General features: G+C 39.6%; 1 protein-coding gene across 1 annotated transcript; it reads left to right on the top strand.

The window, feature by feature from the left end:
- Positions 1–72,265: 72,265 nt before the first annotated feature.
- On the top strand, positions 72,266–287,628 carry LOC126188563 (E3 ubiquitin-protein ligase MYCBP2-like). The gene is made up of 36 exons (XM_049930164.1): positions 72,266–72,581; positions 72,747–73,065; positions 74,433–74,586; positions 110,856–111,058; positions 127,956–128,091; positions 138,274–138,452; positions 138,539–138,706; positions 138,824–139,042; positions 139,509–139,713; positions 145,424–145,591; positions 166,870–167,022; positions 167,140–167,347; positions 186,516–186,673; positions 187,839–188,042; positions 193,011–193,123; positions 201,933–202,154; positions 204,767–205,025; positions 205,345–205,498; positions 220,451–220,752; positions 231,398–231,525; positions 236,672–236,806; positions 236,910–237,001; positions 237,119–237,299; positions 237,474–237,672; positions 243,026–243,169; positions 243,687–243,826; positions 246,053–246,292; positions 246,788–246,982; positions 250,824–251,030; positions 255,640–255,953; positions 264,848–265,088; positions 278,361–278,581; positions 283,907–284,190; positions 284,496–284,708; positions 284,790–284,934; positions 287,502–287,628. The coding sequence occupies exons 1-36, from the start codon at positions 72,487–72,489 to the stop codon at positions 287,626–287,628; spliced, it is 6,825 nt and encodes a 2,274-aa protein (XP_049786121.1). The 5' UTR covers positions 72,266–72,486.
- The last annotated feature ends 730 nt before the right edge of the window (positions 287,629–288,358 follow it).

Here is a 288,358-nt window from a genome sequence, read left to right as displayed (position 1 = left end):
AGCGACAAGATTGTCAGTCACAATAGCCAGGCGTCCACTCTTCTTTTCATCATGAACATTGGTTCGGCCATTTTTAAACTGAATGCACCATTTCTGGGCTGAGCATTCACTCATTACATTGTTTCCGTACACTTTGCACAGTTCACAATAAATTTCTATAGGTTTGGTTTTCCCCCCCCCCCCCCCCCCCCCCCCCCCCAACAAAACCCGTATCACAGATTGCACCTCACAACTGGTGGATTTTCGATTGCAGCTCACATTTCAAATTTGTGTATTGAAAAAACCAGGCATGCATAGATGTTCCCGCTGTCACAGATAGGTACCGCTTGAGCTGCCGAGCACGCACATAACAAAATATACACGATTGGCGTGCGCATAGTGGCGTCAGACAAAAACGTTCCCTAGTTTCTGAATAGCCCTCGTAAGATAATGGGAGCATGGAGTTGGGTTTAAAGTCTCCAAAGATATTTGTAGATCTGTTATTGCTTTCACTCCACATAATGAAAGACTATGTTCTCTGCATATCAAAGGCAAATTTCACAACATGACATTTGTGAATATTTACACACCAACAGATAAGAAAAGATAGGGATTTTTACAGTCAGCTACAGGGAGTTTGTGATAAAATACCTAGATATGATTCCAAAATGATCTTTGATGACTTTAATATCGAACTTGACAAAGAAGAGTGTTTCAAAAGTGTGTTTGGTAATGAAAGTCTGCACAATGAAAGTAGTAATAACAGTATGAGGGTTGACCAGTTTGCTTCTTCGAATAAGTGCTCCCTGCCGCCGTTGGATAAGCAGCTGCAACAGCAAGTCGTATACTCCTAGCTCACTCATTTGTTACATAGTTTAATTCCTCATTTCTGGCGTATTATAGTATTTGAGAGTTGTAGCATCGCTTTTTAGTACCTGAATAGTGTAAAATCGCGCAGTCTCCTTCCGCCGCCGAGCAGTGTGTCAGCAGTGCGCAAGTAGCAGCATTACTGCATTTACTAGGCAATCTTGTATTTTAATAACCATTTAAATTTTGTGTCGATTTGTTTGCGCTCTCTGTAGATTAGTTCAGACGTTCTTTGCACAACAGTTTTTAGCATGGATAGGGACTGCAACTGCTGTGTTCGGATGCAGGCTGAGTTGGCATCCCTTCGCTCCCAGCTTCAGGCAGTGTTGGCTTCGGTCACACAGCTTGAGGCTGTTGCCAATGGGCATCATTATGGGGGTCCGGATGGGGGTTTGTCGGGGACAGCCAGCTCGTCCCATGCATCCCCCGATCGGACCACGACTGTGGTTGCCCAGGATACTGGCCGCATTGAGGCTGATCCCTCACCTGTGGTAGAGTGGGAGGTCGTCTCAAGGTGTGGCAGGGGGCGAAAGACATTCTGGAGGGCTGAACGGAAGGCCTCTCCAGTTTGTCTGACGAACCAGTTTCAGGCTCTGTCTCAGGCTGATACTGATCTTCGGCCTGACATGGCTGCTTGTCCTGTTCCAGAGGTTGCCCCCCAGTCTGCAAGATCTGGGCGGTCGCAGAGGGTGGGCTTACTGGTAGTTGGGAGCTCCAACGTCAGGCGCGTAATGGGGCCTCTTAGGGATATGGCAGCAAGAGAGGGGAAGAAAACCAATATGCACTCCGTGTGCATACCAGGGGGAGTCATTCCAGATGTGGAAAGGGTCCTTCCGGATGCCATGAAGGGTACAGGGTGCACCCATCTGCAGGTGGTCGCTCATGTCGGCACCAGTGATGTGTGTCACTATGGATCGGAGGAAATCCTCTCTGGCTTCCGGCGGCTATCTGATTTAGTGAAGACTGCCAGTCTCACTAGCGGGATGAAAGCGGAGCTCACCATCTGCAGCATCGTCGACAGGACTGACTGCGGACCTTTGGTACAGAGCCGAGTGGAGGGTCTGAATCAGAGGCTGAGACGGTTCTGCGACCGTGTGGGCTGCAGATTCCTCGACTTGCGCCATAGGGTGGTGGGGTTTCGGGTTCCGCTGGATAGGTCAGGAGTCCACTACACGCAACAAGCGGCTACACGGGTAGCAGGGATTGTGTGGCGTGGGCTGGGCGTTTTTTTAGGTTAGATGGCCTTGGGCAAGTAGAGAAAGGGCAACAGCCTCTACGGGTGCGGGGCAAAGTCAGGACATGCGGGGACCAAGCAGCAATCGGTATTGTAATTGTAAACTGTCGAAGCTGCGTTGGTAAAGTACCGGAACTTCGAGTGCTGATAGAAAGCACCGAAGCTGAAATCGTTATAGGTACAGAAAGCTGGCTGAAGCCAGAGATAAATTCTGCTGAAATTTTTACAAAGGCACAGACGGTGTTTAGAAAGGATAGATTGCATGCAACCGGTGGTGGAGTGTTCGTCGCTGTTAGTAGTAGTTTATCCTGTAGTGAAGTAGAAGTGGATAGTTCCTGTGAATTATTATGGTTGGAGGTTACACTCAACAACCGAGCTAGGTTAATAATTGGCTCCTTTTACCGACCTCCCGACTCAGCAGCATTAGTGGCAGAACAACTGAGAGAAAATTTGGAATACATTTCACATAAATTTTCTCAGCATGTTATAGTCTTAGGTGGAGATTTCAATTTACCAGATATAGACTGGGACACCCAGATGTTTATGACAGGTGGTAGGGACAGAACATCGAGTGACATTATACTGAGTGCACTATCCGAAAATTACCTCGAGCAATTAAACAGAGAACCGACTCGTGGAGATAACATCTTGGACCTACTGATAACAAACAGACCCGAACTTTTCGACCCTGTATGTGCAGAACAGGGAATCAGTGATCATAAGGCCGTTGCAGCATCCCTGAATATGGAAGTTAATAGGAATATAAAAAAAGGGAGGAAGGTTTATCTGTTTAGCAAGAGTAATAGAAGGCAGATTTCAGACTACCTAACAGATCAAAACGAAAATTTCTGTTCCGACACTGACAATGTTGAGTGTTTATGGAAAAAGTTCAAGGCAATCGTAAAATGCGTTTTAGACAGGTACGTGCTGAGTAAAACTGTGAGGGATGGGAAAAACCCACCGTGGTACAACAACAAAGTTAGGAAACTACTGCAAAAGCAAAGAGAGCTTCACTGCAAGTTTAAATGCAGCCAAAACCTCTCAGACAAACAGAAGCTAAATGATGTCAAAGTTAGAGTAAGGAGGGCTATGCATGAAGCGTTCAGTGAATTCGAAAGTAAAATTCTATGTACCGACTTGACAGAAAATCCTAGGAAGTTCTGGTCTTACGTTAAATCAGTAAGTGGCTCGAAACAGCATATGCAGACACTCCGGGATGATGATGGCATTGAAACAGAGGATGACACGCGTAAAGCTGAAATACTAAACACCTTTTTCCAAAGCTGTTTCACAGAGGAGGACCGCACTGCAGTTCCTTCTCTAAATCCTCGCACAAATGAAAAAATGGCTGACATCGAAATAAGTGTCCAAGGAATAGAAAAGCACTGGACCTGACGGGATACCAATTTGATTCTACACAGAGTACGCGAAAGAACTTGCCCCCCTTCTAACAGCCGTGTACCGCAAGTCTCTAGAGGAACGGAAGGTCCCAAATGATTGGAAAAGAGCACAGATAGTCCCAGTCTTCAAGAAGGGTCGTCGAGCAGATGCGCAAAACTATAGACCTATATCTCTGACGTCGATCTGTTGTAGAATTTTAGAACATGTTTTTTGCTCGAGTATCATGTCGTTTTTGGAAACCCAGAATCTACTATGTAGGAATCAACATGGATTCCGGAAACAGCGATCGTGTGAGACCCAACTCGCTTTATTTGTTCATGAGACACAGAAAATATTAGATACAGGCTCCCAGGTAGATGCTATTTTCCTTGACTTCCGGAAGGCATTCGATACAGTTCCGCACTGTTGCCTGATAAACAAAGTAAGAGCCTACGGAATATCAGACCAGCTGTGTGGCTGGATTGAAGAGTTTCAGCATGTTGTTATCAATGGAGAGACGTCTACAGACGTTAAAGTAACCTCTGGCGTGCCGCAGGGGAGTGTTATGGGACCATTGCTTTTCACAATATATATAAATGACCTAGTAGATAGTGTCCAAAGTTCCATGCGGCTTTTCGCGGATGATGCTGTAATATACAGAGAAGTTGCAGCATTAGAAAATTGTGGCGAAATGCAGGAAGATCTGCAGCGGATAAGCACTTGGTGCAGGGAGTGGCAACTAACCCTTAACATAGACAAATGTATTGCGAATACATAGAAAGAAGGATCCTTTATTGTATGATTATATGATAGCGGAACAAACACTGGTAGCAGTTACATCTGTAAAATATCTGGGAGTATGCGTGCGGAACAATTTGAAGTGGAATGATCATATAAAATTAATTGTCGGTAAGGCGGGTGCCAGGTTGAGATTCATTGGGAGAGTCCTTAGAAAATGTAGTCCATCAACAAAGGAGGTGGCTTACAAAACAGTCGTTCGACCTATACTTGAGTATTGCTCATCAGTGTGGGATCCGTACCAGATCGGGTTGACGGAGGGGATAGAGAAGATCCAAACAAGAGCGGCGTGTTTCGTCACAGGGTTATTTGGTAACCGTGATAGCGTTCACGGAGATGTTTAACAAACTTAAGTGGCAGACTCTGCAAGAGAGGCGCTCTGCATCGCGGTGTAGCTTGCTCGCCAGGTTTCGAGAGGGTGCGTTTCTGGATGAGGTATCGAATATACAGGGTGATTCAAAAAGAATGCCACAACTTTAGGAATTTAAAACTCTGCAACGACAAAAGGCAGAGCTAAGCACTATCTGTCGGCGAATTAAGGGAGCTATAAAGTTTCATTTAGTTGTACATTTGTTCGCTTGAGGCGCTGTTGACTAGGCGTCAGTGTCAGTTGATGCTAAGATGGCGACCGCTCAACAGAAAGCTTTTTGTGTTATTGAGTACGGCAGAAGTGAATCGACGACAGTTGTTCAGCATGCATTTCGTACGAAGTATGGTGTTAAACCTCCTGATAGGTGGTGTATTAAATGTTGGTATAAACAGTTTACAGAGAATGGGTGTTTGTGCAAAGGGAAAAGTTCTGGACAGCCGAGAACGAGTTATGAAAATGTAGCACGCATCCAGCAAGCATTTGTTCGCAGCCCAGGAAAATCGACTCACAGAGCTAGCAGAGAGCTGCAAATTCCACAATCAACTGTATGGAGAGTCCTACGAAAAAGGTTAGTTATGAAACCTTATCGTCTGAAATTGGTTCAAGCACTGTCTGCAGCTGATAAGATTAAAAGAATCGATTTCTGTGATTTTATCCTTGCTCAAATGGAAACAGATGAATCTTTCGTTTCAAAGATTGTGTTTAGTGATGAAGCAACTTTCCACACTAACGGGAAAGTCAACCGTCACAATGTCTGTATATGGGGCACTGAGAATCTGCGGGAAACAACTCGGTATGAACGTGACTCGCCTAAGGTGAACGTTTACTGTGCCATTTCAGCCAATAAAGTTTTTGGTCCCTTTTTCTTCGAAGGTGCTACTGTAACTGGACTACAGTATCTGGAGATTTTAGAGAATTGGCTGTTCCCTCAGCTCGAACAAGAAGCACAACAATTCATATTTCAGCAGGATGGAGCGCTACCACATTGGCACTTATCTGTCCGTAACTACCTGAACGTCAACTACCCGAGGCGATGGATCGGCCGCCAGGCAGCCCGTGACAGAGCACTTCATCACTGGCCTCCACGAAGCTCTGATCTTACCCCCTGCGATTTTTTCTTATGGGGTTATGTTAAGGATATGGTGTTTCGGCCACCTCTCCCAGCCACCATTGATGATTTGAAACAAGAAATAACAGCAGCTATCCAAACTGTTACGCCTGATATGCTACAGAGAGTGTGAAACGAGTTGGAGTATCGGGTTGATATTGCTCGAGTATCTGGAGGGGGCCATATTGAACATCTCTGAACTTGTTTTTGAGTGAAAAAAAACCTTTTTAAATACTCTTTGTAATGATGTATAACAGAAGGTTATATTATGTTTCTTTCATTAAATACACATTTTTAAAGTTATGGTATTCTTTTTGAATCACCCTGTATTGCTTCCCCCTACTTATACATCCTGAGGAGATCACGAATGTAAAATTAGAGAGATTAGAGCGCGCACGGAGGCTTTCAGACAGTCGTTTTTCCCGCGAACCATACGCGACTGGAATAGGAAAGGGAGGTAATGACAGTGGCACGTAAAGTGCCCTCCGCCACACACCGTTGGGTGGCTTGCGGAGTATAAATGTAGATGTAGATGTAAGTTAAAGGCAGTAAGCACCTGTTTCCAAAGGAAAAAAAAAAAATCTATAAACGGACCTGGAAAATACCAGGAACAAATGAAGCAAATTAAATAGACCATATACTGATATCGAAGAGTGGGCATCTGATATGGAAAATATGTGCTCTTTCAGAGGAGCTAATTCATATTCTGACCATTATCTAATAGGATCCAAAATGAGCCAGAAACTTGCTATGGCTGCCAAAGGAAATGACACCAGAATAAATAAATTGATTACAGAACAACTGAAACATAGGTCTACTGTTCAAGAGTTTAAGAACAGATTGAAACAGGAGTTATTACAAAAGATGGTGAAGACGGTACAGACAAAGACTAGAACTCTATTAAAAATGCCATTCTGACAACAGCACATGAAATACTGGGGGAAACAATGAGAGTTAAAAATGAAGGATGGTATGATGATAAATACTGACAGGCAGTGGAACAGAAAAAGGAAGGAAGGCTGAAGTGCTTTCAGCGAAGTACAAGATTAAATTGGGCATTATGTGTTGACAAGAGAATAGAGGTTGCAAGAGTGTGTGGGACAAAAAAGAAAAGGGAAGCCATAAGGATAAAGATAGAGCAAGTGGAAGAGCACTATCAAAGGAATGAGAGCAAAAAGTTTTATAAGAAAATTATAGAAAAACTCAAGATTATCCTGTTATTATTGGTCTGTATTCCAAAAATAACAGGCTGTAAGGGCAAAGAGGGAAATTTGCTGACAGATAAACAAAATGTTCCTGATAGATGGACAGAATACTTCAAGGGAATTCTGGAGGGCAACCCTACCGAGAGTGTGCAGCCGCTCTATTACATTGCAGATTCAGAGATAGAAGAACCCACATTAGACGAGGTACAGAAGAAAATGCAGTGTCTAAAAAATTTCAAAGCACCAGAAACTGATGGAATAACAGCAGAACTGTTGAAAAGTGAAGGAATTGGTCTCCATAAGCGAATCCGCAAACTCATCAGGCTGATACGGGATCAGGAAAGAATCCCAAAATAGTGGACCTTACAGGTAATCCAACCAATCCATAAGAAAGGAGAGAAGACTTGTTGTTCGAATTACTGAGGAATTACCCTGCTGAATGTAAGCTATAAGATTGTCTCTAGTATTATCCACAACAGGCTAGTTCCATATGCAGGAGTTATTCTGGGAGAATACCATTGTGGATTTTGGCCTAATAGGTCAACAACAGATTAGGTATTTGCGCTGAAGAAAATACATGAAAATGCATCTGAGTGTAATACTGAGCTTCATAACATGTACACAGATTTCATGCAGGCCTTTGATAGTCTTGATAGAGCATAAATGCTAAATGCTTTGCTACTACTTGGTATTCTATTATCTAAGTATGTTTCACTTATCCAAGCAACATTGGCTGGTTACAACAAGGTTGCAGTGTGAGTGGCTGGGGGACTTGGTAAATGGTTTAGCGATAGTAAAGGATTCACACCAGAGGATGCCCTCTCTACAATACTTTTGAATCTGATTCTTGATGCGTCCATTCTAAAACATCAAATATCTAGTTACATAGCCACAAAATCAAGCCAATTTGTGCATATGCTGATGATGTAGCAAATATTAGCGGAAGAAAAGTTTCAATAGAGAGAATAATATGTGAGCTGAAAGAAGCCACACTAGCCGGAGGCCTAGCAATTAATGAAAAGAACGCTACATACATGAATTTCACCGGGAAGGAAAATAATAACTTCAGTGTACCCAAGAAGTGGTGTAATTCCTTAAACATGTTTGGTCAGGGGATCTTCAGACAGTTTACTTCTCCAGGCACTGGTAGTGATCTGGTGGCCTAGAAAGTTAACTTAAGACTGATCAAGCACATACTTAGCAGTGTTCAGAACCACTTTGTAGTATCCTAAATGTTTGAAGACTGCTGTTCCGCAGTAGCCAAAAAGATATGGATATCGTCCAAATAGGTAAAACAGAATGCTAGACTCTGTAGTACTAAGATGAGAAACCTTTTCTATGACTATGCAGTGTTACATAGGCCAAGTGTCATAAAAAGATTCTCAAATAAACCAAATGGAGTGATGATGGCTGCTTTAGGGATGTCCTTTTCTGCCACCAGCATTTTAAAGAAGGCCTTAGCACAGCCAACCACACTGAACACAGTTGCACCATGTAAAGTGTAACTGTAACCCACAATACGAGTACCAGCTACCAGCCTGACACCGAGGGAGTGTTAAGTGTTCGATATTTACTGCAGCCCACTGCACATCACACTTCATCAGCACAAGGCGGAGAGGAGACAACATAGACTGCCTGATGGTCAAATGATGCATTCTTTGATAATCAAATTCTGCCTTCACAACGGCCAGACAGTCAAGAGCTAATTGTCTGGGCCTACACAAGATAGATGGGCCGTTGGCAGTCTTAGTATGGTGGGCAGTGCTATGATGTACCTTTTTAGGAGCTACGGGAGATCACATCAAGGCTGGAATCTGTTGCAGTAGATCTGCGTACTAATCACTTGCCAATTGAACAATCTTGGCAGTGTCGACAGCTGTACTGCACCAGAAACCTGTAAGGTTAGTTTGGGTATCTGGTCCATGATTTTACAAGGTGAGCACATAGTTCCTAATTTAGTACTAGCCTGAGAAGCACTAATACGTTAAATTAATATCTGAAATATGTTTTCTTATAATTCAACATGCAACCTTCAAATATATTATAAATTAACGTAATTTTATTGATATTTAAACTTAAAGGGAAAAAAAGAAATAAAGCTTATGGGCCCAGATACCGTTACAAAGTGGGGCAAATGGGCCACGAGGGCATTAGTTCCATAGAAACTGTTGTTCAATTGAGGCAACTGGGCCTGTTGGCAAACATGTAAATCCCATGCGAAAATTAATACAAGTCATTTCTGCAACCCTGTAGTTGAGCTATCGACACTGTAAGATAACATCTTCAAAGTGAGTGGATATTAAATTAATTCAAATTTTCGAATAACACAACTTTTATTAAGGATCAAGAGTTACAATTATTAGTAAAGATCAATCCAGTTACAGGTATTAATATTTAAGTTTTATACCATATGTGTAATTAAAAAATGTTAATAAATATGTCATAGGTCACTCAAATCATCAGTAAAGCTAATCATGTCCTTGAAGCTAGCAGAGATGCTTTTAAGAGGCTTTGACAGCTTCCTTACTACATCTTTTTTGGCAATGTAAGCCCCTTCTGTTTCCATAAATTTCATTGTTTGGGAATGACGTCTGCAAAACATGACATCGTATCCAGTGTGTGAGTGGTTTGTCACTTTTGCTATGTACAGCCTGAAATTCACTTCTGATTTTTCATAGTCTTTGACAACACAATATTCACCCACTTCTATTGAATTCACATCGTGTTCATCTACTTCTTTGTCAGTATAACTTATAAAAGCACAATCATCTTCACTGTCACATACAGAAAATTGATCACTTTCTTCACTTGTCTCTTCGGTGGTATTATTAAGTTTCTTCCTTTTAATTTTTTTGCTGGCAGCAGACTTAGAAAGGTTGATCTTTGCCAACTCTTTCTTCGTTTCTCTTGCAGTCTGTTTGAGTGTCTTTCTGTTCACTTCCCCCTCTTTTTCTATCATTAATAAATATTGTTTTTATGTAATAATCTCACAGTTGGTCAAAAGTCTTTTATGCTTCTTATCACCTATTTCAGGTTTTTTCTCACTCTTAAGCATGTCTAATAACAGGTGTTCAAAACTTCTGCGGCATACTCCTGTGGATGTATTGGCTACTCCTGGTGGGCTTGCAGCTGTGGATGTACTGGCTACTTCTGGTGGGTTTGTAGCTGTGGATGCAGGAATAGCAACCATTCCCAGTGGCACTGTGTCAATAAGGTTAGAAGCTGAAGTGATTTCTGAAGACACTATGTCTCTTGAGTGGAAGTCTGTTTCTTGTCAGATGGTAGCTGCCTGTGGTGGCACATTTGAATTTAGGCAATTTTTTTTGTACTTAATCAGATCAGTTGTCTTGGATACTGAAGTTGGGATTACTTCTTTGTCAACCCCCTGTACTTCCCAATCATAAATTCCAGTAGTCTTAAATCCATTGATAATATTTGTTATTGGCACATCTTGGGCCAGTCTAGTTAAAAGTGAGACAATGTCTGCTTAGAGATTTTTTTCCGTGGATTTCCTCTTTGCCATTTACATAATTCACTGTCCCATTTGGTCTTGAAGCTTTTAAAAACTGCCACATCAAGAGGCTGTCATAGGTGTGTAGTATGGGGAGGTAGCTTCATAATGTTGACTTGATTTTGTTGGGATAGTCTTATCAAGTTAGTTGAAATATGTGTAGTATGACCACCATAGATCAACAGCACTGGCCTTTCTTTACCTATATTTTGTAGACACCAATTGAGGAATAAAGTGGTTTCCATCCATCCACGTGCACTTGCTAAAACTGCTGTTTGCGAAGCAAGATCTGCATTAATCCAACTCTCCATTACATATTTGCCTTTGAATATACGCAGTAATGGAAGCTATTGTCCTGCAGCAGAACAGCATAAGAGCACCGATATATTTTCGTGCCCAGATGCACTTGTTTTGCATCTGCTTTTTGCGCCAATGAGCCCAACAATTCTGGTTTTCAATTAATCATGACAAAACGAGGTTTCATAACAATTGAAAATACTCTCTGGTTTTCCATGAAGTTCATTTGCCTTACAGTTTTTTCTAAAACATTGAAGAAGTTGTGTACTATCCATGGGTTGACTTGCTCACACCTTACATGTTCAGTACTTTGTGGTTTCTTGAGTGACAAGTGGTGCCTAATTCTAAAATTTATAAACCAGTCTACACCAGGCCTCTGGTCTTTGAGTCTACAAGGGATGCTGTTTTGTCTAATGTAACATTGAACTAAAACCAAAACTCCTTGTCGAGATAAACCACAACCATTTTTGTCCATTACTTTCAAACAGTTCCCAATCTCTTCTTGTTCAGCAGCAGACAAGAACGATTCAACACCACCACCACCGCTGCCACCACCACCACCACCACCACCACCACCACCCCACCACCACCACCACCACCACCACCACCACCACCCCACCACCACCACCACCACCACCACCACCACCACCTTTGCCATTTTTTGAAGCGAATCCTTCTCCCCATGTGCCCAGAATCTGGTGTTTCAGTGTAGATCTAGGAACACTGTAGAATGTAGCTGCACCTCTGGTGGTACTATTGCCATTCCGAACATATTTGATAGCTTTTTCTAAATCGTCTTCAGCGTAGTTAATGCCAGCTCCCCTCTGAGTTTTTCTGACGTATGTTCTCACCATTATCTGCAAATAAAAGTTAGAGAGATAGTCAAAGGAAGTTTAGGCTAGGTTAAATTAAGGTTAGATTAGACAGTCGCAGTTAGAACTCAAATAGTAGACATAAGGTAAAATGTATTTAACATAATTCACAAGTAAATAATAAAAACTGACTTGAGTAATGAATTAAAGAATAACAATAATTATAATTGATGTACTTGGGGTAAATGGATATACTTGGGGTAAAAGGGTCCTAGGTGAGCCCAGATACCCCAAGCACCTGGCCGAATTGCCCCATTTTTGACAAACTTTTGGGGTAACTGGGCCATCCCCTCAAACTTATAATCTAAAGGATCACATATGCTGCCAGTAACATTTCAAATGTTTGTCATGCTTCTACTTTATGCTAAATTACTTGTAACATTGATAATACTTACAGTGAACCCATAGAATTCTGTCAAATCGTGATGGCACCACATTGCTGTAGAAATCCAGCACTACAAAATTGAAAACTTTCACACACGGAAGCCAAAGCACTGTGAAAGATGAGACTGCTTGCTCAAGGAAGACACCATTGTCCTTCAGTGCTGCCAACCACTTGAAGTGAAATTCCTCTGACAACTCTTATGGAAAAAAAACCCATTGCCCGGTTACCCCCTGGGCCCACATACCGCAACTGACCTTAGCTATCAGCCTGGTGATGTTATCAGAGAGTCTTTCATTCGCCATGTCTGGCAGCAGGTGGTAGTACACCCAGAAGTGTGCTCCAGTTATTGGTTAAATGACGTCAGCAATCATAAAATCCATTCAAAGGCACAGCACAGCCCCAAATCTTAATTCAGTCTGCTGCGTGTTGATAACAGAGAATTGTTTGCTGCAGGTAAGCAGAACGAAGTCGATTGCCGACTGCCATGTAACAAGGTACATGATAAAATGCACAAACCTGATTCAGTGTCCACAAAGAATTTCCATCCTGACTTTCGATTGCTGATGAATAGGCTGATGATAACTGTACTCAGCAACTGAACGTGTCTAATCCCGACTGCTGCTGACATTTGGGTAGGTGGCTGATAGCCAAATTTTCTGTGATATCAACAAATGGGCTGTTGTTCTACACCAGGTGTCGAAGAGTTTCTTGAAGAACAGCTATGTAACCTCTTGTGATATCAACCCCCGTCATTGCTAGAGTGACAAGACAACAATTTAGTGATAAGTTTTGAAAACAGATTGACCCTGAGTGCAATAGAATAACACTTTGTGCATGCGAACATTGATGCCGATACACTATTACACGGCACTGTCACTGTACTGACTCGAATGGATGTCACGGCATCTTGTATTTTGCTAGGTCTGCTATTGCATGTAAAGCATCTCCGTTTGCGATGCTAGAATAGCTTTGACTTATGGTGGTAGGCACCTATTCCACAAGGTACATAGCAGGCTATCTGGTATAGTGCAGGTAACAACTTTGCTCCTCAAATTACTCAGTTTCTGCAATGATTTCCGATCGCCAATGTCTTTCTGCGTCAAATCCTGGCCCATGCAATCTTCTTGTAAGGCAGAGACACTCTGGATCAGTTCTGACGAGTTTTCCGTAGGAGTTAGTCACAGGTGGCGCCAATACCATGTCCTCGACCTACACAGTGAAATTGTGCTCCATTTGGCTGACCACTAAGGTAAACTTCGAAGAATCTGTAGATTTTCCAACATAATGAAAGCTTGCCTCGACTTGTACAAACCATGGTGTGGGTAGTGTGGCCAGAAAGGTGGCAATTGCATGGCAAGTCTAGATACTGAAGGTACTGTCACAGGCACTGTGTCTGTCATTTTGCGAAATTGGTTTTATGGAAATTCTTGCCTTTTCTGTGCTGTTTATGTAGGCCATTCAAGTCGAGGTCACTAGTTTCGGGAAGGCTAGGTGTGGGCTGTCTGAACAACTACATTTTGCATGTTGTACAAGGGGGTACCCAAAAAAATCGGAATTATTTTTGAAAAGCTCAATATTTTCAAACTGTGTACAAAACAACCTTATCTCCTTCAAAATACATCTACATGGATACTCTACAAACACATTTCAGTGCCTGACAGAGGGTTCATCGAACCACCCTCACAATTATCTGTTATTCCAATCTCGTATAGCGCGGAAAGAACGAACACCTATATCTTTCCGTATGAGCTCTGATTTCCCTTATTTTATCGTGCTGATCATTTTTCCCTATGTAGGTCGGTGTCAACAAAATATTTTCGCATTCGAAGGAGAAAATTGGTGATTGGAAATTCGTGAGAAGATTCTGTCGCAACGAAAAACGCCTTCCTTTTAATGAAGTATAGCACAAATCCTGTGTCATTTCAGTGACACTCTCTCCCATATTTTATGATAATACAAACCGTGCAGCCCTTCTTTGAGCTTTTCGACGTATTCCGTCAGTCCTATCTGGTAAGGATCCCACACCGCGCAGCAGTATTCTAAAAGAAGACGGACAAGCGTAGTGTAGGCAGTCCGCTTTGTAGGTCTGTTACATTTTCTAAGTGTCCCGCCAATGAAAAGCAGTCTTCCCCACAACATTTTCTATGTGTTCCTTTCAATTTAAGTTGTTTGTAACTGTAATTTCTAGGTATTTAGTTGAATTTATGACCTTTATGTTTTACTGATTTATCGTGTAAACGAAGTTTAACGGATTCCTTTTAGCACTCATGTGGATGACCTCACACTTTTCGTTATTTAGTGTCAACGCTAATTTTCGCACCATTCAGATATCTTTTCTAAATCGCTTTGCAGTTTGTTTTCGTCTTCTGATGACTTTATTAGTCGATAAACGACAGCATAATCAGAAAACAACCTAAGAGGGCTGCTCAGATTTTTTCTCAAATCGTTTATCTACATAAGGAACAGAAAACAGCCTGTATCACTACCTTAAGGAATGCCAGAAATCACTTCGGTTTTACTCGATGACTTTCCGTCAATTACTACTAACCGTGACCTCTCTGACAAGAAGTCACTAATCCAGTCACATAACTGAGACGATATTCTATATGCATGCAATTTCACTACAAGCCACTTGTGTGGTACAGTTCCAAAAGCCTTCTGGAAATCCAGAAATACGGAATCGATCTGAAATCCCTTGTCAATAGCACTCAGCACTTCATGCGAGTAAAGAGCTAGTTGTGTTTCCCAAGAACGATGTTTTCTAAACCCATGTTAACTGTGTGTCAATAGACCATTTTCTTCGAAGTAATTCATAATGTTTGAACACAATATATGTTCCAGGATCCTGCTGCATGTCGATGTTAATGATATGGGCCTGTAATTAATTGGATTACTCCTACTACTTTTCTTGATTAGATTAGATTAGTACTTGTTCCATAGATCATGAACACGATATTTCGTAATGACTTAGAATGTGTCAGGTTAATAAAATATGTCTATACAAGATATCAAATGGTTCAAATGGCTCTGAGCACTATGGGACTTAACATCTATGGTCATCAGTCCCCTAGAACTTAGAACTACTTAAACCTAACTAACCTAAGGACATCACACAACACCCAGTAATCACGAGTCAGAGAAAATCCCTGACCCCGCCGGGAATCGAACCCGGGCATGGGAAGCGAGAACGCTACCGCACAACCACGAGCTGCGGACAAAGATATCACATTACACAAAATATTACATGACACTTAATATTTTTAATTTTTTTTTTTTGTGGGGTTGGGGAAATTACCCACTTACTATATCCAAAAATTCATCTAATGAGAAGAAGGAGTTGCCATTAAGAAATTTTCTTTTTAATTTCCTTTTAATGCTATATGGCTATCTGTTACACTTTTGATGCTATTAGATAAGTGACCAAAGACTTTTGTGGCAGCATAATTTACCCCCTTCTGAGCCAAAGTTAGATTTAACCTTGAATAGTGATCATCCTTTCTCCTAGTGTTGTAGCCATGTACACTGCTATTGCTTTTGAATTCGTTCGGATTGTTGATAACAAATTTCGTAAGTGAATACATACATGTGTGAGGCTACAGTGAATATCTCTAGCTCTTTAAATAAGTGTCTGCAGGATGATCTTGGATGAGCTCCAGCAATTATTCTGATTACACGCTTTTGTGCAATGAACACTCTTTTACTCAATGATGAGTTACCCCAGAATATGATGCCATACGAAAGCAGAGAATGGAAATAGGTATGGTAAGCTAATTTACTGAGATTTATATCGCCAAAATTTGCAATGACCCTAATAGCATAAGTAGCTGAACTCAAACGTTTCAGCAGATCTTCAGTGTGTTTTTTCCAGTTCAACCCCTCATCAACGCATACACCTAGAAATTTGGAATATTCTACCTTAGCTACCGATTTCTGATCGAAGTCTATATTTATTAATGGTGTCATTCCATTTACTGTGTGGAACTGTATGTACTGTGTTTTGTCAAACGTTTAATGAGAGCCCACTTGCAGAGAACCACGTAATTATTTTCTGAAAAGCATCGTTTACAATTTCACCAGTTAATTCTTGTCTGTTGGGTGTGATAGCTATACTTGTATTATCAGCAAGAAGTACCAGCTTTGCATCTTCGTGGACATAGAATGGCAAGTCATTAATATATATTAAGAACAGCAGAGGACCCAAGACCGAACCTTCTTGATTGTTCCCCAGTTTGAGAAATCACCAGTTTCTTGCATATTATGTGAACTGCTTATTTCAACTTTCTACACTCTCCAGTTATGTATGATTTGAACCATTTGAGAGCTGTCCCATTCATACTACAGAACTTGAGCTTATCTAGAAGTATTCCACGATTTACACAGTCAAAAGCCTTTTAGAGATCACAAAAAATCCCAACAAGTGACTTCCGGCTACTCAGAGCATTTAATATTTCATTATTGAAAGTGTATATAGCATCTTCCGTTGAAAAACCTTTCTGGAAACCAAACTGACATTTTGTTGAAACTCTATTTTTACAAATGTATGAAGCTACTGTATAATACATTACTTTTTCAAAAATTTTGGATAAGGCAGTCAGAAGAGAGATTGGGCGGTAGTTGTTGACATCAGACGTACCCCCCTTTATATGCAGTGGTTTAACAATGGCATACTTCAGTCTATCTGCGAAAGTACCCTGCTTCAGAGAGCTATTACATATGTGGCTAAGAATCCCACTTATCTCTTGGGAATAAGCTTCCATTATCCTGCTGGAAATGCCATCAATTCCATGTGAGCTTTTATTCTTGAGAGAGTTTATTATCTTCCTAATTTCAGAAGGATAGGTGGGTGGAATTTCAATTGTATCAAATGGTGTGGGTAACACGTCTTCTATTAACTGCCTCACTTCTTCTAATGAACACAAAGATCCTATTTTCTTTACAACATTTAAAAAATGATTATTCAAGATGTTTTCGACTTCCGGATTGTTGTTTGTCAAGTTTCCATTTGCTGTGATGGTAATGCCATCATCCTGTACTCTTGGTTGCCCTGTCTCCCTTGTAATATTGGTGTGAACTGAGCAACTTTCCAGTCTCTGGGATACGGATCTTTCATCGAGCGAACGGTTGTATATGATTGTCAAGTATGGAGCTAATGCATCAGCATACTCTGAAAGGGACCTAATTTGTATACAGTCTGGACCAGAAGACTTGCTTTTATTAAGTGGTTTAAGTTGCTTCACTACTCTGAGGATATTTACTTCTACGTTACTCATGTTGACAGCTGTTCTTGATTCGAATTCTGGAATATTTACTTCGTCTTCTTTTGTGAGGGCGTTTCGGAATGATGTACGAGTATTAAGTAACTGTGCTTCGGCAGTATCTCCATTGCAATCGCGCATAGAAGGCATTGATTGTTTCTTGCCGCTAACATACTTCACATACGACCAGAATCTCTGCCGGGTTTCGAGACGAAGCTTCGTTGTGAAAACTGATATAAACATTGATGTTCGCGCTAAATTTCAAGCTTCTGTAAAAGATCGCCAACCTTGGGGATTTTGCGTCCGTTTAAATGTGGCATGTTCCTTTTCGTTGTTTCTGCAACAGTGTTCTGACCCGTTTTGTGTACCAAGGAGGATCAGCTCCGTCGTTTGTCAATTTATTTGGTATAAATCTCTCAATTGATACCGATACTGTTACTCTGAATTCAAGCCACATCTGGTCTACACTTATATCATTAATTTGGAAGGAGTGGAGATTGTCTCTCAGGAAGGCATCAAGTGAATTTTTATCTGCTTTTTTGAATAGGTTTATTTTTCGTTTATTTTTGGAGGATTTGGAGGTTACAATATTCAGTCTCACTACGACAACCCTGTGTTCACAAATCCCTGCATCTGTTTTGATGCTCGTTATTAACTCAGGATTATTTTTTGCTAAGAGGTCAAATGTGTTTTCACAACCGTTTGCTATTCGCGTGGGCTCATGACATAACTCCTCGAAATAATTGTCAGAGAATGCGTTTAGTACAATTTTTTATGATGTTTTATTCGTACCTCCGGAATTAAACACGTATTTTAGGCAACATGTTGAGGGTAAATTAAAGTCACCACCAACTATAATAGTATGAGTCAGGTATGTGTTTGAAATCAAACTCAAGTTTTCCTTGCACCTTTCAGCAACTGTATCATCTGAATTCGGAGGTCAGTAAAAGGATCCTATTATTATTTTATTCCAGTTGCCAAAACTGACCTCTGCCTGTACTAACTCACAGGAACTATCTACTTCAATTTCGTGACAAACACGCCACCGCCAACCGCATTTAGCCTAACCTTTCGGAACACCGCTAGGTTCTTCGCAAAAATTTCGGCTGAGCTTATCTCCGGCTTTAACCAGCTTTCAGTGCCTGTAACGATTTGAGCATCAGTGCTTTCTATTAGTGCTTGGAACTCTGGTACTTTTCCAACACGGCTACGACGATTTACAACTGTTATATCGATGGTTCCTGTTTGTATCTATGTTTATGTTCTTCCTGTGTTCGGCCTGCACCCTTTGTGGCCAAAGCCCTTCTTGTGTTTTCCCGAGACCCTCTAACCTAAAAAACCGCCCAGTCCATGCCGCACAGCTCCTGCTACTCGTGTAGCAGCCTCCTGCGTATAGTGGACACCTGATCTATTCATCAGAACCCGAAACCCAACCACCCTTTGGCGCAAGTCGAGGTATCTGCAACCTACACGGTTACAGAACCGTCTGAGCCGCTGATTCAGACCCTCCACTTGGCTCTGTACCAGAAGTTCGCAATCGGTCCTGTCAACTATGCTGCAATCGGTCAGCTCTGCTTTCATCTTGCAAGCAAGACTAGCAGCCTACATCGACATCTACATGACTACTCTGCAATTCACATTTAAGTGCTTGGCAGAGGGTTCATCGAACCACAATCATACTATATCTCTACCATTCCATTCCCGAACAGCGCGCGGGAAAAACGAACACCTAAACCTTTCTGTTCGAGCTCTGATTTCTCTTATTTTATTTTGGTGATCATTCCTACATATGTAGGTTGGGCTCAACAAAATATTTTCGCATTCGGAAGAAAGTTGGTGACTGAAATTTCGTAAATAGATCTCGCCGCGACGAAAAACGTCTTTGCTTTAATGACTTCCATCCCAATTCGCGTATCATATCTCCCACACTCTCTCCCCTATTACGTGATAATACAAAACGAGCTGCCTTTACCACTTCCGTTAGCCACTCGAAACCAGAGAGAATTTCTTCTGATCCAAAGTGACACACAAACGACCTGGGAGCTTCGACCATAGATACTAGTAGACTGGCCTTGCTGTGCAGAAGCTATACGGCTGGTGTGGCTCCAACATAAACCACGTGACTGTTGGCAAAACGTGGCGGGATTTCAAATCAGCGGTCTGCCATCCTATGTTTGTATCAGATTTTCCCCACATTTCTCAGTTGACTGCCAAACGCTTCCAACAAAAACTGCTTTCTTATTTGTGAAAAATTATGCCAGAACTACATTTGACCTGGATTTGTTCAAAGTACCATTTATAAAATCTAACAAATACATCGAACGCCACTCTGGTGGGCAGTGGGACGAAATTACTATAAACTATCAATTATAGTAAAATGTCGTTAAAATTCTTTTAAACAGTAAGAGTGGGCTCGTGTCAAAACTTTAAACATTGTATTCGCCATGTTTCGAGCTTTAGTCACTTATAAAAGAAAATGGGCTATGGGAATTATGTCAATTATAGGTGTCAAAATTGTTTACTTTAGGAGCAGGTCCATTTTAGAGTATCAATTTTAGGTGCACTTCAAAGGTTCAGTTCCCAATATTTTTACAAAAGTTTAAACTATTAGTTTAAAACAAATGATATTTCAGATGAAAGGTGAGACTTTGCAGTTTCATAAAATAATTTTGGAGCCTAGGTTTAAAAATGACAGACACTGTAAATACAAATTATAGATATACATTGTAAATAATAACTAAACTATCAAAACACTTCTCCTCGAAGTGCTTCGAGCAAAGGCGCGTATGTGCAAACGGCTTAAAGTTTTTCCGTTTCAAGGCCTGTATCCAAAGCTGCCTTCGGTTTTCATCCTTACAGAACCTATGAGTAGGAACGAGAAACAGTTATACTTACTTCTGTAACCGAATCATCACAGATACTTTCCAAAATGTAATATGAGTCTGAGTTTACAGGCATCACTTTCAACACTTTAATTTACGTGATACTCTATTTCAAGTGTAAAAAACATATAAAAGTCACTTCAGCAGATTTCAATAAACGCATCTGCACTATCTTAGACACACTTACAGGTGAAATGTAATGCCATTTCCCCGACAAAACGCTGAGTACAGCCATAAGCACAACACGAAACAACCATGTTTTGCCAACATTCACGTGACTTCAGCCCAGAGATGTTGGAGCCACGAAAATGACGTCAGGGCCAGTCTATTATATTTATGGTCGAAGCCTGGGAGCGCTGTTACCTCACAGATAGCCACTCTGTGTAGTTTATATACCTCTTTGTTGACATACATCATTGGTACCGACCATAGAGTAAATATCTCTGGAGTGAGTATTGCGATCTGCGCATGTTGTCAACATTAAACCAGGATTGTCACGTGTTTTCGGGACTTCGTTGTGCGTGTGTGCTTTCCGCAGAGTTTGAAGTTTATAACATGAACAGTTTTTGTTGTGTTTTCACCGTTTGTTGATTTGATTTGATTTGATTTATTTCGTGTTCCATAGGTCCAACTGTGTTGGATACACAAGGACGTGGAACGAGTCAGTTTTTTACAAGTACAATCTGATAATCTTATAGCATATACAGAAATTTGAGTACATAATTATACACAGTTACAGAGCTCAGGTTAAATAAAATTCATAGTGGCATTATGTCAACTTGTATTATATAGTATTAAAATATTACGATTTATTTAGTTAAAAATTCATCTAGACTGTAAAAAGCTTTTTCTAGGAAAAAATTTTTAGAGCTTTCTTAAACTCACTATTGTTATGAATCTTTGTCTTTATTTCGGGAGGAAGAGCATTGAAGAGTTTTGCTCCAGTGTAGTGGACACCCTTTTGTGCCAAGCTCAAATTTCTGAGTTCACTGTGTATGTCATTCTTCCTCCGTGTGTTATGCTCATGATAATTACTGTTTGGTTTAAATATATCTATATTTTTACAAACAAAACACATGAGAGAAAAAATATATTGGCATGTAGTTGTGTATATTTTAAGATTACGAAAACTATTTCTACAAGAGTCTCTTGGGCGCAATCCACATATAATTCTTAAAGCTCGCTTCTGTGCAATGAACACTTTCCTTGCTAATGGCTGGTTGTCCCAAAAAATAATTCCCTACTCAATGAGACAATGAAAATAGCCATAATATGCCACTTTTGCAGTGTTAGGTTCAACACATGTAGTGACAACCCGTAAAGCATAGGTAGCAGAGCTAAGCCTCTTACAGAGATCAATAATATGTGAAGACCAGTTCATTTTCTTGTCAATGTGCACTCCAAGAAATTTTGTTGTTTCCATTCTAACTATTGGTTGATTACCACATGTCACACTTATCTCTCTCTCTTTTTCTGTTTTTGTACAGAATTGAATAAAGCTGGTCTTACTGGAATTTAATGAGAGACCATTCACCTTGAACCAATTAACCATATCTGAGAGTATGTGATTAATGAGTTCCTCAAGAGTGTTGTCTGTTCTACTGCTCATAAAAATTGTGGTATCATCAGCAAATAATGTAAATTTACATGGCAGGCTTGTACATGATGGTAGATCATTTATAAAAATCAGGAATAATAGTGGCCCAAGAATTGAGCCCTGGGGCACTCCACATGTAATGGAACTCCATTCAGAATCTGAGGAAGTGTCACATACTCCACCCGAGCTATTCAACACAACTTTTTGTTTTCTGTCTTGGAGGTACGACTGTAGCCAATTGCCTGCAACACCACTTATTCCTACTAATTTTGCTTTTTGCAAGAGAATCTGGTGATCAACGCAGTCAAACACTTTGGATAAATCACAGAAGGCACCAAGTGCTAGCATTTTTTCATTAAGAGTTTCTAGGACTTCATTTGCAAGTGCATAGACTGCATCTTCTGTTGAACGACCCTTTTGAAAGCCAAACTGGCTCTTACTGAGAACTTCGTTCTTCATGAGATGATCAGTAATTCTTACATGTATTAGCTTTTCTAGAATTTTGGAGAAAGTGATAGTGTAAAAGCGATGGTGAATTACTGTTGTTGCTACGGATGCAAAGAAAAATATGTGAAAGGAGGGATAGTAACTTTTCATGGATACTATGTTTAAAAATTTCGAGATGCATTATAATTAAGGCTTGATTCTGTAGACCTATTTTTCTACCATTTTATGACTATATAATAGATATTACGGCTCGTACAAAATTTACAAACAATCGCTTCCTCTCGTAAATTTGCTAGTGTAACAGGAAAGGGAATGGTTAGTTGTTTCAGCAAATACTATCCTCCATGCATTTATCAGTGACTTGTCGATTATGTATATAGATTTGAAAGACGGTAGACAGATAAATTCAATAGAGTGGCAGTCTGTAATTGTCTTCGTATAATATGTGTGTCCAAACCTTTTTGTTTACCATAAAGTTACAGTAGGAGACCGTGTTAAGTGTGTCTAGGACATGGAGAATGATTATGTGCGATTTATATTTTAGTTTCCCGAAGGATGAACAACGAGTAAAGATGTGGCTCCAGAAAGTACGGAGGAGTAATTTTGTCCCCACAAAATATTCCAAACTATGTTCAAAACACTTTAAAGAGGAATGTTTAGACAGAGAAAAATTTGAATGTGTGTGGGTGAAGGTAGATGCTATACCAACTATTTTTAATTGTCCACAGCACCTACTACCAATTTCTGCATTCAGCTTAAATATATTTTGTGCACAAATCAAATAAAAAACGCAATAGTGTAGCTAATCAAAGTACACATTCATCATCTTTGGTGTATTTTATTTAATAAACTGGGAGCAAGTACGAAAAGTGCGTTAAATAAAAACATCAAAGTGTCACCAGTAAGAAAAATTGTGCTTTAGGTTGCAAAAACGAGAAAATAAATACGCAGAAATAGCAGAAAAAAGGACGAATTAGCAGGGATATAATCGCTAATATGTGGCAAATTCGGTGTTTTTCGGACTCTTGCAAAAGTACTAGCGTACTGTCGTTTTGCAAGACTATCACTGCAAAAATGTGCGTCAGGCTCTGTAATACTATAATGTGCCGTATCATACCGAAAACTACCAAAAATCCAGTGCATCTGAACTGTGACATCTATCGCAAAGAAGCAGAATGCAATATCATTTGCCCTTAAAAGTTAGTAGCTGGTTTATTATCGGTATCAAATGGATACTGTCAAAATTTCTGCGCAACATATATAAATAATCCACGACACGTACGAAAAGAATCCGTCTGTACTAGGGATGTAGTGACATTCGAAATATACAGGGCGCTATACGGACAAACACACGACGTTCCGAGAACACGTGACCAGACCGGCAATGTATGTTAACAATACAAAATCTGTTCTGCGCATGTGAATCCTCACTCCAGAGATATTTACTCTATGGTACCGAGGTGAGTAACTACCTGCAGCTGGCTGCAGCTGCAGCCTTACATTGCAACTAATACATTTGTCCCATTGGTGCTTCCACTGTTCAAAATTTTTTTTGTAGTCATCTTTAGAAATGGCTGAGAGCTACTCCCTCATTTTTTTTTACTTCTCCAGTGTTGTCACAATAGGGTCCTTCGAAGCCCCTATTCGTATGTGGAAGTAAGGAATAGTAGCAGGGAGCCAGGTCAGGCGAGTAAGGTGCTTGGGGTAGCGGAACCATGCCATTTTTAGCCAAAAACTGTCTAATAGAGATGGGTTGTGTGCTGGTGCATTGTTATGGTGGAAGAACCAGTCTCCTGTCTGCCACAAATTCGCCAAACTGAGCGCCAAGATAAACAACTAACCTCTGACAGTTGATCAATTGTCTGTCAACGGTCTGTGAGTACAAGCTCTCGGATTCTTTCAATATTTTCCTCGATTCGGGCAGTTGATGGATGTCCAGGACGAGGTTCGTCCTCAATCGACATGTCACCATTTTGAAATCGAGTAAACCACTGGTGCACTTTAGTTTTTGCCATAGCATCATCTCCGTAAGCTGTTTTCAACCTTAAAACAGTTTCAGCAGCATTTTTACCCAGCAGAAAACGAAATTTCACAGCTGCACATTGTTCAATTAAACTTGATATAATAAAAAACGAAATAAGAACAAAACAACGCTCACAAAAAAAATCACTGAAGATCAACAGGACGAGCCTGGTCGACAACACATGTGGCACTGAACTGGCAATGCGTTACATTAATACCCGCCAAGAGGCAGAAATGCTTGCTATTCAAGCTCCACCCACAGCAACATTATTCCGCTTCTTTTTTTTTTTTTTTTTTTTTTGGTACCTCCTCGTATTGCAAACCACCTGTATCTATCTCTTCATGCCCAAAGTCTTCTTGAATGGTTATGATGTGTTGCAGCAGCTCAACTGTCCTTGTTACAAGATACTTAAATTGATGTCTTGGGCACCAAATTCGCCTGATCTGGTCTCTACTAGGACGCTTTTGGATGCCAGTTCTGTGACCACAAACCACTTTCCCATAATTTAGGGGAAACATACGAACGACTTGTCGAATCCATGCCACGCATAGTTGCTGCTGTATTGCATTCCAAAGGCACTTCAACATGCTGTTGAGCAGGTGGTCATAATGTTTTGACTCATTACTGTATATATCAGTTACATTATATTTATTGACATCAACATCACATTAATTACATTATTGGGAAGAAAGAAACATTTATGTTAAAGCATTAAATCTAATCAAATAAAGAAAAAAATATTGCTGCAGCCTTACAGTTCACAGCTTTTCGAAAGAAAGCATTACCATAACTTCAAAGTTCTCCCAGGGCATTAAGAAATTAATTTGTCAAACCATCTGGTCGTATGATAGCAGCTACCCAGAGTCTTTATTTCAATTTGAATCGAGAACTTAGGTCTGTGAACACAGAAACAGGTCACAATCGTTGGTAGTCTAATTTGAATGTGAAACCCTGTGTGTTACAGCTCTTCCATCACCTATGCCTGAGGTGCTTGTCCCTTCATATTTCTCGAAAGCTTTCTGACTTCAGCACAAAAAATTAATTCTCCCATGCTTATGTAGCAAACTTCACACTTCCTTTTGGAACGGAACATCACATCAGAACGTTTCATAGACCATTTGAAATGGCAGCATTCACACTGGCAGTCAATGGCACGGAATGGAACAGGTTCTCGGGAAGAAAATGTTGATGTTGGTGGAAGGGACGGTATCGTTGTCTGCTAATATCGGAGTTAATCTACACTCCTGGAAATTGAAATAAGAACACCGTGAATTCATTATCCCAGGAAGGGGAAACTTTATTGACACATTCCTGGGGTCAGATACATCACATGATCACACTGACAGAACCACAGGCACATAGACACAGGCAACAGAGCATGCACAATGTCGGCACTAGTACAGTGTATATCCACCTTTCGCAGCAATGCAGGCTGCTATTCTCCCATGGAGACGATCGTAGAGATGCTGGATGTAGTCCTGTGGAACGGCTTGCCATGCCATTTCCACCTGGCGCCTCAGTTAGACCAGCGTTCGTGCTGGACGTGCAGACCGCGTGAGACGACGCTTAATCCAGTCCCAAACATGCTCAATGGAGGACAGATCCAGAGATCTTGCTGGCCGGGGTAGTTGACTTACACCTTCTAGAGCACGTTGGGTGGCACGGGATACATGCGGACGTGCATTGTCCTATTGGAACAGCAAGTTCCCTTGCCGGTCTAGGAATGGTAGAACGATGGGTTCGATGACGGTTTGGATGTACCGTGCACTATTCAGTGTCCCCTCGACGATCACCAGTGGTGTATGGCCAGTGTAGGAGATCGCTCCCCACATCATGATGCCGGGTGTTGGCCCTGTGTGCCTCGGTCGTATGCAGTCCTGATTGTGGCGCTCACCTGCACGGCGCCAAACACGCATACGACCATCATTGGCACCAAGGCAGAAGCGACTCTCATCGCTGAAGACGACACGTCTCCATTCGTCCCTCCATTCACGCCTGTCGCGACACCACTGGAGGCGGGCTGCACGATGTTGGGGCGTGAGCGGAAGACGGCTTAACGGTGTGCGGGACCGTAGCCCAGCTTCATGCAGACGGTTGTGAATGGTCCTCGCCGATACCCCAGGAGCAACAGTGTCCCTAATTTGCTGGGAGTGGCGGTGCGGTCCCCTACGGCACTGCGTAGGATCCTACGGTCTTGGCGTGCATCCGTGCGTCGCTGCGGTCCGGTCCCAGGTCGACGGGCACGTGCACCTTCCGCCGACCACTGGCGACAACATCGATGTACTGTGGAGACCTCACGCCCCACATGTTGAGCAATTCGGCGGTACGTCCACCCGGCCTCTCGCATGCCCACTATACACCCTCGCTCAAAGTCCGTCAACTGCACATACGGTTCACGCCCACGCTGTCGCGGCATGCTACCAGTGTTAAAGACTGCGATGGAGCTCCGTATGCCACGGCAAACTGGCTGACACTGACGGCGGCGGTGCACAAATGCTGCGCAGCTAGCGCCATTCGACGGCCAACACCGCGGTTCCTGGTGTGTCCGCTGTGCCCCGTGCGTGTGATCATTGCTTGTACAGCCCTCTCGCAGTGTCCGGAGCAAGTATGGTGGGTCTGACACACCGGTGTCAATGTGTTCTTTTTTCCATTTCCAGGAGTGTATTTTCACATGTTTACTAATATTACACTGGTGAAGTCTGTGCAGTTGTTTCTTTATAGTAGTTAGGTTTTACAGTAAATGGACAGAGAAAAAGACGGCACACTGTATATATAACAACAAAAATTGGTGAAACAATTTTCATTAAATAATCAAAAGATATAAATCCATCCAACGTGGAAAAATGTGGTTTTTGTCGTTAATTGTTGCTTGGAAAAAGAAAACATGACTGATGAGGTAAACAAGGTCTGTTTGTTACCTTCTAAATATTGCTTGGTGCCTTTGTTTGTATGTATTCGTTTTAGCTAGAAAATAAACTTAATGTTTTGACAACACTTCCCTGATGTTACAATTATCAGCAGTTTTTATGGTAATCTTTGTCAGTTTGCTCTGATCATTGATAAACTTTATTATTGCTACTTCCTCTATTCTGGTGCTATTTTCTGACTTTCTGCGTCACAAATAGTATCTTATAACGCCACTTTCCCCTAATTGGTACTGGGATAAGTGAACTGACGTCATACTGGCGTTTCGTATAATGCGAACAGTCCACCATTTGACAGAGATGTCGCCAGACAGTCCCTTCTGATCCATTCAAGTCGAGTGTGAATCAGCCTTAGTAGATGTGATGCATCAATTAAATATTCCGCCAATAACATGCACATTTTCTGTATAATGGTTTCAATTTAAATTGTCTATAATTTTAATCCCTAGGTAGTTAGTCGAGTTGACAATCTTTATATGTGTGTGATTCACTAGTTAACCAATATGTTGGACAGCTAAAATGAGTACTGTACAACTGCTGTTTGTCTGAAACCACCAATTAAAAGTGGTGGAAATATAAATATTACTCTGTGCAACAGGTAAATTTGTAACCACAATCTCTATTTACCGTTGGCGTCGCCAACTATCAATGAAACTACCACCTTCCAACTTATTACTACACTACAGATCAGTCTGTCACCAAAACAAAAAAAACCGATTTCAGCTGAACGCCAGTTGCACTGTATTCATTTTAGCATTTGAAATTGATTACTATCGCATGTATAGTGATGCATGTTTCACAGTCACGCAGTAGGCATACTGCATCATCAGGCATACTCTACTGTGGCTGCCAGTTGCTTCGTGCCTGTCAATGTAGGAAAAGAATGTTTTTGTACTTACTTGGAAGACCTCATAGTGTTTCTACTGTTGGGGGTCAATTGCCACTTTTTGCTCCAAGTAGATATCTTGTCTATTTCTTTATGAACTTCTTTTGATCTTCGATTTATCGCACTAAATGGTAAACAGTAACATCACCTGTAATCCAAGAAGGTTGCACAGTTTATCTCCCAAGTCGTTTATATAGATTTAGAACAGCAGACAGCCAATAATACTGCCTTGAGAAACCGAGTTGTAATGTCAGTTTCACTAGATGGCTTCCTGTCAGTTACTGCCAAATTTGACCTTTCTGACGGGAAACCACGAACCCAGCCACATAAATGAAACGATACTCCTTGGATTTTCTGCAAGATTTTGAAACAGAGGTTTGTTGAAGAAGCCATTAAAAGAAACTTGTATTTATTTAAATTCTACCGAAAGTGATGGAGATATCTTTTCGTAGTTTGGAGGTATAATTACGAAAACCGTAAAGAACAGCACTTACGCTTCACAAACTTGTACTTCAATCTGGCGCCTGTTTGGTTTTCTCCTATAAGTCCTCAGCACAGGATACACAATGTTACAAAAACATGTTTCTGGCAGTACAAAGAACAATGACAAAGTTACATTTTTCAATATTTATCCAATAGTATCTTACTATTATGCGAATTGACTTTACCTAGCTCAAGATCAAGTTTAAGTTAAAACATGATAATTTGTTTGTGAGTTGGTAAAGCCACATCACAAAATTTCATAAAAAGCTGTTATTGTACTCACACAGCACGATTTAAATTCGTCTGTCTCTCATACATCAGGATAGTGGTATCCACATACTGACACATATCATTGGCTCATAGAATCAAACTACAATCTATCATATATACACTCCTGGAAATTGAAATAAGAACACCGTGAATTCATTGTCCCAGGAAGGGGAAACTTTATTGACACATTCCTGGGGTCAGATACATCACATGATCACACTGACAGAACCACAGGCACATAGACACAGGCAACAGAGCATGCACAATGTCGGCACTAGTACAGTGTATATCCACCTTTCGCAGCAATGCAGGCTGCTATTCTCCCATGGAGACGATCGTAGAGATGCTGGATGTAGTCCTGTGGAACGGCTTGCCATGCCATTTCCACCTGGCGCCTCAGTTAGACCAGCGTTCGTGCTGGACGTGCAGACCGCGTGAGACGACGCTTAATCCAGTCCCAAACATGCTCAATGGAGGACAGATCCAGAGATCTTGCTGGCCGGGGTAGTTGACTTACACCTTCTAGAGCACGTTGGGTGGCACGGGATACATGCGGACGTGCATTGTCCTATTGGAACAGCAAGTTCCCTTGCCGGTCTAGGAATGGTAGAACGATGGGTTCGATGACGGTTTGGATGTACCGTGCACTATTCAGTGTCCCCTCGACGATCACCAGTGGTGTATGGCCAGTGTAGGAGATCGCTCCCCACATCATGATGCCGGGTGTTGGCCCTGTGTGCCTCGGTCGTATGCAGTCCTGATTGTGGCGCTCACCTGCACGGCGCCAAACACGCATACGACCATCATTGGCACCAAGGCAGAAGCGACTCTCATCGCTGAAGACGACACGTCTCCATTCGTCCCTCCATTCACGCCTGTCGCGACACCACTGGAGGCGGGCTGCACGATGTTGGGGCGTGAGCGGAAGACGGCTTAACGGTGTGCGGGACCGTAGCCCAGCTTCATGCAGACGGTTGTGAATGGTCCTCGCCGATACCCCAGGAGCAACAGTGTCCCTAATTTGCTGGGAGTGGTGGTGCGGTCCCCTACGGCACTGCGTAGGATCCTACGGTCTTGGCGTGCATCCGTGCATCGCTGCGGTCCGGTCCCAGGTCGACGGGCACGTGCACCTTCCGCCGACCACTGGCGACAACATCGATGTACTGTGGAGACCTCACGCCCCACATGTTGAGCAATTCGGCGGTACGTCCACCCGGCCTCCCGCATTCCCACTATACGCCCTCGCTCAAAGTCCATCAACTGCACATACGGTTCACGTCCATGCTGTCGCGGCATGCTACCAGTGTTAAAGACTGCAATGGAGCTCCGTATGCCACGGCAAACTGGCTGACACTGACGGCGGCGGTGCACAAATGCTGCGCAGCTAGCGCCATTCGACGGCCAACACCGCGGTTCCTGGTGTGTCCGCTGTGCCGCGCGTGTGATCATTGCTTGTACAGCCCTCTCGCAGTGTCCGGAGCAAGTATGGTGGGTCTGACACACCGGTGTCAATGTGTTCTTTTTTCCATTTCCAGGAGTGTTTTAGACTGTGATCATAGAATCAAACCATAATCTAAAGTATATTTCAGATTTTGAACAAAGCGAGTGGACACCATGTTTATTTACATGTTTGCAAAGCTAAAGTGCCGTATTTGGTGATTTTCATATCTATAATTGCATTGTATGGTCATATGCAGTTTGACTGATGCACCATATTACTTTCATTTTTTTTTTTTTTTTTTTTTTTTTTTTTTTTTTTTTTTTTTTTTGCAACAAGGGTCTCGAAATGTGATAATGTAACGTCTGCAACTAAAATTGTTGCTGGAATGCAGTCGTTGTAAGTAGGGTGTTTTCAAAATGAGATTTTCACTCTGCAGTGGATTGTGCACTGATACAAAACTTCCTGGCACATTAAAACTGCTTGCGTAAATCAGTTGGTAGATCACTTGCCCACGATAGGCAAAGATCCTGAGTTCGAGTCTAGGTCCGGCATACTGTTTTAATATGATAGAGTGTTTTCGATTAAAGTCACTGTTGAAAATGTGTGAAAGAAGGAGAAATTTATTTGTTATATTTATGTTAGGAACTCAGTGATTTATTTTCTTTGGTTCTCACAACTTTTTGCTGTGTGCATTTTCTTTGCAGTCCAGTATCTTTGTATTTTTATTGTATGCATCCATTCTTCCCAGTATGTTGTGTGTGTAACTGTGAATCAAATAAATATTCAAGTTCAGTAACGTTCGATATATTATTTGGCATCTCAGAAATAAGTAGTTCCAACAGGTTATCGGCCCAGGAACGCAAGACAGATAATACTTTGTAAAAGTTAGTATCGGACGCGAAATAGTAATTTAAATACGATCGTGCCAAGTGAGGTTAGTTTTCTGGCCACGAGCGAAGAGAAAAATAGCTTAACCTTAGGATGGAAAGTGACATCGTCCGCATAAATAAGCTCAGAGGTGTTGAAAATTGGACTGCCTGGCAGTTTCAAGTGTGCGTCGTGTTCAAATCACACAATGCTTGGACTGTTGTCGATGGTTCATATAATTTGCCTGTAGAATATTAAGTTCACCATGGAGATCAAAACGGATTGGATACTCCCTTTCCTAGATATTTTGATTAGAAGACGAGCTGACGGTACTTTGGGCAACAGCGTGTATAGGAATAAGATGCACAGCGATTTGTACCTACATGCGGATAGTTGCCACCACCCGGCACAAAAGAATGGCGTGCTCAAAACTCTTGTACACAGAGCTCACACCATCTCTGACAGGGACAGTCTCCAACAAGAATTGGCCCATCTGAAGACCGTATTTCGGGGGAATGGTTACAAGGAAGGGCAAATTCGGAAGGCTCTACATCCCACACCTGCAGCACCGGCACAAACTGAGGATGAACCTCAGGAGGCGGCGTCCTTGGCTATTATTCCGTTTTGTGTGGCCTTATCCGGAAAAATTGACGCATTTTACGTAAATACCAAGTGAAAACCATCTTCCGCCCTCCAAGCAAAACCAAGAGCCTTCTTGGTAGTGTCAAGGACAACCTTGGTCTACGTGAATCAGGGGTTTATCAGATACCTAGCCAATGTGGTAGTGTATACATAGGGCAAACCATTCGTACCATTGAGGACAAATGTCGAGAACGTCAATGGCACACTAGACTGCAACAGCTCAGTAAGTCGGCAATCGCTGAGCATTGCCTGTTGGAACTCCACAGCATGGATTATGACCAAACCAAAGTCCTGACACAGACTTCCAAATACTGCGACTGTGTCATCAAAGAAGCCATAGAGGAGGAGGGGGAGACTAGTGTTTAACGTCCCGTCGACAACGAGGTCATTAGAGACGGAGCGCAAGCTCGGGTTTAGGGAAGGACGGGGAAGGAAATCGGCCGTGCCCTTTCAAAGGAACCATCCCGGCATTTGCCTGAAAGGATTTAGGGAAATCACGGAAAACCTAAATCAGGATGGCCGGAGACGGGATTGAACCGTCGTCCTCCCGAATGCGAGTCCAGTGTGCTAACCACTGCGCCACCTCGCTCGGTGAAGCCATAGAGATCAGAGTAAGGGAGCCACAACTAAATCGTGACAGCAGTTACATCCTTAGCAAGGCATGGGAACCCGTGATCACCTGGACCGCACGCGTTGTGCTGACCGCACCGACTCATAGGAAGCGCCTGAGGGAGGAGCAGGAGGGGGATTGTCCTATATATACATGGCGCTGGCCCACCGCAGGTCAGTACATCAGTGCACCTGATGATCGCAACACAGTGGATTGCCAAAATATTGTGTCCTATGCACACCTGTAACAAGCTGTTCCCCCGAGATTTATTTCGTCAATGATGCATATTATGAACTGCAACACATTGAAAGAAATGTGGGACAAGCTAGTGTCTATTTACGAACAAAAATTTGGAACCAGTCTGTATATGCTACTGAAACAGTGGTATAGTTTGCAAAAGAAACCAGCACATGACATAGTGACTGATATTGCTAGAATTGAAGATCTTGCACCTCGCTTGCAGATTCTTGGTGAGCAAATACTAGAGAAAATGCTTGTTACAAAAATTTTGATCACTTTACCAGTGGCATACAAATATTTTGTGAGTGCATGGGAATCTGCGTGGGCAAGTGAATGAACACTTCGTAATCTGATCTCCAGACTTGCCATCGAGGAAAATAGAATAAATGTAAGTGATCAAGGTGCAAGCGCAGCCTATGCAGCAAACAACAGCTCTCATAAAAAAGGTGGTAAAAACACAACCATTTTGTAACATCAGGCACTTGTCACTATTGTCATAAGCCAGGGCACTGGCTCCGTGACTGCAAAAAGTGAAAAGCCACAATTGCAAACCAGTCTTCACTTAGTGCAAGTGATTCAGATACAACTGGAGAAGCATGGTACATGGATTCAGGAGCAACTGGCCACATGTCCAATCAATGTTCTTGGTTCATCACCTATGAAGAATTTCCAGAGGCAAGACCTGTTCGTATTGGTGATGAAAATACATTCCTGCTCTTGGAACTTGAAACATTAATATTCTGGCCTACGCTGGAAAGGAATGGAAGAAGCACATTAGCAAGGTTTTGTATGTTCCAGAGTTGACCTACAATCTGGTCTCTTTGGGTGCTGCACTCGTTAACGGTATGACACATCAATCTGACAATAGAATGTGTAAATTTTTAAAGAACGAAAGTATTGTTGCAGTGGGAGAACAAGCTGTTTGAAATGAAATTTAAGGTTGTGTCATATTGTGCGTATTGTGCAAATTTTGCTGAGTGAGAACGTCTTTTTCTGTGGCACAAGAGGAACGCACTTCAGAATATCGTGCAAGTGCTAACATAAATTTCCAAGATCAGAAGTTTCAGTGTGAAGACTGCATTATTGGTAAAATGTGCAAACTGCCATTTCCATCCAGTGATACAAAATCAATACAAATAGGTGAGCTTGTACATGCAGCTTTGTGAGGTAACATGCAGGAAGACACTCTGGGTGGTGCAAAATATTTCTTGATGTTAAAAGATGACTATAGTCACTGGAGAATGGTGTACTATATCAAGAATAAAATGGACATAGCTGAATGTTTGGAAAATTTCTTTAAAGTGAGTGAGAAACATTTGTGCAGAGGCATAAAGACATTAAGTACAGATAATGGATTAGAATTTTTTAATGAAGTGGTTGCCAATTTGACTAACCAGCATGGCATCTTGCATCAGAAAACAGTGCCATACAGTCCACAACAGAATGGAGTCACTGAAAGGGAAAACAGAACAGTGATCGAGTTATCCAGGGCTTGTATGCATGCACGTGGACTGCCAACTAAAATGTGGGCAGAACCTGTAAGTTATGCAGTGTTCACACTCAACTGGACTGGAACAAGTAAAGAAAGGGGAGTTGTGCCATGTGAGCTGTGACTAGGGTAGAAAACAAGCTTCAAAATCCTCTGAACTTTTTGTGAAGAAATTTATGTCCATGTTCCTAAAGAGAAGCAAAAATGGGATGCAAAGGCTAAAAAGGGATATTTTGTTGGCTATGACCAAAACAAGAAAGGTTATCGTGTGTGGTTTCCAGACCTGCGACAAATAAATGTCTAGAGAGATGGTACTTTTACAGGGAAGCTGTTTAAGGACAACTGTGGCAAACGTGAAACATCAACACCAAGAGCAGTGAACTTTTTATTACCTGGAAATAGTTTATCACCTGTAGAAGCCAACTTTCAAACTATTCCTGTGGATGGGGGATTCTACAGAAGCATGTGAATAAAGAGACAATGATGCACATTCTGATGATATCAGTGAATGGGAAGCAGTAGCTGATGAAGCTGTTCAGTCTGATGGGAAATATCGATTAAGAGATCGCAGATCATTAAGATTGCGTTTTAAATATTTGTGAATCAGAGACATATAGCGAAGCAGAAAAGCGGAAAGATGCTATGAATGATGAAATTAATTACTTGGAGGCTAACCAAACCTGGACATTAGTGGATCTACCTGCACATCACTAAGTCATTGAGAACCATTGGGTGTACAAACTTAAGTATTCAGGGCTAGACTTGTGGCTAGAGGTTTCAAGCAAGTTGCAGGTATAGATTATCTGGAAACTTACAGTCCAGTGACTAGATTTGACGCGATCCGTATAGCGTTATCCATTGCAGCATCCAGAAACATGTGTCTTGAACAATTTGATGTTCAAACTACTTTTCTTTATGGAAATTTAGCAGAGAACATTTATATGGCTCAACCAAAAGGCTTTAACCAAACGAGGTGGCGTGGTGGCTAGCACACTGGACTCGCATGCGGGAAGACGACGGTTCAATCCCGCGTCCGGCCATCCTGATTTCGGCTTTCCGTGATTTCCCTAAATCGCTCCAGGCAAATGCCGGGATGGTTTCTTTGAAAGGGCACAGCCGACTTCCTTCCCCATTCTTCCCTAATCCGATGAGACAGATGACCTTGCTGTCTGGTCTCCTCCCACAAAACAACCCCCAACCCAAAAGGCTTTGAAGATGGCTATGTAAACTAAATGGAAGCTTGTATGTTCCTGAAACAAGCTTCCAGGTGCTGGAACCAATATTTCACAACAGTTTTATGAAAGTTTGGACTTCAGCCAACAAATGCAGATCCATGTGTATCCACTAATCCATTAATCTTGGCAGTACATGTGGATGATGGTCTGATAGCTGCTGAAGATCCCTCTACCATTAACCTTTTACTTAGTGAACTACAAAGAGAGTTTGACATCACATTCAGAAAATTGGATACATACTAGGGCCTGGATGTAGAACGATTAGCAGATGGCTCCATTTTTCTGCATCAAGAGGCTTATGCCATGAAGGTTTTATGCCACTTCAGGATGGAGGGTGCTAACCCTGTAATAGTACCTGCATACCATCATCATCAGATGTGTGCTGGCCTCTATAAAAGGGGGAGAAGGACATGTCCAATGTTCCATATAGGCAAGCTGTGGGTAGTCTGATGTATTTGTCAATAGGAACACGCCCAGACATCACTTTCGCAGTCAACAGTGCCAGTCAGCATCTCGAGAGACCAATGAAAATGCGTTGGGGTGCTGTGAAAAGGATCCTGAAATATGCTTAAGGCACTATGGACTTCATTTTCCGTCACAGCAGGAGATACACCTTCATGCACACAATGACGCAGACTATGTTGGGGAAGCGGAAAGTAGGAGATCCACAGCTGGTATGTTGTTAAAGCTCGGTGAATCCACTATCGCTTGGGCCTCAACAAAGCAGAGAGTGGTAGCACTTTCTACAACTGAGGCTGAATACATTGCAGACTTGGATTTGTTCAGGAAAATAAAAACAGCTTTGAACATTGACAATTTAAGTGCAGTGAAAACCCAGGTTGTCATCAAAGAAGTAAACATATTGATGTACGTTATCACTTTGTGTGCAATAAGCACAAGGAGAATGAGTTTGTACTAGAGCATGTTCCATCCAATGACCAGCAGGATGATTTACTAACCAAGCCATTACCAAAGCTGACACTTCAGATGCAGACGAAGATGCTGAACATCCAAAGCATTCAGGATATTTGTGAGAAATTTCTAAACACTTAATAATAAATTTGAGTCCTTTTTAAATGGGAGTGTAGAAAATGTGTGAAAGAAGGACAAATTTATTTGTTATATGTATGTTAGAATCTCAGTGATTTATTTTCTTTGGTTCTCACACCTTTTTGCTGTGGGCATCTTCTTTGCAGTCCAGTATCCTTGTATTGTTATTGTACGTATCCATTCTTCCCAATATGTTGTGTGTGTAACTGTGCATCAAATAAATATCCAAGTTCGTCACGTTCGATATATTATTTGTTATCTCAGAAATAGGTAGTTCCAACAATCACATTTAGAGCTGTAGTTCTTCAGAAGAGAAATAGTCTGCCATTTAAAGATTACACACACAAAGTCAAAAACCTCTATCACCATTCAGAAACTGTTATTAAACTGCTGCCTACAAGTTTATAGACACATCTACACAGACACAGGCAAAAATGCTAACTTCACGATTGTAAAAGCTACGAACTTCATGCTGTCACTAAAACCATCAATTTCCTGTTATCATTTAGAAGGAAATTTACCTCTCTCTTCCTGTGGAACATGGAAATAACTAACCAGAAAATAATTCCATACATCTTGGAGTGAAAACATACGAAATTAGTCAACACCTTCATTCACAAATTCCTCTTGTTACAGTAGTGTCATTGGAGAGTTATCTTAGGAAAGGAATCATGTCAAAGCTATGGCTTGATGCCTCAGCACTGATTAAGTGAAGTACATTTGTCACCAACATTTACAGTGTGTTTATTGAATATTTCACTTTGTTAGAGTTTATAGCAGATTCATTCCTAATAATTAGTCTATGCTAGGTAATGATCGATGTTTTGATGTATGAATGTAATGAGTACTGTTGCACACATCAAGTCCTTTTTGTTAAATATTTACTTCTCTTTCATTGACTCAAGACTATTCTTAGGTCAGTGCCACAACCAATGTTAATTCTTGTGCCAGTGCAATGAAACTACAGTCTCTCCCACCCCAGCCACAGAGAAAAAGTTATACTAAATTACACTAGTCATATTCCATTGATCTTGCAGGTCTCTCTGATAGGGAAAGAAGACAAAGACATTCGTTTCATACACTGAAGTGACAAAAGTCATGGGATACTCTTAATATCGTGTCGGACCCCCTTTTGCCCTGTGTAATGCAGCAACTCGAACTGGCATGAACTCAACAAGGTGTTGGAAATCCCCTGCAGAAATACTGAGCCATGCTGACTAAGTTGTTGGCAATTACAAAGAATCAATGTTTTACATACAAAGATATATGTGTACAGTCGATGTTGTTGATGATTTGTAACCAGATAGATAAAGTTAATTAATAATTCACAGACAAGAGCATTCTATTAATTTTATCTGAATATTCTCTACTTCACAAATGAAGGAAACTTTGAAATATGTTAGAAATGTGGAAGTAGTTGTGTCTTATAAAATAGATACTTTACATTAATATTGTGCTTTAAGAGTGTAAAATCACTGAAATTCTAGAAAATTGCATAATTTTTTGTTTCAATCCATTTGGATCATTTTTTAAATTATAGTGGATTGGTTCTACAATACTTTACAAAAACAGAAGTATGTTGAGTAGTTCCATTACAACATGAACAACACCCATGCTCACTGGTGGCCATTGTTCCTTGCCTTAACATTTTAAAAATCTTGTGGATAATATTGTGAAGTTTAAGACTGAATTCAACTTTGTGGTGTGCAGCCATTTCTTTTCAGTTGAAGAGTATCTTCACAAAAAGTGTTATACTTAATATTTTGGGTTGCGTAATTACTTTATCATTCTAATACAATAACAATTCATACTATTGAGTCAATTTATAGTATTGATTTATACACTGAGGTGTCAAAGTCACAGGACAGCGATATGCACATGTACAGATGGTAGTAATATGGCATACAGAAGGCATAAAAGGGCAGGTGGTTCATAAGAAAACGTTTAGTATGTGATTATGGCTGCACAACAGGAATTAACAGACTTTGAACACAGATCGGCAGTCAGAGCTATATGGGTGGGACTCTCCATTTCGGAATCGATAGGGAATTCAGTATTCCGAGATCCACAATGTCGAGAGGATACTGAGAATACCAAATCCCAGGTATTACCTCTCACCACAGGCAACATAGTGGTCAGCAGCCTTCACTTAGCGACTAAGAGCACTGGCATTTGCGTAGAGTCGTCGATACTGACAAGGAACACTGCATAAATCAGTGTGGGGCGAATGACGAACGTATCCATTAAGACAGTGAGGCGAAATTTGGCATTAATGGCCTATGGCAGCAGGTGACTGATGCGAGTGCCTTTGTTAACAGCATGACATTGCCTGTTCACTGTGGGAATATAATGGTGTTTTGATGCTTTTAGTAAAATCCCAGACAGAGTTTATGAATAGCAATGTCCAGTTAGAACAGCATCAACCTCTTTTCATAAAATCATACAGGGTACCCACAGCCATATGAGCAGCTGTTGAAAAGGACCTAGTGAAAATATGTGGTGTTATTGAGAGAAGTGTTAGTCCAAATAACAATCAACTTGTAACAGTTTAAAAAAGTGGTGAGGGAGTGAGGTTAGTTTTGGATTCTAGACATTTGAAGAAATTTTTGTAAAGGTAAACGTCATCCTGAGCACAGTGAAGAACTTTTGCATAAAATCAAACATATTCAGATTATGTTAAGCTCAGATTTAACATCAGGATGTTATCAGGTTCCTTTAACAACAGAATCCAGAAAGTGTACTGCTTTTCTTTACAGTGGATGATGCTATCAGTATCGGGTAGCACCTTTGGTATAAATTGATCTGGGGCAGAATTAATGAGAGCATCATATGATGAACTTGGACAGGAACTTGTATCTGAATTAACAGTTTATGTAGGTAACATTTTGGTAACTGGACAAGACTTGAATGAGCAGACTGAACTTTTGAGAAAAGTATGTGAAAAGCTCAAGCAAGAAGGAATGACACTAAAATTACAAAAATGTTTGTAAGTGGTTAAAGTTTAAATGCACTAAGTCTACGTACTTTGTTAAAAAAAAAACGAACAAACAAACACCGTTTGGGTGTGGAGTAAGTAAAGAATGTGAAAAGGCTTTTGAGAACCTCAAAAAATATTCAAATAACCAAAATTTATTACATAACCTGACTTAAGTTTACCATTTTGGTTACAGACTGATGGTAGTGCTTTTGATTTTAGTGCAGAATAATTTGAAGAAAAAGAATTTAATGGAGGAATTATACAGTACACAATTGCTTTCAAAAGCGGAATGCTTTTAAAAATAAAAAGTCTTACAAAGTTACCAAAATGGAGTTACTAGCAATACAGTTAGCATTTTCATAGTTTAGAACTTATTTGATGCTTCATAAGATAAGAGTAGATTAATATCACAAAGCCTTCTGCTATCTTCAGGAGTGCAGACTTTACCACAGTAGGCTCACCAGAATGGCAATGTACTTACAACAGTTTGGTCATGAGATAAAATACATTAAAGGCTCCAACAACTGTATTTTAAATGCTTAATCAAGAATTATGTTGGGAGGATTTACAGAAACTTCTGCTCAGGATAAGGAAAAAGACTTTAAGATGAGTTGTATGAAAAGTGTACTCGAAGAAAAAATATTAGGTGCATGTTCAATACAATTAGGAGAAGTCAGAATCATGATCCCTACTAAAGATAAGCAAAATCTGTTAGGGTAGAAAAGAAATATTAGAAATTAGGTATGTACTACCAAGTATTCGAAGGGAGACTATTTATAAAAGCAATGCAAATTCCGATAACTGAAAATTTCGTTCAACAGAGCAGGATGCAGAGTTATTAATTTAGTAAATGAAAGCTGTGGTCACTGCAGTATTCAAAAGTGTTTGTAAAAACTACAAGAAAATGTTAACTTTTATAATACAGCTAAAAAGGTAAGGAAAGAATTGTCAATCTGTGATAAGTGTCAGAAAGTCAAGTTAAGTATCAAGATATGCCATGGTGAAATACAAAGAACCATTCTTGAAAAAAGTTTGAATATAGTGGCTGTGGATTTCTGTGAATATTTACCAAAAAAGGTGGTCTTGTTATATTTTTGTAATTGTAGATGCTTTCTATAACTTGATAAAGCTGTATCCTTTCAAGACAGCTGCAAGCAAAGAAATTCATTCAAATCTGAAAAAGACTATTTTAAAAATGATGGAATACTAGAAGTTATTTTCTTACACATTGGGTCTTAGTTCTTGTCTAAAAATTGGAAATCATTTCTAGAAAGATCTGGAATTAAAGATGTTATAATTTCAGTATATAATACATCATCAAATCCTGCAGCTAGATACATGTGTGTTGTACAAGTCATAGTCATGAAAATCCAATATATTTTGGACATGTAAGTGATTTTGAAAACATTATGAACAGTTTACAACACAGTTCTACTTGTTTTTCACCTTTAGAAGTTATGTTTCACAAAAACTAACTTAACTAGTTCAATTTCCACCATGTACAATTATGTCTGCTCAAGACGATGTGGGAATATTCAAAGAAGCTATGAGAAAACAAGAAGAAATAAAAAGAAAGAAGGTACAATGGTAAAGTAAAAATAACAATATGGAACATTATGTATGAATCAGATCACATGAAATATCGAAAATACGTATGTATTAAAAATATAGATGTATTAAAGAATTAGGTATCTAAAACATGCCTATATTAGAATCCAATATTGTGTCAAAATTTCAAAGCATTCAGATGAGAACTTTGGGTGATTAACAACTTTGAAGAACCAATGTTTACACTTTAAAATGTTTCCCCCTTTATTACATATACACTGATGGAAAAAATTGCAGGCAAAAAATAATTAATATGGCATAGTGAAAAGTCGGTAATGCGTTTTTCTAGGTAGCACATTTAAGTGATTAACGGTGCAAGATCACATGTTAAGCTTCTACTGCATTAATAATTTGTGTAAATGCCAGGGTGTTGAATGCAAGTATGCCATGTGCATGCATGTGTTGTACAGGTGCCAGATATCAGTTTGTGGAACGGAGTTCCATGCCTGTTCCACTTGGTCTGTCAATACTGTGACAGTTAATGCTGTTATTGGATGACACTGGAGTTGTCGCCCAATGATGGCCCAATGTGCTTGATTGGAGACAAATCTCATGTACGAGTTTGCCAAGAAAACATGTCAACTGTCTGTAAAGCAAGTTGTGTTATGATGGCCCTATGTGGGTGAGCATTATCCAATTGGAAAACAACCCCTGGAATGCTGTTCATGAATGGCAGCATGGCTGGTCGAAACACCAGATTAATGTACAAATTTGCAGTCAATGTGCGTAGGACAACCTGAGAGCGCTCCTACTGTCAAATGAAATCACACCCCACACCACAACTCCAGGTGTAAGTCCAGTCTGCTTAGTACGCAGACATGTTGGTTGCAGGTCCTCAACTGTCCTCTGTCTGTCCAACACATGGCCATCACTGGCACTGAGGCAGAACTAGCTTTCATTGGAAAACACATCAGACCTCCAATGAATTCTCATTTGACACCACTGGAGTTGCAAATGGTGGTGGTGTGGGGTTAGAGGAATGCACACTACAGGGTGTCTGGCTTGGAGCTCTCCTTGAACTAATTGACTTGTAACAGTTCGTTGAGTCACTGTAGTACCAATTGCTGCTGCAGATCAGTATGATTCACCAGAGCCCCAATTGATAGTGCCATGTTGCTGTCCAGAACCCAGTCTTCTTGTGACTGTACATTCTCGTGACCACTGCTTTTAATAATCATGTTCACTGGCTATATTCCTGCCCAGACTTTCTACAGTATCACAGAAGTAACTTTCTTGTAGCCCTATTACATTATCTCATTCAAAGTCAGTGGGGTGTTGACAATGGCGTCTTTGTTGCCTTAAAGGTGTTCTTGACTAACATCAAATCACAATATCCTGTCTCAAAGGTGACTGTCGCTAATGACCATTACAACGTATATTTAAAGAAAGCCTGATTTGCATCCTCATCCTATTAGCGCCACTCTTATGCAACTGGCTCAAAATGTGAATAGACATAATGTTTCAGGTATACTATGCTTTAAGTCGTCATCAGAACTGTACAACAGGAAGACCTGAATTTCAGAATGAACTGAGAGTACTGGAAGACAAGGGAAGGTGACAGTCTCTATCAGTTCTTTTTCACATCTTATTTATGATAATACAAGAAAAGGTTGCATTACAGAACATGCGATAATGAATGAACTGATTAGTCTCACTTTTCTTCTGGGCCTCAAAGGCAGTCCAATGACTGCACCAGAAAACCTAGCTCATCTATGAGGAAAGGTTCAATTAAATTCAAACCAATAAAGCACTTGTAACAACTCCAACATAATCTGCCTTAGGGAACACCAAACTTGCTATGAATAAAATTTGACATGACCTGTAATGAAAACACGGACAAGACAATAAGCGAATGGACTGTTCAACACTGATTACTCTTGTAGAACAGTGCTTTAGAACTGTGAAATGTCGAACTGTACCTGTTATATTGTATGCAGTCAATATAACATTGATGCAAACAAAAAGAGGTATGCAATTTAAGAATATTTTAATGTATTTTTGAAGGGGCATCATTTTCCAGCTTTTAATGATTCATAAGATTATCGAGTATAATACACTCCTGGAAATTGAAATAAGAACACCGTGAATTCATTGTCCCAGGAAGGGGAAACTTTATTGACACATTCCTGGGGTCAGATACATCACATGATCACACTGACAGAACCACAGGCACATAGACTCAGGCAACAGAGCATGCACAATGTCGGCACTAGTACAGTGTATATCCACCTTTCGCAGCAATGCAGGCTGCTATTCTCCCATGGAGACGATCGTAGAGATGCTGGATGTAGTCCTGTGGAATGGCTTGCCATGCCATTTCCACCTGGCGCCTCAGTTGGACCAGCGTTCATGCTGGACGTGCAGACCGTGTGAGACGACGCTTCATCCAGTCCCAAACATGCTCAATGAGGGACAGATCCGGAGATCTTGCTGGCCAGGGTAGTTGACTTACACCTTCTAGAGCACGTTGGGTGGCACGGGATACATGCGGACGTGCATTGTCCTGTTGAAACAGCAAGTTCCCTTGCCGGTCTAGGAATGGTAGAATGATGGGTTCGATGACGGTTTGGATGTACCGTGCACTATTCAGTGTCCCCTCGACGATCACCAGTGGTGTACGGCCAGTGTAGGAGATCGCTCCCCACACCATGATGCCGGGTGTTGGCCCTGTGTGCCTCGGTCGTATGCAGTCCTGATTGTGGCGCTCACCTGCACGGCGCCAAACACGCATACGACCATCATTGGCACCAAGGCAGAAGCGACTCTCATCGCTGAAGACGACACGTCTCCATTCGTCCCTCCATTCACGCCTGTCGCGACACCACTGGAGGCGGGCTGCACGATGTTGGGGCGTGAGCGGAAGACGGCCTAACGGTGTGCGGGACCGTAGCCCAGCTTCATGGAGACGGTTGCGAATGGTCCTCGCCGATACCCCAGGAGCAACAGTGTCCCTAATTTGCTGGGAAGTGGCGGTGCGGTCCCCTACGGCACTGCGTAGGATCCTACGGTCTTGGCGTGCATCCGTGCGTCGCTGCGGTCCGGTCCCAGGTCGACGGGCACGTGCACCTTCCGCCGACCACTGGCGACAACATCGATGTACTGTGGAGACCTCACGCCCCACATGTTGAGCAATTCGGCGGTACGTCCACCCGGCCTCTCGCATGCCCACTATACACCCTCGCTCAAAGTCCGTCAACTGCACATACGGTTCACGCCCACGCTGTCGCGGCATGCTACCAGTGTTAAAGACTGCGATGGAGCTCCGTATGCCACGGCAAACTGGCTGACACTGACGGCGGCGGTGCACAAATGCTGCGCAGCTAGCGCCATTCGACGGCCAACACCGCGGTTCCTGATGTGTCCGCTGTGCCGAGCGTGTGATCATTGCTTGTACAGCCCTCTCGCAGTGTCCGGAGCAAGTATGGTGGGTCTGACACACCGGTGTCAATGTGTTCTGTTTTCCATTTCCAGGAGTGTATTAGAAATTTAGTCTCTTGCTTGACTATCACATTTCTATCATATAAAATAACAAATCCAGTAAGAGGTCCCACATAAAGTTATCAAACAATTTAAAAAGTTTTTCTTCAATTTTACTAATAATGTGTGTTCGTTAAGTCCCAGTAAAAATATTTCCTAATGTGATCATACATCCTTATAGTTAATCCATTTGCAGCATGATCTGTGCTACAAAGTGCAAGACGATTTGGTGATTGTACAGGTATGATGCCGCAAGTGTCAATCATGAAATTCAATTTTGTTGCGCACTTCATTACAAAATAATTTGCGATTCGATTGTCTAGAATGTTTCTGTTATAGCTATTTCACATTTCACATTTTCCCCATCGGCACTGTGATGCTTCCACAGCAGACTTACTAGACTAAGTCTTTACCTTACTTGACGAATGCAACCGCCATGTTGTCCAACTGGTTCGTCTAGCAAGATGTGCAGCAGTATATTTAGGGATATCTGCAAACCAGTTTTGAAATGTGTCTATCAAAATCTCTTTTCTCTTGAAAACTGCTGTGATAGTTCTGGAAGGAAACAGTTCCACTACATCATCTTCAGTTTGTGTCAGTGCTACCAAGTCTCTGGAATACAAAATTAAAATTCATGTTCATCTTCTACTATTGTGCAGGAAATTTTCATTTACTGTATTTTCTGCTAATCATTGCAGATGCAGAAACAATAGTGATGGTGTATGATCTCCTTGGTGATCTGTTCTTCATGGTTATCGAATCTTTTAGCTTCTAGCTGTGATAACCGGTTGACCAGTGCATACTTAAAACTATTTCATTTGTTTGGGTGTTCTGGTGAAGCTATGATAAGAGGATGACAGTGGGCATACAAGGCACAAAAGTGCTGACAATAGCATCTACATCTAAATCTACATCTACATGATTACTCTGCAATTCACATTTAAATGCTTGGCAGAGGGTTCATCGAACCACAATCATACCATCTCTCTACCACTCCACTCCCGAACAGCGCGTGGAAAAAACGAACACCTAAACCTTTCTGTTCGAGCTCTGATTTCTCTTATTTTATTTTGATGATCATTCCTACCTATGTAGGTTGGGCTCAACAAAATATTTTCGCATTCGGAAGAGAAAGTTGGTGACTGAAATTTAGTAAGTAGATCTCGCTGCGACGAAAAACGTCTTTGCTTTAATGACTTCCATCCCAACTCGCGTATCATATCTGCCACACTCTCTCCCCTATTACGTTATAATACAAAACGAGCTGCCCTTTTTTGCACCCTTTTGGTGTCCTCCATCAATGCCACCTGGTAAGGATCCCACACCGCGCAGCAATATTCTAACAGAGGACGACCGAGTGTAGTGTAAGCTGTCTCTTTAGTGGACTTGTTGCATCTTCTAAGTGTCCTGCCAATGAAACGCAACCTTTGGCTCGCCTTCCCCACAGTATTATCTATGTGGTCTTTCCAACTGAAGTTGTTCGTAATTTTAACACCAGGTACTTAGTTGAATTGACAGCCTTGAGAATTGTACTATTTATCGAGTAATCGAATTCAAACGGATTTCTTTTGGAACTCATGTGGATCACCTCACACTTTTCATTATTTAACGTCAACTGCCACCTGCCACACCATACAGCAATCTTTTCTAAATCACTTTGCAACTGATACTGGTCTTCGGATGACCTTACTAGACGGTAAATCGCAGCATCCTCTGTGAACAACCTAAGAGAACTGCTCAGATTGTCACCCAGGTCATTTATATAGAACAGGAACAGCAGAGGTCCCAGGACACTTCCCTGGGGAACACCTGATATCACTTCAGTTTTACTCGATGATTTGCCGTCTATTAATACGAACTGCGACCTTCCTGGCAGGAAATCACGAAATCAGTCGCACAACTGAGACGATACCCCATAGGCCCGCAGCTTGATTAGAAGTCGCTTGTGGGGAATGGTGTCAAAAGCTTTCCGGAAATCTAGAAATACGGAATCAACTTGAGATCCCCTGTCGATAGTGCGAATAAAGAGCTAGCTGCGTTGCACAAGAACGATGTTTACTGAAACCAAGCTGATTGTGTATCAATAGATCGTTCCCTTCGAGGTGATTCATAATGTTTGAATACAGTATTTGCTCCAAAACCCTTCTGCAAACCGACGTCAATGATATAGGTCTGTAGTTCGATGGATTACTCCTACTACCCTACTACCTGCGCAATTTTCCAATCTGTAGGTACAGATCTATCGGTGAGCGAACGGTTGTATATGGTTGCTAAGTAGGGAGCTATTGTATCAGCGTAATCTAAAAGGAACCTAATCGGTATACAATCTGGACCTGAAGACTTGCCCGTATCAAGCGATTTGAGTTGCTTTGCAACCCCTAAGGTATCTACTTCTAAGAAACTCATGCTAGCAGCTGTTCGTGTTTCAAATTCTTGAATATTCCATTCGTCTTCCCTGGTGAAGGAATTTCGGAAAACTGCGTTCAATAACTCCGGTTTAGCGGCACAGTCGTCGGTAACAGTACCATCGGCACTGCGCAGCGAAGGTATTGACTGCGTCTTGCCGCTTATGTACTACTTTACATACGACCAGAATTTCTTCGGATTTTCTACCAAATTTCGAGACAATGTTTCGTTGTGGAACCTATTAAAGGCACCTCGCATTGAAGTTCGTGCCAAATTTCGCGCGTCTGTAAATTTTATCCAATCTTCAGGATTTCGCGTTCTTCTGAACTTCGCATGCTTTTTCCGTTGCCTCTGCAACAGCGTTCGGAACCTATTTTGTGTACCATGGGGGATCAGTTCCATCTCTTGCCAATTTATGAGGTACGAAACTCTCAATTGCTGTTGCTACTATATCTTTGAATTTGAGCCACATCTCGTCTAAATTTGCATAGTCAGTTCGGAAGGAATGGAGATTGTCTCTTAGGAAGTCTTCTAGTGACACTTTATCCGCTTTTTTAAATAAAATTATTTTGCGTTTGTTTCTGGTGGATTTGGAAGAAACGGTATTGAGCCTAGCTACAACGACCTTGTGATCACTAATCCCTGTATCAGTCATGATGCTCTCTATTAGCTCTAGATTGTTTGTGGCTAAGATGTCAAGTGTGTTTTCGCAACCATTTACAATTCGCGTGGGTTCCTGGACTAACTGCTCGAAATAATTTTCGGAGAAAGCATTTAGGACAATCTCGGAAGATGTTTTCTGCCTACTACCGGTTTTGAACAAGTATTTTTGCCAACATATCGAGGGAAGGTTGAAGTCCCCACCAACTATAACCGTATGAGTGGGGTATTTATTTGTTATGAGACTCAAATTTCCTCTGAACTGTTCAGCAACTATATCATCGGAGTCTGGGGGTCGGTAGAAGGAGCCAATTATTAACTTAGTTCGGCTGTTATGTATAACCTCCACCCATACCAATTCGCACGGAGTATCTACTTCGACTTCACTACAAGATAAACCACTACTGACAGACACAAACACTCCACCACCAATGCTGCCTAATCTATCTTTCCTGAACACCGTCTGAGGCTTCGTAAAAATTTCTGCAGAACTTATTTCAGGCTTTAGCCAGCTTTCTGTGTCTATAACGATTTCAGCTTCTGTGCTTTCTATTAGCGCTTGAAGCTCAGGGACTTTCCCAGCAGAACTACAACAACTTACAATTACAGTTCTGACTGTTCCTTGATCCAAGCACGTCCTGTATTTGTCATGCACCCTTTGAGGTTGCAGCCCACCCCATACTTCCCCGAGGCCTTCTAACCTAAAAAACCGCCCAGTCCACGCCGCACCCGTGTAGCCGCCAGCTGAGTGTAGTGAACTCCTGACCTATTCAGCGGAACCCGAAACCCCACCGCCCTATGGCGCAAGTCAAGGAATCTGCAGCCAACACGGTCGCAAAACCGTCTGAGCCTCTGATTCAGACCCTCCACCTGGCTCTGCACCAAAGGCCCGCAGTCGGTTCTGTCAATGATACTGCAGATGGTGAGCTCTGCCTTCATCTCGTAGGCAAGACCGGCAGCCTTCACCAAATCAGATCGCCACTGGAATCCAGAGAGAATTTCCTCAGATCCAAAGCGACACACGTCATTAGTGCCGGCACATGCCACCACCTGCAGCTGGCTGCACCCTGTGCTCTTCATGGCATCCGGAAGGACCCTTTCCACATCAGGAATGACTCCACCCGGAATGCACACGGAGTGCACACTGGATTTATTCCCCTCCTTAGCCGCCATATCCCTAAGGAGCCCCATTACGCACCTAACATTGGAGCTCCTAACTACCAATAAGCCCACCCTCTGCGATTGCCCGGACCTTGAAGGTTGAGAATCATCCTCTGAAACAGAGCAGGCAGCTGCATCTGACTCAGCCAGAGACAGTACCTGAAACCTGTTTGTCAGACGCACTGGGGAGGCTTTCTGATCAGCCTCCGGGGACGTCTTTCGCTGCCTGCCACGCCTTGGAACGACCTCCCAATCAACCACAGGCGAGGGCTCAGCCCCACTGCGGGCAGCAACTGGGTCAACCACAGCGGCACACCGATCTGGGGACAGATGGAACGTGGTTGACATCCCCGTGATACCCAAGTCTGGCTCCCCACAGTGGTGCCCATTGGCGACAGCCTCAAACTGCGCGACCGAAGTCAGCAATGGGATGCCAACTCAGCCCTCATCCGAACATATCAATCACAGTCCCTGTCCATTCTAATCGATGTTGAACAATAGTTACTGAAACACGAGTCTGTGCCTAGATAACGCAAGGGAAACATGCAAAGAATGTATGAACTAACCTGTACAAATGTCTAACGACTGCGCTACAATCTGCCTGAATTTACGATTATAGTAACTAAAACTCGAAATTACACCTCCTATATGAAACTCACACGCAATTTAAGTAAGAATCTACGAAGTAAACACAGAAAAGAAGCTCTATATGTATCTTTCTGCGCTGTCGATGTGCACCAACTGGGAGCTCAGGCACAAACAAATGAAAAAAAGTCATCATTCATTTTTTTCTTTGTACAATATTTTGTTTTTCACTCCCTCATGTTGCGAAGTTCTGTTAAGATGTGCCGCTCATCAGAGCTTTCTTATCTGTGGTCTATTACAGCTGAGGCATTTACACATGCCATGTTTTCCTGGTAGCAGCATCAGCACCGTGTTATGTCCAACATCCTACTGGAAACCGTAACTCCCTGCCATATTCTGAAGTCAAGGAGGGGAGATTCCCCCCGAACCCCCTGTACTTCTGCAAATTTTCCATGAAGAACTCGCCACCACTAGCACCCTTACTCAGCATGCTTGGGAGTGAGACTCGACTGCAATTTGCTTGCATGTCACATTTCGTTGACAGCTGCATCAGTATCCAGCCACAAGCACCACCACTCCCCACACCCTGCACTCCAGCAGTTTCCATGAAGGCCCCCAATCAGCACTCTACCTGCCTGTACTCCCAGATTGCATATCCTTGCCCGTGAAATCATCATACCATAACTAGAATTTGTGGAATGCTGTATATGTTGGGATCGTTTATAAAGCCTGTCCATGCAACAAATGTGGAAGTCTTGATCTATCTATAAACATCAATATACACTCCTGGAAATTGAAATAAGAACACCGTGAATTCATTGTCCCAGGAAGGGGAAACTTTATTGACACATTCCTGGGGTCAGATACATCACATGATCACACTGACAGAACCACAGGCACATAGACACAGGCAACAGAGCATGCACAATGTCGGCACTAGTACAGTGTATATCCACCTTTCGCAGCAATGCAGGCTGCTATTCTCCCATGGAGACGATCGTAGAGATGCTGGATGTAGTCCTGTGGAACGGCTTGCCATGCCATTTCCACCTGGCGCCTCAGTTGGACCAGCGTTCGCTCTGGACGTGCAGACCGCGTGAGACGACGCTTCATCCAGTCCCAAACAAGCTCAATGGGGGACAGATCCGGAGATCTTGCTGGCCAGGGTAGTTGACTTACACCTTCTAGAGCACGTTGGGTGGCACGGGATACATGCGAACGTGCATTGTCCTGTTGGAACAGCAAGTTCCCTTGCCGGTCTAGGAATGGTAGAACGATGGGTTCGATGACGGTTTGGATGTACCGTGCACTATTCAGTGTCCCCTCGACGATCACCAGTGGTGTACGGCCAGTGTAGGAGATCGCTCCCCACACCATGATGCCGGGTGTTGGCCCTGTGTGCCTCGGTCGTATGCAGTCCTGATTGTGGCGCTCACCTGCACGGCGCCAAACACGCATACGACCATCATTGGCACCAAGGCAGAAGCGACTCTCATCGCTGAAGAAGACACGTCTCCATTCGTCCCTCCGTTCACGCCTGTCGCGACACCACTGGAGGCGGGCTGCACGATGTTGGGGCGTGAGCGGAAGACGGCCTAACGGTGTGCGGGACCGTAGCCCAGCTTCATGGAGACGGTTGCGAATGGTCCTCGCCGATACCCCAGGAGCAACAGTGTCCCTAATTTGCTGGGAAGTGGCGGTGCGGTCCCCTACGGCACTGCGTAGGATCCTACGGTCTTGGCGTGCATCCGTGCGTTGCTGCGGTCCGGACCCAGGTCGACGGGCACGTGCACCTTCCGCCGACCACTGGCGACAACATCGATGTACTGTGGAGACCTCACGCCCCACGTGTTGAGCAATTCGGCGGTACGTCCACCCGGCCTCCCGCATGCCCACTATACGCCCTCTCTCAAAGTCCGTCAACTGCACATACGGTTCACGTCCACGCTGTCGCAGCATGCTACCAGTGTTAAAGACTGCGATGGAGCTCCGTATGCCACGGCAAACTGGCTGACACTGACGGCGGCGGTGCACAAATGCTGCGCAGCTAGCGCCATTCGACGGCCAATACCGCGGTTCCTGGTGTGTCCGCTGTGCCGTGCGTGTGATCATTGCTTGTACAGCCCTCTCGCAGTGTCCGGAGCAAGTATGGTGGGTCTGACACACCGGTGTCAATGTGTTCTTTTTTCCATTTCCAGGAGTGTATTTTGTCAGCATTATGGGAGCAGCAGATTGTCGTTTTTTAAATATAAATACACAGCATTCTCTTCCTGTATTTGCGTTTTGACAAAACAGCTTATGAAGATAATGACTGTTAGCATTTTTAAAAAAGTTGACCTTTTTTACGTCACACTTTGTGTAGGTACATGGTGAAAAAACCCCAGATATGGGAAAGTTAAAATTTATTAAAAACAAAAAATGAAATAGTGATCGACCATAAGCATCGGGAAAGACATTAATTATGAATGCGCAGTAAGGCACGGACAAATGAAAAAAAAATCATCATTCATTTTTTTTCTTTGTACATGATTTTGTTTTTCACTCCCTCATGTTGAGAAGTTCTGTTAAGATGTGCTGCTCAGAGTATGACAGGCTACGAGTGTTTTGTATCATATATTTTTAGAATTAAGAGAAGACTTGATATAAGTATTAAGTATTTTTTATTGAAGTGAAGTGGAACAAAGTAAAGAGGATTTTCATTTATTTGACATGCACTGGTCTCCTTGAAGTCGGCTGCCTGCATCTGCAATTGAAATGTAAGAGAGAAAGCCCAATTAGCCTAAATTTGTAGAAGCAGAACATTTAAATAGCGTAATTGTATTGTCCCTTAAATTTTTTTCCATCCATATGTGTATGTGTATCTCTTTTATTATTGTTATTGTAACAAAACTAGAGACCTGAGTGCCACAACTTCAGGGCACTGGTTGTAAGTAGGGTTTGTCTGTATTTTCTGTTTGCATGAATCACAGTGCGGAGCATGTAAAGCAAAAAGGCAAAAATTGAGGAGAAGAGTTTGGAAAGGAACAAGAATTGGATACAGGTTACGTAAAATTTTCCATAGTAAACTGTTTTGTTCGGTGCAGCAAAGGTAGGACAGCTATGCAAGATGCTTGCATGGTTACGCTTGGTAGTGCCTCTTTCAGTGTAGAAAGAAACCTTTTCCTCATTATTCCCTTCCTTGAATTTTATGGTGGAAAATTTACAGGATTTTTTTAGAGTGATACGCTTTTCAGTAAAACATATAGAATTGCGACGAATAGTTTGCGCATCATAATAGATGTAAAACAGGTTTGACATCAAGTGTAATAATTAGGAGATGAAATATTTAACGTTTTTTGTTAAATTTTTATTTTTGGATATTCATACAGTATGGCCGAAAAATATATGTCCATTGTTGATAGCAACAGCGAATATGGCGTAGAATTGCGCGATGGAACAACTGTAGTCAGGCGTCATGCATGCCTACTGCAGAAGTTTTAAGTAGGCCAGAGATGAGTATCGTGACAAATGATAGTGATGCTCCACAGCAGAATAACCTTGATGACACAATGTTTACAATTTACAAGACAAAGTCATGCATCTCCCAGAGCGACTTACCACTCATGAATGAATCATTGGTGAGGAATTCCAACACGAATTTTGACAACTCGTTACAAACACCACTTGTTCACAACACAAACATTAACTTGGAAAGTATAGCTGACAGTAACAACAGTAGTACAACTAACGTATTGCTGTGGCAATTATTATCTAACATAAACGAGAAATTAGGTAGTATCAATACAAAATACAGTGACATGAAACAAGATATCAGTACCAAACTTGATAATTTGACACAGAATCTGAACACTGCCACAAAAGGTCTAAATATAATGAAACAAGAACAAAAACAAGTATTCGAGGATTTGCAAGACATTGTCTCACAGAAATTCAATGACTTAGCCAAAAATTTTCGCACTGAAATCGACGAAAAGTTGAATTATATGAAAAAACAAGTAAAACATGAAGTACTTTCTGAAGTTAACCGTAACATTACAGAGTTAAAACAGAAGGTAGATTCTTGTAACAGCCATCATGATCAAGTAGTGCAACAATAATGATAATCACAGCCAAAAACACAAATATTGAAGCAACATAAAACCAGTTGTGTTCAACAGTAAAAAGGGTAATCACTGTCGTTAACAAACTATTTAGACTGTGAAGGCGTACCTCTAACTATAGAAGAGCTTACTTCAAAGGTAGCAACATTAGAAGTTGACTCAGCATGTGCTAAGAAAGAGAGAGAGAAGATCAATGAAAACCTGAGTGACACCGTTAGTCATTCTGAAGCAGGTTCGTTAGATAAGAGTAAAACCATTGCCAAGAAGTTAGTAACAGATTGTAATTTATACACAGATGCAGTAGAAAGGGCTGTTCAGAAAAAGGAAAATGAAATAGTGAACAAGGTAAACATTAACCTACAAGAAGTGGAAAGTAGGATCTGCAATCTTTCAGAAGAAAATATTATCGGATCTCGAAATATGCACGAAAATAATATACAGGCTACAGTGAACAAACCACATCCTGTTGGTATTTATCCACAAATAGTCACAAGTCCCACAGCAGGTACCAGTGAGAGTTGTAGAGTGCAAAATGTAAACATACCTACAACTCCAATACTCGTACATGAGCAATTATGTACTGAAAAAACTGCAAAACTTTGTTATTTTCCAAATTAGAGAAGGCCAGTGCTACAGGTATTAAGAAAGTCTGCAATATGTTAAAAATCAAAACAGTCCAATGTGTCAAAATATACTGAGCTACACCCAATACTCACAAAAAGCCATCTAGATACAGTATCCATGGACACAGCTGGTTCTTATCAAAGAAGTAAAGGAGGAGTAAGATACATAGTAGCACTATATGATATTTTCTCGAAATATATCAAAATGTATGCCATTAAAAATTCAACAGCCACGAGTTTCAGAAAAAGAATTGTGGGAGACTATTTGAGAAAAGTAGGGAAACCAAAGGTACTAGTAACTGATAACGCTTCATATTTCGTTGGGTAAAGTGGAAAAAATTTATGACCTCACAGGGCATAAACTTGTATCAGTAAGGTTTTATCACCGAGAAACAAGCCCAGTAGAACGAGTCTAAAAGAATATAGCCGGTTTATTAGGACATACACCCCTCAAAAACACACCCAATGGGTAGAATACGCAACTACTTTCATGCAAATTGTCAATGACCTTTCACATCCTTCAATAGGTTTCACACCTAACAAATTGATATTCCGGACAAAACAAATGAAGGAGTGGGAGTCGCCCATACCAAAAGTACTAACTACAGAAATAACACTGCAAGACAAAATCAAACAAGCCATGGTTACTCTAGAAAACAGGGCCGATGTAACATTACAAGTCAAGATAGCTGTAACGGAAATTGAATAGCGTAAAGTTATCATTAAAAACGCACGCCGCGCGATTTAATTGAATAGCGTAAAGTTATCATTAAAAACGCACGCCGCGCGATTTGTGACGATTTGGTTGGTCATAATAGTAGTAACATGCTTTTGAATACAATTAAAATATAATGGCGATACCTGTTTAGTGTTATTGGAAACAATATGTAATAAATTAATGAGTAAGGTAGCTGATCCTATAAGAAGAGGTGAAATTGGGCATATTAAGGTGTTTTGCTTTATGTCGACTAAGCCGATTATACGGCGTCTTTTTTTTCGTTTACTCTTAAAAAACAAAAACAAATAAGTAACAAAGTGCTAATTGTGCGTTGTGAAAAATATAGGGGCGAATTTTAAATAGCTACAGTGTATAATCAGACTAACAAATGGACATTCAGTTACGCGAAATAGCGGACAGCGAAGTGTGGTCATTAAATTGAGTACACCTACAGGGCGGTCAATTCTGGGATAAGGCAACAGAGCATGCACAATGTCGGCACTAGTACAGTGTATATCCACCTTTCGCAGCAATGCAGGCTGCTGTTCTTCCATGGAGACGATCATAGAGATGCTGGATGTAGTCCATGCCATTTCCACCTGGCGCCTCAGTTGGACCAGCGTTCGTGCTGGACGTGCAGACCGCGTGAGACGACGCTTCATCCAGTCCCAAACATGCTCAATGGGGGACAGATCCGGAGATCTTGCTGGCCAGGGTATTTGAATTACACCTTCTAGAGCACGTTGGGTGGCACGGGATGGTTAAGTGTGAAAGCAGCTGTTTCAATGCTAGCGCACAGATAGAAGAGCTTTCGAAACAAATAGTCGAGTTTGAGTCCGATGCTCGTAAGGGGATTGACAAGTATTTAGTAGATCAAACTAAAAGACTTGACGAAGATCTATCTGAATGGATAGAAATAAAAGAAAATGAAATTGTAGACAAGGTTAAGACTACTATTGGATCCCAGCCAAATGAAAATATCAATGAGCACCTAAGTAGAAATGATGAATTAATTAAGCTCTTCACTAGTGAAATTCATAAAATAAAAGAGAAAATAGTTGATGAGTTACCTAAATGGCAAAAGGAAACCAATCATAAATTGGCGGAGTTAGAACGAAAGTCATCACAAAATTTGTTGACAGAGGACGAACGTTCGGAGAATAGGTCGAAAAACAACCAAACATGTGAAAATACGAAGTACAATTGTGGTGAAAATTTGCATTGGGAAGTTGATGATTCGGTTGGTAAAGATGATGATTCTTTTGGTCAGCGAGGATATTTGTCTTCTTTAAAGGTGGAGAACAGCATTTTTAAAAGTAGACAATTCCCAACATTCTCCACTGAAAAGAACAACCTGCATCCGAAAATCTTTATCAATAATTTCGAAAGAATATTTCCACGTAGCTGGTCAGAAGACGACCGACTTCAATTTATAGTATCCAAAATTACCGGAGAAGCCGCATTATGGGCCGCCGAAGTAAGTGAAAGTTGCCATACTTGCGCTGAGTTTGAACAACTTTTTTTGGCTAAATACTGGTCGTCGAGTAAACAAGAGAAATTAAGAAAAGAGGTTTACCAACCTGAGTATTTTAACAGTAAAAGTAGTACTTTAAGGCAATATTTTGAAAAGTACATAAATAAGACACGTTATTGGAGTGATCCAATTTCTCACAAGGAAGTGATCAGAATTTTGAAGGGAAGGTTGCCCATAAATATACGTGAAAAGTTAATAAATGTTCCTGACCACGATGTAGAACAGTTCTTGTTGGTGATTGACTCTATAGATATGATTATGGAAGACGCAATACAAATGAGTGGTAATCAAATGTCGACTCACACTCATAGTAATACGAATAATTATAATAATAATAATAATTTAACGTATGATAATAATAATACCGAAAACCAGGTCAAACCCGCATCACAGGAGCGTGGACAATCTTCATCCTATGGTTGCAATAAAAACAATGATTATAATAAATATAGAAGAGATACTTACTGTGCTAGAGGTAAACCTCGATATGGTGACGCGAATGTGCATAGTAGTGATAGTAATAAGAGTAACAGGTACCCAAGTGATGATCCCAATTGTATTCGACCTTGGGAAGATAATTCGAAGCATAATGTTCATCGGCAGGATGGAACAAATGCCTCGAGTCCTCATCCAGCACAAGGAGTTATACCAATGGGCGAAGGAGCCTCCAATGTGCGATGGGGTGAATACCATAACTCGGATCATACTGTACGGATTGTGGAAGTTCATGAACCCCCACTGATGACTCAACGAGATAGATTAAACTAATACCAGTCACCAAATGCCTTCCTAGGATGACTGGAAAGGAGAAGGAAGGCAGGCATCAATTTGAACTGAGAGTATTAAGGTACAATAATGATCAGGATATAAGGAATGAATTAATTGAAGAAAAACCTGAAGTTTCTAATAAATGTGGACAAATTTTACAGGCAATAATTCCAACAAGTATAAATAATGTTGATGTTGAAATATTAATTGATACTGGAGCAACTATTAGTGTCATGACGTTGGACTGTTTAAAACAGATAAGCCGAGGGGAAAAAATACCCACTTTTCCTATCACAGGATGTACCGTGTCTGGTGCGTTCAGCGCAAAAATGCAAAAAGTTGTGAAACAGGTACGTGTCGATGTTACAATATGGGGGGCTCAAATAGAAAGTACATTCCTGGTTGTTCCTAAAATGACAGTACCATGTATCTGGGGTTTGGATTTTTTATGTGAGACCGGTGCAATCATGAATTTAGAGAAAGGTGAATGTATATTTAATTCCAATGGTAATGTTTTGACAGCCACCCTGAGAAAGGGCCGAGTAATTCCAAATCAGTTGTGTATGAATCTAATGGTAAAATATGTCAGTATTGATGATGAAAATGTGTATGATATATGCCTTATTGAATGTTCTGAAGAAATGATTGATAAAATGTCATTGCAGGAAAAGGTGTTAGAATCAGAATATTTATCTGTTATCCAAAGGGACGAACTGTACTACTTGTTGGAAGCATATCAGTCGATTTTTAGTAAACGTCCGGGTATAATAAAAGACTTTGAATTCCATATAAAGACGTGTGCACATAAACCCTTTTGTCATACTTCCTATTCTATCCCATGGACAAAGAAAGAAAAATTCAGAAAGGAAATCAATAAAATGTTAGAATGGGATATTATTGAGCCCTCAGATTCCGAATATTGTAACCCTCTTGTGGCGGTAATTAAACCCAATGGTGACATCAGATTGGTGTTGGATGCCAGAGAGATCAATAAGATCATTGTACCTGTACAAACGCGACCGGAGAACCTAGAAGAGTTAGTACAAAAGTTTTATGGTGCCCGCTTCTTAACTTCTTTGGATATGCATAGTTCATGTTGGCAAAACTAGAATATCGAAAGAATCTAGAAAATATACTGCATTCATTTTTCTGGGCCGAAGTTACCAGTTTACCGGCATGCCATTTGGGTTGAAAATAAGCGGTGGTGATTTCATATCGGCATTAGATACCATACTGGGCAGAGACCTTTTGAATGAAGTTACGTTATATGTGGATGATTTGCTAATTGCTTCTGAAACTTGGGAGGAACATTGGGACTTATTAAGAAGAGTTTTTGCGAAATTTTTGGAATACGGAGTTACTGTAAATTTGAGCAAATCCAAGTTTGCTCATAACCAATTGAAATATCTTGGACATATAATCACTCCTGAAGGGATAAAACCAAATCCTAAAAAGATGGATGCGATTAACAGATTTGCTAATCCAAAAAATAGGACGGTATTAAAGTCATTTATCGGCTTAGTTTCATTTTTTCGGCGATTTTTACCAATCAGTTAGGAAGCCAAGACTGTTTGTTACGGCTGTTAAGAAAAAATGTCATGTGGGAGTGGAACTCCGAATGCACGCAAGCTTTTGATAACATCCGCAATGCTTTGACTAATGCTCCACTGTTACATCATCCGAGACTTGATCAAGATTTTTATATTCCTGCGGATGCTTCTGAAACAGGATTGGGTGCCACTCTTTTCCAGATAGACAATCCAGAAGATATCAGTACCATCAAAATAATTGGGTTTGCCAGCAGAACACTCTCCAGCTGTGAACGTGCATATTGTACTACTGAATTGGAAGTACTGGCCGTGGTCTGGTCCCTTAGAAAGTTTCGCTATTTTGTATATGGAAAGAAGATCATTGTATTCTGTGACCACAAAGCTTTATCTTTTATTTTAACAGGAAGGATGTTCCATTCACGTTTAACCCGGTGGGCCTTGCTACTGCAAGAATATGATATTACGCTCAAATACATCAGAGGGAAAGACAACATCATAGCCGATGCTCTTCCAAGACTACCATAAAGAAAGAATGACGACGAGTGTGAAGAACGGACTATTGACTTTAAAGTCATGAATTTATCAAGGCAATATTGTGAGAGGCAGATTTCACAGCTATGTCGAAGTCTTCCACAACTGCAAGAAGATGATAAGTTGTGGCAAGCCATTAGGCATGCTGTTGAAAGCAAAACGCTAAGTCACTCTCAAGAACAGAATCAATTAAAATCCGGAATATTGTATCGGAGGAAGGATGAAGAAGATGTTTGGAAAGTTTGTGTTCCAAATAAATATTTAGAATCACTAGTATTGTCATTTTGGTGCCTCTAAATGTACATCCAAAATAGCACAATACTGCTATCATCCAAATTTGGGACGTATAGCTACAAATATTCTTAAGAAGTGCAAAATATGTCAGAAGGCGAAACCCATAAACTATTGTCGGAAGATAGAATTACATCCTATCATCCCACAACAAACTTTAATGTTGGTGTCATGTGATGTCTGTGGACCATTTCCCATGACACGTGGACGGTTCAAATATGTATTGGCTTTCTATGATCTCTTTTCAAAATATGTGAAATTATATCCTTTGAAAAATCTCCATGTTCGACCCATGTTACGCAAATTTATCAACAACTATATAACTGAGCTTGGCAAACCTATAATGGTCTTGACAGACAACTCTGCTTATTATACAAGCAAAGTATGGAGAGACACTATGAAAGAACAAGGAATCCAGCACATTTACATCTCAAGATTTTACCCTTGTGGAAATCCGGTTGAGAGAATCTTCTGAGAGTTGAACTGATTTTTACGGACGTACATACCCAAACAACATTATAAATGGATCGATTGGATTTATGAATTTGAGAAAGTGTATAATGACTTACCACACTTATCGACAGGTTATTCACCTAACCAAATAGTATTTGGTGAAAGTATTGTGCCAGAATGGATGAAGAAATTACCTGCGATAGAACAAAAGATTACCAAGAAAGAAGATATGGTGAAGAAGGTCTACGAAAACCTGAAGCATCAAGCACAATTGAGAAAAACCCGTTTTGATAAAAATGTGAAGAAAGTAGTCACATATGATGTAGGGGAAGAAATTTTATTGAGAAATCACCCAAAAGCATCAACCAGGAAAAGACTGAATAAGAAATGGCAATATTTATATACAGGTCCATACAAAATAATGAAAATACCTCATGAAGGGAGCTACCTCCTGGCAGATTGTGATACTGATGTAATTAAAGGCTTGTTCCGTCACATAGACCTGAAGAAGTATTATCAATAAGGAGCAAAATATAGATTCAAGAAACACTGAATGATACCAAGACTACACTCAGTGGACTAAATAAAAGCACCAGTGGATAAATACGTACTTATACTAACTTACAAAGAAAATTAAAGAATGTACCGACGATTTCCATGAGATACCTTCTTGGTATCAGCAACAATGTCGACGCTGAAATACGATTTATCCTCTCACTGAACAGCGAGGATGGATGAGTTAAAAATGGAATTAAGAGGAACAGAAAAGGACCAAATCCTCTCTGGTTAAACAAGTGGCCTAATAAGGGTTTTGGCCTAGGATGCCAATCGTCGAACCCGGCTGTGATCCCTGCCTTGCACAGTCGGTTGAAGAACTGAGGGCTTCATCCAAGAAAAAAAAAATGTGGTGTGAATATGAAGTGATTAGTGCGAAGTGTTTCTAAGACAACCTATAAACAAATGTGGAATTTAGTTAAGGGCATTTTGTCTAGGCCCATTAACTCAACTTAAATATTGTAGAATGTATGTACTGACTTGTTGAGTGAATCTGAGAGTGAGTGTATTCGCCGAAACAAATACCCTCTCCTGTCACAGTACACAAAAAAATAAGCCTGTTCTGTCTGGAACCCTCTTCAAGACATCACAGTCTGGGGGGCCGTCTAACATTATGAGTCAAGGTAGCTGTAACAGAAATTGAATAGCGTAAAGTTATCATTAAAAACGAACGCCGCGCGATTTAATTGAATAGCGTAAAGTTATCATTAAAAACGCACGCCGCGCGATTTGTGACGATTTGGTTGGTCATAATAGTAGTAACATGCTTTTGAATACAATTAAAATATAACAGCGATACCTGTTTAGTGTTATTGGAAACAATATGTAGTAAATTAATGAGTAAGGTAGCCGATCCTATAAGAAGAGGTGAAATTGGGCATATTAAGGTGTTTTGCTTTATGTCGACTAAGCCGATTATACGGCGTCTTTTTTTTCGTTTACTCTTAAAAAAAAAAACAAATAAGTAACGAAGTGCTAATTGTGCGTTGTGAAAAATACAGGGGCGAATTTTAAATAGCTACAGTGTATAATCAGACTAACAAATGGACATTCAGTTACGCGAAATAGCGGACAGCGAAGTGTGGCCATTATTGAGTACACCTACAGGGCGGTCAATTCCGGGATAAGTCAATTCGCATCTCACGAGGGACGCGGTATTGAGACCGGTTTTTTTTTTTTTTATTGTATCACGGAGAGCAGGCTTCAATTTATAAAAAGGAGAATAGCTGTATCATTATAATTGACTGTTGGTGTTAAGCAACCAAAACTGTTCATCAAAGGGTTTCGGTGAATGAGTGGTGAATGCGAAATGAAACTGTGAACGAAGTTATGTTAAATAAAGCAGAAGAGACAAGACAGTTTGGTCGTATCTGTTATTATTCCATCAACCGTAACATTTCTTCTCGTTGTACGAAGCCTTTATAGACGATCGTTATGACAATTTGCTTTGAAGGGATCTCGTTACGAGTTAAGTTTTGGGGACCTGGTCAACAGGGGATAGTTCGTAGATCTTAGCTACTGCAGCTATTCTGGAATCAGGTGCTACCGTGACCGTTGTGTGTTGTCAATGGCTTAAGGTCATCATATCTCATGCTCTAAGATCGACGCGCCTTTCCTCTTGGTATAACGGTGTCTCACGGTAACAACGACAACGCCGACGGCGAAGGAAGATACGGTAGACCGAGTTAACTGAAACGTGTAATACAGTTTTTTGAAGGGCAACGAGTCCTCTTACAGACATGCCCTAAATCGACAAAATTTGGCAAATTGAATAAGAAGTAGCAGTTACTCTATTCAGGAGCCATATGCGATATCCAAAATACCATACCCTGAGATGTACAGATTAGTCTGTGAAAAAACAGGGAGAAACACGGGTATCCACACTCACAAAGATATAAAATATTTTATAGAATGATGAAGCTAGGTAGCATTCTTTCCTTCTATCACAAGATAATTGTACATAGTATACATAACTCTAGGTGTAATTTTTCTTCTAGAGTGTATTTTAAGATAAAGTCATGTGTATAAGCATTAGTAATTCTTCTGATTTATACATGTAAGCATAAAATCAACAGCAATGAGAAGTAATCCACAGCTTCATGCAAAGCGAAAGTGAATACAAATTAGCTTGTGGCTCAGCTGACTGCGCTCAACAATATGCGCTGACATCAGTAGTAGGAGAGGAGTCACTGACCTGCGCACATGCGTGACAGACTGGCAGAAGGCGCAACTAAATAGGAATGTGATATTTACAAGTACTTGACTTAAATACAAAGTAAACAGAAATACTATGCAATTACATCTACTGCCTAAGAACTAAGGAACCTATTCATATATGTACACAGAGATTTAATAAAATACTAAGCTATTAAGAACATATTTGCAAGCAAAAGGAACCATTACGAAACGATATACGAGACGTGTAAGCTAAGGAGAAACGACAACATACTGTTGCAAATGTCAAATAACTCTCTTTGCTGGGTAAAATATCATAAAGAGTAACAAAATAAACGAATGTCTATGAATTTAAACAAAGTATGGAACTATCTACGGACGGATGTAATGACCAAATATATCAGTGGCCACCGAGCTACTTAATGCAGTTAGTTTTAAGTTAGTTGTAAGTTTTTTTTCAGGACCGAGTGCCTTGTCACGGCGCTGAAGAACAGAATTACATCGAGAGTAGCAGGTACCAAATGAAGAAATGGGCTGCACCTTGAGTAAACAGTTTAGTTGTAAGGATATTTATAGAAAGATCAAAAGGCAATTGAAAAATAAAAATATGCATTGTCGCAGTATATCTCCATGACATTTATCAATATCTATTCACTGCAGAGTACACATAAGCATTTTTTTCATCTCACATGAAAGCATAAATAATGACATTTCCAGTTATTCGATAAAGATAAGTCTAGAATGGTTAAAACTTCATATTTCACACTCAGCTACACGTGAATTGAAGTAAACAACACCAGCATATGAAGAAACAACATGCCAGCCATAGGTATAAGCTATCATGTTATGTATATTGTTGTAACCCAATACTTGTATGAATTTTCATTGGGAACCAAACTCCATGTGAAGAAATGAACTATAAAGACAAGCACTTTGTACAATGTTTTGGATGGCTGTATGTGTCTTTCAATAAGTAGATGGTCAAGTGTGCTGAGATTAATGTACGTGTGCAACAAAATAATTTCTGAGTATCGTGGCTCACAACGCTCGAGACATTTCTAAGTGAACTATAGTTCTTTGAGCCAGTACTTACCTTGTCGATGGATGCTGTGGCCAGGGTTCTCTCCTTGAAAATCCGAGTATGACCGGTAATAATAACGCTTGGGCCGTGAAAATGGGGATCCTCTGCCACAGCGTCGGATTTTGTGCAATAAATTTACACCAACTGCACCCAGACTAAAGACAAACGCCACGGCAGTTCTTTAATATGTGATACTCAGGTAAAAGTGTAACACTCAATGTGACATCAACATTAAGGAAACAAGTGCACGCACGTGCAATGGTAGCAACTTACATGGTGACCGTTAGTGACTAGGGCTTATTTGTCAAACGTGGCAGTGCACAAGCGCGAAACCCGGCAGCGAGACCGAGGCAATCTGCACATTATTGTCAGCATGCTAAATTCAAATATGTAATGGATTATCATATTATGTATACAATCTTTTAATTTCTTGTAGAACTCTAACATAAATAGAATAAGCTGATATATCCACTCACTTAAATAAAAGAGTAGCTGACAAATAAAGAGCATCGACCTCTCTCGGCGAATATAAACATAAATTATGGATATACAAAAACACTGTACATCTCCATACCATGTCAACGTACAGTGTGGTGGCAACTGTGTAGGTACATGTTGAAAAACCCCCAGGATATAAATTTATTAAAAACAAAAACGAAACAGCGATCGACCATAAGCGTCGGCAAAGACATAAATTATGAATGCGCGGTAAAGCGCGGCCAAATGAAAAAAATCATTCATTTTTCTTTGTACATGATTTTGTTTTTCACTCTCTCATATGTAGTAGTTCTGTTAAGATGTCCTGCTCGGATTGTGATGGGCTACGAGTGTTATGTATCACATATGTTTTGATATCAGTATTAAGTTTTTTTTTAAGTGAAATGGAACCAAGTAAAGCGGATTTTCGTTATTTATTTGACACACTCTGCTGCCCTTGAAGTCCGTTGCCTGCATCTACAATTGAAATGTAAGCCAGGAAGCACGATTAACCTAAATTCGTACAAGCAGAACATTTCTAATAATGAACTTGTAATATACTATTAAATTTTTTTATTCCATTCTTATATGTATGTATTTTTTATTATTATAATATGACTGCTAGGCATTTAATCTTCTACAGGAAATTATTTTTTTGTCCACAGCACGATGTGATGGGAGCACTGATGATGAAGATATTGAAGCAAATTGCTGTTGTTGCTGTGGTATTTCAGAAATGCTAATGAGAATATTGTCGCCAATTATGTCAATATAGCCAATATCTTTGTACCGGTTCTCACAACAATCGGCGTGCCACTCTGGCACTGAGGCGCTTATCAGCCACACCGCTTGCATGTCCTAAGCATACAAGCATAGACCTAGAAAAGTAATCGATAAATTGTTCACCCACTCATGAGAGAAATGTCAAAGTGTAATGATGTCAAGATGATATCAACACTCTCTGCTATGAGGTATTGTAAGTATCAATGGCAATGGTGATGAACAACAGAAGGAAAGCAAATAAGCTTAACTAATAATGCATGTTTTCCTTGCGGGCGAGATGAAGTCGTTGCAGCAGCAGGCGCCTGACAGCGATATAATGCTGTGCAACCAAAGACACTGTTTGACTACCAATGGGTGTAAGTGTGACAATGTTGGTATCATATCGAATAGTCAGTTTCACCCAATGATAGTATTTTAAAACCTTCGATTTAGTGATGTCAATGTAATATTACTCATGGAAGAATGGCAATGACTAAACGATGTTTCAGGGCAGATTTCAGCCTTGTTCCACAGAAACATTTACTCTCCCCTGATGATACTGTGTGAACAAACAATCTCTGTAGGAACTCCCTTGATACAGTTACAAAATTTAAGAACAGAGAGTGCATACATTTACAGGAGCAGACTTTTAAGAGTTTGATGAATGCCAGCTAAACAATACATCATGAGTTAGAGTGCCAACAAATGCGGCAGTCATATGTCTACTGTCTACAACTAAAAATAGTAAAAAAAATATTGAAGGCATTTGTTCAATTTCTAAAACACAAAAAGCAAATTCGTTATAAAACTTGTAGGTATTGGTAAATATTCAAGAAGAATTAGATAATGAGTTAAATAAACCGATGATAAAAACTTGAAAAGAAAAGATGTAATTTCTTTTCGAATAGATGATTTATGGCAAGCTGATTTAGTGGAAATGGATTCTGGAAAATAGAAAGGCATTTCAAAAATAAAAATTTCAATATTTCAAATACTTATTGCAGTTTTGTAAAATTTGCTATGCTATTCCAGTTACAGATAAAAAGAGTGAAAATATTCAGAATTTCAGAAATCAATGAATTATCATTATTCAACTTTTAGTGAATTAATAGCATCTGTCGTTGAACGATTTAACAGAACATTAAGAGAAAGTTAGTGGATAATTTGACATACAACGAAATTACAAATAGGTTTATTTAGTTTCGATATTACATGATGAATATACTAACAAAAAACTTTCACCAGTAAAAAAAGAACCAAAACATCTAAACAAAAAAGGGAAAATGTTATTGGAAAATGTTTATGTAACAATTTTGTTAGATACTAATGATAAATATAAATTTAGTGATAAAGAAAAAACAACTAAATTAAAAGGAAGTTTCGAAAAAGGATAATTGTTTAACAGAAATTTTTGAAATTTAATATGTTATTCATTGTAATACAGTCACATACAAATTGAAAGATTTAAATTGTGAAAAAATAAAAGGAAATTCTAATGAACAAGGACTAAGGAATACTAGTTTTCCATATGTTTCACTTGTTGGAGACGTTTTAAATTAAAAAGAAACCAAGTATATGTTTAATGGTTAATTCCCGATAATTCACATTATAGTTGGGTAAATAAAAGTGATGTGTTTTTTTAAAATGGTAATTAAAATATTATATATAAATGGCGTAAGTTACTGAAAATGTAAACATGTTTCGTATGTTTACAATACACATTATGATTAATGTTTTGCTACAGAAGAGTATATTTTGATAATCAAATAACGGTTAACAAAAATGATTTTATATCGGAATAATTTGAAAAATTTAAAACTGTTTAATGGAATCACCTGGTTATAAAGAATTTTAGTTTATTAGATGTATATATAAATTCTTAAGAACATTATTAAAAATTTAATTATGTAAGTCATACTTTGAAATTTATTTTTTTATTGTAAGAAACGTTTGCTAGTCTGTTATATCATCATACAATTGTCCTTGCACATATTTATTCAAAGCATTTAGACAACAAATATCTCTCAAAGCTTCGTTTACTTGATGATATAAATTTACTGAATTTGGTACATAATGAAATCTTAAAATTTTTTCACAATTTGGATATTTATCTCTGATACTATTTAGTTGTTGTTCAACATTCTTAAAATGTGTTCGAATAACATAATAAATATAATTAAAATTGTTATCTGGTCATCTTAAAATAACAAAAGTTGACCTTAAATTTTCATCAGTTAGTTGAGGAACATGATGTGGGAATAAACTATTGATTTATTCATTTTTTCAGGAAAAATCTCTATAGTTCTATCATACAGTTCATTTGATTTTATATTTAATTAACCTTAATTTATTTAGATATTTAGAATGGTTCAACTGTCCTTTATAGAGTTGTTTTACAATAGTCATTATTTTACATTCGCCGTGTTTTCGAAATGTTGGTAAAAATTCATAGTTCCAAACTTGAAAAATTTGTGCTACAGTCATTTTTGATTTCATAATGACAAAATACAAACCTAGTTCATTTATAAAGTTTGTATGTGAATGCAAGTGTAGCTGCAAAATCCTCATAATTTTATTAATTTTTTTGTATATGACCTTTAAACAACGACTTTCAAAGCATCTCTCAAATTAACAAAAATATCACAAATATCCTTTCCTTTAGCTTATGGATTATTTTTTTGAATAATAATTATTAATGCTTGTTGTTTTCAGATCTAAAAATGAGTCCATTTATATGTAAAAATAAATTTAATAAATTTTAATTTTTTAAAAATTGTTTCCTTTCCTTTTTTTGGTTATTAATATTTAAGGATATAATCCTGATTCATTAATAATTGTTGATTTTTCATTTCCTTGGAAAGTCTCTATATTGGAGGTGGTTTAGCTTTTCTAATGTAATAGTATCTTATTCATCAAATTGTTTGAATGCTTTATCTATTTTTTTAATCTTGCTTCATTTTTGTATATAATAAAATTTATTAGGTTTTTGTTTTAAATTTTAATAAATTTTTTCATAGTAAAAGGAAAGTGAAAATAAATATATTTTTCTATTGTGCAAATAAGAAAAAGAAATTCATAAAGAAATAAAAATTTCAATTTATAATATACGTTCTAAAATGAGTTGAATTGACTGTATAAAAAAGTAACAAGGAAGTGTATAGAGAAAATATATATGAACATATAGAGGGACTTATTAAAAACAGGAATAAAAACATTTACTTGTAAAAGTTTAAAAAACAAATTAAATTTTCTTCTAAATACGTTCTCAGCAATAACTATAATCAAAAACAAAATAAAAGGTACTACCAAAAGTCGAATTTTTGTAGGGATCTTGTATCTAAAATGAATCATATCATAAACAAATATTAATAACTTATTAATTTTTGATTTAGTTAACCTACTGTGCAACTGTTTACGTCAAGTAACACAGCTCTGTTAGCATATGTTATTTGAGTTTAATGTATAATGATCTTCTGGTATTTTATTAATTGCATCTTGCAATATAATAAGTTTATCATAGGCTCAACTTAAAACCTATTTTATTACATTCAGTTGTACATAATTCATGTTTAAATGTTCAAACTAAATTCTTTTTTATGTAGTTTGTTATCTAAAAAAATTAATACTCGACATACTTTTTTCACTTTTTATATCAGATTTTTTAACTCCTTTTGATTTTTTCTCTTCTGTATCACCAATTTTAGAAGTAAACATTTTCATTGTTGAACTAACATGTTCTGACAAGAATTTTCCGCAAGTTTCATTTTCCAGTTTTTCTAAAACTTTCTTGTTGACTTCTATAATCACTTGTTTCAATTTCGTTTATCATGGATTTCATACCTATATAAAAATCTTCAGTTCTTATATGATAAATAAACGAATCTGTATCCATATAACTTAAATTAATATTTTCACTGTATTTTTGTTTCATAAGAATGTAATGAAAAACATACATTTTTATTTTCGTAATATTTAGAATACTCACTCCTATATGAATTGTTTTATTGAATTTTACTATTGTATTTTTCATGTGAACTGCAAATACATTTTCTGAATATTTGTAATATGTTGGTAATTTAGTATTGAAATACATTTCGTATATTTTTCTGGATCTGTTCTTATTTTAATATTTTTTGTTTCTAAAATATTCCATCGTTTCTCAAAACACTGCATTGTGCATAACCTCATACAAATGTTTTTCAAAATCGTTATTGGCTTTAATTCTCATTTCTGTATTAAAATAAACATATATTTTCAACCATTCTTTTTGTTCAAATGGAAAGATACTTTGATTTTTTTAATTTTAATTTAAGATTTAAATATTGTTTATGATTTCTATAATGTAACACATAATCTTCTTTTTTACTCAATGTTGTTAATCATTTACATGCCCCTTCTGATGCTAACGGTAAATCTTTGTGTTAATTATCAATTTTTTGGATATTCTAAATCGACTTCTAAAATATAATTTCATAGATGTTCTTCTGGTAGTTGAAGTATTTGTCAGAATTAAATCATTTTGGATTTAAACAACTGAAATCGATAAATGGTAAAAATTGAGACATTACCCAACTATATAAATTGTTCGACTCTAAATATGTAATATAATTAGATTATTTTTCTGGCTCCAAATTTTTCGTATGTGAATTATTTGATTTAGCCTATCTTTTAATACTTTGCAAAGTACCGACTCAAATTCCTTTTTCAAGAAATAAAATCATGTAGTAATCGTTGTTTATGAAGTTGAGAATATTTTTTTTAATTTTTTGTTTTACAGATTTTCTGAAGATCGTTTAAAGACTTTTTATTCAATAAGCTATCACTATTATTAATATTGTCTTCTGATCTTTTCGGTAAGACAATAAATTGTTATTTATTAAGTTTGGAACACTTTTTTAAATTATTTGGTTTTTAGATTTCATGAAGTTCCTTTAAAGATTTTTCATTCAATTGGTTATCTATTATTAGAATCGTTGCATGGTTTACTATAACAGAGATAAATTTTTCTTTATTAAGCATAGAATAATTTTTTATTTTCTAGTTTTACAAATGCTATAAATTAGTTTATATTTTTGTATCTTAGTTGTCTGTTCTTAATTTCTTTCATGTTAAAATAATCAAGAAATCTCTCTAGTTCTTGTTTAGTTTGATTTGAATAATCTTTTTGTTTACAATAATTTTCAAAAACAGCATATCTTAATCCATGGTTTTCTTTCCCATAATATTCTAAGTTTGAATTAGCTCGGACCTGGAGTTCATTTTTGTTTTGATTTGATTTATATATAAAAAATATAGCTTTTAAAAAATAAAAATGTTTATGATTGAAATATTCTTTGAGTTTTTAATTAAAATTGAAATCTATGGAATAGATAGATGAGGTATTTATTATTATATTTTTATTTTTTAAAAAAATGGTATGAACACGTTCTTGGAGAGCTTATTTAAAAAAAATTATTAGATTTTTGGTTCTTTAAATTAAATGGAAATATCGTTTGTTGCTTGAGATAAACACTATCTTGTAGAACTGATTCATAAAGAAAAAAAATTACTAGGTTTTCTTTTTGTAAATAAAATTTGATTCAGAAATATAGATAAACATCATCTTGGAAAACTTTGGTCGCAGATATACATAAATCTTGAAGTGGGGAAACGACAATACTGTAATCTTGTGTTATATTAGAGAATTTAAAAAAAAATGTTGTCTTTGAGCCAGAAACCACATAAATTCGCTACTGACTTAGTCTCACTTTCAGCTGCCTATAAAATATAAAAAAAATTTTACAAGTTAATTGTTTGATAAGACTTCTTTTTACAACAAGAACGTCTTCAAATAAAGCATGTGTGCAGACGAAATATATTCTGGTTCTGGTACATGTTTATTCCTGGTTGAGTTTTTCTCGTTGTTTCAGTTATTTTCAGGAGCAGAGGAAGAGGATTAGTTACCTGGCAATGCATTGTAGTTTTTCGCACAAATTAGAACACACTTCGCACAACCAGTGGATTTATTTAGTAGTACAGGAGCTATTTTTTGTAATACGTACCACTATGTAAATAACAGTATGGTAAGTGGTTGATGGTTTCTTGGTTTCAAAAAGAGAAAGTATAGCAACAGTTGAAATTTTTCGCACAAATTAGAACGTCACACAATCATGACATTTATATAGCATTGGGGAAAGTTTCTTAAGTACATAGATCTATGTATGTAGCTAGTACAAAGTTGGCACATTCTCACTTTAAATGGAAGGAAAGACAGTATTAGTTTCCAAATTTTCAACGAATGAACAAGCAGACGTATGAAGAGCTTCTGCTTTAGTTCGGCTGCTAGAAAGGCTGCCACAGTCAGGACGATACCTTAGCCCATACCTTGACGAGAGAGACATCTATCACTGCCTTCGAGAAAGACAGGGTTTATCTTTAAAAGAAGCCCAGCCACAGTACCTCCCGTGAGCGTGACGTGTAGATATAAATAAATGCACCCATACACTGCTCACTGTTATTGCAGATTTCGTGCGATCATCGGTAAAGTTGTTCCGTGTGAATACAAAGTCCAACATCGCGAAAAATAACTCCGTTTTTACCGGAATTTCGGAAATTGTACCTTCATCTGTGGACGCATCTTTACTAAGACAGATAAACTGACACAACGAGTCGACAGCCAAAAATCACAAACTGTTAAAAACTGTAGGCTAATGTGCATCTGCTGTACAAAGCACAGCCAAATACACTTTGCACGTTATTCTTGGGGTCGTGTTTCCTACAGCATATCTGTTTTTCACCGTAAACATTTGTCGTGTATTCTTCTTTTCTCGAAATGTTCTACATCGTGAAGGATCTCCTCACTTTGAATCAATTGGAACCAAAAGTGTATCTAATTTAATCTCAAAACTTTCTTCCCGAGAAACCTCGACGTGATGTTCTGTTGATAGCATGCGTGAATGTCACTATTTGAAATGCATTGTGGAATGTTTTGACGTGACGTGTCATGACGGCCAGTGTGAAATGGCCTTAAGACATGTAGACCATAATTCTATAAACATTGTACAATAGTGACCAACCGAATGAGACGTTCAATTATTAAGATGCATTGACATATTCGTAAGGATGGTGTTTGCTCTCTTCATCCATCCTGATTTAAATTTACCGTGTTTTTTCCTAAATCTTTTCAGGCAAATGCTGGGATAATGCTACATCCGACATCCTGTCGTTTCCTCGTAAGAGCATACTTATATACGTTTTTCATTAAGTTTGTATACTTTTGAGCTATTTTTTTCGTTGCTGTAGAATGATAAATCCTATACGATTGAAAGAATGCCCCTGGACGAATAAATAAATAAAATAATCTATTTTTGCACACAGTATCTGAGAAGTTCAATTGCTGCGCACAGGCATATCTCCTTACAGTACAATATCTATGGATCACTGGAAGGTTGACAATATTACGCCGGCTTACAGATGCGGTGAAGCCAAACATACCTGAAAATCCAGGCTGTGTGTGGCATCAATAGTTAAAAATAGCTAAAATGAAAATTATTCCTACCCAACTGTTATGAATAAAAGTCTCATTTTATTACCATACAGAATTAATCTCCAACATGACAGATCAAGTGACATGTTGACATGTGTTTTATTTGGAGATAGCTTTAAGAAATGGGTGCGGGTGAGTGGGACAAAATGCTGCCAGAACCAGAACTTCTTGGGAGATACTTCCATGAACAGTTCAAAGTTTTACCTGATCACCAAAGGTAGGACAGACACTTTCGTACGCTGTAGTGACGACTCCTTGTTTTTTTCCCTTTTTTTTGCCTGTGTAGAAATTTAGCTTTGCTGATTTTGATTGCAAATTGGATTATTGTGGTTACTGCCAAATATTCGTTACTATGCAAATCGTCGAATGCCATTTGTTTTAGGAGAAAAGCAGAATGGAAGAAAGGGAAAACTGCAAAACTATCGAAAGGAAAAGAGAAAAGGAAAGTCAAAGTAGAACCTTGTGGAGAAATTACAAATCTGTCAAATCCACCAGACGTTGAACTACCAACCAATGCATCAAGTTTCGCCGTATTCGCCAATGTTCGGCAAGCGGTGCTGGAGCGATGGGTTAAACAAGCCTGTCAGATTTACTTATCTTCTTCGTCCAGTGTTCCAGCAACCGATGGGAACAATGATGTTGAAAGCGACAGTGAAGATAACACAGACAAAGTCAGGGATAACATCTTGAAAGTTCCAAAGGTGTGTTCTTATATAATTGCTTCAATGTTTTTTTCCCTCCAGACTTAGATTGTCTGACACTACAGCCCATTCATCTGTGTATGGCACGAGAAATAAATATTCCATTTATTTGTAGGTGTCACACAAATACATGCTTCTGTAAAAAGAAGGAGTGAACCTTTGAAGCTACACAGTCACTTTGCCTCTCTTCCAGCTCTTATTTGTAACTATGCCTAATTGCCTGATTTTTACACCATGATAAAAAGTGGTGTCGTTCATTTACCACTATATATTTATATATTACAGTAGTACTTGCTATAATTAAAGACTATTTAAAGTAGGTCCATTTGTTTTGTAAGTAGATTGTTCATTTGTTGCAGGTTTAATACCTTCTGTATCCCTTGTATGCTTAATTACAAAGTTATAATTTGAGGCTGTACTCATTCATCCACTTTAATATTACTTAATTCAAGAAAAGTAGTTTGTCCACATGATGCATGCAGTTATTGTCCATCAATTCTGTAAGATAAATAGTTTCCCTTTGCTCACATTGTGTAATGTTTTTTCAACAAACTTGATAAAGTAAAACTAAGTGAAGCTATTTAATATCACATTGTTTATTTAATAATTATGTACACAGTAATAATAGATGCTTAGTTATCAGTATCTCATGATGCTTGCTGTTATAATTTATGTCAGTTCAGGATTAACACATATCAAATGAAACAGGTTTATTGTTATTTATATCAACAATGTATTTCAAATGCTTAAACCTTCATCATCAGGTGTATTTTTATGTATTAGTTTGACAGTATGTGCAGCTTATTGCAGGTTGTCTCCTGTGTCTTGAAGGATGTCTTACTAGTTGCCAAGTAACATATTTTTAATAGGCTACCTTATTTAGTGAAACTAACCCATAATAAAAGGTTAGGAAAAGGACTGTGGTACATCTGTCTAACACTCCTATTTATTTTAATAGCTTTTGTGTTGGTATTCCGATTCCCACAGTAAATTTCATGCAATTTTATCTGAATATTGTCTCATTCTTGATGAGTGCAATGTATATATTTATCTTAATAATTTTCTTCAGTTAGCTGTTTGAGAATAGAAACATCATATATGGCAGTGCACCTGCTCCTCCTAAGTCTGCGTGGTGGTTGAAAAAATACATTAGGGATTCTGTGCTGTCTTTCTTGTAATGTATTTTATAAGCAATACTCGGGTGAATTAACCTGCAGTAGCTCTTAGCCTTGATTTTTTAAAGTGATCTTTCCTGCACCCATCTCATATATCATAATTTTTTCAGAATATATTACATTTCATGGTTTCAGTTTCATTTCTCCACATTTGATGAGCGTATTATAAATTAATTATTCATTAATTTTCAGATAGTTGGTGTTGGCCTAAGAAGTGTGTTTGAATTAATTCGAGAGAGTCGGTCGTCACATCCTGTGCTGTGCACCAAAGCACTTGGTGCTCTACTAGATGTCGTTCAGGGCCAGCAACCTGAGGGTCTAAAGAATGAACCAGCTGAAGTGATTGGTAATATGCAAAATACTGTTTACACTTGTGGTATTTTTATTATAGTTACTTTTATGTTAAAGTGATATATTTATGTTATAAATAAATATTCAACTAAATGGAGAGGGAACTTAACTTGACTCTGATGAACACACTTGACAGTGCTAATTTAAAAGAACTGACAGATTATATTTACATATAGGTATATTTGAGATATTATGACAGAATTGTGTATACTTTCTTCAATACTGAGTAACATTAATTATAAATGATTTAGAGGAAAAGGTAACTAACTCACTGAATAGTAGACTTGCCTGTCAATGACTCAATATCTCTACTGTTTGGTGAGTTGTTACTTTTATTCCTGATTCATTCAGTTATGGGAGAATATGAGCTCAGTAGTAGGAGAAAGGAGGAAGACTACTTGAGTCCTGCTGTAAATTTCAAATTAGTAACAGCAAACACACTGTTGGAAAATCACAATAGGAGAAGATATATTAGCAAAAGGCCTGGAGACATTGCGAGATTCCAGCTGGATTACATTATGGTCGGACAGATTCCAAAATCAGATATTGCATTGTAAGGTGTGCCTGGAAGCAGATATACACTCAGATCACAATTTAATAATGATGAATAATAGACTGAAACTTAAGAGAATCAAGGTGGAAAAAGTGGAATACTGAAATATTGAGGAATGATGAGATGCATTAGAAATTCTCTGATGGGTATCACTTGCTGACAAGTATGATCGTCTTTTTCGAAACTCAGTTTCTGTGGGATCTTAAGTAGCTATAGAGGACAATCCTGGAGCTGCAGAATTTTCCACATTGTTGTCAAGTATTTTTTTCTGGTGGGACCTGGCTTCATAGTGTCGTCTATCTTCAGCAGATCCCATTGTTTCATACGATTGTGGTTGTCGGCTTCTGTTTTCCGCCTCAGTTGCTCGAAGTGCTGAATTCCTTCCCATCATGTTGAACAATTAAGTGCAGTAGTTTCCCAGCTACCAGTTCAACATCTTTTCATGTTGTCCCATTAATACATCTTTGTATTGCTTGTGTTGTCTTTCTAGTTTCCTTTGATCATCCTTTAGCTGGGAATACATAATTTGTTTTGATAGATGGGATCCAGGCATACATACAGTGTGGCCTGTCCAGTGTAGTTGATGCTTGATGATTGTAGCTTCAGTGCTAGTAAAGTTTGCTTCTCTCAGAACACTGGTGTTAGTGTACCAATCTTGCCATTTCATCCTTAGTATTCTACTCAGGCAGTGCTGATGGTACTTTTCTGGAGATCGTATGTGCCTTCTGTAATTAGTCCATGCTTTGCACCCATATGTCAGAGATGATATTATAGTGGCTTGGTATACATAGAGCTTGGTCATAAGAGCTGATGTTAATGATTATCAAAGATCCTTACCTGAAGATGACCAAAAGCATAACTGGCTCATTTCGAGGAGGTATTGGATTTTGGCATCAATATTTGTATCTGCAGAAAGGTGGCTGCCAAGGTATTGGAAGCATTCTATGTTCTGCAGGATTTTATCTTGGACTGTGAGTGTTGGGGGCGATAGAGTTAGGCGCAGGTTAACGTAGGATCTACATCTTCTGGATGTTGGAAAGCTTAGTCCAGTGCTGGTATATGCTTCTTCATATGCATTTAAGATTGATTCTAAATATTTTTCTGACTTTGGCAAGAATGACTTTATCATCTGCGTATTGAAGTTGAATGATGGCTGTAGTGGATACTTTAGTCTTGGCCCCTAGACTACTGAGATTGAACAAACCACTGTCAGTCCTGTGTTCTGTTTCTATGCCCTTTGGCAGTTTCCTGTTGACAAGATGAAGTATGATTCCAACAAATATAGAAAACAGTGTAGAAGCTAACACACAAACTTGCTTCACACCTGCTGAGAATTCGAATTTTTTTCCAGCACTATTGTTGACATAACCATGACATAAACATGTTCCATGTTGTTGTGCAGCAGGGATTCCACCTGGTCCAGCAGCTTTGTTGTTTTTGAATAGCTTAATAGTTTTCACACAACTTCTTGCAGAGAAGGGACTTTGCCAAGGTGAAGTTTTGTAGGTTTTTGCGGAAATGTGGAAAGTGTTGTGTCATTCATCTCTGGATCTTTATTCAAGAATTCATGGAATTAGTGATGAGTGATAAGTTGTGCTCTGAACATTTCATGAGCAGAAGAGTTCCGTTAGAACTGCATTTTACTACCCCCTCATTTCCAATTACTTTGGGCCGTATTCTTGAGCCTCTACTGACTTACTTATTGCAGTCTCCCAAGAGGATGATTTTGTCATCATGGGGTATTATTGTTGGAGGTATTTCAAGTTGTTAGTGGAAGGCTTTGTTTTCATCATCTGCACAAGTGAGATTCTGAGTGTATGCACTTATAACTCTATTCGTTGGTAATTGGTGACTTTAAGGTGTAGGCTCATGAGTCTCACTTTTGCCAGAAGGTAGCTCAGAAAGGTGTGGAAAGAGTTTGTTTGTGGTAGCAAAGCCAATACTATGAATACAGGGTTCATGAATTTCTTTTACTTTCCAAAAGAAAATGTAGGCATCTCCTTGTTCTTTGATTCCTTTGCCTAGTCTTTTAGTTTCATCTAATGATGCAATATCAATCTTAAATCCCTGCCCTCCTGGTCAATTTACTATATCATTATCCATTAGAGTCAGATGTTCGAAGTAGCAAAGTTCATGTTTTTTTTTCTGTCAGCTGTGTATGGTGTACCTGCTGAGTGTGGCTTAAGGCACCTTTTATAGCCCCCTTCCCATTAGAGGCGAGCAGAGGGGCTCTGGAATAGGCCTGCTCAGTCACAAACGCAACACATGATTTGCTTTAAAGCACCTCTTCAAGCAGAGTGGCCATCACACATTCATCGCCTACATGTCGGTTTATCACTATGAGCTCCTGTCACAACTCTGCGATTGCTGCAGGACTTGTTGGGTTGTGCCGTTGTTCTCCAGAAGATGCCTGTGCGTGATGGTATTTAGTGTGGAAATGCTGCTGCACAACAACAATCATACATTTCTTGACAGGATCGAGACCTGTACCCCGCGGCATAGTAGTTACGAGGACTGGAGATTCCAAAACTGCAACAACCTTCATCTGCTTTTCCAGCAGCCAGGGAAGCTTCAGTTGTTCTTGCACCTAGTCTACCACTCTGAACTTTAAGACCCTACTGGCTCATTCACCTTCCTAGGAGGTGGTTCGTGTAGTAGATTGGACTTTTCATACAGAGAGTATATTGAGCATTTTCTGTCGGGGGTTTTTATTTTTATTTATTTCTCCATCCATAGACAATGTAAATTGTATGGATGTTGTCAACACATAAATACATAAACTAAAGAGACAGAGATACATAAACGTACACAATTACACCCATAAATAGATACATACATTTCTTGTCATACTGAGTTGCCCCTTTGGACATTGTATTTCACTTTTCTATTGAACATATTGTAAAATGCCTCGAATTGCAGAATTAATCATGAGCACAATTGTCAACAAAATTTACACATCATTTTAGGTAATACTTTATGGTATAAAAACACTCTTCTAACAAATAATTTTGGAGAGTATTCCAGAAGGCATGTATGTCACTTTTCCCTTTGATTTTTTGTGGAGGTTTGTTGTATAGTTTAATTCCATTATATAGAACACTGTTTTGCACATTTGTTTTTGTTTTTTTTCTATTGAGATGTAAGTGGTGGCTGGACCTGGTTCATGTTCGTGTAGAGACCTGTTCGTTGGGTACTAATCAGTGTCCTTTTTAATATGGTTCTCTTTTAGAACAGTCAAAAGTCCCTTAGATTTAAACAACTCAGTGCAGTGAGTCCTCTTACTACTGTTTATCTTAATTTGTACAGCCCTTTTTGTAGCTTAAATTGTTTGTCTGTTCTGCTCATTTGTCCCCCGAAACATTATCCCAAAACTCATCACAGAATGGACATATGCAAAATATGTTGCTTCGATGTATGAGCTAGTACACACAGAATTTGTCTTTCCAAGTGCAGAACATGCTGAAGCTTTCATTTCCTGAGGGCAGTTACATGCCCAGTCCATTTTAGTTGTGCATCAACATGCATCCCTAGAATTTTTGTTTGTGATACACATTCTATGAGCTCATCTGTAACTTTTAAAAAGTTTGGGTTTTCTGCTTATGTGGAAACTAATATGTTTTTTTTTTTTTTTGCATTTAAAGTTAATTTGTTGTTGTCTACCAATCTGATTATATGCATGAGTGTTTCTTCAGCTTTGTCCTTTAGTACACTTGGTGATGTGTCACTTGGTGATGTCACTGACATCAGCAAACAATACTGTTTCACCGTATTTGACACTCTGGGGAAAATCATTGATATACATCAAGAAGAGTTTTGGGCCAAGCACACTTCCTTGGGGGACTCCAATATTAATGTATTCTGGGTCAGAAAGATAGTTTATGGTATGATTGGAGTTAGTTTGAGAGACCTCCACCAATTGCACTCTGTTTTTTCAGGTATGTATGAAACCACCTATTTGCTACCCCTCTTATACCTAGAACTTCCCATTTAACAGAATTGTGTGGTGTACTGTATCAAAGGCTTTGCTGAAGTCAAGCAAGACACCTGTTATATAATCTCCTTCATCTAGTGCTCCCAAAACCACATTTGTAAAATGAGCTGTAGCTGATTGTGTTCTTTTACCAGGCCTGAACTCAAACTGTTCCTTACACAGAAGATTGTACTTTTTTAGGTACCCCATAAGTCTGATTTTCATTATAGTTTCCATTAATTTTGAAAATGATGACAGTAAAGAGATGAGCCTATAATTGTCTACATCTATTGCTTGTATATTTTTTGAGGTGTTTTTCTTGTTCCTATTTGGTCTGGTGATGGCGTTGAGACTGTGCATTTGGTTTTGAAGTTATTGTGGTTTTTTTTTTTTTTTTTTTTTTTTTTTTTTTTTTTTTTTTTTTTTTTTTTTTTTTTTTTTTAATTTCCTTGGCTATCATTTGCACCAGATTTTCTTTACCCAAGCCGTTCAAGTGTTGTGTGTGGAGTCTATATCCTGTATCACACACATCAGTGCATTTCACATTTTTAAAATGTGTGCAAACTGATTATTGGCTCTTTGTATCTCTGTATTAACACACAACTGCCTCATAAGATCATGGCGATGCAGAATATTCACAATTACGACATTTGTATGTGTAAGATTTTTCAGACACTGTTTATGATCGCATGTGGCATTTGCCGTTTCATTTTTGTGTATGTTGTTGGAACCTCCCAAAAGTATGACAAAGTCTTTATCATGAAGATTTTTTTTTTTATCTTTGTAGATGCCATCATGTTTTTAATTTCACCAAGTGGGGCTCCTGGTTTCACTATACCACATGAATATATATTAGTTTTTCTCTTAGTTTATTTGCAAGACCATGACCATGACCATGGCTGGCTGAAAGCACAGACACTTGGCTATTGGATTTTACAGTCTGGAAGTCATTTTGTGTCATTTCACTAAGCACTTCAGCACAACTTTGGGTCGGCATATTTGCACTGTCCACGTTTAAACTTGGTTTCTTATTTGTCAGTATTGACAGATTTTCTTCGCCTGCTTTATTCACATTGTCCTTTTCCTCTTCATCTCGTTTACAAGAACTACATAGGCCTGTAGTTCTACAATTGTCAGCAGAAAGTACTTGAAATAAGTTTTCGTGAACAGAGCTTACGTTAGTTTTACAGTTTTTTTGATGTAGCACTTTTTTCTTGCTGCTATTACATGTCACATGTGTCCACTTTTTTGTAATGGTCGCACTATTGTGCAGTAATTTTAGTGTGTTCAGTTAATTTTTTTCGAGCTGTAGTTTTGCAATATCCGTTTTTAAAGCACCGATAATAAACTATAAACTAGTTATGCACTCATTCAGTTTGCTAATTTCATCCTTACAGTTTTCACACAATTTCTTTTTAACAGTAAAACTGATGTTTTTTTGGAACGACAGATGCTTAACTTTTGTCCTTACCGCAGTCTTATATATACTCCCTTAGTCTACGGGGATCTCTGTTCATCCCACAAGACAGTGGGTGCCATCTGTATTAGCCCCAGAAAGAGGTGTTGCCTCTTCAACAAGCTCCGCCATGGAGGTCTTCACTGTACTCTGGCAAAGAGCCCTCATAAGAAAAAATTTTCTGGGTTACTGCTATAATGAATACCACAATAAGCAGTTCAGTTGAAGAAGAATTTACATCTCTAAAAAGGGCAATCACAAAAGTTGAACAAACAGACATAGGTACATAAAAGATAACTGTGGAGGAACCTTGAGTAACAGAAGAAATACTTCAGTTGATTGCTGAAAGAAGGAAGTACAAAAAATCTTAAAGAAAAAACAAGAATTCAGCAATGTACATCACTTAGGAATGAAACGAATAGAAAATGTAGGAAAGTTAAGACAGAATTGCAGCAGGAAAACTGAAGTAATCAGAAAATAAGCGGTCATCAGAATGACAGATTCAGCATATAGCAAAGTCAAAACAACCTTCAGTGAAATTAGGAACAAAGTCTTTAACATCAAGAGTGCAATAGGAATTCTGCTGTTAGTTACAGAGGAGAGACTGAGAGCGAGAGTATAAGAGATGGAAAAAGTACTTTGATGGTCTCTGTAAGGGTGAGGAACTGTCTGATGATGTGATAGACAAAGAAATGGGAGATGATCTGGAAGACATAGGGGATCCAATATTAGTGTTTGAGTTTAACAGGGTTTTGGAGGACTTGCAATGAAATAAGGCAGAAGACATAGGCCGCATTCTATTGAAATTTCAACAAGCGTTGGGGGAAGTGGGAATGAAATGACTTTTCACTTTGATTTGTAGTACCTATGAGTCTGGAAACATACTATCAGACTTAAAGAAAATATCATTCTTACAATCCCAAAGATAGCAAGGAAAGATAAGTGTGAGGAGTGCCTCATAATCAGCTTAACATCTCAAGCGTCCAAGTCGATGATGCGAATGATATACAGAAGAATGGAAAAGAAAAGTGAGAACCATTTAAACACTGATCAGTTTGGCTTTAGGAAAGGTAGGGCACTAGGGAAGCAGCCCTGATGTTTTGATTGATAATGGAAGCAAAAGTTAAGGAAAAAACGATACAGGTTCATAGGATTTGTTGATCTAGGAAAAGCATTTGAAAATGTAAAATGGTGCAAGATATTTGTAGTTATCAGGAAAGTAGGTGTAAGCTGTAGGGAAAGAAGGATAATATACAATATTTATGGGGAACAAAAGGGTAAAATAAGAATAAAAGGCCAAGAGTCAAGTATTTAGATCAAAAAGGACGCGAAGACAGGGATGCAATCTTTCACCCGTACTGTTCAATCTGTACATCAAAGAAGCAATGATGGAAATAAAAAAAAAAAAAAAATATTCACCATGAAGGATAACATTTATAAGATTCACCGGTGGCATTATCATCCTCAGTGAAAGTGAGGAAGAGTTACAGGATCTGTTGAATGGAATGAATAATCAAGTGAGTACAGAGTATGTATTGAGAGTAAGTTGAGTAAAGATGAAAATAATGAGAAGACCAAGAGACTTAACTACTATTGACCTATACGAATGATTTACTGGAACTTTAGAGACTTTTCAAAAACAATAATGGTTGTTGAAGACACAAGTATATTGATACGTGGACCAAAACACATCCATATCAGATGTAGCCATGATAATAATAGAACAGGATTGCAACTAACAGCTTAAACATTAAAACTCATATTTTGCTCGATAGGCGCGCGCGCGCGCCCACACACACACACACACACACACACACACACACACACACACACACACACACACACACACACTGGCTAGTAGCTCGGAGGTAGGCAGCCAGTTGGCCATTTAGGAATGCAGAAGGGAGGGGTGGCAGGTACATGATCTCGGAAAGTGATACACAATTGTTGGAGACGTTAGGTAGCAGCGCACGCTGACAGTGACATGAGGTCGTGAATTGCGAGAGGGGTGACAGGACAGAGGAAGAGGTAACTGTGGGGTAGAAGGTGCGGGGACAGTGGGTTACTGGAATTGAGGACAGGATGATTACAGGATCAAAGGCTTTGTGGTAAGGATATACATCCCATCTGTGCAGTTCAGAGTAGCTGGTGGGGGAGGAAAGGATCCAATGGCCATAGTTGTGAAGCGTGCTCAGCTGCATGTTGAGCCATCGGGTGATAAGCTCTGTTCTTGGCAACAGTTTGGCAGTAGACATTCATCCTGGTGTACAACTGGTTGGCAGTCATACTAATATAAAAAGCTGTGCAGTGATTGCAACAGAGCTGGTATATGATATGGCTGCTTTTACATGTGGCCCAGCCTTTGATGGTGTAGGATAAGTCAGGACAGGACTGGAGTAGGAAGAAAAAAGTTGACAAAATTGGGACAGGGATTAGTGATCATGATGTCATCATAGTGGCCATGTTCACAACAGTTATTAAATCAGTCAAGAAGGCTAGGAGAGTTCTTGCGCTATAAAGAGCAGATAAACAAAATACTAACTTGAATTCTTTACAGACGAATGGAAAAACTAGTAGAAGCCGACCTTGGGGAAGATCAGTTTGGATTCTGTAGAAATATATTGGAACACGTGAGGCAATACTGACCCTACGACTTATCTTAGAAGCTAGATTAAGAAAAGGGAAACCTACGTTTCTAGCATTTGTAGACTTAGAGAAAGCTTTTGACAATGGTGACTGGAATACTCTCTTTCAAATTCTGAAGGTGGCAGGGGTAAAATACAGGGAGCGAAAGGCTATTTACAATTTGTACAGAAACCAGATGGCAGTTATAAGAGTCAAGGGGCATGAAAGGGAAGCAGTGGTTGGGAAGGGAGTGAGACAGGGTTGTAACCTCTCCCTGATGTTATTCGATCTCTATATTGAGCAAGCAGTGAAGGAAACAAAAGAAAAATTCGGAGTAGGTATTAAAATCCACGGAGAAGAAATAAAAACTTTGAGGCTCGCCGATGACATTGTAATTCTGTCAGAGACAGCAAAGGACTTGGAAGAGCAGTTGAACGGAATGGATAGTGTCGTGAAAGGAGGGTATAAGATGAACATCAACAAAAGCAAAATGAGGATAATGGAATGTAGTCGAATTAAATCGGGTGATGCTGAGGGAATTAGATTAGGAAATGAGAAACTTAAAGTAGTAAAGGAGTTTTGCTATTTGGGGAGCAAAATAACCGATGATGGTCAAAAGTAAAGAGGATATAAAATGTAGACTGGCAATGGCAAGGAAAGCATTTTTGAAGAAGAGAAATTTGTTAACATCGAGTATATAGATTTAAGTGTCAGGAAGTCGTTTCTGAAAGTATTTGTATGGAGTGTAGCCATGTATGGAAGTGAAACATTGACGATAAATAGTTTGGACAAGAAGAGAATAGAAGCTTTTGAAATGTGGCGCTACGGAAGAGTGCTGAAGATTAGACGGGTACATCACATAACTAATGAGGAGGTATTGAATAGAATTGGGGAGAAGAGGAGTTTGTGGCACAACTTGACTAGAAGAAGGGATCAGTTGGTAGGACATGTTCTGAGGCATCAAGGGATCACCAATTTCGTATTGGAGGGCAGCGTGGAGGGTAAAAATTGAAGAGGGAGACCAAGAGATGAATACACTAAGCAGATTCAGAACGATGTAGGTTGCAGTAGGTACTGGGAGATGAAGAAGCTTGCACAGGATAGAGTAGCATGGAGAGCTGCATCAGACCAGTCTCAGGACTGAAGACCACAACAACAACAACAACAACAACAACAACAACAAGCAGTTGTTAGCATCTCACATAGACAATGAACTGACAACACTTAGTTCCAGTATGATGGACATAGAGGAATTACGGGCAAGTTTAAATGGATTGTAAATATTGCTCTGGGCAAGTATATGCCTATTAAGTGAATTAAGAATGGAAAAGACCCACCCTTGTTTAATGACAAAATTTGGAAAATATTGAGGAAGGAAGGGCTGTTGCACTCTTTGTTCAAAAGAGATGTGCAAATGAAGGCAGGCAAAGGTTACAGGAAATTCGTGTGTCTGTGAAAAGATCTACGTGCGAAGCATAGAACAAGAGATAGTGCAGTTTTAGAAAGTGTCGCTCATGGAAAACTCAGCTCGCCCTTTTACAGCTCTTCTACTTTAAACTACTGATGAAAGGCAACAGGCAGATTCCATATTTCTAGATTGCTGAAAAGTATTTGACATGGTGCACCAATGCAGACTGTTGATAAAGGTATGAGCATAGGGAATAGTTTCCCAGATGTGTGAATGGCTCAAATACTTCTTAAGTAATAGAACCCTGTGTGTTCTCCTTGATGATGAGTGTTCATCAGAGACAAGGATAGCATCAGGAGTGCCCCAGGGAAATGTGATAGAACTCTGATATTTTATGTATATATATAAATGATTGGACAGACAAGGTAGCAGCAATCTGTGGTTGTTTGCTGATGGTGCTGTGATGTATGCGAAAATGTAAAGTTGAGTGACTGCAGGAGGATACAAAATGACTTGGACAAAAATTTTAGTTGGTGTGATGATGGTAGCTAGCTCTAAAGGTTGAAAAATTTAAGTTAATGCAGATGAGTAGGAAAAACAAATCCATAATGTTCAGATACAGCATTAGTAGTGTCCTGCTTGGGACAGTCATGTCATTTAAGTATCTGGGCATAGTATTGCAAAGTGATATAAAATGGACTGAGCATGTGAGCATTGTGATAGGGAACTTCAATTTTTTGGGAAAATTTTGGGAAAATTTGGTTCATCTGTAAATGAGATAGCATATAGGACACTAACGTAGCCTGTTCTTGAATACTGCTTGAGTATTTAGGAGCCACACTACGTCACATTAAAGGAAGACAAAGAAGCAATTTTGAGGTGGTCTGCTAGGTTTGTTACTGGTTGGTTGAACAACACACAGGAATTACAGAGATGCTTTTGAAACTCAAATGGGAATTCCTGGAGGGAAAGTGATGTTCTTTCCAAGGAACACTATTGAGGAAATTTAGAGAAATGGCATTTGAAGTTGGCTGTTACCAACATACCATATACACTACTGGCCATTAACATTGCTACACCACGAATATGACATGCTACAGACGCGAAATTCAACCGACAGGAAGAAGATGCTGTGATATGCAAATGATGAGCTTTTCAGAGCATTCACATAAGGTTTGCGCCGGTGGCGATACCTACAACGTGCTGACATGAGGAAAGTTTCCAACCGATTTCTCATACACAAGCAGCAGTTACTGAAAGAACCAGAGGTTGTACAGAGTTTCAGGGAGAGCATAAGGGAACAATTGACAGGAATGGGGGAAAGAAATACGGTAGAAGAGGAATGGTTAGCTTTGAGGGATGAAGTAGTGAAGGCAGCAGAGGATCAAGTAGGTAAAAAGACGAGGGCTAGTAGAAATCCTTGGGTAACAGAAGAAATATTGAATTTAATTGATGAAAGGAGAAAATATAAAAATGCAGTAAATGAAGCAGGCAAAAAGGAATACAAACATCTCAAAAATGAGATCGACAGGAAGTGCAAAATGGCTAAGCAGGCATGGCTAGAGGACAAATGTAAGGATGTAGAGGCTTATCTCACTAGGGGTAAGATAGATACTGCCTACAGGAAAATTAAAGAGACCTTTGGAGATAAGAGAACCACTTGTATGAACATCAAGAGCTCAGATGGAAACCCAGTTCTAAGCAAAGAAGGGAAAGCAGAAAGGTGGAAGGAGTATATAGAGGGTCTATACAAGGGCGATGTACTTGAGGACAGTATTATGGAAATGGAAGAGGATGTAGATGAAGATGAAATGGGAGATACGATACTGCGTGAAGAGTTTGACAGAGCACTGAAAGACCTGAGTCAAAACAAGGCCCCCGGAGTAGACAACATTCCATTGGAACTACTGACGGCCTTGGGAGAGCCAGTCCTGACAAAACTCTACCATCTGGTGAGCAAGATGTATGAGACAGGTAAAATACCCTCAGACTTCAAGAAGAATATAATAATTCCAATTCCAAAGAAAGCAGGTGTTGAAAGATGTGAAAATTACCGAACAATCAGTTTAATAAGCCACAGCTGCAAAATACTAACATGAATTCTTTACAGACGAATGGAAAAACTAGTAGAAGCCAACCTCGGGGAAGATCAGTTTGGATTCCGTAGAAATACTGGAACACGTGAGGCAATACTGACCTTACGACTTATCTTAGAAGAAAGATTAAGGAAAGGCAAACCTACGTTTCTAGCATTTGTAGACTTAGAGAAAGCTTTTGACAATGTTGACTGGAATACTCTCTTTCAAATTCTAAAGGTGGCAGGGGTAAAATACAGGGAGCGAAAGGCTATTTACAATTTGTACAGAAACCAGATGGCAGTTATAAGAGTCGAGGGACATGAAAGGGAAGCAGCGGTGGGGAAGAGAGTAAGACAGGGTTGTAGCCTCTCCCCGATGTTATTCAATCTGTATATTGAGCAAGCAGTAAAGGAAACAAAAGAAAATTTCGGAGTAGGTATTAAAATCCATGGAGAAGAAATAAAAACTTTGAGGTTTGCCGATGACATTGTAATTCTGTCAGAGACAGCAAAGGACTTGGAAGAGCAGTTGAATGGAATGGATGGTATCTTGAAGGGAGGATATAAGATGAACATCAACAAAAGCAAAATGAGGATAATGGAATGTAGTGGAATTAAGTCGGGTGATGCTGAGGGAATTAGATTAGGAAATGAGACACTTAAAGTAGTAAAGGAGTTTTGCTATTTGGGGAGCAAAATAACTGATGATGGTCGAAGTAGAGAGGATATAAAATGTAGACTGGCAATGGCAAGGAAAGCGTTTCTGAAGAAGAGAAATTTGTTAACATCGAGTATAGATTTAAGTGTCAGGAAGTCGTTTCTGAAAGTATTTGTATGGAGTGTAGCCATGTCTGGAAGTGAAACATGGACGGTAAATAGTTTGGACAAGAAGAGAATAGAAGCTTTCGAAATGTGGTGCTACAGAAGAATGCTGAAGATTAGATGGGTAGATCACATAACTAATGAGGAAGTATTGAATAGGATTGGGGAGAAGAGAAGTTTGTGGCACAACTTGACCAGAAGAGGGGATCGGTTGGTAGGACATGTTCTGAGGCATCAAGGGATCACCAGTTTAGTATTGGAGGGCAGCGTGGAGGGTAAAAATCGTAGGGGGAGACCAAGAGATGAATACACTAAGCAGATTCCGAAGGATGTAAGTTGCAGTAGGTACTGGGAGATGAAGAAGCTTGCACAGGATAGAGTAGCATGGAGAGCTGCATCAAACCAGTCTCAGGACTGAAGACCACAACGACAAACAACAAGCAGCAGTTGACCAGCATTGCCTGGTGAAACGTTGTTGTGATGCCTCGTGTGAGTAGGAGAAATGCGTACCATCATGTTTCCAACTTTGATAAAGGTCGGATTGTAGCCTTTCGCGATTGCAGTTTATCGTATCGTGACATTGCTGCTCACGTTAGTCAAGATCCAATGACTGTTAGCAGAATATGGAATCGGTGGGTTCAGGAGGTTAATACGGAATGACGTGCTAGATCCCAACGGCCTCGTATCACTAGCAGTCGAGATGACAGGCATCTTATCCGCATGGCTGTAACGGATCGTCCAGCTATGTCTCGATCCCTGAGTCAACAGATGGGGATGTTTGCAAGACAACAACCATCTGCACGAACAGTTAGATGATGTTTGCAGCAGCATGGACTATCAGCTTGGAGACCATGGCTGCTGTTACCCTTGAAACTGCATCACAGACAGGAGCGCCTCCGATGGTGTACTCAACGATGAACTTGGGTGCACGAATGGCAAAATGTAATTTTTTTGGATGAATCCAGGTTCTGTTTACAGCGTCATGATGGTCGCATCCGTGTTTGGTGACATCGCAGTGAACGCACATTGGAAGTGTGTATTTGTAATCGCCATACTGGCGTATCACCCGGTGTGATGGTATGGGGTGCCATTGGTTACACGTCTCGGTCACCTCTTGTTCGATTTGACGGCACTTTGAACAGTGGACGTTACATTTAAGATGTGTTACGACCCGTGGCTCTACCCTTCATTCGATCCCTGCAAAACCCTACATTTGAGCAGGATAATGCACGACCGCATGATGCAGGTCCTGTAATGGCCTTTCTCGAGACAGTAAATGTTCGACTGCTGCCCTGACCAGCACTTTCTCCAGATCTCTCACCAATTGAAAACGTCTGGTCAATGGTGGCCGAGCAACTGGCTCATCACAATAGGCCAGTCACTACTCTTGATGAACTGTGGTATCGTGTTGAAGCTGCATGGGAAGCTGTACCTGTACGCGCCATCCAAGCTCTGTTGGACCCTGTACCCTGGCGTATCAAGGCCATTATTACGGCCAGAGGTGGTTGTTCTGGGTACTGATTTCTCAGGATCTATGCACCCAAATTGCGTGAAAATGTAATCACATTTCAGTTCTAGTATAATACATTTGTCCAATGAATACCCGTTTATCATCTGCATTTCTTCTTGGTGTATCAATTTTAATGGCCAGCAGTGTATTTTGTGTAAGGACCATGAAGGTAAGGTACGAGAAATTAGGGCCCATACGGTGGCATACAGGCAGTTGTTTTTCCCTTGCTTTATTTGTGAGTGTAACAGGAAAGGAAATGACTAGGAGCAGTACAAGGTACCATCCATCATGCACCGTACGGTGGCTTGTCGAATATGTGTGTAGATCAACTGATGGCAAAACATGCAGCTGAACACAACATGCTCAACTTTCAATGGCTGCTGCACAATCCAGGCCATTTAGATCCTTACCTCTACCACCAGTTTCTCTGAACTGCACAGATGGGAGTTATATCCTTAGAATACATCATTCGCTCCTGTAATCATCCTGTCACCAGTTCTGGTAACCCATTGTCCCCACACCCTACACCCAACAGTTTTCCCATCCTCTGTCCTGTCACCCCATCCCAATTCACGTTCACAGGTCACCTACAATGTGTGCTGCTCCCCACTGACTCTAACAACTGTGCATCATGTGCCGAGTTCACGTACCTGCCACCCCTCCCTCCCCGTATTCGTAGCCACAAACCAGCTGCCTCCCTCTGTGTTAAGCTGTTAGTTATTCACAACCTACCACACTCTCTGACCGATGACCTTGCTGTCTGGTCTCCTTCCCCCCCCAGAAAAAAAAAAACACACACTCACTCTCTCTCTCTCTCTCTCTCTCTCTCTGTCTGTCTGTCTCTCTCTCTTTTTCCGCCCTACCTGACACAACTTCCTCCACAATCTAGTCCACCTGCTGAAATGCAGCACTGGCACTGTTCATCTGACAGGCCACCACATGTAGAGAGTAGAATAGCCAAGTGTGTGTGTGTGTGTGTGTGTGTGTGTGTGTGTGTGTGTGTATGAGTGCACATGTGTGCATGTCTGTCTGTCTGTATGTTTTACTCTAGGTTGAAAAATTTTTACTCCAAAAGCTAGAAAGCTGTTTTTATTTTTGTGTGTATTTGTCAATGACTCAACACTTCTACCTTTCGGTGAGTGGTCTCATTTAATCCAAGAGTGTTTACATTTTACCAAAACTGTCCCACAGCATTTATAGATACCAGAAGTAGAGATCAATGGGCGTTCACAGGATGTCTCCATATGGGAAGTTTCTAGCCATTCTGATGGATAATAAACTGTGGATGCAGTATGTGGATAAATTAACTGAAAATTTCAGTTCTATCTGCATTTCACTTAAAAGTCTCTCTCATTATGTTGATCTGCAGACAGCATTGCTAGCATTCGTAGCATGCTTTCATCCAATACTGTTCTATGGCATAGTCTTCAGGAGCAATGGAGTTAGTCAGAGAAGTATTCTGCAAAAGTGTGTATGTGCTGTAAGGATATTGTGTAAAGGTAGATGTTCAGACATCTTACCAAAGCCTCTTCATAGACTTAGAAATTCTCACATTTATGTGCCAGTGCATATATTCCCTAGTGGTATTTGCTGTTCATAACAAGAAAGAATTTAGGATGCACACTGCAATTCACAAACTAGAAATAAAAATAATTTCCAAATAGACTCTGCATATCTGTCTTGAGTTCAGAATGGAATTTTACTCTCCAATGCAAAAAGTGATACCGTAACAAGTTGCTGGTAGACAGCATGCAGGAAAATGAAAATCTTCACATATTTGAAAGCATAGTGGGAGACTACCTCATTAACCACTACTTCTACGACTTCTCAGAATATTTGTACCCAGGGATGTAAATTCTGCATATTAAGCAGACACTGAATTTGACAGGGTATAGAAATCCAATAGCAGCCTGTATAACATAAAGACTTTGTTTAGGGTATTAGATAAAGAATAGCAGATAGATAGTATAAGAAAAGGATCAGTAGCTCTTTTCAAAGTAACTTGTTGCCTATGAATATACTGAGTTATTTTAATGAAAGTTCAGCTGCTCACAGTGGTCCAGTGTGGACTTTTATTATCATTTGACAGCAAAACTTGGCAGATATGCTAAGGTCCGATTTTTGCTGGAAAAAAAAAATTAGTTTCAGGTGTGGCCACCAGGTTCAAATCTGTACTGTGCACTGTTTGTATGACATGGCTATTGAGAAGAGAGATTTTGCATTGTTAGTGGAACTATTTTATATGAATGGCAGCAATTACAGTGCTGCACTGAGAGAGTGTCTCTGCCTGGAAGGTCTGAGGAGAGGCCCAATATCATTAAATTATTTAAAGAACATGATTATGAAATTCGAAAACATGGGTGAACTTGGTGTGGCATCTGTAAGAGGAAGGCGTCCTAGTCTGGTGGAAATTATGGATGAGGTTGCTTTTGCTGTAACTAACCATTTAGCAGGTGGCTAAGTGTTCATACAGTGTTATAAGAATTCTCCATTCCATGGTCAACATTGTGGGAAGTTTTGAGATCTGTTTTACACTGATACCCATACAAGATACAGATAGCAACTGGAACCTCGTAATCTGCAGCAGTGTTCAGAGTTTGCTGTTCAGTTTCTGGATTGGATCGAAGACAATGACATGTGGTCGGGCAATATTCTATTTGATGACAAGGCACATTTTACATTACAAGATGCAGTGAATACACAGAACTGATGAATTTGGTGTACCATTAAACCACGTGTTGTGCACAAAGAGCCATTGCATTCGCAATATGTGACTGTGTGGTGTGGATTCACAAGCACCTTTATTCTCAGTCCGTTCTTCTTTAAGGGGTTACGCCTTGAGGGCCTGTCAAGTGTACTGTGACATCTGTATGTTATTGAGCCCTCCTTGTACAGCATGTGATTCCTGCATTGGATGAGCACAACTCTGTGGAAACCACTGTTTTCATGTAAGATGGGACAAAACCTCATGTTGCTTGCCCAGTGAAAGATCTGTTTAATGCAACCTTCTACAAGTGTTCTTATTCAGAGATGGCCTGCAAGATCACCTGAACTGAATCCAGGTGACTTTTGGCTCTGGGGATATCTAAAAGAATGTATTTATCAGGGATATGTTCAGTCTGTACTTGATCTGAAGGCCAGAATCCAGGAACGCATTGCTCAGAGTCCACCAGAACTACTGTGAGCAATTGTTGATCACTTCGTTTCATGGATGCAGCATCTTGTCGATGTTGTGATGCTCATACTGGACAAATTGTGTAAGTGGCAGTTAATGATAAAGTCAACACTAAGCCTTTCTCATTTGTTTGACTGTTTCTGCCCACTTCCCATTCCTAATCCATTATGTATGGAAACATTTCTGTATGTCTTTCGTGCATTTACAATGCAAGATATGTACCTGGTGACAAAAATTGGAACTAATTCTTTTTCCAGCATAAATTGGTTCTGCATTAATATATCTACCAGTTTCTCTGCCATTCTATAACAACAGCCCACACTGGACCTTTGTGACTATTTGCACTTTTATTATAACCACCTGCTACATACATAAAGCAATTTATAAGTGACTACTGCAACTATCAGCATGAGTAGATTATTTGCTGCTAGTATACTTTACAGAAGTAGCCAGCAGTGGATGCTTGCATCTTTGGATGTATAACTTGACTGCACGTCCCTGAAACCTCTCCTTCATGATGGAATTTACAGAAAATGATGTGTGGGTGAAGGAAGGAGGTAGCTTTTAATTTGATAACAGCAGTAACAGTGTGCTATGTTTTTGTGCTGTAATGTTATGAGTTCCTGAATTCATTTTGTGTGTGCACGGTGTGTTACAGATGTTTGCTCCACAGTAAAAGATTTCACACTGTTTGCATTTCAGATGCAAAGTGCCTGTGAAAATAATTACTGTAGATGACATTTTATTTGTCTGTAACTATTAATCAATTGCCCTTTATTCTCTCTCTCTCTCTCTCTCTCTCTCTCTCTCTCTCTCTCTCTCACATACACACACACACACACACACACACACACACACACACACACACACGAACACAGTGTCATCATCATACTTTGTGACATTTTGTGAAATTCTGTGTACTTGTCTTGAGGTAGGAACTTTTGCCGTGCTTCTTTTGTCACATACTCTTAATCCTCTTCTCCATGAAATATCCAATTTCCTTAACCCTCTTCTCCACAAAATATCAAATTTCCTCTATTGTGTATTATTGTTGGTGCACATTTCTTACAGAATGTTAGATAAAAAGATCGTGAAAGAATGAATGCACTGGAATGTGAGTAGTGGAAAACAAAAAAGTTATGATGTTGACCTCTGCTTATAAAATTCATTGTAGGACAACCATTTATAAAATTTTGTCTTGCTATTCCAAAATATTCATCATATGGTTCAACAGGTAGTAAAGGCATGCATTTGATGAGCAATTCCTCATAGTGGGCCATGTTCTTTGTTGTCTTTAATTTTGTTGAATACATGTTACCTAGAAGATCCAGCAAAATGACTACTACTTCATTTCTCTGTTAAATTAGTACAGAATCTGAATACAGATTTTGATCTGCTGGCATTAAACTTACAAAGCACTTGTTCAAATATTTTGAAACATTAGGCATTCTGCTCTGCTGTTAGCTGATATGGTGCCCAACAACTGCCAGCATTCCAGAAAATAAACTCATATGGAAGACTGCTATCACTCCAGTTCAATGTGTAAATAGAATGTAGTGGTAAGTGAAGTGGGGGCTGTCTTTGGTAACTTGCTGAACACAAGACATTTTTTCATTGGTAACAGGGTTGCTGACTTGCTGACACTAGGACTGAGCTTTTTTTCCATCTGTGAGAACATTTCATTCACACTAGAATTGGTTCAAATCTTGAACGACTATGACTTTAAAATTACAAGAATATTCAAAAGCCAAATACAAGTTTGCAGTGGTCTTATGCACATTTATGGCAAAAGAACTTTGCAGGAGATTTATTCCATTTCAGTTCCATTGCTAACAGTAACTGAATTAACTAAATAAGGTGTGTAGTATGGCAATGTAGTTTGTTTCAGGACTTCTGCATCATACACACTCTTCAAAATTGCAATATTAGATTGAATAGGCTACTTCTGTTGTGGGTGTATGGGTATTTTTTGGAAGTGCAGCAACATGAAGGTTGAACTGCCATCACCTTGAAGGTTTGTTTGAATATTGTGACACTTTACTAAACTTTGTCCTATTGGAGGTGGTGTACCTTTTGCATTCTGACATCGCTTGAACTGACTTGCCCAGCCAGTTCTAGGAAGATCTGTAATTTAACTTGGACTCATAACCATGGTGCAAATTGAAATTTCAATATTTTTGTGAGTAACCACTGTAGCTTTGCTGTGTAAAGGCATCGCTTCACTTTGCATATCCTGTTGTTGTGACAGTGTGTGGTTCGAAGACTGGTTTGATGTACCTTTCCGCATTAGTCTTTCCTGTGCAAGCCTCTTCATGTCCGAATAACTACTGCAACCGACTCTCATTTGAACCATCTTACTGTAGTCAACCCTTGATCTTACTCATTTTTACCTGCCACATTGCCCTCCTTAACCAAATTGACAATTCCTGGATCCATCAGGATGTGCCCTGTTAGTGGGTCCCTTCTTTTACTCAAGTTGTGCCATAAATTTCTTTTCTCCCCATTCAGTTCAGTATCTCCTCATTAATCTTCAGTGTTCCTCTGTATCATGATATTTCATAAGCTTCTTTTCTCATCTTGTGTGAACTGTTAACCAACCAGATTTCACTCCTGTACGAGGCTACAGTCCAGAAAGATACATCCAGAAAAGACTCCCTAACATTTAATTTTCTGTTAGATGTTAACAGATTTTTCTGTTTCAGAAATGCTTTCCTAGCTTTTGCCAGTCTGCATTTTATATCCTCTCTACTTTTCAGATCATCACTATTTTTCTACCCAAATAATGAAATTCATCTCCTGCTTTTAGTGTTTCATTTCATAATTTAATTTCATGGTTTCATAATTTAATTTTGTGATTTAGTTTGATTTCCATTGTTTTATTTTTAATGATATTATAACTTCCCTTCAAGACACTGTCTGTGCCATTCAACTGCTCTTCCATGTCCTTTGCAGTATCTGACAGATTACAATGTCATCAGCAAACCTGAAAGTTCATCTCTCTTGACTTTAATTTTCTTTCCAAATTTCTCCTTGGGTTTTTTTACTGGTTGCTCAATGTACAGATTGAATAACATGGGGGATAGCCTAACACTCTGTTGCACTCCCTTCTCAACTGCTGCCTCCCTTTTATGCCCTTCAGCCCTTGTAACTGCAGCTTGATTTCCATACAAGGTGTAGGTAACTTTTTGCTCCATGTATTTTATCCCTATTATCTTCAGAATCTCAAAGAGTGTAGTCCACTCAACATTGTTAAAAGCTTTTTCTAAATCTGCCAACACTAGAAATGTAAGATGCATTTATTCAACCTATCATTTAAGACAATCTATATAGTCAGTATCACCTCGCATGTTGCTACATTTCTCTGGAACCCAAAATGATCTTTCCTGAAGTAGCTTCTACCACTCTTTCCATTCTTCTGTAAATAATTAGCATCAGTATTTTGAAACCATGCCATATTAAACTAATGGTTTGGAAAAATGAAAGAATGGGGAAGTCTGGGCTGGAATAACAGTGATATGGATAGAGTAGATTGCTACTCACCACAAAGGGAAGGCGTTGAGTTGCAGACAGGCACAGTGAGAAAGAATACTAGAAATATTTCAGCTACTACAAATATTTCACCTTTTGAACAACAGCCTTCATCAGATGTAGAAAACTCGTACACACATTCACGAGAGCACAACTCACACACATGTAGTCACTTTCATCTCCTGGCATTAAAGTCCAACTGTGACTGTGTTTGAGATAAGCAGCACTTTGATGAGGTCTTGGTGCCCGGAGACAGTGGCCGTGTGCTTATGAGTTGTGCTTGTGTGAATGTGTCTGGGTGTTTTTTTCTACTTTTGAAGAAGGACTTTGTCCAAAAGCTTAAATATTTCTGGAATTATTTTTCATTGTGCCTATGTGCAACTCAGAAGGTGAGTAGCATTATATCCTGTTCATATTCATGATTTGATAGTAGTCACACCTGTCAATGCCTTCCTTCTTTGTAACTGGAATTATTACATTATTTTTTAAACCTGAGGGTTTTTTTTCATGTCTGGAAACTTGTTCTTGGATGCCAGTAGAAGAGAGTGTAGAGAATAGATAGAGGAAGCTCCATTCAACACAATGGCTTCTGTGGGAAAAGGTACATTCCAAAAGAAAGTAAGAGCTCCTCCTCCCTTACTCAGTGCACCCACTGAGGTGTAACATATCATGTTGGGGAAAGTGATGTGCAAATCTCACATTTTGTAACCAATGAATGATGATCATGATCATGATCTTTGCAATTATTGTTGCATGTTTGCTAAGTGTTATGTTTCGAATAATATACTGCAGGAAAGTTTCTGTGTTCCTCATGTGCATGTTCATGAGCTGAGATGGATGTAGTGTATTAGCCATATGGAGTGCCAAAAACAGTCTTCCCCATTGTAGTGACACTTGTTGTTTGACTAATTACTCCCTGCCATCACCACCCCATCTAGGAAGTGTGCTGCGGGCCGTGGAAGAGTAGATCATGATATCAGCATTATTATTACAGGAACAAAAGTTGAAGCTGTTATTAAATTTGATTAAATATCCATGCTATGCTTGGAAAAGAACTGTCAAATGAGTGGTAATAATTGTTTGACTTGCAAGCCTATTTTTTGTGTACACAGTTGTATTAGGTGTGACCAATTGTAACTGATGGTACAATATATTTTATATGAAGGAAGTTGTCTTTTTATTATTTGTTCGTTGAAGGAACAGGTGAGACTTGTCATTTCCAGCACAAACTGCAATGGAGAAGTAGCGCACCATCAGAAGATTACATGGTTTAGCAGAACAAGAAACTCGAGAGATATTTGTGCAGCATTTTAAAGATGTTGTAACTCGAAATTTCATGGCAGTAGCAGTTTACAACAAGCAGCATCGTGCGTCACCACTATATCTGTACCTTGTGTTTTGAACCACTGCAAGAGGAGAAGTGATACACAAGGGAAGTACCCATGGTGGACAAAGAAACTGCTTCATCATTCATTTTGAAATAAAGAAACTGGCAAGCCATCACATTCACAGCTAACTACCGTAGTGCTAATGTGAACAGTATTGTCTGATGGCAAATGTTCCCCTGAACAGGGACAAAACACTAGCTGCAAGATATTTTCCAGTTTCTCCCATTCAGAATTAGGGAGCAGAGCACACAATTTAAAGACAGGACGTACCTGTCATAGTGATCTCTGTTTGATTAAATGCTCATACTGATATTTTCCACTTCATGTAATGTCAGTAACAGGTTTGTTAATATCAGTTTCTTTGCCATTTGTCTGTCTGTTGCTTATCCTCCCTGGCCTGAAGTTTGTGTGTCCAGTGCATTTCATTTTAATGGTGTGGGTTTTTATTTTGTCTCTATCTACAAAAAGTGCATGGTGCAGGTAAACAGAAAAAGGTTGGTGAAAAGTGATAATTCTATGGTGGAAATTTCTCACTGATTGAAAAAAATTCTCGGTTTCTGTTGAATATTTATTTTGTTATAGTATTCTGCAGAATACTTTTGTTAATTTTCAGATCAGTATGTTTGAAGGCATTGTTCATTTGATCTTGTTTGTCTGTTAATGCTGCTTGTCCCATAACATGTCTTTCGCGATAATGAAGATGTTTTGAGAACAGCCTTCTTCAGATGTTTTACAACTGGTGCTCTGTTTATGAGTTTATTATTTCTATATTATTGTGCAAAATATTCCGTTTCTTTGTAAAAACCTATTTCATGTATTTTTTATTAATTAATTTCTGTTTGGGCAAATTCTTTTCTTTCACTACATTTTTACATTCTCATCAAGATGCTTCTGTCTTGGTATAAATATTTGTCTTTTAACAGTCATCTGCTGCTGATATAAGAAATTTACTAAGTTTCTCCCTCTTCACTCTCATTCTTTGTAGGTAAGTTAATGAGTGTTATTACTTATCTTTATCTTGTATAGAATCAGATACACATGTGTGGTGTCATGGCATTTTCATATTGTCCAAAGTTTAAATCAGAGGCTCTTGGGGCGTTTGCACCAGCACATCGTGCAGTGCAGAATGCTGAACATGATGTCTGTGAAAATCCACACTCCTCGACTTTGCACCATTGTGCTGTCTCTCTCTACACCTATGCTTGTCCCGCTAGCTCCAGCTGTCTCAACTATTTCCAAGACTTCATCTGTGTTTTCATCATCATTGCCAAATACTTATGTGCAGTGGGTGGAGGGCGTAGATTGGTGAGAAAAGATTACTGGTGCAAATGGGACTTAAATAATAGTAATAATAACAATAATAATAACTTGAATTGTGCTACTAAGATCTGGAACAAGGGATTGGCTGACAGAAATTCTTAGAGCATTTTTTAAATTACAGTTAGAAATACTTGCATGTAAAAGACAAAACAGAAATAAACCCTTCATAAACACATGGGGAACTGACCTTAGAAATATCATTGATTCACCGAGCTAGTGCTATACTGGAAAGTGGTATTCTGCTGTATATGGGAGCTAATGTGTGATTCATTGTCTCTACTATTCTTTATTACTGGATCTTCCATAAACGGCTTCCCAACTCTTGCTAAATGTAGACCAACTTTAAAACTAGTCCTAAGAGCCTGTTTGCAGCACCCTTCATCATTTTCACCCTAAATTAGTGAAAAAAGATTGTGTTAGCAATAATACAAACAAAAACAAAACCACATTTGAGAAGACTGTAAACAGACTTTATTTCATTTCGTAGAACTTTTAACCAAAATAAACCTGTTAATGCTCTGATACAAACCTCATTTGTGGACACAGAATTCTCTTCTGCTAGAGTTTGCAACTCCCTTAATTCTTACTGTTAGGCATCCTCTATGATTTCATTGTACTTTTGTGAAGTTTCTTTCACTAGATGATTTTCTGATACAAGTAATTACTGTGTTGCAGGTTAGACATTTGACTTTATTGTCACAAGCAACAAAAAAATAAGAAAGCTCCCACTCTGGTTTGAGTGGACATTCAGAAATCTTTGCTTTTCCTGGAGCAGGTTGTTCCAGTATTCTAGTAGCTGTATTGCGTTTATACATTTCAGTGTCGAGCAAGCCTTCTATCAACACACTCAACGGCTTCGTTGTGCAAGCCGAGTTGAGGCAAATTAAACTAAGGTGGACTGATGCACCATGCAAATACACTCTGCATCTTGCTTTTCAAGCAAGTGATTTTTCCCCACGTGAGAGGCCCTGGTTTAAATGCATGAATTTTTCACCCTTTCAGTAAGACTGAAGTTTAAATATTCAATATGGTAAACAGCAGATGTGATTGTGCCTACAGATGCATGCATTTGGTTGCTTGCGTGATTGTGTGTGTGTGTACTCCAGAATGAGTACAGTTCTCTGACTACAACAGGTGTCTATGTGCCACACATCAGTCAGTTGCAGATCATTGGTTGTATATCTCAATTTTTGTTTATTATTTCAATCTTGGAATATCCATTGTTGTAAAATTACTGCTTGTTGCTTACATATGATTACGAGAAGTCTGGTATCCCAACTTGGTGACTTTGAAAGCCCACTGGTTGGCATGAAACTTGATCTTGGCTGATATGTGGCACTGTTACAGCTGCGAGCACTAGTATTGCCTTACTGCAGCCCTGACCTCGCTGTATCGCAATGCGTTGGTGACAGCACTATAAAGTTCACTGCACCATGGCTCCACTTTAAGTTGTGTATTCTATGTGTGCTCTTACAGTTCTCATTACACATTGTTGGTTTGCTCTCAGGTTTCTCTAAGTCTTAGGTTTATGCATTGTGGATTACTTGTTTAGTCTTGGTAATCTTCTGTGGTGTCACTGTTGTGTGTTTGCTATTGTTGTCTGTCTTTCTGTTCACCCTCAGTGACCGACTTTTGATGACCCTAGCCACTCGGTCCGACTTCAGTGGATTCTTTAGTCATTCCTGGCCCTCTGCTAAATCTCATCACTGTATTGACCACTAAGGTTGTAAACCTCTTGGAACAGCAACAGCAAAAGTTGCTACTGCAGCAGCAGTTTTTGCAATAGTTCTGACAACAGTTTCAACAACAGCAACAGGAGCAAAATGAGTTGGTCTGTCAGGAAATTCAGCTTCTGAAGTATCAACTGCAGGTATAGGGTACTTGCCCAATATAGGCTGTGGCTATTTCTCAAATGTAGAGGCACCCACACAACTGTCCAGACACGGTGCTTCATTTCTGCCAACTAAACCTCATTCCTGTATCCTTATGGACAATCACCTCTGTGAGGCTGGGAGATTGAACTAGTTAAATCAAGTACTGTGCCGTACCTCTGGTAGTGGTCAAGAAATCCAGCTGTGCTGTGATTTTAAATACACTGTTAAAGCCCAGGTACAGGTCAAAACCTACACTGTGCCATGTCCAGAAGACCTCATCACGGAGCTTGTTGAAGGAAATATTTTTCTAAGATTTACCATGGTGATGCATATTTGCAGATCCCACTGGACAAAGAATTGCAAAACATTGTGGTTCTCAATACTCCCTTCAGCGTTTACAAATATGCTTGACTTTTGTGATCTCTCCCACTCTGGCACTTTTCCCGAAATATCTGGAACTGTTAACCATACCCACATGCATCAAGACTGCCTGTGAAATCTTTGCACTCTGTTCACTGTATTATGAAATGTGGGGCTAAAGTACTGCTTAGACAAACGATAGTTTTTTTCCAGGAGCAGGTGGAATACCTTGGGCACTTGCTCAGCAAAGAAGGGATTCAGCCAGTTGATAACAACATTCCAGCTATTGACTCTCTACCATGTCTCCAAAACTTACAGGAGTTGGAGGCTTTTTTTGGGCGAGGTAAATTATTATTCAAAGTTCCTCCCAAAAGTGGCCCACATCATGCATCAATTAAACCATTGCAGAAAAAAGGCAATCAGTGTAGGTGGACAGCTGCTTGTCACCATGCTTTCACACAGTTGAAGCGTGTGCTGTGCTCGGCACCCTATCTTACAACATTTTCATGATCACATCCACTCCTTCTGGCCACAGATGCCACTCTTTGTGACATTGGGACAATGTTGGCACATAGAAACAATGATGGAACTGAGCAACCCATTGCCAACATCATCGAAAATCACTCAAAAGAACTACCCACAAATCAAAAAAGAAGCCTTAGAGATTGTTTTTGTCATTAAGAAATTCCATATTTACCTGTTCAGACTGAGTTTACTTTAATTACGGGCTACAAATCACTGTTAGCACCTCTCGAGCTTCACTTCAGTCTTGCAGAACAGACAACACAAGGGCTCCAGCATTGGGTGCTTTTCCTCAGCTACTGCAATTATACCATTAAGTACAAGCCTATAGCACAACAGACAAATGCAGAACTTGTGGCACTGGACCTAACCTTGGACCAGCAGCAAATCTCATTTTTCCACATAGAATGGAGATGCATCTTGAATGGCCTTACCTCTGCAGTTGCACGAATCGCAGCAGACATTTATCACGACTCAGTGTTATGGCACATCACGCACTTTGTGCTCTAAGGGCACCACATATACTTTTTAAAGAAAACCAATCTAGAGCTCCGGGCCTGGGCTCACGTACACCATCCATCTGTCAGTTATCAACAGTGCTTTCCTGATACATCCTGAGACTGATACTCAGTGTGTCATCATCCCTGGCACCCTGTGGCATCGGGTTTTAGGGCTATTCTTTATGGGCACTGGGGAATGTGACAGGTGACAATCCTATTGCTGCAACACACTTACTGGCCAGGTTTAAACACAGATATGGAGGCCACAGTGCAAAGCTGTCCCACTTGCATCCAGCATTGGGCTGCACCACCTAAATCTTTCAGTCCCTGGCTCGCATTCAATTGGACATTGCACATTGCAGGACCATTTCTGGGATCTACGTGGCTGAAAGTCAGGGACGCTTACTCTGATTACCCATATGTGATCAGCACAATGCTCATCACAATGGATGTTACAGTTAAGGTGCTCATCCAGATTCTAGCCATCGAAGGGCTTCCCCAAACCATAGTATTGGGCAATGGGCTCAAATTCATGGTGACAGCTTTTGACTGTTTCTGCATCCCTGTCTTTTTAATTCACTATTTCAACCATATTCCAATGGCAAGGCAAAATGTACTGCAAATGTTTAAGCAGTAAAATAAAAATCTCTCGGTGTATGTGCCACGTCAATTCAGGATAAAACTCCAAGCTTTCGACCACTACCTCCATGGTCATTGTCAGGGCTAAAACTGACTGTCGTAAACTAACGAGGCGCCCACTTTTATATGCAAAGGATGGCTTCTGATTGGCTGGAATACGTCATAGCAACAGCGATATGGCGCATAGTGAAGTGGTGCCCTCTACTTCCATAGATGTAGTTTCTATCCCGCGTTGCTTGCAGTGCCATCCCTTGAATCAGGAGGTAAAGTGCGGGAAGTTTTCCTCTGCAATTTTTCTTTATCCAGTGCACTATGTGCCATATCACTGTTGCTGTGATGTATTCCAGCCAATCAGAAGCCGTCCTTTGCATATAAAAGTGGGAGCCTCACTAGTTTACGACAATCAGTTTTAGCCCTGACGACAACCATGGAAGTAATGGTTGAAAGCTTGGAGTTTTATCCTGAATTGATGCGGCATGTACACTAAGAGATTTTTATTCAAGAAATACAACGCATGGACTGAGCAGTTTACTTCTGGTCTATTTTATTATTTATTAGGTTTTGGGATACAAGAATTGAAATGGTTGAGTGTAAATAATAAAAATCACTATACTGTGACTTTTTTTATCATAACTACTAAAACCGTATTAAACACCATTCCTATAAATCACTACCTTGTGCTCATTCCTCAGCAATCAGTTGATTAGTGTGTTTGATGATTGCAATGTGGTTTCTTGCTGAAATACTGTGCCCCATGGACAGAAAAATTCAGTTTCCCACTGTAGCGAAAGATAATAAATATTTGTTACAGTTGGACTTTTAGATGATGATATATAGATGATGATATATCACATTTAAACTGTGCATCAATGTCTATGGTCAAACTGATGCATACTTTGTGAGATGTCGCAATTGGCTTTGCTTCAGTAATTGATTATCGGTTACTTCAATTATATCTCTGCACTCAAACAGCGTCTTCCATTTGCATATCTCCTTCTTGCTGACATTATCAGCTGATTTGAAACTGTATCCCCCTGTAAAATTACACCAATCGAGGTGATAGAATGGTCAAGGCCATGGGCTCTCATTTGGAAGGATGATAGATCAAATCCCTACCCAGCCATTCAGATTTAGATATCTGCAGTTTCTCTAAATCACTTAACGCAAATGTTAGAATAGTTTCTTCAAAAATTGCATGTCCAATTTCCTGCTCTATCCTTGCCTAACAAGAGCTTGTACCCCATTTCTGAGAGACCTTGCTGTCAGTGGGATACTGAACTCTAACCTTCTTTCCACTCTTCTACTGTTACTTTGAATGTATCTCTCACATGCTCTTCAGCCATGTCTCCCAAGTTGAGTAGTTCCTATTGAGCATACCATGGTTAATGTGCCACATTTGTTTATTTCTGCTTTCTAGCTAGCACTGTGAGACATGGAATTTACTATGAAATTACTGATGATATGTTTGTGTTGCATATCTTCCTCACAATCTCTGTTACCTCACTTTTGTCTCCATACTCTTCTTTTATTTTTCATTCTAATAGCATTTCTTTTGTATTTCTTTCCTTTTTATTCCTTTATTTTACCTTGAATGGTAACAAACTGGTATTAATTCTTGGAAATTCATGATTTTTGTGCCTTTTGTATTGCTGCTGTTAGTGTCCTCCTTGTGTCCTTGAATGATGACAGAATACTGTAATTAAATGATTAATCACTGCTCAATAATATGGTTGCTGCAGGTGGTTCTCATTACCTGTAATGAATTCATTAAGTCATATATCACTTTTTAAGTCACATTATGAAGGAAAGTCTTCAGGGATGTGGAACAACTCAAGTTATAAATTAACAGACAGATGCAGCCACAGCACTTTTGTAAAGTATACTAACAACTAATTCTGACTAGTGCTGACCTGCTCATACTGATAGCTACTTTCAGAAAGCTGCTGTCCCTCCTGTTGCACTACTCTACTCAGCTGCTATTTTAATGCAATTCTTCATGTAAGTTCATTTCTGTAACTTTACGAATATCACTGTTTCTGTCTATAAACTGGCAAACTGATAATACATTCAATACAAACTCCAGAGTTAAGCAGATTTTACATAATTGAGTCCAAAAATTCTTATAAATTATAAGAGGAGAGGTTAATAAGATTTTCTTTTACTTTATTTTTTTAATACCTAGACATTTTCACATTTCTGCCTGATGTCTACCAGCAACCTGATATTTACATCAGAGTACAGGGTGAGCAGTAATAAAACCAACAAACTGCAGTGACATATTCCTGACTGAAAATGGAGGAAAAAAGGTGCTATGAATATGTGCCTGGAAATTAATCATTGCCATGGTAGATGGCACTGTTGCTTACCATGTGCTGTGTCTGTAGACCACAGATGACAATTGTGCAGATTGATGCTGCAAGTTCTCGTAAAGGGTGCTTCTTTGGTATAGAGAACTGATAACAGAAATCCCATAATTGTGATGGTCTGGTGCAAAAACCACCGACAAAATCCTTCCCTTAGAGGGAAATCCACTTTTTGCGGGTGATAGGGATAGGAGCAGTTGTTATACAGGATACACATAATTATGCTCTAGCATACACCACATTGGCTGGCCACTCGCCTGTAGCTTGTACTAGGGTTCTGATGTGCCTTCACTCGTGATGCACGCAATTTCTGAGAGCATGCATCCATACAGTTCACAGTCCTACTCATAGAGGTTCCCTGGGTCAGCCTCCCGGTGCACTCTGGTGAGCCATGAAAGAAAAAAGCATTATTTAAGTGATAACAAGTGAGTGCTTGGTCTGTTCTTTACTCTGTATTATTGTTGTCCAGTCAATGTGTTCAGTGCTATACACAACCTGTATCTTACATGTTGCTCTATAAAGTGTTACACATCATGTTTGTTCTTTTTATAACAGGTTTGTCTCAATATCCTGTACAATTTGGTGCACTCACAGTCCGCTGCCTCCCTGCACATTTGTCTGTGTGAAAGGACCCATGATCGCACGAATGCTCAAAAAGGGTGCCGAATGTTGTGTTATGTGGTTGATGTCTATGAGGGTACTTGTTTTAGTGTACCCATGATGCCTCTCGACCATTTACATCTGTTTTGCCATAGAAAACACCATCTCACCTTGTTCCTGATATGAATACTGGACCATTCTGCTGCTTACAGTATGCTGCATCAGTCACACAGCCTGCAACACACAAGGAACACATGGCACACGGTCAGAGGAACTTTCATTCATTGGTGTCATCTAGTGTGGCAACAATGTGTTTCTGGATGCATTTTCATAGGATGTTCTTTCCTCCATTTCCAGTCAGGAATACGTCCTGCAGTTTGTCGGTTTGCTTAATGTTCACCCTATATAAATCCCCATTCTGAACCCTATAAGTGGACACACAGTCTATATGTAAATTACTTTTACTTTTAGTATTTTGGTTGTAAATTTCTTGAGTCATACTAAATTCACTCTGACTGTTAATAGAAATAACATTAGAGGGTAAGTGTATGGACATGTAATATAGGAAATGATTAGGTTCCTGTTTTCGGGTATTGCTTGTGTTCTGATGAGCTAGTCTTAAACTAGTTGATCCCTTATTTTTTGATCATATTTATTGTTTATTTATCTTTCTCTGTCATATAAATTCATGTTTTGATTGAGTGTGCTAATGTCTTTCATTGTTGCGTGATCCCTCAAATGAGGCACCACATGTAGTAGAGCCAATTTCATTTGCACTTCCTGATTTTTCATCCATGTAGTTTTAGAAATACTCATTCAAATTCCTTCCAATTTAAATAACCTTCAGAAGTGTAGCTTATCGTGCATTGGCTTCTTCTTCCAATTATTGTACTATTAAATCAGTTCAATAACAGTCATGATAGGTTGCTACTCACCACATACAAGAGATGTTGAGTTGCGATCAGGCACAATGAAAAATAAGGCTAAGGTATATTCAGCTGTCTGACAAATTCCTTCATCAGACATAGAAAATTTGCGCACATTCACACAAACACAACTCGCATGCATTTGGCTGCTGTCCTTTCTGGGTACTAAGGTACGACTGTGACTGCATCTGAGATAATCAGAAAGTTTTGCTGGGGTGGGTAGCATGGGTACTGAAGAGATGTGGAGGGGTAGAGGTAGGTGGGTTGATGTGAGGGGTGTTCATGCTGCGTGTGAGAAAGTGCAGGGACATAGTGGTTACAGAATAGGGCTGCTAGATGTGGCACTGTGAGGCTGTGCTCGGGTAGGGTGGGGTTGGGGGTGTGGAGGGAAGGGGAGGGGGCTGGAGGGGAGGAGAGAAGTAGGGAAGAGAAAAGGACCATGCAGATTTGTTGATGAGATAGAGCAGGGAAATAGATAGGCATGTGGTGGACAGACTATCAGAGCTTGAGGCCATGGCAGTTATGGAAACAAAGGATGTGTTGCAGGGACGGTTGATGGGAAGAATGCAGACAGCACAGGCTGTGAAGCAGTTGTTAAAGTTGCATTGGGTGAAGTGTTTGACAGCTGGATGGCCCAGCTATCTACTGACATCACCATCATTCCCCAGATCCCTGTTTTGCAGAAAGAACTGCAATCCACCACCTAAAGACTGATCATAACCTTATAATCCTTCCTCCACTGTGGTTATGAACTGCAGGTGGAGGTACTCTGCCAGTTGTCAGATATGTCCACCCACAGGCCCTGCCACAGTGACATTCCAGGAATCCTGCAGGATCTCCAGTTCGTCCTCAAATTCCTACACCCATCTCAGAACCCCCCCCCCCCCCCCCCTCTCTCTCTCTCTCTCTCTCTCTCTCTCTCTCTCTCTCTCTCTCTCTCTCTCTCTCTCTCTCTCTCTCCCCCTACCTCTCTCTCCATCTCCCACTCCCCCTCTCTCTCCTTCCCCTCTCCCCTCTCTCTCCCTCCCCCTCTCTCTCTCTCCTCCTTCCCTTCTCCCTCTCCCCTCAACCCTACCATTCCATGCTATCCTGCCAGAGATGCCTTTTGTGGACTAATACCTTCAGCTTACTATCCCTAACCTACCTGCCTATACAAAAGATACCAACATTCTACTAACTCTCCACAATTCCTGTTCCTTTACCACCATGAAATCTGCTTGCCTGTGTCAGTTCCACTTCTGACTACAATGACATTCCCAGTGCACATGACCTTGCTGCTATGGAACACTATCTTTCTCAGTGCCCAATTGGCTCTTAACATACAACCTCCTTCCTGACCATCATGACCAATTATATCCTCAACCACAGTTACTTCTCTTTTGAAGGCATCATCTACAAACAACTCATCAGTGGGCACCCACATTGGTGTTAACCTATTCATGGCCCGTGTAGAGGAAACCTTCCTAACTGCCTAGAATCTCGAACTAGTCACCTGGTTGAGATTCATTGATGAAATCTTCGTGATATGGATCGAGGGTGAGGACACCCTACCCACATTCCTCCAGAACATCAACACCTTGCCAATTCGGTTTACCTGGTCCTACTCAACCCAACAAGCTACCTTCCTTGATGTTGACCTCTGCTTCAAACATGAATACATCACCACGTCATCCATATCAAACCCACCATCCACCAACAATACCTCCACTTTGACAGCTGCCACTCATTCCATACCAAGAAGTCCCTTCTATACAACCCAGCCACCCATGGCAGACACATCTGTAGTGACGAGCAGTCTCTCTTTAAATATACCAAAATCTCACTGTAATTACCCTCTGATCTTGAACAGAAACAGATATCCCATGCCTTATCTCTCTAGTCACCCTCTACCTCTCAAAGCCCTTCCATATGGCCACAGAGGAGCATTCCTCTCATGACTCGGTACCACACAGGACTGGAGCAACTTAATCACATTCTCCACTGAGGTTTTGACTACCTCTTGTCATACCCTGAAATGAGGAATGTCCTACCCACTGTCCTCGCCACCCCACCCACAGTGGTATTATGCTGCTCACCCAACCTACACAATATCCTCGCCCATCCTTACTCAACCCCTGCTCCTAACCCCTTGCCTAATGGCTCATATCCCTGTAATAGACCTGGGTGCAAGACTTGTCCCATACATTCTCCCATCACCATCTACTCCAGTCTAGTCACAAACATCACTTGTCCCATTGTTTTGACGAATACAGGGATTAGCAACCACAAGGCAGTTGCTGCTAGGCTGAATACCATAACACCTACAACCATAAAAAAGAAACGCAAAGTATAACTATTTAAAAAATCTAATAAAAATGCTCTTAACGCCTTTTTAACATTCAGTCTTCACTTCTTCCGATCTTATCATGTAAGTGTAGAAAAGTTGTGGAATGTTTTCAAAGAGATAGTATCAACAGCAATTGAAAGATATATACCACATAAATTAATAAGTGATGGTACTGATCCCCCATGGTACACAAAACGAGTCAGATCGTTGTTGCAGAAGCAACAAAAAAAGTATGCCAAATTTAAAAGAACACAAAATCCCCAAGATTGGCAAAGTTTTACAGAAGTTCGAAATATAGTGTGTAATTCAATGCAAGATGCTTTTAATAATTTCCACAATGAAATTCTGTCCTAAAATCTGGTAGAAAACCCAAAGAGATTCTTGTCATGCATAAAGCACACCAGTGGCAAGACACAATCAATACCTTCACTACGTGATAATAACAGTGAAGTCACTGACGACAGTGCCACTAAAGCAGAGTTATTAAACACAGTTTTCCGAAACTCCTTCACCAAAGAAGACGAAGTAAATATTCCTGAATTCCAATCAAGAACAACTGCCAAGATGAGAAACATAGAAGTAGATATCCTCGGTGTAACAAAGCAGCTTAAGTCACTTAATAAAGGCAAGGCCTCCAGTCCAGATTTTATACCAGTCAGGTTCCTCTCAGAGTATGCTGATAAAATAGCTCCATATTTAGCAATTATATGCAACCACTCGCTCACAGAAAGATAAAGACTGGAAAATTGCTCAAGTCACGCCAATACCCAAAAAGGGAAGTAGGAGTAATCTGCTGAATTACAGGCCTATATCACTAACGTCGATTTGCAGTAGGGTTTTAGAACATATACTGTATTCTAACATTATGAAGTACCTCGAAGGAAACGATTTATTGACATATAGACAGCACGGATTCAGAAAATGAAACTTCAATCGCCAGTTTTCTCCTCTGATTGTGAAAACATGCTGTTGGTACCCACCTACATAGGGAGAAATGATCATCATGATAAAATAAGAGAAATCAGGGCTCTCACAGAAAAATTTAAGTGCTCGTTTTTCCCGCGTGCCGTTCGAGAGTGGAACGGTAGAGAGACAGCATGAAGGTGGTTCATTGAACCCTCTGCCAGGCACTTTATTGTGAATAGCAGAGTAATCATGTAGATGTAGATACGCAGAGATATCTGTGAAACCTCATGTGGTCTACAAGCCAAGCAGCAGCTACTGTGGCATGCTAAGCAAGAAAGTGTCTGTCTATATGAATGGCCACTTACAAACTGTGGCCAAGAAACAGCTGGACTACCCAGTTGCTGAGCATGCTGCGCAACACAACATTCTTCATTTCAATGACTGCTTCACAGCCTGTGCCATCCGAATCCTTTCTACCAACACCAACTTTTCTGAACTGGACAGGTGGGAACATCCTACGTTCCCGTAAACCACCTCTTTACCTCTCCCACCCAGACTGCTTCTCCCAACATCTGCAGATACTCACAGTCTGGCCTTGGCAGCCAGAGACAGGGGTCATTTGTGTGAGATTCGCGCGCGTGTGTGTGTGTGTGTGTGTGTGTGTGTGTGTGTGTGTGTGTGTGTGTGTGTTCTCTAATTTAGAAGAATGCTTTTTGGCCAAAAGCTTATTTGTTTATAAGTCTTTTTGTTGTGCCTGTTTGCCACTCAACACCTCAACTATATGGTTTGCAGCAGTCTATGCTTTTCATAATATTGTGTGCAGATTTTCTATGCCTGATGAAGGAATTTATCCGATACTTGAATATATCTAGCATTCTTTTTCATTATGTCTATCTGTGACTCAGTTCTTTCTCTGTGTGGTGAGTAGCAATCTATCGTTTCATACCATAGTTATTTCATCCTGGCTTGTTCATTGTTTGTTGAATCAGTTTCAATTTGTTAAATGCTTACATTTGCTTTACCACAAGTTAGAGCTTTTTACTGTACCACTGGATAATATCATGAATTTGGGTTTGCACTCATTAAACTTTGAACTCACTCAGTCTTGTACTCACCAGTGTTCATTTACAGAGTTTTCATTGTGTAGCCATGACATTGACTTTGAATTTCCACACATATTAATTACAGAACTGTTTTATTGTTCAGTTTGAGTAGCAGTGACTTGATGTATGTTGGAAAGACAGTTTTCATGTAGGAACTTACCACAAAAAAGAGACAGTTTTCATAAAAAAATTTTGGGGTAGTGTTTTATGTCTGAGAAGACATTAGAAAAGAGTGTCATTATACTATTATTGTTGTAAAAATAAGAGACATATATGCATAAGTTGCAGTCTGACTTTACTGGATGTATTGCAGAACCACTGTTTGATCTGTTACTGGATCTGGCTACTTCGCATGGACCAGAAACAGCAGCTGTTGATGATGGGAGTCACTTGACAGCAGTGGCCTGTTCATGCCTTCTAGCCCTTGTTGTTGTTCGTGGTGACACAGGACGTCTTCTCAATGCAACTGCTGCTCTTCTAATGTCACCACGTGCATTAGCACTGCAGAATATTCATGTAAGTTTGTTCTGCTTTTGTCTTTCTCGATACAGAAGTTTAATTGTATATAATTAGAGATAGGAAAAAATGATTTTATTTTATGGCTGATTTCAGTGTAATTTTTTTACCCATTTGGTAGTAACTTTTTGCCAAGTTTGGTGTAATTGTTTTGCAATTTTGTTGTTTGTTGAATCAGGTTTGGTGTTAGTTTTTGCCAAATTTGGTGTTATTTTCTCTGAATTTTTATATTTGTTTTTGGTGACTTACATGTGAATTACTGTATGTTCTTTCTTTTTGCCTTATGTACAGTGTTTTGTTGAAAATTAAATATATCTATCAGTTACTTTATACTTATGGACATTAGTATCACATTACTGAAAAAAAGAAATTTATATTAAGCGTATTAAATCTAATCAATTAAAAGAAGAATAACTGTGAAACTGTTGATATAAAAGTTTTTAAAAATAAACTTCAAAGTTATCTTCTGAGTCATTATACTGCCAATCTGTCAACACTTCATTATATTTTGGGGGGAAAACAATCACCTGCAGTCTAAAGGTCTTTCACTTATCTTGACCACTCTAATCAACATTTTGACCAGAAACAAAACAAAAAATGTATCTAAAAAAGTTGTTTACTACCATTCATTAGGAAGATATGAACAGCAATACAAGCAGTTCAGTCATCTTCAGTTGACGGTTTGTATGAATACACCAATAAAGAGCTGGTAGAAATGCTACTCATTTGAAGTCGTCAAGGTAAATGAAATGCAAATCGAGTGTCCATTTTGCTTGGGTTTTCATTTGTTTACTGTGAAGTCCAGCAAGTGTACGAGTTACATTACCCTGGATACGTGCACAGTGTGCCAGTGGAGGAGAGTAAAAATCCGTTTTGTATTACATTTTTAGTATCATCATGTTTACATGAATGATACACTGAGATATGTTTTTGAAAAGGTCATGAGGAAAGAAAGTGGATTACCGAATAAAAAAATATAGTGTCTATTTAAAAAAAAAAAGATGTACTGCTCTTTATATCTTTGTGATGAAAAAAGTTACGAGAAAAGCACTCACACTGGTTAATGTGCCCTTGGTAGCTAAATAACATGTGTTTGATGCATTTTTTGTTTTGCTTCTGAACAAAAAATTATTTGGAGTGACTAAGACAAATGGGGCTGGGGACAATCTGTATATTTGAATGCAGAAGACAAATTACCTTAGCACAAAACAGACATTTGTCAATGTCCTCATTTCCTGCTGGTGTGGATAAGTGCTCTTCCACTAAATTATGAAGGGATTTATATCCCTTTGGAAATATCTACATGGCTGAGATGTGCCATTCCAGGTATACATAACAGATTCTCTACCATGTCAGTGTAAATAGTGTTCAGAGTTGTTAGCCTAGTTTGAAGGTGCAACCTGGTGCATTTTAATGTTTCCTTTACTTCAGCCTGCCTGAAGTATTCTCCCTTCATATTTCTCAAAAACTTGGTGGTTTCATCTCATTTCATTTCCCCACAATAGTGAAGTGGTTTAACAAGGAATACAAGGTAAGTTTTATCTGGTGAAGTCGCATTATCCATTTTTTAAAATAAATAATACCAAAAATGAAAATTTGTTGCTGAGATCTGTAATGTGATGCATCAGTTAAGTTGCTTATTTTCATAGCAGATGATTACTGCACTGTAGCTTCACAAGCTCATAAATCAACATGACACCTGCTCCATTTGCTTCTATCAGTCAATCATAACACAGGACATGTGACTTCTTGCAAATATGTTTCTGTTGGCAAACAAACCATTGAGAAGGTTCATTTCAATATTATTTTTACTATTTTGTGTATGAAGAAACAAAAAAAGAAGAACTTTCATTTCTTTGTAAATTTTTCGTAACTTATGCCTCGAACTACACCTACTTTGGTAATAGAAGACATATCAATACTTTAATATGTAAAAAAAGTGAAAATTCAGTTATCTTGCACCACTGTGTTATAACACAGGTTAATGTGTCATTGCAACTTCATTAACAATTAGAAAGACAAGACAGTGCATTGTTTCCATTTAAGTAAAGTGTAGTCTCACTACATAGTTGTAGTAGAACTTGGAATAATTTGTAAGAAGCCACAGCGTCACATTGTTTCAAGCTTCTGCTGGGCAGTAAGCATAGTATGGCATCATATGGGTTATAGCAACATGTCCATAAAAGCATAGCATGATGAGCTAGCTGTACTCACCTGCAGTAATAGCTGGAGTAGTCAGGATGATGTCACCCCACCAGGACAAGAGTCTTGCTGTGAGTTACGTGACCAGGTGCACAGTTTTAGTGTAACGGGTGTGCACTGGAGCCATACAAATAGTAGCAGATTTTGAGGCAGGGGCATTTGGACTACAGCAGCATCGCCATGACGCCACACCAGATGACAAAATGACTGGGCATTGCTAGCTGCAGCTGTGGGTTAGAAACTGGGTCAGATAGGCCACCTCCTGCACTGAGTCTCCTTAGGGGACGTAGTGTCACAATGCCACTGACCTGCCGTCTGTACCTACCTCTGTCCGACTCCTGCCAGGGGCAGTGGGTCATGTCTCTTACCCAGGTGTCTTCCTTCACCTTCGTGGTGGATGTCGATGGGCCAGAGCTGCTGAAGTGTGTAAGTATACCACTGCAGAACACCATCGCAGTACAACAGAGTGCCACTGATGTCAAGGCTATGGCCCACTGTCAGGGCATCAGCCACTGCTTTACCTGATGTCAGCATCACAGGCTGCTGATATTGTCCCTTTTCGGCAGGGCAGAAGCCACCACTTGTGACCCTTTGCTGGCCTGGATTGCTGGAGAGGGGTGTATCTGGCTGAAGTTGCTAATGATATGGTGTGTATCTGAAGCTAATATACACTCCTGGAAATGGAAAAAAGAACACATTGACACCGGTGTGTCAGACCCACCATACTTGCTCCGGACACTGCGAGAGGGCTGTACAACCAATGATCACACGCACGGCACAGCGGACACACCAGGAACCGCGGTGTTGGCCGTCGAATGGCGCTAGATGCGCAGCATTTGTGCATCGCCGCCGTCAGTGTCAGCCAGTTTGCCGTGACATATGGAGCTCCATCGCAGTCTTTAACACTGGTAGCATGCCGCGACAGCGTGGACGTGAACCGTATGTGCAGTTGACGGACTTTGAGCGAGGGCGTATAGTGGGCATGCGGGAGGCCGGGTGGACGTACCGCCGAATTGCTCAACACGTGGGGCGTGAGGTCTCCACAGTACATCGATGTTGTCGCCAGTGGTCGGCGGAAGGTGCACGTGCCTGTCGACCTGGGACCGGACCGCAGCGACGCATGGATGCACGCCAAGACCGTAGGATCCTACGCAGTGCCGTAGGAGACCGCACCGCCACTTCCCAGCAAATTAGGGACACTGTTGCTCCTGGGGTATCGGCGAGGACCATTCGCAACCGTCTCCATGAAGCTGGGCTACGGTCCCGCACACCGTTAGGCCGTCTTCCGCTCACGCCCCAACATCGTGCAGCCCGCCTCCAGTGGTGTCGCGACAGGCGTGAATGGAGGGACGAATGGAGACGTGTCGTCTTCAGCGATGAGATTCGCTTCTGCCTTGGTGCCAATGCTGGTCGTATGCGTGTTTGGCGCCGTGCAGGTGAGCGCCACAATCAGGACTGCATACGACCGAGGCACACAGGGCCAACACCTGGCATCATGGTGTGGGGAGCGATCTCCTACACTGGCCGTACACCACTGGTGATCGTCGAGGGGACACTGAATAGTGCACGGTACATCCAAACCGTCATCGAACCCATCGTTCTAGCATTCCTAGACCGGCAAGGGAACTTGCTGTTCCAACAGGACAATGCACGTCCGCATGTATCCCGTGCCACCCAACGTGCTCTAGAAGGTGTAAGTCAACTACCCTGGCCAGCAAGATCTCCGGATCTGTCCCCCATTGAGCATGTTTGGGACTGGATGAAGCGTCGTCTCACGCGGTCTGCACGTCCAGCACGAACGCTGGTCCAACTGAGGCGCCAGGTGGAAATGGCATGGCAAGCCGTTCCACAGGACTACATCCAGCATCTCTACGATCGTCTCCATGAGAGAATAGCAGCCTGCATTGCTGCGAAAGGTGGATATACACTGTACTAGTGCCGACATTGTGCATGCTCTGTTGCCTGTGTCTATGTGCCTGTGGTTCTGTCAGTGTGATCATGTGATGTATCTGACCCCAGGAATGTGTCAATAAAGTTTCCCCTTCCTGGGACAATGAATTCACGGTGTTCTTATTTCAATTTCCAGGAGTGTAGTATTGTTTCTTGGTCACCCATGTATCTACTGGGCCACACCAGCCCACAATCACCACTCAGCCTACTGAGTACCATCAGTAACCATCAGTGGTGTCAGAGATGATGATGTTGCCATAGTGACAGTGGAGGGTGCACCACCCACTGCAATGCATCGTTTTGCACCATAGCCTATGCCCATAGTTGTGGGGTGAATGTGACGGTAGTTTTTTGTGTGGTGGTGATCATGTGGTGAAGAGTTAAGGTTCGTGATAATTGTAGAGCTACTTTCATTAGACTGGAGTAACCAGTGGATATCTCTCAGTTTAAAGGTGATTCTAGGAATGAATGGCTAGAGTCTGTGCGATGCGCGCAATGCAATGTGCTGAATCTGTGGCAGCTGTTTATTTCGCATGTCAGTGTTTTGGTCATATTGGAAAGCAATGTAGAGAACACAGGTGGCACATGAGTAGACAGGGGAAGTGAGCAGGGTAGTGTTACTAGCTGACAAGTGTGCTGTACCTATTATTTTTGAGTTGCTATTTCTGAGTTGTAAATATGCGTAAGGTCAATACAATGGCACAATGTGTCACTAGAGAGGAGGTTATGCAGTCATTAATCAAAGAGGTAGTGCAGTTGAAGCCAGAGAATACATTTGTGTATAGTAAATTGACAGAGAAGGATGAAGAATTAAGACTATTGAACTCACAGAGTCTAGTGCTAGGTCCAGTTGTTGTGAACCTTGTTTCTTCCTTTTCTGGTAGGTTGTCTGAGAATGCGTTATCATTTGTAGAAGGCCTCATATCATCAATTGACATTGGGGTTGGTTGGACAAACAGTTGTTACAGATAATGAGATTGCACTTATAAGGGGAAGCAAAGTTATTTGTACATTGTAGAGAGGCACTGAACAAAGCAGGAACTTTTCAGCAACTCAAGCAGGAATTGGTACAGAGGTACAGGAAGCAAAATAACACATGGCTTTTATGTGAATAGCTTAGTGGTATTTCTAAGAGGCCTAAAGAAACCATCAGGATTTTGTGGATGGAATTAGAAAGCTTAATGTGCATACATATGAGTTAACACATAGTAAGGAGGTAAATAAGGTGTTACTATAGGAAGCCAAGCAAACGGCACTTGAATGCTTTTCTGAGGGTTTTGGCACAAGAGGAGCTTTTCACTGGTCCACCTATGGATCTCCATGCAACAGTTAGGTTGGGATTGGAATTTGAGGAGTTGATGGTGCAACGGGTGAGAAATCATAATAAAATGAATCATGGTTAATGGTTCTGCTCGGACCTCTGGGGGGCGACAGCATAAAATAGGCCATTTGACATCACTGATTCATCATGTCTCATACAGTTAGCAACATAATTAGCATTCATTGTATCCTACTGAGCTTTCACAACAAAACAGACAACAGAAATAAAATCACTTGAAACAACTGACACAGGAACTCTAGCCTCCACATAATTACCTTCAACTACATGAACGACAGGACCTCTTGCCTATTCACAAATAACCTCAACAAAACGACATCTTACATCACATCATATCAATAAAACTTTGCTGCCCTCTGGAGGGGTAACAGCCGAAATTCATCATATTCTCTCTTATCAACTTACAGGGATACAGCAGATCAATTCTCTTTCATCATTCATTATAACTCTTATTACAGTACATAACTTAATACATCTTAGCTTTGTGAATTGAATTAACCAGTCAAGCAACTACCACATATGGAGAATAGAAGGCATGGACGGAGAAAGAATAAAAGATTATGAAAGAGAATGTGGAGAGACACAGAAACAAGAGAAAGATAAGGCAGAAAAACTTCATCTTTTGTTCTGCAATCCAGCATGTCATGCAGCGTCCTATCAGTTTTGGCAACACGAGTGCTAATCATATAATTATGACTGTGTATGTGTTTGGGGCCTTAAGTTGCCTAGTGCCAATAGTAAACTGATAGATAATACCAGAATCATCAGACTCTATGGTTTGTTGCTTTTCTTACAAGGCCTAGGCACCGATTTTGCACCTGTGCCTGGTTGTGCAATAAAAACAAATTCCCATAAACATAAAAAGATTCAGTGCGCCAATGATTTCAGAAACCTTGCAGATGCAGTTTGAAGGCATAGGGGGCTACAGAGCCCTTAAAATTTTCACGTCTGTGGAGTGAGGAGTAGGAACCCACTTACATCAGAGGGAGCAGGAATGATGCTTATAGGGGGAAAGAGGAAAGAAAGTAGAATGGATCATGACATAAAACAGAAGAAAATGTCATAAATGGCTTGGAGACTCTGTGGTTGCCAACACATTGTACAAGCTACACATCCCTGGAGATTAATCAAAAACTCTCAAAAGTATACCTTGTGATACTTTACATCACAACAACTAAGCATGAAATATTTTGACAATGGCAGAATTTAAAACAAGGATAAGAAATTTACCGTGGTATAGTTTTTTAAATTACACAGGCATTAACTATCTAACCAACATACATCTTAAGTGCTTATCTAGGACCGATTACACATTCAGCGTACCTCATAGTAATTAGATGCACAAAAATCTAAAGTTTAAATTGTCGTAGGTAAAGACACCTCTGGGAGAAAACTTGTAAAGATTTGACTGGGGACTTTGAAATAAATTTTTTTAAACTAATTTCCGAAAATATTCCTTGACTGGCTGCCACCATGTACAAGGGTTTTAAGGTACACACCTATCCAGTGAGGGTAGAAATAGTGGGGAAGTTCGTACAGATTAAAGGGGACGGTGTGTTACTAATTGGAGAAGATGGGAATCAGCATGTGGCAATGATTGAGGGAGAATTGCAGCAATATCAGAGTCAGCAAATTACTATATTCCTAGTCACAAAATTCAGATGAGAGGAAATTTGTGGGCCATGCAATTGTTCAGTTGCGAGGCAGACGGTCATCCTGACAAAAAGGAGGTGATGGAACCAAAACTGTATTTCCAGCAAGCAGGTTTACATTGGGTGTAATCAGCATGCACCTGTGAGTTGCTATGAGCAATGGAAGTTCAGGAGAGTCAGCTGCTTAGCATGAAGAGGCAGTCAATTGTTGATAAATGGAACTATGTATGATATTATGGGGCCAACTTTTCATTAACCAGCTCCAGTGATGGGAGTTACTCTTTTAAATATAACACAAACGCAGCGGTGTTGGTCATACGAGCCCTTAGATATGTTTCCTAAGCAAAACTTTATCTTTTTGAACAATACCTGAGAACCAAGCCCATTTCATTCTCCAAGTCAGACGATAACCACACAGAGCTGTTAACGCAGCACATGGAACAGTATCAAGATGGTAGACAGTGATTAGCTGTGACCTTGAGCATTATAATTTCTAGTGCCATGGTGACTCTGATTTTGCTTTGCATAGCTTTTATTTATCTGAGATGATGAGCCAAACAAAAATATGATCTGTGGTTCTGGTGGACTGGATCCCAAAAGCAAGAGATGGAGATTGAATTTGTGGAGTGAAGAAGATAGGAGGTACCCATAAAATATTAATGTAGTAAATGTATATTGCTTAGTATAAAGGTGAAAGTGGTCACAGTGGAGAACTGGTCCTAAGGAAAACCAGAGGAGCTGGATCTTTGCCACTGCACTGTGCAATAGTAATAGCCAGAGCGTGCAGGGCAGTGTCACCAAACCAGGGCAAGAGTCTTGTTATGAGCTATGTGGCTGGGTGGATAGTTGTCGTGTAACAGTTGTGCGTAAGAGCCATATAAATAGTAGTGGATATTGAGACAAAGGCATTTGGACTACAGTAGCACCACCTTGGGTTCGAGGCTGGGACAGGCCAGCTGCCTCGTGTGCTGCGTCACCTCGTGGGACATGACACCACAGTGCTGTTATCCACCTGTTCATGCCTACAGGCATCTGACTCCTGCCAGGGGGCAGTGGGGTGTGTCCCATACATGGCAGTCTTCCTTTGCCTTCACTGCGTACATTGCCAGGTGTAAGGCATCTAAGTGCAGGGCATTTGCCACTGCAGAATCGTGGCCCATTGTCAGGGCATCAGTCGTCACTCTGTCTGATGTCAGAACTGTGGAGGAGAGCCATTGCAGGCCTAAGTCACTGGAGTGGGGAATATCTGCCTCACAATGCTAATAACGCGCCATGTATCTGAAGCTAATAAAGTGTTGTTTTTTGGTAATATTACAGTATATTCATTTTTTTAACAATCAGTCATTTTGTTATAACTTTCATGACTGGCATATTTCTCTGTGAAGAACTTGAAATTTCCATTTACAAATCATAAGTCATGCTGTCTCTGATGGTGCTTGCTGTTGACAGTATCCATACCTTCATTTGTTTTATGATATTACTCGTAGAACATGATTCAGTCACCTGGCAAAAGCTTCTCACTGCACTCTGCACAAAAATGTATTTATGTACAGCCAGAATAGGAAAATTTTAATTGACTTTTCATCTTGGCCCTTAATCTTTGGGATTGATGACCTTTGCAGTCTGGCCCCTTCAACTCCCCACAAACCAACCAACCTTAATCTTTTTTAAACTAACTTTATGTTGTTTCCACTTTTGTCTACTGTTTGTCTATATTAATAATATTTCAAGACGTCGATTCAGAACCCATTTCTATTTATGTTGGAATGCAATGGAGGAAACAAAAAAAGTATGTTGAAAGCTCACTTCTTTGAGACTACTTTTACATAGAAAAAACTGATTTGGGTTTCAACTCCTGGACATTATTCTCTAAACATTGAGCTGAAATACATGCCTTGTGCATTCTTTCACTTAACAAAATTTATTCATGTCAGTACATATAATGTTTACTGAAATATTTAAGTCACCGGTATCAAAGGTGAGAAGAATCCTAATTTTTAGTTATCACAAAATGTATTATGTGAAATAGCAAGGAATCTATGAATAGTATCTCAAGAAATCTGTGCTGTGTCACTTGCACACATCCTTTCAGGCATACTTTCCGCCTGATGTAGTCAAAGCAGGGCTTGCAGAAAAATTAATAATGTTAATAGTAGTAACAATAACAATAAAGACAATTTCAATTCCTTATCCACTCGCAATAATACTTTAGGTACCTGCACTTCATTGTCTTTTTACATTTACTACCATCTAACAGTTTCTCTTTTCTACTTGCACTTTCTTTAAAATCAATTATTAATCCTCTGCACTTCTCCCCATCTCAATATTTCTCTTAAAATATTTTTTTTGCCAATTTTGATCATTTCTTCTCTTTTGTTTCTGCAACATTCTTCCCTAGTGGGACTCTCCTCTCCTCTCTGCGAGCTGTTCATTTAAATAATCATCACATTATTAAATTTTCTTTAAATGTCGTGTTTTGTTTTCTTTACTTAACAAGTTCATAATAATAATATTATTATTCTCATTATATTATTATTATTATTATTATTATCAGGTATTTTCAAAATAGCCTTATACTTTACTGTTCTGCAATATCCAGTTATCTACAGTAGATTGTTTTATTTTGTGTAATTCCCTTTGGCACAAAAATGAAACAAAATTGTTCCTAATTTTTCTGTGTAACATGCCTGTTTGACTTGTACTTACTATTAAATTTTATTTACACTCAATGAGTAAAATAACCCCTTTTTATTTCTCCTCATCTGAAATGTAACTCTGTTTTACAATTCCTTACCATTGACATCCTTCATTTACTTTCTTTGTCTACTGTTTGTACAACAGCTGCTCAGTACCCACTCAGTTCCTTCATATTGTGCCTTCAGTTTTTGTTCAGCGAAATGTGACTCAGGCTCTTGCTTAGTCATGTAGCTCGATATTCAAAGCAGTTCAACCTTTTCCAAATGGTTTGCATCACAGCAGCAAAAGGCAAAAGAAAGATAAAAAGAAGAATCCCTTAGAAATGTTCCGAATGTGACCATGTGTATAACTAAATTTGCGATGTGAATGTAAAATGACTCGTTCCAAGTAATCACAATCTATCATGCAAAATGATCCGTGGAACATGACACTAACTGGCTGAGGCAAAGGCACATAAAAAAAACAGGATCCAAAGAAACCATCAGATTAATTGAAAAAGATATCTGTTAAACATGGCAAATGACATATCCCATTTTAGAAAAAGCCATTACAGACTGCCACATGGCACTGCAAAAATTATGTCACAGTACATCTACTCACAGCTTTGCAGCCTTTGACATTGTATGGGTGAAAGCACAGCACATTATAAGAGAGAACAGAATGCGGTCATGGCAAGAATTTTTACAACATTATTAACCTTAGTCCGGTTGGTGTTTTAGCGGTAAAGCGCTTGATAGGAAACCAAGAAGTTGCGGGATCGAATCCCGGCCGGACCTTGGATTTTTCAGTCTGCATTGTAACTTAGCCTTCACCTCTCAACAATGTGAAGAGTTACCAGAAGTGACACATGGTTCGGATTACACTTTAAACTGTACATCCTCTTTTGCCGGTTGTATAATTGGAGTAGTTTAGGGACACAAGTTGTCAAAATGGCATCCAGTTGACAGACTTGCACCAGGTCATTGTCCAAAATGAAGTAATAATGTAAAAAATTATTATTATTAACCATTTCACATTATCAGCAGATGTATGGAAATCAGTGATAAGAATCAGTTCCCAAGGTAATGCATGCACTGCAGTGGCTGTACGGGACAATGGTTGTTCGCTCAGCACACCAGAAGTAGTCCACTTAGTGCCAAGTTACTGTGAACAAATAACATCTAATACCACCCAGATCCTGCACACTAGCACAGGCTGGAATTAGCTAAGGGTACACAGTCGGAGTTGAGTTCCAGTCATACTGAAGAATACAGCTGCCTCATTTGTATCGAGGAGTTAGAGCATATGATATTAGCAGAGCACAGTGGCACGCCAGGACCAACAAAGTGCACTATGAAATAATATGTTGTGATGTGTAAACATCGAATCCAAGAAATATCTCCTCATGCTTTTTAACAGGATCTGGTATGAGGGACAATATGGACAGTATCCTCATTCTTGTAGGGAACACACACACACACACACACACACACACACACACACACCGAAACATGGGTAGGATCACACTAGTTTAAGTTATTAGTGCAGTTTGGCACTTACATGGTATATAGGGCAGACAGTGGAACGAATGATCAACTGCCACTTAGTAAGAGCTTAGGAAACAGGAAATTTCTCATTTGTCTTCAATGCAGGTTCCATAAGTATTATTCTGCAGTCCTGAATTTAACACTATTGGAGATAGTGATGCAAGAGTCTTTTTTCACCTAGGCGACACTTGATAGGAATATTTTTTGATGTGGAGATGCTCTTTGACTCCACATGGTGATAAAAATCCCCTGACAACTTTATAAAAGGGATCTCCTGCATTTTTTCCCATTATAGTCTGTCTTCCTTTTAGAATGATATTTTAGGTTGGAAATGTACTTTAACTGAATATACAGGTGAGGATATAGCTGTTACTCTTTCTGTCATGGTCCACAAACAAGAGCCCTGTCTGATGATATTATTTTTGTACAATTTTTCTATCTTATACATGTATTATAGTTTCAAGAGAACTGCTTGACAACTTGAAAAGCTACAATTACAGGCTAAAACCACAGGCTTCATATTTTTCCTGAGTTAATGTATGTTTCAGTTTTCATCATTATGTCATGTTTTTAATCAAACTGAACTGTGAATGAGGGACACCATTCTTAATTTCAAGGAATCAATAAAGTTTGTGGGTTTCATCCTCAGTGCAGAGCAAAAAGGTCTAAAGACTGTACGCATCTTAAACATCTTAGTGTTGGAGGCCAGACAAATTTGCCCTGTTATTATTTTACAGACCTTTAGGTTGGTCATGGATGGACTAAGGCTGTACTATATATGGTTCTGCACAAGTGACTGTCCAAACACATGGGAGTGTGTTACAATGAGGTTGTTTGATTTGGGACAGGAGGCTTATACGCAGCCTCTGTACTGAGACTGGGGAACTGCCTTTAACCATCCAGCTTAAGTTCCTTTTTATCTGGTCAGTATCACAGTTTCCAATCATTGTTCTTCTTGTTAAACTATCAGTGTGTGGGTTGGAACAAGTACGCTCCCATTGTAATAGTGAGGTGAATTTTTTTTTTAAATTTGATGAGGTAAAAGAAATGTTGTACACCGGGCTTTATTTCTATCCAACCCTTTAATTATATCTAAAAACAAAGATGATGTGACTTACCAAACGAAAGCGCTGGCACGTCGATAGACACACAAACAAACACAAACATACACACAAAATCCTAGCTTTCGCAAACAACGGTTGCTTCGTCAGGAAAGAGGGAAGGAGAGGGAAAGACGAATGGATGTGGGTTTTAAGGGAGAGGGTAAGGAGTCATTCCAATCCCGGGAGTGGAAAGACTTACCTTAGGGGGAAAAAAGGACGGGTATACAGTCGCACACACACACATATCCATCCACACGTATACAGACACAAGCAGATTTGTCTACGGCCTCAGTAGAAAGTGTCAATTTGTTACTGAAGTTCACAAAGAATCCTACGCTGATTCCATGGTATGGGATGCTATTATCCGATCGGCACCCGACAAAGAAGTTAGGCAACGTGCCCTTCAGTTGACAAATACATCGCTCAGTCTTTTGAAATTACTCGCGCTGCTGGAGCGTAAATAGAGGCATGGGGTGACGTCGGGGAAATACAACCTCTGTGCGATGTTGATTAAGCGTGTGGCATGTCCCCGCCGGCCGACGTGGCCGCAGTATGTTCCCAAGCGCAGCCTCGGCCTAACCATAAACAAACGTCTAAGAAACTGCAGCAAAACCCACGGCAACTTCTTTCATGTGCGCGGTGTTTTACGAAACATCCACGAGAAGATTGTCCACAACGTTGGGCCGTGTGTCACAAATGCAAAAAAAAAGGGTCATGTGTCATCCGTTTGCAAATCCGACCGCATACATGATGTTCATAAACATGACGCTGATTCTGATTCTGTGTTGTCTCTCAATTGTACTTCATCCCTTTCAGGGAAGTTATTCCTCACTGTCCAAATACTTGGTCGAGATGTTCGCATGCAGGTGGATACTGGTTCTGCTGCCACTATCATCAATTCTCAGACGTATCTTCAGTTAGGTTCTCCAATCCTGTCACCTGTCACTAGGCAATTACAGACTTATAATAAACCGAAGATTTCTCTCTTGGGACAATTTGATGCTGAGGTATCTTACAAATCTGTCGTTCGCACTGTTCCCATATTTGTGGTTGACCATAGTAATGCGGAGAATCATTTTGGTTTCGATGCCTTTCACATTTTGTCTCTGATGCTATTCCTTATGCTCAATCGGATTCCCTGTCAATGACATTTTCGTCCCTTTTTTCTCCTGGGTTAGGCCGTGCAAACGACTTTAAGCCTCATATCACGCTCAAACCCACTGCTCGGCCTAAGTTTTTTTGGACTCGGCCCATTCCTGTGGCCCTTCCTGATCAGGTCAAACAGAAGCTGGATCATCTCACTGCTTCAGGGGTCATGCTTCCTGTCACTTCCAGTGAGTGGTCCTCTCCTGCTGTTGTCGTTGCTAAGCCAAATGGTGATATTCGTTTCTGTGGCAATTTCAAAGCCACTGTAAATGCTCAATGCCTTATCGACACTTACCCTATGCCTCGACCTGAAGAATTGTTCACTAAACTCGCTGGAGGCCAGTATTTTTCTAAACTTGACCTGTCAGAAGCTTATCATCAACTTCCTCTCAACACTGCTTCCCGGCAGTTTCTGGTCCTTAACACGCCTTTCGGCCTCTATCAATACCAACGATTGCCATTCGGGGTTGCCAGTGCCCCTGCTCTCTTTCAGCAATTCTTGAAACAATTATTGCTCACTGTCCCTGAGTGTATAAATTACCAGGATGCCCAACAAAAGTATTCTCACATTGAAAAAGAAGCTTTGGCCATTAATTATGTTGTCACTGGCTCCATCACTGACGAACATCTTCAAAATCTCCACACACTTTTCCATGTCTTACAGACTGCTGGTCTTAAGTGTTATCTTCAGAAATCAAAATTTTTCAGGCATCTATCACATACTTGGGTTTTTAACTCTCTCGGGATGGTATTCGTTCGCTTCAGCAAACTGTCGCTGCGATCAATGCCCTTTCTCGCCCTACATCTGTTAAGGAACTGCAGGTCTTCTTGGGGAAAATAGCATACTATCACAAGTTTTTACCGTCTGCTGCTTCGATGGCTCAGCCGTTGCATCACCTGTTGCATAAAAACATGCCTTTTCACTGGTCCACGTCATGTGATGCGGCTTTCCAGAAATTGAAGACTATGCTGAAACAGGCCCCGTGCCTGGCTACTTATCAACCTGGCCAACATCTTGTTCTTGCCACAGACGCCTCTCAATACGGGTTCAGTGCAGTCCTTGCGCATCGTTTTTCTGACGCTTGTGAACAACCCATTGCTTATGCCTCCAAAACGCTCACGGATGCCCAACAAAAGTATTCTCACATTGAAAAAGAAGCCTTGTCCATTGTTTATGCTCGTCATAAGTTTGGTGCTTTTCTGTGTGGATCCAGATTTCATCTCGTTATGTGTCACAAACCACTTGTTTTCTTGTTTCATCCATCAACGTCACTTCCCGACAAGGCTGCACCCCGCCTCCAGTGTTGGGCTCTTTACTTATCTCGTTTCAATTATGAGATTCATTTCCGGCCGACGGCTCAACATGCGAATGCTGATGCACTGTCTCGCCTTCCCATGGGTCCTGATCTGGCATTCGATAGGGATGAACTTTTGTGTTTCCACCTGGATGTTGCCGAGCAGCCGGTTGTGGACACGTTCCCCATCACTGGGGACAGGCTGGCAACTGCTATGGGTTCTGACCCTACCCTCTCCCGGGTTTTACGCTGTATTCAGAAGGGTTGGCCAGATCGTCTGTCCGCTAAGACTTCTGATCCGTTGCGGAACTACTACGCTTTGCGTTACCGCCTCGCGGCTAGGGATGGTGTTATCCTCCTTTCCACCGAAAATGCTTCGCCGCGTGTTGTGGTACCTGCGTCTTTGCGTGCTTCGGTCTTGCGCCTCCTTCACCAAGGGCACTGGGGTGTCTCTCGCACAAAATCTCTGGTGCACTGTCATGTGTACGGACCTGGCATCGACTCTGAAATCGCACACATGGTCGCTGCCTGCGGCCTTTGTGCATCACAGGCCACCGCTCCGAAGTCATCTTTGTCACCGTGGCCTTCGCCTGAGAACCCCTGGGAGCATATTCATGCTGACTTCTCGGGACCTTTTTTAGGTACTTATTGGCTTCTTGTTATTGACGCCTACTCTAACTTTCCTTTCATTGTCCATTGCACGTCGCCTACCACCGTGGCAACCACCAATGCTCTCGCTCGCATTTCCTCTTTGGAAGGCCGTCCCTCTTCTCTTGTTACTGATAATGGTTCGCTATTTGCCTCTTCTGATTTTGCAGATTTTTATGCCCGTCGTGGCGTCATGCATGTTATGGCCCCTCCTTTCCATCCACAATCAAACGGTGAGGCTGAACGACTGGTCCACACATTTAAGGCTCAGATGAGGAAACTCTTGACTTCTTCTGCTGCTGATGATGCCCTTCTCCAATTTCTGGCTTCTTATCGTTTTACCCCCATGGGCGACCACAGCCTGGCTGAGCTCTTACATGGCTGACAGCCCCGCACGCTACTTCATCTTCTGCAGGCTTCCACCTTATGGCCACGGGTGCATTCACTTGGCCAGTTCACCGCCGACTACCTTGTATGGAGTCCTGGCTGCATCTTACGACACCGTGGCCAACGCCTGTGTGAAATCCAGATGGACACGGGTGTTGCAGTGCGTCATTTGGACCAGCTTCGGCCTCGTGTGCCGGCAACGCCTGTTCCGGATGCTGCTACACGCTCGGGATACTGGAATCTCTCATTACTCACAACGCAGTCCTCTCACCATCATATCGGTGCCAGCACAAGAACTGACGCCACCAGGAGACGTGCCCATGCAGGCACCAGATGACCATCATCTGTCGGAGCAACTCTACTCGCCTCCTTCTCCTACGGACATGGACACATCGCCCATGTCTCCTGTTGTAACAACCGGACTTGCCGCAACGGGCAGTTTGGTGCACGGGGCGTCAGCAGATTCGACCCCCACGTCTCCTGTCATGTCGACCCATTATCATTGGGGACACTTCCGTCCATACAGGAAGCCTCCTCCTCGAGACTTTACGGCCAGTCAAACAACACCTATGGATGTTAGCAATCTACAGGCCAGGGGGGAAAGTGTTGTGACTCGCTGATCTTCCAGAGTGCCGCCGCGCAGTTACGCGCGTCCTCTACATGCGGCGCTGTGTGCCAGCCATGCAGCAGCAGTGCCACCTAAGCGACCAGCCAGCCAGCGGCTGCTAGACTCGGACTCAGTTATGATTTGACTGTTAAAGTCTACACATGTCTTACTCTGTTTACTTGATCTGTGATTTTCATGTATTGCGTCTTCCTTGTAATATATTTGTTCAACTTGAAGTTATAACAAGTATGTCTTGATTAGTATTGACAGTAGTCTATTTTATTGTTAATAAATGGCAATGCTAGGATTGATTCCCGTTAGCTGATGTTAGTTTGAATTTTACAGATGCCAGCAGTGTTAACAGCACTTCAGAGGAGTGTCCACGGGGTTTTGCTTGGTAAACTTGTTCGACCAGATTGGATTTCCCACGGTGTTCCTAAAACATCAAGAATTGATTCATTTCATGTTAAGATTGGCACAGGTAAATATATTGTTATTCATGCTAACACCATTAATTGTCTCTTGATTTACAGCAGTGCATTAATTTTTTTATTAATGTTTCATTGTCTGGATTGCCATGCATAGTTTTTAACATTTGGAAAAGAATTTTGAGATAATACTGGAAATGACGTAGAGAGGTAGAATGTTGTGGTGGAAAGTGAGTCTTATGTTGAAGAACAATGCGAGGCTCCAGATTCATTTCATCAAACTCTGAATACATTTTTCATTTTTTAAGGTGTAGCTAATGACACTATATGCCTCGTCTTATTCAAGGATCTGAATCTTCGTACTGATATGAATCTGGAAACATGCCACTTCTTCTCGCCAGTTCTTACAAACTATTCATTTATCAACAACTTCCAGCAATTTTAGCACAAACATTGCATTTATTGGCCACAACAGCAATTACAATTAATATAAAATTCCAGCTCATCTTGAGCTCTTACCAGCTCAAGAACTTTTACATTACTAAAAGATTAAGGCCCTAGCATTAATTTCAATGCAACAATTATATTATGGCATAACTACACGGAATTGGCTATTTTTATCAATTCAGTCTGGCTAGCCAGCAGTGACTGGTACATGCGTCTTGGCACCTGTTGCCCTGTTTTGCTAGGTGCATTGCAGTAGACTCACACTGCTGCACCGAACATTGGAGGAGACTCAGTAACACATAAAAGTAACAGTAAATACTAATTGTAAACATACAAAAGTCATCAGCCAACTGAAGAGTGTCTTCTCATGTGTATTAAAAGTTGTCACTGAGGGATTTTTTATCTTACATCAGGTACATGAAGTAGAAAGTAAAGAATACAAGAATCAAAGTCAGAGAACTCAAAGAAGGTTTTTAGCACAAAGGAGAAATTATGTTGTTCATATCTGTTGTGAAAGGCAGTTCCTGTTTGAGAACCAAATTCATTAGACAAAGTTACTAAAATGTTTGAACCCTTTCCTGAATGTTTTTACGTATTTTTTCTGGCCACTGTGCTCCAGTTCAGAGGAATTTAAATTAACTAGAAATAAACTGGAAGGATTATACTCAACACTGAAAGCAGATGTGATATTTTGTGGCAGTATTTGCTGAAAATTTTTAAATCTAAATTCTATGAAACTTTAAGTGATCTCAGTAACTTTATCATAGTGCTCACTGATGGGTGTAAGCTGGGGCATCTCTTCTCTGGTGATCTTGTAGTTTAGGGTGTTGTCCTGCTATAGGTTATCATTTTCCTGTTGAGGTGTTAAGAGGTGATCAGGTGGAAGATGACTACTGGAAATTATGGGCAATAAACTGTGACTGACAAGATCAGTAACTTGGCTGTGCCATACCCTTGTGGTCACATAAATGAGTGTAGGCCCCACTTGTCACCAAATAGAACACAGTACAATTATGCTTCTTAATTCAGTGAAAGGATCCTCCAATATGTAGGTCTTGTGGAGTCCAATTCACAGTATGCCACAGTTAAACTTATTGTGTTTTATGTTCAAACAAGTAGCAGAGGCTGGTTTATATGCTGATCTGCCCTCTGTCTTAGCTGGGAGCAAGACAATTATAATACATATTTTTTCGGTTCTGCGAAGTGTCTGACTTGCTGATTAAAATACTAAGGAGCAGTTTTTATTGTCTTTGTTGTTGGCTCATCAACATTTTTTGAAAGCTGTCAACTGAGCACACATTGTTATTTTATTTGTATTTCGGAAAGGCTTTAGAATTATGACCAAGTCATGGCCTTTTCACAGTTTGAGTGACATAATAAAAGTGTAGATGATTAGAATCGCAGAGAGTGAATGAGACTATAACTCAGCTTGTGTCTTCTCTCTTTTTAGGTTTTATTCACATTTGGTTCTGAATGTTTCAGAAACAGCCCTAAATCTTCAAGAATAAGCAGGAATGCGAGCAAGTGCACATGTGCAATCACAAGCACTCTCTTGCACATGTGTGCGTGATGAGTGAGTGCGCCCCCTCTCCCCACACACACACACACACACACACACACACACACACACACACACACACAGAGAGAGAGAGAGAGAGAGAGAGAGAGAGAGAGAGAGAGAGTGACAGACAGACAGAGACGGTCTACTGTTCAGGCAGGTGGTGGAGGTATTGTCACATTGGAAATGTTTACTTTGAATGAAATGAGGCGTTATTACATGTGCCAAGAACCTGTTACTTCCGTGATCAACTGTCATCTTGCATGTCACACTTACATTTTACGTGCGAAAACATTTCATTTGACCATTTAATTCTCAACTGTTCTGTTTACCTTCTGTTTTCAAGTGCTCCCAGTTTCTTCCTTCCAGCTTTTTATTATCGAATGGTGTGGCACCAGAATAAGTTTATAGTACTTTTGTTCATGAGTAATATGGTTTAAATTTCCATCTGGCTATCAGATTTAGACCTCTGTAATTATCCTGATTCACTTGGGAGGTAGTGTTCAATGGCCAGGGCATTCGACAAGCCACATACACTCCTGGGTTGTGCCAAATGGCAAGCACGATGATTCATATCTCTCTCTTCCCCCCCCCCCCCCCCCCCCTCTCTCTCTCTCTCTCTCTCTCTCTCTCTCAATGACTACATTGTTTTGGCCAAATACATTGCCCAAGTGCGTCATCCTAACTGGTGTGAAATGTCATGGCAGATGCAGAAGGTGATTGGAGAAACAACATGGGAAGGGGTGAAAGAGGTGGAGGGAAGGAAGACTGATAGTTGAGAATGAGAGGTGGCAAAGGAAAAGGATAGTAATCTGGCAATGGTGAGCTGACTTTGGCACAAGCAGGGAAAGTTATGGTGTCATGGAAACAGACGGCACAGTGGATTAAGAAAAGGGTGGAGGTAGAACAAGGGAAGAGGGAAACTTCAGAGAGGAAAGTGTGAATGTAGATTAATGAGGTGAAGTTGGAGATGTGAGTAGTGGGTTGGAGGTGGATGTGGAATAGAGACTAATATAGTTTTAGACTAGATGGATTGCAGAATCAAATGATGTGTTGTAAGGACAGTTCCCATCTACATAATTCATAGAAGTTTGCATTGGGGGAGGGAAAGAGAACCTAAGTGGTATGAGTTGTGAAAAGCTTCCTCTAAGTGCCCCAGTAACAGTTTACAGTACGAGGGTGCCATTGAATGCTATTGCTTCCAGTATCATGCTAGCTCTAAACTCACCACCTAATTCCTTCTAACCAAATACATCTTTAACTGAAGTGTACTGCCCAGTTGTTGTACTTTGATGACTGACCCAGTCATCTTATTCAGGTATTGCAAGCTGTGTTGTTATGTTTACTTTTTGTCTTGACTGTCATGGCCAGTGGCATGGTGTTCATAGAAAAATACTGGCTCCCAGGTAGAAAAAGAACAAAGGTTTGTTGATAATAATATATTGACACTTCACAGTTTTCTTGAGTTACAGGAAGAGTTAACACTTTGCGTTACAAGAATAGTTAACACTTGGCAAGTAACTGTCCACTGAATACGTGAGTCCTAGCTGGTGTCCGAGTCAGCATTGTAACTGCTACTGAATGGACACTATGGTGAGCTAGCCTTAGCTCCAACTGATGAGCCAGTGAGTATGGCCAGCGTGAACATGAAGCAAATGCTTGTGCTCCAATGGAGGGTAAAGAAATGCTGGCTCCCAGTCATTGAGGAACATATTAAATAGGCAGGGCAATGGGTGTCCATGTGGAACACATGACTTGATTGCAGTGCCTGGATCATTGAGGTTCACTCTGCTAGTGGTGAGGCTGGCACCTCATTGTGGCAGTTGCAGGAGATACCATCAACAACAAGCTCACATCTTTTGGTCATTGTCCAGAAAATTTACATATGTGTGGTGCATTTGCCAGACTGTACTGGATTGCTGGCACATAAGCTGGTTTTGGCAGACAACTTAAGCCTATCGGTTGATAGTGGCAGCAGTAGGAGTCAGTGAATGGCCATAGATATGGCATGGACTCTGTCCAGCCTGTTATTTCAGTCAACAACTTGGCTATACATCCAAAAACACACCATCAATCAAACACACTAACATGGGAAACTCCCAATCGCACCCCCCTCAGATTTAGTGGTAAGGGGGCCCATTGGACAGCCCATAAAAAACTGAACACAGATAAAGCATGAAAACAGGAAGAAGGTGTACTGGACTTTGGAAAGAAAGCAAAATAGAAACAGTGAACAGTTAAGGAACAAGATGATGTGCAAACCCCCCCCCCCCCCCCTCCACTGTTCATAGTTGATTCTGCACAACTACTCTATTAGTAGCCAAAAGGAAGTGGCTTTCGAATGGAAACCACAAATGTTTGGTGACAAGGCAGCAAGTAAACCGAATCCTCCACCAGAAAATACATTTGGTGTGTCATATGTGGCATTAGTGATAGTATGTGTGTCATATGATAGGAATCTCTTATGAACGCACCTAATTTGTACGGCTGGTAAGTGTGTGAGATATGCCTCCTTGTCTGATATAGGTGTTTGTATGAATATGAATGTGATCACTCCCAAGGAAATGATGAAAACATAATGGTCTGTCACATCAGCTACAACAAATGAATGCAACGGTTACAGAACATCACAGTTTCTCTGTGCTCTGTCAAAAATATGTTTTTAACATTTTTGAAGTTGTGGTTCATTTTGGAAGTCTTGACTCTTTAATTCTTTTGTTGTAACATAGTTCACACCTGTTTATTTGTTGATTTTATTCCTGTGCGACATCCTATGTAGTATCTTGCCTACTCTCACTATTCATCCCATTTATTTGTGATGGTAATGTGTTCTTACCACATTACTCATATTCTATAAACGGCTTGCTCGCTTGGTAGTCCAACACGATGACCACCTAACAACAATGCCCTTGCTGTTTCAGGTTGCTCTTTATTGCACTTGTTGCTCTTTGACCTTTCATTGTTTCTGTTTTGGTTTTTTTCCACAGTTCAGTGCACCTTCTTCCTGTTTTCATGCTAGATCTGTTTTAAGTCCCCCCTCCAAATTAAATCAGATGATGCTGAGGGAATTGGATTAGGAAATGAGACACTTATAGTAGTAGATGAGTTTTGCTATTTAGGGAGCAAAATAACTAATGATGGTCAAAGTAGAGAGGATTTAAAATGTAGACTGGCAATGGCAAGGAAAGCATTTTTGAAGAAGAGAAATTTGTTAGCATTGAGTATAGATTTAAGTGCCAGGAAGTCTTTTCTGAAAGTATTTGTATGGAGTGTAGCCATGTATGGAAGTGAAACATGAATGATAAATAGTTCAGACAAGAAGAGAATAGAAGCTTTCGAAATATGGTGCTACAGAAGAATGCTGAAGATTAGATGGGTAGATCACATAACTAAAGAGGAGGTACTGAATAGGAAAAGAGGAATTTGTGGCACAACTTGACTAGAAGAAGGGATCAGTTGGTAGGACATGTTCTGAGTCATCAAAGGATCACCAATTTAGTATTGGAGTGCAGCGTGGAGGATAAAAATCGTAGAGGGAGACCAAGAAATGAATACACTAAGCAGATTCAGAAGGATGTAGGCTGCAGTAGGTACTGGGAGATGAAGAAGCTTGCACAGGATAGAGTAGCATGGAGAGCTGCATCAAACCAGTCTCTGGACTGAAGACCACAACAACAAGAGAAGATCCAAAGAAGAGCGGCGCATTTCGTCACAGGGTTATTTGGTAACTGTGATAGAGTTACGGAGATGTTTAGCAAACTCAAGTGGCAGACTCTGCAAGAGAGGCACTCTGCATCGCGGTGTAGCTTGCTGTCCAGGTTTCGAGAGGGTGTGTTTCTGGATGAGGTATCGAATATATTGCTTCCCCCTACTTATACCTGCCGAGGAGATGACGAATGTAAAATGAGAGAGATTCGAGCGCACACGGAGGCTTTCAGACAGTCGTTCTTCCCGCGAACCATACGCGACTGGAACAGAAAAGGGAGGTAATGACATGGCACGTAAAGTGCCCTCCGCCACACACCGTTGGGTGGCTTGCGGAGTATAAATGTAGATGTAGATGTAGATGAACAACATTATGACACACAAGGAACCATAACAAGAGTGAACTAGCTAGAAAGTACTGCAGGTTTGTTTTTATCTAACAAAGGGACCGTATGGACTGGGTTTCTGAGTGCTGTGAAGTACAAAAGAAGTCATTGAATCTCAGTCCTAGGTAGCTGAATAGTTAATGTGAAAGTCTGGTAGCTGTAAAGTTTATGTTTTGAATCTGGCTAGCAACATTTGTTTGTTTTACTTTCATTGAAATTCCATATTTATTAACAAATGGAAATGTTAATTAATGAATGCGAATCATAATGTTTTAATGAAAATAACTGTTGATATTTTTAGTTATTAACTGGATGAAAATAACAGTATTCACAATAAATTAAAATGTGGTGCAAAAATGCAAAATATCAAATATGAAATAAAATACTTTTTTATTTCTGGAGACTGAATAGCATTATTGATGTATTTAATAAATTTTCATTTAAAAATGAGGCATTTCACAAGTCTGTATCAAATTTTATTTTATTTTCATGCAATTTCTAATCATCGGTGCACTTAGTTTTCAAGACGAGTAATGATTTAAGTTCTCCTGGTTAGCACTATGATTAATGCAACTGCTTTTTGATCCCTTCATTTTTTCAGCCTTTATGTTATTTTTTATTAGAAAATACACAGTTTTATTCATTATCCATTGTATATATGATTTAAACACTTTAACGAACATGAATCGTCAGTCTTGTAAAAACCAACTTGTGCTCTACTCAAATGATATCCTGAAAGCCATGGATCAATCAGATGGATGCAGTATTTTGCAACTTTGCTAAAGATTTTGTCTGTTTTTCACATGAACATTTATTTACAAAAGTGTTGTTATATGGGATATCAAACAAACTTTATGACTGGATCAAGAATGCAACATGTTACCTCGAATGGAAAGAAGCAGAAGTACCTTGTGGTGTGCTTCAAGGAAGTGTATTGGGACTGTTGCTGTTCATGTTGCATATTAATGACCCGACAAACAATATTAATAGTAGTGTCAGATTTTTTGCAGATGATACTGTTATCTATAGTGAAGTACTGTCTGAAAAAAAGCTGCACAAACATTCAGTCACATCTTGATAAGATACTTCCTGGCAGATTAAAGTTCTGTGCTGGACGAGAGCTTGAACCTGAGACCGTTGTCTTTTGTGGCAAGTACTAATCTGACTGAGTTATTCAGGCATGACTCACAATCTGCACTCACAGCTTTACTTCCACCAGTACCTCATCTCCTACCTTCCAGGAAGGTTCAAATCAGAATATGCTCTGCTACGAAGAGAAAATTCGTTCTGGAAAAATCTTGATAAGATTTAAAAGTGATGTAAAGAATAGCAACTTGTTTTACATGGTCATACAAGTAATATTATACCTTTCCAAAACTCAAAAAATTTGTATCCTGCAACATCAGTGAGTCACATTTGGAATCACTCAACTCATATAAAATATCTGGCTGTAACAATTTGTAGGGATATAAAATGGAGTGACTACATAGGCTCAGCCATATGTAAGGCAGATCATTGGCAGCACACTGGGAAAATGCAGTCTAGAAAGAAGACTGTGTACAAGTCGTATGTGCATACCATCTTAGTACATTGCTCAAGTGTGTGGGATCCATACCAGATATGGCCAACAGGGGATATTGGACATATAAAAAGAAGGGTGGGGCAAATTGTCACAGTTTTGTTTGATTCGTGGGAGAGTGTCATGGAAGTGTTGAAAAACTCGAATTGACAGATGCGCGAAGATAGATGCCAATTATCCCATGGAATCCTATTTACAAAGTTTCAAGAACCAGTATTAATTTAAGAATCTATAGATAATCTTCAGATTCTTATATATCATTCCTTTAGGGTCAGTGAAGGGAAGATTAGACTAATTACAGGATGCACAGAGGCATCTAAGCAGTCGTTATTCACATGCTCCATGTGCAGTGGGAGTGGGTAGATATCTTAACATGTGGTACAATGCCAAGTACCCTCTGCTGTCCACTTATGAGTGCTTTGCTGATTTGTATGTAGATGTAGAGTCATTGGAGGCTCATTCCACATCAAACTGTTCTGGGTTTTAATTATCATGCCCATTACTCATTTTTCATGCTGTATGCTGTTGTTCCCTGTAGGAAGTTTCAATTTAACCCTGTTTGTTTTCTGTTCCTGAATGTCATTGTTGCAGTCTTTGTAGTTATCATATTAAGGTGGATCACATTGAAATACTGGATGACTTTATCACTAACCCTCCCACACAAAATCTCCTGTCTTTTGTAAACTTATTGTTAGTTTATTGCACAATGTGTTGAAAATTCTTGAGGCAGAGCTAAGGGGGTTTCCTGATTGGTTGCAGTTTTTATCCCCATCAGTTTTCTTTTTCTTTTCAGTGGATAGTAAAAGTTTTCTTGGTTGCTGACTTCAATGTGTGTTGTAAATTGTGAGAATGTTATTAATAAGTATGACTAGAAATGGGAAAAGAATGATTGGAAGAGTTTTGCAAAACATTGCCATCATTTAATTTAACTGATGAAATGAGAAAATATAAAAATGCAGTAAATGAAGCAGGCCAAAGGGAATATAAATGTCTTAAAAACTGCTGAATAGCTAAGCCAGAATGACTAGAGAACACATGTAATGGTTTAGGAGCATATTTCACTAGGTGAAAGACAGATACCACCTACAGGAAAATTGAAGAGGCCTTTGGAGAAAAGAAGAGCACCTGTATGAATAGCAAGGGTTCAGATCGAAATTCATACCAAGCAAAGAAGGGAAAGCTGAAAGGTGGAAAGAGAGTGTACGGTCTGTGCATGGGAGATGAATTTGAAGGCAATGTTATACAAAGCGAAGAGACTGCAGATGACGATGAGATAGCAGATACTGTGAGGAATATGAGAAAGACCAAAGTCAAAACAAAGCCCCTAGAGTAGACGACATTCCATCAGATAGCCTTGGGAGAGCCATCCATGACAAAACTGTTCCATCTGCTATGAAAGATGTAAGATGTAAGAGATAGGCAAAGTACCCTCAGACTTCAAGAAGAATATAATAATTCCAATTCCAAAGAAAGCAGATGCTGTCAGGAGTGAATATTACTGAATTGTCAGTTTAACAAGTCATGCTTGCAAAATAATACCATAAAGTGGAAGAATTGGTAGAAGCCAACCTCGGGGAAGATCAGTGTGGATTCTGGAGAAATGTAGAAACATACAGGGCAATACTGACCCAATGACTTATCTTAGCAGATAGGTTAAGGGAAGGTAAATCTACATTTATAGCATTCTTAGACTTACAGAAAGCTTTTTGACGATGTTGACTGGAATATACTCTTTAAAATTCTGAAGGTAGCAGGGATGAAAACAGCAAGCAAAAGGCTGTTTACCACTTGTACAGAAATGAACAGCAGTCATTAGAGTTGTGAGTCATTAAAGGAAAGCAGTAGCTGAGAAAGTAGACAGGGTTGTAGCTTATCCCCAATGTTATTCAATCTGTACATTGAGCAAATGTAAAGGAAAACAAAGAAAAATTTGTAGTAGGAATTAAAGTTGTGGTGCTATAGAAGGATGCTGAAGATTAGATTGGTAGATTGTGTAAATAATGAGGAGGTACTGGATAGAATTGGGGAGACAAGAAATTTGTGGTACAGCTTGACTAAAATAAGGGATCAGTTGATAGGACACATTCTGAAACATTAAGGAATAACCAAGTTAGTATTGGTAGGAAGTGTGTGTGTGGGGGGGGGATAAAAATCATAGAGGGAGACCAAGAGATGAATACAGTAAGCAGATTCAGGAAGATGTGGGTTGCAGTAGTTATTTAGAGATGAAGAGGCTTGCACAGGATAGAGTGGCATGAAGAACTGGATCAAACTAGTCTTCAAACTGAAGACCACAAGAAAAACAATAACATGTTATCATCATGAAATATAATTGAGATATAAAGGTTGAGGGATTGCTGTAATGTTTAAGAGTTGTTAAAGCTGATCTAGCAAGTCTGAGACCTTGGCATTCACCTTTGAGCAGATCTACAAAGTTTTCTTTAATTGTAAGACACATCTGTTTATCTCTTGTGCTTTTGATTCATCAAATAATAGCTACATATTTCAGATTTGTTAGTATTAAGGCAACTGAGATAGGTGTTTTCATTTGTGTTAACAGATATTCACAGCAGTCAGACCACAAAATCACTGGCAAGTGATGGACAATATTTATACTTATATACGTCAAAAGGTCTTTTCAAGATAGGCTCTGGTTACGGTGGAACTGTAAAGGCTAACATATACATCCACAAATCAGATTTCTTTATTGATGAAAAAGGATGGCTAGGATTTGCTTATGTAAGTATTTATTTTGTAACTTTATTTGTCATTGTTTTGTCTTCTTATTATAGAGTAATTTGATACTGCATGTGTTTACTTCATAGGGAATGCTGTACTTCAAATTTGTTGGGAAAAAAGGCTGTGAGTTACTGCTTATGGACAGAGAATCATTGAAAGTCATGGATATTGTTTCCCTGGAAGGGAAAGATTGTGGTTCTTGCGTAATGTTTTCTGATGGAGAAAATCTTGGAATGATTACAGCAGCGAAAGATGTACGATATTTATCATCACTTTTTCGAAAAATGTTGCTATATTTAGCATCTTCGATTGAGTAAGAATTAATGAGAACTCTATTTACTATACATCTGCACTTCATGTATATGTTTCAGGATGGTTTTGTTGTTCGTACAATAAATCCTACCAGTTCACCCGTTGTGTCAGTCAATGAACTTCCCCTTAAGTTAGCAAGAAAATGTGTTGATGTTTTTGGATATGCCACATTTGATGAAGAAACCATGATACACACTGTACAGATTGGCTATGATGAAGAAATAGCTGTCATTGCTGCAGGGAAGGATTTTGGTTTAATAAGAACTAACTCAGGAAAGGTAAGGCAATAAATTCTCTATATCCTGGAATGGAACTGTGATTTAAATTAATGATTTATTTGAGTAGAATTTGCAACAATTGCTTTTTTTTGAAGTTTTGATATAATTTATTTTCTGTACCGTTAACTAGTTTTCAGGCCACTGCAAGCTCATCATCAGATACTATTCCTGTATCACTTCCATGTGATGATGATCCTGTAGCAGCTTAAAATCTAGTTAATGGTAAAAAAAAAAAGTTGTATCAAAACTTCAGAAAAGCAAATGATTGCATATTCTGCCAAAAGAAATTCCCAATGCAAAGCAGATAAATTTCCAAAAATGTACTAAAAGGAATTTCTTTGCATTTTAATTAAATAGTGACAATAAAAATGCTATGGAACAAAATATGTCTGAGAAACACATTTTTGTGTTTATATTGGTGTAGTTAGTAACATACAGTGCTTCACTGCTTTCCCCCTGTTTTCAGGTCTTCTATTGTGGCAAATCAGCAAGTCTAGGAATCAAACAAGGAGGCCTCAGAAATGGCAAATGGGCTGAACTACCAATCACTAAGTCTCCTAAAATAACCCACTTTGCTGTTGGTCATGAAGGTCTTCATGCAGTGCTGATCTCTGAAGATGGATCTGTGTTTTTTGTCGGAACAGCAAGAAGAGGAGAAGATGGCGATCAGAGTAAGATATTCTTCATCATGTGTACATGTACATGAAACAAAGTTTCAAAAATAAAATGTGTCTTAAGGAAACTATGGTAGTTTTTATGATAATTTATAAAATAAATAAATAAATAACTGCAGAAGTGACATGATGTACAGGGTATTAAAGGAGGAATAATAAATATTTTAGGTGCTCTTAGACTTTTTTCAAGTAAAACATTCCACACAACAAGTGTCCAGTTTTTATTTGTTTCAGAGGTATAGCTGTTTAAAAAGTGACTGAAACAAATACTCATAGAAGGTGATAAGCAACCTCCAATTATTAAGTTTGAAGTTGAATATCATAAATCCCACCTCCAACTTCAATGCCCTTTTGAATTCACTTGGCAACCACAAGTGTAGCTCTTCTGAGATCACCTTTTTTATTGGGGCGCACTATTCATAATGTGATTGATCAATCCATCTCTTGTGTTTACTTTTATATTTCTAGCTCTCGCCTCTCAACCATCACCACTGACAAAAAATCTAAAGGGGGAGGGTGTAAGGATCTTGATGGCCAATGAATGTGATAATTTCTGCTGGTCTGTCTTCTGATAGGAATGTTGGTTTTATATGATGTCTCATTAGAATTTGATGACTACAATGTGATGACTAGAATATGTGGGGCCCCATCTTGATGGAATAACATATTGACCCTTGTAGGCAAAGGAACCGATTCTGATAATCCTGGAAGCTTATTCTCAAGAAAGTACAGATAACTAGGTCCTGTAAGAAGATGCAGTAATGCAAGAGGCTCCATCAGCTGATTGTCTATCATCCTACACCTCACATTTACAGAGAAATGTTCTTGAAAAGGTGTCTCCACAGAGGCTTGTGGGTTTTTGTTGCACCACCAGTGTGATTTATGAGTGTTATAGATACTGTCATGTGTGAAAGCAGCTTCATCAGTAAACAGTACTAATGGACTAGTTGCTAAAATGAAATGAGCCAGAGATAAAATTCCAATCATCTACAGTCATGTCCTTGTTGAATGTCATGATTAGTATCGCAGGCACATTCAGTAATCTGTGGTGGCCTGCAATGTTTGGATGCCTGTGAGATCTCGGGGTCCCCAGATGTCTGTACAAGAGCTTTGTTGATTATTGTAGCATATGTAGTGTCCAGTAGCTAGAGGAGCTGAGCAAGGTAATCAAAAAGATTGCCAAGGTCTCTCCACGAGGCTGTGTAAGTGGTCTATTGATCAGAGATCTTAGTATTGGCCTCCCTATTACATCTGCTAAACAGGGAAGATACTGTTGAAGGTGCCGCTACGTATGCAGATGAGATTCTAGTAGTTGTGTCTGCAGACTTCAGGGCGAGACTTGAGGAAATGTTGAATGATGTGTTCGTTCAGATGCAGCTGTGGTACATGGACAACACACACACACACACACACACACACACACACACACACACACACACACATATATATTTGAAGGGAAGAGTTCCTCCTGCTAGAAATACCTTCCTCAGGCTTGATGGAATCCCTATAAATTACAACACTGTTTGCAGATAGCTAGGAATTCCTGTATACAAGAAAAGGAGCTTTCTAGAACGTGTAAAATCCTTTACTCAGAAAGTGGCTAAAATCATCCATAAGGCTGCGCATGCTGGCACTCCCAACTATAAATTATTGTTGCATTTGGTGCAGTTATATCATAAAGCTATGCTATTGTGGCCTTTGCTGTCAGCATCTGGGTGCATCAGCTTCAACTGACGCTACAGAAACAATACTGTGATGAAGTCAGCAGAGTGTACTTCTTAGGCTCACTGTCACCTTTTGCACTACATCTGTTGTGGGTTTACTGGTGATTCTTAGTATATGTCGTATGGGTATGATGGTGTGTTACAGGTCAGCATTGTATTGATTGGGATGTGAACAATATTATTATGTGTATGATGTCATAGGAGCTCATATTATTGATGAAAGTCACTAATGAACCTGGAAATTAAGTGAACAGAAATCTGATTGGGACACTAGAAGTGCTGCAAAGTGGGTATGCCAAGCATTAGGAACTGGCTCAGACTGCATTGCATCAGCCCTATTAGACGTATGGTGCACTGATTAAAATGTCGTGGTCAATATTCCAAGCATCTGTATTGATTGGGATGTAGTAACACATCAATCTGAGAGGAAAGTCCTGCTGATGACGACATTGCCCCATTCCCAGGTAGAGAGAGAACACAGAATGCGGACAGTTAGAGTGCATTCTGCAAACAGTTGTAAGTGACTGGAAACTATGGGCTACAGTTAATGAATGCATGTTGCGTACCTATTAGATTGGTGCATTAGTTCATAGCATTTTTGTTTTACATGTTGTTATTCCGATTGCTATAGGTTTTTATCTACAAATTACTTCCCTGAAGTGCAACCATCACTGCTGACATTTATTGTCAACAACTGAAATATCTTGCAGATACAGTCCAAGAACAACAACCAGGAAGACTGCATGAAGTGATTCTCCTCCGTGATAACGCCCACCTGAATTCTGGTAGATTGACAAAAAACTCTATACAGGAGTTGGGTTGGGAAGTCATTCCACACCCACCTTCTTCACCTAATCCTGCACCCTCAGATTTTCACCTTTTCTGCTCTCTGTTGAACAATCTTCAAGGAACTTCCTTTCCAAAAGAAAATGTCCTCTGAACGTGGCTTGACAAGTTCTTCATCTCTAAACCATGTGACTTCTATAGTCGCAGAATCAAAAAGTTATCCCAGCATTGCCAGGTGGTTGTAAGTAGTGAAGGAGAATATATTATTTATGACTAAAGTCTCTGTTATGTGTATCTCTTGTGTTTATTGAACTTATGGAAAAATGCTACGAACTTATGCACCAACCAAATATATATACTCACTCTTTATTATTATTATTATTATTTGTGCCAATCATTCTAACACTATCCGCCCCCGGTAGCTGAGTGGTCAGCACAACAGAATGTCAATCCCAAGGGCCCAGGTTTGATTCCCGGCAGCGTCAGAGATTTTCTCCACTCAGGGACTGGGTGTTGTGTTGTCCTAATCATCATCAATTCATCCCCATCGAAGCGCAAGTCGCCGAAGTGGCGTCAAATCGAAAGTTTTGCACCCGGCGTACGGTCTACCCAATGGGAGGCCCTAGTCACACGACACGACATGACATGACATTCTCCACAATGCAGGAAACAAGATTTGTGGTCTGTTGATGTTTGGATATTCAGAGCATCCACTTAATCTTATAGCCAGAAATTTTAGCATTTACTTTATATTGATTTGGTGCATAAGTTCATAGCCTAATTTTTAGTTAATTGGCAAATCTCAAGTTCTTCTGAGGCTGCCTGTAACAAATTTAGTAATGCAAGCTGGATGTTATTTACTTATAACTTGAATAATTTTTAATATTCTGTTTTATTTTTACATTAATATTAACAATAGTTGCTGTTAACATAATTTATAACTGTGTAATAATATAAAACATTTCATGTCGCCATCACTGTGAATAAAAATGATTGAAGCAGTTCATATGTAACATCTGCCACATTCTTGTGTGTGCAATGCCAATTCATGTAGAAACTCTGCATGTGCTTGTTGGAAGACTACATTTTACCAACTGAATAATGCCTTTTACTTCATCCACACTGTTCATTTGTGCACTCAGGTGAGATATGTCTTTGAACACTGCGAAAGTCTTACACAATTTAGTGAAAACATGAGCAAACACTGTGGACTCTGATTCTCTGCAGTTAGGAAATCATCTACTTTTTCTCTACAAGCAACAGCAGCATTTCCATTACAAAACCCATACACAGGTATTCAGCATTTGCAAATATGTGTGGCATGCTTAAATGATACAGTGGAATTGGCCAACAAATCACAACCACAGTTTAAAAATTTAATTACATGTACTAAAGCATAACTTCACGACTTGAAATTTGAAACAAAAATGTGAGTCAACAAATAAACCCACAGCAACTGAAGAATAATACACAAAATGAAAACTTACCTCTGTAACCAGATGAATCACTGTAACTGATAAAAATTCCATCATATAACATGGAATTTTTTAATCTGTACCACCAACTTCTACAATCCAGGGTGATTCAAAAAGGAAGAACTCATTTCAGTTGTTTATTACAGATAAACCATGAAAGATAGGAACACATTGTGCATGTCAGTGGATAGAGAAAGGCCCAAAGTTTATGTGTTCACAAACACTATACTGTACAGTCAACGTGAGTACCATGTGTTGCTCAAGAAACATCGAAATGGTAGTCCATTTCATTCCACCCACAAATCAACAGGTTTCTGTTTATTGAATCAACAGCCCCAACAATTCAATTTCACACCTCTTGAAGAGTAACTGCCATAAGCAGGCAAAAACTATGTTTTATATTCCCCCACAGAAAACACTCACAAGGTGCGAGGTCTGGCGACATGGGAGACCAAAAGCAATGAACAAGATCTTGTTGTCAAGCCAACCTCCGCACCTCAAGGTGAAAGGGGGGAGGGGGGGGGGCTGTTATGGATGAAAATAAAATCATTGGCATCTTTGTGAAGTTGAGGAAACAACCAATTTTTCAGCATGTCCAGATATTACATTCCTGTTGCAGTTCCCTCCACAAAAAGAAAGATACATAAACTTTGTAAACATAAACAGAAGAAAGCACATTCAGTTTCAGGAAGTCTCTTTCACGTTTGATGATGATGCCAGGATTTTGTGGCCTCCAAATTCTTACATTATGGTGGTTTGCTTTATCCGATATATGAAATGTCAATTCATCTGAAAAGATGAGTCATTCAGAAAAAGTTTCATCTCGCATCACCTGGAGAATTGAAATCCAAAATTTGTACCTTCTCTTATGGTCACTGGGACACAGTTGCTGCAGTAAGTGCAGCTTCTAAGTTTTCATATGCAGGAGTCGTTTCAGAACTTGTCACACTATTGTTTGGGGAACCTGAAGTTCTTGGCTTGCCTGTCTTGTGGACTTCTGAGGGCACTTTGTGAACACATCTGGGATATGCTTGACATTTTCATCAGTCATGCATGGTCAACCAGTGCTCTTCCCTTTGCATATGCAACCAACATCCAAGAATTTCGTATGGCAGTCATAAATCTGCTTGTGTGGAGATAGATTCTTGCTGAATTTATGGTGGAATGCACATTGCTCCTGGACAATGGGTTGAACTTGCTTAAATTACAACACATAAAATGATTTCTTTTGTTCTGTAATCACTGTGTTGCTACAAACAAAAAACAGTGCAACTGTGTCAAAACTTTGAACCTTCCTTTATCTAGTGACATGTGCAATGTGTTTCTGTCTTTTATAGTTTGTCTGTAACAAACAATTGAAATCGCTTCTTAGTTTTTGAATCATCTGGTATATACTGTCCCTCTTGAAACACTCATATAACTATTTCTCCAACTATGGTGTAATTCTGTGAAATAGAAGTGACACCAATACAAAAATTGCTGATATTACAAGATATATTTCATTTATAAAATATGAATATATGTTTCAGATTGGAACATACAGCATTTTGAACTTTATAACTTTTGTAGGAATGTGTATTATCTGCCTGATGGTCATGTGTGACATGCCTCAGAATTATGGTGTTGGGTGGTTTCACTGTCACTCATTTTTATTTTTTTAGAATAAACATTATACTTCCCTTTTGGTGATCAGATAACTATTCATTTTATATTTAATTTTAGGTAAAGCCCGTAGGCAACCAAAACCTGTAAAGCCAAAGAAAATGGTTAAAGTAGAGGGCCAAGTTATTGTACATGCTGCATGTAATAATGGCACCACAGCTCTTGTTACAAGGGAAGGGGAACTGCTTATGTTCGGCAAAGATACAGCCCACTGTGATCCTGCTACAGGTATGTGACAAATTATGTTTTCACTTTCTTATGTGAATGGATTATGCCATCTTCTTGTAAGGTATCTGTATGATGATAGTCAACCATGGTCTGCATTAATTTTGCTGCAACAATCAGAAACAGTTATCCAGTTTTGCTAGCAACATCTTTTGTAGAATATCAGAATATATGGGGTGTCCATAAAGCCCTGCTATCATTTAAAAAAAAAAGTATGACTTGGAAACTATTACAGACAGAGCATGATGGTTTGTTGTAAAACATATAACAGCTGTTGAAGTTTTTCTCTGTTAAAACAGAATTTCTGTTGTGACTCGCCGATCATTCAAAGCACCGCAGCGCAATTACGCGCGTCCTCTACGTGCGGCGCTGTCTGCCAGCCATGCAGCAGCTGTGCCACCTAAGCGGCCAGCCGAGCAGCGGCTGCTAGACTGGGACTCAGTGCTCATTCAAATGCTAATGTGTACACATGTCTTGCTTGTCAACTTACTCTGTGACTTATATGTGTTGTGTCATTCTGAAATATATGTGTTAAGCTTGACGTTATAACAACTGGCGATGAGGATGGGATTTTTCCTTTTCACCGTTGACCCACAGGGTTCCATGGCTACTGTCAAGCAACTACTGCAAAATCTCCTTGAACAGCAAACGCTTCTAACAGCGGTGATTCGTGATTTCGTTGCGGCGTCAAATGCGGGGCATTTCTCGTCGTTGGCTATACCTCCTTTTCCTCCTTACGACAAGACAGCGGAAGACTGGTCTGATTATGAAAAACGTCTTCGACAGCACTTCTTGGCATTTCATGTCACGGATGAACAACCATGTAAGTCTCTGTTCCTTTCCTGGATTTCACTTCAAATGTATCGGTTGTTGTCGCAATTGGCTCCTTTGAAGGTTTCTGCGTCTTTGTCCTTTGCTGAAATGTGCTCACTTCTGTCTGTCTATTTTCAAAAGCAAATGCATGTGGTAGCCTCTCGTGTTGCCTTTTATCGATGTCAGAAACAGCCACATCAATCCTATCGTGCTTGGGCTGCTGAACTTCAAGGCCTCAGTCGAAAGTGTCAATTTGTTACTGACATTCACAAAGAATCCTATGCCGATTCCATGGTATGGGATGCTGTTATCCGGTCGGCACCCGACAAAGAAGTTCGTCAACGTGCCCTTCAGTTGGCGAATCCGACTCTAGATGAAGTTCTCTCCATTGCGCAATCTTTTGAAATTTCTCGCGCCGCTGGGGCGCAAATAGAGGCGTGGGGTGATGTCAGGGAAATACAACCTCTGTGCGCTGTTGACGACGCGTGTGGCGCATCCCTGCCAGCCAACGTGGCCGCAGTGCGCTCCCACGTGTAGCCTTGGCCTAGTCGTAAACAACCCGCTAAGAAACTGCAGCAAAACCCCCGGCAACTTCCTTCATGTCCGTGGTGTTTTACGAAACATTCACGCGAGGATTGTCCCCAACATTGGGCTGTGTGTCACAATTGCAAAAAGAAAGGTCACGTGTCTTCCGTTTGCAAATCCGACCGCATACATGATGTTCATGAACATGACGCTGATTCTGATTCTGTGTTGTCTGTCAATTGCACTTCTTCCCTTTCAGGGAAGTTATTCCCCATTGTCCAAATCCTTGGTCAAGATGTTCGCATGCAGGTGGATACTGGTTCTGCTGCCACTATAATTCATTCTCAGACATATCTTCAGTTGGGTTTCCACTCCTGTCACCTGTCACTCGGCAATTACTGACGTACAATAAACAAAAGATTTCTCTCTTGGGACAGTTTAATGCTGAGGTATCTTACAAATCCATTGTTCACACTGTTCCCATATTTGTGGTCGACCAGAGCAACGCAGAAAATCTTTTTGGTTTTGATGCCTTTCGCGTTTTTGGGTTCTCCATAGATGACTGTCAGTATTGTCTCTGATGCTATTCCTTATGCTCAACTGGATTCCTTGTCGACGACATTTTCGTCCCTTTTTTCTCCTGGATTAGGCCACGCAAAGAACTTCGAAGCTCATATCACCTCAAACCCACTGCTCGGCCTAAGTTTTTTCAGCCTTGGCCCATTCCTGTGGCCCTTCGTGATCGGGTAAAATGGGAGTTGGATCGTCTCACTACTTCAGGGGTCTTGCTTCCTGTCACTTCCAGTGCGTGGTCCTCTCCTGTCGTCGTTGTTGCGAAGCCAAATGGTGATATTTGTCTCTGTGGCGATTTCAAAGCCACTGTAAATGCTCAATGCCTCATCGACACTTACCCTATGCCCCGTCCTGAAGAACTGTTCACTAAACTCGCTGGAGGCCAGTATTTTTCTAAAATTGACCTGTCAGAAGCTTATCATCAACTTCCTCTCGATGCTGCTTCCTGGCAGTTTCTGGTCCTTAACACACCTTTTGGCCTCTATCAATACCAACGCTTGCCATTTGGGGTTGCTAGCGCCCCTGATCTCTTTCAGCGATTCTTGGAACAATTATTGCTCCCTGTCCCTGGGTGTATCAATTACATGGATGACATTGTTGTCACTGGCTCCACCACTGAAGAACATCTCCAAAATCTTCGCACACTTTTTCATGTCTTACAGACTGCCGGTCTTAAGTGTAATCTTCAGAAATCACAATTTTTTCAGGCATCTATCACGTACTTGGGGTTTCAACTCTCTCGGGATGGTATTCGTCCGCTTCAGCAAACTGTCGCTGCGATCGATGCCCTTCCTTGCCCTACATCTGTTAAGGAACTGCAGGCCTTCTTGGGGAAAACAGCATACTATCACAAGTTTTTACCGTCTGCAGCTTCGGTGGCTCAGCCGTTGCATCGCCTGTTGCATAAAAACGTGCCTTTTCACTGGTCTGAATCATGCGAAGTGGCTTTCCAGAAATTGAAGACTATGCTGAAACAGGCCCCGTGCCTGGCTACTTATCGACCTGGCCAACATCTTGTTCTTGCCACAGACGCCTCTCAATACGGGGTCGGTGCAGTCCTTGCGCACCGTTTTCCTGACGGTTCGGAACAACCCATTGCTTATGCCTCCAAAATGCTCACGGATGCCCAACAAAAGTATTCTCAAATTGAGAAAGAAGCTGTGGCCATTATTTATGCTCTTCATAAGTTTGGTGTTTTTCTCTATGGCTCAAAATTTCATCTTGTTACGGATCACAAACCACTTGTTTCCTTGTTTCATCCATCGTCACTTCCCGACAAGGCTGCACACGCCTCCAGCGTTGGGCTCTTTACTAATCTCGTTTCAATTATGAGATTCATTTCCGGCCAACAGCTCAACATGCAAATGCTGATGCTCTGTGTCGCCTTCCCATGGGTCCTGATCAGGCATTCGATAGGGACGAACTTTTGTGTTTCCACCTGGATGTTGCCGAGCAGCGGGTTGTGGACGGGTTCCCCATCGCTGGGGACAGGCTGGCGGCTGCTACGGGCTCTGACCCTACCCTCTCCTGGGTTTTACGCTGTATTCAGAAGGGTTGGCCAGATCTCCCGTCCGCTAAGACTTCTGATCCGTTGCGGAACTACTACACTTTGCGCTACCTCTTCACGGCTAGGGATGGTGTTATCCTCCTCTCCACTGACAATGCTTCGCCGTGTGTTGTGGTACCTGCGTCTTTGCGTGCTTCGGTCTTGTGCCTCCTTCACCAAGGCCACTGGGGTGTGTCTCGCGCAAAATCTCTGGCGCGCCGTCATGTGTACTGGCCTGGCATCGACTCTGAAATAGCACACTGGTCGCTGCCTGTGGCCCTTGTGTGTCACAGGCCGCTGCCCCGAAGTCATCTTTGCCACCGTGGCCTTCGCCTGAGAAGCCCTGGGAGCGCATTCATGCTGACTTTGCGGGACCATTTGTAGGTACTTATTGGCTCCTCGTAATTGACGCCTACTCGAACTTTCCTTTCATTGTCCGTTGCACGTCGCCTACCACTGCGGCAAGCACCAGTGCTCTCGCCCACATTTTTTCTTTGGAAGGCCTCCCCTCTACTCTTGTTACTGATAATGGTCCGCAATTTGCCTCTTCCAAATTTGTGGATTTTTGTGCTCGTCACAGCGTTATGCCTGTCATGACCCCGCCGTTCCAGCCACAATCCAACGGTGAGGCTGAACGACTGGTCCGCACATTTAAGGCTCAGATGCGAAGCTTCTGACTTCTTCTGCTGTTGATGATGTGCTTCTCCAGTTTCTGGCGTCTTACCGTTTCACCCCCATGGGCGACCGCAGCCCGGCTGAGCTCTTACATGGCCGACAGCCCCACACGCTACTTCATCTTCTGCGGCCTTCCACCTCACGGCCACGGGTGCCTTCACTTGGCCGATTCACCGCTGACAACCTTTTCTGAGTACGGGGATATGGTAGGTGGCCAAAATGGAGCCCGGGCCGCATCTTAAGACACCGTGGCAGACGCCTGTATGAAATCCAGACGAACACGGGTGTTGGACTGCGTCATACGGACCAGCTTCGGCCTCGTGTGCCAGCAACGCCTGTTCCAAATGCCGTTACACAACCTTTGGCTCTACCTGACGCTCGGGATCTTGGCATCTCTCAATACTCACAACGCAGCCCTCTCACCGTCATCGTGATGCCAGCACAAGAACGGATGCCACCAGGAGGTGTGCCCATGCAGAAACCGGATGACCATCCTCTGTCAGAGCAAATCTACTTGCCTCCTCCTCCAACGGACGCCGACACATCGCCCATGTCTCTTGTCATATCGACTGGACTTGCCGCAATGGGCAGATTGGTGCATGGGGCCCTAGCAGATTCGACCCCTATGTCTCCTGTCATCTCGACTCGTTATAATCGGGGACACTTCCATCCGTACGGAAAGCCTCCTCCTCGAGACTTTACGGCGAGTCAAAAAACGCCTATGGACATTAGCCATCTCCAGGACACCTCCATCAAGACCAGTGCAACAATTTCAAAGGGGGGAAAAGTGTTGTGACTCGCCGATCATTCAAAGCGCTGCCGTGCAATTACGCACGTCCTCTACGTGCGGCGCTGTCTGCCAGCCATGCAGCAGCTGCGCCACCTAAGCGGCCAGCCGAGCAGCGGCCGATAGACTGGGACTCAGTGCTCATTCAAATGCTAATGTGTACACATGTCTTGCTTGTCAACTTACTCTGTGACTTATATGTGTTGTGTCGTTCTGAAATATATGTGTTAAACTTGAGGTTATAACAATTTCAGTATGTGTCCTACTCGTTGCTCATAGAATATCACAGCAATATTTGAGTTCTGTCCATGTATGGGTCAGCATTGCAGCATCAAGAGTTCTGATTTCTTCATTGATTCATTCAAGTTAGCAATATCAGTGACTGGTGTTGTGTACACACAATCCTTGATGTAACCCCACAAAAAGAAGTGCATGGTGGTGCATCATTATGCTGGAAGATGATGGATGGCTGCAGCTCTTCAATCTGTGATAGCAGAAACCTTCCCTACATGGTTTTCTCTGTGAAGAAAAATGTGCTTGTCACTCTGTAGCACATCAGACCATGCCAAACATTAAACTTTGGGCTACCACAGATGAATTCTTTGTGCAGAGTGGGTTTTTAGAACCCCAAATACTATTGTTGTAGCAATTCACAGAAATGTGGAACATTGCTTCATCTGAAATCAGGCACTATTTCTTGTAGTCATTGCCTGCACCTATGGGGACCAGTGTAAAACATGTGAATGCTTACTATAGAGGACAATCATTTGGCTGCAATGCTTGGACCACTTGCACTTTGTATGAAAAAAGCACAATTGCTTATGTAAAACTTTATGGACAATTGATCTTGCTTCCTGCAATTCACATGATACATGACAAACATGACGAATTGACTTCTGTGGGATGCATTGAAATGCATCTTGCGTTCTTTCAACAAATGCTTGAGACAGAGGGGGACATCAGCTTTGAGAAAAGTCTTTGACACAGCATGTCTCTTTAAAGTTTTTGAAGTACCTCATTATGCTTGTTTTGCTGGTGGTGCTCACCTGTACTGGTGTCAATAATTCTACTGTTCCATTGTCACAGATTTGAATTGTATATATGAGATGATACACTGTCCCTTCTTATGGTCTGTCATCATTTAGATGCATTCCAAGTCAAATCATCCATTAAGAACAAATGAAAAATATTGTATCTCTAATAGTTTCCAAGATATGATATAATTGCATAGATAAAAAACCATCTCACCAAGAAGCAACACGAGAAAACACACATAAAAGATATGGAAATTGCAAGCTCTGAGAGCCAGTGAATCTTCCTCTTCTCAGAAGGACTTACTGACCCATAAGTCTCACCTGATGTGAGGTTCTAATCAACTTTTCCACAACTTTCCCCATTTTCTAAGCCTGCCAGTCTTTTCCATCATCCCTCTTCCTTTCCCTTGAGCCCCTCTGCCAGAAGAAGGAGCCACTGGCCCCAAAAGCTTGTGCATTTCCATATCTTTTATATGTGTTTTCTCTTGCTGCCACTTGGTGAGTAGAGTTTTTTTATCAATCAGATTATATTTTCAAATAATGACTAATTTATCAAGTTATGACATTTTGAAGTGATACTGGGAGATTATGGACACCCATAATTGTTTAAATAAAAAGCTAGAAATGAAAGCTGCAAATCATATTCAGACATAAAAAGGGGCAATTGGTAGATATAGATTTATGTCAAATCTAACGGGAATATGAAACATTTGATGACAAATCTTGAAGACTCACACTTCTGAATTTGAAGGGGAGGGTAATGTTCATGTTGTTAGTAGGGAAAACATGGAAAGACAAAGTGGATGAGAATATTTGATTGAGAATTAGTATATACAGCAGGAGAAAGCAAGGGTTTTTTACTTCTGTACCTCCTATGTCCATCTCGTCATTTTGTACTTGCTGTTAATACTATCATTATACTATTTCTTTCCCAGCTACCTATTTTACCTTGCTGAATTCATCATGTGTCAGAAGCTCATTATAATGTGTTTCCACTTGTATTATTGTTGCTGTTTTTCTTTTTTTTCAACTTTTGCTCATTTTTTGTAATTTATTGGAAGGCTATTTCTTTGTGTGAATATCATTTGTATGAGAGTTACTGTCAGTTCTAAATGTTGATGTTTTCATTTGAATGTGTGTATGGTTTTACAGATTAATCAATTAGATAAAAAAAACTACTCACTGAAGAGAAGACACATATAAAAAAGTTAAGGAAATGTGCAAGCTTTTGGAGCCAATGGTTTCTTCTTCTGGTAGAAGGGGAGGGAAGAGGGATGAAGGAAAAGGACTAAACCTCACCAGTCTGGTTACAAAATAAACATTTTGCAATTTTTTCAGTCTGTTTGTTCCTAGTGACAGAAGCTGCATATATTATTTGAGTGGACTTGCACCATAGGGTTGAGAACTTCAGGTCCCTCCCAAATGTGTCACCTGTGCACTACACATCTAAGGCTGATACTGAAATAGATGACTACCTTTAGAGTGCCCAAAGATTTTTTTAACTTAGGCAATTCTCCGTGTAATCCAGATATTGGTAACTATAGAAGACCCAGAAGTATTAAGAGTATTCACAACAAAGTCCCAGAGTTTGAAGAGTCTAAAGCAGTGGATCCCATATGATACCAGCAACAGAAAGCTGAATAAAGTACAAGGTTGATGGCACTGATATTTTTGGGGTAAATATAACTGCTTGTCAAAAGGATAAACTAATAGGAAATGGATGTGGTATATTTGGCTCAGTAAACAAGAAACTCAAATCAACTGAGATAGACTATGAGGCTGCATGTGACTTGGTTTGGGTAGGACTAAGTGTCAAGGTTGGACATAAGCTTATAATTGGGTCATACTGTTGACTACCAGAAACTTACGAGGAAGTCTAGTTTGGTAGTATGCCTGTTCCTCAGTCCTGCTGTCATTACCAGAAGACACTTTAATCACCCAACAATATAATGGTGTAAGTACAGCTTTGTAAGTTGTGGACATGACAAGGTATCACGTAATACAAAACTAAATACTTTCTCTGAAATGTACTTATAAAAGACAGTTTGGAATCCCAGTCATGATGGAAAACACTGGACTCGCATTCGGGAGGATGGCAGTTCAATCCCACATGCGGCCATCCTGATTTAGGTTTTCCGTGATTTCCTTAAATCGCTCCAGACAAATGCTGGGATGGTTCCTTTGAAAGGGCATGCCAACTTCCTTCCCTGCCCTTCCCTAATCTGCTGTGACCAATGACCTCGCTGTCTGGTCTCCTCCCTCAAAACAACCCAACTCATGATGGAAATGTATTACATCTAAAGCCAACAAATAGACTGACATCTCTGAAGGTGTCCATATTGAAACTAGTATCAAAGACCATGAAGATGTTGTAGTGGCATGATTACGATGGTATAAAGGGTGACTAAAATTAGTGGAAAAATATATGCGTTTAGTCACCTGTGTAAAGAGGCAAAGCTTCCTGCACTACTTTCAGAGGTTACTATCATTTTACATTTGCTTCTTTGTAGTTCGTAACCTGTGAAGTATTGCAGTACTAAATTATTTTTATGAACTTGTGCACTCATAGACTTTTAGCAAATAAAGTTAATCAAAATCCGTTTTATTGTGCTTTTATTAAGAACAATAACACTGGACTCAGAACCAATGGTGTAGTTTACAATTGCTTTCCAAAAGGCAATGTGCTTCAGTGTAAATGGCTGTATTGTTGTAAACTAGAAGACAAAATTAATTTGTTTGTATTGATCTTTGGTGTTCAGCCAGGTGCAGATGTTTATGTAACATGATATTTCAACAGCATACCTTACCAACATCTTCAGGAGATACTTGTACAATGAATTTGTTCACTACATATGCAGCTACCCAGGTAACTGACTGTGTGTGTGGAGTGCACACAAGGGTTTTTTAGATTAGGTGATTCTTCATCCAGTCCAGATAAAGACAGCTGCAGGAAACCCGAAAGTATTAGTATAAGATCCAATGAAATGCCCTCCAGAGGTGAGAGTATTAAAATCCTTATAGTTGAGTGCCAAAGCATTCCCCAAAAAAGCGCCAGAGTTTGAAACACACCTGAAAAGCTATGAGGCTGACATAATACTAGCTACAGCAAGATGGTTAAAACATGAAGTTGATAACAGTGAGATTTCTGGGGAAAATTTAAGTGTATATCAAAAAGATAGTCTAATGGGAAATTAAGGTGGTGTATTTCTCATAGTAGACAAGATTCACTGCGATATAAATTGAATGAGCATGTGAGATTGTTTCGGCAAGACTAAGCATCAAGAGTGGGCACAAAATTGTGATTGGATCCTTCTATCAACCTCCAATTCTCCTCCTATCTATCTATATCCAGATCCCGCTCAGCTACTGTCGGGTCTGGGTGCTGACGAGTTCTCTGCATTTGGCTCAGTCCTCCCACCACTTTTCTTCCTCCACTTGCTGCCAGGTGACGCCTCTCCTTTCCACAGATATTCTCACTTCCATTTTCCACCATGTTCTTGGGCATCCTCTATGTCTTTTTCCATCTGACTTTAGTTCTTCCATAATTTTGGGGAGTCTCTGCCCATGCATCCTCTTAACATGCCTGTACCATCTTAATATCTTTTTTTTTTCCCCTCTCATACTTTGTTATTTAAGGTCCTTTCTAATATCTACATTCCTTACTCTGTCCATTCTTGTTTTTCCCTTAACTGGTCTGAGAAATTTCATTTTCCATGCTTGCAGTCTGCTCCAGTCCCTTTCTGTCATTGTTCATGTTTCTCCTCCAAAGGTGACAATAGGGAAGTATTAACTCTTATACATAAGAAGTTTTGCTTTTTCTGAAACTTGCTTATTCCAAATTAGGTGTTTTATTGTTTGGTAGAAATTGCCTCCCTTCTGTAACCTCCTATTAATTTCGTTGGTTATTCTTCCATCACTAGATATTTCACTCCCTAAATAAGTGAAACTGTCTACCACTTTGAGGCATTCTCCATTCAAAGTGATATTTCTGTTGATCCCTTTGTCTCTTCCAAATACCTTTACTTCACTCTTATCTTTATTTACTTTTAATCCATATCTTTTCATTATTTCCTTCCATGCATCAAGTTGTAACTCTACATCTACCTCTTTATCACCCCATATTACCATATCATCTGCAAACATCTCCTTTTTGTCTTTTTCTTTTACTATAATTTTAACTGCCCTATTCATTCCCTCCATCGCAACGTTAGAAAGTACAGGAGATAGAATACTTCCTTGTTTAAGTCCTTTTCTTATTTCGAAATATTCAGAGTTCCCCAGTGGTGTTCTAATTCTACAGTTGTGTCCTCTGTACATTGTCTTTATTACATTAATGTATCCATCTTCTATATTTATCTTCTTTATTACTTCCCAGAGTCTTTCCCTGTTAACTGAGTCATATGCCTTTTCTATGTCTATAAAAACCATTATCACCCTTTTGTTATACTCCCAACTTTTTTCCATCAGTTGACAGATAGAAAATATCAGGTCGATCATTCATCCTTTCTTAAACCCAAGCTGTTCTTCACTCAGCTCCTTTTCTATCTTTTCACTTATTCGATTTAGTAAAATTCTTTAAAAAATCTTGGCTGTATGACTCATAAGGGTTATTCCTCTGTAGTTTTTACAAAGAATCTTTTTTTTGTTTGCTTTTTTTGAAGAAGAGAACAATGTCTCCTCTTCTCCAATCGTCAGGTATTGTACTACTTCTCCACACACTTGATAGTACTCTATACAGCCACTGCATTCCCATGAGACCTGCTGCTCTTATCATGTCCTCCGATACTTCATCAGGTGCTGGGGCTTTCCTCCCATTCATATTCTTCACAGCTATCTCCATTTCTTTACATGCTATTTATCCTAATTCTGCTTCCCAACTTCTCTCAATTTCTCCATTATTTGTTGTGTCTTCGTGTACCTGCTCCTCAGCGTTTAACGGTTTCTTAAAATGTTCTTTCCAGAGATCTTTTATATTACCTGGATCTTCAATTACAGTCCCATCCTCTGTTTTCATCTTTACTGGTACTTCAGAAGCAGAAGAAGGAATGCAAACTTCTCGAAAATGAGATCGACAGGAAGTGCAAAACTGCAGGGATAGCTAGAGGACAAATGTAAGGATGTAGAGGCTTATCTCACTAGATGTAAGATAGATACTGCCTACAGAAAAATTAAAGAGATGTTTGGAGAAAAGAGAACCACTTGCATGAATATCAAGAGCTCAGATGGAAACCCAGTTCTAAGCAAAGAAGGGAAAGCAGAAAGGTGGAAGGAGTGTATAGAGGGTCTCTACAAGAGCGATGTACTTGAAGACAATATTATGGAAATGGAAGAGGATGTAGATGAAGATGAAATGGGAGATATGATACTGTGTAAAGAGCCTGACAGAGCACTGAAAGACATAAGTCAAAACAAGGCTCCTGGAGTAGACAACATTCAATTAGAACTACTGACAGCCTTGGGATCCATTAGAACTACTGACAGCCTTGGGAGAGCCAGTCCTGACAAAACTCTACCATCTGGCGAGCAAGACATATGAGACAGGCGAAATACCCTCAGACTTCAAGAAGAATATAATAATTCCAATCCCAAAGAAAGCAGATGTTGACAGATGTGAAAATTACCGAACTATCAATTTAATATAATCCATTATGGAGTCGAGGTAGCAGTTGTTGTTATACTGGTTATCACTGTCAGCATTCAACTGCGATTCTTATACATGTATTTTAACAACGCGTTTCAAGAGACAATGCTTCCATCATCAGGTTGTAAAATCTATGTCATGAAATTAAACGGACTAAAAAGACAAAATACCATCACAAATAGTTGGGAAGTCCATAGAGTAAAACAGAATTAAAAGTATATTGGACTGTGGGTCCTTGTCTTACATTGAAGTTGTTGACACAAGTCGATGGCCGTCCCATAGCTACCAAATATGCTGTCACACTGTGCCAGCTCGGGAGCTGTTGTGGACTGACGTGCCTAGGTGTTGTGGCGTGGTTACAGCCGTGTGCTTGACGGTAACGCTATGCTGTTGGGCGCCTGATTTCCTTATTGCATTGGTCTGCCATCGTTAGTCTCTCGCAGCTCCGTCAGTGACATGCTACAAGTTTAAAATTGCATACCTACCCTAAAATAATTCTAAAAACCTGCTGAAAAATCTCATTTGTTTAAAATTATCTTGTGCATTTAGAATATTGTTTTGTTTCTTTTCATGGATAGCTATCTCGAATTCCTCTAGTAAATCAAGTTTCCTCCCTTTCTTTTCTACATGCAATATTTCTACGTTGTCTTCTATGCTATTAAGGGGATGGCCTGTTTCATATATATGGTTCGCAACTGCTGATTTGTCATAATTTCCTAACCTGAATGCATCTTTATGTTCTTTATACTGGACTGTGAATGATCTTCCTGTCTGCCCTATATATTTTGCATCACAAGTTCTGCACTGTATCTTATAAATTCCCGATCTTTCAAACTTATTTCTCTTCTCGCCAATATCATGCTTAAGGCTATACCTCACTAGGTTATTAGTCTGAAAAGCTATTTTAACATCGTATGGCTTAAAAATATTTGCTATCTTTTGTGAGACTGTTCCGTAGTATGGCATCGTGATAATTTTCACTTTCTCTCCATCAGGTTTATTCTTTTTACGCTTATTACTTTTCCGTAACAGTTTTTTAACCATATCTATTCTGTAACCGTTATTCATCGCTATTCTCGCGTAAATGAGATTTTTTAGTGGGTTTTTAGAATTATTTTAGGGTAGGTATGCACGTAGCATGTCACTGACAGAGCTGCGAGAGACTAACGATGGCAGACCAATGCAATAAGGAAATCAGGCGCCCAATAGCATAGTGTTACCATCAAGCACACAGCTGTAACCACGCCACAACACCTAGGCACGTCAGTCCACAACAGCTCCCAAGCCGGCACAGTGCGACAGCATATTTGGTAGCTATGGGACAGCCATCGACTTGTGTCAACAACTTCAATGTAAGACAAGGACCCACAGTCCAATATACTTTTAATTCTGTTTTACTCTATGGACTTCCCAACTATTTGTGATGGTATTTTGTCTTTTTAGTCCGTTTAATTTCATGACATAGATTTTACAACCTGATGATGGGAGCATTGTCTCTTGAAACACATTGTTAAAATACATGTATAAGAATCGCAGTTGAATGCTAACAGTGATAACCACCGAACTATCAGTTTAATAAGCCACAGCTGCAAAATACTAACATGAATTCTTTACAGATGAATGGAAAAACTGGTAGAAGCTGACCTTGGGGAAGATCAGTTTGGATTCTGTAGAAATATTGGAACACGTGATGCAATACTGACCCTACGACTTATCATAGAAGATAGATTAAGGAAGAACAAACATACATTTCTAGCATTTGAAGACTTAAAGAAAGCTTTTGACAATGTTGACTGGAATACACTCTTTCAAATTCTGGAGGTGGCAGGGGTCAAATACAGGGAGCGAAAGGCTATTTACACTCTGTACAGAAACCAGGTGGCAGTTATAAGAGTCGAGGGGCATGAAAGGGAAGCAGTGGTTGGGAAGGGAGTGAGACAGGGTTGTAGCCTCTCCTCGATGTTATACAGTCTGTATATTGAGCAAGCAGTAAAGGAAACAAAAGAAAAATTTGGAGTAGGTATTAAAATCCATGGAGAAGAAATAAAAACTTTGAGGTTCGCCGATGACATTGTAATTATGTCAGAGACAGCAAAGGACTTGGAAGAGCAGTTGAACGGAATGGACAGTGTCTTGAAAGGAGGATATAAGATGAACATCAACAAAAGCAAAACGAGGATAATGGAATGTAGTCGAATTAAGTCGGGTGATGCTGAGGGAATTAGATTAGGAAATGAGACACTGAAAGTAGTAAAAGAGTTTTGCTATTTGGGGAGCAAAATAACTGATGATGGTCGAAGTAGAGAGGATATAAAATGTAGACTGGCAATGGCAAGGAAAGCATTTCTGAAGAAGAGAAATTTGTTAACATCGAGTATAGATTTAAGAGTCAGGAAGTCGTTTCTGAAAGTATTTGTATGGAGTGTAGCCACGTATGGCAGTGAAACATGGACGATAAATAGTTTGGATAAGAAGACAATAGAAGCTTTTGAAATGTGGTACTACAGAAGAATGCTGAAGATTAGACGGGTACATCACATAACTAATGAGGAAGTATTGAATAGAATTGGGGAGAAGAGGAGTTTGTGGCACAACTTGACTAGAAGAAGGGCTTGGTTGGTAGGACATGTTCTGAGGCATCAAGGGATCATCAATTTAGTATTGGAGGGCAGCATGGAGGGTAAAAATCATAGAGGGAGACCAAGAGATGAATACACTAAGCAGATTCAGAAGGATGTAGGTTGTAGTTGGTACTGGGAGATGAAGAAGCTTGCACAAGATAGAGTAGTGTGGAGAGCTGCATCAAACCAGTCTCAGGACTGAAGACCACAACAACAACAACAACAACAACAACAACAACAAAAACAACAACAGCAGCAGCAGAAGCCTTCCTTTTATTTTTCATCATTTTGTAGAACATTTTCTTATTGCTCTTCACATCTTCTTCAAATTTTCCTCCTGATTAACTGAAAACTTTAGAGAAATCCTCAGTAAATGCCTTCTGTGAAAACTATCTAGAACATATGATTGGAATCCCACTCTTGATGAAACTATATTAGATCTGTTGGCAATTGACATCTTTGAGGTTGTCCACATCAAAAGTGGTATCAGTGACCATGAGACAGTTGTAGCAACAATGATTACCTAATTACAAAGGGTAATTCAATGAACTTCATAAAAAAGCAGTAGTTTCATATCTCAGTGAGGAACATTAAAGTTCTTGCACAGAGTGGGAATATGTAGAGGAGCTGGGGCTGGAGTTTAAAAGAATAGATGACCATGTACTGGTGAAACAGCGAAACAGTTCATAACAGGAGGGACCCTCTATTGTATGCAGCCACTGTAAAGAAACTTCTACAGAAGCAGAGACTACTGCATAATAGGTATAAAACAATGCACAGGACTATAGATAATGAAAGATGCTGGATGAAATGTGTTTGACTGTCAAGAGAGTGATTCATAAAGCCTTCAATGACTACTGTAGCAGAATATTGTATGAAAAGGCTGTTAGTGGCTCCAAAGTTAGTGTCTAGTCACTTGCAGATGAGACAGGAAGTGAAATTGAGGGTAGTGAAGCAAAAGCAGAAGTGCATATCTCTGTTTTCAAATGTTTCTTCACAAAGGAAAACACAGGAGAATTGGCCCAATTTAATCCTTGTACCACTGAAAAGATGAGTGAAGTGTCAGTGTTAGTAGTATTGAGAAACAGCTGAAATCATAAATATTGAACAAAGCTCCAGGGCCCATTGGAATCCGTATCAGATTTTATATTGGATTTGCAGCTGAGTTAGCCCCTCTTTTAATGGAGTTGGAAGAAAGCACGGGTCACATACATTTATCAGAAGGATGTTGGAAGTGATCCAGAAAATTACAGTCCAATATCCTTGTCATTGATTTTTTGTAGTATCTTAAAATGTACTCTGAGCTCCTCAATGGCAGGCAACATGGATTCCAAAAAAATAGATGGTGTGAAATCCTGTGGTGTCACAGCCAGACACCACACTTGCTAGGTGGTAGCCTTTAAATCGGCCGCGGTCCATTAGTATACGTCAGACCCGCGTGTCGCCACTATCAGTGATTGCAGACTGAGCGCCGCCACACGGCAGGTCTAGAGAGACTTCCTAGCACTCGCCCCAGTTGTACAACCGACTTTGCTAGCGATGGTTCACTGACAAAATATGCTCTCATTTGCCGAGATGATAGTTAGCATAGCCTTCAGCTACGTCATTTGCTACGACCTAGCAAGGTGCCACTACCAGCTACTATTGATACTGTAATCATGTACCGTCAAGAGCGACATTCATCATTTATGGATTAAAGTTAAGTATTCCACCAGCTACGTCCGTTTTTTGCTAAAGTCTAATTTCCTTGACCTGTTCCAGACCTCACGCCAGCCTGCGTGAGCTAAAACGCGTGCCTTTCGGCTTCCTCTAATATCACGGTGTTGGCTCTCCTGCCAACCCACAACAAATCCAACTCTCACTTTTCTTCTATGAGATACTGAAAACTTTAAGTCAAGACAATCATATAGATGCAGTATTTCATTATTTCTGAATAGCATTTGACTCAGTATCACATACATTTATTTTTAAAAGTATGATCATATGGGATATCAAGCAAAATTTGTGGCTGGATTGAGGATTTTATGGTAGGAAGGATTCAGCAAGGTATCTTGAATGGATAATCATCAGCAGATGTAGCAATAACTATGGGTGTGCCCCAGGAATGTGTGTTGGGACCATTGCTGTTCACGTTGTATATTAATGACCTTTGGACAATGTTAATAATAGCCTCAGACTTTTTGCAGATAAAGCAGTTATCTATTAATGAAGTACTGTCTGAAAAAAGGTGCCCAAATATTCAGTCAGATCTTGGAAAGATTTCAAAGTGGTGCAAGGATTGGCAATTCACTTTAAATGTTCAGAAATGTAAAATTGTGCATGTCACAAAACAAAAAAATCTAGTATCCTACTACTATTATGTCACTGAGCCACAGTTGAAATTGGTAAACTCATACAAATACCTGGGTGTAACTCTCAGTAGGAACATGAAATGGAACTATCACATAGGCTCAGTCATGGATAAAGCTGGTAGTAGACTTTGGTTTATTGATAGAATACTGGGAAAATGCAACTAGTCTACAAAGGAAATTGGTTGCAGATCACTCAAGCCACCCATCCTAGACTATTTCTCAAGTGTTTGGGCCCCGTATGAAGTAGGTCTAACAGGGGATATTGAACATATACAAAGAAGGGCAGCACAAGTAGCTAAATGTTTGTTTGATCCATTGGAGAGTGTCACAGAGATGCTGAAGAAACTGAACTGGCAGACTCTTGAAGATAGGTGTAAACTATCCCAAGAAAGCCAATTACAAAATTTCAAGAATCTTCTTTAAATGACAACTCTATACTACAACCCCCAATCTATTGCTCCCATAAGGATTGTGAAGACAAGATTAGGTTAATTGCACACATATAAGCATTTAAACAACCATTCCATACAAGAAAGGAATGGGAAAAAACCGTAATAACTGGTACAATGGAACATACCATCTGCCATGCACTTCACAGTGGTTTGCAGAGTGCACATGTCTATCCATCACACCATCTGCCTGCTTAGCTGACTGGTAATGTGCTTGCCTCCCATGCAGCAGGCCCGGGTTCGATTCTTGGCCGGGTTGGAGATTTTCTCCACTTGTGGACTGGGTGTTGTGTTGCCCTCATCATCATTTCATCATCATCACCAGCACACGAGTTGCCCAATGTGGCATCGACTGTAATAAGACTTGCACTCGGTGGCTGAACTTCCCTGGATGGGGCCTCCCGGCCAGCAATGCCATACAATAATTTCATTTTTTTCCATCACACCTCCTTTATATTCTTATTGCTTTCCACCCCTTCCCTCACACACCAGCTGCATGCCATATTGGATTGAGTGGTGGGTAAGATGTGAGCGCAGAGTGCTGGTCTTGAGCCCCAGTCCCTCAGTCCTTCCACTATCCCAGTCAGGTGCAGAAGTCACTCTCAGCTGACATTTTGACTTCAGTTGGCTGAGCACTGGGTCCCATGCCTTACTTAGAGTGAAGCCGCTGTCTCTACACAGTTGTTGCCCATTTATATTTCAACAGTCTCCTTCAGAACACAATCCCAAAACTATAAGATCTGTCTGATCACTTCCACTTGTTCATTTTTAATTGAATCCCCTGGGGTTATACAATGTTCCGCAACCACAGATGTTGTTTGTTGCTTGAGTACGGTGTTTCTCCTGTGCTCCTAGCACCTTTATTCAATTGCCTGTGCCTGATGCATGCCTTACCACATTTGCATGAAATATTGTTTGTGGTAGACACACATCAGTGTTAGTGGCTTGCCTGCACACACTGTGTTCCATCATGCCATCCACTTTGCACTTGACTAGATCATCCAACAGAGTTTGCCATTGTCTTCCCTCTCCATAGTGAATGTGACACTAGAATGCAGGGAGTTCAGATATTGGAGAAACACTTGAAACCTTTCACTCATATGTGGCCACACTACAAATGAGTCATCAGTTTATCTGTTAAAGCTTTCTCCATAGCTTTTTCTGCGAAATCCTCTTGCATAAGTTTGCCACAACCTATAACAAAGCCATCTGTTTGTTCATAATAGTCACCATTGAAGAGGGAGAATATAGATGCAAGGATGAATTCGGAGAGGGTAATCATTGTGAGGTTAATTTCTCCCTTATCAGCTTGTGGGAATCAGCAAGCAGCTATTGTAGAGAATAGAAATGCTATAAAGGGAGAAATCATTGTTTCCGTGAAAAAAATCACACATGTTATCTTTCAAACCATCAGTACCTTACAATAAAGAAAGTATAAGTTAGAGTTGAAGAGTACTCTCTCTATTCTGTGCAAGGCAAAGTTCATTGTTTACTCAAAACATGTTAGGTGAACCTGAGAGGACTTAGCAAATACTGTACTCTTACTGTAATACTTGTGTTTCTAAATTGTGAAGAGATTTTTCTGTCTTTTTGCATGTTGCTGAATACTCTGGAATGAATGAGACTTAGTAGTAACCACACACTTCAAGATAAGTATTACATTTAATTAAAACCTGCCCCAAAGTGTGTACGTGTTTTGGGCCAATGGCTATTCAAAACTTTGATTATAATTAGAACTAACTCAGCTGCAAATTCTGTATAGAATCTGACAGTGATTTCATCAGTCTCTGAAGCCTTGTTAAATTTTAGCGTACTTAGCTATTTTTCAGTGCCACAGACACTGACTCACATTTGCATTGAGTTTGTTTGAATTGGGGCAGTTCATACATACTAGGTGGTTATAATTAAACTGACTATGATCCAAGTGCTGCAGTGCAGGCTGTATACTTCGGAGGATGCAGAAACATCTTAGGTATGTTCATTAATTACTGCACTCATGGAATATGATGAAAAATAATAGTTCCACTTTCTGCCACCAGGTGAATATATGGCACCATAGGCAGTCAGAAAGTGGTGCAGATACAGAAAAATGGGAGAAATGATCACACATATGATAACAATGGTTCTGTCATGTTTATTAGGATATAGTTACAAGTTAGCGTGTGTTGAAAATGGTCTCCTGACACAGAAACATGTTGCATCCATAACACAGCATGCTCTACAGCTGCTTGTAGCATACCCGATGTAATCAGAGTGATATGTCATTGTGAGATGTCCTTCAGATCAGGAAGAGTTCAGATATTCCAGTAGAGGCCATCTTTCAGATATCCACACAGCCAGTAGTCACATGGGTTTATGTTAGGGGATCTCAGAAGGCACACATCTTGAAATTGCTTAGAGATGATGCAGTTGATACTGAATGTTTCTTGAAGCAACTCTTTTACCTTACAAGCGACATGTGGTGTTGCACAATCTTGGATGAAAACAGTGGTGTGGACACTGTTGTTGCTTTCTTGCAAAGCTGGGTTCACTTGTTTTTCGATGTGACAAGGAAAAATAATTATTGGCTCTGGAAATTGTATTAAAATAAAATATGTTACTGACATCAAATGTGCAGTGACTCTCACGTTATAAATAATAATTCTTTCTGCAAAGGAAAAAAATTGGTTCTTCATTTTTCAAAACAACTACTACACATCATACTATCATTTTGACGTAAATATGGAAAGCTGTTTTCATCCTGAAATCATTGCAAGAGGTGACAGGAATGATTATTAATAGTGTAAGTATTTAGAACAAATAAGGATTGATCCCCAGACCTTTGGATTCATAATCTAGCAATTACATAATTTTGATACTGTGAAACATAAATTATTTTATGATTACAAGCAGTATAATGTCCTCAGAAAAAGTACTTTTCCAGTTTACAAGTACACAACATAGATCGTGAAATTCCACTTGCTCTTTATTGTCAAATGGGCACCACCTCCATATTCTCATAGCTTCCTTGGACAGAACCAGAGTCACCCATTTCAAACATGCTGAACGATAACTCTTAATTTGCTGGACAGCTATAAAATGATCACTGCCTCCTCTCTCTCTAAGTTTCCCCCAGCTTGCGCATGGCCTCCTTCAGTAGTACTGGAGTTAAACAGAGGAAATGCAGTAATTGGAGTCTTGTATTTATTTGCCAGTTAACCACATCTGCTGACTAGCCTAGCTAATTTTTTAGTGTGTGTGTGTATGGGTGGCGGAGGGGGGGGGGGGGGGGGCTGAAAGCGGGGAGGGCACACATGTACATGAGTTAGACTTACCGGTATTATTTGTGACAGAGAAGCTTTTCAGTCCATGATTTGTTGAAAAAGGAATGACTAAGGCAAGGCTGATGGGCACTGAATTTAAAAATGCTGTTAAGCCCACACTTTTATTTTACAGGAATGGAAATTCTAGAATAAGAATGAATAAGTATGTATGAGAAAAGGCAACTGCTCATACATAACTGTTTGATACTTGGTACACAAACAGACACCATTCTACAGAGCATTTAAGGAACTTTCAAGTTAGCAATCATTTTCCTATTTAAGTGTGTAAACTTAGTCACACAGGCATCCAAACACGCTCATGAGTGCTTGCCTTGGTTGATGGATATTGGGAGAGAAGAAACAGATGTGACAACTTGGAGGGGGTATGATGTGCTGACGATGGATGGAGTAAGGAGCTAATGGGAGGCAAAGTTATCTGTAGCTGCTGATAAACTAGTCAAACCATTAACATATAGAAAATATCCTTACTAGCTAGTCAAGAAATTGATTTTCTGTGTCATTTCTTCCTGTGACACCAACAAAGCTGTTACAGCTGTGAACCAGACAACAATCAGAACTACTATCATTCAGTATTACTCAATCCTTGAAAAACACAACCATGTCCTCAATTACCTCTTTTCTGTTTATATATGACAACCACCTTTCTGTTTATGTACGACACATCACTCAGCTACAGGTGAGTGCTTGCCTATCCTCACTTTGGTTTATACCTTTTGAAATTTATGTGAATGTGTATTAGTTGTCTCGGAAGGAGAATACTGTCTGATAGTTCAGCAATGTTTTCAGTCTTGTGTACAAGACTGTCAATCACTCAGCACCTCAGCTATAGGGTAAGTTGTTGCTGTACTTCTTCTAGTGTTTTTATTTCACCTAGGACGCTCTACATGTATTTTCATATCAAGAAATACTTTCATTTATAAATATAAAATTTCTTTTGTTCAAGGACTTGTGACAGAACTGAAGGATGTGCACGTAACTCAAGTGGCCTTAGGTAAAGCACATGCTGTTGTATTAACAAACAAAGGCCACATTTACACATTTGGAATAAATAACAAAGGCCAGTGTGGTCGCGATTTTGCTGCCCAAGTTAAGGAAGGTGAGTTTCCGTATGTGACCAAGGTATATGTGTTACTTTATCTTCAGAAGTAAGATATCAGTTCCTAATGTGTAATGGACTTTTGTTTTATAGTTTTAGTTTTTGCTGTTTTCGCAGTTCCAATGGTGACAGCTATGGAGACAGCAGCAGAAGAGGAAGTGGATGAAGATGATCTGGATTGGGAAGATGCACAGGAGTTAATGTGCCCTCCAGGTACACACAAATGGAAACATGATCAGTGCATGGTATGCACAGTGTGCCGTGAATGTACGGGGTACAGCATCAGCTGTTTGAGCAGCATACGGCCTGACCGTAATCCTGGACAGTAAGTACTACTTCTAAGTGCTAATGCAGTGTACTTTTCATACACTATAAAAAACCAAAGGGTTTAAACTATTGATAGCAATACAAGTTATTTAAATTACCATGGCAAAAAGCTTAAGTGTTAGAAGTTGACAGAAGGGAAATGATGAGCGTAACTGTGTGAGATATGTGTGAAGTTAATTTATCAGAAAAACTGTAGTCTTCATATTATTATTATTCTTTCCTGTCTCAGACATTATGTCTGGTTAAAAATGGAAAGTGACGTGGACCTTGATCAAGCGTGACTTCCTTTTAACTGTACGGTATATGTTACATTGCATTTAGGAACTTTCGGGTAATTGAACAAGTATCAATAATTACAGATTTCTGTAGTTGTATATATAAGTTTGGATGTAGCTGTAGTGTGTTGATGTACTGGTGGATATTGTGTGGTATGACTCCTGTAGTTGATAGTATAATTGGTATAATGTCAACTTTATCCTGATGCCACATGTCCTTGACTTCCTCAGCCAGTTGGATGTATTTTTCAATTTTTTCTCCTGTTTTCTTCTGTATATTTGTTGTATTGGGTATGGATATTTCGATTAGTTGTGTTAATTTCTTCTTTTTATTGGTGAGTATGATGTCAGGTTTGTTATGTGGTGTTGTTTTATCTGTTATAATGGTTCTGTTCCAGTATAATTTGTATTCATCATTCTCCAGTACATTTTGTGGTGCATACTTGTATGTGGGAACGTGTTGTATTATTAGTTTATGTTGTATGGCAAGTTGTTGATGTATTATTTTTGCTACATTGTCATGTCTTCTGGGGTATTGTGTATTTGCTAGTATTGTACATCCGCTTGTGATGTGATCTACTGTTTCTATTTGTTGTTTGCAAAGTCTGCATTTATCTGTTGTGGTATTGGGATATTTAGTAATATGCTTGGTTTAATATCTGGTGTTTATTGTTTGATCCTGTATTGCAATCATGAATCCTTCCGTCTCACTGTATATATTACCTTTTCTTAGCCATGTGTTGGATGCGTCTTGATCTATGTGTGGCTGTGTTAGATGATACAGGTGCTTGCCATGTAGTGTTTTCTTTTTCCAATTTACTTTACTCGTATCTGTTGATGTTATGTGATCGAAAGGGTTGTAGAGGTGGTTATGAAATTGTAGTGGTGTAGCCGATGTATTTATATGAGTGATTGCTTTGTGTATTTTGCTAGTTTCTGCTCGTTCTATGAAGAATTTTCTTAAATTGTCTACCTGACCATAATGTAGGTTTTTTATGTCGATAAATCCCCTTCCTCCTTCATTTCTGCTTAATGTGAATCTTTCTGTTGCTGAATGTATGTGATGTATTCTATATTTGTGGCATTGTGATCGTGTAGTTGTATTGAGTGCTTCTAGTTCTGTCTTACTCCATTTCACTACTCCAAATGAATAGGTCAATATTGGTATAGCATAAGTATTTATAGCTTTTGTCTTGTTTCTTGCTGTCAATTCTGTTTTCAGTGTTTTTGTTAGTCTTTGTCTATATTTTTCTTTTAGTTCTTTTTTAATATTTGTATTATCTATTCCTATTTTTTGCCTGTATCCTAGATATTTATAGGCATCTGTTTTTTCCATCGCTTCTATACAGCCGCTGTGGTTATCCAATATGTAATCTTCTTGTTTAGTGTGTTTTCCCTTGACTATGATATTTTTCTTACATTTGTCTGTTCCAAAAGCCATATTTATATCATTGCTGAATACTTCTGTTATCTTTAGTAATTGGTTGAGTTGTTGATTTGTTGCTGCCAGTAGTTTTAGATCATCCATGTATAGCAAATGTGTGATTTTGTGTTGGTATGTTCCAGTAATATTGTATCCATAATTTGTACTATTTAGCATGTTGGATAGTGGGTTCAGAGCAAGGCAGAACCAGAAAGGACTTAATGAGTCTCCATGGTATAGTCCACGCTTAATCTGTATTGGCTGTGCTGTGATATTATTTGAATTTGTTTGGATATTAAGTGTGGTTTTCCAATTTTTCATTACTATGTTTAGGAACTGTATCAATTTAGGATCCACTTTGTATATTCCCAATATTTGTAGTAACCATGAGTGGGGTACACTATCAAAAGCTTTTTGGTAATCAATGTATGAGTAGTGTAGCGACCTTCGTTTAGTTTGAGCTTGATATGTCACCTCTGCATCTATTATCAGTTGCTCTTTACATCCTCGTGCTACTTTGCAACAGCCTTTTTGTTCTTCATTTAAAATTTTGTTCTGTGTTGTATGTGTCATTAATTTCTGTGTAATGACTGAAGTTAATATTTTGTATATTGTTGGTAGGCATGTTATGAGGCGATATTTAGCTGGGTTTGCTATGTCTGCTTGATCTTTAGGTTTCAGATAAGTTATTCCATGTGTAAGTGTATCAGGGAATGTGTATGGGTCTGCAATGTAACTGGCCTTTACGAATGTCTGCTTGTGTCTGTGTATGTGCGGTTGGATATGGGTGTGTGTGCGAGTGTATATCTGTCCTTTTTTCCCCCTAAGGTAAGTCTTTCGGCTCCCGGGATTGGAATGACTCCTTACCCTCTCCCTTAAAACCCACATCCTTTCGTCTTTCCCTCTCCTTCCCTCTTTCCTGATGAAGCAACCGTTGGTTGCGAAAGCTTGAATTTTGTGTGTATGTTTGTGTTTGTTTGTGTGTCTATCAACCTGCCAGCGCTTTCGTTTGGTAAGTCACATCATCTTTGTTTTTAGATATGTTAAATAATTTAGTTAGATGTGAATGTGTTGAGGTGAACTTCTTTAGCCAGAAATTTGCTATTTTATCTTTCCAGGGGCTTTCCAATTGTGAGTAGAATTAATTGCTTGGGTGACTTCATGTTGCAAAATTATCACTTCAGGCATTTGTGGTATCATCTTGTATGTATCTGTTTCTGCTTGTATCCACCATGCATGCCTGTTATGCTGTACCGGGTTTGACCATATGTTGCTCCAGAAGTGTTCCATGTCTGTTATTTTTGGTGGATTGTCTATTTTAATGTGTGTGTTATCTATTGTCTGGTAAAATTTCTATTGGTTTGTGTTGAATGTTTGGTTTTGTTTCCTTTTATTTTCACTTTTTTTGTATCTTCTAAGTCGTTTGGCCAATGCTTGTAATTTCTGCTTCTTTTCATCTAACTGCTCTATCGCTTCTTGTTGTGAGATTTTACCTAACCTTTTTCGTTTTTTGTCTGATATTTCATTTCTTATAAATTGTGTTAGCTGTCCGATGTCTTTTCTCAGTTTTTCTATTCTGATCTGTAGCCTGTGTTGCCATGCTGGTTTTGTGGGTTTCTTCTGTGTCTTGGTTGGTTCTGATCTCTGCCTAGTGTGTATATTTAGTGTAGTGAGTGCTCCTATATAAATCAGTAGTTGTAACTCTTCCATAGTTGTATTTTCATTTATTTTGTTGTGTATGATTGTGTTGATAGTTGTTATTGTTGTTTCGACTTGTGGGTTATTTGGTGGTCTATGCAAGAATGGTCTAATGTCTGTATTTGTGTCTTTGTATTCTATATATGTCAGCTGAAATTTTTCTTCTATATCTAACATGTGTGTCACTTCATGTTCTATTTGTGCTTGTTCTGGTGACTGTGTTAAGATTTCGTATTCCTCTGATTGTTTAATTGATGCATGTTGTTCTTTGTTTGTTTGCTCTGGGATGTTTGAGTCCATTACTGTATTTTCTTCTTCTTCTGATTGCACATTATTTTGTTCTAGTATTTGTTGTACTTGTTGTTTGATGTTTTCTAATTCTGACTGGGGTATCCTGTTATTTTTGATTATTACACAGATCTGATCAGCTAGTCATTTTAATTCTGGGTCTCTGGTAATAAATGTTGTGTATACTTGTGATCTGTATCCAGTTGTGTTTGTTCCTAAGTTTGTTGCTTGGTAATAACAGAACATGAGGTGTCGGTTAACTTCATCTGACCATCTCATCCTCTGTCTTTGTTTTCCTCCTAGAGTGGTTGCAGGGAGCATATCCTGCAAAACACCTCTATTTGGATTTAAATAATTTTCCTTGTGGCTAGCAGTGTCATTACCATTGTGGACGGTCATAGGGTTCAAGCTTTGTCCCCGACCATGACAGTGCTTGTCCGAGGCTTCATTAGTTCTGTCCTGAACCATCTAATCACACTAAAAGGGGGGTTAGCCTTTTACGACTGGCAGAACATACCGAAGGCCTATTCTTTTCCCTTTATTATTATTATTATTATTATTATTATTGTTATTATTATTATTATTATGATTATGATTATTATTATTATTATTATTACCATTATGATTGTAACTATTTACTACTTTGAAAAATTGTCACTGTGATATATCATAGACTTTCTACTTCACCGGACAAGGAACTGTGTTCAAAGGAAAAATCGAAATGTATTACACACACACACACACACACACACACACACACACACTGGTAGAGGAGGAGAATAAACTGCCAAGTTTCCAAACAAAATTCGTGTTGATAGTTTAGTGAATCCCTGTTCCTTTTTACACACCTTTCTGTTGCTCAGTGTCTCTGCTGTTAGATAAGTTTGATCCATCCTCATATAAGTAATAAATGACATATTTTTCTTGTTTATTTTGGTTGGTGTAATCTCAAGAGTGACACAACAGTGGCAAATACATAATTAAAATACACTCCTGGAAATTGAAATAAGAACACCGTGAATTCATTGTCCCAGGAAGGGGAAACTTTACTGACACATTCCTGGGGTCAGATACATCACATGATCACACTGACAGAACCACAGGCACATAGACACAGGCAACAGAGCATGCACAATGTCGGCACTAGTACAGTGTATATCCACCTTTCGCAGCAATGCAGGCTGCTATTGTCCCATGGAGACGATCCTAGAGATGCTGGATGTAGTCCTGTGGAACGGCTTGCCATGCCATTTCCACCTGGCGCCTCAGTTGGACCAGCGTTCGTGCTGGACGTGCAGACCGCGTGAGACGACGCTTCATCCAGTCCCAAACATGCTCAATGGGGGACAGATCCGGAGATCTTGCTGGCCAGGGTAGTTGACTTACACCTTCTAGAGCACGTTGGGTGGCACGGGATACATGCGGACGTGCATTGTCCTGTTGGAACAGCAAGTTCCCTTGCCGGTCTAGGAATGGTAGAACGATGGATTCGATGACGGTTTGGATGTACCGTGCACTATTCAGTCTCCCCTCGACGATCACCAGTGGTGTACGGCCAGTGTAGGAGATCGCTTCCCACACCATGATGCCGGGTGTTGGCCCTGTGTGCCTTGGTCGTATGCAGTCCTGATTGTGGCGCTCACCTGCACGGCGCCAAACACGCATACGACCATCATTGGCACCAAGGCAGAAGCGACTCTCATCGCTGAAGACGACACGTCTCCATTCGTCCCTCCATTCACGCCTGTCGCGACACCACTGGAGGCGGGCTGCACGATGTTGGGGCGTGAGCGGAAGACGGCCTAACGGTGTGCGGGACCGTAGCCCAGCTTCATGGAGACGGTTGCGAATGGTCCTCGCCGATACCCCAGGAGCAACAGTGTCCCTAATTTGCTGGGAAGTGGCGGTGCGGTCTCCTACGGCACTGCGTAGGATCCTACGGTCTTGGCGTGCATCCGTGCGTCGCTGCAGTCCGGTCCCAGGTCGACGGGCACGTGCACCTTCCGCCGACCACTGGCGACAACTTCGATGTACTGTGGAGACCTCACGCCCCACGTGTTGAGCAATTCGGCGGTACGTCCACCCGGCCTCTCGCATGCCCACTATACACCCTAGCTCAAAGTCCGTCAACTGCACATACGGTTCACGTCCATGCTGTCGCGGCATGCTACCAGTGTTAAAGACTGCGATGGAGCTCCGTATGCCACGGCAAACTGGCTGACACTGACGGCGGCGGTGCACAAATGCTGCGCAGCTAGCGCCATTCGACGGCCAACACCGCGGTTCCTGGTGTGTCCGCTGTGCCGTGCGTGTGATCATTGCTTGTACAGCCCTCTCGCAGTGTCCGAAGCAAGTATGGTGGATCTGACACACCGGTGTCAATGTGTTCTTTTTTCCGTTTCCAGGAGTGTATGTTTATTTCTTAAGAGTAGCAGGTAGGAAGTATATGAAAAAACTTTTGATTTGAATATATTTATTCACATTACATAATCTTTTCCTGATTATAGTTACTGTACAACAATAAAGGATTACATAGTGGTTCCTCTCAGAACCTTGCTGGCCTAGCCAAAACTATTCATTTACAGTTCAACCTTTTGGGCAGCAACCAGAATGAGGACTAAGGAGGTATGCAGTGCACACACCACTTGGATGATAAATAAAATGCATCCATACAATATTCTGTTACATTTTATGAAAACTGTTTTCTATTGTGTCAATACTCTCAAAATATTTGGGTCACTCGTGTACATTCAGTTAAGTAATTACTTTGAAAAACATGCCATTTTATGCAACAGTCAATATGAATTTCAGCCTTGTGAAAATACTACTCCAGCTGTTCCAGAAATTGTTGACCAAACTTTAACTGCGTTCAAAAATAAGAAGATGGTGTCTCTTGTTTTGTGAAATTCAAGTAAAGCTTTTGACTGCATTCCTTGTAACATATTACTGACAAAATTGTAGTATTGTGGTGTACAGAAATCTATGTTGGCGGTAACTTCTTCCTACATGACCAACAGAAGACTGTTTGTCTGAATTAGAAGTAGACATTCCCCCCTTAGTAGAAATCGGCACAGGTGTACCACAGGGCTTAGTCCTTGTCCCCTGCCCTCCCCCCTTTTTTTCATTGTGGCTATCAATGACCTGCCCCATTGTGCATCACAGTCTGTAATCTGCAATGTTGATGATTCAGCTTTACTTTCTTCGCATCATGAGATCCCAAGCCTTAATAAGATCTTGCAAGAAACTCTTGACTGCACTGAACTTGTTTGCAGCCAATAAACTTGTCTGTAATCCAAACAAAACTCGAAACCTTATGTTCAGCTTGACTAAGGAGATAGAAAATACATGTGCCAAACTTTTAGGAATACATATTGATGCTAGACTCAGTTGGGAAGAATGTATCAATCAAGTCTGTAAAAAGACCTCACAAATATCTGATATGAAAACTGAGAGAAATATCCAGTAATAATTATATCTGTATGGCATACTTTGGGCTCTTTCAGTCACACGTCTCATTAGGCCTTCTCATATGGGGACATACTCCTCATATGAGCAACATTTTTAAAGTCCAAGAAAAAGTTGTCTACATATTACAAGGCTGGCCCTAAAGAGCACTGTCGCTCTCTTTTTACCTGGCTTAAGCTGTACGTTTGTGAGTCTGCACTCTTCGTCAAGAACAGCATTAAGGAATGTATTTTAAGGGAAACAAGACACAAACATTACAGTAGAAATAGGCAAAAATTGACATCAAGGCACAGACTAGCTATAACAGGAAACTCCCATAAAGTAAATGCCCTCAAAATTTTTAACAAGTTGCCTCTCACTACTCGATTCTTGGCTTTCAAAAAATTCAAAACAAAATTGTATGACTGGCTGACAAAAAACCCATTAACCATTGTGAAAGACCTCTATGATATGGACAATATTGACATTAACATTTAAAATTATTGCTGTGTATAAGATAGTTAATCTGTACATGAATTGTAAAGATTAATTGTAATAATTTATGTGCAACTGTTGCTTGATATTACCTGATACTATCAAGTAAGCCTATTCTAAGTGTGTGGTCAATGGCTATGAAAAATTGTGATTCTGATTCTGGTTCTACTAAAACATGTGAAATGCAATCTAGCTAGTGTGAATAACGCACTGCATCAGTATCTTATTCAAAGCTGTATGACAAGTAACATTAGCATAGTTCAGTAGAGAAACTATACTAAAGTCTTATAAAACAAATGATGAGGCAAAAATTGTGAGCCTTACAAGGAGCATAGATACTACCTTGACCTAGAATAAATAAGGCTCTTCACCTTTCTAAGGAACTATTAGGCTGTGATACATTTAATCAACCACAACTAACTTGGCATCAGTTTTAAGCAATACAGACATGTTCTTCCACTGTGTTGTAAGGCACAAATGCAAGCTTCTGCATAGTTTCATCAAAAATAACAGAAAACAGCATTCGCACCAGGTTTCCAGCACTAGCTCTTTTTGTTGCAGTACTACACACATGCAGATATACAACCACACAGACACCCAAATGCGCACTCCTGTGGCCATGGCAAGACTCTTGCATTTGGATGTCTGCTGTGGCCACGCAGTTGCGGGTACACATGGGGGGCATGCAGGGCACTTCCCCTCCACTTGCGGGGCTGCCCGCATTGCCACCCGCGTAGCCCCCGCCAGTCAGCCTGCATGCTATTTGTTTGTTTCTTTCATCAGTTGACTCAACTGAATCGAGTTATCAAGTACTTGTACTTTCCTATGTAGCACGCACATCTGCGTTATATTTTATATGTTTCTGCCTGGCACATAGATAGCTAACACATACCTATGAGAAAAGTTGCAGCCATTCTAGTGATCTAAATACATTATTCTGTCTGCCATTGGTTCAAGAAAAGTTGCGAATATTCTACTGTTTTGTGATTGAAAACAGAGTAATGGGAGAGATTCTTCAATACAAGCAAACGAGCATAAAAACCCTTAATGATCGTGATTCTCTTATGCAAGTGTTGTCTGTTTGTCCTAAATCTGACTATCCTACTTTGCACATGCGGTACAAAATGTTTGCTTGTCTATCTGCATCTGTTGCTACAATAGAAAGAAATTTTTCAACATTGCGGCCTACAAGGACATGACTGAGGTCGACAATGAAAGAGGATCGACTTAATGGCTTAGCTCTGTTGAACACTCACCCTCACATTTATTGTCCTATTGATAAGGTAATTAACCAATTTGCTAGGAAGAATAGGTGCATAGAATTCACCATTTAAGGAAGAGAACCACAATTGTAACTTTTTTATGTCGTAATATGGCATTGTCTTGTGTATGTGCAAATAAAACTTCCTTAAACTTTGCATGTGATTTGATTAACTTTTTTTAATGGTAAAGGTGAAGATAGCTCAAGATATCCTTAGTGACCCCTCCATGAGTTTTTTCTGTATCTGCCACTGTGGCCACGGGAGTGTGTGTTTGTGTTTCTGTGTGGTTGTGTGTTGAATTTGTGTATTGTTGCTAGAAAAAGAGTTAGTACTCAAAAGCTATTGTGAATGCTGTGTCCTGTTGTTTGTTTCTGTGTTCCACACATTGATCCACTACAGATGAGTGGTTGCCTTTCCCTTGTTTTATGTATTACTCCAGCCAGGAATTACCATTATTATTATTTGTTTAAAATAACGGGCATAAATGTTTTGAGCAGTGTAAGGCATGAAAGCAGAAGCATGTATATTCGGACTAATCCTACTTTGATGGTGACCAACAGTAACTGAACATGGTATGTAAGCACACATATATACAGCAATAGTCTTATTTCTGTGGTTTCACAATTTGTACTTTGAAATTTTTCTCTGGAGAGCAAGAACACATTTATAGTAAGCTGCTTGTCATCTGTTCATGAGTTGATCAGTTTTGACAAAGCTTGTTACCCTGTATGGTTTGGATATTTGGACAGTTATATTGGTATTACATGATGTGTTCCTTTCCCTTGTCTATTTAATACCTGTACAGCAATGAAGGACTCAGTTGTGGTTCCTCTTGGAATCTCTGTACACATTAGCTGATTGTACACTAATACATCATGACAAATAGTTTCTTCGACATACAAATGGCCATATTGTGCAATTTATCTTATAATAAAATCAAATACTCAGGACAGTATTAGGGAAGAAGCAGAAAGGTTCAGTTACAATTCACTGCTGACATAATTTTCCAGAATTTTTGAGGTGATTTATTGTAGAATAGTATCTCATCTTAGCAACTATAGTCTCTTTAGCAAATCACAGTTTGGGTTTCAGAAGGGTCTCAGTATGGCCTTCACAGACCAAAATTACCCTCCCAACATTGCACTGAAACAGATCTCTTGTGCCTTATGTCTGCAGTTAGCCACCACTTCCCAAAGTCCCACTGTCCAGCCACAAAGGAGCACTCCCCTTCTGACTCAGTATCATCCAGGACTGGAGCAACTGAATCACATTCTCCACCAGGGTTTTTACTACCTCTCATCATGCCATGAAATAAGGAATGTCCTATCCACTATCCTTCCCACCCCTCCCCACAGTGGTATTCAACATCCCACTGAACCTACATAACATCCTCATCCATCCCTACTCTGCCCCTGCTCTCGATCCCTTGCCTCATGGCTCATATCCCTATAATAGACTAGATGCAAGATCCACCCACCACCACCTACTCCAGTCGTCACAAGCCTCACCTATCCCATCAAAGGTAGGGCTACCTGTAAAAGCAGTCATGTGACCTACCAACTATGCCACTACCACTGTGCTGCATTTTACAGGGTCATGACAACCAACGAGCTGTCTGTCCGCATCAATGACCACTAACAAACTGTGGCCAAGAGATAGCTGGACCATCCAGTTGCTGAGCATGCTACCCAACACAACATTCTTCACTTCAGTGAAGAATGTTGCACAGCCTCAGCCATCCAGTTCCTTCCTACCAACATCAGATTTTCTGAATTGTGCAAGTGGGAACTTCTCCCTGCAACATATCCTACATCTTGATAACTCCCCTGGCCTCAATCTTCATTAGTCACTATCCTTCACCCATCTGTTCCCTGTTCCCACTCCAGCACCACACAGCCTTCTGTTCCAGCAGTGTACCCACAGTTATTTTACTTCTCTCCTTTTCTGCTCCTCTGCTTCCTTCACTCATCCTCCTCTCCCCCCCTGCCCCCCCCCCCCCCCTCCCGCCCCCAAACACCACCCGTCTGATCTCCTGATTGCACCTTGCGCCACTATATGCTCCCACAAGTGGCACTTCAAAGGCCCACACCCCTACCCTTCTATCCTTCCCCTCCCCACCCCAGCGTCTCCTTACCCCCACCTTCCTGATTGCTTCCCCCATCGTACACTGTTGCTCGCAGTCCAGCCTCAGCAGCCAGAGACAGTGGTCATGTGTGTGTGAATTGTGCTTGTGTGAATATGTGTGTGCGTGTGTGTGTGTGTGGGGGGGGGGAGGGACTGCGCTCACTTTGTGTGTGTGTGTGTGTGTGTGTGTGTGTGTGTGTGTGTGTTTTGTCTACTTCAGAAGAAGGCCTTTTGGCTGGAAGCTCTCTTGTTTAGCAGTCTACTTGTTGTGCCTGTCTGTAACTCAACATCTCCACTATATGATGAGCAGCAATCTATTATTATTTCATTCTGGATTTTCCATTGTTTGATTTTACTCATCATCTACTAGATAGGTATGTCACTCTACATAGGAAAAGTGGGAAGGATAAATGTAGATAACTGCAAGCCAATATTATTGTAACTGTGTTTTCAATTTTTTAAATCAGAGAGTAGTTGCCTGTCTCACTAAGGACTTCCAGCATTGTTTAAGAAATGGCGAGGACTAGGCTGTTCTTAATTTCCCTAAATCAATAAAGATAATTGCCAGAATGTTTTGTTAAAAAAGACATGGCTAATTTTCTTGTCATTTTACAGTATTCACAGTCTCATGAAAGAGCAGAGCAATTTAAAATGTAAGGCCTTACAACTTCTATTCCCTGTGTAAATTCTCTAAGTCAACTTACTCTTTTTTTTACAACAGTCTTTCAACATGTTTGATGCTGTCCTCTATCTTCTCTATCTCATGCTAATATTTCATCCCTTGAAGCTACTGAAGAACTACACCTGACATCTTCTGCTGTCTGTTTTGCCTATTTTAGTCTTTGTTATGCATCTACTATTTTCCCCTTTAATGATCCTAAGTTGGCACTTTATTATCTAAACTGAAGCTACAATACCGTCTTTTCATGTGAATAATCCGATACCAGAGGACGTTGAAATTTTTTACGAACTTTTCAATTGTTGCAATTTCCTTATCCTGTTTTGAAGCTGTTGAGGACATATTGTATGCTTAGAATGCAAGATTATGAAGACTCTGGAAAACCAGTCTTGCTTATACTTTTATGTTTAATTTAAACAAATTTAAATAAAAACATAATTATGAAAATTAACATAAATTATATTTCACAATGAATTTATACTTTTCATTGTGCACAAACATCACTGTTTGTGTTTAGATCCTTGCAAATATTTCAAAATTTATCTATGCTATATTATTTTCTTAGGTCATGTGATGGCACCAAGTGATGTGAACATTCTATTGAAACGTAGGCTTGATGTAGAAGAGTTGTTTTCTGCTTGATGTAACTGTTGTTAAGATTGAGTCTAGGTTGGGATGTAGTATGTATAAACTTTTCTTTGTGGTTCCAAAACAGATATTTCAATGTCATTATACATGAAAACATCATAATAAATCAAAAAGCCAAGAGTAAAAAATTAGTTTTCAGTCTTCTCAAAAAACTCATACCTGAATTATAGAAAGCTTGGATCAGTTATTACAGCTCCTAGATAATTACTGCCAATGAAAGATAAGTGTCACAACATCATATATCACTCTCTCAGAGGATTTTATTTAATGTACAACATTAGTAATGATTCACTATGATTGCTGTTAGTATTCTTGTTGATTACCATCTGCCATACCATATGAGGATGTTACACCCTCTACTACTCCTTCTAGTGCCAAATTAATTCTCCTTGGCCACTGTAACAGATTTCTCACTAACCTGTCCCTTCTTTTGGTGATGGTCTACCATAGATTCCTTTCCTCACTTATTCTTTGTAGTACTTTTTAATTTCATACTTTATCTGTCTATTGAATTTTTAACATTTTTTGATAGCACCATATTTCAAATTCTTCAAGTTTCTTCTTTGGATTTCTAATGGTTCACATTTCACTTCAATACAATTTCATGCTCCAAAGGTGCCATTTTTGGGAACTACTTCTTCAGTTCCATACTAAATCTGATACCTATAGTAACATATTGTCTCCATACGCTCCACCCAGCAGTTTCCACCCTCTATGTGCTGTCACCTCCTCCCCTTTCTTGTCTTCCACCCTCTTTGTTTGCCGTCCTCTGCCAACGCACCCACCCATATTTCCGCAATCCTCTCCTTTTTCACTCCATTTCCCCGCCTCCCTGCCCCACAACCTCCTGATTCTGTGCCTGTTGGCATTCTAGTTCCCACACACTTCACCAGAGTGTTCTTCCCTCTTCCTATCCCCTCCAGATTGCTGCTTCCATCCCAAGTGATAGTTGCACTCTGGGTTAAGCTGCCAGAGTTTGCGGTCACGTGTGCATGAGGTGTGCTCGCTTGTGTGAATGAATGGTGCGTGTTACTCTGTTTCTCTTCTTCTGGTGAAGCCTGTGGCTGATGGGCAATCTATCTTTTGCTACATTGTTGCTTTTATTAATGAAAGCATACTTTGACTCTATCAGTCCACCTTTGATGTCTTCCTTGCTTCTGCCATCCTGTGCAGTCTTCTTTTGAAGTTAAGAGAATTCATCCAGTACTTCCACTATTGTGTCAGTCCCTATTTTGATGTTAGGCAAGTCATTTTTCTTTCTGCTACTCTCCATCACTAATGTATTTTTCTTGTTTATGCTTAAGCCATATTCTGTAACAGGTATGGTGTCTATTAATGTCAATTGATCTTTTAAATCTTCATCTTCTCTCACCAGAAGGGCTATGTTGTTTGCAAACCTTAGTGTTCAAATCTGCTCCACCTGACATTCATTCCTTTTCAGAAATTTTCCTTCACTTTCTACACTGATTTTTTTATATACAAGTTGAACAACAGTGATGATAATCTGCAACCATGCCTCACACCCATCTTGAACTTGTATTCAGAGGAATAATTTGATCAGTGTGTTGCTCATTGTTGTTCACCTCTTAACTACTTTCTGTTCACAATGATACTGACCTCTGTTACATCATTTGCTGCTATGGATGATGATGATGATGATGATGATGATGATGATGTTAAGCTACACTCATCTGACCGGAAATGCTCCCCCTCTTCACTCTTAACAGCTGCTGCAATTGCCAACAGAGTGAAGGATACAGTTTTAGGTCCTATAGGTTCTTCACTTGTCCATTATGGTATAATGCCAGTGCACGATGTTTCTATAGGAATGACAGGCTTAAGTCTCCACATAGCTTTTACCTCATCTGCCAGATCATTGTATTTGGTCGTCTTCTCATTGCAGATGATTTGAATAATAATTGGTGTAGATACAATGATGTCTTGGTGGAAGCCTTACTAATCACTGTTTTGTCAAGTTGATTAAAATGGATTGTGTTATTGGTTACTGAGCTCTGGTTCTAGTAAAATTTTAATTTTTTTGTTTTCTACCCCAGTGAGAACATTGTTAAGTTGTACATTTACATCTACACTCTGCAAACCGCTATCAAGTCCATGGCAGAGGGTACATCCCACTAGGACTTTCTTCCATTTGATTTATGTATGGAGTGTGGGAAGAATGATTGCTTAACTGCCACTGTGTGTGCTGTAATTAGTCTATGGGAGTGATACAGAGGGAATTGTAGTATTTTCCTGGATTCATAACAAAGTTGGCTCTAAAAACATTCCAAATAGGCTTTTATAGGATAGTTTGCATCTATTCTCAAGTATCTGCCAGTGCAGTTCTTTCATAACCTTCATAACACTATCCCATGAGAAAACAAATTTGTAAACATTCATGCTGCACTTCTTTGTATTCATTCAATATTCCTTGTTAGTCCTATTTGGTACAGGTCTCACAAACTTGAGCAATATTCTAGATTGTGTCGCACAAGTGATTTGTACTATGTAGACTAATTACATTTTCTTAGTATTCTACCACTGAAATGAAGTCTGCTACCTGCTATACTTACAACTTAACCTTTATGACATTTCCATTTCGTGCTACTACTACGTGTTGCACCCAGGTATTTGTATGAGTTTACAGATTCCAACTGTAACTTGTTGATAATGTAGTTGTAAGATACTAGATTTTGTTTTGTTTTTTTGTTTTGTGAAATACACAAGTATACTTTTCTGAACATTTAAAGTGAATTTCCTATCTCCTCACCAGTTTGAAATCTGATCAAAATCTGATTGGATATTTGTTCACCTTTATTCAGGCCATACTTCCTTATGGGTAACTGAATTATCAGTGAAAAATCTGAGGCTACTATTACTATTATCTGCAAGATCATTAATATGTAACATGAACAGTAGGGGCTGTAACACACTTCCCTGGACACACCTGAGATTACTTTACGTCTATAGATTACTCTTATTTTAAGAAAGCATGCTGTGTCTTCCCCACTAAGAAATCCTCAATCTAGTCACAAATCTTGCTTGATAGTGCATATGACCATATTTTTGATAATAAGCAAATGTGCCTTACTGAGTCTTTCAGACATAAAGAAACACTATATGTAGCTGACTACCTTGTTGCGTGCATGGCTTTCAGGATGGCATGTGAGAAAAGTGCGAGTTGGGTTACACGTGATCGATATTTTTGGAATCCATGGAGGAGGTCATTCTATTTGAGATACCTCATTACATTTAAGATCAGAATATGTTTTAAGGTTCTCCAACAAGAGGAAATAAAAAATACTCAATGGTAGTTTTGTGGATCACTTCTGCTGCCCTGGCAGTTTGGCATCAGTAGCTAGAGACTGGTCATGAGTGTGTGTGTCGAATATATGTGTGTGTGTGTGTGTGTGTGTGTGTGTGTGTGTGTGTGTGTGTGTGTGTGTTTTGTCTATTTCTGACGAAGGCCTAGTTGGCTTTATTCATGACGGTCTTTTTGTTGTGTCTGTCTGTGACAACATTTCCACTATATGGTGAGTAGCAACTATCCGTTTTGTAATATTGTTGCATTCCATCCTGAATTTTCCATTGTTTGAGTCTGCTGCTCTTTTTATAGATGGGTGTGACCTATGCTTTCTTTCAAATAGTGAGCACAGTTTTTGTGTAAAAGATCTTTAGTATATATCTAAAAAGAAAGATGATGAGACTTACCAAACAAAAGCGCTGGCAGGTCGATAGACACACAAAGATACACACAAAATTCTAGCTTTCGCAACTAACGGCTGCTTCGTCAGGAAAGAGGGAAGGAGAGGGAAAGACGAAAGGATGTGGATTTTAAGGGAGAGGGTAAGGAGTCATTCCAATCCCGGGAGCGGAAAGACTTACCTTAGGGGGAAAAAAGGACGGGTATACACTCGCACACACACACATATCCATCCGCATATACACAGACACAAACAGACATTTGTAAAGGCAAAGAGTTTGGGCAGAGATGTCAGTCGAGGCGGAAGACAGAGGCAAAGATGTTGTTGAAAGACAGGTGAGGTATGAGCGGCGGCAAATTGAAATTAGAAATTAGCGGAGATTGAGGCCTGGCGGATAGCGAGAAGAGAGGATATGCTGAAGGGCAAGTTCCCATCTCCGGAGTTCTGACAGGTTGGTGTTAGTGGGAAGTATCCAGATAACCCGGACGGTGTAACACTGTGCCAAGATGTGCTGGCCATGCACCAAGGCATGTTTAGCCACAGGGTGATCCTCATGACCAACAAACACTGTCTGCCTGTGTCCGTTCATGCGAATGGACAGTTTGTTGCTGGTCATTCCCACATAGAAGGCTTCACAGTGTAGGCAGGTCAGTTGGTAAATCACGTGGGTGCTTTCACATGTGGCTCTGCCTTTGATCGTGTACACCTTCCGGGTTACAGGACTGGAGTAGGTGGTGGTGGGAGGGTGCATGGGACAGGTTTTACACCGGGGGCGGTGTGAGAAAAGTTCTAAGGCTAGAGGGATTCCATGAAAATAAGTGTTTCATATTCTGACAAATAAGCTGAAAAAAACTGCATGATAGGTCCCTCACTGCTTTGTGCTCAACAGGGGAGTAGAAGTCCAGACAGTGAGTAAAAGATCGTACTCATAGAATAGCAGAGGCATTCAGTTGTTGACAGGCACATGAGAGAGAATGAAAACTTCTTTAGTTTTCAGAAGAAATCCTTTGACAAGCTAGAGTCCTACCTTGTGCTAGCTAGACACACAATGCTGCCGGGATTGCAATTCAGCAGATGGACTGTGTGAAGGAATGGGTCGGGTGTGGTGGATCGAAGGAGACAGAGTCGGGAGGCAGGAGTGGTGTTGGGGACGGGTAGCTAGCAGCTCAGAGGCAGGCAACAGGTGTGGAGGATAGGAATGCAGGAAGAAGGGGTGGAAGGTGCACAAGCTGGGCATGTGACACATAGACATTGGAGTCAGAGAGTTCATGCAGTGCACAATGATTGTGACATGGAGGCATGGATTAGGAGGGTGTGGCGTGAGAGAGGAAAGGATGACTGTTTGGTGGTGGATGTGGGAACAGTGGGTTAATGGAGACAGAGGACAGGAGGGTTATATGAATGAAGGATGTACTGTAAAGTTAACTCCCATCTGCGTAGTTAAGAAAAGCTGGTGATGGAGGGAAGGATCTAGATGGCGCTGGTTATGAAGCAGCCATTGAACTTGATCATGTTGTGCTCTGCAGCGAGTTCTGCCACTGGATGGTCACTTCTACTTTTGGCCACAGTTTGGCAGTGGCCATTCATTCCAATGGACAGCTAATTAGTGGTCATGCCCATATATAGTGCTGTGCAGAAGTTGCAGCAGAGCTGATACATGAAGTGGCTGTTTCTGCAAGTGGTCCTGTTTCTGATGATGGTGTAGGATAAACTTACAACAGAACTAGTGTCAGATGTGCTGGATAGGTAAATCCTACTAGTCTCACACATGGATCTTCTGTAAAGTTATGGCTACTAGGACACTGTGTTGGGAGTGAGAGTGGCATAGAGAAGGGACACCACTTTCAGAGGGGTGGGAAGGAGATTATATAGGATGTTCCTTACCTGGGCATGATGACACAGTTCAGTTGTTTCAATCTGGGTTGGTACTGGGGAATGAGGTGAGTATTCTTTTGCAACTGATTCTTGGGGAGTGGTTGGAGGATTAGAAGACGGGAGGGGGGAATATTGTGTGAGAAATAAATCAGTTTGCGGACTAAGTATGGAGGGAGGAGGGGTGCGGTAGTGCCAGTCTGCCTGTGAAGGTCTGTGCGAGCAGTATACTGGGAAATGGAGTTCTCATCACTGCAGATATGCTGTCCATGTGTGGCAAGGTTGTAGGGGAGCAATGTTTTGGCAAGGAAGGGGTGACAGCTTTCAAAATGCAGGGACTGTTGGTGGTTAGTGAGCCTTATATTTAGACATTGTAACTTTGCTGTAACTAAGATTGGATTATGATTGCCATGGAATTAACATTACAGAGAGAGTACCACATGGAAAAAGTGAATTGAATTCATTCAGTAACCGAACTGAAAAATGCACAAAACTCGACGTCAGTAGTTCCAGGCTGACCTGGTCATTCTCCAAGACATTGCTTGTTTTATGAATATTTAACTGGCTGAGAACACAAGCTTTCTCAGCAAAATTTGATAAAGAAATCCTCTGGCTTATCAGCTGCATTACAGGATTGTATTAATGCAATATTCCAACAAACTTCTGATGAAGTAAATTTGTTGAAACACTACTGTGTGCAGTTTCATAAAATAATTCCATTTTATGAATAAAAAACACAAACTGTTACAAATGTCACTATATGATTGTGTTCCTACGAACCGTGCACAATGGGAAGTGTACTGCTTCACCCAATGTGAAAACTATGTAGCAGCACTAGTTCTGATTATTGATGAACAAGGCCATGGTATTTGTGAAAAATAATGGAAGCATGATGAAACTAATTTCCTTACATAATGAGAACTAATTTAAATGGAAGTGAGTGCAACTATATCCACTAAAAACTGGAGAAAAGTAAACTGATTTTTAAAATTTGTTTGCAAATTAGAATTTAGTATTTTTTGATTCATTTATCTGATATTTGTTACATATGATTGATTAAATTGTTATTATTTTAAGCAGAAACAATCTGGTTTAGTTAAAATAACACTCTTAAATTTCACTTGTTTCACTAAAATCGCTAAAATGCGGAAAAATAGAGTTCTTTTATAGATAGATTTCTACTGTATTAAAACATTTACATACTATAATAACATTTCAATAACTTGCATTGTTGTGATGTATTTGGTATTCTTTCAGAGAATGTGGTTGTGGTGAGGGAGACTCAGGTTGTGCTGAATGTGGCTGTTGCCGCATATGTGCGCGAGAGAACGTGGACAATTCAGAACTAGCCATCCTAGGTCCAAGTGGAGCAGGCGATCTAGCTGGTATGATGAGGCTAGATCTTATCTTTGGAGGTGATGATCAGAACTTTTCCCCCCTTGCCAAACAATGTTCTTTTCCATTAGAGATGTTTCTCTCAGTTCTCCACGCCTTTTGCATTAATAAAAAACATTCATTGCTCCTTTTAGATGACATGTATTTCCAAAATGATTGTGCCTTTCTTGTGTTTTCTTGGCACATTTTATTGGTATATAGGACAGTAATGAAAACTTTGTCTCGGGTGTGAAGATTTCTCCATTATAGTCACAGTAAAATATCATAACACTGTTCCATTGTTAAATTAGTTATATAATTGTCTAGGAGTTTAAAATAAGCGGCAAGCAGCAAATATGATTTCTGGCATCATAAAAGATGCTGTTAGTCCATTTAATCCAGTTTTACTAAGTCAAGCAGATTGTGTAAGCCTGTTGTCCACAATTTTCACTTAAGAAATGGATACAAGGTTTACCATGCAATTTTTATGTGCTGCATGGCTGTGTGAAAGTTTCAGTTGCAGGAAACTGCGAAAGAGAAAGGCCCTTTGTGACAGTGTATTACAGTCTGTGTAATACCTTTAAGTACTGCATCCCATAAATATATTGAGTATTGTAGCAGAGCAATACTTTTACTAAATCACTCTGTTATAACGTACTGCATCCCATAAATATATTGAGTACTATAGCAGAGCAATACTTTCACTATATCACTCTGTTATAACATCTGTTCATACAAACTATCTCTGATCCTAACTTCCAAAGATAAAATAAACTTAAGTTTGATATTATTATGTGTTTTTAGATTTTAATCTCTGTCAAATGTATATTCTTGTAATTAAGATTACTCACATCAATTATCGATAAATTAAAACTATTTATGCACATTATTAAAAAAGTTTGTAATTTTGGGAAAAAAGTTTTGAATGTGAAAGAACATTATTGTTATGTCTTCATTCTGTATGCAATAATCTGAACTTTTCAAAACAGTAATGTAATCCCTACGTAATTTTACCTTTCACGTTATGAGAAGTGGTTTGGAAAGTTTGAATAAAATCAGTTCTATTCCTATAAATTGATTGTCATTAGACATGAAGTTCTGCCTAAAGAGTTTCATATAAAAAAGTGTCATCCTGAGTTGTTTGATATTCAATTGATTAAATTTACTTAAAATTTTATAATTCACATTAAATATGTTTTCCCACAGCAGGTCGACAAGGAGTGCAACTGCAGCAGCGTTTAGAAGAACGTCGTCGACGGCAAAGGAGTAAACAATCTGGTAAACAGCATGGATTGGTCTCTAGTTCAGCAAGCAGTTCTCGCACGAAAGGTTTAGGCTCAAGAGTATCCCCCGGCCCATCTGTCTCTGTTTCTCCAGCTGGGCTTAGAACTACCCATGCATCAATTGCAGGTTAGTGGACAGCACTGTTCACCTATCATGAATCAAGCTTACAGCTTCCATTGCATTCCTTAAAGGTCACATTCTTATTAGTATTGCAAGTGATGCTATCTCTGGCAGCTCAGGAAGTTCTGTCTGTACGTGTGTTGTGTAAATTGTAGGAGTCATGAGCTGAGTTTGCTGGTGGTGTTAGCATTCTATTATTGCAAATGCTCCAAGTGATTCAGTAAGTTTGAGATGGGGTTGAAACATAGTATGTTACAATGAATTGGGGTCTTGGCTTCTTTGATTAAACTGTAAAGACAGTATATACCCTCAGTTTCAAAATGAAATATATACTGACAAGGTAAATGTAGGCTAAGTCAAAACACATATAAATGTGCAACTTCTGAGACCTGTGTCACACTGTACTTGTTCATGCAAGCAAGTCCGTAACTGGCACCACTAATCCAAATAATTGAATTACTGTAATTTTGGATGGCATGATAAGATGCAATAACATCCATAAAATTAACTGTGTCTGCTTAACAGTTACCACTGAAGAGGATATTAACAGCACAATACACATATACACATTGTAGTTCATTATGTCTTTTATCATAAGGTAGAGTGGTTCCTTCAAAGGACTGAACTCCCATCACCCCATCTTTGTTTTATGTTTAGTAATTCCTTGAGCAAATAACAGGAACCTTGCACTCAGTTATGGGGTTGCGCACTAGTACTCTACTCATTGTAACAGACAGCTTATCAGTGGACATTGCTACTTAGAGCAGTTATCTCAGGAGTAGAGAAGTGCAGTATGTTAAACTACTGTAACATATTGTCACATATCATGACATAATATCAGATGACATAAATAAGCCAAAAGGACAATCTACCAATAAAAGGAAGAAGAAAAATAGGAAGATTATGGTTTTGTATTCTGGTGAAGGTTAGGTCACCAGAAACTGAACACAACTTCAGATTGGACATTATTGGAGAGGTCAATTGGCCATGTCCTTTCAGAGGAACCAGTGTGGCATATAATATAACTGATATAGGGAAATAAAAATCTGAATGGCTGGACAGGAATTTGAACCTTGCTCCATGTGAAAGTGAGTCTAGTGAATTAACCTTTTGACAACCTTGCTTTTCTTCTTTTCTTGGAGGACTGATTGTTTTCTGGTACAGAAGGGAGAATGGGGTGTGGGGGGGGGGGGGGGTGTTGAATATGATAAATATAATAAAACAAGTGAGTAATGCACAGTAGAGATGCCACATTATTAGTCTCTTTCAGCTGCAATTGAAATACTTCAAGACAAGGTTTCTGCATGTTCTCCTCTGCATCTGCATCTGCATCTACATTCATATTCTGCAGATCGCTGTAAAACACAAAGTGGATGTCAGAGGGCAGTCTCCATGATACCACATATTATGGTTTCTTCGTGTTCCATTTTTGTGTAGAATGCATAAGAATGACCCCTGAAATGCCTCTCTGTGTGTTGTAATTAGCATAATTGTGTCTTTTTTTTTTTTGCAGTCCCTATGATACAAAGGAGGGTGTATTATATTCCTCGTCTCCTCACTAACATTGATTCTGAAACTTTGTAAGTACGCTTTTTTGTGGTATGGTTGGCATCTTTCTTCAAACATCTGCCAGTTCAGATGTTTCAGCATTTCTGTGTTACTCTCCCATGGATCAGACAACCCTGTGACCATTCGTGCTACACTTCTTTGTACACATTCAGTATTCCTTGTTAGTCCGATTTGGCATAAGTCCTGCACACTTGAACAATGTTCTACGTTAAGTCAGACAAATGTATTGTGAGCAGTCTCCTTTGTAAACTGACTACGCTTTCTCAGAACCCTGACAGTGGACTGAAGTCTGCCACATGCTTTACTTATCACAGCCTGTAATTAATTTAGAGATAGAGCCGCTTCAGTTGTAGTAACTATTCATTCAAACCACAACCTGTTTCAGGGTCTTAAAATCACATCTTCATTTGTATGAAATTATTGTATTTAGTAACTCATAACATGTGATCAGGCCAGTCAGTGCAAGAGCTCCAACCACTGCATGTTGGTGGAAACTGTCCGCTGTCAATAGCCGCATAGTAGGAATGCCAACTACTACTGAGTGTAGGGCCACGCCAGAGTGGCAGGGAAGGGGGTGGGGTAGTAGGGTATGAGAGGGGAGAGAGAAGAATTAGCGCTACCTGGGAGAGCATGCAGGGACCAGAAGACATCAGACATCAAGTCAATGCTGTCAGATGGAGTGTCAGGAGTTTGTATGAGTGTGTGTGTGGGGGGGGGGGGGGGGGGATGAGAGGAGAAGAGAGGGGTAAAGACTGTTGGGTGTGTTAGCAGAGAGCAGCACACAGTGAGTGTAAGGGGAAGTGAACTGGGAGCAGGTGAGAGGACAGAGGGAGTGGAACCTGTTGAGTGGAGGGTGTGGAGACAGTAGATTATCAGAGGTTGAGGCTGAGATAATGTTAGGAGTAGTGAATGTGTTGTAAGGATAACTCCCATCTGCACATTTCAGAAAATCTGCTGGTGAAGGGGAGGATATAGATGGTCCAGGTTCTGAAGCAGCTGTTGAAATCTAGTAGTTATGTTCAGCTGCATTTTGTGCCACAAGGTAGTCTGCTTTGCTCTTGGCTGCAGTTTGGTGGTGGCCAGTCATCCTGGTGGACAGCTGTTTTGCAGTCATACCAACATGTGTCAGCACAGCTGGCATATGACATGTGTCCTCCGCCACACACCGTTGGATGGCTTGCGGAGTATAAATGTAGATGTAGATGTAGACTGTTTTCATCACTGGGCCAGTCTCCGATGAGGTAGGATAAGCCTGGGACAGGACTGGAATAGGAAGTGCTGGCTGGGTGCATTGGGCAGGTCTTGTACTGAATCTTCCACACAGATATGATCCTTGAGATTGGGAGTGGATTATGTAAGGACTTTGGTGCTTTATGAGTGGTGGGAAGGATCTTGTGTAGAATGTCCATCATTTCAAGGTGTGATGATAGATCATCAAAGCCGTGATGAAGGATGTGATTCAGTTGTTTTGTCCAGTCTGGGCTTATACTGGGTTTTAAAGGGAGTGCTCCTTTTTAGTGGTTCTTGAGGATAGTGGGAGGACTGGGAGTGTGTGGGGGGGATACTGTGTGGGAAATCTTTTTGCAGCCTTGGTCTGGGTGATAGTGCCTGTTTGTGAAAAACTGTGAGAGATCTTCATTGTACTGGACAAAGGAGTTCTTGTCACTGCAGATATGCCACTCACAGGTGGCCAGGTTGTATGTTTTTTTTTTTTGTGGAAGGGATAGCAGCTGTTGAAATGCAGGTACTGTTGGTGGATGGCGGGTTTAATCTGGGCAGAGGTATGGATAGAGCCTTCAGAGAGGAGGAGGCCCAGGAATGTGGCACTGGGTTGAAGAAGACCAGGTGAATGGGATGGGAGAGAAGGTGTTGGGTCTGTAAAGGAATGAGGATAGGATATCTTGGCCCTGAGTCCAGATCATGAAGATATTATCACTGAACCTGAACGAGACCAAGGGTTTGAGGTTTTGGGAGGCTAGGAAAGTGTCCTCTACATGGCCCATAAACAGGTTAGTATAAGAGGGTGCCATGGGGGTGCCCATGGCTGTGCCACAGATTTGTCTGTATACTTCCTCTTCAGAGGAGAAGTAGGTGTGTTTTAGGATAAAGTTAGTGTTGTGTATGAGGAATGAGGTGGTGGTTTTGGAGTTTGAAGGACCTTGGGAAAGATTGTGTTCAGTAGCAGCAAGATCATGGCATGAGGGATGTTGATGTATAGGGAACTGGGATCAACAGTGACAAATACAGATAGAGGAGGTAAAGAGGTTGGTTGGGTTTGTGTACAGTTGTTGAAGGAAGTGGTTGGTATCTTCAACATGGGAGGCTGTATTTAGGGTAGTTGGTTGGAGGTGTCAGTCAGTGAGAGCCAAAATTCTTTCAGTGAGGGTACGACAACCAATTGCAATGGAGTGCCAATGATTCTTGGGTTTTTTAGTTTTGGGGAGCATGTAGAATATCGTGTGAGATGTCATTGAGAAGAGGGTGGAAATAGATTCAGCAGAGAGGTTCTGGGAAGGGCCATAAGATTTAAGCAGGCATTGAAGGTTCTGCTGGACTTCTGGGATGGAGCCACTTTCTCAGAGTTTATAAGTGGAAGAGTCAGACAATTGGCAGAGACCTCCTTCCAGGTAGTAGGGAAAGCTTTATCTGCTGGTAGGATGATAAGGTGAGGATCAGTTTTGAGACTGTTTACAGCTGTCCTTTCTTCTGCTAAAAGGTTTGTGTTCTTAGGTAGAAACGTGAGGTTGCATGGTGAGGCCATATCAGAGGTAAGGTCAGAGGTAAGGAATTCCTGGAAGGTGACTTGGGGATGGTTATGTGGGAGGAGGAAGTCATGGTTGGATGGCGTTATGAACTGGGAGAGGCAGGGTTTAACATTGGGATTAGGTTGGCTTTGGTTGGAGGGATTGATGGCAAAGAAACATTTCCATTGAAGGGATTGGAAGATAGAGAGAAGATCTTTGACAAGTCCAACATGGTTCAAGTTGGGTACAGGGCTGAAGGTGAGGCTTTGGATAGGAGTAACTTTTCTGATTCAGAAAAATGTTAACACAAACACAAGCATCATCTCCATTGAGATACATCCCGGCAGCAACTTCTACTACTGAAAAGAATTCATGGCCCCTTTTGTGATGTGTATTGTTGAAAACTAAGAAGAGGCAGCTATTTCTTTAGTAGCCTGGCAACCATATAGCAGGTAAATTAAGCATATGAGTGCTGTTTTGTAATTTCATTACACTTACATTTATATGGCTGTTGAAACTTCGTGGTAGACTGTGGCGTGAACCTGTGATCTTTGGTTGCTGCAAGAAATGACTGTTTCCATTGTTTACATTTTTATTGTTATTTTTCTAATGTTTGATTATCCATTTACTGAATGGTAAGACTGTACTTTTGGGGTGACAGGTGAAGAACAAGCTGGGGGAAGTGATGCAGAACGAGAAGCAACTCGCACAGCGCAACTGTTTCCAGCACGTGTTGTTCTACCTTCCAGTCATGGAACATCAACTGTTGCACAGGCAAGTTTCTTTTGTAATCATAACTGTGTATCATTGTGTTCACCTGTGTAAATCTGTAAACTGTATATTTCAACCCTATTTTACATCAAGATTTTTTTTTTCTGTGTCAGTTATCTCTCTCTCTCTCTCTCTCTCTCTCTCACACACACACACACACACACACACACACACATATACACACACACACACACACACACACACACACACACACACACACACACACAGCTACAGCTACAAAAAAATTTAAAAATCATGTATTTTCTTATTGGCTCTGTTGCTGTCAGGTACATTCTTCAATCGCCAACCCCCAGATATTTTGACGTTTCTGTCAGTTTATCCTCATACTGTTTTATATCACTGAGATCCACGCAGTAAAGTATCATTTTGCCAATTGAATGACTTCCTCTGCTAAAGAGTAGTGCACATGTTTGTCATTTATAGAAATCAAGAATTGGAACTTCTAAAAATCAGATTGACTGTATAATAATTGAAGTACAAGAACACCATAAATGCAGACAAAATATAAGTCAGAGGGAAGCAGACCATAATTTAGATCACTTTCTTGTAAAGGCCAGACTCAAGTTCTATATAAAGAAGTAAATGGTACTCTTAAGTTAAATGAAATGAAATTAATGTCTCCAAACATGTCTGAACAATATGTTAAAGAAGATCAGATGCACAGTCTTAAAAGTAAAATGCAAAATGAAGATCATGATAATAAAAATGTCTGGACAGTTGTGAAAGAAAGTTCAATATTAGGACATGTTTATCAACTATAAAAGCCTTGGTTTGTTATTGATTGCTTGAATACTAATCAAAATGGACAGTTAATGAGGGACAAATTTATGCAAAAACCAACAGAAAAACTGAATTATTTCTAAAGAGAAACAGAAACTGACCAGGGAACTCCTTAAGAAAAAAAGAGAGTATAGAAATCACAAATTGCATGAGAATGAAAATAACCATCTCACAGACTCAGTAGGGTTGCCCCCTCCCCAAGAGCAGCAATACGTTTAAAACAGGAAATATAAAATTTTTTGGACTGTTGCTAACATACTGAAATACCACTTTACCAAGACAATGATATGAATTTGCCAACAGATGGAAAGAATAGTTTAACAAAAATTCTAAATGTTCCAGTGGCAGATAACTCACATAATACCAAATATAGTACTGCCCATCAAACTGTTCAAACTGTAGATGAATAGGATTTTTGAGCACAACACTAAAAATTTTGACAGATATGTTGCTACCAAGGATAAATTCCTATACTGATTATTCCCGAGATGATGACTAATATAGTGTTCAGGATGTGAGCACAATGTGTGGGTGTTGGAAGTGAGGCAGTTTGAAATAAAAGAGTGAAATACAGAAAATGTAGATATATTCTTAACAACGGGTTATGTAGGGCACATCCTGGGATGGGAGTAAAGGACAACTGCCAGTCTAGGTGGTTGAGTAAGTTAAAGCTGTATGAGCTCTTAGAGGTGGTGGTGCGCATGTGTGTGACTCTCTTGATGAATGAGGTCAGAGGAAGACAGGTTGAACACAAGGGAGAGTGTCTGCTCTGTCAGAAAACTGATCACAAGAGGGAGTTGCCCTACCTGCTAACCCACTGCCCCCTCCCAGCAAGCACACACATGGCTCATTTCCCATGTTTCCTATTGGCCATCTGAAAACCTGAGAGCTTAAAGGTGATAGAGAAATAAGCAAGGCAGAGATTACTAACCAAACAGTGCACAAGAGTTAACAAGAATTGAAAGTGAAGTACATTATATGTGTAGATATAGAAGGCAGAGAAAAATAGACAGATCAGAAAATAAAATATACAGAAAACTAAAAGGGACTGAAGAAAGGAATAGTTACTGAGAAGAAATGTTGGGTTTGAAGAATTGAGGCCAGGTGAGTTGCAAGAACCATGGACATGTTGTAACGCCAGTTTTCATCTGTGGAATTCTTAGAAACTGGTGTCAGGGAGAAGAATCCAGATGGCACATGTGGTGAAACAGGCACCAATGTCACCACTATCATGTTGGAGTTGTACACCATCTGTCTATACCCATTCATCCTAACTGATGATTTGGTGGTTGTTGTACCAATTTCGCAAGTTGTGACATAGTCGTGGATTAAAACAGTGATCCAGGAACTTGTTATAACTAGGAATAACGCAATAAATATTTCACCATTCTTTGGTTTATTGACACAATACTGTTATAAATAATTCTGCTACCAAGCACCAAGTTGTAGATGGACACTTTATGGAAAATTACATAAATTGATGGTGATTATACCAATGTCCAGGAAGTGCAAGTGCAAGTGAAATGCAGAATTCCAGCAGAGATCTCAAGTCCATTGACATACTAAGCCTAGTGAATGATGAAGTGCAGTGCTGGATGATTGTTACTGGAATTCAGACTGGTTGCCGGTCAAATCCTTTTGCCTACCTAAGGTCCCAGGGTGGGACTTGGAAGCAGGCAGTGGTGTTGCTGGCCATCGCGTCAGCATGAGGAAGCGCAAGAGGGTCTGGGGCTGCTGTCTGTGGGAAGTTCCACTGGACTTTTGCCTTCAACAGGTATGGACATGTAACTGCTCAAAAAAAGTTAGTGATGCATTGGTGGAGTGATCCTGGAGGTGTTTCGTCATCTGAGTTTTGAAAGTGTGGACCATCCTCTCGGCTTCTCCACTCGATTGTGGATAGATGAGGTGCCTTGGAATGTGGTGAATGCCATGCTGGGCATAGAAACCATGAAAGTCCTGGCTATAGAATTATGGACCATTGTCAGTTACAAGCTCTTCCGGCAGACCTTCAATGGCAAAAAAAAATTTTTAGGCTGTGATCGTGTTTGTGGCTGACATGGCATTACATCGGACAATGTAAGAAAATTGGGAGTAAGTGTCAACCACTGTCTAGAATATGGTGTTAAACACTGGCTTGGCAAAATCAGTGTGTACCGATTTCCAAGAGCGAGCACATCGTGGCCAAGAAGCAAGTGAATGTCGTGGGGCTGCCTGCTGGCTTTGGCAGGATGGACATGTTTGGCTGAGTCAATCAATCTCCTAGTTCATGCCCAGCCAGTAAGTAAACCTATGAGCCAGGAGTTTAGTTCAGGATAACACCAGTGACCTTGGTGCAATAAGAAGACTAACGAATGACTACCCGTGGATATCCCTCATCAGAAACAAGTAGAATTACTCCATCGATCAACATGAGCTGTTGGTGGGCATTAAAGAACTACAGAATGCAGCTGAACCCTTGGGAGGTTGTTGTTCGGACCTTCCATGAAGTACATGACTCTGGACTTGTTGGAGTACTTTGTTTCTACCAATTGCATATGCGAACTGGGAGCTGGTAATGGGAAAAGAATCTGTGGCAGCATCTACTTCTTCATCAATGTGAAAACACAGGATTTCTTCTTTGTTGAGCTCTGAATCAGGTCCCTATGGAAGGCAGAATAGGGCATCAGCATTTGCATTCTCAGTTGTGTTGCAGAAGTGAATCTCATACTGGTAGCATGCCAAAAATAAAGTCCATTGCCAGAGGTAGTGGGCAGTCCTGTCTAGAATCTTCACTGCTGGATTGAATAAAAAGATCAGTGGTTTATGGACTGTGACAAGGTGTAACTTTGTTCCATAAACAAAAACGTGGAATTTTTTTAATGCGAAGATGATAGCCAGTGCTTCTTTTTCTATTCCGGAGAACCTGCATTGGGTTCAGTCAATGTTATCGACGCATAGGCTAAAGGGTGCTCAGAGCCATCCACCTCCATGTGTGCGAGGACCACTCTGACACCTGTATCAGATGCGTCCGTTGCAATAACTATCTGCTGTGTTGGACCAACATCAGGGATTTATGATATGCATAAGCTAAATGGCCATTGGTATAACAGTTTTGAAAATAGACCCATCTGTCAGGAAAGTCTTCACGTTGATGTTCTTTAAAATAATCCAGACATAGCAGCAATAGTTTTGGTATCCAAGACCGGTTTGATTGGCTCGAGCGGGGTGGTGGACGTTGTTGGTTAATGATATGGAGTCCTGCGTGTACAGTTGCTGCATCAAAATTGCCATTAGTGTGGCCATTTGCTGCTGGCTTGGATGTGTTTACATTAATGGCTGCCATGTCAATCCATGACTTCATTTTCTTGCCTGATGCTCAGATCACTTCGAAGCTTTGTGCTATGTCCAAAACTTCGTCAAATGATGGGCCTTCGAGTTGAAGTGCCTCATGTTGGAAATCCCTGTCTGGGGTACCATGGATGATCATGTCCCAGATTGTTTCTTGTGTGTATAACTCCTTACTTTGAGGGGAACAAAATAATATTTTCGCCCTAAACCTTGCAACTCTGAAGCCCATTCTTTATGAGTCTGGTTTGGCTGTTTCTTGCATTGGTAAAATGCTACCCAGGAGGAAATAACATGGGTATGCCGCTGGTAATATTTAGTCAGCAACAAACAAATATTTGAAAAGGTAAGCTCTGAAGGCTTAGATAAGTGGGCCAGTTTACTCAGTAGCCGGTAAATGTCAGGTTTGGACCATGACATAAACAAAGATTGCATGAGGCTGGTGTCAGTTACCTCGAATGCATGGAAATGCTCCGGTAATCCTGATTCATAGGCTTCCTAATACTCTTAAAGTCTCATCAGAGGAAGGAAAAGCTTTGACGAAGTGGTTGGAGGGTGTTCAGTAGCAGCTTCTGGTTCTCATCCTGTTGATGAATAGGCTGCATTAGTAGAGCTTCCAATGTAGATGGTAGCTGGCTCATTGCCATTTTATTGTGTTATAACTAGGAATAACCCAATAAATATATCATTGTTCTATGATTCATTGACACAACACTGATACAAATAATTCTGTTAGCAACTGCCAAATTATATAAATTGGTGGTGTTATACCAATGTCCAGGATGTCTGAATTCAATATCAAACAGCAGGTCCACTGCAGTGTAGCACTTCCGAATTGAGGAGTACAACTTAGTATAATGAGAACCGGCTTGTAGACGTCAGGAGTGGTATTAAATGAGGCTCCATAGTTAATAGAGCCAGCGGCTGGGGTCGCTACATATTCTGGGTAGCTACTCGCTGAGTGTTATGGGTAGCCAGTCACTGTGTTTTGAAGCACATGTACGTGAAGGCGGCCTGCAATGTTAGCAGTGGGCCACGCATGGAGAAGTGCAGCCAATGATGCATTTCTTGACTGTGCGTAAGGAGCACGTTGCTGCTCGATGCAGAGATTTAATAGTGGTGGATTCCACTGAAGTGTATAACACATTTCTTTTATTTTCATTAATGATCACAAAACATTCAGTCCTTAGACTACCAGTTTTGGTTGGCACTGACCATCCTCAGATCTGCCTTATAACATGTCCTAATATAATAAAGCCATAATAGAATTGTCACAGAATATACACAAAATCAGCTTAGCATCATCACACAGTGTGTTTTAAATATGTGCAATGATGCTAAGCTGATAATGTGAATATTCTGTGGCAATGCCACTACAGCTTTTGTTATTTTAGTACCTGTTACAAAACAGATGTGTAGATGGTCATTGCTGACTGAAACTAGTAGTCTAAGGACCAGAAGCTTTGTGATCATTGATGAAATCAAAAGAAATTTAGTCAAACCAATGGAGAAGGCCAAACAGTATTTACATACCAGCTGATCTCAAAGCATCCAGTGCACGTAAATCTGTCTTAGTTGAGCAACACCTGCAAGCTATAGCACAAAGAATCTATACTGTATCAAAGACACCAATCATTTCCTTGATCATCTGAAATCTGTCCCATCCCACTCCAACCACATACCTTGTTTGTCACCATTGATGCCATCTTCCCCATGCACACGGTCTGTCTGCTGCTGAACATTACCTCAACCACTGCCCACCCAATTCCAACCTATGATCTCATTCCTGCTCACCTTAATCAGCTTTATACTTACCAACAACTACTTTACCTCTGACAATGAAACAGATCAGTGGCACAGATGTGGGAACTGGGGTGGCTCCTTCCTGTGCCATCCTTTTCATGGGTCACTTGGAAGGGGCTTTCTTGGACTTGATAAGCATTTCACCCCTGGCTTGGTTTAGATACATTGGCAACATTTGTGCCATATGGACCCATGGTGAGGGTGAACTGTTGAAATTTTTGGAATCTGTAAATACAGTCCCCCAGCTAATATTCACATGATCCTATTCTGAATCCCATGCCACTTTCCTTGTTGTTGACCTCATTCTCAAGGAGAGTCAGCTGCACACTTCTTTTCACATTAAACCCAGTAACAGACAACAGTACTTACATTTTGACAGTTGCCAACCTTTCCTTGTCAAACATTCCCATGCAGACTCCTTACAGCTGTACATCACCATTCTCATCTCAACCTTTACTGAATGTAATACCCCACCAGCCTAGTCCAAGAGCAGATTTCCTGGGCTATCATATCCACTCCTGGTACTACTGATACCTCCAAAAAGCAATTTAGGACTAGGTGTCTTGTCACTCAGTATTATCCTCGTCTATTGAATGTATTAAGTAGCTACTTCGACATGGCTATGACTTCCTAAAAGCATCCACTGAAATGAATCTGACATTTTGCCCACCACACCTAGAATAGCTTTTTGTCTCCCTTACCTGTCCCACCCACAGTCTCTGTGGTATCCTGGTCAGATGCTATGCTCTCTCTGCACCCATTTCCTTACCCTATGGCTCCTACCCCTGCAATCATCCTCACTGTAAGACTTGCCCTGTGCATTCTCCTACCACCATCTATACTAGCCATGTAACTGACAAAAGATACACTATCGAAGGGAAAGTCACCTGTGAAACGACACATTGTATACCAGCTGTTATGTGAACACTGTTTGTCCTTTTCTATTGGTAATACTACCACCAAGTTATCAGTTAGGATGAATGGACATAGACAGTGTATGTATACAGTACCTTGTTCCAGAGCATGTTCTACAACATGATAGTCATGAACTTGCTGCATGTTTCACCCCATGTGTCATCTCAATTTTTCCCCTTGACACCAGTTTCTCAGAGTTCCACAGATGGGAACTGGTGTTACAACATATCCGTATTATTATATTTTCAAAAGTTGATTGTTTTTGTTGATATATTAACACTAAGTAATTAGTGCCATCAATAGCAAATCTTAAGTTGATTCAATATTTCTAGATTTCCAGAATGCTTTTGGCATCATTATTCACAAGCAGCTTCAAATCCAATTGCTTGTATGTGGAGTATTGTCTCAGTTGCGTGCTGGGATTCATGATTTCCTGTCAGGTAGATCACGATTCATAGTAATTGATGGCAAGTCATCTAGTGAAACCAAAGTGATATATGTGATTCTCCAAGGAAGTATTATAGGGTCTCTCATGTTCTTAAGCTACATAAGTGATTTAGGAAACAGTCTGAGCAGCTGTCATAGATTGTTTGCAGATGATTCTGTCATTTACCATCTAATATAGCCATCAGAAGATTAAAAACAAATTGCAAAATGATCTGAACAAGGTATATGCATGGTGTGAAAAGTGGCAGTCGATCCAAAACAATAAAAAGTATGTAGTCCTACACATAAATACTAAAAAAGTAACTTTTAAAGTTTGGTTACGTGATAAACACAAAAATTTTAAGGTTATTGATCAGTTAAATAGTTAGGACTAACAATTACACACAACTTAAATTGGAACCATTAGGTAGCAAATGTTGTGGGGAAGACTGTTTTATTGATAATCATCAAATAGAAAATGTGGGGAAGGCTGTGTTTTATTGGTAGAGTGCGTAGAAGATGGAGAGACTTCCTACAATATGCTTATCCATCCTCTTCTGTTTTTGCTGCACAGAATGGGATCCTTACAAGATAGGTTTGATGGAGGACATGGACAAAGTTCAAAGAAGGTTAGCTTGTTTTGTATTCTAATGAAATAGGCGAGAGATTGCAATGAATATGAAAACAAGAAAGATATTTTTAGTTGCAGTGAGATTTTTTCATGTAATTTCAGTCACATTTGCCAAAAATATTTTGTTGTGTCACACCTACATTGGGAGAAGCGACCATTATAATAAAATAAGAGAAATAAGAGCTTGCATGCAAATATTTGGGTGTTCATTTCTCCCATGTGCTATTCAAGAGTAGGGTGGTCAAGAAATAGTCTGAAAGTGTTTCTGTGAAACCTCTGCCAAACGCTTATGGCATGAGTGCATCTTCCTGGTGTCCTGTCAATGAGGTCAGGTCTTTGTGTTGTCATTACATCCAATATATCTCCATCATGTGAAGTGGTGCTCGTGGAAAATTTAAGACATGTGACAGTCCATGTGGTGTGCTCAGATATTCTAATCGGTAGCACTTGTCCTGCAGTAGCTAGGACTCTTGTGTTTGAATCCTAGTGTAGCATATCCGTTTAACTTGTTATGTATAACAGTGGACAATCTTTGTTTTGCTACATTGGTGCCAGCACTTCTTTTGAATTAATTTTGATATGCAAAATTAACAGCAGCCACTGAATTGTTTGAAAATTACAACAGGTGAAGAAGATGATTTTTACATTTGAAATCAGCATTGGAAATATAACTACATACAACTGAAAAATCTAATACAGCTGAAAATGTGAACAGAATTGTTGCCCAATGCTACCAACACATGCACATTCCATACAGAGTGAAAGATTTCTATCTCAAATGAAACTGGCATTAAATGAAAGTTAACATTTTCTAGCTGCTGTCTCTATTTATATAATTAGTTAATTTTTAAAGTACAAAAGACAGATACCAGCATTCTTCACTGGATATCCTGACAAGCCTTTCCCTCACAGGTCAGCTGTGGTCTGCACCACACAGTATTGCTGCTCTCAGGAGGTGAGGTACTGACATTTGGCAGCAATACCAGTGGTCAACTGGGCCTAGCAGACTTGACTCCACGAGGGGTGCCAACAAGAGTGAAGCTTCCTCACACCGCAGTCCAGGTTGCGGCAGGCAGCAGCCATACTGTCATTCTCTCTTCAAGAGGAGAGGTCTATACATTTGGTAGTTTCCAGGTGCGTAACTATTATCATCTTCTGAATGAACATTACTGTGAGTAGTTGATTCATTAATATAAATTGTTATGAGCGAAACTTGGCTATTTGGTAAGTAATAGATACAAAATTATACAGTTTTTGATGTGTAACATGAGAAAAGCTTGTCTTTTGCTAACTTTTTACATCAGAAATGACAGAAACCTATTAGTGAAACAACTGGTTGCTAAAGTCTGTGATGGATTTGTATCAGGCATAGAATATAAAACTTCTCAGCAGATTAAAACTGTGTGCGAGTCCACTGTGAAGAAGTGTAGCGAGTCCTGCCTGGAGAGCTCAGCTGGTGGAGCAATTGCCTGCAAAAGATGAAGGCCCCTGGTTTGTATTCTGGTCTGACACATGGTTTTGATCTGCCAAGAAGTTTCAGATCACCCCCCTTTCCTCTGCAGAATGAATTATCTTTCTGGATGGAATATAAAACTGAGAAACTATAGGAACATCAATTTAATAAAGTATTAGACTGCTTTCCGTGCTCTTCTGTGTTTCTCCTATGTCTGTGTTGTAATACCTCCTTTCTCTTGATTTGAATAATGTTTCTTTTGTGAATTGTTGCTATGTTCCTTAGCTGCTGCCTGAAGTTTCTCATTTACATTTCAGATTTTCATGTGGACTATACATTTATGTGCCAGTTCTGCTCTAAATATGATTAGATGCTGTTCACCAGAATTTGTAGAGTTGTTAAACCCACAGTGTTTTTGAGTACAAGTCCTTATCTAATAAAATTGAGCAGGGGCAGACAATGAGCTGCTAACAATCATGTATGGATTAAATGTTCATCAGTAAGATCTGTACTAGTTATTCTGCCAAAAGTATGGAAGTGATTGCTTTATGGCCTGACAAACCCTTGAAACAATTTGTCAAGGCTTGGTATGAGCAATTCATCCATAGGCTCTGGGGGCATGGGGCGCTGGTGGTTGTTTTGATGCGATTTCCAGCAATGTGTGCCTCTACAGATCAGCTGATGGTATCTGAAAGAAAAAAAAGCTTCATGTTCATCCCTAATTCATTGCCTAGCAATTAAATGTTCTTGATCTGTTCCAGGCATATGTGCCACAGATATTTACAATAATTGATAATAAGTCTGTCCAGAGTAATATTTTCCACATTATTAGGTAATTGCCGGCCGAAGTGGCCGTGCGGTTCTAGGCGCTGCAGTCTGGAACTGCGAGACCGCTACGGTCATAGGTTCGAATCCTGCCTCGGGCATGGATGTGTGTGATGTCCTTAGGTTAGTTAGGTTTAACTAGTTCTAAGTTCTAGGGGACTAATGACCTCAGAAGTTGAGTCCCATAGTGCTCAGAGCCATTTGAACCATTTTTTATTAGGTAATTGTGAACATTTTGTGTCCTCTGAAAAGATGAGATTATTTTTTCAGAATTTGAAAGGTTCCTTTGTTCCAAAATACTAATGAAAAATGTGTTGGTAAATTGTGGACAGAAGCATTCCTCAGTGTTTTTCACATAGGTTAAAATTTTTTCATGCAGGGTAAGAATGTCATTATCATGGAACTTTTTTTTCAGTCCTTACATTTCTGTAAGAGACATAATTGAAATAATGAATTAACTGCTTAATGATCTATGCACATGGGACAAGGTTTACATAATCTGTGAGCAGTTGTTACTAAATCTTCATTGCATTGAGAGTGTTGATAATAGCTGCCTATACTTACAAGTGATAGTGGGTGGAGGAGTTACACTGAAATTATCCTGATTTAGGTTTAGTGTGATTTCTGGAAATAATTCATATGAATACTGGGATGATTCTTTTAACAAGTTCATGAATGGTTTTTGCTCTTGTCAAAAAAGCTAGTGTTCTATTTGTAATAGGTATATATAAGAGGTAGATTGTGATGTGTTTTATAAGCATCCAGAAGCTAATATTAAATTTAACAGTTTCATGATACATTTGCATTGCTGCTTAAAAGTAACTTCTCTAATGAATCAATTGAGAATGTCATTAGAGCACAACAGATTAATAATAGGATTAAAGAGTGATAAGATGGAGACAACACTTTTCTGCCTTTTTGTGGAATATATGCTATGGTGAAAGATTGATGAATCTTATAAACAGGAAGAGAAACTGTCTAGAGCAGTTTGATATTATAAAATTATAATTTTGATCAGGGCCAGTTTAAGATCCAAGCAACCCAAGGGACAACTTGGGGCACCAAGATGAAAGGGGTTCAGAGGTAGATTTCTGTACAGAGTGTATCACAATTAATAGTGCCCATTGTGGCATCTAGCTGAGAGGGATGCCTGGGGTACACAACTGCAAGATTTGTATACTATGTGTATAAAAATTAGTACTGAAAACCGATGTGTGTGAAGGTGAGCAAGACAAAAGGAGGGGTGGAGGCACCAAATGGTAAGTTGGTGTGGAAAAGTGTTTGCGAACTGCTCTGATCTTAACTGTCAAAAATTGGATATTGAAAGTCATATCCTTTCTGCTGCACAAGGTAATTACAGTGATCCATATACATGATAATCACCTAATTAGCTGTAAGTTAATAATATCTATATGTACACTAAAGATGTCTAGATAGTTATGGATTTATGTGTGTTTCCTTGTTTCAGAAAGGCCAACTGGGTCGTCCTGCTCCGCCACCAGGCCACGAAGCAGCCGGTAACAGTAGCCGAAAAGATGGTCGTCCACCAAGAGATGGTCCCTGGTATTCGATTCCAGGCCTTGTGCCAAACATTGGGCCCCGACATGGTCGAAGGGCAACATGGGTTGCTGCTTCTGGGGACCAGACATATCTCAAAATTGATGAGAGCCTCATTAATTCCTTGAGCCTGACACGCTCTACGGTCATGGCCAACAAGCAGAGTATAAGTAGGTTTTAGTAGAAAATAGCAAACTAAGTGCTCAATTTTGCAACTGACTTAACTTTGAATCTTCAGAAGAATTGTGTGCATGTATGCATGACAGTGAGGATGAAAGGGGAAGGGGGAGGGCGCATTCTTTCATTACATTGTTTCTTTATTGCATTCCTAGTGACTCTAAAGTTAGTTAGAGTTGCATATGTTTATGCAACATGTTTCCTCTGTATTTTGTTACATGAGTGTGTTTATAAGTTACCAGTCTTTTCTTTTTTCTAGTTTTGCTCCCGACACAGAGTGATCACATAATACCAGTCTTTTCTTTTTTCTAGTTTTGCTCCCGACACAGAGTGATCACATAAGTTCCTTTAAGTGTTTAGTGATCAACAAACGTGATGGAAACTGTAGCAGTTTCAGTGGACCAGATCAAGTGGACTTCTCCCATACTGCAACTTGTCTTGATCCACTGTACAATGTGCTTTGGAGGTAATTTACAAAGATGTCCTTTACTTTTTTCTTGCCCATTTAATAGTGTAGGAGCAAAATTCAAGTAATGTTTCTAAAAGAGCGCAACTGAAAAAAGTAATTTTACTTTTAACTTTTTCATTAATCCTTTAATACAGAGGTGATTAAATTACAGTTAGGCAGATATGCAGGAAATGAACCACATAATCAGTAATCCCAGCAGAATCTGAGTAAAAATGTTATGTGGTGGCACTTTGTGGACAATGAGGCATAATAACTCTACTTAATCACTGGCATAAACTACAATTCCTGTCAACTTGGCATACCTCATTACACATTAAACTATGTCTTTTGTAATAGCAGTCAAAACAATACATGGTAATGCTAGGAGTTACATGATATTCCCCATGAGTAGCTTATGTTTCTACTGATTCCCTCTATACATCTCAAAATGAGAGTAGAAGTATCTTCAGAAATACCAGGGGAAAAGATGCACTTGGTGGATTGTAAGACAGACATACAGTTTAAAGGCTGCATAACCAAAAGTCTCTGAACCCTCCATGAATGGATTTACATTTTGTGACATCAGGTTTTGACTTCCGCAACACTTCAGTGCATACATAATGTATTAGCAACACAGCTATGTTTTGTGTAAGTACGCTCCTGGAAATTGAAATAAGAACACCGTGAATTCATTGTCCCAGGAAGGGGAAACTTTATTGACACATTCCTGGGGTCAGATACATCACAAGATCACACTGACAGAACCACAGGCACATAGACACAGGCAACAGAGCATGCACAATGTCGGCACTAGTACAGTGTATATCCACCTTTCGCAGCAATGCAGGCTGCTATTGTCCCATGGAGACGATCGTAGAGATGCTGGATGTAGTCCTGTGGAACGGCTTGCCATGCCATTTCCACCTGGCGCCTCAGTTGGACCAGCGTTCGTGCTGGACGTGCAGACCGCGTGAGACGACGCTTCATCCAGTCCCAAACATGCTCAATGGGGGACAGATCCGGAGATCTTGCTGGCCAGGGTAGTTGACTTACACCTTCTAGAGCACGTTGGGTGGCACGGGATACATGCGGACGTGCATTGTCCTGTTGGAACAGCAAGTTCCCTTGCCGGTCTAGGAATGGTAGAACGATGGGTTCGATGACGGTTTGGATGTACCGTGCACTGTTCAGTGTCCCCTCGACGATCACCAGTGGTGTATGGCCAGTGTAGGAGATCGCTCCCCACACCATGATGCCGGGTGTTGGCCCTGTGTGCCTCGGTCGTATGCAGTCCTGACTGTGGCGCTCACCTGCACGGCGCCAAACACGCATACGACCATCATTGGCACCAAGGCAGAAGCGACTCTCATCGCTGAAGACGACACGTCTCCATTCGTCCCTCCATTCACGCCTGTCGCGACACCACTGGAGGCGGGCTGCACGATGTTGGGGCGTGAGCGGAAGACGGCCTAACGGTGTGCGGGACCGTAGCCCAGCTTCATGGAGACGGTTGCGAATGGTCCTCGCCGATACCCCAGGAGCAACAGTGTCCCTAATTTGCTGGGAAGTGGCGGTGCGGTCCCCTACGGCACTGCGTAGGATCCTACGGTCTTGGCGTGCATCCGTGCGTCGCTGCGGTCCGGTCCCAGGTCGACGGGCACGTGCACGTTCCGCCGACCACTGGCGACAACATCGATGTACTGTGGAGACCTCATGCCCCACGTGTTGAGCAATTCGGCGGTACGTCCACCCGGCCTCCCGCTTGTCCACTATACGCCCTCGCTCAAAGTCCGTCAACTGCACATACGGTTCACGTCCACGCTGTCGCGGCATGCTACCAGTGTTAAAGACTGCGATGGAGCTCCGTATGCCACGGCAAACTGGCTGACACTGACGGCGACGGTGCACAAATGCTGCGCAGCTAGCGCCATTCGACGGCCAACACCGCGGTTCCTGGTGTGTCCGCTGTGCCGTGCGTGTGATCATTGCTTGTACAGCCCTCTCGCAGTGTCCGGAGCAAGTATGGTGGGTCTGACACACCGGTGTCAATGTGTTCTTTTTTCCATTTCCAGGAGTGTATTAGGCCATCAAGAAACTGTCTGAACAGCACATAACTTTGGAGGCATGGGTTCAGTCAGCATTATTTCAGAATTACTTGTGCCCACTTCTACCATTAGCACCTTTATTTTGCAGTAAAAATGTCATTGCTCTGTTAGGCTTCTAAAAGTAATGCCAAGTGTTGCCTCACTGTAAACTGCTACTTTTTACTTCCATTACAGATCATCTGTCAACAACAGTGATTGAAAAATCTAGCAACAACAGATAGGATGTAGTTTTTATGATCATGGTGCTTGCTGGAAGTTAGTGATCACAAGAGAAAAGTGTAACATCATTTAGAGTGGTGCAACCTACTCTTTCATTATCCTAATTAAAGTAGAAAACCTCTCCTTCATGTACTCATGTAGAAACATATTATGGAACATCTTAAGTCTAATGCAGTGGGATGCCCATGGCAGAAACTGATGCACTGCATCAAGGAACCATTATTCAGCAGACCAGGCATCTGGTACCAGTATTATGAAGGAACAGTAGTTCAGTTTATAAACTTTTTGTAAATGTCAAGATTCCTCAAAATTTGTGTACAATCACATAATTTCTTTTGTTTTTTTAGGTGTTGACGATGTAATAGCCCTTTTATTTTTTACAGTAATTTTGTTTAATTACTTCTTGAACACAGCAGGTTCACAGTGGCTTCTCGAAAAAGAGCTACTTTACTCTTTTCTATCAACAAACGAAAAATAACTCCTACATAATTTTTAAAATTTGAATGCCTTACTTTAGTTAGTTTAATAATCAGCTTAAAATTTATCTTCACTTTCATACGAATGCAGTACATGATCCCATGCATGAAAAGTATTATCACTTGGTAGCGTAATAAGAATAGAACTGACACTTTTAACATCAAATTACAAATCTCAATTAGAAAGATGCAATGTCATTTCATTTAGATAGTCAGCAAAGATTTACTCTCACTGCATGAGGCCTTCAGCAGCTCACTTGATATGGCAGTAAATATAGAAGGAACAGTGGTAATTTAACCAGAGCCTAATATAAGCAGAAGCTTACACGTAAATTGCTTCAGATCAAGCCGTGACAGATTGTTTCGAGGGGTTGTCAGGGCACAAAGCTCTCACTTCTATGTTTGGCAGAATAACTGCTACAGGTCTTGCTGATGAACATTTAGTCCACATAAGATTTTCTGTAACTCACTATCAGTCACAGCTCAATTTTATGGGGCAAGAACCTGCACGGAAATACTTTGTTAGTTAGAAATCTGTAAATAAATGTATAATCTACTAGAAATTTGATGGAGTTACTCAAAAATCAAGCTGCACATTTTTCTCAGATGTTAGCTTCACTGTATACTATAGAGATATTAATGAGATGAATCTGGAAGTAGTCATGGTTAAAGACAAAACAACTTGCGTAAAATATGGAAAATAATTTAATTGTATAGATAAAAAATCTACTCACCAAGCAGCAGCAGAACATACATATAAAAGAAGATTATAATTAGGCAAGCTTTTGGAGACTGTGACTCCTTCTTCAGGCAGAAGGGTTGAAGAGGAAGGGAGAGGGATGAAGGAAAAGGACTGGAGAGTTCTAGGAAAAGGGACAGATTTTGGGAAATCACCCAGAACTATGGATCAGGGTAGACTTACGAATGGGATGAGAAGGAGAGACTGATTGTTGGGAACTGCATCAGATGAGATTTGAAAACTGGAGAGCGGAAAGATGGAAGACAGGGTAATATGCAAGACAGAGAGTACAGCTTAAACACCATACGTAAGTTAATAAGAGTAAAAAGCTAAGTGCACTGTACGTGACAGAGGTGGGGAGGGGGCAGTTAAAAATAGAAGGGTAAGACAATGAAAGATGTATAAAACTAAAACAAAGTGAAGAAAAGACTAGTTGCTGTGAAGAAATTGTGGGGCAGAAGAAATTTACATAAATTAAGGTCAGGTGGGTGACAAGAACCAAGGACATGTTGTATCACAAGTACCCACCTACAGAGTTCTGAGAAACTGATGTCTGGGGGAAGAATCCAGATGGCACATGTGAAACAGGCACGGAGGCCGTGACTGTCATGTTGTAGAGCATGCTCAGCAACAGGATATTGCATGTTACCAGATACACCCTCTGCCTATGCCCATTCATCTTAATTGATAATCTGGTGGTGGTCAAGCCGATGTAAAAGGCCGAACAGTGTTTACATAACAGTTGGTATATGGCATGAGTCATTTCAGTATATGTTTTGCCAGTTACAGGGCTGGTGTATGTGGTGGTAGAAGGGTGCATAGGGCAAGTCTTGCAGCAGGGATGGTCACAGGAGTAGAAGCCTTAGGGTAGGGAGATGGGTGCAGAAGGAGCATAGGGTCTGAAAAAAATACTGCGGAGATTGGGAGGGTGACGAAAAGCTATTCTACATGTGGTGGGCAAAATCTCAGACAGACTGGATCTCATTTCAGGGCATGATTTTAGGAAGCTGTGACCTTGCCGAAGTAGATGATTAATGCAATCCACACTGGGATAATACTGGTGTGCTCTAAGTTGTTTTTTGGAGTGATCAGTAGTACCAGGACTGGATGTGATGGCCTGGGAAATTTGCTTTTGAGCTAGGTTGGAAGGGTAATTACGTCCAGTGAAGACTGAGGTGATAATGGTGGTGTACTGGTGTAAGGAGTATGCATCCGAACAAATATGTATGCCTCAAATGCCAAGGCTATATGAGAGGGAATGTTTGACATGGAAAGGATGGCAACTGTCAAAATATAAGTACTGTTGCTTGTTAGTAGGTTTAATGTGGACAGAAGTGTGTAGCTGGCCTTTGGTGAGGATGAGATCAACATCAAGGAAAGTGGCATGGGATTTGGAATAGGACCATGTGAAATTTAATTGGGAGAAGGTATTCAGAGATTCCAGGAATTTTGACAGGTGAGCCTCACCATGAGTGCATTTGGCAAATATGTCATCAGTGTATCTAAACCAAATCAAGGGCTGGAGACTTATGGATACCAGGAAAGCCCCATCCAAGCGACCCTTGAAAAGGTTGGCATAGGAAGGGGCCATTGTGGTTCTTTTGGCCGCACCCATGATCTGTTTGTATGTCTGCCCCTCAAAGGTGAAGTAGTTGATGGTAAGTACAAAGCTGATTAAAGTGAGTAGGGAGGATGTCATAGGTTTGGAATCAGGTGGGCATTGACTGAGGAAATGTTCAGCAGCAGACAGACCATGTATGTGAGGGATGTTGGTATTTATGAAGGTTGCATCAATGGTGACAAGCAAGGTGTGTGGTGGAAGTGGGCCAGGCATGGATTTCAGACAGTCTAGGAAATGGGTAGTATGTTTCATATAGGAAATAAGTCTTTGTACTAGGGGTTGCAGGTGCTGATCAACTAAGGCAGATATACATCCAGTGGGTGCTTTGAAGCGAGCAACTATAGGGTAGCTAGAATGATTGGATTTGTGGATCTTAGGAAGAAGGTAAAAGGTGGGGGTGCGTGGTTTAGATGATGGCTGAGAAGTTCTATGGATTGAGGTTTTAGTCCTTGTGAGGGACCTGAGGTTTTAAGGAGGGGCTGCAAGTCAGTTTGAATCACAGGGATGGGATCTTGATGGCAGACACTGTATGTAGAGGTGCCAGACAGCTGGCATAGACCTTCACTAAAATACACCTTTCAGTCAAATACCACAGTGGTGGATCCTTTGTCTGCTGGGAGGATGATGATGGAGTCATCAGTTTCCCTATAAGCTGATGACTCCATCATTATCATTTTGGTGGGGAAAGATGGAGTGAGAGGAAGGGAGGGGAGCGACAGTAGCTTCGCTATGTTATGTGTTATATGAAGCAACTGATAGTGTGTTATATTGCATCACAGTGGCTCAATGAAATGTTTTGTGGCAAATTTGTTTTCAAAGACTGTTGCATTAAAGCAAAATGATATTGTAATGAAACTTACATCTCCTTTAATATTTTGCTGGAAGTGGATACTTGGGGGAGCTGAATACAAGACATGATATTTCTTGTGACTGTTGCACTCTTATGATGAATACATTCTAGGATGAAGTTGAAACTGACATAAACTTGTATTTCATCATCATTTTATTTAAACATTAAACATAAAAGCATATGTTATCAATGAATTTTACTTATTTTGCTTTTCACTAAAGCATCAATATCTGATACCACTTCTTGAGTACTGGCAATTTGAAGACATGCTTTTGAGTTGAAGCCTGCCAGCGAACTTCTGTGGTTGGATTTTATTCTCTTCATTGCAGAAAAAAGTTACTCACAGAAGTATGTAGATCCGGACATTGACATAAAAATAGCTGCGACATGTAAAGCTGTGGAAATTTATGTTGAGAAAAATTCAAATAAATGTCTCCAAATCTAATTTTATTATGAATCTTATCATGCAGCTGCCTGTCAGATCGTAGGTCTGTAAGTTACAATGGTAGTTCTGCTTCCACATTCTCAACATGAACTGGAAAGGCAAATGAGAAGACATGAATCTTTACATTTAACTTTGCAAATTGTATGTGTGTGGAGACGATCAGTGAGAATATAATGGTACTGTTCAAAATTGCACACTGTTACCACTATTAAAGATGACAACTTATAGTAATGAGCAGTGTTGGTATTTTCTAACTGTCTGTTTCACTAAGAGAGTTTCAACTTAAAGACCAGACTACAGCCATACACTTCTGAAATTAATGTGTTTTTACCATGTGATGCTAAATTCAAAACATTCATATGGTGTATAATGTTTCAGAGAAAGGCCAGATCTGCCAGTCACTATTTATTTTATAATTCTGCAACAGGCTTACCATGCATGTCCATAAATATATCAACTTCACTCCAAAGTTCAAAAAAATCTCTCAAGGGCTATGTGTCAACTCTGCCAGCATATTTCACTGTGATATCCAACATCACCATAACTGATTTGCAGATCTTCCAAAAAGAGTTTTTAAAGTGGTAGCACATAAATTCTCTTGGTGGAGAATGGAATGTATTGCAAAAATCTCAATTGAGACTGTAATGATATTAGCATCTTTCATAAAAGTACCACAGAACAGATATTTCCACCATCCATTGTGGCTGCACTGTCTGCAGCCACAGAAGTGAAACTCATTCATTGCAGACTCTTATTTTCAACACCGTCTTGCGCGCACACACACACACACACACACACACACACACACACCACACACACACACACACACAAGAATATGTGGCCCTGTTGTAGTGTCTTTCATAGGAACTGAGTCCAGTAGCTCTTCTGTGATTATGAAACTAGTATCCACTCCATATAAATCACCAGTATGGTGCCTTGCTCAAAATTCATATGCATTTGTTGAGTAGTGAAAATGTTAGGGAAAATTACTCGTATATTTGTTTCTCTGTTCCCATATAATGAATACTTACTTCAGTCACATCACTTAACAAAGTGTTCTTAAATATTTGCACCTTCGCTTCTCGCTCTTTGCCTTCTAAATATTGTAATGTCATTGTAAATTGAATTTTTTCATTGTGTTTGGAGATTTGAAGCACACTGAGCATCTCAAGACAGCACTACATATCATAAGCATACGGAATACTACAGGATGTGTTGTAAATTAATATTTGATGTGTCTGACCTTCATGTTTAAGTTCCTAACACTGTCCTTGTGCTATTTTTCATCAATATAATAAGAACTTCTCCTTACTCCGCATATAAGACTACACTAAACAAAACTATGGTTGTTCTTCGGAAGGCATCATGTTGCACTTTTCCTACACTATGTAATGATGGCTGACCATTCCTTTTTGTTGTGAACACTCACTAACCATGTGGGAAATGAGTGTGAGCACTCTTACTCACCAAGCCACCTCCTGAATGTGCCTGGTATAGACAGTAAGACTCTATTTGGGAAAATAATCTGTTATGGTAGCTATATTGCACAGATTGATTCTGTAACTTTATGAACAGAAAGTTGAAGTTGACATTGACAAACTGTACCATAGAAGTAAAACTAAATTCAGAATGGGGAACATAAAATGCGGAGTTCCACTAGGTTTGATTTGGACTTGGTCTTGTTTCTAATCAACTTAACAGACCTCCTAAGCACTCCAAACGGTGTTTCAGAAACTGGAATGTTTGTCAGTGACACAAGTATATTGATCAAAGTATACAAGACTACAGGGGACAGTCTGGAACTTCCTGTTTGCCACATATTTAAGGAACCACTGGTTTGGTGGAGACCTACCTCCACAGTGCTCTAATTTAGATGAAAGTGTAGTGTGGTCCACACAATCAGATGCTAGTGTTAATTAAAAAAAGAAACCTACTGCCTTCATCTTATTAACTCCGCAGATATGCTGCACACAAAACAATAAATTTAATTTTTTGTTCATGTTCCTTTTCTGAAGTTACACTGTAAGCCTAAAAACAAAATGCGGTATGCTATCATGTACAGTCATAATCAAAAGTACCCTTTGGCAACAACTGGCTGGAGTCATAGCTATAGACAGTCCTTCTCCCTGATTGGAGTCATCAATAAGCATGATCTCCAAATGCATATTAGTTGTGGCATCATAATGAGAGATTTTCTCAAGTATTATGCATGAATTGCTCCAACAGCCATACATGATGAGAAAATGAGTAGTTAGTAGTTCTTATGGAACCATGTCTTATCTGAGAAAACTAGGAACTGCATTGTCAGTACTTACATGAAGAATCCATCTCAGCTACGGAAATGGACAGAACCTTGATTTATCAGTGAGTGTAATAGATATCTACTGATGCCTTCATATTGGAGAATTGCATAAATACAGCACTGCAAGGAGGAGGGGAGGGGGGTGCAGGGTATTAGGACATTAATCCCATCATCCAACAGACATACACAGTGTTCTGTTTTTGTAACTTTGAGGTAGCAAAAACTTATGTGACTTGGTGGTATGCTCCACTGAAAAAGTATTTAGTTGGTCAAGAGTGGTGGACTGTCTTTATGGAGATCCAGTAACACTTGTTACTCTTCAGATCATTTTGTTTCCACAGCCAAAAGACAGCATAAAATTGGCATTTTGGGGTTAGATGGCTACAGCTGGTGTGGGAGAATTAATTGAAGTTTCACCCAGAACGAACTCAAATAAATATAGTCATGTTTTATAAGAATGTTTAATCTCATTGTCTACCAGTAGAGGTGCCTATCATCTAATTGGAACTCAATAACACTTGCCTCCATGCATCAGAAGCAGCTGCTTTAGTTATGACATGAATTGTAATATACATTCACAGTTTTTTTTTGGAGAATCGGCACATAAATGAAAAACAACTAAAAGATGTCAGAATGGATACCTTAAAGTGTTGGCGATGGAATGACCCATGAAGTCTTCAAACATAAGTGTACTTGAGTATGTTTGGGCATTGATGGCTTGAGTCTGTGATCTGTGTCAGGAATGTACTCAAGAGACTCTCCAGAATCATGCTTTTTCCGTGTGGGGGATCGTTAGGGAATATCACCATATTGCCTGTGTCAGAAATGCACTCATGACTCTTCAGAATCATGCTTTTGCTATGTGGAAGATCATTATGCAATGTTGTCACCATATTTGGTGCTCCCTCACCACCTGCATCCCTCAAAGATTCAGCAAAGTATTGAGACTGGGCAATAGTGGAGTTCATATTAAAAGAAAAATCACCTTTTATTTTATTTTATTTTTTTTCAAAGTAATTCAGTGAATACCATGTTCTTGTGGTCCTTGCATAAAAATGAAAACTGATTAGTTTGTTTTCAGGTTCTCATTTATTATTGTTTTTAATATTATATTTGATATGATGGCCATTAAATTCCAGCGAGAAAGAGCTGTATTTTTTCTCATTTTTTTGTTATCAAATTGTGTTGACATCTCAGCTGCTGCCTCACACCTACTGTTGAGGACAGATCTGTGGATCGTGCTTGCCATTGGAGTGCCCCAAACTCATGCAGACAGTTCACAGGGAGATGTGCTATGCATAGTCGAGCATTGTCATGCTGGAAAATGGTCACTAAACTGTTGCATGAGAGGTAATACATGATGACGCAGAAAGTCCATGAGGTACCATTGTGCCTTTAGATTTCTCTCTGTCACTATCAAACAAGACCTTAAGTCATATCAGTGGTTGCTTTTGCTGTAACTCCAGGAGTAATGCCACTGTGCCTCCCCAAAACATTGGAAGAATGGGACCCTCCTCAGGTTGCTGCTCTTTTCGCCAGAGATAGTCATTTGAGGTAGTGCAGTACGACGATTCATTGCTGAAAACATTGGGAGGCCATTCATCAGCAATCCATGCTTCCTGGTCGTGGCACCACTCAAAAAGCAGTTGTTTGTGATTTGCAGCCTACAAATGAGACAGTAATTCCCTAGTCTGGCTGCTGCTAGTCTATGACCAATGGCATGGGAAGTCAGAGAATGTTACAGGGAGTCCATTGCTTGTTCTTGGATGGTGTACTGATAGAGAATCCATCATAGCCTGATGATTTTGTATTTTTTAATGACATTACTATGTTTTTGACTTCCTTGTTATCGGTTGGGGCCAAGTATATGCTTTGTTTGATTGGAATGCCCCTATATCTATGCTGAAGATTCTTAAAATGGTCATTGACAGATTTTCCAACAGAAGAAAAGTACTCATTAAAAACATTTACAATCTGACATTGACATTTCATGATATGCCCTTTATGGTTTATAGTAAAATCACTTGTTGATCTGTCCTTACAATCCCTATAATCAAGGGAAGTAAAAAACAGTGATGAGAGCTCATGAAATAGGGAATGTGTCTCACACCAATATCAGAAGCAATAATAATTTCAAGTAGCTCAAAGGATCATGGCCAGGTAAAATGGTCAAAAATTGTTATTATTTTGACATTTAACCTCTCTGTAATTCTCTGGGCATGAGCTATTAACCTCTCTTTAATTCTTTGCACATGAACTTATAGTATGTCCTGTTTGTGTTATGTGGTGGACAGGGCTAGACTGGTGCAAGCTTGTTGTAGTATTCACAGTAGTTCAATTCCTCCCACCATGAGTGTAAATTGTGAAGAATAAGTAAATCACAGAGCAGTTTATGCTTTGAGGATGATGGGATGTTAATGTCTGAATTGCAGTCTATATTTTTCCCATGAATTATTCTAACAATTTATATGCCAAAAAGAACATTTAATTCATATCAGTGATTTGAATTGCTAGTGGAAGTAAGATATCCTCTGTAATGGTCAGACTGGATAATGGTTTTCTCACAAATGACTCTTACTATGGATATTAATCACCACAAACTAACGTCTAATAGGAGCCTCACACATTATCATCATCATCATCATCATCATCATCATCATCATCATCATCATCATTTGTCTTAGAAATGCCATATTTGGAAGATTACAACCATCCCTTTGCTAAGTGAGAGATTGGAATGTGTCTCATCTGTGTTTCACAATACAATACTGTGGTCAGATGAAGAGCAGTATTAAATGTTGGGAAAATCAAAATGTTATATTTAAGGAATAACTTCCAATAACCTTAAACCAAATTTGATTCAAACAAATGTACTGTGGCTCATTGTAGGAAACTTCTGTCATCCCCCATGGAAGCTCAAGGAGGATTGCATAAACCCTGGTAATCAACTACTTTCAGAAGGCATTGACTTCATGAATAACTGCTGCCAAGTAGAGATGGGCAAACTCGTTCATCCTTGGGAACTAGTTCACTGCTGATCGTTCTTTTTCGGGAACCGTTCATTTTTACTCGTTCACTGTTCATTTGTGCTTGGTATATGGTTCTTATGAAAATCTGAAAACTAGTAGTGTAGGTAACTGAAGGATGGAGGGTACCAAGAAGGGACACTTGCCTCCCCCCTGGAATATAGAGTTTTTATTCATTACAGAATTCTTACACACTTTTAAAAGTAATTTCTGTGATTCTGCAGAACCTCTCGTTTAGCCAACTGTAGCATTGTGTGGCTGATCGCAGGGAAATAATATAAGGTGGCGCACGGAAAACCGGCCCCGAGTACAGACTGCTCGACAATTACGGACGATGTGTTGCCTGTTACGAGCAGATACAACAAACAGACAAACATGTAATAATTAGGCAGTGAAGAAATAACAAGCTAATGCAAGCAACAATGGTGAAACAATCAATGACGATGTGTAGAGAGCTGGAGAAGAGAACATGAAAATCTCATGCGATGCACATGGGCTACAGTACATGTAGTCTTGTAAACCTGTTGGTGGCTGTTTCCCAACTTAATAGACCACAAGTGTCTTGTATAAAATTCTTCATTTCGACTTCCACTACATAGCTATGCTACGTTGTAAACAATAATCGTTTACACCCTATATATACTTCACGTTGTGTCTGAGTTCCTAGGCAAAGCAGACTTTATGGAAGCATAAAATAAAATGTGGTTTTCTCATCACACTTGCGTCACGTGCTTAGTAGAAATTAGGTTTTTATGTTGCATTACTAAAGTTAATGCAGCAGTAATAATAATAATAATAATAATTAAGTTGCAGTAATAAAGTTTTTGGTTTGAAAGCTCCTTCTGAACAAATGTTTTTGAGATAATAAGTAAATACGATATTATGGCAATGTGTCTTTTCAAATGGAGAGGCACCACTTTTCCTACTGAACCAAAATGACCCACAACCCACTCTTTTTTTTCTCCAAAGATACCAAACTTGCAGGTAATGCAAATTGGAAACAACTAAACTTAAAAATAATTAGAGCCTTCCTAAATGTAATGTTTTGTATATGAAAGATGCACGAAAATTGTTTTATATGTATTTTCTTACACTAAAAATTAAGCAAATTATTGAAAGTTAGTTGCTAAATCAAGTCGATGAAACCAAAAAATATATGAATAACAAAAAAAACTTGCCTTGTTATAAGTATGTCTTCTGCTGTTCATCGATATAATGAAGTGAGCTGATATGCCCTTTTGTTACCTGAAAAGACATACCTATTACACACAACGTAATTTTTATGTAATTTACGTGACTATAAAATACATTTTGATTACCGGTCGTGGACGCTGAATAGCCAGACCCAAGTGCAAAACCAGTTTGGAACACATGTAAAATGGGCAAGCGCAGTGAACGAAACAAACACTTGGAAACTGAAATAACTAGGAGCATTCGGCAGTGGAACTGAGACAAGTGGTCATGCGAAGAACAACGAGTGCGGCCGAGGGAGACTGAGACTGAGACGAGCATGCGATCGAGGCTGGAATGAGAACTGCCGAAGTGACCGCCATGACCGAGGTGAACTATGAACCGATCGTTCCTCGTTCCCGGGAACTATAAGTAGACCGCTGCGACCGAAGTGAACTATGAACCGATCGTTCCTCGTTCCTGGGAACTATAAGTAGACCGCCGCGACCGAAGTGAACTATGAACCGATTGTTCCTCGTTCCCGGGAACTATAAGTAGACCGCCGCGACCGAAGTGAACTATGAACCAATTGTTCCTCATTCCCGGGAACTATAAGTATACCGCCGCGACCGAAGTGAACTATGAACCGATCGTTTCTTGGAATTTGTTCCTCAGTCCTTTCGTTCATCTAGGTAAACCGTTCCTTTGTACCCTTTCGTTCGCGAACTACCCATCTCTACTGCCAAGTATGGGCTCTTGAACCAATAACACTGATAAACTGATTAAATTGTGTATTCAGGAGATACTGTTCAACACTCAACAACTTTTACCTACTTTATGCAAAAACATAGCAGGCCTTCATGCACAGGGAGAAGTTAATAAATACATATTTTGATGTAACAGTACTTAACAATATACCATCCTCTGACAAATGCATGATCAGGGATCTTGTGGTCACCTCTCATCTATAGTGCAGTCTTTCCTTGCTAAACATTACTGTCAGTATTGTCAGTAGTGGAGAAAATTGGCACCAGTCTGTTAACATTCACTTGTTCGTTACTGCTGCCAACATTACTTGGTAAGCATACTTTGTAGAGTAGAAGTTTAGTAGAATCTGTGTGTCGAGACTGCTCCTGCTCCATCACAAGGTTTGTCTGCTTTGCTGTTAACAACGAAATGGGGGGCTTTATGAGCAGGAAACACAGGTAATGATAACAGAATTGTGAAAACAATTCATTGACACTTCCATCCGTATCACTCCTTTTCTCATGGCAGTTAGTGTGGGGGGTGTGGCACACTCCTTTCTGGTTCAGCCGACCCAATTCTTATTGTAGATGCACTGTGGGGAGGGGTGGTGGAAATCACTGGGCCCATCTCAGCATGAGAATTTGCTTGCCTTTAACTAGGTGATGAAAAATATTTGTTTCATCATCTTGCAAGTTGTTGCTAGGGTGTGAACAGAAAAACGCAGTGTAGGAGCTAGAAAATTCATTATTGTTATATTGTCACTTATTGTAATTTTTTTGTTTTTTGTACCTTTCTGCTATTCCGAGGTTTAAAACAGAAACAGCGAACCACTCCTCATTCCTTCTTCCCTTCATATTTCCCACACTTGTCATTAATTTCTGTTGTGCAGAAGACGTAGTGGAAAGATGCATGGAAAATATCATTTATCCAAGTAGACTTTATTTCATTAATTTTTAGCCATGATATTGCTGATGGGGAAAAGACACCAGAGACATTGTCTAGAAGTATAATTGTGTCCTATAAATAGTACCCATTGTGTTTTATCAAAGTTGTAAGTTAAGTACCTAGTGATACAACCTAAATAATGAGGAATTAATATTGTGAACTACAATTTATCAGTTTGTATTAAAGAATATTTCAGGTTAATTTTATTTTGTGATGACTAACAATCACTGTGCAGAATAATGTTAAAATACAGTAGACACTCTCGTCTTGCTGTTGTAGAATTTTCAGTAGAATAGCACCTCATAATAATTTATACCTTTTGCAGTTACCACCCAGGCAACCAAGAGCTCGCGTGTTACAACGTTGTAGCAAGTGAAGTACCACCTATAGAGCACTCTGTACAGCCAAATCTTTCTATCTTGAGTCCCGAGCTGGCACTTCCTGTCATTCCTCACTGCCATGTGACACGCTCTCAGGCCGCCTTGCATCTTCTCGGTTGCCTCGACACACTCACGTGCCGTGCCCGTGATCGTCAAACAGCAACATTGTGTGACGAGGCACATGAAGGTCGCCAGGCAGGAAAAGTGTACAGCCGTGAGGACTTCTCAGCTGTGACACGCTTTGAAAGTAAGTCTACCTTAAACAACAATTATGTCGTTAAATTTTCTAGAAATATGCATTGGCAGGATAAATAAGCACTGATGATGTTAGGTGTATGAAAAGTTTATATACTAACAAGATTGACATTCAGTAATTTGGAAACAAAGTAACTGTAAATTCTGTTGATATGGTATGAAACTGATCAGTTAATGAAAGAAGAAAGTAAAGGTGGTTTCTATTAAGAATTTTTGGTTACAAGGCAGGATGGCCCCACAGTGATAAGAGCTTCTGCAGAAGGTCACATGTGTCTGAGAGTGTATAGTGGCAACCTTCAGAACCTAGTATAGACTGGTGAAACCTGTGTAATGATTTAAAGATTGTCCACCTCTGTGTTCTTTTTGCTGGTAAGATTTGAAGTTAATCAAGTAGAAGGAATTCCCCAAACAACAGAACATTTGGATTTCATAAGTTTAAAATTTATTGAAAGAATGCAGTAAATTACTTCCTATCATAATATATATTTTCTACAACTAACTTTGAAATACTTCTCATACCTTCTGCGAGTATATTTGCACACTGTTATTCAATGTATTACAGTTTTGCGTGGAAACTTGTCTGATATAACAAGGCCATTAATACTAGAGGGAAAAATCAGTAGAAATGTGTGTTGCCTGGCAAAGATATTCATTATTTAAAAACATAAAAATGCTAACCATTCCTTTATTGTACACTTGACACACAGAAACTGGTAGTGGAAAATCATAGCCAAGCATGACACAGCACTGACACGAATGAAATATAAGAAGCCATTTTTCCAGAGTACATTGAGAACATGCAAAAGGGGAATTATCACTTGAAATATTATGCAAAAATTGTCCTGTATGTATTCGAAGAAGACAAGAAGCTTTTCTGCGAATAAAATACATTATTATTAGCTATTGATACATTACATAGACCCTTAATAGCAAAAACTTTGCTAGTTCTCACTGTAAGTGACTATTCATTCTGCTTGCTTTCTGCGTAAAGGGTTGAGGATTTGATTCAGTGTTAACTTACAGCAGTTAATTTTTCTTTTTCTTCCTTGCTGTAAGGTAAATGTCCTATATAGAAAACACCCCTCTGTTCTGATGAGTAGTTTGTTTCCTACAGTAAAAGTGATATTTTTAGGGTAATTCAACAAGGGTTACTTTTAGTGTCAAGTGATAAAACTGCCAAAAACATTTGCAGTTAGCCCACTCATATTGGATGACTGTAACTTCTGCAAATTAATAGCAGTCGCAGTAGTAGTAGTAGTAGTAGTAATGATCACATATTAATTCCAGCACCATTTAGCAGTAGTATAAAGATTCTCAAAAGCTTATTCATTTGGCACAACAGTAGATATTTTCTTATAACTTTATAATTGAATTCTGGTAGAGGTAGGCTACAACCAGTGACTGACCAATTTCAGCGCACTTTATCAAACTGGTTTAGGGATCACTCAGAAGTAACTCTTATAAAAGGGTTCAGGTTACTAGATCTTAGTTTTTGAAAAATAAAAAAAATGGATAATCATTATACATAGTGTTTTGTGGTGCCATTCAGGCAATCTTGTCCAGATCTGTGTTTTAACAGTGTATTGGGTGATAAATGACATAAAATCATGCCTTAGTAACAGATGGAAAGAAACTTTGATTATATTGACAAAAATTTATGTGTAATTATTTAATGGTAAAAGACAGCCTGAATGACAAAATGAAACGGTATGCATTATGATCATCTATAACAATATATTGTATTATTCTTTCCCATATTATTATATTATCTTTCATAAAGTTTATCTTCACTTTCATTAAATACTTGTAATTATCCATGCAAAATATGTTCACATGAGAACTTGAACCCATGACATCCTGGTTGGTAAGTATTTAATTGCTCTAATCACTGGCCCAACCCTCCAGTTGTAAGTGGGAAAACTCTCAAATGTGATGACTGTTGCCCTCAGTTTTTAAAAAACTGTCTAATAATCTAAACTCTATATGGACACATTTAGAGGGACTAAACTGCTAAACTTCCTGATAAGATCACATTATGTGAAGGGGAATATCATTGTGGAGTAATTTATCACATCAGTTGTGGCGGCAGTATTGAGCTGCTTTGACTGACAATGTAACACAGTGAATTATGTCTGTTGTCACACCATTCATTCTGCGGTAGTTCACAGTGTGTGGTCTGATGTGTGAACACAGGCTATTCATGACTTTGTCATTGCTCTTGTAGAGGAAGGGAATTTGTTGGTACACAAGCTTGTGTTAGGGAAGGATTGGGAAGTAAATCAGCCGTGCCCTTTCAAAGGAACCATCCCGGCATTTGCCTGAAACGATTTAGGGAAATCACGGAAAACCTAAATCAGGATGGCTGGAGACGGGATTGAACCGTCGTCCTCCCGAATGCGAGTCCAGTGTGCTAACCACTGCGCAACCTCGCTCGGTAAACCCAGTACAGTTGAAACATACTACTGTGTCTCCCATGTCAGTTGACACTGTTCAGCAGTGGTTGTGGGAGACTGGACTACGAAGCAAACATGTGACCATCAAGGGGAAGCTCTTTAATGATCATCGGCTCTGCTGATTAACGTTTTCTGAGGGAAATATCTATTGTGACTGATGGTATGTAAAATTTTTTGGTGTATCGGTATCTTATATAGTAAATGGTGGCTCAATACAAGTACATAATTCACATGGTGCCTGTTTTGAGACCATCCTGCAAGGGATGTCTCAGTGCCTGTATGTCCATAGCAGTTTGCAGCTGGATTTGTTCTCATGTACTTGACTTCTATGCCGCTTGCAGAACAGGATAAGATTTGTCTTCTTGAGTGGCCTTCACCTGTAAAAGATGTTAGCCATATCGAAAACATATGGACAAAGATGAAAGATAGCATGTGAAAGAGCTGGAGTGACTCTGTGCCAAGAACTTGTGATGACCTGTGGAATCTCATCGTAGCTGCCTGGGAGAAGGTGTCAGAAAATGAGAGAATTATTACTAACCTTGTACCTTCCATTCTTCACAGGATTCAGACAGTCATTGAAGTGAACAGCCATTGTACGGGATGTTAAGTGACAAAGAAACCACTTGCTGTGCTCTTTTAAAGGCAGAAAAAATCTTATTAAGATCTGTGACTTATTTGTTTTGTTAATTTTCTGTCTTCTGTAGATTAAGTAAATTAATGCAATAAAACAAAAAAAATAATTGCCTAAAGCGAGGTTTAGTCTGAATCTTACTGTCATGCAGTTTCTTGCCAATCTGTTGATTGCTTCACCAGAGTACAAAGTCATTATACAAGGGGCTGAAATATTCAGATAATTATTGTTTTTGTGTCAGTGATCACTTGGGAGCAACACCACTGAAATTCCACTGGTTGCGATGTAAAATGTCACTCAACAGTGAACATGAACAAGAATTAACATGGACCTGGGTCGCACAAGAAAGAGTAATTACTTTACAACAAGAAAATAAGAGTCACTGTGTGACAAATTCACCATAATGTTAACCCATGCATCCCACCAATAGGAACTTCTCACAGAGACAATGAATGATGAGTCCCATGAAGCCACAGTATAACTGAAATTCCACTGTTAGCGATGAACAATGTTTTATTATGTCACTCAACAGTGAACATGAACAAAAGGTAAAGTGGACCTGGGTCACACAAAAAAGGTTGACAAGTTGACAAATCCATCATAAGGTTAACTCTGCACCCCACCAGTAAGAACTTCTCACAGAGACAATAAATGATGAGTACCATGAGACAGAGGGAGTGGCGGCTGCACCTAATGATGGCTGAATGTCTCAAAGAACTCTAAGCAAGAAGTTGCCATTGAGGCCACAGTCAGCGACAAGTGGCAGATGCACACAGCAATGAGGATCGTACAGAGAAGCTGAATACAATGAACCTGTCATCAGTAGCAAGTGGTGACTACACGAGGTGATGATGAGGCAGTTTGGGAAGTGTGCTGCAGACAGTCCTACAAGGCTGTGGTCAGTAGTGCTGTGACTGCATCCAGTGATGGCTTGACTGTTCAGAGAGACAGCTGATGTTCAAGATTGGATCTCAGCTGGAACAGACAAGTTACGTGTGTGCATGGTAGAAGTTTAAATGATACGTTTCCAAGTGGCACATGACCGGTGTTGAAAAAACAGTCCTGTGATTTTGGTGCTGCCTGGGTTGACATCGTTGCACAGATCTTTTCCTCCACCACCAGCATCAGTGCCTGACCCGACACCAATGCAACATGAGATTGCAGGAAAATGCAGTGTATCTGCACAGTGTGGCAGCTCCTGCCATGTAAGTAGCTTCAATAGGAAGTTATCACCAATTCTGATTTCAGTCCCAAGAGTAGGAAGTTTCTGATAGTGTCTACAAATGCAGAGGCTGCCATGGCAGTGGTCAGCAATGAGCCACGTCTGTACCAGATGGTGCCTAAGCAGCTCAAAGAACTTAAGGTAGGCAGTGCCTGGCAAGGCCACGGTCAGTGACGAGTGGTGGTTGCACATTGCAATGGCGTAGTGGCTCGTGGGACATATGGAGAAACTTAACCCAACAAGACTGTGATCAGTGGCTAATGGCAACCACAGAAGTTGATGACGAGGTGGCTCTGGAAGTGTGCTACGGGCAGAGTCTTACTGAGGCTGTGGTCAGTGTTGCTGTAGGTGCATCCAGTGACAGCTTGATTACTCAGAGAGACGGCTGATGTCCAGGACTGGAACTCGGCTGGAATAGGCAAGCTGTGTGTCAGGCACCTGATTATGTAAATGTCCAGCTGAAGCTTTCACGATTGGTTTCCAGGCGGCATGTAGGAAAAATGGTTCTGTGATTGTGGTGCTACCTGGGGTGATGATGGTTTCTCAGTGTAATGCGGACTTTCTGTAGGCTTGGCACTAAATATGTTTATGTTTACCGACAGTGCAATGTGGAGTCTTCCTCTGATCCAGTGTTTATTACTGGCAACTGAGTAGTGATGAGACTGTCACCAGTAATCTGATTGTATTGCAGTACAGCCAAGTTTTAGGATGTAACACATACAGATACAAAACTTTCTGTTTTTCCACCCTTAACTCCACCTCATGACTTCAAGGGCCTTTCTACAGATGAAATCCTAGGAATGACAGGGAGCAGATGTTCTCTTGTGTTTTTAAAGGATAAAGTGTAACTCCCTCAAATACACACACAATTACAATTATGAGCAGTACTTTGTACTCTGTAATGTGATTGGCTCCTGTGTAACATGGTGGGCAGTTCAGTTTTCAGCCACTGCTTTTTTCTGGTAGCAGGTGTATACATTTGTAGTTTTGATTATTGTGTACAGTAACAGTCATACACTCAAAAATTTTCATTTAGAGCTCATAGTCACAGAAAAATGTTCAGTTTCCCACGTGTCATTTAAAACTTTGTGTCCAGTTGCCACAGTACACAAGACAAAAAGCCTCTAATAAAATTTTAAAAATTTAGAAATGCAGTATATATATATATATATATATACAGTATATGGAGCATATATAACTGAAAAGATTTCTGAATAACTTATTAACTGGAAGAGCTACTATTCCACTGAAGAATTTATGGATGACAATGCTACAGTCTGAGGCAGAGAATACTAATTACTATGTTTATACGTACTCTGTTGTAGCTACACTATAGTGTTTTATAGTAATACAGAACTTCAGCCTACTTCTTTTTTAATCAACAGGTATGTTTTTATTGTAAATCTGCCATGTATTCAACGTACACAATTGTCATAATTGTAAATGATATAAAAATTTATATCAAAGTATTCATCTTTCCATTTTAAACAATTTTATAACTTTAAACTAATGGTCTGTCTTGCATAAGAAATCAGATGATTTTGAAACTATACATGATTTCACATTTATATTTGTTTCTTAAAAATTGAATGATAGAAATGTGATACTTAGTGTCTGTCTCAAGTTCAGGTATGTATTATTGATGGTAGACATCTGCATGAGATTTTAGACATCCTCATAAAGAAATCATACAGTGTCAGTTCATCTTTGAGGTCAGTTGAGTTATATATTTAGTTAGCTACATGTTCCATTGATCACTTTCACAACTTATTATGGTGATTTTAAACATTAACATTTTAAAAAATAATTAAACATTAACAATTATAAAGGTTATTGATGTTTGTCCATTTACAGGTTAATGTAGTGAAAACTATTTTTGTTTTATCATAACAAGTATACACTGTAGGTGATGCAGCTATATAATTCAACAAAATTGTTGCCAGAATAGAATACATTAATCAGGAAGAAACATATTTTGAGTTTGCTCTACATCAGGCAATTCACATCATGATACAGATGATAAAAAATTCATGGCACAACATAATTAATTCCATTTTTAGTCAAAGTCTACTTTACAGTCATGGAGGCTACTTTTGTGTAGTGTTATAATTTCCTACACTGTTATTCATTTTCAACTATAATAGTTTACAACAAAACCTTTGTTAAAATACTCTTTCTTTAACGGCATGTCCTGAAGTTTACAGCAAATAAACATCACATTATTCTTATGACACACTTTAGTGCAATTACTATTATTATTGTTGTTATTATTATTATTATTATTATTTAGAGAGAATGGTAAAATGTTACCAGAAAAATCTTATCCTGATTGCATTAGGAAATTGCATCAGATAAGAATTACAATTGAAAATTGCTGAGGGACTGAAACCATTTTCAGCTGCAAATATTTGTAAAAACATGTTGTTTGATGTTTCATCAAAATAATGCTTAAGTTTCTATGTGACACTCTAAACAAGCAAATATATAAACTGCATCTTGAAATCAATAAACAAATGCATCTTACACCTACCTTTTTTCCACATCTTTCCTAACATCAATAGCTAGATGAGGGAGAAACAGCTAGTCACTTGTAGAAGGTATAAAAATTTAATTCCAGTCTCTTACTTCAAAGATTAGGAATTATTCTCTGACTTCAAAGATTAGAAATTATTCTTCTGATCATCCCCCACAAATCAGAACTTGAATTCAATGACAGATAATTAAACCACCAATATTTCACTTATCAGTACAAAAATTACATAAGTCACAGCTGTACTAATATAGAATGAAGAAAATACTGTGAGTTCAAAGATAAAAAGTATTTTTTAAATCCACAATTTAGATGAAGAAAGTCATTTATTGCTATTTTGTTGAATACACTGAAGCATGGAACACAGTTCATAAGAGCCACTGGTCTTGTACTAATTGCCTAAATCAAGTAAAACTGACTCAAAACTGCTTACTAGCATTAATAGAAAGTTTGCAGAAAACAGAGTTCATGTTGTAAAGGCAGATAGAGATAACACTGCAGTAGTCACATATGATGATGATTACAACAACAGAACTCTGAAATTCTTCCCTCAAAATATCATAAACATATAGAAACAAATGAAATTAAATGTCGTGGGGCTAGGGCCTCCCGTCAGATAGACCTTTCGCCGGGTGCAAGTCTTATGAGTTGACGCCACTTTGGTGATTTGCGTGTCAATGGGGATGAGATGATGATGATGATGCAGACAACACAGCACCCAGTCCCTCAGTGGAGAAAATCTCCAACCCAGTCAGGAATCGAACCTGGAACCCTTTGCATGGCAATCCGTCGCACTGACCACTCAGCTATCGAGGTGGACATAGTAACAAATATTAGGTAGTAACATAGAGTAGATAGAACAGAGAGATGGAAGAGAAAGGAGTTGGTGAATCTTAGGTAACCAGAGGGAAGGACGATTGTGGTTTAAAGCCCCTTTGACTGCAGGTTTGTTGTAGACAGAGAACAAACTGAGATCAGGGAAGAGTTGGGAAGGAATTTGGCAGTGTGCTTTCTAAATGAACCACCCCAGCACTTCCTTTAAGCAGCTTGGGGAAATTATTGAAAACCTAAACCTGGATGGCAGTTTGAACCTCTGACATTCCAAATTTCACTTGATCTGAGATAGCATTTGCAGAAACCAGAAAGAAAAGCAGGGCAATAAATAACAGGTGAACAGAAATACAGTAGACGTAGTATAAGAGGGAACAGCCAGGGATGGTAAAATTAGGAGGGAACATGAAAAGACCAAAATGGTGAAGAACAAGTTTGGTTGTACCAAGCATTTACTGTGATGCTGATTCTTACTGTGAAATTTCTAAGTAATTTTAACGGAGAGTGTGTCGAAGTCACCCATTTGATGAAAATTGTCTTTCTTTCCCTTCCCTTCCCTTCCCTGTCCTTTTAAAGCTTATTTGGCAAAACTTCAGTGGCATTACTGGCTGCAGTTAATTAGTGTATTTGGTCTTTCCCATCCTTTGGTGACAGAAATAAATCTGTCCCTGCTCAGGCATAAGTTACTAGTCTCATCTCTCCTACCAGAAATTAAGTAAAAATTGTTCCTAACAACAACTTACAATTTAATGACTGAAAATCATCTTTAAAATGCGTAATACATTACAGCTTTAAAGTTAGTGTGCAAACTCATCTTCCACTAGCTCTAAAGATTGCTGTTTACTTCCTAAGGTATTTCCTGCAGTTATAATAATGTACTACAGTCTTAGCTGATAAATAATGTTAGCCAATTTGGTTCTTTTTTTTTTGGTCCCTTTAATCTTTCATGTTGTGTACGTCCGGATGTGTCTTTTTCCATTCAGTAGAGACCTCTTCATTTCAACAGTGTGGAAAAGACAGCTTGCTACTTACCGTAAAGAAGACATGTTAAGTTGCAGACAGGCACAATTAAAAGACACTTATATAAAGCTTTTGGCCATTGCCTTCATCAGTAAAAGAGAAACACACGCTACTCATACACACAAGCAAACACGTCTCATGCACTCATGACAGCCATCTCCAGCATCTCGGGCCGGAATGCTGTCTCGGGCTTTCTGGCCTGCGATTCTGGAATAAGTGGTCATGTGTGCATGATGTGTGCTTGGTTACGTGTGTGAATGGTGTGTGTTCCTCCTTTACTGATGAAGACTGTGGTCGAAAGCTTTATGTAAGTGTTTTTTAATTGTGCCTGTCTGAAACTTAAAATGTCTTCTTTACGGTAAGTAGCAATCTGTCTTTTCTGCATTGTTGATATTCCTGCCTGGAGTTTCATTGTTAGATCTCTGGATTTGTCAGTTCTCCAGGATCAATGACTAGAAGATGAACCACCAGATGGCTGATCTGCATCTGTCACCATGTTTACATGAAACTTGTGTATGAGTCACAAATTACATATAAAGAAAACCAAAGTATTGCAAGCAGTTTTGGGAAAAAATATATTCCTGACACTATAAAGTGTGTGACATCACCAAATAGCCATAGTCTAAAACTGGGAGTTCACCTTATTATTTTATTATTATTGAGAATCATTGCAATTATGGAAAAGCATTATTCTCCCCTTTCTCTCCTTTTCAGTATAGCTGTTAAAATGAAACCTGCGTAGACAAAGGAACTTTTTACTGCTAAGTTTATTCAAAATTGATTGTTTCTGCAATTGAAGACTTGAAATAAAAAAAGACTCAAAGTGTCAAAATCATGAATTTGAGAAAAATGTGTTTTAAATATACTAGGTAATTTATGGTCATAATTTCACTATTAATGTGTTTTATTTGAAAGCTGAGCGTAATTTGAATCTGGTTTCCAAAAGAAATTACAAACATTGTATTGTTATAGTGTAAAAAGAATACTGAAAGTGCAAATACAATGAGAAGCTCTAAGTTCCATTTTTCAGTACTCAGCAACAAGTTAGTAAAAGTTCATTCTGCTTTTCTAAAACTGGATGTGGTCATTATTTTTTAGGTTCTGCAGATGTGGTTGTGTCATCAAGGGCAGATAGTTGCTTTTTCTTGATGTCATGTACTTGTACACCTTTTCTCAAAATAAGGATACCTTCGCAGGCCTCAATTTCGTGGTGCTTATGTTCGTCCAACCATAGCCATTGTGTTTTGGATATGTTTAGATTTGCTGTGTTTATATTACAATCTGCTGCTTTCTTGAAATCTAAGCAGTCAGATGCATTCATATTACTGCTGATAAATGGCTTTATTTATTATGATTACTGTATTATGTCCTTACATCTTCTGGAACAATACATTTGGTAGCTCAGGAATAAACAGTCTGTCCAGTTGTGGTGCAGTTTAGCAGTCAGTAATGAGACTTGTCTCCTGTGCTGGAGAGCTTTTGCAGGAATATGTTTATTACTTAGACTTATATATACATTTCCTCCATTTTTTAGCTTTTTCCTCATTGTTGCTAAGGTACCTTCTCCTTTCATTTGTCATTTCTTTCCACTCAAACTGTTGCAACATCTGCAGCCTCCGCCATTTTATCTAGCACTAAGGATTAAGCATGCAAAACATAGAGCCTTTCATATGTTAACAACAGTGGCTGTTAAACTGCGTACCATCTGTTGATTGCATTTGGTACTACATTTTCATTCATACAGTTTGTACTTTTTATACATTACTGGGCTTGACATGTAGATCCTATTTCATACAAAACCTCAAAATTTCTTATTATGGAACTTGTCTTCTTTATTTCAAGTCTTTAATTTTTATAAAGCTTTATTTATGCATAATTTATACATTGTGTTTATTGTGTGATTGAAACAAACAGTCATTGAAGAATAAGGTATTATTCTACAAATTTCAGGCCATGGTGGTGGATGGGGCTACTCCGGGCATTCGATTGAAGCTATTCGGTTCATGGCAGACACTGACATCCTTCTTGGTGGCTACGGACTTTTTGGTGGTCGAGGAGAGTATACAGGAAAGATTAAGGTAAGTTTCAATAACATTTATCATCTTGCATGCCACATTGTTACAGAGACCAAATTTCATGGGGAATTGTTTCAGCTCATTTAAAAATTTGTTGCGACTGAGTTAAAGCAAGGATTGGCCAGTACCAGCATAGACATGGGATGTGGTACTTGCTAGAATTACTTCTGTGGAACATATGAGAGTATAAAAAATAAAATAAAGTAAATGAAAGTGATTAGAGATAATAATAATAGAATAACTGATCATTTGAAACCGTGATGGAAGGATAGCAGGTTTTACATATTCAGAATGTTGAGAAGAAAAATTTTTTGCTAAAGAGGTGAAGTGTTTAATATATTAAAAAGGAAGAAAAATAGTTCTTGTACAGAAAAAAACTGAAATATGGTAGATTGTGAGAGACAGTTCAGTTACGAAGAAAGAAATGATGATGATATGAGAAACTGAGAGCATGGCTATGTAGTTTGCAGAGCTAGACCTCAAAAAGTAAAAGTGGTTCATGTTTGAGAACACATTAATAATATTGATGAAATACTGATCATCTTACTACTGAAGAGTAGCTAATTTTGTTTTATCAGTATGAATTTCAGTCTCTGAAAATAAGACAGCATTTATTCACAACAAAACTGTGTTCTATGAAGATTAGCAACCCTGAAGTGTATTAGAGTTTTCCTTACAGCCAAGTTCTATTTTAGTTTTTAGTAAACTTTATCCTGTGAATGTCAATATGCATTTAAACAACACTGTCAGATTAATTGCGATTATTATTACTAAACATGCAGTTGTCTGAAGAGCTTCAGCCCACCATTTTTCCACTGGTTCAAAGAGTGAAATGCCAAATTCATTCTCTGTTGAGCAGAAACTGTTTTAGCATATAACTTCAATGAAAACACTTATATAGTTTTTGCAAAAATGTGAAGAACTTAGTGGCCAACCATTGAGACAATGTTGCCAAAAACAGAATATAGATAGTATCAGAGTGTAACATGGAGAAATATATTTAGATGACTAATAAATTTAAATGATTAATCACATAGACAGAAAAGCGAATAACTTATTGAGGTTTAAATGTATGTAAATCTGCACTATAACAAATCATAACATACAAATTTAAAAATGAACTGATAAGTGATAAATTTTAATCTCATTGACAAATTTACTTATGATTTGTTTGTGTCTCTTGCATGGAATGCATTGAATGCAGTCCTTAGTTGCATTTTTTAAATTTATTTGTAAAAGTTGTAATTTTTCTTCCATTGACTCTTAGCATGTGTGCACTGATTTTACCATGCTTATCTGCATTGTAAAAGTTATATACAATAACTTTGTGTGTTGTATTCAAAGATTACAAACTGCACAGTTATAACTTAGGATGTTGAGAATAGGAATGTGTCATACAGTTTTGTTCTAGTATATATTTGAAAAGATTTGGCAGCAGCAGACAAAAGGTACAAGGAAAAAAATTGCATAACTGTTTACCTTAGGAACCAAATATTCATTTATCTGAAAAAAGGAGGAAAGAAAGTTTGAGGAAGTGAAGCAAATTGGTTATTAAATGTGTAAATTGCCTAGGACTCATTATGAGTCTGAACTGAATTCTCGCAAGGAAATGGTTCTGTCTGACATGTTGAAACCTGCATATTTTATATGGAAGGATAAAGAAATATACTGTCAAAATTCTAGTGGCTAAAATTCACCATAAATATTTTTAAAGAAATTTTGAAAATTACCAAATTCGTAGTGCACCAGGCAGCTGGCAAAATGTGCACCCCTTCTGGTGCTGTGACGTACTGCACAAATGTAACACAGCAGGCACTTATATTTAATTGACAGCACATTATTAAACAGATAATACTGCACAATCGTAATTGTAAAGTGAATTTTGGTAAGTATTAAGAAAGAGATAAAACTGGATTAATATTCATTGTACTTTTTTTATTTATGTCTGCTAATAGCATTTGTCTGTACATGTTCCAGAGTTTCACAGTAATATGGAATCCAGTTAATGTTTTCAGTCTTGTAAAAATGAAATATGAAGAAAGTGGTACTTACATATGTCATTTGTTAGTTAATTTTGTGGACGTTGATTCATGTGATGTCTAGCTTTCATTAGAAACTTCGGAAACTTAAGAAGAAATCAGTAATAATTCTGACAGTTCCATGTATTGTGTTTTGAATGATAATTGTTGTTCCAGTAAGAATCTGGAACAAGAATACTTTCTTAGCCCGAAGAAAACAGGTACAGTAATAGCTTTCACTGACAAATCATAGGCTGTGAATTTTTGGTTAAACAAAGGAGGGAGAAAATGCCTAAAATTATATAGTGTGTAAAGCTGGTTTCATTTTGTAAAATTTGTTTGTGAAACATATAAACAGAAGAAAAACTGGCACAAAGTAAGAAATATGCACCAAAATTAAACTAGCAAAAGTGTGAAAGAAAAGGTATTCAAATGATTTAAAATTTTGCATGAGAGATAATGCACTGTTACCAAGGAGGATCAATGAGACCATGCTCTTCAGATTGCAAGTGAGATGAAAATTGTTGCTTTCCAAGCTTATTTGATCTGTTTAAGCATAGTTGAGAAGTCATACAGAATAGGAATTTTAAAATTATGAAGTTTCCTTCAGATCAATGTGTGGAGGAGATGAATTTAATTGGCAGTAATATAGAGAAATTCATAGCTGGTTTGAAGTAAAGCTGATCAGTCAAATTTCAGGAAAGAACTGCATGCTATATCACTGCAGGGTGGATAAAAGAGAGTCGGTTGTGCAACCAATTAATGCTATGGCACATTCGTATGCACTAATGTCAGTGATACATATGAGTGGATTACTATCTCTGTTGCTTTCAATCTATTGTTAGGAACCTCAAGGCAAATTAAGCCCACAAATAAAAAGGAACGCCTGTTTAGTTACAGAAATCTTGTAACTCACACATCAAAATTGGCATAAATCGGAAAGAATAATTTTAGCCATTTTATTTGTAACATCTTTGTACCAGTTGCACATCAAATAATTTGTTACTTTTGTTGAACGTTTGGCCTGGACCTAACAACACCTCCATATTTGAGTGAAACAACAAAAGGGCTGTTGATATAATTTGGATCCTAACCAGAAAATCTAATATAATTGAACCTCTCAATAAATATGTTTTCAACAATAGAAAACAATTTTTGGAAAGTTGCTGGCAATGTAATATTTGATGGCTCTCTGTAATTTCAAGTTTATCATCAGAATGGTATTCTTCCTATTCTTAAACTTCAGTCATTTGTACATTATCAGTTTAGTCAAGATGTTTAACAAATTTGATCAACTATGCTTGGTACACAGTGCAATATGCAGAACAACGGCATCCATCCCCAATCCATCTAAACAAAGTTAGTAATTACTGTGAAGTGCCTGAATGCATTAATTTTTCTTTTATCAGATGTGCCTGGATTAAGGAAAATGCTCATTTTCATAATTCTATTTACACTACATTTTTGTGACTACTATAGGGAATAAACAAGGAACTGTTCCATTGTTAATAAAATATAAATTACTCAAAAGCTATCATAAGAACTGTGGTACAGGAATCGTTGGAAAATGATATATCTATAAGAAATATTTGATTTTGACAAATTAAAGTTGCAGTTGATGGAGGTCATCTGGTACGCTACATCAAACACATTGTTGATTTATTTATTTATTTATTTATTTATTTATTTTCCCCCTCTCTCATCTGCCAGTCAGCTTTTGAAGCATTACATCTGAAACAGCTTAGCTGTCGATATGAGCAGCAAGTTATTCAAAAAATTTATGGTACTTTACTTTTTTGTTATGGTGTAGTTGTTTAAGATCTGCAAGTGTGCACCCTGGACTTTTATGTTACACTATGCTGTCTTGTAAAGACTGCTTTGGCTCATTTGCCAAGTTGTGCACTAGACAGGAAGGGCTATACATGCTGCTGTTATTAGTGGTGCTGCATGTGCAAAATTGAGTACCTTTCACATTTTTTTAAAAGTACTTGCAGTGTGTCCTAACAGCAGAAATTTTGAAATTGCCATTTTTTGATGTGTTCTTCCTGCATACAAAATTCCAGGGTAGGTTTAAACATGTTGGATTGGACAATTCCCTTGTTGGATCTGTGGGTGACCTATTTATTCCATTATTAGTCTTATTTCCTCCAACCTTTTTCTCTCTTTTGCTGGATTCTAAAAATGTAATATGTGATTTTGTTTGCTACTGCCGGTATAAATATGATGTTTTTCTATCTGTAATTCATCATCATTTCATTTTGAAGACTATTTACTGGTGCAAATTGTTATATTCTAGTTTATGATGCACTGTTAAGTCCATTAAAATACCTTTGCTAATCCATGCTCCACGCTCAAGATTGCTACTGATAAGATATACTATTCTTTGTGATGTCAAATAGTTAAAACATATGCCAGTACTGTGGTACCCATCATTTGTGAGTTTATGTACTTCAATGCTACTGAGAATATGAACGTGGGCTAAATGGGAGAGGTCGTCATAGACTGTGGAGATGGTTGGTTTGTGCCCTAAAATTTACTGTCTTCATTTCCTGGTAATTTTCATCTGAAAGCTCCATATCTGTGTCCATGTTTGATTGAATAGTGAAACTATTTTTTTGATGTTTCCACCTTGAGGAAAACACAGTTTGTTGGTTTTCTCTGTGTACCCATCAATTTTCAGACAATATTTACTTACATTTTACAGTAGAGGAAAGAGAACCCACTGATGATGGTGTAACATCACCAAAACAGGTAGGGGTACACAGAGAAAATCAAGAAATTGTGTTTTGCTCGAGACATAAAAGCAAAATCTTGAAATGGTTTTGGTGTAGATAAAAGAAATGTATAAACTTTTTATTTGTAACTACACAATGGCTGTTGTCATGATACCTAAACTTTAATGGAGGTCACTGAGTCACTACAAACTTGGTAGTGGGGCTCAGTTGGTGAAATAGTCAATACTGTTTACTTATGTAGGCATTTCCTCTTTCGTCACTGAAGATTGTTGAGTATATTATGGCACTTTCAATCTTACTAAAAAATACCATAATGAAACTGATGTACCATTTTATTTCTTAACACAAATTACTTCCAATTCATTTCTGCAAGTGAAATGTTCTTACTTGTTTCAGTTATTTGACATTGGTGTTGATGGAGGTGAGCAGGAAATTGATGGAGAGATGTTAGCTGAGACAGAGGAAGTTCCTTATGAATGCGGTCCACGTCAGAAGTATCCCATGCTCTTTGAAGAACCCATTCCCTTGCAGGTTATTCCTTGTTTTACATACAAGCAAATAAGTCATGTCATGTCAGTAAATTTTTAGTATTAAAAATTTGCCAACTACAGTAATGATTTTATTGTTTATTCAGGCTAATAGGTGGTATGTAGCTTGGGCACGAGTGAGTGGACCATCAAGTGACTGTGGTTCAAGTGGACAAGGAATGGTAACAACAGAAGACCAGTAAGTTTCAAAATCAGTTTTATCACTGGCGCTGTATTGTATATGCAAATGAAATTACATGTTTTAATTATTTTCTGTGGTTGTTTGTCTAAATTACCATAAATATTTCTCCTCTAGGGTAGTTTTTTACTTTAAATCATCAAAAAAATCAAACAATGGAACAGACGTTAATGCAGGGCAGATTCCACAGCTCTTGTACCGTATTGTTACACCTGAAAATCAAGCACCAAACCGCCAACTGGACCAGTCAGAACCTGTATATATACTGAGTAGAGAATTCTCTCATTCCGTGTCAAGGGTGAGTAAACTCCATGAGTGAGGCAATTGTAAATTGTGAATTTAAATAATTGTTTTTTAATATTTTCTAGAATACTTACAAGAACTTAGACACTAATTTGTTTACATGAGGCTTGTTTTCTTCCTGTGCATAAGTTTTGGTTGATTATTTTGCACCTAATCTTCTTTGTCGCAGGAATGCTTCCAGTCACTCCTGGCTCTTCTACAGTGGAGCTGGAATACTTTCAAAGCTGCTGTCATGGACATAACTCATTTAAATGGCACAACATCAGGACACCTAGCAGCGATGCTGGATTTAGAAAAGCTCATGTATATCAGCAGGGCAACACTTAGACTTCTGCGTACATATACAAATGAGATATACCCAAATCAAGGTTAGACAACCCAAATTTTAATGAACATTGGAGATATTTGCATTGAAATTCTGTAATAATCAAAACATTGCTGATTTATTTCTGTTATAGTTTGATATAGTTTTGACTGCTTTATGCTTATGTAAATGCTTGATTGTCATATTAGCCTCACTGTGGTGGTTTTCTGCCAGTGCACACTTGTGATAAGATAAAGTTTCTGGATGTAGAGTCAATCATGGTGTGAAATAACTATTATTAAATGGATAAAACTGATATTTTGCCCAATGTTGCAGGGCCTTCTTCTAGAAATTGCTGTACAGTGTTATGAGAGTCCATTTATATTTCATCATGACCCCTCTACTGGACTGGAATCATGTTATAATTTTTTCCATGGCAAAAGTGTTGGAAATGCTGTCTCTTATTGACTCATTTAATATTAGCAATGATTGGCAGTTTGATGAATGGTATTTAGAGTTGCAGTGACAGTTTCTTGCTAGTCAGTGAGGCCTGCAAGCTGTAATCTTCAGTTGGTCAAATGGATCCTTACGTGAAGAACTCAATACATCCTATAAAACATGTGAAGGGAGGGTGAATTTTACCTGTAAACCTGATGGTTAGCTTCAGTGTAATGTCCATGTTTAGGAAGGTATGAGTAGATGAAACAATGTGCATCATACAGGAGCCTGTCCTACCAGAAATATGCAACCTGGTTCACCTGTGGCTGTTATTAAATTACTTCAAATGGTAGCCAATATAATTGGAGTATACAAATGCCTGTTTTGTTCATGAAACAGTAGTTTATTATTCAGTGTACATATAAAGTTTTGAAAGCTACCTCTCTCTTATTAAAGTGTACTTTGACTCCTTCTATATCCCTGACAGTTCTCCTGTGGAACATGGTGAATCTAAAGAGCTTTCTATGGAACACACTTATTGGTTATGTTGCCAGTGGTATCCTCAAACTTTCTGTGATGGAAATGTCTAGAACTATGTTCACTCAGCCTCATTACACCAAATGAGAAAATACTTCATAAAATTAGTAGCAAACTTGGCATGTGAAGCCACCATAGTGGCATGAAACCCAAAGGCTTGCATGGGGCAGGCAACCATGTACATTTCAAGAGCAAATGTCTTATTTTTTCTTTAAAAAAATTCTGTTTGTAATGCTAGCAAATTCTTTTGCAGTTTTAACTGAAAGAATATATTCTCAGATCACTGTTACCATTATAACAGTCACATGAAAAAGAAAATGGAATCTTCCAGCAGTAAGTCAGTTATTGTGAACAAAAGTTTTAAACTGGATTTAAAAGACACCAACAATCCCAATATTAAAAATTTTCAGCTAACAACTAGTCATTTTACACCCTCTGAGTGTGAATACATTGCTGTAAATGCTAGAACCACTTACTTTTTTTGTAGGCAAGATTATTCAGGATAAGTAATTGAAGAATAATAAGAATATTCCAGAATGAATTTTCACTCTGTAACAGAATGTGCACTGGCTTTAAACTTCCTAGCTGTGTCCTGGACCACAACTCTAGGACTTTTGCCTTTGTGGGCAATTGCTCTACCGAAGGAGCTATCAAATCACAACTCACGACCTCCCCTCATAACTTTATTTCTGCCAGTACCTCTTCTCCTTTCTTTCGGACTTCACAGAAATTCTCGTGTATATCTTGCAAGACTAACATTTCTGGAAGGTAGGATATAGCAGAGAAATGGCTTAGCAAAAGCCTAGGGATTGTTTCCATAATGAATTTTCATCCAGTAGCAGTGTGTGTGATGGTTGAAAACTTCCTGGCAGATTGAAACTTTGGCTAAGCCATTTTCCCACTTCATCCTCTCATCCAGATATGAACAGAGATCTTCAGTGAAGTTTGGAAGGTAGAAGAAGAGGTACTTGCAGAAGTAAAGCTGTGAGAGTGGGTCACGAATTGTGACTGGATAGTTCAGTCAGTAGAGCACTTATCTACCAGAGGCAGAGGTCCCAGGTTTGAGTTCTGGTCTGACACACAGTTTTACTGTACAACAAAGTTTCCGACGAGAATATTACTTAGAAAGATAAATGTTTTATGTTTGAAAATAAACACAATCAGAAGTTCACACAGTAGCTGTCGAAATGAATGACAGAATGAGCTCTCACTGTTGACAGATACTCTGTGTTTTGGCATATGAAATCATGGACATAAACCAGGAACTTTGAGAGTTGTAACCTATGTTGTAACTGAAAGGTGGAATTCTATTATTCATTGTTTTTTGTAATTATTTGCACAGAACTGATACGTTCTTCCCATTACTATATCAAGGTCCACAATTTTCCTTGCAGTTATTTTGGAGGAGTTTTTCAGTTTAAGCTTTGCCTCTGTGTGTGATTGCCATTTATAACTTCCATTGTTGCTGAATATGATCTCATATTTATAGATGGAATATAATATCTTCCTTGGGTGTAGTGCAAACCATGAAGCATGGAATTTGTTAGTTAAGATGCCATTTTTACACTACTGGCCACTAAAATTGCTACACCACAAAGATGACATGCTACAGATGTGAAATTTAACCGACAGGAAGAAGATGCTGTGATATGCAAATGATTAGCTTTTCAGAATATTCACACAAGGTTGGCGCCGGTGGCGACACCTACAACGTGCTGACATGAGGAAAGTTTCCAACTGATTTCTCATACACAAACAGCAGTTGACCGGTGTTGCCTGGTGAAACATTGTTGTGATGCTTTGTGTAAGGAGGAGAAATGCATACCATCACATTTCCGACTTTGATAAAGGTCGGATTGTAGCCTATCGCAATTGCGGTTTATCGTATTGCGACATTGCTGCTCGCGTTGGTCAAGATCCAATGACTGTTATCAGAATATGGAATCGGTGGGTTCAGGAGGGTAACATGGAATGCTGTGCTGGATCCCAATGGCCTCGTATCGCTAGCAGTCGAGATGACAGGCATCTTATCCACATGGCTGTAACGGATCGTGCAGCCACGTCTCGATTCCAGAGTCAACAGATGGGGACGTTTGCAAGACAACAGCCACATGCACGAACAGTTCGATGACATTTGCAGCAGCATGGACTGTCAGCTTGGAGACCATGGCTGCGGTTACCCTTGATGCTGCATCACAGACAGGAGCGCATGCGATGGTGTACTCAATGACGAACCTGGGTGCACAAATGGCAAAACGTCATTTTTTCGGATGAATCCAAATTGTGTTTACAGCATCATGATGGTCGCATCCATGTTTGGTGACATCACGGTGAACGCACGTTGGAAGCATGTATTTGTCATCACCATACTGGTGCATCACCCAGCGTGATTGTGTGGGGTGCCATTGGTTACACGTCTCGGTCACCTCTTGTTAGCACTGACGGCACTTTGAACAGTGGACGTTACATTTCAGATATGTTACAACCCATGGCTCTACCCTTCATTCGATCCCTGCGAAACCCTACATTTGAGCAGGATAATGCACGACCGCATGTTGCAGGTCCTTTACAGGCCTTTCTGGATACAGAAAATGTTGGACTGCTGCCCTGGCCAGCACATTCTCCAGATCTCTCACCAATTGAAAACGTCTGGTCAATGGTGGCTGTGCAACTTGATCGTCACAATATGTCAGTCACTACTCTTGATGAACTGTGGTATCGTGTTAAAGCTGCATGGGCAACTGTACCTGTACACGCCATCCAAGCTCTGTTTGACTCAATGCCCTGGCGTATCAAGGCTGTTATTACGGCCGGAGGTGGTTGTTCTGGGTACTGATTTCTCAGGATCTATGCACCCAAATTGCGTGAAAATGTAATCACATGTCAGTTCTAGTATAATATATTTGTCCAATGAATATCCGTGTATCATCTGCATTTTTTCTTGGTGTAGCAATTTTAATGTTCAGTAGTGTATATAGGGTCTTGTCTGTTGTTGATATTGACTCATGTTCACAATATAGCCATACTTTGCTACACTCTTAAGTCCTTGATAATTAACTTTATATTTTTATTTTATATACTTGCTTATTTAGCCTGACCAGATTAGAGCCTTAAGTCCCTCTCTTACATCTGACCAGGAACAACACATACAGATATATTACCAAAACATTCATGTAAATGATAACAATCTTAGAGATAATAATAAGATAATAATAGTAATAATAATAATAATAGTTCACAATAATGAAAGTAAGGATAAATGGCAATAATAACAGTAATAATAAAACAAAGTGCATTAAAAATAATATAGACTAGTTTAGAACAACTTAAATCATGTTTAGTGCTGTCAGAAAAAGAAAGGATGAAGAACAAGAAAATTGGAATGACAGTAATAGTGGCTGTTAGGACAGAACTTGATTTAAGTAAATAACTCTGTAAGCGAGGAGAAGGGAAAAGTTGTAGTGGTAGGGGGGGATTGAAGTGTGTGGGCTGCAGACCAGTATGTGGGAAAGATAGCTATTGTGAGAGAAGGTGAGCAATTAGCTGCTTTTTGAAGCCTGGAAGTGATTTAATTTTTCTGATATTTTGAGGAAGATTGCTCCAAAGTCGGGTACCGGATACAGAAAATGATTTAGTAAACATGACAGTGCTGTGTGGTGGTATTGAGAGGATCTTACTTTGTTGAAATCGAGTATTTCTGCTCTGCTGTTCAGGTAGTAATGGAATGGCTGAGAATAAGTAAGAGAGTCTGATGATTGAGAAGACGATGGAGTAAACATAAAGTGTGGTAGTCCCTACGTTAATCATAAAAACAGCATAAAAAGTCTTATGGTTGCTGATGTTTCGTTCTCATAAGCAGAGATGAATAGTCAGTACATGATTAGTTTTCATATAGGTATTACACAAATTAAATTTTTTTTGTTTACTATTAATGTAAATAAAAGATGAAACATGTAGATATCTGCTAATTGTGTAGCTGTTTGAGCATTTTTGTCCAACATAATTTTCTCTGGCTGTTTTCAAACCATTTGGCAGTTTTGTTTTACAATTAAATTTTTTTCCCACATATAGAAAATGAAATGAAGTTCAGTAGAAACAGATTTTATAGGATTGCAGATATTTAAATTCTTGTAAGAAAGTCACAAAACCCCATTTTTAAATTAATGAATGTCAACCCAAACCTGTCATTTGTATTCTGCCATACAACCAATTATGGAAGACTCATGCAAGGTTGTTTTTTGAACAAATGTGACGTTTCCTGTCATTCAGTATAAAAAAACTATGATCTCTTTGTGGTATTTTTTGTTTTTCAGCAACTGAGTGCCTAATTGACATTTTTTATGCTCTAATAAAGAGGTAGTGAAAATTAATATCAAATTGAAATATCACAATAATACTGTTCATGAGTTATTTTGTTAATGAAATGTGGTATTTTATTCTAGTTGGTTCAAAGAAACTTCAGCCTGAATCAGTCCGTTTGGCAGAATGTATTGGGGATGTAAGAGCACTGTTGAGGCAGATTCTATCAGATCACTTGCCTAGTTTTCACATTCCACGAAAAAGTGGGAAAGTACGGAATCAGAAAGGTGTGTAGCATATCTTCCATTGTGAGAGATTATTATTCAGTAAAGAATAGGTGTTTTTATGTAACTTGCAGCAATTAATTTAGGAGCTTTAGTATTATTATTTTAAAAATTACTTGTTATAAGCTATTCAGAAATAAAAATTAAAACAAACATTTCTGATTAAAGTAAACAAAAAGATTGAAGTTAAGATTAGATAACATCAAGCATGAATTCAGTAAAACTTTATGTAAAATTTCTATATGTACCGTGAAAGGCCATTCATTTGTATGGATTAAATAAAACCTGGCTAAAAAAAGAAATATAGTGTGTTCAACATCAGACATGTAATGTTGGGGTATTCTGGAGGTACTAATATTTATTACACAATAATTCATGATAATTTTGCTGTGAAGTCAAATTTGCCATTTTGTTGTCTTACTTGCTTAGGAGTTCAGTCTGCTGCTCTGGTTTCCCATTAAAAATATTTAAAATCTCATAGTAATGTATCATATTAACTATATCTTTATTTGGGTTGCAGGCTCAACTCCCTACATGAAAATGACGACGAGTATATTACAGGAGTGCCATCAAACATTTGTCTCTTGTTTTCATGCATTTTATCCCACAGCTTATTTGAAGTGGACTTCTCTGTGTGATCTGTTAGCAAGTATGGATAAGGTAAGATAAAATTCCTGTAAAATGTAATTATGTTTTGCTTCTTTCTATAATAGTACTCCAAATTTTTATACTACCTCTATTCTGAGGCTCTCCTTGAAAAGTTTACTCAAATTTCAGTGTAAATTGATATTTAATAGACTGAACATCAACCTTTTCTTTCTTTTGTTCAGCATTTGTCCTACCTGTGGCAGGGTCAGTCAGTGAGTGACTATCGCCGTCTCTTATTTGAAAGTTTTTTATTTTAATTTTGTGCCCAGATGCTTTTCCTGTCACCGAAAACATCAGTTATACTAAAAGAGAAAAGCCAAGTACACTACCTGTCTGTGGTCTATATCAACTTTGTTCTTTGTGTATTCGTCTTTTGACTCTGTGTAATGAATTTCCAATACCACTGCCTCTCAGCGGGTGGGTGCCTCTCATCTTTGTGTCCGAGTGACCTGCTGCTTCTTTTCAACTTTCCCCAATCTATCTCTCTTTTCTCGCCGAGGGAGTACGTAAAAGTTCTAAAAGCTAGGATTAGTGATTTCAGTGTGTGTGTGTGTGTGTGTGTGTGTGTGTGTGTGTGTGTGTTGGCAGTACTGGAATTTCACCTCCTGAAGGACACAGGATCCATTTTGTCTCTTTGTCACTGTATAGTTTTCTCAAATGAATTTTCCATCTGATACATGTCCACATAGGATCTTTAAGTATCTTGTCACTGGTGGCGAAGACAAGTTTTTGATGAAATGTCCAAATCCTACTGTCTGTGTTAGTGAAATCAGGTATGCTACTTAATTTGCAAGATATCTGTTTTATTAAACACTCTTAGCCTTCCGTTTCTTATGCAACTGTAGGTTAAAAAATTCTCTATTGTAAAGCATGTAGATTGTAATTGCTCACAGTGTTTGTAGTTAGCATGAAGACAACTTCTTAAAAAAATGTATTTTAGTTGTTTAATTTTTCAGATTTACATTCTTCTGTATAGAAACAATGCCGTGTAGTACATTTTTCCACTCTTGTTTTGGCGTATCAGGCTCCACTAAACTGTATCCACAGAAGTAGTTAATCTACATCTGCATCCATACTATGTAATTTTCTGTGAAGTGCATGGCAAAGGATGCTTCTCATTGTGCCACATATTTGGGTATCTTCCCATTCAGTCACACATAGAGCATGGGAAGATGACAGCTTAAATGTCTCTGTAAGCTGTAATTAGTTTACTCTTGTCTTCAGGGTCACTATAGGAGTGATGGGAGGGGCCTGTAGTCTATAACTAGATTCGTCACTTCATACTGGTTCTCAAAACTTAGTATGTATGCTTTCATGGAAGAGATTAAATCTGTCTTGACACTTCTGCCTGTTCAGGGTTTTCAGTGTGATCATGCTGCACATTAAAGTCATAGATAACCTTAATAATTGAATTAATTCATATTCTCTTTTTGCAACATTTCAGACTTAGTTGCATTTTGTTCTTGTATACTAGTAATTTTCAGTCGTCATTAACTCTTACTTCATTGTTGACATTGGAAACACAACAATCTGTGCAAATTTTGGTACATCATAATTTTTGGGAATTATACCTAGTGGTCTGTCAGTCAACTTGTTTTAATTTCATGTAAGAACTGTTGTGCTGATGATAAGAAACATATATATTCTAAAAGCTATATTGCTTGTTAAAATACCACACCATAACACATATTCTGATTTACATGATTACAGTAGTAGAAATAAATAAAAAATTATCATCAGCAGCCACAGAAAAGCACTGAACGAAAAAAGGTTGTCAGTATTCAGGACTGAAGTTAGCTAGTGCACTGCCCAGTATTGTCATAACTCTTCCCACAGTGACACCTAAGTTTCGGCAAAAGAAATTCTTTCTACAAAATCCATTCTACACATTAGATTGTTAAACTTAGAATAAGAAGTGTTTTGAAAAAAATGTATATAAATAGCAGCAAACCATTTTTCTGTGACATATCTAGAAGAATGTGTTATTATGTTATGTATCAAGGATTGTAACCTATGCTATATTTGTATATATGCAATGAATAATTCAATGTAGAATAAAGAATTATTATTATTATTATTATTATTATTATTATTATTATTACTACTATTATTATTATTCTTGTTGTTAGTACTTCTGATGTATAATTTGTGTCATTTAAAATTTTATTATGGAGTCTTGATAAATATTTATTAAGTCATTAGTTAAAGGCAAGTGGTAATTGATTGTATTCGTTATAGGCTCCTGGAGAAATTACAGCCAATTTGGATCAGTTGTTAAGTGCAGTATTAGCTGCACTGTGTAGTCCAACTGTTCGACTGCGTTCAACATTTCCTATATTATGTGGCACCCTGGATGCATCTGATGTGTCTCTCAGACGACAGCTTAGCCCCTCTGACAATACAGGTTTACCAATGGTTCCCAGTATTGATGGACACCATTATCCTATACTTGTAGAACAAATGAGCTACAGGAGTCAGGTAAATGTGTTGGTGGTTGTTATATATGGCTATTTCAGTAAAAGTGGTATTGGTTGTATAAGTTGAATCTAATAAATCACAATTATTTTCTTAATATTGTTAGTTACTCTGTTTATTTTATAATTCATTTTTCCCAGCAATTTCATTGTATTTTTCTTTCCCCATTTGATGAGTGTGGGATCAGAAACCTACTGAAAATCTGGTTTATGTTTCATCACTGTGATTTTTTTTTTCCATCTCAGTAAATGACTTCCATTTCAGGCAGACTTTATTATATAATGTGTTGATAACTAATGATTTTTCACAGTTTGTGTGTTCTTAGTATTTTTTGTAATGTGGTTATCTGGCAGATTTCCACTAAATCTTCAAAAGTATTTATAATTTTTTTCCTTCCATAACCAAATACTGAAGTGACTCTTAAACTATGACAAACATAAATAAATCTGTTTTATTTTATATTTGGTGAACTTCCACAATATTTATTTTGTGTTTCAGCTGGAAGGCAGTTGCATAGTAAATAACTGGGTCTTCAGAGATGTTCTTGACAGGTTACTGGATTTAGTCACTATTCCTGTAAAGCAAGCACTGTGCCAGGAGAGAGTGACTCGCTCCCAAGAACTAATAAAGAATTGCTGTCACCTTCTGGCACGTATAATTGCGGAGTTGGCATCTCAGTCAAGTGGAACAGATGTAAGTATATGTCTTTGGTAGTATGCTGTTCACACAGAGCAGTGAATATGCATAATGTATGGTAGTACTAGTTGATTGTATTTTCTTGGCCTTTGTCTTGCTATACACAGTGTTCTAGCAAACTGATAATTATTTGCGTACAGTTACTTAAAATAAACTAGCGTCTTACAAAAATTCAGCATTTTTTAAACACTTGTTACCTTCCTGTGTCACACTATGACTAAATTTAACATTATCCTAAATATTTCCCCTGCTTCCCAGAGTTCATCAAAAGATGCCAAAATAACTCGTGTAGTGTACAAGGAAAGAGTGTTTGGACCCATTCTCTTCATTTGATGTATTATTACCCTGGATGACAGTAGTAACCTTAGCACATCTTATTCCAGTCACATAATAGGCACACCCTATCCGATGTAGTGTCACCTGTGAAAGAAGTCAAATCGTGTATTAGCTCTGCTGTAACTTTTTCACAGTCTTTTCTATGGACATGACCAACAACCAGCTGCCCACTCAAATGAATGGCCACAACCAAACTGAAGCCAAGAGCAGAGTTGATCACCCATTGGGGAACAAGTTGCTCAGCTTCAAAAGTGACTTTAGAACCCTTACCAAATGAACATCTATCTGTCCTCCCCTTATATCAGTTTCTCTGAATTATGTAAATGAGATTTGATCCTACAACACATCCTCTGAACCCACAGTCCTCCTAGCCTCAGTTTCTGCTAATCCCCTGTAACACCCCTAGTTCCACCATTCCACCAATAAACACAAGAGTCTGCCCCCCCCCCCCCCCGCTACCCCCACCCATCCCACCCTCCGGCCACTTCACTCATTCCACATTCTCACTCTCCTCCTCACATCTCCATGTTTCTGTGTTCTATCTCCTAGCCTTCACATCATTATATGTAACATGCAACTTCCCCTGTCTACACTAGAGCAAGTAATAAGCTGGCGATAGAGATAGGGTGCACCCCCTCTCCCCCCCCCACCCCTCCCCACACACACACACACACACACACACACACACACCTACCTTCATTTCCCCAGATTGAAGCTGTGCTGCCACTCAACTGGAGTGAGGGGTGGTGTCAGGACAAATGGATGAGTGGAGACAGAAGGTGGTGAGAGGGAGGGTTAGGGAAGGATGGCTGACTGCTGAGAGGGAGAGGTAGGAGGTGCATGGGACCCAGATGTGGCAGTAGTGAACTCATTCCAGTTGCAGGTAGTGGAAGTTAGATGAAGAACACAGTGGTGTAGAGGAATGGATTGGAAGTGGGAGATGAAACAAAGGAAGAGGAAGTTATGGAGAAGAAGGGTGTGAATGCAGGGTGATTGAACTTACAATCACAAGGCAAAGGTAGAGGTGGTGGGGGCAGGAGCAGGTATTGAGACCAGGAGGATTACAGGATCGAAGGATGCACTGCATTGTCAGCTCCCATCTACTTAATTCAAAGAAGCTGTTGTTTGGGGAGAAGGGCCCCAGAACAAGAGAATAATGTCTTTCGAGGTGTTCAGAAACTAAGTGTACTGTGACCATAACAGTTTGGTTTTTAGGTTTGGCAACAATGAGTGGTCGAGGGGGTTCTCCTGACCAAAGCAAGCATCACAGCAACATCGTAGTAAGTAAACTCACATTCTAGTGTCCAGCTCTGTGAAAGATGATGGTAAGAAATCCTGCCAAGAACGAGCCAGTAAGAAATCCTGCCAAGAATGAGCCACATGCTGTGATGTGCTTTCTATTCACAGAAGGACTAATGACTGCCAAAATATTTTTGCAAATCAAAATGGTACAGTGAATGTTATGAACATAATGATTGTGCTTAGCTGGTGTAGGGAGTTTAGTGAAGGCAGAACAAATGTTCGTGACGATTAGAGAAATGGAAGACCTTCCATTTTGACTGCGATTTGGTGCAAAAAACTGAAGAAACTGTGAATGAAGATCACCGATTAACAATGGATGAAATTTCTACATTGTTTCCACAAGTCTCCAGAACTCTCTTATATGAGGCACTCAGTGAAATACTGGGATAGAAGGAATTCTGCACAAGGTTGGTTCCAAAACAGCTGACAGAGCAGCAGAAGAAACATAGGGTCAGTAGCTTCCTTGAGTTTCTTGAGTGACTTGAACTGTAAGGTGAACATTTTCTGAGTTCTATTGCAACTGAAGATAAAATGTGTGGTTCATTAAACACCTGAGACAAAAAGACAGTCTCACAGCAGTGTTACACCAATTCCCATGTGCCAAAAAAATCAAAATTGCAATTTTGGAAAAAAAAAACCTCATGGCCACAGTGTTCTGTGAGGGAAAAGACATCATTTTGGTTGAATTTCTGCCCCAGGGGAAGACTGTCAATTCACAAGGATATTCTGAGACTCTAAAAAAGTCCAAAAAGGAGCATTCAAACGAAAGGAGGGGAATGCTGACAGGAGGAGTTTGCTTATTGCACAACAATGTCTTCCTCACACAGCCTTAGCTACCAATGTGCTCTTGGACTCATCAGCTTGGGATGTTTTGAACCACACCCCCTATTCCCTCTGACTTGGCGCCTTCAGATTATTGTCTTTGCACCTCCCTGAAGTTACACGTGAGTTGTATTAAATTTTCAACTGATGAGCAGGTGCTGATAGAGTTTTTGAAGTGGGTTCATTGAAGCATGACAACCAACAAGCTGTCTATCTGCATGAACAACCACTGACAAACTGTGGCCAAGAAACAAATGGACCACCCTGTAGCCGAACACACTTCCAAACATGGTACCCCTCATCTCAGTAACTGCTTCACAGCCTGTGCCATATGGATCCTTCCCACCAACACCAGCTTTTCTGAATTTCGCAGGTGGGAACTTTCCCTGCAATACATCCTACGTTTCCGTAACCCTCCTGGCCTCAACCTTCATTAGTCACTGTCCTCACCCATCCAGCCCCCTCCCTGTTCCCATTCCAGCACTACATTGCCATCATTTCATCGCCACGCCCAGTCTTTTAATTTCTTTTTATTATTATTTTTATTTCTCTCCTTTCTGCTACTTACCCCCTCCCCCCTCCATACCTTCTCTCCTTCCCTCCATCTAAACTGCAACATTTCACTTTCCACCCCTCTCACCACACTATCCCTCCCCCTCCCTACCCCAGCCTCCGCCTTACCGCCACTCAGTCGCCACTCCCATCATGCAATGGTGATGCTGCTCACAGTGTAGTTTCAGCTCTCTGAGACTGCATATGTGTGTGCAAGTTGCGCTTCGGTGAGTGTGTATGTGTGTCTACTGCTGACAAAGGTCTTAATGGCCAAAAGCTATGATTGTGTGAATCTTTTCATTGTGCCTATTGCCACTCAGCATCTCCGCTATATGGTGTGTGGCAACTTTCCTTCTCTTGTATTGTTAAAAATGAAACTAGTAAGCACTGAATGTAACAATAATTATTTACACCGTCAGATCAACTTAAAAGTGTGACCTAAGTCAATTTTATTGTAAATAATTCTCGCCATTCAGTGCTTACTAGTTTCATTTTTCTATCTTGCCCCAGTTATATGAGCCCCATATTGCTGTAAACATCATTAAAAGTGTGTACTACCATATGATGAATAGCTATGCGATTCAAAACTGATCATGCTAAATAAAAATTGAAGCATCACAAAAGGCTGCTTGTTGCAATTATTTCTAGAAACATTCATACATCACAGTCACAGTGCTGCACATCCGTAATGGATAGAAGTTAGATAATTTAGTAATTATTCTCTTCTAATTCTTGCATGAAGTCTGCCTGAGTATTTTTTATTACAATTTGGCTATAATCATTATTTGTTGACTAACAAGTGTATATATGTGCTAATATTTCATAGGAGGACATACAGGGGGCATGTGGAAGAGTTCTTCACACATTGCCATCTCGGTTCACCCGCACCAATCAAAGCCGTACATGGAACACAGGAAATGGGTCTCCTGATGCCATTTGCTTTTCTGTCGACAGACCTGGTATAGTCATTGCAGGTGTCTGTGTTTATGGAGGTGCTGGCACTTATGAATATGAATTGGAACTTTTAGATGATGTAAGTAACAAATAACAGCACTTCAGTACCATATGAAACACTAAAACATATGTAATTTCTTATTATATATACTGTTGCTGGTACTGTTCTTTTTGCATAATATGATGTACCTACCTGAAAATTAAGTTGTAGAGCTACCAGCTGGTAATTGCTAGAGAGATCCACATGACATGGATAATGAAGCAATTATTATAGTCATTGTCCTGTTGCTGAATGTGCTACACATTACAACACCAATGACTTTAGTTGCTACACAATGTCCCAGACCTAAACCTCTGCTAGTATCCTTCTCATTTTCTATCAATACCACCACTTTTCCCCACACCCTAACCTTTTCTCTCCTATCACTTTCCCCACCACTCCTCTCATATCCAAACATTGTACTTACCCTTACCACATTCCCTCACCATCCTGCCATCCCATCTCTCTCCTATCCACTCCTTCCCCCCTCTCTCCCTTCCTCCCTTCCATCCCTCCCCCTCTACCTTCCTCCCTTCCATCCCTCCCCCTCTACCTTCTTCCTTCCCTCCCATCTTTCTTCCACCCCCCCCCCCCCCAATGTAAATAGGCTGCTAATAGCAACAAAACATTTATAACAGTTGTTAATGAGTTCACAAGACTGTGCTGGTAACATATGGATATGATATGCCATATCCAGCAGAAGTCACTCTGATAATTAGATGCTGCAGAGATACCACAATGGAGAGATGTTGATTGCTATGTTTAATCCATTATTCTAAATAGCCTCAGACATTATCTGTGTGCCTGAGAGTGAGTGATTTAGTGGACTAGTTGAGGGGTAATAGATTGCCTGAGTGTTCATCAAACCACGAATGTATGTGTGCAGTCCTGTGAACACAGCTGTGGTCATTTTGGAAGCAGGAGTATCCACAGCATACTCGTCATGAAAATATAGAAGAAATGGCAACATTTGGTCACCAAAAATCATGTAATAAATGTTCTGGTTCAAGTCCATGGCAGCCTGAAAGAAAGATACCAAGTCAAGGCACGGGAACACCCCCAAAACATTGTGAAACCATCTTTGGCTTCAACTTTGCTCTTCACTCATTGCAGGTTAAATACCTCATTTGGCTGTTAGTGTAATGGATGTCTTGCATCATTAAAAAAATAGGCAAAATTACAGCTTGTTGGACCACTCTATTGCATCAAATCAGCTACTATCCAGTTTATGAGTTGTTCGATCCACTGGCAATGTGCAGTTTTATGTGCTATTATGGGCAGTGTCCTTTTGCAAGATACTTGATTTAAATATTGTTGCATGTAGTTATCTTGACAATGTCAGCTCAGAAAGTAGTTGAGAATAACCAGCATTCACTGACAGCACTAATTCGTGTTGGGTTTGAAACCAGTTATCTACATCTGTATCTACACTATGGCAGTGGGTGTGCCCCATTGTACTAGTTATTATGGCTTTCTCTCATTTCATTCACTTATCGAGCATGGGAAAAATGATTGCTTAAATTCCATTGTGTGCATTGTAATTAGTCTAATTTTGTTTTTGTGATCTCTGTGGAAGCAATACACAGAACATTGTATTATAGTGTTACAGCCCGATCTGGGGTCATGTTGTTATCAGGAGGTCAAACGGAGAGTGTGAATGAGTGATCCTGTAGAATATTAATGAATCATCATTCAACTAACAGTAATTAATTAGCAAGAGTTTTACAGTCAGTCTTTCTTCTTCCTGGTGCTGCCTAGCAGCAACCGTGCTGAGTCTGTTCTGCTTGAAAACATGAAGTGGCAAATCAGTGCCCAGCAAGGAACTTGCAGAGCACATGTCCTGTATTGCCTGTGGCCAATGCTGTGGCCCCTTGCAGGAGGATGTGATAGCCATGCACCCCCACAGCCTGGCATAGCTGTGGATATCCATCAGAGCTGCAGCAGTCTCAAAGAGTGAAGCTTTGCTTAGACTCAGCCTCAGAAATCTGTTTGTCCCTGTTGTTGTTTGTTGGGATGGCATCCAGTTGAAAGACCCAGCAGCAATACAAGGGACAGCCGGTAAGGCAGTAGTTGTGGTGCTCCAGTAGTGGTGACACAGGCGCCCAGTGCCCGAGTTGAACAGCTTGGAGACGGGCAGATCATTTCTTTATCCACAGAAGATCAGCTTGGCCCCCACCCTCAGTGTCACCATTGTGACTGGCAGGTATGTGGCTTGGAGATCAGAAGTCCACTCCACAGCTGGACAGGTGTGGATTTGCAGCAGTGGACTCCAAGCTGACTACATACAGATTTTAAACACTTGTTGAATTCACCAGAGCATTCTAAAATTTGACCAACCTGGTCTCCTATCAGTATCTGTAATGGAGATGGAACGACCTAACTCTGAGAATGAGGAGAGCGGCAATGACATGATTCCTCCCTCCCCCCACCCCCCACCCACCCCGCCTCCCCCTCTCTCTCCACACACACACACACACACACACACACACACACTGGCAACCAAATATGCTCTCATTTCCTGAGCCTATCAGCACTCTTGGCTGCATAGTGTTCAACTTCATGGTTTCAGAGTGTTCCTTTATGCAAAGTTTGCATCCTGAAAGGTGTTCTTATGACGTCTCTAAGTGAAGTTACCATATTAGCATATTATGGTAGCACATTCCATCTGTTCCTCATTGTTGTTGAAACATTTAATCAGTTGGTATTTTATCATATAGTCTGGTCCTTAGGAGCTTGGCATTCATTTGCTAGGAATGGGCTTGGCGACCCTGGGGTTCCTGAACTGGGGACTGGTAAGCACTGCCAGTCATCTGTCACAGTAAGCTATGGGAAAGCTTCAGTGACCACCATGCACACAGTGGTGGGAATGGGGATCTTGGCTTGACCGCCAGATGATGAAGATGGTAAAAACCTCTATAAAAGCCTCTTCAGTCTCAAGACGTGCTGCATGCTGATGAGATACATGGAAGTTGAGGTGAAACAGTCGTTAGCAGGCAACCTCTGGGGAACCTGCCACACTTCAATTGTATAAGGCTCACCTAGGCCTGTGGGGCTCTGTCTAGGTGGGGTTCTATTTCCCTAGCTGCTCATGGGACCAGGATGGATCCTTTGAAACTTTCCCTTCCCTTCACCCAGTGGAAAGTATGGGCCACTAGAAGGTACCAACATGCATTCTAACAAGAAGGCTCAGGTAGTTAGTCCTCCTGACTCAATCAGTTGTAACAGAATGCAAGCTGTTTGTCAGAACGTCTTTATAATAGCTAAAAGAAAAGAGGGCATTTTCAATTGAGTTTCACCATTCTACATTCAGAAAAGTTTAAAGGGTCTTGCTGGAACCTTAAAATCTGTCAAGTGCTTGTGCAGTGGGACCATATTGGTTGAAATGTCTAATTCCCAACAAGTAAAGAACCTCCAGAAAGCTCAGTGTTTTGGGGAGTATGCAATTGAAACTGAACTGCACACCACCTTGAACTACAGCAAAGGTTTTGTGACTTCCAGTGATCTGGTTGACATACCACGAGAAGAACTGAAAGCCAAGTGGTTCCAGGAAGGCATTGTCAACATGCAAAACAGGTGGATCATGATCTAGTCAAATCAGTCTCTTTTTATCCTTACATTTAACAAAACCAAACCTCCAGAGCATGTCAGAACAGGTAAGCATACAGCCTTATGCGCAGTTTTAAATGCCAGCACTTTGGGCACACTACCCTTGGTTGTAAGGGAGAAGCCACGTGTGGCAAATATGGTAAAGCTGCTTAGTCCTCTCCAATGGAGCTGCTTAGTCCTCTCCTCCTATGTGTATCAACTGCTCCAGGGGTCACCCTATTTGGAGTAGGGATGCAGTGTCTTCCCTGAAGAACAGAAGATCCAGGAGATAAAAACAACAAAGCACATCATGTATGGTGGAGCCAAAAAAGATATACAAGGCCATGCAGCAGACCATGTGTGCTGCCTCCTTTGCCTTCATTCTTAGACAGCCAGTCCAGAAAACAGATGCTGCTACACAAATGGAGGTTGCTAGTGTTGGCACTAGTGCCTGTGTTTATCAGTTCACTTGTGCTGCTGCAGTTGCTTCGTGGCCTGCCCCTCCCAACAAAACTTCAGAAAAGACCATGGTGGCTGACATTGTGGAACTCAGTGCCTGTCCAAAGATGTAGTCCTGTCCACCATCCAGCACTGCCACTACCACTTCTCAGATGTGACCCAGCTTCTCTGCAGAAAATCCTTGCTCCATAGTGTACTAGTGTCTAGTAGAGTCTTTATGGAATTTAAAAATTTAGGGGTCATATATCAGCAGACTGAGTTTTATAACATGAAAACTTTCTTGGATGGCATACAGTCATGGTACTTCAACTCAGAAAAGCAAAACTCTAGATTTCAAGTCTCAGTCCAACTCTTTGAGTTAACCTGTTAACAAAATCCAGAATTGTGTGTTCATTTCCATTTCTACATTATGTTCTATTCTTATATTATTTATTGTCAGCAGTACTGCAAGTAGTGTCATTTAATTAGAATGTGTGAAATCTTCAGTCTTGCAGGACAGGTACACTTCCTGCAACTAAATTGATTTCAGCTACTCCAACTTCTGTATGTTTTCCTTTTTTTAATTTGGACACCAGTCTTTTACTATCATATTTACTACTTTCAGCAAAATAGTGTTGGCAATGATCCATCACATACACAACGATGGAACAGTCTGGAAATGGCACGTGGAACATTTGGTCCAGATGATTGTGTAGCTGATGTAGCAGAAATTAAGTTTGACAAACCAGTGCCCATAAAGGAGAATGTAAAGTATGCAATTCGACTGAGAAATCATGGAGGACGTACAAGCAATGGTGATGGTGGCCTAAGTTCTGTAAAAGGACCAGATGGGACTATATTCATGTTCTCTACTTGTTCCCTCAGTTTCAATGGAACAACACAATCAAGAGGTCAAATCCCTCAAATATTATATTACAGGTGAGTTAGCTGTACAGGTTTTAAGTGCATTAAATATAAACAGAATATTGACCAAAATAATTTTAAGAAGATAACAAAACCCAAATAGAGAAAGTTGCTGAGGGTAGAATGGTAATGAGTTGCGAGAAAAACCACTAAGCCCTACAACATAAGTAACGAAAAAATAGAACTGGGGTGGGCATGCCCAACAATTAGAGAAATTAATGTAGGCTGGGACAAGCTGTTTAGGTTTAGCTGAAATCAAGCATTCTGGTGGAGAGCGAACCCATGTAAAAAAGAGAGAGAGAGAGGGAGAGGGGGGGGGGGGGGGGGGGGGAAGAAACATCTGGGTGTTCTGTGGTCATTTATTTACAATTTACACCAGTTTCTGACCTACAAAATGGCCATTAGGCAACATGAGATCCGATAAAAGTGAAATCAGTGGTTAAAATACCATATAGAACAAAAGTAATATTTCATCTTTGTGATAAAAATAGTAGTATTTGCTCTAAAAGTGAGGACATAACACCTAAACACAATATTTAATATGACCCACCCAGATAGTGGAGCGCATTAAAGCACCTGTTTCCAAGACACTGGGAGGTGCTCCAGCCTCTTGCATTAACAAATGGAGCTGGTGTGCTGGCCAACCTGGATGTGGTTCTTAGGCAGTTTTCCCACATCCATTTACGTAAATGCTGGAGTGGTTCCACAGTTGCACAAATGCTTTAAGAAATGAAGTCACATTTCACCATGTGATATCCATTAGACGCAAATTGAAGGTGTAAATGGATTCCTCCTAGATGGGGGGGGAGGGGTATGGGGTCAGGCAGTAGCTTTAAAATGTCTTTGGGAATGGTGATGCCATCATAATAATAGCCAATATTCAGGTATGGTTTTCTGCGAAATTGGAAACGTACCATACCATTCTCAACCTAACATTGGCTGTGTATGGGCACTGATATGGATGGATGGATGGATGGATGGATGGATGAAGTATTTAAGGAATAAGAGCAAATTAGAGGGATCAGATTCTGTGAAGATCAATGGGGAAATACAAAAGCATTCTAATTTTCTGTGGGCTCAGATTAGTGATACTTTGGCCATTGCTTGTTAAGGATCTTCATGCAAGTTCAAGTTCAGTTACTTCTGCTACATATCTGATTGCTGGTTTTAATGATGAAAACATCAGTTTGTTTACTTTGTGTATTCTCATTTCTTAATATCATATAGAATAATAATCTGAGGCAATTCTCCACTTAAGACACAATTTTTTCATTACAAAAATAAAAATACTGTGCTAAGACAAGGTGATGGCTTATCTCGTGTCCTCTGTGTTCTGTAAAATTATTTAATTAACAAGTTAGAATAAAAAAAATGTACCATGTTTTTAAATGAGACTAAAAAGTATAAAATAATTGCTCCATAAAATTTGTGCTTGTGAATTATTAATTGCTATGAAAATACTTGTAAGCTTTATAATGAAAATCACGAGGTGAACTATTCCTGCGTCAGTTATGTATTGCATGCACCACACATTTTTCACTGTAAATCTTGCAAGCATTTTTATAGCTATTAAAAATTCCCAATCACAAATTTCAGGATTATCTATGTGGGGTTGGGAATCTGTATGGGGCTAGGAGAAATTCTTTTATCCTTTTTAATCCAATTTAAAAATGTCATGTATTAAAAATTTATTTTTATTTAAATAATTATTTCCTGCTTTTTAGGCTTGTGTGCAGGAAATTTTGCAGTGGATTTTAAACATAATGATGAGATTATAAGAAAGACATAGGTTTATTTCAGTGTCTTTTTCAGCTCATAATATCTGAAATAGAATATTGATACACCTACCTACTAATAATATATCAATCTGTTTAATTGTTATTTTCATAAAATATAAAATAAAGAAGCAGGAAAAATTAATTTTCTATGATTTTTTAATAAGTTTTTCATTTCAGCACTAGCTTTATACCCATAACACAACACTTGTATGCATATGTCACATATATAGCACACCTCTCTCCCCCCCCCCCCAAATCCATTGTCCATAACCTCCTCCCTCTCCTCCCTCCTTCCATCTCCTCCTTCCTGTGTCCATTTTCTCCTTCCCCATCTCTGTCCATCTACTCCTCCGCATTCTGATACTACCTGCATGACACACTGATCATGCAGGCAGACTAGGTGTGGGGCTTAAGCAACCCCTTTCACTCTCACCCCTATTGGTGAGACAGACAAGAAAATGAATTAGTGTTGCATTGTTATCCCATACTCAGCTGTGTTTCAAATTTCAGTCTCTGGTTCATAAGGAAGTACTCATCAGATGTGAGATGCAGGTCATCTTTATGTAGAAGTGCTGCCACAATTTGGACAGGGTCCTAACTTGTAAATGTTTGTCATACATCACATGATGCAGCTCCTGCTTGGAGGTGTGCGACAAACACTGTAGGAGTGTCATTTTCACTGTCAGGTACATGTCACTGAGAGGGGGTGCAAGAATAATGTCACTGATGGTGTCTGCTTGGCTGCCCAGGTGGCTGTGTAAGGCAACCTATTCCATATTGTTGGTGGTGATAGCATTCACAGTGAAGATGCTTTCTGTGATTGCAAACCAAAGCTGAGGGTTATCAGTTCAGAGTGGCAGAAGTGTGAGATGTGATGCTGCATGTTATTCTCCTGGTCGGTGTTGTGGCAGCAAGGCTGTGCAATCTGATGCGTGTGTCCGGTGCGTACAAATGAAAATGTGATGCAATTGTAAGATTAATTGGATCAAGCTGATGCAAATGTTCATGCTAGGCTGCAAAACTCACACCCCAGGTGGGTTCTGTAGCAAAGTGAATAAAATGATTATCCACTGTACAGCACCGTTGTGCAATTGTGTTTGTCGGCAAAACACTGGTACGTGGAGTATCACCGTCATTTTTGTCACTCGTGAAGCACAAAGTACACTGTTCATGTTTGGTGTTTGCAAAGAATGTGGAATAGTGTTGTGATTCACGAGGTACACATCATGATGGGTGTAGGAAGGCCACATTGTCAGAATGGAATAAATTGATTCACTCAAATGAACAGCACATGGTAGTCGAGGTCACCAATTGTGGAATTCCAGTACATATTATGATGAGTACTAGAGACCATTGCAGGTACAGAGTGCAGAACACACTTTAGTAAACAGAGCGTGATATATGAGAATGCACAACCCCTGACAACAGACTGAACTGCACAGTCAGAGAGGGTCTGCATCATCATGCCCCTCTCTGGTCAGCTATGTTGCTCTTCCCACAGATGTTTTTAGAAGGACTTTAAGACAGAAGCAGTAGGAAAGACAGGTGTGAAATTTTCTGAAGGAAACAGAGACTTTGTAAAAAGGTAAAAGAATATTGGAAGAATAGGTTTGTTTATAAATAAATAATCTGCTACCAGTCACGACTGGTAGCAGATTATTTATTTATAAACAAACCTATTATATCTACAGTCGCAGGCTTTCAAAAACCATTTATAATGGATCTAATCAGAATATTGGAAGAAATTAAAAGAGAAAATGGATAAGGAATTGGAGTGGACCCTAGTTAGCCAAAATGGAAGGGAGGTTGGGGGGGGGGGGGTAATGTGCAATATGTTAATAACAAGTAACATCTGCTTTTGTTATAATAACTGTTAACATAAATTTATAAATAAAACAATATTAACTCATACAAGGGTTTACGGATAGATCATACAAAATGTTGTATGGAAAAAAAAATGCCAAGATGCAGAAGAGACATTCAGAATACTGAAATGTAGAGGGCTGTTGAAATATACTGAGTATAGAAGCATTAGTAATTGTAGAACAGTGTGGATGGATCTATGGAGTCAGACTAAGTAGGAAGGAGATCTTAAAACAAGTTTATACTGGAAGTAAAACAATTAAAAATAATAAACCTATTTTTCTGTCATACCTAACTCTTCACTTACTTCTATATTTTGCATACCCCTGAATGACTGTTTATCTGCCTCTTTGCATGATGTTATTAGCTTAATATTTAGTAGCAGAATTATCTTTATCAGAGAAATACATTGTAAGCTAATGAATACTCACAGATTCTGTCCTGAAAAATGATGTTTGGAATCTTCAAAGCAGATTTTCACAACATTTTAAATGTCTTCTTTCAGTGTCTACTAGTTGATATTTTTTAGCATTTTTGACACCTTCTCACAAGGTAAACAAGCCCTAGAACATTTGAGCTGCCCTTCATTGCATATGTTGTATCCCCTGTTAATTCAACATGAGTGTATCATTACATGCCTGAAAAGTAGGCCCTTATTGTTCATGCAGATGTTCTGTAAGCAATCTATTTCATAGACAAGCCAAAGTTCCCAGTATCTTATCAGTGAATCAATCCACAAGTTATTACTCCCCGGTAATTGGGTGACTCGATTGACTTCAGTTATAACTCATTAGGTCTGTTGTCAAACACTACTGCATTTGTAAGTTTTATGAAGTTCATAATTTCTCTACAATAAGATTTACTTGCCTGTCTTTACACGATGTTAATATCAGAAAATATCATCCATAGTGGACATTTGAAACACCACAATATGGAATGGCAAAATGGTTCAAATGGCTCTGAGCACTATGGGACTCAACTGCTGAGGTCATTAGTCCCCTAGAACTTAGAACTAGTTAAACCTAACTAACCTAAGGACATCACAAACATCCATGCCAGAGGCAGGATTCGAACCTGCGACCGTAGCGGCCTTGCGGTTCCAGGCTGCAGCGCCTTTAACCGCACGGCCACTTCGGCCGGCCACAATATGGAGACTGAAATTTTGTGCAGATCTGACTGAATATTATTACAACTTCTAGGTAATTACTTCATCTTTGCAAAAGCTTAGGTTATTAATTATACTATTCATTAAGTTGTTAAAGTATACTATGAATAGTAATGGCCCTATCACACTATCCTGGGACACATAAAAATCACTTCTGTATCTGGATGACCCAATATACAGGATAAGTGAAATGTTTCTTTTGCCTTTGCCTTGGAGATTCTGTGGCAGTGCACAAAATCATACTCACAGCTGCTAATAAATCTGTGCACTCTGGGTGATATACAGTGTGCATGACAAAGTACACAACTTAATGCTCCACAAATTTAATCCGAAACATTTGGCAACAAACCTGAATCTATTCTATGTGTTGTTACTCTTGTCAAATTGATACAAATAAGGTCCTCTGTCTCATTGATCTGTGAACAAGGGCTAAACTTCTCACTACTTCAATGTTGATAGTTAAAAGCCCTGTAGCTCTCTGAGTACTTACAGAAAAGATTCCAAGATCTGACCACTGGAATGGAATATGTTCACTGTTTATGTTTCCTACACTGCCTCCAGCCAGCTCCTAACAACTTATGCTGACAATCTTGACATAACAATGCAAGAACACATTTCATCATCACTTCCAAATTTCCACAGAAACAAATTAATTCATTGGTTTCTATTAAACCTTGCCAAGTTCATCTCATTCACTAAAACACTACCACCCAACTAATTACTGCCTCTGTGATTTAATGTAAGGGTTAACAGTAAATGCACTTTCAAGTGCTTGCAAACTTTCTGTACTGGAAAAATAACTTAGATGATCACTCAGAATTACCAGCTAATGACTCCACAAACATACTTTAGAATAACACCTCCATCTCAGAGGGCACATGACACCACCTACACCAGTAAGAGCTGCAGCTGATTAACCAAACCACTCCATTACATTATTTAACATTTTAGCCTTGCAGCAAATCAGAATCAGGAGCAGAAAGTACACTTTTTCATTGGCCATTTTCTGCTCCCACTTACAGCACTTCCATAAGATGCTGTTACCTGCCAGTAATTACAGAAGTTCCTCTGCAAGGGAAGTTGGAACATTCTGGTTGTCATGGTAAAATTACTCACCCATGAAATCAGCCTAATTGGCTCTGATCACCACCCATTTAGGAGGATTAAGGAAAGAACGGTCCATTATATACAGACAGAGCACCTCTCCTCTCCAACCCCCTCACCCTGCAGCTGAAATCTGGTCCTAGAGCTCACAGTAATGGACAGGATTGGCACACAGGTGAAACCACAAATATGTTACATAACATGCTACATTCTGCACATCAAGAAGTTTTCAAACCAGGGCCAGCAGGGCTGGTTGTCACACACATGAACATATTTACTGTGGTAGGGACCAGTACATAGCAGAAATAAAAGCTTTTTGAAAACGCAAGATCACTAAATCCCTCTCAGTACTTCTATTCATGGTTCCTGGTGCATCAAGAGTGAAGAGTGTAAGTTAATTTAGGATGTCTGGTGTTCTTGGAGTACACAGAGAACACCAGTTTGTTCCAGATGAGGTCATTATGTCTTAACCCCAAATGTATTCCAGAATTCTGCTAAAAATGGAAATAAGACATAAAGTATGGTACTTTTGTGTATCGGTTCTATTGCCTTTTGTGTAGACTGTTGTGACCTTTTTTTTATACACCACCAGTACTGACTGAATGAGGTGACACAACAGTTAAGGCAGTGGATTTAAGTAAGAGAGGAGCAGAATTCAAATTCTCATTTGGTGACACTGATTTAAGTTTCCTCAAATCAGTTAAGATTAATATCAAAATGACTGTTTCGCAGAGGACACAGCCAGTTTCCTTTCCTCTCCTTGTTTTGTCCAAACTTGAACTCTATTCTTAATGACCTCATCATTGATGGAGTGTTAAACCCTGACGTTTCTTGCTTTCCTTTTAATAAACTGGAGGCCATTAAAATTGCAACTCCACGAGAGTGGCATGTGACAGACATCAAATTGGCATGAAGTGTATGGTATACTCGGATATTCAAATTGTCAGCATTTCAACACAACTGCACAAAGCAGGTAGTAATGACACTATCTACATTCAGTACATAAAGATAGATTGTGCAACAGGTTTCTCATTCAGAAATCATATTTCAGTGTCTGTTTGTGAGAAGACCTTGTTATGCCTAATGTAAGACACAGAAAGATCTATCAGCATTTATTGAACTTCAACAGCAGCAGGATTGTGATCTGTCAACACTATGGTTTATTATTCTGTTATATTGCTGCTCATGTTGTCCATGACCTCACAACCACTTGCAAATATGGAATCAATGGATCCAGGAGGACCATACCCAATACCATGCAGGATCTCATTTGTCTCACATGATTAACACCTGAGAAAACAGATACAGTATCCGCTCGGTCATGCTGGACCGCGCAGCTGCATCAGGCATATTCAGTGAGGAAATGAGATCGTTGGCAGCAAGACAAGTGTCAACAGAGAGAGCGCAATGACATCTGGAGCACCACTGAAATGCAATGACTACTGTTGTGGTTTTCCGTGACAAAGCTGTAGAGAGAGGCGTACCGATCGTTGTAGACACAGCACTGGAAACAGTAGGGACACCATGCCATCTTTACAGTTGAGACCTAGTCCTACATACATAATCTTGATAGATATTTCCATATATGGGGCCACAAGGAAAATGAACATTGTCAGATTGTGTTTGTCATCATCTTTTGGCCCAGCATCTAATCAGATAGAATAAGATGCCATTGGTTATGTAAAAGTATCACCTCCAGTTTACACATCCAGTCATTTGGGCAGCAGCCATTACATTTCTGATATGTTAAGGTCAGTGGCTGTGCCTTATTTAAGGAGTCCTCACGACGTTATCTTTCAACAAGATAATGGAAGACTGCATGCTGCCTGTGCTGTCTTGAGCTAATTCAACATGAACGATGTCCAACTGCACTTTTCCAGATCTGTCACCTACTGGAAACATCTGGTAACAGGTTAACAGAGAGACTGTCATATGACCACTTGCCATTCACTATGATTTATGAACTGTGGTACAGATGATAAAACATAGATAAAGCAGCTTGCAATAATTTACCAATATCTGTCATCCAACCTCTGTTCAACTTGCTGGCAAAGATTTCACTCTGTGGATTAAATTTTGCATCCTGCATAGCCCCAAATCACATACTATACTGCAGAAGCTAATGAGTAAAATTTTGTCATTTTCTATGATTCACAGAACTGTAATTTTAAGATCATCATTATAGTCATTATTATATCACCTATCTCTGTAGTTATACGACAAATGAATTGTGGTAACATTCCTTCAGTTCCCTTATGGAATAAACATGCTGCAGGGTATCATTATTGGTAATGGTAAAGTTCAGAACTCCACCACAGAACGCTATACAGTATATAAAGCAATAGACAATATTGCTATTAATACCTCTAACTATGTAGGTGTTCAAGTCGTCCTGCATGGTCCATCGGAACGAATGGCATTGATGGCAGGTAATATGATTTACCCATGTCTCTATTGTAGACCTCTGCAACATGAAATGTTCAGTATGGTATGACGTCACGGCTGTTAAAAATTTCAAGGCCTGCAGCTTTGTCCACTTTTGGTCCATGGACGAGGGCAACGGTTACCCATCCGTTACCATGCTGCAAGGTATCATTGGTAATGGTAAAGTTAAGAAGACAGTGTCAGACAGATCAGTATAGTGATTATTTTATCACCTATGTCTGTAGTTGTATGACAACAGAATTGTGGTCGCCTTCCTTTAGTTGCCTTAGGGAATAAACATTGGAAGACAGAAATAAACAATCTTATCTTTCTTATCTTTGTTTTCCTATTATGTATTTTCTTCTGCAAGTTGTCTAGAAGTATCTGGTCATTAATTATTGCACCAGTGGCTGTCCTTCCATGTGACCAAATTTCTTACGGTTTTGGAGAGGCCTTTTGCTCAAAAATGTAGCATGTATCAATCACCTTATGTGTCAAGTTCGTAAGTGCTTCCATCCTTTCTGTTAGACTATCTGTTTAATTGGTTGTGCAATTTTTACTTTATGTTTGTGCAGCAATCCATTGGACAGGGAGAGTCAACAGACCAGCAAAGCTTGGGCAGAACTTCAAGCTTGCAAATGCACACTGTCAATGTCAGCAGCCATAGTTCAGCGCTGTAATGACTTGATGGCTCTTGGCAGAGAGAGGGCTGAAGATGTGCTTGCTACTGAAGTTCTTGGTAACGCATGCATTGTCACTACACTTCTGCCACTTATGCTGGCACATATTAGCCCTTTAGCTACTCTTGATCCAAGGGTAAGTTCATTTTTAGATTTTTTGTAAAGTGTGAATGTGTGAAAGTAAATGTCACTAAGGAAATGAGTTTGCATTGTTTGGTGTCCTGATTTTCTGCAAGCAGCACAAAAGAGTGGAAAAATCTCTTACCAGAATTGCATGTTATTATGATTTTGGTAAAATGAATTAATTTATTATGATAATGGAGTATAGGGAATACTCACTGTAGATGAATAATGGCTGGCACATACACCACACCCATGCATTTCTGTATTTGTCTGTGTGTGTTTGGGTGTCAGATAGGAAAAGTATAAGAACTCAAGAGCTAGTGCTAGTGATCTTTTAAATGTGTCATCAGGTGAGATGGCACAGAAGTTAAGAAAGTGGACCCACATATGGGCAGACAGCAGTTCAAATCTCTGTTCAGCTACCACGGTTTGGGTATTCTGCAGTTTTTCTAGGCCAATTAAAGCGAATGCTAGGATGTTTTCTTTAAGGATGACATGGCTGATATACTCTTTCAGTAGGAGCTTGTTCTCTGGCTCTAATGGTCTTTCCTTACTTAATTGGTTTCTGGTTTTTGAGGTTATCATCAGACAATATCTGACCTTTGTCATCAAATAGGGTACAGTACTGGTGTACAACTATGAAAAAGATATTATAAATATGAACATGTTCTATCAAGCAGTGATGGAAGAACTAACTGACATCTAATGATCTTGTCATCAAGAGGAGATTAAACGTCAATTTTCCTTCCCTTAAAATTGTCTATGTGCTACCCATCATTAAATATGCAGATGAGTGGCTGTATGCATTTATTTTTCCCTGAAATAACATTATTGATGATTTCTTCAAACTATTTCCTACTGGCAGTTTTACAACACAGGAGAGACATAAAAGAAATAGGTAGCAGATTGTTTCAAAATCTGCAAAACGTTTCCTAGGATGATGTTTGGTAATTTAAAACCAGATATTGCTGATGATAAACCATATGCAAATCTGAAACTATTGAAGATGCTACTTTTACACATTTGATTATAAATACATGTTTTTATGTATTTTAATTTTATGTTACATGAAATAACATATTATTTGTTTCTTATCCTTCTTCATATTTCTCCACATCAAGAGACTGCTCCCTTAGAAAAATATTGGAATCCAACCTGAAGACAGGAAGGAAATTGTCTCTAAAAACCATATTCTAATGCAATAAATTATGATTAATTGCACTTTAAATTGCATTATGAAAGAAGTGTTCCTGGTTATTTTTTAAGATTCAGAATTTCAGTTCACAAAAGCAAATAAAATACAATAGCAATACTGTGTGTAGGATGATAGTAGCTGTTGTTGGGTGTAATAAAGGGATTCGTGTGCTTTTGAGATTGACAGTGAAGCAAACAAAAGATTAGCTGCCCAACGTGTCCCAACTACTAGTGACTTCTAATGATATAGAACTGGAGAAGTTTGCCATATAGTTTTTCTTAAGAGTTAAAGACTTTTCATGTTCGTGATACATCCTGTTGCATCAACTTATCATCTAAATTATGATCTTCTGTTATGATGGACAACACTTTCACTACTGATGGAAAGATTGTTCTTTGTTGATTGTACAAGAAGCAGATTGGGTGCTCTGTGAACCCCAACTTTAGCAACTCATATTTAGTGCTACACACACAAAGAATGAAATGGTGCAATCATCTAAGAAGCAAATATTATTGACATAACTGCAAGACTCCAAACTCCACAGATGAATTTTTGAATGGTATGTGCTCTGTTGTGGTCATTGTGAATATTCAATGGTACAAACTTCAGGTGCCTGAATATCATGCAATTCTATGAAAGTACTGTGAGTTACAGATTCCTGATGAATTGACATAAGGAAAAACTATCTAGATTTTGTTACCAGGATACTCTGAAAAGAGCTTGGCATTATACACCAAAGAGCCAAAGAAATTAGTACAGCTGCCTAATATCATGTAGGACCCCTGTGAACGGCAGAAGTGCCGCAACATGACATGGCATGGACTAGACTAATTTCTGAAGTAATGCTGGAGAGAACTGACACCATGAATCCTGCAGGGCTGTCCATAAGTCCATAAGAGCACGAGGGGGTGGAGATCTCTTCTGAACAGCAAGTTACAAGGTATCTCAGATACGCTCAATAATGTTCATGTCTGGGGAATTTGGTTGCCAGCGTAATTGTTTAAACTTGGAAGAGTGTTCCTGGAGCCACTCTGTAGCAATTCTGGATGTGTGAGGTGTTTCATTGTCCTGCTGGAATTGCACGAGTCTGTCGGTATGCACAATGAACATGAATGGATGCAGGTGATCAGACAGGATGCTTACATACATGTCACCTGTCAGAGCTGTATCTAGACATATCAGGGGTCGCACATCACTCCAGCTGCACGTGTCCTACACCATTACAGAGCCTCCACCAACTTGAACAGTACCCACTGACATGCAGGGTCCATGGATTCATGAGGTTGTCTGCGTACCCATACACGTCCATCCACTTGATACAATTTGAAATGAGACTTGTCTGACCAGGCAACATGTTTCCACTCATCAACAGTCCAATGTCGGTGCTGACGGGCCCAGGCATGGTGTAAAGCTATGTTTCATGTAGTTGTCAAGAGTAAATGAGTGGGCCTTTGGCTTCAAAAGCCTGTATCGATAATGTTTCATTGAATGGTTCGCACGCTGACACTTGTTGATGGCCCAACATTGAAATCTACAACAATTTGCATAAGGGTTGCACTTCTGTTATGTCGAACGATTCTCTTCAGTTGTTATCAGTCCTATTCTTGTAGAAACTTTTTCCGGCTACAGCGATATCAGAGATTTGATGTTTTACTGGATTCCTGATATTCACGGTACACTTGTGAAATGGTCATACAGGAAAATCCCCACTTCATCATTACCTTGGAAATGCTGTGTCCCATCGCTCATGTGCCGACTATAACACCACATTCAAACTCACTTAAATCTTGATGACCTGCCATTGTAGCAGCAGTAACTGGTCTGACAACTGTGCCAGACACTTGTTGTCTTATATAGGCATTGCCGACTGCAGCACTGTCTTCTGCCTGTTTATTAACTCTCTGTATTTGAATACGTATGCCTATACCAGTTTCTCTGGTGCTTCAGTGTATAAGTAACTACCACATATGGATAGCCACTGTCAAAACAACAAACATATGTGGACATTTCGTTGACAGCCTCATTGTTGGTAAACTCAATGGAGGAGAATTCTCAAATCCATTACTGATTTCTTGTAAATTGTTAGAATGCACAAATCATTGAGTTATAGCTCTTATTATGACTGACAGTCTTAAAGTGCTATGGCCTGAGGGAATTCAAGGAAAAAGTCCTCGTTCTGCATTTGAATGCTGTGGCTTGTATGCAAAGGCAGCAACTGCCCTGTTTTTAATCCACTTTATCTTTGTGTCCCATGTACTGCAATATATCACTGAAGAAGTGCCCAGCAGCTATCCAGAAGTAAAGAAACTACTTTCATACACTACGAAAGTGCTTCTCAAAGCCTTGCACCAAGTGTTGCTCTATAGAGAACTGCTGTTGAACCTTGTGCTGCCACTAGAGCCTATCCTAATGCGCTGGTATACATGGATTGAAATTGTTGGGTTTTGTAATGAACATTTTCAAGCCATGAAATTTATGATTAATTCATTTCTGAGAGTAACTTCAATTTCTGTGTGAGAGGTAGAATATGTTAGCACTGAATCTAAAATTGACAATGCTCTGGTGTACATGCATAACAACTTCTCAACTTTGGCAACAGCAGTAAAGAATTAGAATCTATCAGGTAGCCTTCACGTTAATCATTAGAAATAGTTGAGACTGTCAAATGCCTGCTGAATGACATTAGAGTTGATCTAGGCAGATGGCAGTGAAAAAGTTTGATTTTGTTTTGGCCAGAAATTCAGGCTCCTCGTCTTTTGCTGCTAGAACAAGATGCTCCAGCAGACTTCTCTCCAGAAACATTTCATCTCCTGAAATTGGCACCATCAATGTTCTGTGATGTGGAGAGATCATTTTCCTCCTACAGAAACATTCTGTCTCATTGGCAGTGTTCTATGACTGCAGAGACATTAGAGAAGTACCTGGTTGTTCATCGTGCTTCCAAGTGAAAGGCAAGGTTGGATACCTTAGTGATTTCAGTGAAGCTGGTCATTTTAGTAAACACAAGTGACTGAAAATAATTTTCTTTTATTATGGCAGTACATATTTTCAAAATAAAAAAGTAAGTAATGCAAACTGTACCTTCTAAACACTCTTTTCATTTTTCTAGTAAGTTTCTATGCCTATTAATATACTGTGGAGGTTCAGAACTACATTTCAGTTGAAACTGTTGTTTTGTGTTAAAAACTTACTAAAATATTTTGTGATATTACTTATTTTCTTAGATGTTATAACCATTTGTGTTACGTATTTTGTATGTTGATATTATATAAAAATCCAGGCTTCAATGATGAGGTATCATCTAGGTTACAAAATACTCCTATACTCTAATAAAATATTCTCGGGTTTCAAGCCACGTTTGATACATATCATTCTCCAACATCTGTCAGATTTTTGCATCATAGTTGGTTCGTTCCAGTAAGATGGCAGCAATGCCCTTTATAGCTGGCAGGATGGTGATGAGAGGATCATTGTGGAGAGCACAGAGGCCTTCGCATTCAGCTCTAGTCATGTTTGGTACCAAGGCTTGGCTTTTAAAATGATACGGCTCACTTTTCTACAGAATTTTTCTGCAGTTTCACTGGGAAACTTACCAATTGCTTGTTCTTCACCACTTAATATGTCAGCAAAAGGGATACTCCACGGTGAAGGAGCAAAGTTAAGACCCTTCTTAACTGCTGAGATGGCACCCATGTCAAAGTTTCTTGATGTCATGTTGATCTTGGTTCATTCTGCAGTTTTTTTGCTCTGCTGCATATTTTTGCTGTTGTGAAAGCCGACTGAATTTCCCTTTCTGCCTCTCCATGCATCTCTGCCTTGATGATGTTAGTTTTGCTACCTGTGCTGCATCGAACAAATCCCAATCTAAAGCCGAAATTGACATTGTCAGTAGTAGGCGAATGGCCAAAAGTTCATGGCCATTTGTGTCCAGCTATTTTCTGCTGAAGTTTATTCTATCCCATAACATGGTGAAACTGGCATGGTGGAATATTCTTCTGTTTACTTCAGTGTCACTGTCATGGTTAATGATGGTAATTCATGGAATTGTCATCTCATCATAGCAGTGCTAGCTTAATAAATTGGCTTTCCAGGTATCTGATGCTGCACCACATCTCTTCCTCTTAGAGGTACATTATATATGAATGCATGTTCTTGTGGCTATATCCATTAATAAAATGGATATCACCACGAGAGCATGAATTTATACATACTCATATACTCTATTTCTAACAGTGTTCTTAAACTTTTACAGCAAACACCTTTAGCAGAGAAAATAATCCAAAATATGCAGGCCACCCTCCTCTTGCTGCAACAGTAGGCAATGTGTATTATTCTGTGTGATATTGGGTCACGTAAGAATAAGAATAAACAAGGAAGATGACGTATAATTGCAGGGGGTCTGCAGGGATCATATCATGACATGGTGTGCCATTCCCTTGAACACTGTCATTTCACAGTTGAGTCACAGAGGCATTGTATAAGGGATGATCAAAATGTTTCCATTTGAGGGCATTGTTGCAGTATATATGCAACGTAGTGCGACTATGTTGCAGGTATGTAAGTGCTGACATGTAGACAAGGTATTAGTGTGACTTCATTCCTTTCCAATGTGCGTGTAGTAAATGTTCACGTGAACTATAGTGATGTCATTATGAAATGCATACAAACTGGACCAGTGTGCTGTTATTCTTTTCTTGGCTGCTGAATGACAAATACCAATAGACATCCAATGGAGAATGAAGAATCTATATGGGGCAGAACGTCTGTCAAAAAACACTGTTGTGGAATGATGCACCAAGTTCTGTGCTGGTCATGATTCAATGCAAGGTGCCTGTCAATCTGAGAGCCTAGCCTCTTCCAACTCAAGTGGAAGACACTCAAGCATCTGCCCTGGTGTCCTGATCTCTCCCCATGCACTTGTCATGCCTTCAATCTGTTATGATGACGAAGAACGAATCATCACCAATGTGAATGACTGGTGGCCAATGCTAAATAGAAACATACAAATCTCTTGTTGACATATACAGCAGGTTTGTCAGTGAAGTCGATAAGGTGCTGGCTGCATGGTCTGGGTCTGCAACAACTAAAATAATTAGAAGTTGTTGGCAAAAAATAATATATTGTACTTAACTGGTGGTACAGGAGTCTTCATAGTCAGGAGGAATATATTTACAAATGGCTGGTTCAAATGGCTCTGAGCACTATGGGACTTAACTTCTGAGGTCATCAATCCCCTAGAACTTAGAACTACTTAAACCTGACTAACCTAAGGACATCACACACATCCACGCCCGAAGCAGCATTCGAACCTGCGACCGTAGCGGTCACGCGGCTCCAGACTGTAGCGCCTAGAACCGCTCGGCCACCCCGGCCGCCAGAGAGTTATAGAGGCATCACATAGCCCATACTTTAACTAAGTGCCTTGTTGGAGGTTGCTTCCTAGCAGCTGAAGGCTATACTACTTTCCTACTTGACGTCCCAAGCAAGAGTGGTTGAGCGCATGCTAGAGACTTGTTGCAAGATGCAGAGCGGCACTAGTGGCGCTAGTCTCGACTCACAGGTGCAGCAATACTAGTACGGCCCACTGTCTATAACTGCAACCCCTAACAAGTGTGGTATCGAATGTTGATACTACACAATCCTTTAAAAAAGGCCTTAAAGGTTGATTATTCCTGTCAGATGAGAACAAGCAGCAGACAGTTATGGGCTACTTCATGCGCAGGACACAGTGTTTTACGAAATGGATATCTTCAATCTAGTGCGTCGGTGGGATGATTGCCTCAGTGCTCACAATGAATTTGCCTGGTTGGCATACAGATACTGGACTGTATGGGCTTCAGATGGAAACTCTTTGATTCAGATGGAAACTCTTTGATGCTGTCTCTGCCTTGCATTATGCATCCAGAGGCAAATCTTATAATCTATACTGAAACAGAGAAAAAAGTCCTTCAGATAAAGTATCACAGAGAAACTCATTTTCACATCATTTACATTGTGAAATTTATTTTGTAGACACTTTGACTTGTAAGCCAACTGTTCCAAGTAACTTACATTTTGATATGATAGAAAACATTATTATTCCTTTTCCACTCGTTACTACTGACAAACTCAGTACATTTTTCCATCAGCTTTCTATATATGTGATTTCAACCTATATCTGTCAGTCTAGTAATGGTCAACAACAGCCTTCTAGATTAATGCTTATGGGTCACAAACTGCTTTCTTGAGATTTCTGCCCAATTCATATTTATCTTTTCCGTATATTTCAGCAAGAATGGTCTCTTGCTACTGAGAACTGTGACATGTATTTGCTTTACTCTTTCCATAAATCCTAGTTACAACAATTCCAGTCCCTCTCTTTTTTGGTGTCTTTCTGATTCCATGCATCCCCCAAACTCTCCAAAATACAGCATATTATGCTGCACTGTGTTTGCTTCATGAACATTACCAACCCTCTTTAAGTCACTTGACAGTATGTGCAGTAATCATTGAAACTCCTTTAGAAATGTCTTCTGCCGTATCTCCTGATGGATTCAAAATTTGAAAAGTGATTTATTTAATAACTATCTCCTTCAAATATCATTTCTTAGCTACCATTCATCCTTCCACATGTTTAGAAGAAATGGAGCAATAAAAAATACCCCCTGCAGCTGGGATGTCAGAAGTGGAACAGAGCCATGACTTATGATAGACCACAAAGCCTGGAAGACTGTTGATTACATTAAGCTTTAAAATAATTCCAAGTGACTACTTTGATTGAGATCACAGACTTTTACTCGCAAGTGAATCATGAAAAGACCTTATGAATCCTTAGCCAGAGAATACCAAAAACAAAACTTGACAACCTCCCAATACAAGTTTTTCATTTACTTCTGTAATATTGTAGTGTAGGCCTCATCACAAAGAAGAACTTGCAGGTCTATCAGACAAGTAACAGAGAGAAGTTGCCGTCAGCCATGTGTCTCACAGCCACACATCAGCATACATGTATTACAAAATGATTGCAACCATAAAATCTGGTGGGTGCCTGATAGTTGCCATCAGCTTACTGGTACTACTGTTAGCTGCAACTGGATTCATACCCTCCCCTTATGCACACTTATCACCCACAAAAACAGCGATACTTTGTTGTTTAGCTTCCTACACCACTGACACTGCCAGAACTCGCGTCAAAGTTCATGTGGAAGTCATGAGAGCAAAATCCTTAAACAGATCTCAAGATTACTTGAAGTTGTAATTGTGTCAGGATTGTTGCCACGTGCAAAGTGACCTCAATGAAAATCAAATTTGCAAGTGAAATCATTTTCTGTTTAATTTATTTTTAAACTGAATAAATTTATGAGTGGCCACTCACAATATAATTCATTCTGTACTGTCTAGTGAGTCCAGTACTCCCATACATTACCAAATTCCTTTCTGAAAGGGACTCAAACATTATCAGACTAGACTTTAAACGATAACCAAATGTAATATGGTTTATTCCTACAAACTGAGTTGCTTCTTTTAAGCAATGTACCAAGAAGAATATGTATGACAGAAATGAAATTTATATCACAAACTGAGTACATGACAGCACATGCATGGTCAAGATTGCTGAACTGTATGTAATCTCTGACTTAACATTCAGTGTGGTGTAAAGACACCATGTGTTGCAATAAGAATTTTTAAATATTCAGGCATGAAACCGAAGAAAACCTGAATATGTCAGTCTCGTGCACTTTCTCCAGGATTTTATATGAGTCCATAAAACTATACATGTGGTTACTGAAGAACTATGATTAAGTAATTGTGAACTAGCTATATCCTAGAAAGCTCAGTTGGTGACAAACTAGGAAAGTATACGGCACTGACTCCCATCATTCTTCAAAGAAGGATTCTACATTTTTTATCACATACGGCCGTGCATTTTCCTGCTGAAATAGGGCATATGGAGTTGCTTGAAGGAGGAACTGTGTTTTGGGCTCCACTATCTCCCTCAAATAGTGTTCAGATTGCCCCCAAAGTATAGAAGATGTGACTGCATATTGTGTCCATTGGTGCTTCAAACCAACACACTTGGCATTTGACCACTATGCTTCTGTATAATGAAGGCCACTAGATTATGACACAAATATGATCATGACTGTAGGAAATAGTGTAGCAGGACTCTTCCAAGAACATACCACTTTGATACTTGGCATGTCAACAGTGCTGTTGACATGCCCATAGCAATGAAAGCCCGTCCAGTGGCATGCATGTCCAGTTCAGCTCACAGAAGGTGGTGACAAACCATCAACATAAACAAGTCCACACTCATTTCATTGCTCCCCCTCCCCCACCCGATTGAATGAACATTGTTGACAAAGCAGTATGTTCTGTTACAGCATATGTACAAATTGGTTGTTATTGTTGCAGTGGACATCAGTACATAGAGTGCTTTGATGCAACTCTCTGTGTGTTCCTATGCTGTGACAGTTCCTTCATTTCTGAATAACTACTGCAACCTACATCCATTTGTGGCTGCTGTCTCATGGTCTCCCTCAGCAATTTGTACTTCTTTTATTACCCTCCATTAACATATTGATGATGATTCCTTGATGCTTCAAGGTGTCTCATATCAGCCAATTGCTGCTTGAAATCAAGCTGTACCCCCCTCCTTTTTCCCCCTCAATTCAGTACCTCCTTGTTAGCTACTAGATATAACCATCAAATCTTCAGCATTCTTATGTAGCAACACATTTTTTGCACTTTGGTTGCACTGCTTGTCATCCATATTTCATTTTCATACAATGCTACACTCCAGACATAAACCTTCAGAAAGACTTCAAATGGTTCAAATGGCTCTGAGCACTATGGGACTTAACATCTATGGTCATCAGTCCCCTAGAACTTAGAACTACTTAAACCTAACTAACCTAAGGACAGCACACAACACCCAGCCATCACGAGGCAGAGAAAATCCCTGACCCCGCTGGGAATCGAACCCGGGAACCCGGGCGTGGGAAGCGAGAAAGCTACCGCACGACCACGAGATGCGGGCAAGAAAGACTTCCTAAAACTTAAATCTGTGTTCAGTGTTAACAGATTCATGTTTTTCATAAACGGTTTTCTTGCTATAGTCAGTCTGAATTTAACATCCATCACCAGTTTTTTGTTGCCCAAATAGCAAACCTCATCTACTATGTTTACTGTCTCATTTCATAATCTAATCCTCTCAACATTGTTGGATTAAATTTTACTATATTCAGTTACCTTGGTTTTACTTTTGTTGATGATGTTCATCTTACAACCTTTTTTCAAGACACTATCCATTCTGTTCAGCTACTCTTCTTCCATGTCTTTTTCTGTCTCTGACAGAATTACATTGTCATCAGCAAACCCCAAAGTCTTTATTTCTTCTTCCTGAAATTTAATTCACTCTCCAAATTTCTCCTTTACTGCTTGCCAAATGGGGATTGGCTACAGCCCTGTTTCACTCCCTTCTCAGCTGTCTCATAGACTTTGCACAACAGCTGGAATAGTCTCCTAAGGATCTCAATAATGCTGAGGGTATGTCATCTACTCGAGGGGGGGGGGTGTTTTGACTTACGCCTTTCAGTGCTGTGTCAAATTATTCTCACTTTATCATATTTCCCATCCTTCATCTACTTCCACTTCTCTTTCTGTAATATTGCCTTCAAGTTCATTTTCCTTGTATAGTCTTTCTATGTATTCCTTCTGTCTTTCAGCTTTCCCTTCTTTGCTTAGCACTTGCTTGCCATCTGGACTCTTGATATTCACACAGGTGCTTATCTTCTCTTCAAAGGCCTCTATTACTTTCCTTTAGGTGGCATCAATCTTTTTCCTAGTTATGCACACTTTTAAACTTTGCATGTGTCCTCTAGCCACCCCCTCTTAGCCATTTTGCATTTTTTGTCAGTCTCAGTTTTCAGACATCTGTATTCCCTTCTGATTTACTGATTTGCTGCATTTTTTTAAAATTCTCTCCCTTCGTCAGTTAAATTCAATATAGCCTGTGTTAGCCAAGAATTTCTACTAGGCCTTACATTTTTTCCTTATTTAATCTTTCTCTACCTTTGCTATTTTATCTGAAAGCTACCTTTTTATCTTATTTGTGTTCCCTTCCCTTGTTTCAGTCAATTGTTGCCTAATACTCCCTTTGAAACTCTAAACAACCTATAGTTCTGTCAATTTATCTAGGTCCCATCACTTTAATTTATTACATCTTTTTAGCAATTTCTTCAGTTTGCTCTGCAACTCATAACCAATAAATTGTGATCAGAGTCCACATCTGCCTCTGAAAATACCTTACAGCTTGAAATCTAGTTCAACATCCCATTTATATAATCAACTTCCACCTATAAAACCTTCTTACATCATTCTTAAACCAAATGTTAGCACTGATTAAATTATGCTCTGTGCAAAATTCACATCAGTGCCATAACAGCATGCTCTGTACAAGTTTAAATGTCATTGCACCTTTTTTGATGGTTCTTGACTGATTAAACTAGTTGTTTGTGGTAACCTAAGAGGACTCTGCTGGGCCTATGTATGTCGTATCTTCTGCAGTCTGAATCATTTATTGCCAGTACACTGTTCTGTGTGTTCCTGACTGTAGATTCATGTATGCCCCTCTTTCTGGCTGCTGCAATTTTCACATATATTGGTGATTAATGGAACTTCACTGAATCATCAATAGAACCATTTTCATATTCATATAACATTTAATCATCCCAAACATCTGTTAACTATAATCTTCCAACTACAATGAATATTCTGTCAGTTCTCTGTAATTAATTTCCTTGCCTAGACAGTAGATGGGTCATCTGGCACGTATGACTCTGCCTCATTATGGAGGCATGTGATAGTTGCTCTGATACTATAACAAACAAAACTAACTGATGAATATATCATAATTGCATGACATTGTCTGTGTTGTAGAAGATGGTCTTTAAATATAAATATCCATACTTGCAATGTGGCAAATAAAAAGTTTTCCTAAAGAAGATTACAACTGTTGATGTGTATTCGTCTATAATCAGTATTCAGAATTAATACGATTCCACGATTCTGGAGGAGAGAGCGTTCATGTGGAAGTTGCACTAACTGGCTACCAGAAACATGTTCACAGTGACTGGAAAATTAGCTACCACATATTGAAATGGATAACACAAAAAACAACAACTGTGTTACATGGCGTATAGTAAAGGTTCATCACAGAAACTCAAGCCTCAGTCTTTAAGAATGTCTCCCCTATAGGAAAAAAATAACCATGTTCTAGCCCTTGACAGTACTTTGACAAGGAAGATTCTTACTCATCATGTACCGTAGCGGAGATGTTGAGGCAGTCTGGCCCTAGCAGCCAGAGACAGTGGTCATGTGTGTGTTAGCTGTGGTGTGAATGTGTGTGTATATGTTTTCCATTCCAGAAGAAGGTCTTCTGGCCGAAAACTTAAATATTTAGAAGCCTTTTTGCTGTGCCAATCTGTGACTCAGCATCTCTGCTACATGGTGAGTAACAACCTATCCTTTTCATAATACTGTCATTGTTCCATCCTGGATTTTCCCTTTTTCTAGGCGTCAATAGAACATAAAGGCCAGTACCTTGACCATTACACTACACAGGCTACAAGCAAACTCGTGCCATTTTGTTACTGCTGCTGGGTGCTTGTAGACAGCAGAAACATACACCTTTTCCAGAAAATATGTTGTGTCTTCTTGGGATAGTCTTATAAAAATAACAGTTGTGTGTAATATTCCAATTACATCCTCATCCATGTGTGCCTAGCGCAAATCAAAAAACTGTTTTATGTCGATGCTCTTCATAACTTTAGCTCTATTATTTATGCTATGTAATATTGTGGTGTTAAGTGTACTAGTTTTCTGAACTCCTGCATGGCTCATTCTTTTGAACAACTTGTAATTGACTAACTAATATTTTCATAAGATTAAGATTTTGATTCTTTGCTATATTGTTTCCTGCCTTCCAGATGCATTTGTAATTGGTTGTCATTATTTTTAAATTTTGTGTCTAGGATCTAAGTAAACACATCATCATATTGCGTAGTGTTAGCAGTACCTCACTGTTGTTTGCTGTTGTACTTTTTTCAGAGTGCTGTTCAAGTGTTGAGTCTTATCCAAGAACTGTTGCCTCATGTCTCAGCACTTAATCTAATGAGTTCTGGTATGCACCATTCAACTGGTTCTATAGAAAGCACAGGCCCTGATTCACAAGGTTATTGTCCTTCTTCATCTATTAATACAACGTCACACCATTACGCTTGGGTTGAAAGTGAGCATCCCTACAAACCAGCTACTGTATCCAATTACAGGTAAGAGTGGTGCATCTGAAGTTCATGTTTCTAACTCTAATTATTCCAGTACCTTATTTGTTTCAAACACTAGAACTGGCATCATTATATGTGACTCATGAAAATAGAGAGTGAGTGAGGGTAGGGGCTGGGAAGGAAGAATGAGTGAGGTGGATTCCTATCCTTAAAAGATTATCTTCATTTTCTTTAGTTAGCTCCAAATAGCCTGGTGTGGTGAACAGATTTTCAGAGTGTAATAAAACAAATTAATGGAACCCACTTAGTCATCATTTCATCATCTCAATGCTCAACATGAACATCAATAATCTGTTTACCAACCATCCTTTTTTTTTTCATTAGTGATAGGGCCATTGTATAATTTTGTATATTTATGGTACTTTAGCACTGATTCATATATATACATAACTAAATACAGAATAATAAATGTGTGACTTCTGCACCAAACATTTATTTTCACTAATTATGTTTATTTTCTGTAAAATACATCCACTGTTTATAAAATTTAAATTTCAGTTAAATCTTAATTTGCTTGTTTTCACACTTTGTTTTCAATGGATTCTCTCTTCCAACATATTCATGCATGTAAAGACAGTTTTTTCTACGTGGGTGATAAAAACTGGAAGGCAGTTGTATAGGCGCATTTCCATGTGTGTTACACTTCTGTCATAACAACTAGTTTCGTTGAATATTGCTGTTGGTTTCCTATATTTTCTTGTTTCATTTATTTATTTGTTGCTTTTAAAATGTTTAGCTGTTTGAATTTTGGTCTGTAACTCATTTGGCTTCTTACATTGAGCTAGAACGATGAAACTAACAAAATAAATGATTTCTGAGTTCTTTTATTTGGAGTTTTCTGAATAAAACAAATCAAGATTTAGCATTCTAAGTGAATTCTAAGGGTGTTTTAGCTGCATAGCTTGAATGCTGTGCTGGGGGAGGGTAAGAGGAGAGGTGAGATGAAGAGAAGGGGAAAAGACTATTATGTGTGTTGGTGGAATATGATGTGTGGTTACTGCTGGTGTGGGAGCAGGTAAGGGGGTGGAGGACAGGAACTAGCGAAGTTTGAGGCTAGGGGTTACAATAATGAAGGATATGACTTTCCACTATTCCTGTTCCTTTACCACCCAGCACCCTGCTCTTCACTGTTGATGACACTTCCATCTACACTAACATCCACAATGCCCAGTGGCCTTACTGCTATAGAACAGTACCTTTCAATATGTGACTGGATCAAAACCTACAATTTCCTTCTTGGTTACCATGACCAACTATATACTCAACCACAATTACTTCTCCTTTGAAGGCATCACTTACAAACAAATCTGTGATACAGCAATGGGCACTTGCATGGCACCATCCTATGCCAACTCATTCAAAGGCATCTAGAGGAATCTTTCCTAATCAGCCAGAATCCCAAACCCCTTACCTGATAGCAATCCATGTGATCTGGACTGAATGTGAGGACACCCTATTCACATTCCTCCAGAACTTCACCACCTTACTTGATGTTAACATCCATCTCAAGGATAACTATATTATTATCTCAGTCCACATCAAACTTAGCAACCAGCAATACAAGGGGCGTTTGAAAAGTCTGTGCAAAGTCCGAGAGATGGCACCACCGCCATGTATCGACATCATGTTTAGCTAGTAGCATCTTTTGAAAGAACGCACACCAAATTTCAGCCGTGTTGGTCTATTCCTTTGTGTTTGGCATTCATGTGAATCAAGGAAGTCAAGTGATTGTCAAAAAATGGATGAAAAAGAATTTCGTGTGGTGATTAAACATTACTTTATGAAAGGTAAAATGCCTCAGGAGACTAAAGAGAAGCTTGATAAACATTACAGTGACCCTGCACCTTCAATTAGAACAGTTTATAAGTGGTTTCAAAATTTTCAGAGTGGCCACATGGGCACAAGTGATGCTGATGTTCTGGACAACCTGTGGAGGTTACAACTCCAGAAATCATTGATAAAATCCATGATATGGTGATGGATGACAGAAAAGTTAAGGTGCGTGAGATTGCTAGTGCTGTGGGCATCTCGAATGAATGGGTCATCGAGCAATTGCGGAGCCCATCTTGCGGATAGCTTCCTGATGTCCAAATGATTATGCAAAATATTATGTACCCATTCTGCAGACCAGTGGAATACATGGTCATAGCAATCTATCCTTTTCATATTGTTTTTTATGTAACTGAATTCAAATTGTTTCACTTCTTTGAGCAACTTAATCCAGACTTTTCCTTTGTTCAAAATATTTTTATCAGGGGAAAAAAGCATAGATCTCCATCTACATCCATACTCCACAATTCACCTGACGGTGTGTGGCGGAGGGTACTTTGAGTACCTCTATCTGTTCTCCCTTCTATTTCAGTCTCGTATTGTTCGTGGAAAGAAAGATTGTTGGTATGCCTCTGTGTGGGCTCTAATCTCTCTGATTTTATCCTCATGGTTTCTTCACGAGATATTCGTAGGAGGGAGGCATATACTGCTTGACTCCTCGGTGAAGGTATGTTCTCGAAACTTCAACAAAAGCCCGTACAGAGCTACTGAGTGTCTCTCCTGCAAAGTCTTCCACTGGAGTTTATCTATCATCTCCGTAACACTTTCGTGATTACTAAATGATCCTGTAACGAAGCGCGCTGCTCTCCGTTGGATCTTCTCTATCTCTTCTATCAACCCTATCTGGTATGGATCCCACACTGGTGATCAATATTCAAGCAGTGGGCGAACAAGTGTACTGTAACCTACTTTCTTTGTTTTTGGATTGCATTTCCTTAGGATTCTTCCAATGAATCTCAGTCTGGTATTTGCTTTACCGACGATCAACTTTATATGATCATTCCATTTTAAATCACTCCTGATGCCTACTCCCAGATAAGTTATGGAATTAACTGCTTCCAATTGCTGACCTGCCATACAGTAGCTAAATGATAAAGGATCTTTTTTTCTATGTATTCACAGCACATTACACTTGTCTACATTGAGATTCAATAGCCATTCCCTGCACCATGCGTCAGTTTGTTGCAGATCCTCCTGCATTTCAGTACAATTTTCCATTGTTACAGCCTCTCGATATACCACAGCATCATCTGCAAAAAGCCTCAGTGAACTTCCGATGTTATCCACAAGGTCATTTATGTATATTGTGAATAGCAACGGTCCTACGACACTCCCCTGCGGCATACCTGAAATCACTCTTACTTCGGAAGACTTTCTCCATTTATATTCTCAGGAAGGTCATTAATGTACAGTAAGAAGAGCAGTGGCCCTAGTGGCCCGTGTACACACCACATTGGGTGTACTCCAAGTCTTTAATCTGTTATTTTTTTCTTTCTGTTATCTGTGTGTCAAGTAAGATTTTTACCAGCTTATGTGCAGGCCTCTACCGTATAGAATTTTAGATTTTGCATAAGTCTCTTACGATTCATTAGAATAAAAAGCTTTTGATGGGTCCCAAACACCCCAGTTTTCAATTCTTCCCAGTGTTTCACCTCGTAGTGAACAAGTTCTTGTGCTGCCGAGATACTGGTTTTATGTTACTACAACCTGTATTGACTTCTGGATAGTATGTGAGCTGTAAAAAATCTTTATTAATCTTTTATATAATACACATTCAAAGATTTTTGACATCAGGGGTACAATAGCCACATGACTGTAATTATCAGGCTCCCATGGGTTCCCCTTTTCATATAGTGACAGTATTCTTGCAATTTTCATAATTCCCTGGTTTGTTAATGATGTTGACCAGTGCAGGTGACAGTTTAGTTATTTTATTTGAAGTGCCGTCTGAACATCTCCATGATTTACTGTTTTTCAAACTGTTTATGACTCTTTTTATATTTGCCTGGGAATTTGGAAATAGGTGAAAAGAATTATTTAATGGACATGTGTTCTCTGTTAAACCATTTATACCATTAGTTGGTGGAGTTATATGGTACTTGTTAGACTTCTTCGTACGTTTCCGAAGTAATTATTAAAGGTATTTCCTGCTGTTTGTGTGTTACTGTATGGAACCAAAATAATAGGGCTGACGTATGGACAAATATAATGAAAAACTCAGTTAAATTGCCAACTTTCAGAATCATCTTTCTGTATCAACTCCCACAGAGTCTCTCCAGCTGACACTGAATGAAGACCACCACTGTGAGAGAAACAGTGTAGAGGAGAATGTGTTAGTCTCAATACAGACATCTTCCTCCTGGACATCCGTACTGCAGTGAACTGTACTGTGAAATAAACACAATTGACTCAGTAAAAGTGGATAAATATGCCATGCAGAAACTGTGATACTGATGTGTGTAAAGTCATCAAGATACCACCAATTGGTTGTTGGTTCGGCAGAAGGTTACGGGAGCTTTACAAGAAAGTAATCACATGGCTAAGAATATACTTAAATATGAAATTTGAAGTTTAGGTTGGCAGTTATGACCAATTGCAATGACAAAATTTGTTGTTCTAGGTAAATTTGCATTAACCGTAATAGGGAATGCATCATTTATTCAGCAGCATTAGGCTACAGTATGGTCATTAACTTATGTACAGTTGACTGTTTGCTTCTATTTAAGATCTGATTCAAAATATTGAAGAAGCTGGAAGAAATAACTGTAATTAGCTTTTTAATGTGTGTCTGAAATCTGCCAGACAGTTTATTTCTATGTGTAAATCACCAATAGTTTTATTGCTGCTCTCTTGTCTCTCCGATAGAATAAATAAACAATAACCATAGCAGTTAACTATTTGGAGAACAACATCTGGTTTATAATTACAGAATGAAACATTCATTTTACAGTACCATGCATTTTTAAAAATGAGAAGGAGGCAGTAGCGTATAGTACCTTTATGGTGTTCTCCACAACTTTCTGGATTTCTCATTTAATGTAGTATTACCTGTAAAACATGACAAATACAGTCTGGCCCATGGTTTCAATTTAAGAAAGATGACACGAGAGTCTTCAACGATTATTATTTATTTATCATCAGGTTGCATGGGAAGTGAAACAAGAAAGTGTGTGACAGCAAGAGCAAGGAACAGGCACAGGCTGATATGTAGTAAATGACTTACTGTACAGGAAAACATGTTGTGCTACTTCTGTTGCAATAATAAATAGATAGTATGTATTTTATTCTTTTGTAACTCACTGTCAGAATCATTTGATTAGTTGTTATACAGATTCAATCCCCAAATTGTAATTTGTTGTTATTCATTTTACACGTCATTGTATTGTGTTTTAATAGTGTTATGATTCATTGGATAAAACTGCTGTTTTTCTGTTTTAGTCACTTACATATTGTCATTGCACTACCTTTTTCTTTGTGCAGAGTGTCATTTCCAGAGTGCGTGAAGTGGCTCTGCATTGAATTTGACCCACAGTGTGGTACAGCACAAGTGGAGGATTCGCTACAGTTGTTCATTCCTAGCATTGGTGGTGGTGGTGGTGGTAGTGGTGGAGCTCACTTACCTGGCAGGGGCTGTATAACTTCACCCCTCTCCCCTTCCGGAGATGAACCTGACAATGAGACAACGCCAGTTCCATACTGGCCAATTCTCCACAGATTCAGCAGAGGCAGTGCAAATTGGCCACAGACAGCTATTGTGCTTCCAGGTAAATATGTCATGTATTAGTCATTTAACTATGTTCTTGATCTGTTTAGGTCCCTGAAAGAAATTTGCAATAAAGAAGATTTTGTAAATGATATATACAACTACCAATGTTTTTTCCAACCTTTACAATATTTCTTGTATGCTAATAGTATAAGTGTGACCATTTTTCTTGCCTAAGTTGTCTAACAACTTATGCTAACTTCATGCATTTCACTAAATTAAGAGTGTAAAAGCGCTGTGAGACTAATTATCGTAAAAACTGTATCTCCAATTATTAATTTAATATAAAAATCATCATCTTTACAGGAAATGAAGTTATATTTTCTTTGGAAACAGCATCTGATTATGTCAAAGATGAAAAAGCCTGTTACTATGGATTCCGTTGTCTAGTAATTGGTTATGAGTGGCATGTTATCCCAGGAGATGGCCTGAAACACCTTGAAACAGAACTTGCATTTCTAGGTGGGATGTGTGCAGCTTCACTTATGAAAAAAGATTTGCTTCTGCCTCCTACTTCTGGTGAGTTGTCTTTGTTTTATTTTAAATTGCTTCCTGGTGTATTTTATCTGTAATACATGTTGGCGTGTCATTTCACTGCAGTTGAAGAAATGAATGAAGATTTGGAGTCAGTGGAAGAATTTGCTCAGCAAGTCTACAATAGCAATTCTGCTCTACTTGGCAAAGGCTTTGCCCTTGCTAGCCCACCTACAATTGCCCAATCACTTGAAGGAATTCTTCCATTCAGGTAAGTTGTGACAATTAGTATTTCTTAAAAACAAAAATTGGCAAAGGCCACCAGTGCCAATGAAGTGTATTTTATTGAATTTCAAAATGGAGAAGTGTTTCCCACAGCAGCCATCTCTGCATAAGAGAAAACTGACAAATAGCTGTGGAAAAGTGAAAATCAGGTCTGAATGAACTGAAATATTAGGTAAGTGTAATTACAAAACATAGTTATCTCTTGTGGGTAGATGGAAGTTGGCCCCCAGTCCAGTTGTCTTTTCAACCCAGGAGTTGTAAAGGTTGGCTTTGGTATACTACTTATGATATTAATGTCCCTGCATAGCAACTTCTCATAATACTTATGTGAAGGAATTTAGACTGGAGAAACTATCCTAGTCTAAAGCCATACACTGCTATGCTGCTCTGGCTCCATATCAAGATAGGGTCTCTCAAAAGTTTTAAATTGGTGCAGTTAACATAACAAAATCTTACAAAGACCACTTAAGTGTATAATTGAAAACCAGATGAAACTGCTTATTTTGAATGAGATCAACATATGACATAATGCTGTCTATGAAATTATTAGTGATAGCTGCTGTGTGCTTAGGATGGTATACTCAGTGAGATCATCGTTCATTAAGATGGAAAAATATTTTGATAATAACAGGGCAGGCCCAAATAAATTGCACAATTACAGCACACTTAAGAAAATACTGTCTCTGCAGTTGTGATAACACCTAGCTAGTTGGAATGTATTTGATGTTTATATTTATCATATGGCTAGCAAGACATCATGCAAGGAAACGTTTTTCGTGAACTATACCTGTATAGATATTTAACACATTGAAAAGAAAGTCATGATTATAAGTTGATTAAATTTACGATATTTACAAAGCACAGAAGGTCATAGGCTTATGTCCAACTGCTGAACATACATGGATGCCTTACTTGCTAACAGGAACTCCTCCAAACTGCCAGGAAAAGATCCATTTGGGCACGAACATATAGTGTGCTGAACAAAAAGTCATTCTGCACTACAGCCGCAGCTGAGTGATGATGTTAATCCCCCTTTGTACATTGAGTCAGCATACCTTACACTATTTGTCCTTGTCTGTTGACTTCAGACCAGATCTTGTGATGCTGTTCAAACCCTGGTGGCCTGGTTGAGATGCAGGGCATCTTTAGCTGTTCTGGGATAGCATCATTCAGCCATATTTCTGGCCATCAATCCACTGTTGTTGCCCTGCTGTCCATCAGAGATTTTGCACCTTGTTGCGGTGGGCAACAGTAGCGAATTCTGTTTTTACTTAGTACAAGAATGTTCTCATGTACAGAGAGGTAAAGGTCACCAGCTGTTTTTGTAGACTTCCGCTTGACAGCAACTTCACAGCACAAAAATGAAGGAGCTATGTGGGTGAGAATAGGTAGCCAGAAGGTTGGAGCAATTCTGATTGTTCCTGTGATGACACACATAGTCTGGTTGAGCTGCGTAACGATGAGTCTGGTTTATGGGCTGTTGATCCAGACTGTGGCACAGTATATTGCCACAGGGTACACCAGTTCAAGAGCAGGTGTTCTTGGTGTTGGAGCTGATGATTTCCTCGTTGTGGCACAAAATTCCTGCAAGATATTTCTTGACTTCACCCTAGCAGCAATTTTCAGCAAGTGCCCTTTGAAGCTGAGTATCCTGTCAAGAGTGACCCATAGATAATGTTGACTTGTGGCAGTTGGCTGTAACCTCTAGTTATGGAAATACTTGCCAACAATTTGTAGGTCTTCAGGTAAGACAGATTCAGTAATGCCCAGGTCATTGCCTTGTGGTTCGCAGCAAGAGCCCAATTGTCAGCATACCCACATTTCCTTGATGATGTCTTACGCATATCTACTATATATACGGGGAAAACAGAAGTGGGGGCTAGCAGTGATCCTTGTGGATGGCAATTATTAAGCTTCATTAGAGGGCTCATCTTATTACCCATTAGAACTTCGAAGCTTCTGTTGTTTAACACAGCATTGATGAGGTTCCCTGTTTTATGAATATAACACATTGTCTCCACACAGTATCATAAGCTGCTGTTAGCTGCTGTTAGAACTATAAATATAGTTGAAGTCTTTTATTTGTCTTGGAATCCTGTTCCAATAAAAGTTGTCAATGAGAGCTTCTGGTTGGTGCAGATGTGGTATGGGCAAAATCCTGCCCATTCAGCAGATAGGTTTTGGAAAAATTTTGCGGTCAATTTTGTTGTACAATATTCTTTCCAAAAGTACTGTACTAAACAAAGCAATGGGTCAGTAACTTTTGCAGTTTGTTATTTGGTTTTAAGATGGCTATGATTTTGGGGTATGTTGCAGTTTGGAGGATATCAGTAAAGAACAATGCCAACCAGTTTTTTACGTGCTTTCCAATGTGGGTTAGGAATTCTGAGTGGATGTTGTCAAAACCAGGTGTCTTCCCCGCTTTCATTTCTTTGAGAATTGTCGTTATTTCCTCACTGCTGAATGTTCTGAAGCTGTCTGACGCAGGACTACAGGCTAATTTTAGAGCCTTGAATTCCTTTTTAACCTTAATTATATGTGATTCAATTTTAGGGGTTCTATAGCCTTCATGCAGTCTGGCTGGTTGGCACCTCCAAGTTTTCTCAGCAGTCACCAGTCTTTTCTGCTTGAGGTGCAGATGTCTAAGGCATCAACTGTTTCACTCCACTGCATACGATGAGCTGTGTCAATACTGTGCAGAAGTTCAGCATCTAGTTTGCAGCCAATGCTTTCACCAAACTGTTAGTACATCTTTCTGAATATATGTAGCAAATCAAATCCAGGTATTTTTATCTCTTAAAGCTGCTTTTCAGTTTCTTCATGAGTTTTCTGGTTCGCTAATCAATTTTGTTCTCATCTAATATCTTCATAGAATTTGGCATTACTAATTCCTCCAGTGCTCAGTTGACTAATGCCTTCACTGTTCAGTGGCCATATTTTAGCACTGGGACCAAATTTTCTGTACAGACGGTCTGTGTGTGTGCGTGTGTGTGTGTGTGTGTGTGTGTGTGTGATGTAAAGATTTATGGCAGGAGATCACTGGGATGTTTATATTAATTCAGACTGCCTGCAGGCATTGATTTTGACTTATGCCTTGATGTGGGAATGGAATTTTTTTCATTTTTGAGGACACATTTGGTTGCACAAAGTCATAAGCATTTGTGGCTTCCAAAAACTGTAAAATAACACTTTAAAAATGGAACAAAACGTAACAGCAGGGCATACGGTTGATAGGCTTGAGGAGTTCTTTCAGTCAACAATCATTTTATTAGATAAAATATAATTGCATAACAAAATATGGTGGACTCAAATTTGTCCTGAAAACTTAAAGGCAGTATTTAATATAGTAACAAACTCCTGCATGGAGCACAACCACAACCACTCATCCTATGGTAGATATGTTGAGCAGC

The sequence above is a fragment of the Schistocerca cancellata genome, chromosome 5 (assembly GCF_023864275.1).
Source record: "Schistocerca cancellata isolate TAMUIC-IGC-003103 chromosome 5, iqSchCanc2.1, whole genome shotgun sequence".
Lineage (NCBI taxonomy): Eukaryota > Metazoa > Arthropoda > Insecta > Orthoptera > Acrididae > Schistocerca > Schistocerca cancellata.
The sequence above is the reverse complement of the archived record's forward strand: the minus strand, read 5'-3'. Positions and strand labels throughout refer to the sequence as shown.

What these genes read in the sequence shown, in the direction of transcription:
- LOC126188563 (XM_049930164.1), top strand. Translation starts at nt 72,487, where the DNA reads ATGGGTGCGGGTGAGTGGGACAAAATGCTGCCAGAACCAGAACTTCTT. An exon ending in TGCTGCCCAAGTTAAGGAAG is followed by an intron (nt 167,023 to 167,139) that starts GTGAGTTTCCGT and finishes CTGTTTTCGCAG; the next exon opens with TTCCAATGGTGACAGCTATG. An exon ending in GAACATCAACTGTTGCACAG is followed by an intron (nt 193,124 to 201,932) that starts GCAAGTTTCTTT and finishes TTTCCCTCACAG; the next exon opens with GTCAGCTGTGGTCTGCACCA.